Source organism: Podarcis raffonei, chromosome 9, assembly GCF_027172205.1.
Source record: "Podarcis raffonei isolate rPodRaf1 chromosome 9, rPodRaf1.pri, whole genome shotgun sequence".
Taxonomy (NCBI): Eukaryota; Metazoa; Chordata; class Lepidosauria; order Squamata; family Lacertidae; genus Podarcis; species Podarcis raffonei.
The window spans coordinates 59,024,749-59,260,275 of record NC_070610.1 but is presented as its reverse complement, the minus strand read 5'-3'; the positions used below and the strand labels follow the sequence as shown (position 1 = coordinate 59,260,275).

Below are 235,527 nucleotides of genomic sequence, written 5' to 3'. Positions count from 1 at the left end.
AATGTTTTTGGTCCAGCTTCTGTGAGGGACTGGAAAAGCATAAATCAGGTGAGGACTAGGAAGAGTTCCTTGGAACATTAAAGGGGGGAAGTGCCTGGATGAAAGAGGAAGAGATCAGTTACACTAGGGATTGAGAGGCAATGTGTGATGGGGACTGAATGGAAGGATAATTGACTAACCAGCCAAATGCAGGCGTCTACTACCATTAAATATAATATAAATATACCTTTGCCTGTTAAATATAATCTAGGGTTTTTTAAAAAGTGAATTAGTCCTTTAAACTGAATGTAAATAGGGGGACCATGCTTCTACTTGTGATGTTGCCACAGATTATATGGCTGAATGACATGTGAAAATTTTCTCTACTGGAAGATCGTGCCAGACTGAGTGTTCTTGTTTTTCTTCTTCCTTTGATTTAAAGCCTTGACAGATCTGGGGCACTATGATTCAGAACAAACACTAATTCACACATGAACTTGTGAAACATTTTATGAGAGTAAAAGCTGAACACTAGCTCTTCCCATCAGCTGGAACTTGACAGTCCTAAGTATTGGCATTAGAAAGCACCCCCTATCTAAAGTTATACTTCCGCAAATTTTATTCTGAAGAGGTCCTCGTTATCAAGATACGGATAGGTTCAAAGCACCAGGCTTTTTCTGTATTCAGAAGAGGAACAATGTTCGTCATGTTCCAACATCACCACTGCACTTCCTACCATAACTCATTTCATCAAGCAAGGGCTGTGACTTCAGGAGAACCAATTAGAGACTAATTGCTTTGAACACGGTCATACTTCATTGTGCAGCCTTAACAGTGAATCAATACACAATGGTTCTGCATCAACTCAATCAAGATTCTCTTGGGAGGAAAGTTTTGGGCACCATCCTGTATCCACTCAAGAACTTCTCACTGACTAATAAAACCAAAACAAGCACATAACCATACTTCCCCTCACAGGCATGACAGGACCTAAGAAAAAGCATGCACAGGAATTATGCTTCAGTTTTCATTGGATGTCCACAAATTCCAGTGTTATAAGGGGGGGGGGGAGAGGGAGAAAAGCTTTGTTTACTTTCTCCATATCATGACCCACAAGATTCACATACTCTTCCCATGCTCTCCTCTCCCTCCACCCCTCCAGCTGGGGTCCCGTAATCCAGTTCTGTGTTCTGTATTCCTCATTACATCTGAAACATAGAAATATTGTTTAATGTTGGGTTACCAGCCAGGATCTTAAACCTGGTTGAAACTATGGTTTAAGATCCCAGGATTTATCATTTCAGACACAATCTCTGTCTTAGAGATCATGATGGCATGGAAGAAGAGAAAAGAAATGAAATGTGACAGATCTGGACCGATGCTGGTTCATAATTTAGGAAGCTGGAATCAATGCATCCAAACCAGCCCATGCTCAATGGTGTTTAGGCAACAGTTTGTAATTTGACTTCAAATGTTTCTGTATTGTGGTAGCAGCATCCATGCACATAACTACCTTGATTAACTTTTACATAATATTATACAGTGGTACCTTGGTTTTCTAGGGATGCGGGTGGCACTGTGGGTTAAACCACAGAGCCTAGGACTTGCCGATCAGAAGATTGGTGGTTCGAATCTCCGCAACGAGGTGAGCTCCCCTTGCTCGGTCCCTGCTCCTGCCAACCTAGCAGTTCAAAAGCACGTCAAAGTGCAAGTAGATAAATAGGTACCGCTCCAGCGGGAAGGTAAACGGGGTTTCCGTGTGCTGCTCTGATTCGCCAGAAGCAGCTTAGTCATGCTGGCCACATGACCCGGAAGCTGTATGCCAGCTCCCTCGGCCAATAAAGCGAGATGAGTGCTGCAACCCCAGAGTCGGCCACTACTGGACCTAATGGTCAGGGGTCCCTTTACCTTTACCTCAGTTTTCAAGCATCTAAGAAGCTGGACATTTCGGTTTTTGAACCCCGAAAACCCAGAAGTAATTGCTTCCATTTTAGAATGCTTTTCAGAAGTTGAGCGGCTTCCAGGGAGGTTTTTTCAATTTTATCCATTGACTTTGCACCTCAGTTGTCAAATGTTTCAGAAGTCGAATGGTCTTCCGGAACAGATTACGTTCGACAACTGAGGTACCACTGTATTTGATACACATTAACTAGATACGTAGATAGGTAGATGATGATAGAATAGATAGATGATAGATAGATGATAGATAGATAGATAGATAGATAGATAGATAGATAGATAGATGATAGATAGATAGATAGATGAACCCCCTTGATCACCTTGGCTTTCTGTCATACGAAACAGCAAGGCAGTAATAATGTTCAGTAAACCCCTTTTATTGTTTTAATGGAAACTTTAACAATGAATGAGGAAAGGTCTGGTCTCTATTTAAAAAAGCCGATAAGACAAGTCCGAGCACCTCATATCCTCAGAGTAGTGAAGTAATCAAAGTTTCCTAGTACCATGGCAAATATATATAACTTTGTAATAAATATTGCACTTCTTCCACAATGCTGCAGGAATAGAAGGGAAATATGGTATATATTTCCTTCTTCCTGACTGTAATACATCTGCAGACTGTAGTAGCTTGTATTGCTTTGTTTGCAAAAGAAAGAAAAAAGGGAAATTGCACAGATTTTGGAGTGCAAATAATATATACGAGTAGCATAAATGAAATTCTAGCAAGAAGGAAACATGCATCAAAATGTAGATTTGTGTGTGCAGAAATGAATGCACACAAAAATGCATCTCCATATGAAAACTGCACATATTATTGGCACGCAGTGGCATCGCAAGGGGGGCGGGGGGTGCCTCGGGGGCCATGTCTGGGGGGTGACAAGAAGGCACCCCATGGGGTGCTCGCCCCGCCGCCCCTGGGTGAGGTGGAGCGAGCAGCCATCGCGCCACCGCAGCCGCATGTGGAGGATCCTCCGTTCATGGCTGTGGCCACAAGCAGAGGATCCCGCCACCGTCCATATGCCGTTCGAGCAGCGCTGGCGGCAAACCACTACGTACAATGCATGCACGGTGTTGCACGCATGCACTCTACGTAGCAACGCCACACACACGCTGTACATAGCGGTTTGCCGCCAGCACCTCTCGAGCGCTGTATGGATGGAGGTAGGATCCCTCTGCTGCCACTGCAGCCGCAAGCAGAGGATCCCACCACCATCCGTACAGCGGTCAGGCGGCGCTGGAGGCAAACCATTACATACAACACATGTGCAGTGTCACACGCATACGCTGTGCATAGTGAGGCCACACATGCATCCTATGTAACGGTGCCATGCATGTGTCGTACGTAGTAGCGCAACGCGTGTGCAGCTGGCGGTTTGCCCCACCCCAGGTGTCGGTTAGCATCTGTTCACCCCTGTTGGCAGGGTCCTTATTGCTTTAGCATGTGCCTAGTTGAAAGGTTGAAAGACATCGGAAGAACCCTGCAAAGCCAATGTCCACCAGAATGGGCAATACTGGCCTACATGGACCAACAGAATGAGTTTATGAGATGCAGCACTTCTTCTGGGTTGGGGAGGCCGAAGGCATGGCAGCCAAATTGCTACAGCTTGCAAATCCATAGAAGAGCCCTGTTGCATAAGGCCTATTAGCCAATCTAGCCCAGCATCCTGTCCTCATTGCAGCCAACCAGATGCCTGCCAGTAGGGATAGATGGACCTCTCAGTTTTGGTTTCCTCATTTTCCCTATTTTCAATTCAATTCCGCAACAATTTATGATTTGGAAAAAAAATAATCCTCAACTATATTCAGCAGTATTTTAATGTGAATTTCTGTTAATCAGTGCTTTTTGAGGAGGGTACTCAAGGGAACTTTTTTCCAAATGTTAAACGTTTGGCATTTACTGTAACAGTTATGTACATGGTGAGTACTGGCACCTTTTTTCCTTTGCTTTTTTTTTTTTAAGCACTGCTCATAACATGGTATGCAGTTTTGACTCATGAACACATTTCTGTGAGCAATTTTTCTTAATATAATGCATTTTGCCTATTATTTTCATAAATTTACAGTGGTACCTCAGATTACAGACACTTCAGGTTACAGACTCCACTAACCCAGAAATAGTACCTCAGGTTAAGAACTTTACCTCAGGATGAGAGCAGAAATCGCATGGCGGTGGCGCGGCAGCAGTGGGAGGCCCCAATAGCTAAAGTGGTACCTCAGGTTAAGAACAGATTCACGTTAAGAACAGACCTCCAGAACAAATTAAGTTCTTAACCTGAGGTATCACTTTATTCATTTTTATGCACCCTTTCTCTTAATTATGTGCGTTTTTGTTATATGTGCTTGGTTGGAGAACTGCACTGCAAAATTCAGATAAATGTGAATCTCAAAGGCTGTGTTCTGATTCTCATATTGTTTTGGAAAATGTGCGTAGGTTTGCCTTTAAATACAACTGGTATTCAAAGACATACTGTCTCCAGCAGCAGAGAGAGTGAACAGCCATTGTGGCTAGTAGCCACTGATAAGTCTATTTCTGCCCTGAATTTGTCTAATCCTCTTTTAAAGCTATCCAAGGTGTTTGGTTTTTTTGCCCTCATTACAGTTTGTGGGAGCAAAATAAGAACATGAAAAAATGAGCATGGACCTCTCTCTCTCTGCTCTCAGAGAGCGAGGCCCCCAAAATCCTGTGGCCCTTGGGGCACCTTCCCAGGGACCACAGTATTGTGTTCAAAGGCAGTTATGTATGACCATGCAGAAAAGCAATGCATCCTTAAATCATGTCCTGGATCCATAAGACCATAAGATCCATAAGACCATAAGAGACCCACCGGGTCAGACTAAGAGTCAGGTGCTTCCGGGGAGCCTGCAAGCAGGACATGAGTGCAATAATACTCCAGGCTGAACATCTAATACTTACCATATTTTTCCGTGTATAAGATGCCCACCCCCCTATTTTTGGGGACTCAAAATTAAGAAAATGCACTATACACTATCCATGTATAAGACAACCCCTTCAAAAATTTAGGGAAAATATAGTCTTATACACTGAAAAATACAGTGTATGGAACTTTACTGGGACGCGGGTGGCGCTGTGGGTAAAACCTCAGCGCCCAGGACTTGCCGATCGAATGGTTGGCGGTTCGAATCCCCACGGCGGGGTGCGCTCCCATTGTCCGGTCCCAGCACCTGCCAACCTAGCAGTTTGAAAGCACCTTCGGGTGCAAGTAGATAAATAGGGACCGCTTACCAGCGGGAAGGTAAACTGCGTTCCGTGTGCTGCGCTGGCTTGCCAGATGCAGCTTGTCACACTGGCCACGTGACCCGGAAGTGTCTGCGGACAGCGCTGGCTCCCGGCCTCTAGAGTGAGATGAGCGCACAACCCTAGAGTCTGGCAAGACTGGCCCGTACGGGCAGGGGTACCTTTACCTTTTATGGAACTTTAACACCTGCAGTCTCCCCAATTCAGCTTAATGTATTAGTGGAGCAGCATTCCTCGCTGAAGTTTATGTAAAGCTCCTATGGCAGTAGGAGCAATGCACACACATAGGTTCCATAGTCAGAAGGAACCACTAGACTAGGACACGCCGAGGCATGCAATTCGTCAAACACTGTGGCATCAGCATTGCCTGGTCAATTTGCACGGTAATTTTGCAACAAAAATCAAAGCAAAAAACTTGAAATAGCTACTGTAATGTTAAAATGGTTAATTTTTCTATATATAAGGCCGGAGCCTTTTAAGCATGACGCACATAATAAAGTTGACATTTTAACATCACTTAATAAAAAATGTGCTTCTCATAATAAAGTCCACAGTACCCTTGAAAGAGAGTGATCAAAAGCACTAAGTGGTATAATTAATCCAGTGTTAATTGGTAATTGGAATCTTTGCATTATTTATGCAAATGTACTAAAGCAAGTATAATTTTTTAAAAAAATAATAATAATAATAATCTGCCCCCAAAGGAGGAAAAGTCTAAAGCTATTTTGAAACCATTTGTATCGCACTTAGAAATGTGGCCATGGATCTTCTGTAAAAAGTTCCTTGTAAACAAAGTCGTATTTGTTTTAGCCAGAATCATCTTGCAGATGTGCCTGCTGCTGGATGCTTCTTAAAGTGTATGCAATACTTTCTGTATACAATGGTATAGGTGACTTCTCAATTAAAACTACAAAGGTGGCAATCCAGGGCTCTTTGTGATGCATAGGAAGGTATGTGCTGAAGTTAACGGCACAATTCTTGAAGGCAAAGGAAATCCCACAGGTACTGGAGTGCCCACATGTTTAAGTCTTTATGCGGCACAAGTGATTATTATCATGCTGACACAAAAAACAAAAGGTATTCGTTCCAAAGAAAATGGGATGTCGGATCAAATCCTTTATAACTTCCAAAGTCCCTTTTATGGAGTTCAAGAGTTCTTCCATTTTTAATTTACTAAGTGTCTTCATTATCACATCTCCAACATTGCATTATTCCAGTTCAATTTCTCCTGCGTACACCGTGATCAGCAGAATCGCAGCAAACCCTGTGAGCAACCCAGCATTTTGGATCAGGAAGAAGACTAGATCTGTTTTTCTTCCGGTCACTTTTTCTCTCAGCATGTCATTCATCTCTGGGAACTAGAGGAGGCACAAGGAAGGAAGTTTTTAGGTAAGTGTTGCCATCTGGTGGAACAACATGCTACATTAGAATTTCGTGGTGCTTTTTTTTAATGCATGCATTGATTCATGTTACATTACTGTATAAGATTGGGTTGGGTTCTTAAGCTGCTGGAGCAGCAACGATCTGGGTGTTGTGTCCAAGTGATTACTTCACCAAGAAAGGAACACTGGAAATTGCTTCCTCCTCAGCCGAGCCTCTCTTTGTAAGTTTCAGGGATGGACTCACATACATCTTGTGCAATCCCCATTCACTTAAATGGAGCTTGTGCAAGAAGGCTTCTCAGTAGTTTAAGTCTATGCAATGCACAGGCAGCGATAAGTCCCTTTCATATGGGTGGGCTAAGCAACAGAGAGGGGCAGACCCGATAGCAGCTGTAGTTTGCAAGTAGGAAGCACTGCTTCAGGACAATCAACCAGCAGATGCAAACAGATGTTTGCTAATTGGCTAGTAGCACTGTCATGGGCTGTTGCTGTGGCTGGAGGGGGCAACTTGCCTGCCCAGTGCTGACCCAGGCATCTCCTGTTTCCCTTGCTGTTTTCTGCCCGCAACTGCTAAGAGACCAGATTATTCCTCTTCAGGATAGCTGTGTGTTCTACTTTAGAGGGCAGCCTTTTGTTCTGAAGGGGTGTAAGGCCTCCATCTATTTGAAAGGCTGTCCAGACCAAGTTTGGTTTAAAGCTATGGAAATATTGAAAGTAATGGAGAGGTTGAGGAACCTTGAAGTTCCCAATCAACTGTCAGCACCATCAGATCAGTGGACTGAGCAGACACACAGGTCACCTGGGGTATTCCCCACTACAGTGAAAAATTCATCCCTCTGCTGAAGCATAGCAAATACAGCCATACCTTGGATCCCAAACGCCTTGCAAGTCAAACGTTTTGGCTCCCGAATGCCACAAACCCAGAAGTGAGTGTTCTGGTATGCAGACGTTCTTTGGAACCCAAAGGTCCAACGTGACTTCCGCAGCTTCCGATTGGCTGCAGGAGCTTCCTGCAGCCAATTGGAAGCCGCGCTTTGGTTTCCGAACATTTTGGAAGTTGAACCGACTTCCAGAATGGATTCTGTTCGACTTCCAAGGTACCACTGTACTAGCTTTCCAATCTCTAGACTGCCCTGTGTGATGAAGATAGCATGGAATAAATATATATCATAAACTATCACAGTCTCTTGGAAAAGGGTGTGAACAACATTTAAATAAAAATAAAAATGTTTGTTGTCGATGGCTGTGATGTGCCCTGTATCTAAGGGTGAAGAGTGGATAATAAAAGTCAGTGTGTTGTAAAGGTTAGAGCATTGGGACTCTGGGAGACAAGGGTACAAATCTCCACTCAGCCATGAAAATTGCAGGGCAACCTTGGGCGTGTCACTGTCTCTCAGCCTAACCTACCTCACAGGTTTGTTGTGAGCATAAAATGGGGGAAAGGAGAAGCATGTACACTGCCTTGAGCTCTTTGGAAGAAAAAGTGGCATATAAATGTAGTGAAAAAATAATAATAAAATCAAATATTATAATAAAGTTCAATGCTATCCTACTTTTTCTATAAAATCGGGGGAACTGATTTCTTTCAGAAGAAAAACGGAGCTGTGAATTCTAGAACTTTAATGAAACCGTAAGACATTTTGCACTAGATTCTGTGATCAAAATAAATACAGTTTACCAAGACACATCATCCAGAAATTCAAACAGAAGAAAAAAGAACACACTGCAATGAAAAAGCCCACAGAAGCCACTTCTAACCTGACAGGTAAATGCATCTCTACCACTAACTTGCCAGTTTATCATTGCAGCACACTCTCCTTGGAAATTAATTCAAAGACACTGAAGGGAGGGAACCTTCTGCTTCTGCAAAGTGCTGACAAACACAGATCAACAAAATTGCTGTGCTGGCTGCTTATCAAAGATGAGGTAGGATCAAGTTCAAAGTTTTCAAAGCCCTCTGAAACTTAAGTAATACAAAAACTAGCTCTCTGAAAACACCTTTCCAATCCCAACACAATTTAATTTTCTAGGGATGGAACCTCAGAGGGAGAAGGCAGCCATTAGTGCCATCATCTCCCATTGCAGCTAAAATTTCTTCCACAAAACTAATAATAAGGATGAACTAAGCCATCCTCATTGTTCAATAACAATATTTTTAAAATCCCTCTTTAGGAGCATGAGAAGAGGCTTGCTGGATCAAAGAAAAGGCCCACTTTGTCCAGCATCCTGTACTCACAGTGGCCAATCATATACACCCATGTGAAGCTCTCAAGCAGGCCAGGCACTCTTTTCTACTTTTGATTTTGGTACTCAGAGACATACTGCCTCTACCTAGCTGTCAAACTAGCTGTCAAAGTTGGGGGAAAAGGAGAACTTTGTTTCTGTTGTCTTTGCTGGTTATATTTGTTACAATTTGGTAATAAATTGTTAAAAATAAAGAAGAAAAGGCTAATTTGACTTTTGGGTTGGAACTGGAAGATACTAAGAAACCAGAACTCCTCTAGAGGGGGTTCAGGGACATTACAAGAATGGCTGTAAGTGGAAAAATACTGGCTGAACTGGAGAGGACTTTTTTTCTCTTGGGAAAGTTACAAGAACAAAGTGATGTTTTGGCTACAAATGTTACAATATTGAATGAAACAGTAAATAAAACTACTGAGCCTGGAAGGGACTTGACTCAAGTCTTTGCAGCTGAACAAGAAATTTTTGCAGCTGAACTAAAAATCTCTGCAGCTGAACAAGAAAAGAAATCTGAGAAATTTGAGGATGTGAGGAAAGAGATATATGATGATTTGAAGGAAAAGGAAGGAGGAGCTATAATGCCACAGATGATTAAGGAGAGCCAGAGGCCGGTTAAGATGGATACAAAGCAAAATAAGAACAGGATGATGGAAATTTGGTTTGAATTGAAGAATGGAGAATGGAGAGATCTCCTCATGTGGAGATCTGAAGACCTATGGATTACAAACCTGGCTAAAGTGGAAACTGGAGCTTTTGGGACATTTGGACTTAAGAGAAGCAAGAAACAAGATTTCGGCTCCACTTTTAAATATGGAGGTCTGGCTGGAAGAAACATGGACCTTATTGGGACAGAGCTTCTTCGAGATTTGGTGTCCAATACAAAGGACTATCAAAAAAACCGGCAGAGAGGAATTGAGAGAGAATTAAGAGCCTCGGACGTGAGGTCACCAGGCTGACAGCAGATAGACTGACGGACATTTGTTGGGGTTCGAAACCGGGAAAGGGGGGGTGGGGCTTTGGGAATCCAAAGGGTGTACAATTATACTCTGTTTCCTTTTATTCTGTTTTGCTACTAATATAAAAATGGGGAATTCGTGGAAGGGAATTGGGGTCGACCTTAGAAAAAGATTTTTAAGAATAAGTACTGATGTATAAAGACTGAGGTTTATAAGTTAAAATTGGTTAACTAAAATGAATTAAATATAATAAGGTAAAATTTGGGGACAAGAACTTGCTGAGCTAAAAATTGGAACTGGAATACAAGAAGGGGAGGTGTGGGAAAGTCAAGGAAATATGTTGAAAGTAAGGAATGTAAATTTTATGTGTTTTTAATTGTTTTTTTGTTTTTTCTCTATTTTTTTGAAAACTTCAATAAATATCTATTAAAAAAAAAAATAGACCTTGATGAAAACAAGGCCTGTTGGTACATGAGTAGCACCTGTCTGCATCACCCACAGTCTCTTCGGGTCTATTCTCAACCCCAAACAGCTTCTTGGAGGGCTTCTGAACACTGTAGCTATGACTCACCCACTTCAGTTGGCTTTAAGGCTCAAAAGCACTCTCAGCTCTGAATGCTGACCCTTCCTAGGAGGGGTCAACAGTTAACGTTCTCTTGGAGATCAATCAAGCACCTCCTTCAGCATACTTGAGATTCAAAGTCTTTTCTCTCCCACCCCCTTGAGATGCAAAGACTTGCATAGGCATATCTACTTTAATCAATCAACACACAATGATCATTGTCCAATGAAGAGATAACTGTAAACAAAGCTTTGTTCTCGGTAAGTAAAGGTAAAGGTACCCCTGCCCGTACGGGCCAGTCTTGACAGACTCTGGGGTTGTGCGCCCATCTCACTTAAGAAGCCAGGGGCCAGCGCTGTCCGCAGACACTTCCGGGTCACGTGGCCAGCATGACAAAGCTGCATCTGGCGAGCCAGCGCAGCACACGGAAACGCCGTTTACCTTCCCGCCAGTAAGCGGTCCCTATTTATCTACTTGCACCTGGGGGTGCTTTCGAACTGCTAGGTTGGCAGGCGCTGGGACTGAGCAACGGGAGCGCACCCCGCCGCGGGGATTCGAACCGCCGACCTTTCAATCGGCAAGCCCTAGGCACTGAGGCTTTTACCCACAGCGCCACCCGCGTCCCCTTGTTCTTGGTATACTACTGCAAATAACCATTTCAGGATTTCCCCATGTTCTGTTAACAGTACAGTCCTATGCATGTTTACTCAGAAGCAAGCTCCACTGTATTCAGTGGGGTCAATTCCAGTGTAAGTGTGCATAGGGTTGCAATCTTAAATTGTGTGTTGGTTGGCTTCCTTAGGGAATCTGAGGAAATATGCCCAGTGGCCATCCCTTGATGCTTTCACTATACATGACAGAATCATTGTTTTTACTCAGGCTGCAGCTTTTCAGGGCATTTTTCCCTTTGAAGGAAAAGCCAAGATGGTTGGTAACCCCTATTCCACAAGCAGACATCAACTGGACCCACAGTGAGTCCTAGGCCCCATCTACACTATATATTTAAAGCAGTATTTATACCACTTTAAACTGCCGTTGCTTCCCCGATGAATCATGGAAACTGTAGATTGTTAAGGGTGCTGAAAATTGTTAGGAGACCCTGTATTCCCCACACAGAGCCAGAATTCCCAGAACTCACTGCAAAGGGGAATTGATTTTATGTGACTCTGGGAATTGTAGCTCTGTGGAGGGAATAGCGATCTCCTTACAACTCACAGCACCCTTAACAAACAGGATTGCAGGAAAGGGGAGCTATGGCTGCTTAAAGGGGTGTAATATTGCTTGAAATAGAGAGATATTTAAACATCCCCAGAATCGATAGACATTGCAGATGTTTTTTGAATGTGCTGGACACAGTAGAATATATCATTTTCTACTGTCTATTGTACAACCAGCTACACAAAGGCATGCTATTCCCCCTTTTTGGATAGTCTAACATCACAGCACAATGAAAATATCAGATTCTATCTGTCTGACATTAACTGCAAGGGTGGCTGAGTTTCTATCAATAGTATCTTTCAGAGTGGTGAATGGCACTATTTAGCAGGAAAAAAACTCCAATGAAAATCCTCGTTATTACATATTTTTACATGGCTGTTTATTTGTATATATTTTAATTTTTTACTTATGGATGTTTTATGATGGCCTATATTTGTAATGCCTAATAAAGGTTTGGCGAAGTAAGTAAGAAATATAGAGTACAGACTGGGCCTTACTTCAATACTGGTGGTGGGAAAGCATGTTCCATTGCTCCTGAAGGTGACATGCTAGCTCAGAGGGCATAGGCCAGTCCATCACTTTGCAGGAGCAAAATGGCCAGTTGGTTCAAGAGGATTTGAGGGGTGGGATCCTGCCACCCCCCTCCAGCACCTGCTGCCCAAGGCAGTTGACTCCCTCTGCCTAGTGGTAGGGCAAGCCCTGGGTGCCTTCAGGGATGATGGCTGAAGCACTTTGTCATTCAGCCCCCAGATGAGTCTTTCTTCAAAAAACCTGCCTACTAGTGAAGGGAAGGAGAGCACCCTTCGCTTGAACACCAATTCCCACTACACGTGGGCAGCTGCAATTGCATGATGGCAGCCACCATGTGAAACAATTCAAACTTAACTTATTTAAACTGAGTTTAATGCTGTCTTTTTAAATGTTGTAACCTGCCCTGGGACCTCGTGGTGGATAAGAAATTGAATTAATAAGAATAACATGCTTCCACTTGGTACTCTTGACACATCATCTAGTCCAGAGTTCTTCAACATTGGGTTCCTAGTTCCCATCATCCCTGATCATAGGCTAATCTGGTTAGGGATTATGGGAGTTGTAGTTGAGCAACAGCTGCAGACTCAAGGTTGCAGAACACTGACTAGTCCATCCACGCATGATGTAGCTATTAAGGATGTAGAACTGAGGTGATAAAATGCTAGACTGTACCATTCCAGAATGCAGGTGGGAGGTAATATTATTCAATATAAAAAGCTTCCTACCTATAGAAACACAGGAGAACTCTGCTAAAGTTTTCTCAGAGATGCACTTAATTTACTCTATGTAGAAAGCTTGTTTTCCATGGGGGACTATTCAGAAATATGAGTCCTCCTGCTTGCATTCTGAATCCTACCACTTCGCCCTGCTTAAAGTGCAAATCAGCTTGTAATGAGCAAGTGAGAGATGGAAGAGAGAAACAAGAGTTCTAACAAATCCTACCTGTTTCTAGACAGAGAGGAACAAGGTAGAATTCAGCAGAAAAACAGGAGTCTGTACTGAGCATTCACACACATCATTTACATTTTGTTCAGACACAACATTAACGGTTCCGGTCTAGACACCTACAGACACAGAGATTAGAAAGGTAGACAGAGAAACCTATCACCTATTGGCTTTAAAACAAGGATGTAAACATGGTAATACTGAAAAGAGTCAGAGAGATAGACAGCAATGGTAGTTTCCTAGCTGGCCCTTTGCCCTTAGCAGAGAGAAGAGGTTCCAATCACAGAATCACAGAACTGTAGAGCTGCAAGGGACCCCAATGGTCATCTAGCACAACCCCTTGCAATGCAGAAATAGAAACCAACAGAGCTATATTCCTCTTTTATGCAGAAAGATGCCTAAAAGAGCAAACACTGGACTCACTGAATGCACAGTGACCTTTGTACTGGGTTTGTTCATGTGTCTCTATAATTTGAAGGCAAAAACAACTCTCAAAAAATAAGTCCTCTCCATCCTAGTCACTGCTTTCTCCACTCATCCTTTCCCATTACTGATCTTCTGTTTTGTTCTGGCGATGTTGCACATGTGACTCTTGTTGCAACAATAAAGGTCAGGTCTTCTGACTGCCGTTTAGCTATCTGGCTTCTTAGCCGAATATAAGAATTGTGGTTCCATGAGGATAAATGGTCTGATTCATACATACACGCAGTATTCATACAATATAGTAGGAGCTCACCATATCTGCCAGGGAAATGTATAGGAACATGCCTCCAGCGATTGCAAAGATAATGTTTGGAGCAAAGTTGTTGCCCACTACTATACCGAAAGCTAGTCCAACATAGCAGGAGCATGCTGATATGAAATTGAAAAACAAGGCCTGCCGAGTGCTCATTCCTGCATTAAGAAGGATGACAAAATCCCCTGGGAAAAGAAAAGCAGGGAAATGGTCAACAAGCAATATTATCATTATTGTTATACATTCCACACACACATACCCCACTCCCAACAAGAGAATTAAAAAGACATGGGTGGTGCGTATGAAAATTATAGTGACACCATCATTTCATTTTTCCATTTCAGTGCGGCAGAACACTTGTTGGTTGTCTCTTGTTTGATGAGAACTCTCTTAATGCATTCATCTAACAGCTAGCTGAGTTAATGGAAAACATCTTACCCAGTTCGTGAGGAAACTCTTCACATAAGATTGCTATAGATGTGCTAATTCCTTGAAGTAGGGAAAGGGTGAAAGAAGCACCGATGGCTAGCCCATCAATGAAGTTATGCAAAGCATCGCTCAGCGTGATCATCCAAGCAATTGTGCCAATCTCTGACAGTGCAGGTCCCCTGAAACATTTACACGAGTTGCTTTCGGTTTCTTCCTTCTGTAGATGACAAAATTACAGAAAAATGAAACAAAGTCCTTTCTCTCCACAGAGAGCAAATATTACATAGGAAGCTGTAGCCCTGTTGAATTACAGTTTTGCCTAAAAGGCCTAAGATTGCAATCCCAACTTCACTTAAAGGTAAAGGTAAAGGGACCCCTGACCATTAGGTCCAGTCGTGGCTGACTCTGGGGTTGTGGCGCTCATCTCGCTTTATTGTCCAAGGGAGCTAGCGTACAGGTACCGGGTCATGTGGCCAGCATGACTAAGCCATTTCTGGCAAACCAGAGCAGCGCACGGAAACGCCGTTTACCTTCCCGCCAGAGCGGTACCTATTTATCTACTTGTACTTTGACGTGCTTTCGAACTGCTAGGTTGTCAGGAGCAGGGACCGAGCAACAGGAGCTCACCCCATCACGGGGATTCGAACTGTCAACTTTTCGATCAGCAAGTCCTAGGCTCTGTGGTTTAACCCACAGCGCCACCTGCGTCCCTCAACTTCACTTACCTGGGGTGAAACCCAATTAGAATCAATGGGACTTACTTTCAAGTGGACATGGTTAAGATTGCAACCCAAGTCACTATAAGTCAGATTACGGCTACTTTTTTGTTTTTTGCATTCTCCATACAGTGGCATTCAAATGGAAGTGGTTTGTCCAAAGGAGGTCAACATATGATGAACTCTGACGCTGCCCTCATGTTTCCAAGGATGCAAAAAAAATATTTGCACAATGTGGCTGCTATAAGAATACACAACATCTTAGATCCCTTCAGGTGACCTAGTTTCTCATGAATTCTATGGCATGTCTAATTTATTTGCTTATTTTTAAAAATATTTTACCCACCCTTCATTCCAAGTAGCCCAAGGGTGGGGTACAAAAACACAGCTTAAAAACCAACAGTAACACTCATTGACCCAATAATACTATAAAATGGGAGCAAATAAAAATCAATAAGCGGCAGCCGCACAGAGATGTACTATTTCAAGACTAGGTCTGAAAACTCAAACTCTACCAATGCCTAAGTGCAAATCCAAACCCCGCTTTGAGTAAAAAATGGAGGATGCTTGAATGGGTCTTGTGATAGGAATTTTATGGTCTTAGATATATGGTAATGTTAATAGCCACACATACATAGATCAGCACAGGAAGACCAACCTGGAACCATTTTGATTCCTAAACTGACCAAATGTTTTCTCTGCAAGGTCAAAATGGAAAAGCCTCCCCATTGTCTTTTCCTTCACAAATCCTGTCTTAAGCGTATGTCTGTGTTTGAATAAGGTTAGGGTTAGCCTGTGACCTGGCCCAGGAACTAAGTATTTATCACTACAAAAGAATAGCAAGGCTCCCCAGGAAATCCAATCAAGTAACCTGCCAGACAGGAGATAAACAAGAACAGGAGAAAAAACAACATGCAAATGTTCTGTTTTAGACAGCTTTTTTTGTGTGTATGTATGATGTTTCTGGGGATGGTCTTGATCTACAGGATGGGAATTTCAAAAGTCTTTATAAGGCCTTGCATGCCATTTTTCTGGGTCCTCCTCCTTTCCTGTGTGTGAGGGGAGCACCCTGTTGCAACAGATCAAGAAAGATCAGGCTTACTAGCTGCTTTGCTTCTCAATATTCTCTGGATGGCCTCTGTTATTTTCTCCTACCAATAGGGAACCTATGTAAGGACTCTGTATGGGCTCTTGGATACCCCATAAGGGGAAAGGGCAATTTTTATTTACAACAGTCAAAAAGAGGATTAGACAAATTCATGGAGGATTAGCTTCAGTCGGTACAGCACAAGTATATTAATCTCAGAGTTGTGTGTTCAAGCCCCATGTTGGGCAAAAGATTCCTGCACTGCAGGGGGTTGGACTAGATGACCAGAGTAGTCTGAACTCTACAATTCTATTATTCTATAAGGCTATCAACAGGAATAACCCTGATGGCTATGGTCTACCTCCACTGTTGGGAGCCAGTATGCTTCTGAATACCACAGGAGCTTAGAGTGCTGTGGCATTCAGGTCCTGCTTGTGGGCTTCTCATTGGCATCTGGTTGCCAATTGTGAGAACAGAATGCCAGACAAAAAGATCCACTGACCAGATCCATCTGGGCTATTATGTTCTTAAAGTCCAGAATAAAATGGGGGAAAATTAAATCCACCCTGTTAAAGAATGTGGTTTGAGCAGACACATTCTTTTTTTTTTCTTCCACACAAATGTAATATTTTCTTCTGATTACAAATAATACCATCATATTAGACAGGGAGGCAAATCATCACAAGGAACATTGCAGCAGGGGAAATGTCACCAAGTTTACCGCCTCTGTAAATGAGAAAGCAAAATGAATGATAACAGCATAGGGAAGTCTCCCAGTTGCCCCATTCTTATCTCCGGCATTACAAGTTTGATTATGCAGGGTCTCTCTTCAAAAGTTGAAGTCACAGAATCATCAGCTAAGTCATCATGGCTCCAGTAAAAAGTGCCTTGGTTGAGCGGTGATACAATGATCATAAAGCACCGTTTGCAGCCGCGGCAGGAATGCCGCGAAAGTGAGAGTGATGCTTATATGAAGCAGTAATAAAAACTGATTGATGCACCACATCAGCTTCCTACAGAAACATCACATCCAAATGCGTCAGAGGTAAAGACAGAAACATGCATTTTGCTCGTATTTGAATGATTCCAGAAGTGTTTCTGCAGACTGAATTGTTCTATTGCACCCTTGAATTAGGAGACAATCCTAAAGGAGAGAGCATAATGCCAATGCCATTGGGGAAAGAACTGCCTTCTATAATCATGCGGAATAAAATGTCATTAAGGCCTGCTTTACTGGTATCAAAGAGAGTAAATAACCTTGCTTTGAAAACAAGCTTCATTTAGGATAGGGGCGGGGAACCTGTGCCCCTCCAGACATTGGACCACAGCCCCTATCATTCCTGAATATTGGCCATGCTGGCCTAGGCTCATGGGAGTTGTAGTTGTTAAGTTGTGGGCGAACATATCAGACGACACAGCGATTCTTCCAAAGCAGCTCTTTATTTGTAAGCTGGAACAGAACTGAACTGAGGAGCTCAGTCAGCCTGCTTATATAGAGCTCCACTAGAATGCAACAGTAACCATTTTCTGTAACTAGCCAATCACCGAACGTCGCTTTCGATCCTTCATTTGCATACAAACTATCCAATCACTGAACGTCACTTTCGATCCTTCATTTGCATAACTATCTACAGTATCCCCCTGCTGGCCCAGGGTGAGAACTTCAGTACATAACAGTAGTCCACAACATCTGGAGAGCCACAAGTCTGCCCCCCTGATCAGGAGGCTGGAGCTTCTGCGCTTTTAGTAACTGTTCCTTTCCTCACTCCCAAGTTACTTTCCAAAGGGATTGCAAAACCACCTGCTTTGCAAAGGCAAGCTGTTTGAATGGCAGTGACATTTCCAGAGAAGCAGGACATCTGACAGCATGAGAGCTCAGTGGGACGGTAAGGGAGAGCAGCCAATTTTCTCTTCAAAGTAACTTTATAAAACGTCACACACTTGACGTCCCATTCATGAGTTACAAAATTCAGTTCCTTTCCAGGGCCCTTTTCGAACTCTCAAGTAACCACAGCACAGGATTCCTGTCAGTATGAGCTACAACACAAAGCCTCTTTTCCAGACTAGTAACAGAAAGCTCCTTAACAGTAAAGATTTGAGGGGAGGTGGGTACATCATTGTCCTTTTTTTAACCTCGACTCCTGACTAAAAACTTCATGTAAACATTACAGGAGGTTTCAAGGGGTGATGTTAAAATATTGGAGTGAATGTGAGTCTAATTAATGCATTAAAAAGGTAAAGGGACCCCTGACCATTAGGTCCAATCGTGACTGACTCTGGGGTTGCGGCACTCATCTCGCTTTTTTATCTACTTGCACTTGACGTGCTTTTGAACTGCTAGGTTGGCAGGAGCTGGGACCAAGCAACGGGAGCTCACCCCATCGCGGGGATTCGAACTGCCGACCTTCTGATCAGCAAGTCCTAGGCTCTGTGGTTTAACCCACAGCGCCACCCACATCCGAATTACGGCATTGCTGGCAACCAAATCAATTAAGATATTGATGGGGATCTGAACAAATAAGGGAGGGAGAAGAGTTGCCCATGTTCCCTAAAGATAATAACGAATGTTGAAGTATCAAGATCAGCGAGGAAATCTCAAACTAGGAGCTCTAAAGCCAATGCATTGGTGTCCTTGTAGTAAGCTATTGGAACATAGGAATCTGCCTTATACCAATTCAGATCATTGGTCTATCTAGCTCAGTAATAGATACACTGACTGGCAGCAGCTCTTTGGGTTTCAGACAAGGAGTTTTCTTAACCCTAACTGGAGATGCAGGGATTGAACCTGGGACCTTCGGCATGCAAAGCAGATGTTTCACCACTGAGCTGTGGGCTTTCCCCAAGAATGATACTGTTCCTCCATGTCCCTGCACAAATGACGCCACTATGCAGTGCATTAATTTCTCCAGTTGTAGCCTGGGTCTGGCCTTGCCTATGCACCCCCCTCTCTGTATATATCAGACTATTTTCTTCCTTGCTTGCTTGCTTGCCAGCCTCCTTATCCACCTGCTATTTCCCTGTGTCCTTGGACAAGTCTACACATGCAGTAGCACGAGAGGGGTACACTGGACTGTACCACTTCAGATTACAAGTGCCAGGTGCTACCGTATTGGCCCGAATATAAGCCGCAACCACAAATAAGACGCACCTTTAAAATTCGGGGGGGGGGCGAAAAAAAGACAATACCCGAATATAAGCCGCTCCCTTAAAATTGGGTTACAGGCTGAATATCACTGCGGTTGGTAGAATTGTAACTCCGAGCCAATTTAAGCCTTTGATCTTGGCAAGCCCGCAAGACCATACGTACAATCGCTAAAATCGCAAATTGCTATTCAATTGCTACAATTCCGCAGGCACTCAAGATCGCAAATTGGCAATAAAACATGTTTTTTTCTTCTGTTTTACCGTATGTCTGTTTCAGCAGAAATATCGTAAAAGCCCATTTTTGTAAGGTGAAGAATATACGCCACACTTAAACTTTTCATGGTCAGAATTTGGAAAAAATGAGCGGCTTATATTTGAGCCAACATGGTCTTTTTTAAATGCTCCTTCATTTTTTAAAAAATCCACACAAGTACGGTAAAACACAATCAGCAGGGAGAAAGACTCTGTGCTCATCCACACCTCCAAGTGTTCCTATTTTTCAGGGACATCCCTGATTTAGAGAAGCCATCCCAGTTTCTGATTTGATGCCGGAATGTCCCACTTGTACTTAGGATTTCCCTATTTTCATCGGAGAATGTAGTCATCTGACCCCCGAGCCGTCTGAAGACAATCCTGTATAGGGAAGGTTTTTTTGAATGTTCAATGTTTTATTATGTTTTTTTATATGTTGGAAGCTTCCCACAGTGTCTGTGGCAATGTCAGATGTGTTTGGTATAAATAGTAAAATTATTGTTATGGAATGGGATGCCCCTATTTTCACTGGAGAAATATTGGAAGGTATGCACCTTACTGTGTGACTCTTCTACTTCCAGGAAGTTTTCTTTTTTTATGCGGGGAATATTCATAAAATGAAAGCACCCACTTGCAGCCTGAAGTTCTCCAGTCTCATTCTGCTGCATGTGTTAGACCAAGCCTTTGTTTCAGCTCCCTTAAGTACTTTGCCTCAGGTCCTCCACGTACAAACTGATTTCTTGCAAAACCTCATACCTCTCGGCTGACTCACCGTCTGAGACAGTCCCAGGTTGAACTTAATTGATCAGCAGCATCTAAGTTTCGTGTTACCCTCACCAAAGCCCATCGTCTCAATACATGCAACTTTGAGTCCAATTGTAACTTGCCCTGGGACCAGCAATATTTCAGGGAGAGCAGGCAAGAAATCAAAATAGTAAATAATAATAAAGAAATATAAATAAACAGCTTTCAAGCATGACATATTTTTTTTCTGTGCAGAGACTCAAATATAGGGAATGCTTTACATGTTACACTTTCTGTATATAGAGGGGGGCAACTGTGGGGGGGGAACAGTATGCTAAAATGAGCAAAGTGTGTATTTTGCCACAATCACACATGCTGAAAAGTGGCTGTGCACCCTCACTCAGGCCCTGCTCCCCTGAAAGTATCTCATTGGCCGCATGAACTCGCACGGCAAACCCAGAAGTATTTTACCGGGTTTCGCCCCACGCGCATGCGCAGAAGTGGTCCTCAGGTTGCGGAAACCTCAGGATCTGACCGGACCTCCAGAACAGATCCCATCTGCAGCCAGAGGTACCACTGTATGTCGAAAACACACACAACGATGTTGATACTTAGCCCTTTCATAGCTAGCATTGTGTTTAAAAGTCCAAAAGGACAGAATTTTGGAAGTGATGAATCACGGAATTGTAGAGTTGAAAAGAGCTCTAGAAGTCATTTAGTCCAACCCCCCGCAATGCAGAAGTCACAGCTCAAGAATTCCTGACAGAAAGCTATCCAATATCTGCTTAACAACCTCCAGTGAAGAAAAGTCTACCACCTTCCAAGGCTAACAAGACAGCAAATACCAGAGTCTGACAAGGGGTAACTTACCGTATTTTTTGCCCCATAGGACGCACCACCCCATAGGACGCACCTAGTTTTTTGGGGGGGAATAAAGAGGGGAAAAATTTCCTTCCCCCCCAGGCACGGGGCTGGCGCGGGGGAAGCCCGAGCTTCCCCCGACCCCAGCCCCCAGAACAGCCTGCTATCCGCAAACCTAGGGAGCCGCGCCGGTCTCCCCAGGCTTGCAGAGAGCTGCGTGAAGCCCGGGCGCGCTCTTCAGCGCACACCAGGCTTCAGGATACAGGCAGCTCTGTGTAACCTTTGGGAGCCCGGCGCAGCTTCGCGCCAGTCTCCCAAGGGTTGCGCAGAGCTTCCTGAAGCCTGGAGAGTGAGAGGGTTCGGTGTGCACCGACCCCTCTCGCTCTCCAGGCTTCAGCGAAAGCCTGCATTCGCCCCATAGGACACACACACATTTCCCCTTCATTTTTGGAGGGGGGAAAGTGCATCCTATAGGGCAAAAAATACGGTATACGGAAGAGTTTACATATAAGAATGCGGTTCTGGCTGTTAAGAAATAAGTGACATTGTTATCATGCTAGAGCTCATTCTTACATATGCTGAAGTTGTTTTTAAAATTGGTATCAGAACATAAATGGATCAAGGGTTGAATTCTCACCCTTTCCTTGATATGTTTTCATAAGCTGGCAAGTTGTGTTCATTCATACCTGTCCAGAGATCACAATGTCATTATCAAAACTCAGAGTTCCATTAGCCTCAGCTATGGCTGGATTTGCGTAGCACATTGCTCCATTAGCAGGTTTGAACAATTCGGTAGGAGGAGGAGGGAGACTTCGGGGAGGTTTCAGTTCTTCAGGTTCACAGTGGCTGTGACTGCTCTAAAAAGAACCAAATAAAACAGGAAAGGTTCAAATGGAATTCAGAAGCAGAAAAGTTGCTCAAATGCATTATGGCACAACAGGGCAGAAATTTGTCAGCATCTGTGACTGAGATATAAATTTGCAGAGGAGACCGATTTGTCTGCTCTGGCCCTTAGTCTAAACCCAAATTCAGCTTTTTGAACTTCTTATTCTGCCCAATTAAACAGGCATGCTGATCTTTAACACTGAAAAGTGTTTATTTTGTGTCCTGCTTACCTACCCACCTGGCTATAGGCCTTCAGTATCATTTTAAGAACTCTTTCCACAAAGAAGAGGATGTAGAATCCGCCAAACACAGCTACCGCTTTTTCAACATAGTTATCGATTTTGGGGTCGAATCCAAATGCCTAGGAAGAAGGTTGAACAGTGAGCCCAGGTTAACCCAAAATGCAATGTGCTTCATTTGGAATATATATATATACACACATATTGTAAGAGAATACTCACTACTCACCCTTTAACCAGAAGCAGTGGGCCACGGTTGGCAACCAGCAAGAAGTCAAGGCAATGGGAGGGCAGCATGGTGCAAACACATCAGGAAGAACAGCATATTGGTTCAATCTGTCCATTGCACCGCACTAACCTCCCTGCCGCCTCCCCTCTTCCTCCTGTCCTTCTTGGTAAGCAACAATGCCCCCTCTGCCAGGAAGCTAGCACTGCAGCCCCACCACACCTAGCAAGACTTGTCAACCTGTTCAACCAAGTTCAGTGCCTAAATTTGCCCTGCACTGTCCCCCATCTGAGCACAACCATATGTAAATGGTTAGAAGACTGATTTACTTACAACTAGTGTGCCAATTTATGGACTTAGGGTCTTTGGCTTGTTCATCTTTCAACGACCTGTTAGATGGGAGAGTAGCAGGTTTCTTAGGTGGGAGAATAGCCAGTCAAGGCTGTCTCATTCTCCTGAATGAGGTTCATGGCAGGAGAAAGAACGTACAGCAGCTCAATGAGTACCCATCTGTTCAAGTATATTTCAGACCTGGTCAGGGGAACACATGCGACAGGATCATGTTCCCAGTTCTACTGCCATCTTCACCCATTTCATCCTTACCTCTGGAATAAGCTGGAAAATTGCATTGGAAAAGAGGGTTCCAATGGCCAAACCTACAAAGTAGGTTAAAATCTTGGGGAAATAGTCTTTCTTTAAAAGAGGAGTTAAGGCCAATCCAAGGAGTGCAGCAAAGTTGATAATAGTCACAGCAAGGAAACCGAAGCCCCAGACTGTACAAGAGAAAGAGAGAGAGAGAGATAAAATGCAGTCAAAATATTAGCCATATTAAAAATCATTTGATATCACATGGATCTGGCAGGGGGAAGTTTACTTATCTCGTTGCTTAACAGCTGAATTAAGTGCATAATGTTTGGTTAATATTTAAGTCAGGAACCAGGATAAGAGAGGAATGTTTCTGCCAATTATTTTAAAATGTGCTGGTTGTAAAAGAAAACCCAAAATAGCCCCTTCGTATAGCTCTTTCGCTGCATAATAAACAGAATTGTTAGGGCAGTTCTGCTGAAAACAATGTATTATAAACCAGAGGTAGGGCCACATTCCCTTCTGTGCAACTTTCTTAGGGCCAAATCCCAGTGGTGTATGGAGCCCGAGGCAAAGGTGGGCAGAGCAATGAATATACATTTCACCTTTGCTTAGCAGGCTAGTTGCTACACCTACACCTCTCTATCCTTTATCCAGACAAGCAAGAGGCATCATCAGAATTCTAGGGCACATTTCAGCCAGGCAACAACATTTGAGGAGGGGGTGAAGAAGGCCAGTGAGAGGTGTGGCCTGGGAAAGGGGGTGTGGCCTGTGGAGTCTTTCAATGATCATCAGCTAGCAAGACCTGGAGAGTTGCATTCACAGACCTCCAAGTGTCCCTATTTTCTAGGGACGTCCCTTATTTAGAGAAGCTGTCCCAGTTTCTGATTTGATCCTGGAATGTCCCGCTTTTCCTTAGGATGTCCCTATTTTCATTGAAGAAATGTTGGAGGGTATGGAGTTATCCATGGGACATGGGTGGCGCTGTGGGTTAAACCACAGAGCCTAGGACTTGCCAATCAGAAGGTTGGCGGTTCGAATCCCCGCAACGGGGTGAGCTCCCATTGCTCGGCCCCTGCTCCTGCCAACCTAGCAGTTTGAAAGCACATCAAAGTGCAAGTAGATAAATAGGTACCGCTCCGGCAGGAAGGTAAATGGCATTTCCGTGCACTGCTCTAGTTTGCCAGAAGCGGCTTAGTTGTACCCCAGCTCCCTTGGCCAATAAAGCGAGATGAGCGCCGCAACCCCAGAGTCGGTCACGACTGGACCTAATGGTCAGGGGTCCCTTTACCTTTACCTATGAAGTTATCCAACCCCCGAGCCATCTGAAGGCAGTCCTGTATAGGGAATGGTTTTTTAATGTTTAATGTCTTATTATGTTTTCATTGTATATTGGAAGCTGCCCGGAGTGGCTGGGGCAACCCAGTCAGATGTGTGGGGTATAAATAGTAAAATTATCATTATGGAATGGACGTCCTTATTTTCATTGGAGAAATGTTGGAGGGTATGCATTCAGCCCAGGCCTGAGGTTCCCCACCCCTGTTGTAAACCACAAGGAAAATATCATTATAGGTGTTGCACGGAAAACAAGTTACAAACTACTAAAGGGATGTTATTGAATTTCTGTGTCATTTGCATATTTGTTGTACATCACCCTGAGCTCCCTTGAAGGAAGAACAATTTATAAATATTCTAAATAAATAAAATATGCGTTTGTAACTGAGTATGTGTTCACCCTGAAGCCATAGCACATCAGGTTATGCCCTGAATTAAAATATAAAATACCATATTTCCATTGCAGTCTTGAATTATCACACATTTCCCAACAGTTAACTTTTCTAGAGGCAATCAGAGGCAATATAACTTGAGCAAAACTGGGTGCAAACCAGCAATGGGCAGCAGGGTGGCGCTCTAGTCAGGGTAGATTCCCTCCCCAACCCTTTTGAGGAGGTAGAGCATATGTTCTGCATGCAGAAAATCCCAAATTCAATCCCTGTCATCTCTCATTAAAAGGGATCTGGTTGTGGCTGATGGGAAAGATGTGGAGATGCCCTGGAGCTGCTGCCCACAGAGTAGACAATATTGAGCTAAATGGACAGTCTGACCAGGAATAAGGCAGCTTCCACCCAACAGCAAAAGCCAGTGCAGACCGCCAGCCATATGCCCCATTAACATGTAGCAACATTGCTCCACAGATTTGTGTAAAATGAATAAATAACAGGGCTAAATAAATCTCACGGCTATACCAGTCACCAGTGACAGGTACCTTCTGTAGGAGATGGCTTGGAATTGCCTTTGGACACAGATTTTTCACAAGGGTGAAAAATCAGCTGCTGTACAACAGCAGGACATATTGTGGAGAAGCTGGACTCGGTGATCTTGCTGCTGTTTGACATTCCATGCAGAGAAAAGATGTCTTCAGCAGACATGCACTGAAACAAAATGAGAAACTTGGGTTAGCTTGAGAAAGGAAATAGCAGAGATGTTGGGAAAGGAGAGCGGTCTGGCTCTGATGCTTCACAGTTTTGAGGCAAAACTAGGGTGTCATTGACTGGATAAAGTGAGATGGTCATCTGGGGATGAGCAGATCTATGTGGATAGTCACTTGGGGCAAAAAATAATAATAATTGTAGGGGGATTAAACTGACCTGCATAGATGTCACCCCTAGACCAGCCTTACCTCTGAAAGTTAACCTTAAGAACCTTAAGCCTAAGAAATGCTTTGGTCATCATTTTAGTTTCAGTGCATCTCTGGTTTGAAAGACTCACTTCACCTGATGAAGACCAACACTTTTCCATTTTTAGACATGATCTCTCTCTCACACACACACACACACACAGAGAGAGAGAGACATTTTTATTAATTTTTTAACAGTTCCAACAGTCATACAACATATCTTCACATCTTTAAAATATTTTTGACTTCTGTCAACACCTCTGATGATTTTCTGTTCTTTATCACTTATTCTGCATTTCCTAATTTCCTATTACATTTAATTATCCTTAACTAATAATTCTTTTCGTAGTCTTTCTTGCAACATTTCAAATAATCCACCTTACAAAACTTCTTGCAGTCCTACTAACGTAATCTGTTCATCACACAATTACTTTTCAAATAGTTCATATATTTACTCCAGTCTTCTAAGAATCTCAGATCCTGCAGGTTTTGAATCCTTCCTGTTAATTTATCTAATTCTGCATTTTTAGACGTGATCTCATTTCCCCATCCTGCACAACAGACTTTGGAAAATCCACACCTAGATTTGTTGCTGTTATTTACCAGAAATGAGGGCAAAAAGCTGCCGTTGGAATTTGAGCACTTTATGTCAATAAGCCCTTCAAACATTTCTTATCCTGGTGTCACAGTTTCACTGAGACAATTATGAAGCAATGCATCAGTGCTATTTACAGGAAGTAAAACAGAATTGTTAATACTCTTGACAGCTTTTGTTGTGAAGTTTTGCATGAACAGACAAAGACTCCCCGTAAAACCAGAATCTTAACAAATTAATTACAATGAAATCCCTAAGCATATTAAGTATATTTTCAAGGCTTCCAAGCTGCAATTATTTAATCTTCAAAACAGGTTTAATGGCTTGGAAAAGTCTAGGGAGGTCATTTCAAGTGCTTTAGTTACCATGGTTCTAATGTTAAAGGGAACATGAAAGTGCCGTTTCTTAAATTCCAGCAGTGCAATCATATACATGTCTACTCTGTTAGTAAGTCCCACTGAGCTCAGCGGGGCTTGCTCCCATATAAGTGTGCATAAGATAGTCCTATCAGCAATTTTTAGGGATGTCAAACAGCATTCACTCATGCACAAGAAGGAGGTATCAGTAGACTCAGGATAATTCCAAGGTTTGCAAATGGTTAAAAAAAGGGGGGCTCAGCCTAGAATACCTGAAGGAGCGTCTCCACCCCCATTGTTCAGCCGGGACACTGAGGTCCAGCTCCAAGCGCCTTCTGGAGGTTCCCTCCCTGCGAGAAGTGAGGTTACGGGGAACCAGACAGAGGGCCTTCTCGGTAGTGGCACCCGTCCTGTGGAACGCCCTCCCATCAGATATCAAGGAAATAAACAACTATCTGACTTTTGGAAGACATCTGAAGACAGCCCTGTTTAGGGAAGTTTTTAATGTTTGATGTTTTATTGCTTTATTATTATTAATATTAATATTTTGTTGGGAGCCACCCAGAGTGGCTGGGGAAACCCAGCCAGATGGGCAGGGTATAAATAATTTATTATTATTATTATTATTATTATTATTATTATTATTATTATTATTGGAGTTGTAGGGGCTCTGCAAAAATAACCCTGTAAGAGTGCAATGGCACAGAGTGCTGACAATTGACAGATTGTGGAAGGAGGGGTGGAGTTGCCTGAAAAGGAAGAAAGAAATGGCCTTGACTTGCCACTCATCTCAAAACTCCTTCCTTCCTTCCTTCCTTCCTTCCTTCTCTCTCTCTCTCTCTCTCTCTCTCTCTCTCTCTCTCTCCTCATTTTCACTGTTCACACTCTCCTCCTCATTCTCTGTCATTTCCCCCTTTCCTTTTTTTGCTTTCTGTTGGAAAAAGCTCCCAGGCAGTGGTATTTATGGACTGGGGTGCATCATGGGGTGTGCCTGCTTGCGTAGATAAGAGGGGGGGAATTGAATACAGTGGTACCTCAGGTTACAGACGCTTCAGGTTACAGACTCCGCTAACCCAGAAATAGTACTTCAGGTTAAGAACTTTGCTTCAGGATGAGAACAGAAATCGTGCGGCGGCAGCAGGAGGCCCCATTAGCTAAAGTGGTACCTCAGGTTAAGGACAGTTTCAGGTTAAGAACGGACCTCCAGAATGAATAAAGTTCTTAACCCGAGGTACCACTGTATTGCAGGGTAGCGGCATCAAAACTCTGGAATGGCCTTTCTGAGAAAACCCATTTTGCACCCTCTTTTCTATTTTTAGATGTTTCATTTTAGAAAGCTTTTAACGTATAATGGTCCACTGATTTAAAACAATAAGCTGTCTTCGTTGCTGCTATTTAAGTGTCCTGTTCTATTGTCTTAGCTTTTTATGGCTTTGACCTATAAAGCCAATACGTCAAGGTCTGCCTCTCCTCACAAGAACCAACACAGTCCCTGTGTGCCCCCTTCCAAGAGTGGGCCTTTTCAGTAGGGGCTCCCCATTTATGGAAAACTCTCCCCGGGGAGGCATACCTGACACCATCACTGTCTGTTTTTAGGTTCCAGTAAAAACATTCTTATTCACACAGACCTCTGGAATTTAATTCTGAACACATTATTTAGTAGGGTGGGGTTGAGACGGTTTCTCTCTTTTTCGCATATTATTGTATTTTAGATTGTTTTTCATTCTTGCTTTTATATCTGCTTTTAATCTTTGGGTGTGTTTTTTTAAAAGTTGCTCTGAGCTCATTTTTTTGAAATAAGCAATATATTTAAAACAATAAATAAAATAAAGGAACAAGAAACAAAAAAGCAACTGAACAATACCGATTCTCTGGTTTCAAATGATTTATTACATAGTTTTAAATTATGCCGCTGTAAGCTACCCCAAGCATTTTGCAGAAAGGTGGGGGAGAATATTAAAGAATGAGATAGAAATAAAGAAAATGATTGTAGTGATATATGGTTTTTCTCTATTAACTACTTTTGGTATGTTTATACAGAAAAGTGGGATAAAAATGAATAGCAATAATAATGTCACCTTGGAGAAAGGGGGGATGCAAATAAGATTTTTTAAATAAAATATGATTAGAAATAACTCTAATTGCATCTATGAAGTATTCCTTTGTTTAGCAAAACTTGGATATTTATATACTCAAAGGCATCTTTAGGTTTGCATGAAAGTATCTCTCTCTCTCTCTCTCTCTCTCTCTCTCACACACACACACACACACACTATATATATATATATATATATATATATATATATATATATATGAGAGAGAGAGAACTATTATCATGTCCCTGGACTGTGTCAAAGTCTTTGTTCAATGTTTCAGCCCAATTAAAAGGTAAAGGGACCCCTGACCATTAGGTCCAGTCGTGGCCAACTCTGGGGTTGCAGCGCTCATCTCGCTTTATTGGCCGAGGGAGCCGGCGTACAGCTTCCGGGTCATGTGGCCAGCATGACTAAGCCGCTTCTGGCGAACCAGAGCAGCGCACGGAAACGCCGTTTACCTTCCCCCCGGAGTGGTACCTATTTATCTACTTGCACTTTGATGTGCTTTCAAACTGCTAGGTGGGCAGGCGCAAGGACCGAGCAAAGGGAGCTCACCCCATCGCGGGTATTCAAACCGCCGACCTTCTGATCGGCAAGCCCCAGGCTCAGTGGTTTAGCCCACAGTGCCACCCACGTCCCTCTTCAGCCCAATTACAGTGCCACCTACGTCCCTCTTCAGCCCAGTTACACTGCCCTGTTACCAATGAGCCAATATCAGATTTGCATACTTTCATTGATGCGTTTATGATATGCTTAAGTGTATCATCTGCTTAACAGCATCAGCGATAAAACTGAGGTTCTACTGTCAGTTTTATCTCTGATTTCAATCTTTCATTCCCTCCCCCCCATTTTTTGTATTTTCTTTTTATTGTGACTATTATTATTATTTATTTCCATTTTATTGCAATGAGTAGTCCTGATAATAATTCTTTCGAAGGATGGCACAGAAGTCAATAAAAAAGTCAGTAAAAAAAGCTAATCGAAACAAAGTTGCAGCAGATATCATAAGAGCTGAGGATTCTTTCCCCAGGAGAAAAAGTGGCCCATATGTGCTCCTTTGCAGAAGGCAGCCCTCTATTTAGGTGGAGTCCTCAGTTTGAAAGGCTGTCTGGCCCAAATCTAGTTTAATGCTAGAGAACCAAAAGCAAGGTAAGGCGGCTGGTGGTATTCCATGCATAATTTTATTTACTCCTGTCATGTCACCACACTGAGGTCCAGCGCCGAGGGCCTTCTGGAGGTTCCCTCACTGCGAGAAGCCAAGTTACAGGGAACCAGGCAGAGGGCCTTCTCGGTAGTGGTGCCTGCCCTGTGGAACACCCTCCCACCATATGTCAACGAAATAAACAACTATCTGACGTTTAGAAGACATCTGAAGGCAGCCCTGTTTAGGGAAGTTTTTAATGACTGATGTTTTAATGTAATTTATATCTTTTGTTGGAAGCCGTCCAGAGTGATGGGCAGGGTATAAATAAATTATTATTATTATTATTATTATTATTATTATTATTATTATTATTATATCTTACTCACATCCCCTCTAAACTAAAAAATCCCAAATGCGGCTACCTTTCCTCACAGGGAAGTCCTCCCACCCCCTTGAACTTTTCTGTTTCTCTTTTCTGTACCTTTTCCAAGCTTGGTCAACACATGCAAGGGAATAAGGTGGTAGAATGACTGGACAACTTGAGGCTGCAAGTAGTGGATTCTACACATTACAAATCATTTCCTACAAATAGGAAACCAGCACAATAAGGAGACAACCAATCTACAGTCTCGCTCTCTCTCTCTCTCAATCTCTCTCTCTCTCTCTCTCTCTCTCTCTCTCTCTCTCTCTCTCTCAGTTTCGCTTGCAAGGAGTTTGCTGTATGGGCAAGCACTGAGAACTGACAACTCCCCACTTGCAACCTGCCATTCTAGCACACCCTTCTGCTGCACCAAGCCTATGAAAGTCACTAGGTCACAAAAGGCTGATTATCCTGCCTGCTCCCAGACATTTGCCTCCTGAAGATCTGGCCTTTTTCCACCTGTTGGCAATTCCTGCTCAACCAGTGACCAGATGGGTGGATGTTTATATGAAGGAACTGGTAACTGGTTCTCAAAGGAATTTTTGCTTACGGATTGCAACACAGCAACATTTCCCAATATGTCTGCTCAGACGTCATCCACCCTTCCCACCTTCTTTCTTTGCTATGCCTGTGTGTGTGTGTGTGTGCGTGTGTGTGTGTGTGTGTGTGTGTGTGTGTAACAAGCCTTGTATTTGAATTGCTATGATCAGTCAGCATCCCATAGGGTGCCACAACTTACCATGTCAAGTGTTTTTAAGTGTGTTGTATAGCCTGATAGAAAAGCTATGGTTTACAATTTAGATTAACAGAGTTCCCTGTGAAGAGGGACTGGCTGTTAATTCCTTTGTAGCTCTGTGAAGGGAATGGGGTTCTCCTCATCAAACTACAGCTCCCAGAATTCTTTGGGGGGTATCGTGCTGCTTTAAAGGTGTGCAGACACTGGCTTTAGTCGGAACCATTTTTCTCTTCCTTCCCTTGCCACCACGTCTACAACCAGTTGTAGAATAGCTGTCGCTTCATCCTTCAGAATTATAAATCCCCACTTGCATGGTTAGGAAATAATAGCAACATTTATTTGAATATAATACAGTGGTACCTCGGGTTAAGTACTTAATTCGTTCTGGAGGTCTATTCTTAACCTGAAACTGTTCTTAACCTGAAGCACCACTTTAGCTAATGGGGACTCCTGCTGCCGCCACACTGCCAGAGCACGATTTCTGTTCTCATCCTGAAGCAAAGTTCTTAACCCGAGGTACTATTTCTGGGTTAGCAGAGTCTGTAACCTGAAGCATCTGTAACCCGAGGTACCACTGTATTAACATAGCCGTGAACTGGAATTCAGCAGGCTGGTAAAAAGCCTTGAGGCTTACAGATCCTTGAGGCTTACGGTTCCAGCATGGCTATGAGAGTTGTACACATATTCTACCTTGTCAAATGTTTTGAGCAATGGAGTAGGAGAATGCCCAGTCAGCCAAGTATCCATAGTGGTATTATTCTTATATATTTATTTATACTCTGCCTTTCTTGCTGATGGGACTCAACTCAAGGCAGCTTACAGATAAAAACACAGAAAAGTCAATCATTAAAATGCAAGTAGACATGGATAGATTTAAAACTGTGTGCATATATAAAATCTCTTTTAAAACAAAAGTAATAAATACAATAAAAGCAGCATGGAACCAGCTCTTCCCTTAAAAGCCGCAAACTCCCAAGGGAACAATTCCCTCTTGGAACAAGAAAGTCTTCACTCTGCATTAGCCCCTTTCACTTGTCTTTCTTTCTTTCTTTCTTTCTTTCTTTCTTTCTTTCTTTCTTTCTTTCTTTCTATAATTAGGTTTGAATTAGCAGTTGTAGCACTCAAAATGCAATAAGAATTATCCCAAACTAAACAAGATCTTCAGACTAGGTATGCATTTGGAGGTCCAGTCCATGCTATGCCCTAAGCCATGGGTAGGCAAACTAGGGGCCGGATCCGGCCCAATTACCTTCTAAATCTGGCCCACAGACGGTCCAGGAATCAGTGTGATTTCACATGAGTAGAATGTGTCCTTTTATTTAAAATGCATCTCTGGGTTATTTGTGGGGCATAGGAATTCATTTTTTTTTCCTCTCCAAAATATAGTCCAGCCCCCCACAAGGTCTGAGGGGCAGTGGACTGGCCCCCTGCTGAAAAAGTTTGCTGACCTCTGTCCTAAGCACTGGCAACAATCCTTGCTTCGGGAGCATCTGTTGTAGCAACAGTTAAAACCCTTACCTTCTTACACCAAGTTGGACCACTGAGCACAGTATTGTCTATACCAGGGGTGTCAAACTCAAATTCACCGGGGACCGCGCCGCCGCTAGAGGGCAGACGTTCTCTGGCTTGTAGGCTGCCGCGCATGCGCTGAAGAGGCGGCTTTCTTGTGTCAAAAAAAAAGCGAGAATAAAAGGTGAAGGCTGGTGGCCGGCGGCCGGTGGCGGCTACATGGGCCACATGACGAGGTCTGGCGGGCCGGATTCAGCCCGCGGGCCTTATGTTTGACACCCGTGGTCTACACCATAGGTAGGCAAACTAAGGCCCGGGGGCTGGATCCGGCCCAATTGCCTTCTAAATCTGGCCCGCGGACGGTCCAGGAATCAGCGTGTTTTTACATGAGTAGAATGTGTCTTTTTATTTAAAATGTATCTCTGGGTTATTTGTGGAGCCTGCCTGGTGTTTTTACATGAGTAGAATGTGTGCTTTTATTTAAAATGCATCTTTGGGTTATTTGTGGGGCATAGGAATTCATTCATTTTTGCCCCCCAAAATATAGTCCGGTCCCCCACAAGGTCTGAGAGGCAGTGGACAAGCCCCCTGCTTTAAAAGTTTGCTGACCCCTGGTCTACACTGACTGGCAATGGCTCTCCCATTCACAGCCAGACCTGATGATGTCAGGGGCTGAACATGGGCCCTTCTGCATGCAAGACATGTTCTCCACCACTGAGCTACAGTGCCTCCTGTCACTCCACATCCCAACCAACAAGTTTAACATTACCCACTAAAAGTCAGCCCCAACAAGGGACTGTACCGTAACATTCTGTTCCAAGCACGGCACCCAAATGAGATGCACAGAAACTGGCAGTCTTTGTTATTCAAATAAAACTGTGCCCACAAAGAAACGGAACACAGGTCTGAAAGCAAACTTAAAGATGTTGAATAAATGCATATTGGGTAGGTCTGCAAGTCACAGTAAGCAAAACTATGGCTTTGCAAAAGCAGGTGGGCTCTCAAGAAGAAGATCATACCCAGTTTGCTCCTCCAAAGCCCTTTTAACTCAGTGCAGCAACTAAGCCAAGGTTTAGCTTGTCCCAACCTGGAATTGTGGTGAAGCTCTCCCCTCATTAATCACAAGCTGCAGCCAAGAACAAACCTTGGCTTTGCTGCTGTGCTGCCCTGAGATAAAGGACCAGGGGAAGAGCAGCTCCAATCTCCTCCTTGAGAGCCCACATGTTTGCATGTGGATGATAAAACCATGGTTTTGCTTAGTACAGGTGTGGGGAACCTTTGACCCTCCAAATATGGTGGAACTACAACTCCCAGCAGCCCTGGCAAGCATGGCCAGAGACAATGAGAGTTGTAGTTTTAGTAACATTTGCAAAGCCAAAGTTTCCCCACCGCATTGTGCAGTACATGTTTGTTTTTAGGATATGTTCCTTCAATGCTCAATTTCACTTTGCAAAGCCATCCAAGTTGGCTGGCCATCACTGCCTCTTCTGGGAGTGAATTCTGTAGTTCGGCTACACAATGTGTGAATAAGTACTTTCTTTCCAGCATTCAGCTTCACTGGATGTCGCTGAGTTCCAGGATTATGAGAGACGGAGAAAATCATTTCTCTGTCCACTTTGTCCATGCCTAATGGTACACACGTTGACCATTTTGCCACTTACTTGCCTTTTCTCTAAACTAAAAAAGTCCCCAATGCTGTCATCTTTCCTCATAGTAGAGTTTCTCCATCCCAGCGATAATTCTGGTTGCCCTTTTCTGATTTTTTCCCCCAACTCCACAATATCTTTTTTTTGAGATGAGGTAACCAGAACGTAGGGGTGGCGCTGTGGGTTAAACCACAGAGCCTAGGACTTGCCAATCAGAAGGTCGGTGGTTCGAATCCCCATGACGGGGTGAGCTCCCGTTGTTCGGTCCCTGCTCCTGACAACCTAGCAGTTCGAAAGCACGTCAAAGTGCAAGTAGATAAATAGGTACCGCTCCGGCAGGAAGGTAAACGGCGTTTCCGTGCACTGCTCTGGTTCGCCAGAAGCGGCTTCGTCATGCTGGTCACATGACCCGGAAGCTGTACGCCGGCTCCCTCGGCCAATAAAGTGAGATGAGCGCCGCAACCCCAGAGTCGGTCACGACTGGACCTAATGGTCAGGGGCCCCTTTACCCTTTAACCAAAACGTATTGCAAAAGCGCACGGCTCACATAACTGTATAACAGCATCATTATATCAGCAGTTTTATCTCCAATTCTTTCCCCAATTATCCCTATCATGGAATTCACCTTTCTCACACCTGCCACACACTGGGTCCACATCTTTATTGAGCTACCTACTGGCATAGCTTCCCACTATGTTTCCCAGGAACTAGTATTCACAGATAGACTGCCCATGATCCTGGAGGAACTACATCATTGTCAAGGGTCCTAGCCTTATCCTGAATAAATTTGCCTAATTTCCTTGAAAACTGTTGGAGTTGGACTATAGCACCTTGTCGTACCTTAAAGACATATGGCTTTTGTAGACTAGAGTCAGACGGCTTGGGTATAAATAATAAAATTATTACTCTTCTTTCTTCAGATGCATGAATGTGTGGTAATTTGAGAAGTAAATGGTTGTACCTGGGTGAGAGAGCAGAGAGAGCAGAGCGAACCCAAATGAAAACATTCTTGGCCATGGCAATTATGCTGTGTGCATCAGAAGCTGCCTTTCGCCTACTCAGACTATTAGGCCATTAACTCAATCCCATCCACACTGACTAAGGGTTTCAGGCAGAGATTTCCCCAGCCCTACCTGGCGATGCAGTGAACTGAACTTGGGACTTTCTGCATAGAAACATAAAGTTGGAAGGGACCCCAAGGACCATGTAGTCCAGCCCCCAGCTCTCCCATATAAAACTCCAACTGCAACCTTGACGCTATCAGCACCACGCTCAAACCATCGACGGACGAATTTTCGAAAACGCACACAATCAATGAGTTAAAAGGCGATGATCAGAATTATGTGGAAAAAACCGCAAGTTGCAGCCCTCCCCCGCGCCCCGTCCCCGGGCGAGGAGGCTTCAAGTCTCTGCAGAAAGATCCGACCCGGTCCTCCTGTCTCCGCCTCAGTTTCCCCTCTGTAACAACTTGTGGGGAGAATCCAGGAGACGGGGGCGGCGAAGGACTTTGCCGAGGCAGCCTGACCGGGACTGGACTGTACCTGGTTGTAGCGCAGGACGTGCAGGTCCAGCTGTCCGGCCAGCGACTCCTCCAGCCGGTGCGCGGCTCCCATCTTCTGCAGCATTTGCTCGAGCTGCCTGGCCGAGAGGCTCCGGTTGCCCCCGAACAGCGCCAGGACATCCCGGGCGAAGGGCGGCCCCGCCGGCGAGGCTGCTGGCGTCGATCCTTGCGCCCTGGCCGGAGCCAAGCCGGCCAGTGCCAAAGCGAGCGCGGCGGCCAGGAGCGTCCGAGACACGAGAGACATCGCAGACGACGACGCAGCAGCTGCTCTTGGCTCAGCTGCTCAGCAGAAGCGGCACGGAGGGAGCGCGAAGGGTTAAGGTTTCGCCGACGGCGCGCACGCGCCTTGCCTTGCCTTCCCTTGCCGGCGGGAGCCAACGAGGAGGTCCTGTCCGCAGCCTCAGCCTCCCTCGGGCGCACTGCGTCCTGCGCGGCTGTTGGTGGCGGGTCTTCCTTCGTCGCTCCCCTCCCCTCCTGGGCAAGGGCAGGGTTTGGGGCGCTCCCTCGGACCTTTCCTAATCCTGGAGAGCCCGCAGGATCGATGGAAGGGGGGCGGGAGGGCAGGAGCCAAGCCAAAAGAGACGGAGAGGGAAGTTTCTTCCCCAGCAGAAGCGGACGGGACAACGGGACGGCAGAGACGCATTCAGCTCCTCCTGCGTGATAGAGGACAGAACATAGGGGCAGGGAAGGTTGAGAAGGCAGCTGAAATCATACAGGAGTGGAGTTTCCCAGTTTTTGCTAGGAGTTTTTATATAGACACACACACACACAAGGACATGCGCACACACACGTGTACATACACACACACATTGATCCATTAAGAAATTGCTTCTTTAATCCTTCAGCATTGCATTTTATTATATTAAAATTGAATTCCATGGATTTCAGATTGTAAGAGAATGAAATACAGTAAAAGAGGCAACAGCAACACATTTTTAAAAAATCAATATAAATAGTTAGTGCAATAGTTGTACCATCTTACTATCTTCAACCACAACCGCACCCCTCCCCTCTTCTCTCCTTCTGGCTAAACATGCCCATCTCTCTCAACTGTTCCTCATAGGGCTGGGTTTCTTCCAGACCTCCCTCACCATCATGATCTCCCACCTTTGGACCCACTCCTATTTGTCAGTCTTAGTCTTAAAATGTGGGGTCCAGATGTGGCCAGGCCAGTGAAGAATAAAGCAGCAGTGGCGTAGCGTGGGTTGTCAGCACCCGGGGCAAGGCAAGTAATTTGCACCCCTAACCCGTGGATTTGCGCCCCCTAACCCGTGGATTTGCGCCCCCTAACCCTAACCCCCAGATGTTGCGCCCGGTACGGCCGGCCCCCCCCTGCACCCCCCCACGCTACGCCACTGTAAAGCATCACTATTATTGAATTGTCATGCCAGTCAATTCTGTTTGCCCTTGTTCACAGAGAAGGTGCTCAGGTTCCTCGATCAGTTACTGTTTTATGTTTTGTAAACCACTTTGAAGTGCTATTTTTTTTTTTTACAATCAAGCAGGGTATAAATTTAAATAAATAAAGCATGAGATAGGGCCTGTCATGGATGTGACCAGGGAACAAAGGGTCACATTTGAACCCCAAGTCTGAAGTTCCCCACTTCTGCTTTAAACCATTCCTTTATCTCTTCTCTTTCTCATGCAAGCAATTCTAAATCACTGTACTTTCAAGGGGGAAAATTCCAGGCCCGCCACTACCCTTGCTTGCTGAAGCACTAACTGGATGCATAAAAACTTTCCTTTTCAGAAATGTGAAACACACCGAAGAGTTAACAAGGGAGAGGGGGCACAGCATGCGCTTTGCAATTTCAGATGGTAAACAATAGTTTGCTAGGGCTTGGCTGTGGCTCAGAAATGTCAACATCTGAGCATGCAGATATGAGAGATTTGCCCAGGAAAACAGCAGGGTCATTGCTGATCTCGCTGGGGCCGGGTTTATCAACTTTCTAAATAATGTCATTAGGGCATGGATGTGTGGATATTTTGTTTTGCTTTATTCCAGGTGTGCTGATCCCTACAAATTTCACAGCGGCCGTACGCAGCTTATGTCCCAGTTGTCAACATGAGAGATGCCCCCAATCCGTTATTGTTGCACAGTACACACAGCCCCATCTTGGGTAAACAGGCTGTGTCAGCATTCAGAAACTCACCCATGTCGTTTCATGTGCCCACCTTTACAATCATTGTTCTCTGTCATTTTGTTTTAGTGCTAAAGTGAGACACGGTGAGTAAATACGCATAGGATTATGCTGCAGTCGTGCTCTCAAACTATATCATAGAATCGGAAAGTTGGAAGGGACCATGTGGATCATCTGGTTGAAGCCCCCTGCAATGCAAGAATCTTTTGTCCAACATGGGGCTCGAACCCACAACCTTGAGATTAAGAGTCTTGTGCTCTACCAACTAAGCTTCTCGAGACCACTATAGATCACACCCCTTTCCCTGGCAAGGTTTCTGCCTGCCTTGTTAGCAGCTACACAACAGGCAGAAATTCAACAAGGACAGGAGCCGTGCCAGCAAAAGTGACGGTGCATCGTCTAGTATTTATTTTTCCTTATCGAGCTGTTCTTCCTACCAATCAGTTGGGGAAATCCCGCATGCTCCTATATCTCAGGTTACTCAATAGCTTCTCACCTGGAAGGGTCAAACAGAAGCTTGCCACATGCAAGGTATTTACCAAAGGGGAATCCTGAGAATAGCCTCACACATTTGCACATCCTATTGCTCCATTCCGGTAGCCACTACTCTTCCACAAACTATTTGCCCATGCTTGTCTTGTTTCACACCGCCTTTCACAATAAGTTCTCCCACTATCTTGTTTTCATATGCTGGGGTTGGGTTGGGGGGGAAGCAAGCCCTGCTTCTCTGCTTACCTCTTGCTGTCGCTGATTATTTCTGCGGTCCTTCAGAATAGCCAATGCTTCTTGCACAGATAAAGCTTTGAGGAGGGACACAGGTTGCAGTTCAGTCACTGTGCACTGCCAGATAGCCTCGGCCATGTGCAACTGCTCGGGTCAAAAGCCAACCACGGCTGGCCCCTCCCAGCGGTGGTTTTAGCCTTCCTTTCCTCCAAAAGACAGAGCCAAAACAAATTGGGTAGAGAAACAAATTCCTGCCGCCAATTCAGCTGCTCCAGTTCCTCATACTGCAAAGTAAGCAGTACACGTGGATCTGCCTTTCAGCCTCTGTTGGGAAATAGCTAATATTCCTTCTGACTAAGCAGGGATATGGAAAGCATTTCAACACAACACCGGGGACATGCTGTCCTTTATTCCTTGCTTCCCTGAACCTGTCCCTCTATACATAGATAGGTTCCTGTTTCGAGCTGTTCCTGGAGAATGAAGGTGGGGATCAAGGGGTGGAATGGCAGAGCAAGAGGCTTGCCAAAGAACTGGACTACAGAAGTGCTCATTCTTTGAGAGACCAGCTGAGCTGCCAGCAGCTCTGCAAATGCCCTTCTCCCTTGTTTCAATGAGCTGCCCTTAGATCATTCTTGAACCAGTCATTTAAAGGAGAGAATCTGCATGGGGGAAACTGCAGCTGCTGTAGTTTTTGTGAAAAGTATTTGGGTTTAACACATTGGCCAAGAAGCAATGATGCTCCTGCTTCTGGCCTTCCCAGATCCATCTGGCTGATCACTGGTTGGAACCCAGACCCAGCAGGCTCTCCTTATGTCCTTAATCTTTTTCCCCACCTGCCACCCATTGCAACCCACTTACGGGTTCCAGACACAAAGCTTCCTTATATGTCTTTTTGTGCAATGTATAATTCCCCATTCAGCTGTTTCCAGGGCCTAGTGAGTTTGCTGCTGGAAGGCAGAGGGACAGCCTGTGGGGAAAACTATGAAAACAGGCAGATCTCTTGCACTGTAGGACTCATAGGAGTCAACTCCTAGGGGCTGAGGTCCCTTCAGTTCCCCTAATAAAATATTTGAGGGCACTGGGCTCCCACAAAGTTGATGAGCATTGCCATTCAAATGGTGTTTGTGTCTTGCTTCCCCGCAATATTTTATTCAATTTGGCACCCCTGGTAGGACTGATTTTTCTGGACATTATCTTCACAATTCTTGGAAATGATCTGATATGCTATCAGGGCAGAGCCTACCATTGCATGGCGATTTTCAGCCTCATCTCAATCAAGGAAGGAGCACTTTGTATGAATCCAGCTATTGCAGCTGCAAATGGATTGAGCAAGGTTATGGGTTGAGTAGAGCTAGAGAAGTGGTGAAGCAACCTCAGAGACAAATTGGCATGTGCTAAATGCTATACACACCCATTCAGCACAAGGGGTGGATCTGTGACATGCTAGAGACCAGCGGCGTAGCGTGGGTTGTCAGCACCCGGGGCAAGGCAAGTAATTTGCGCCCCCTAACCCGGGGCAAAGCAAGTAATTTGCGCCCCCTAACCCTACAAATCTATGCCTATGAATGATGGTCCCTCTCTCTCTTTCTCATATTCCAATTGATTCCCATTTCCGCCGATCGATCCCCGAAGCTCTCACCCAGCGAAATTCGTGCGTAATTACGCTTCGCCATCCCTAATCCTGCCGCTTCCACCGGGAAATCATGACGGTGCGTTTCTCCTCTCCAAACTTTCCCCGGCCCTTTGCCGGCCGGCGCAGCCCTTTTGGCTACGAGCTCCCCTCCTTCTCTGCCCGCTTCCGACCCCACCTCCCCGTCCAGCCTCCCTACCTCCTGAAAAAAGGCGCCGGCGCCGAGCAGGACACCCCTGCAGCCATCGGAGAGAGGCGGGGCCGAGGGAGGCAAGCCAATGGGCGAGGCGGGGGTAGGTGGCCACGGGGGCGGGCGCTGCCGCAGTCATCGGGTGGGCAAGGTAGGAGCAGGCGGAGGCTGGCCGGCCGCTCTGACAATAGGGGCGGGCCGAGGGCACGAGGCGGCTGGGCCCTCTGGACTCGCGCCCCCCCCAGGTGTTGCGCCCGGTGCGGCCGGCACCCCTGGCACCCCCCACGCTACGCCACTGCTAGAGACCATACCTTTTGTAGTCCTTCCCACTGCCACTCCTGTTGGGGATCATTTCCAGGTGTGCCAAGTAACATGGCATAGGGTTGGCATACACCAGGGATGAGGAACCTGTGGCCTTTCAGATGGAATCCAACTCCCATCAGCCATATCCATCACAGGCAACGATCAGGGATGATGGGAGTTGTGGTCCAACAAAATCCAGAGGCATTGGATTCTTCATTCCTTCCAATGCATGGTACCGAAACGATCCCCTTGCATTGGGGTTGATACCGTTTGTCGCACTTATTCCTGTGCCCTTTAACAGTAACCAAGCATGCAAAAATATAGCTGACGTTACATGCAAGGAGATAAAAAGACAGGAAAAGCTTCACCTCTTGCATTGCTGCACAAGGTTATCAGGATCAGGTTTCATGGTCGCATTGTGCTCACGTCATGCTGCATTAATGAATTGTTGTTGTAAATGGTTTTTAAAAAACCCTCCTTCTTTGGTTGACTAGGTAAACTGAACTGCAACACTGCTGCATACTGGGATACTGTTGACACCGCAGGAACACACCGATTCAGTTATAAATATTTAGACATTGTGGGTCCACTTGTCAACATGTTGGGAGACTGGACTTTGCCACGGTAAGGGAACATGTGAACCCCTCTTATTTTCTGCATATGACTGGGTCATTCAGTAGTCCTTAATAAAAAAAACCACACGCTATTATTTCCCTAACAGATAACTTTCACTATCCCACATTTGGTCAGCAACTGACTCTGAAAGCTGTTTTTGAGTTTCATTAAATAAACAAGGCTATTTGCTGTTTTTAGATGTGCGGCCTGTATTTGCATAATGCTGAAACGTTCAATTCTTCGGCAATTCCAGGGGGAATTATTTTCTCTTTCCAATCCGCTGCAGAATGAAAATCCTTCTCCATTTTGGGGGCTAGCCAAAGTTTAACCTCAAGGATGGATGCTCTCTCTCCTCTCTCCCTAATGGTTAAGTTTGTTTTTAATTAAGCTGTAAGTTATTTGAAAAGGAGAGAATGGCAAATAAGATCTAGGGGGTCATGTAGGTTTAGTCGCCTGTTGCACAAGCAGTTTATATGATCATTCCACTAACCAAAGAGCATTTTAATGATGGCCATGCCCAGCATAAATTATCAGGGGAGTTCCCCTATTCCCGGTGAAGTCTACAGTGAATGTAAACAATGTTTCTTGGGACAAGTGAGACTGGCATTCCACAAGGCTGATTCACTGCTTTCTTGACCAACGTGAGTTTGCCACGAGCAATGTGAGTTTGGGGGTCACCATCAACATCTGGATACTATGGAATGAGCCACTTTGAGTTCACAAATGCAAGATCTATGCACCATCGAAACTAGGGTCTTCTATGGGGAAACCAGTATTTAACATGTGAAGCCACTCTGTTAGTTGGGGCTACCTAAAAAGGTTAATTATAACTCGGGCTTCAATGCTTTGTGGGCCATCGAGGCAAATATTTCTGAGTCTACTGAGATTTAAACCTGTATCATTCCATTACAGTATACAGGCCTAATGTCAGAGCCAGTATTAGGCTTGCCAGAATATTGTCTGCCAGGACTAGAAACAGGAAAGTTGAGATTTCTATGCAGCAGTCCCATGTGACGAGCATTAAGTATTGCACATTTTAACATCTTCCCAGCAGTAAATATGCCCATAGCACTCTCAGGCTCTGCAATGGTCCCATCTAACTAAGCTAGCCAATGAACCCACCTCTTGCTTGCTGAAATAGTGTGTGTGTGTGTGTGTGTGTGTGTGTGTGTGTGTAGGACCCTGGTTCTTCTGTGGCTGGAATGTGAGTTTGTACAAAGGTAAAGAGTCACACCCATTACCCTTCCCACTTTTGCCTCTGGCTGCACCTACCAGAAGTATGCAGACCCCAGAAGGTTGCACCTAAGGGACTATGACCCTCAAGATGAAAAAAGGTTCCTCATAACTTCCTGAATTATGTGTCTGCATTTAGGCATAGTTGCAATGAGTAGAGAATATCAGATTGTGGGAGGCCTCTTTGGGGTGGGGGGCTGATGAATAGATAGCCACATTATCAGAGCAGAGCTCCTAGCTCAGGCCCCTTGATTTATTATTTTGACAGCGCTTGTTGTTTTGTAACTGCCAACTCCAGCATGTGTTCATTACTTCTTCTCCTTTCCTGGCATTGAAAGGCATTTTTGTTTTGCTGGAGTGAGCACTTATTAACCAGAAGCATTTGTGCTAATAGAGGGCTGGATTAGTCTGAAGAATGCTTTGCCACAAGATATTACGGAAAGAAAGGCTTTGAACAGAGGAAAAATACCTGCCAGCTATGTTGCTTCTTGGACTGACACTTGCTCCAACTGAATTGTTCAGAATTTTTTGAGATTTAGAGATAATAATAATAATAATAATTTATTATTTGTACCCCGCCCATCTGGCTGGGTTTCCCCAGCCACTCTGGGCGGCTTCCTTAGAAACCAAAAATACACTAAAATATCACAGATTAAAAACTTCCCTGAACTGGGCTGCCTTAAGATGTCTTCTGAATGTCAGTAATGATGAGTGAGTAAAAATGTTTCAGTGGCCCTGATTTATTTGCTGGCTCTTTTAAAAACAAAAAAAGCAAAAAGCAAATCATGTGCGAGATGATATGTGGATACTGCCATTATATAGCTTAGTCAATAGATGGCAGTGGACTTACTTATATCTGAGCAGAGTCTGGAGTCCATTCTGGTTTTAAGAGAGACAATAGCATCCTTGTCTATGTTCCTGATTTGGTATGTCCTCTTAGTCTTTCACAAATGGCAGCACTGTTAGCAAAATTTATCCAGTTGCATTAGACAGAACTATGAATTAAACATCCAGTCCAATATTTCTTTTTCAGCTTGATGAAAAGTTTAAAAAACCCTACTGTAGAACTACAAAGCTTTCTGTGTAATGGGATTTTTATTATTTTTTTAATAATACAATAAAATAGTGGCTACAGAAAATACAAATAAGTAGAAAATGGAGTCCTCTCTTAAAAGTAATTCTTAGTCCTCGCCAGCCACAGAAGATAGCACCCAGCTCTCACCTGGCATCTTTCCTTTCCCCTTCCAGCCTCTCACCCTGGGAGACCAACATTTCCCTGTCTTTCAACGATGGTCTTCTATCTATCATATACCACCCCTATGAGTATACAATCTCTGGACATTAACAAACGTCCCAGACATAGGACTCCAAAGGAAAAAGAAACAGAGAACTACAAAACTCTCCGGCAGATTTGGGTGTCAGAAGGCTCTGTCCCCAGGGTCTCTTCAACAGCAAGGGTCTACTTGGGAGCAGGGGTGGGAAAGTAGATCCAACCAATAGGCTGGATCCAAAACTCCGCAGCACCAAGTGGTCCCCCACATGTCAATCATCTGGCATCAGATATTCTTGCAAAAGGATGTCTTCCTGATCTGGGGAAAGTAATCAGTCTGAGGGGTTCAGGTGCCTACTTGATATCATAGGATAGGTGATTTCACAGGTGGAGCACCATAACCTAAATGATTCTCCCATTGTTCACTGCACAGTGGACATGAACCCCCAAAGTATGTAGTTATTTCAAGAATTCATTCTGATCTGTATCATAAAACTAGCTCTCCAAGCCTTCTGATAGAGAGTCATGTTCCTGGACATGACAATTGCACATTGACTTGGTGTGATAAATTTCAAAGGGACTTAGGGTGGATTGAAAATGAGCAGGTTTGAGCTTTCCCTTCCCCATCACTACCAACACCATCAAAACACGTTACCACATTCTAATCCCTTCCGTCTCCCTATCAATCATTTACAATAGAAAATGCTTAACAGGTGCATTCAAAAACACATGAAGTCACATTTCTGGAGCAGGGTTCATGGAAACTGGTCCAAAATATCTCCAGTAATAAATGAGAATTAATTAATGAGCATGCTCCAGCCTCAAGGACATTAGAATAAATTTGTTGGACTCAAACATTGTCATATCAAACATTTATGGGAAACTCTCCTCCAACAGGTACATTTGGCTTCCCCTTTGTTCTCTGTTAGGTGGGGCCTGAAGACTTTTCATCATTGGTATTATTTTGGTCTGCTTTTAATTAATTGTTCCTTTACTGTGTTTTGTTTTACATTTTTTAAATAAAATTTCTGTCTTAAGAGCAAATGGTTGACCTTTTCTTTATGTCCTAGCATTGTGAATTTTGATAGTTGTTTTAATATGTTCTACGTTTATATATGTGTAGCTGGAGAAATACTTGTATTTTGAAAAGTGAGTAAGAACTTAGAAGTGTCTCCCAATAGAAAAAATAAATTTGGGAACCTAATTTATTTCTAACTTCAGTCTCTTTGTCCAGATCCATGGGGATGTGCACTACTAAGGATAGATGATCACCCAAGCAAGGGGAGGTAAGTAGTTTGCACCAGACAGAAAGGGAGGAAACTCAAGGTAGGATCAGCACCTTGGAGAGGGACCAAGGTGTGGTTTTCAGGACCATGGTTAGTCATCCTGCAGCTGAGGCAAGACATGAAAGTTGTCTCAGCAGTGTCCTGGAGAATGCAGCAGATCTTTATAGCTGAGGGTGGATATTCATTGACTAGACTGAGGCCCCACTCACTGAGTGCTTGTATCAAAAACCTGGTAAAACTGAATGCAGAGTCCACCACATCTTTAATAATATCAATTCATATAGAAAACTAGATTTCAGAAGAGAAGATGCTAGCCTAGCTTCCTCCATAATATGCCAGTTTCTATGTTGCCAGAATCTCTATTTTTCCCCATAGTGGAGCATTCCATCATGTGTAGCCCTACCTTCTGTCTAAAATGGTACACCTCACACATTGGTATCTTGGCTAGAGCTTAGGCCAACATCTGGAAGCCAATGCTGGTTTTTAGTGCAATAGACGGTCAGTTTATAAATCTACTTGTTGTGCTGAGTTTTCAACTGTGCTCACTATTGCATCATATTTCTTGAGCAATAACAATGGGGAAAGGGGAGGGGGCGGATATTTCACTTTCCCCAAAGAATATGCTTCAGAAGAACTTGGTTTTGCAATGTCTGTTTATTATCTACAGCTGCCAGTTAGTTAGGACTAAGTCACATGCCCACACTGACTGCATCTTGTTTGTGCCATTGGATTCTGCATTCATTTGTGACCTGCAACGAGCCAAGACGCCCCGGCTACAGCTATCTCTTGCAGTGTTTGAACTCTGGACCTTCCTATGTGAAATGGCCTTTTTTCCTTTTCTCTCTGTCTTTCTGTACTCAGGCACCACTTCATGCATCATGAACTCTGACCTATGACAGTTCATCCACAGTAAATGGATTAGTCACCAAGGTGTCACACGATTCTGAATTGTTTTTGCTAAAATAGGCAAACACAGCTATCCATTTGCAATTTTAGAAAAGATGCACAGAAAACCACAAATACGTTCTGCATGTGCATTTTTTAAGCAATACTCCTTGTGTCTATTCCATATTCAGAAACTGCTACATTCACACACCCCTGTTCAGAAGAAGAAGAAGAAGAAGAAGAAGAAGAAGAAGAAGAAGAAGAAGAAGAAGAAGAAGAGTTTAAATTTGATATCCCGCTTTTTTACTACCCTAAGGAATTTCAAAGTGGCTAACAATCTCCTTTCCCTTCCTCCCCCACAACAAACACTCTGTGAGGTGAGTGATGCTGAGAGACTTCAGAGAAGTGTGACTAGCCTAAGGTCACCCAGCAGCTGCATGTGGAGGAGCAGGGAATCGAACCCAGTTCACCAGATTACGAGTCCACTGCTCTTAACCACTACTGACTGTCTGTCTGTCTGTCTGTCTGTCTGTCTGTCTGTCTGTCTGTCTGTCTGTCTCTCTCTCTCTCTCTCTCTCTCTCTCTCTCTCTATATATATATATATATATATATCCCACACACATAACTGGCCAGCTATTATTTTTAACTTTACACACACACACACACACACACACACACACACACACTTTCACAGCATAAAACAGTGCACTGAAGTCAAAACAGCATTTATGTGAAAATAAAGACAGTATCTTTGGGAGAGCTTTACATGTGCAGGATAAATGGAAATCCCATTACACACCTCGCAAAGATTTGTGTATGTCAGCAAATTATTGTCTTCATTCTTTATCTGTAGTACGCTTTTCTCCCAAAAAGCAAGATCAGTGTAGCTGACATGAGATAAAAACAAGTATGATAACAAAAGGCAAGCAATATGAAACCTTATCTGACAACAAAAATGCTGCATTAAATCTACAGATTAACAAACTTTCAATTTAGAATTTAAGGAAATACCAGCTTGGTTAAACATTTCACAATTCTTAAATAGTATTGTGTGCATATTGTAAATTTTGATCCTTTGGGGTCATCTTGATAGGAGAAATAAAATATATACTTTGAACGGTTTTTGTTTTTTAATTTGGAATGTCTTCTACTGATAAAATAGCATTTTAAAATGGCTGTATTGTAATTCAGTTAATTAATCTGATGAAGAGCAATTGCTCAAGCTTGTCCGCCACTGCAAGCATTTAATGGTTTGGTAATAATAATGATGATGATGATGATGATGATGATGATGATGATGATGGTGTACCTGTTCCAGATGAGAGGGAACCTGCACCTGTTGAAATCAAGGCAGAAGATGCGCATTTCTCTAGTCCTGCAGTGTGAGCATTTTGTTGTAATTGTCACATTTATTTTTCGGGAGTAGCATCAAAAGCTCCCGGCCTCTTGATCTGCCTGCCCTGGTATGTATGGCAGAAGGAATGGTTGACAGCAAAGATATTACACCATATGACACTTGCATGCATGGGCTGGAGACTCTTGTTAAGGAGCTGGCAAAACCAGAACTACAAGGCATGCATAATAGCAGTGATGTACTTCTCTGATAAAAGAAGCTAGTTGAACACTAGCACAGGTTGTTGCAGGGTTCTTCCTTCTCAAACAGAAGAACAGCATGTGCTCCTCTCAAAACCAAGAATGGAGCATCCCTTAAGGATTATGATGTGCTACATGCCAAATTCACATAAGCAGACATTTCTGTGTCTCACATTAAGATCACACATAGCCTGTGGTTTTACTCGCCAAGTTTCCTACCTCTGATTGCACTAAAGGAAGAAACTGCAAGCAAATGCCACTCATTTGACAACAAGGCAAACAGGTTTATTCTCCAACTGCTGGTATGCAGAAGCTCCAAAAGCCATGATGACTAATGACGGAGAAGAGTCACTATGCTACAGCAGTGAAGAGTGTTGAGTTGGGGCCTGGGAGATCAGGATTCAACTCCACACAGAGCCAAGAAGTTGTAGGTGACCTAGTTGCTGCTTCCCAGCTGAACTTCCCTCACAGAGTTGTTGCAGGGTTAAAATGAGGAAAGGGAGAACCACTTCTGCCCCCTTGAGCAACTTGGAGTTCCAAAGATCTCAGAAGCCTGCTCCACAGTAATTCAGAGCAGGGCTTTGAGTGCAGCTGCCCCAGTTCTATGAATTAGCAGTCCTGCTGAGATACCGCAAGTGTCCGCTTATCTGCACTTTCCAGAAAGAGTTGAGGACATTTTTGTTCTGATAAGCTTTCCTAACCAAATAAATGGGTCTTTCAGAACTGAATAAAAGGTTGTTTTTTCCAACTTGTTGTTAGGATTTTGCTTTAAATGTATTTGCTGCTTTTGTGTTTTTAACTGTTTTTTAATAGATCTCCTCTTTGAATGTCTCAAATCCCAAATGAAGCCATCTGAGCTAATGGTCGTCACCAGCTACACAAACAAGAGCAGAGCAGTGTTGTTGATGTACATAAAAACATAGGAAGAGCCTGTTGGATCAGGCCAATGACCCTCGTCCGGCATCCTGTTCTCACAGTGGTCAACCAGGTGCCTATGGGAAACTAGCAAGCAGGACTTGAGTACTTTCCTCTTCTACACAAGTTTTAAAAGGGCATCTCTAGGTGCTGCTGGGAAAGAATCCTGCCTGAAACCCACCAATAAGAGTAGACAACACTGAGCTAGATGGACCAATGGCACCTTTCCATGTTCCTCTTTGGCTTCTGGCCACCTAGTAGTAAAGCAAATTCCATATCTTCATTACATGTAGAAAAACTACTTTGCCAGGTTGATTCAAACAGCAAATCGGTTTTGGATTAAAAGAGTTCTCCATCAGATGCATCTTCATCCAGGGTTGGGTGGCAATTGAGAATGATGTCCCTTTGCCTGAATCTACAGATCATTCTGCAGTTGCTGCCTGAAAGTATCTCCATATAGTGAACTGAAGTTTGGTACTGGTTTGAAAATAGGTTGGAAGGTAGGGTAGCATTGCCTTCCTGTACCTGTCTACTCAGAAATAAGTCCTGTTGAGTTCAGTATGGCCTGCTCTCCAATAAGTGGGCATGGGATAACAGCCAAAACCTACAATTACAGTGGCAGGGAGTCTGGATGGATGGCAATGGACCACCCCTGACAATTGGGTCATGCTGACTGGGGCTGATAGCTGGGTCCAGCAAGAGGTTCCTCACACTTTTACTTCAGACTGACCTGGGAATAAGTCTTATTAAATATACAGTGGTACCTTGGGTTAAGTACTTAATTCGTTCCGGAGGTCCGTTCTTAACCTGAAACTGTTCTTAACCTGAAGCACCACTTTAGCTAATGGGGCCTCCTGCTGCCGCCGCGCCATCATAGCACGATTTCTGTTCTCATCCTAAAGCAAAGTTCTTAACCAAAGGTACTATTTCTGGGTTAGCGGAGTCTGTAACCTGAAGCGTATGTAACCTGAGGTACCACTGTAGTACTTCTGGGTAGGCATGCATAGGATTGAACTGTGACTGTGATAAGAGTGGAGCACATTCCTAAGAAACCCTGTGATTCCTTACGGTCACTAAACAATATGTGACAATTTCAGGTAGATTGCTGATCTTTTCCTCATACTGGAGTCCCCCTATGTTTTTGCTTTGTATCTTTGTATAGCACGGCCATTTATTTAAAAAAATCGTAACATATTCTTCTGCATTTTAGACTTTTAAATGTGTTTATTATTATTCCTGCTGAATAACACTTTAGGGTATAACAAGCACTTCACATATGCCTCTCAGTAAGCTTTACAATCACCCTGTATGTTAAGCAGATATTATTATCCCTGTTTTTGCAGAAGCAGGGGTGGAGACAGGGAGAAAGACTGAGACTGAGAAATAGTGGCTTGCCTAAGGCCGCCTGGTGAACAGATGATGAAGATTATAGCATTTGAACAAAAGAGTTTGGTCATAGTGACTGCATTACGCTAGTGTTAGCCACCCATGTTTAGCCCTTGAATCTTGGGTATGCCATTTAATAAAGTAAACGACCTTGATTATATGTGTAAACGGCGATACGAACAAACGGTTTAAAGGGCTGAGTCACGTCCCTCAACATCCTGCATGGGAGAGATGCATTGTGGGAAATAATGTCATAGTAATCAGCCAGCAAGCAGACAATTTTATCCTCTGCTTTTGCAGGGTGCTTAGGCTGTTAGTGATCCAGTGCTGACTTGGCTTAACCTTTGTTAAAATATAATTAGATTTACTGGAAGCTGGGAGTGCCATAGTCATGCTAGGCCCTATCTGTGTTCAGTTAGTTTACCTTTCAGTGAAATGATGTTACATCTGGTGAGGGAAAATCCCAAATTATTCCATCCATATAGAAGAGGGTTTTTTTAAGGGAGGGAACGGGGGAAAGAGAGATTGAGAGATCTGGAGCTTAGTTTGCTTTTATCCTGCATTAAAGAGTCTTAGGCCATGTATACACCATACATTTGAGACACATTCCTTCCCTGGTAACTGTAGTTTGCACCTCACATAATTACAGTTCCTAGCACCCTTAGTAAACCACAGTAGCCAGGATTCTTGAGGGGGGGTATATTTAATATGACTGATATATGCCCAATACGGCTGCATATATTTAAAGCACATTTGTTTCCTCAAAGAATCCTGGGAATTGTAGTTTGTTGAAAGTGCTGGAAACAGTAGCTCTGGGAGGGGTAAACTCCTGTTCCTGGAATTCTTTGGGGAAATAATGTGCCTTAAATGTATGCTGTCTATGCAGCCTTCTTACTATGTATATTAGTGGTGTATACTTAGGGGTATTAATATGGAGTCCTCTAGTTGTTGTCGATCTCCAACTATGGGCTTTATTTTTCTGTTCCTACAAAGTAGGGGTTTTTTATATTGCATCTGAGTGTTTTTATGTTTTGGATTCTTCCATTTTAATCCTTTTATTATACTTTTAACATTGCATTTTATTTTTTGTTCTGTAAGCCCCCTTGAGGACATGCTGTTGACTGTCATCTATGCAAGTATGGTGAATAAATGAACTGGGAACAAGAAACTGGGAGCTAGTAACCAGCTTCAACAATACAACAACCCTTTGGGGTAGGTTAGGCTGGGAGAATGTGACTGTCCCAAAGTCACAAGTCTTAGTTCAGCACAATAACCCCTTTCCCACAATAGCCCCATGACAACAGAGACATGAGAATATAGTGTTATGAGTTTGTGTGTGTGTGTTAAGCTGGGTGCCCAATACCTCTAATCCCTGGATCCAGCAAGTGTTCCAATATAAGACAGGCTAGTTTGCTGATGAGGTGATCACCTGAGCGATGAGCCATTAAGGGGGATTAAGGGGCTCTGTGGGAGCTGGCAAATGGGTGGGCAACTCACAGGACAAAGGACAAAGCTTGAGTCTAGAATCAAGTTATATGAGCCAGGAGCTGGAAGAAAAGCTGCAGGGTAGAAAGGCAGAGAAAGAGTCTGACTCCAAGACTGCAGCTATGGGAGAAACAAGACCCTTTGGTGGTGTTAATGCTGTGAGCCCCTTCATCGTAGGCTCAGGTTGTATATATCTGCAAATAAGCCATATATCATAAAGACACCACTTTCTCTGTTGTGCCTCGTTTCCAAAAGCAAACATAAACCCTGGGTAAGCACCAGGAACCTCTGGAATCTCACACAGCTCAGGGATTGGGGTGATAGGCAACAATATGTCTTTTCTCTTTCAGCTTTTGCAAATGGAAGCCACAGGGAAGGGGTGAAATCAGGAATGGCTCTGTTTTCCCAATGAAGATTGCCCCCCTAAGCTGTTGCCCCATTAGGAAAAACATGACGTGAGCATGCATGCTTTTCCTAACAAGTCAAATAGCATATGGGGGGATTTAAATTGAGAAAACAGTGCAAAAGCAAAGGTTACAGACTCTCATTCCACTATGCTATGGTCCCAATTCATATCTCCCCTTCCCTGCAGAAGTGTAAGGAGAATAGAGATGCAGTAAGTTGGCTCTGTTATGTCTAGTTTGGCCCTTCGTGAGACTCATTACAAATTGTCGGGTCAACAACTTCTCCTGTTCCCAATCTTTGCATGTTCTTAGTTATTGCAAAACAAATGAAAGCATCCCAGGTTACAAGCTGGCACAGAGTGCAACAGGTTTTCGGGTAAAGTTTCTTTCAGGTATACAAAACAGTGTAAAGGAATGCCTTTCCAAACAGAAGGAGTTTCCTGAATGAAGAAATAACTCTCAATATGCAGCAATTCTTGCTCAAGAGAGCCAGCTCACACCCAGGTATTTACCTTCGTGGACGATCTCCAATGATTTCCGAGCAGCAGTGATATCACACAGCTCCACAGTGACTGAATTCATAAAAAAAACTTTTTTAATTCCAACATATTAATTCCAACATTCATACAACATAATTTCTCATCTTATACAAAATTATAGACTTCTGTCAACACCTCTGATGATTTTCCATTCTTTATCAATTATTATGCATTTCTTAATTTCGTATTACCTTTAATTATCCTTAACTAATAATTCTCCTCATTGTCTTTTTTGCAATATTTCAAATAATTCACCTTACAAAACTTCTTTTTTTTACTTTTGTAGTTTTTTTATTACTTTTGTAATTTCCTTTGAAATTTTAATAAATATCATTAAAAAAAAACAGTTGTTCCATGAAGGGATGTGCATCTGAGAGCCCAGTGGCACTGTGCAAAGAGCAAAGGGCTCTTCGGGAGTAACTGCATTCCTCAATAGTAAAGAGTTCCTAGAGAGGAGAGCAGGCTTAAATAGATTTTGGATAGGGTCTTGGGGTCTGGGCTATATTTCAGCCCCTACACTTGCCACCTGGCTTTCCTTCTGGCTGATCTTCCTAGTTGCCAACATCTGCCCCATGACTCTGCCTTTGGTTTCTGTTTGACTCAGGAATGCTCTCTTGTGCTTGACCTCAGCTTTTCCTGGAAGAGAGGGTGGGAATCTTCTGCAGGCTGCATCCAGGCCATGGTCTGGCAATTCCACATTCCTGCCACGATCCTCGGGGGGAAATGCATGGTCCCGTTCATATCTGTTCAGGGAGGAACCTGTGGTGGGATTGTAAAAAGGTAAAACCCTACTGGGAAATGATATATAATGAATTGAAGAAAATGTTGAAAATAACTTTTGTAAAAAAAAACCAGAAGCCTTTTTGTTAGGTATTTTAGGTCAAGACATACCAAAGGAAACGAGGACTTTATTTATGTATGCCACTACAGCAGCAGGAATGTTGATTGCACAAAATTGGAAGACTGGAGAAATACCAACTAAAGAACAATGGCAAGAGAAGTTGATGAACTATGTGGAACTGGCAAAAATGACAGATAGACTAAGAGAAAAAGACAACAGAGACTTCGAAAAAGATTGGGAACCATTCATATTATATTTGCAGAAACAAAGAAAGTCAATAGACTTGATGGCAGGATTTAAATATTCACATTATTAGCATTAGAAAATGTTTAGAAGATAGGGAAATAGGATGGCGTATTTACTGTTACTTTAATGTTTTTAGGCTTGATGTTTTGTTATTAATAACTTTTTCTGTTAAGAGATAGCAAAGTGGGTGAAAATAGAAACAAACCAGAAGCAGAAGTTGGGGAAAAACTTGGAGGGGAGGGAGGGAGGGAGGTATAGTTAATGTTAAGAATTTGAGATGTATGTAATGAATGAAAAATAAAAATGAATTTTAAAAATAAAATAAAAAGGGAGGAACCTTGCTTTCTTCCTCTCACTCCAAAACGATAATCATGGCAGGCGAGGTATATCATGGATACTAGCTCTGATGGCTATGTGCTACCTCCATTGTCAAAAGCAATATGCTTCTGAATACCAGTTGCTGGAAATAGCAAGTAGAGAGAGCAATATTGCACTCAGGTTCTGCTTGCAGGCTTCCTATGGGCAGCTGTTTGCCCACTGCGAGATGCTGTACCAGATGGGTTCTTATGTTCCTAATTGTGCTGTACATACTGTATAGGGATGCAGGTGGCATTGTGGTCTGAACCACTGAGCCTCTTGGACTTGCCGATCAGAAGGTTGGCAGTTTGAATCCCTGTGATGGGGTGCCCCAACTCCTGCTAACCTAGCAGTTCAAAAGCACACCAGTACAAGTAGGTAAATAGGTACCACTGTGGCGGGGAAGGTAAATGGCATTTCCGTGCGCTCTGGTTTCTGTCACAGTGTCCTGTTGCACCAGAAGTGGTCATGCTGGCCACATGACCCAGAAAGCTGTCTGTGGACAAACACCATCTCCCTTGGCCTGAAAGCGAGATGAGCACCACAACCCCTTTGACTGTCCAGGGGTCCTTTACCTTTACCTTACATACTGTATGCAGCGTCTGGATCAGACCCTTTAGCCTGAAGAAATGTGTTTTTATTATCTACATTCTTAGTCAGGTATTTCCTCCTATTGGATTTGGGTGGGCATGTGTAACTTACCATCCCTGCAATGACCAAAATCTATGCGTGGTGAGAATCAGAATTACACCATGCCATCCATGTCATTCATGCCCCCTCCTGCCAGCATGTGTATGAGTTCATATTTCCACAGGAGCCTACAAGCGTAGAGTCCAACTTCCGTAGACCCTTTTTGTGTTCCCTTTTGGTCCCGATGAAAACATGAACCCCGATGCACAAATGACAAGCTGAACCAGGTGGGTGTGTCCAAGAAGATGGGCCAACACGAACCCAATTCTCCCATGTTCAAAGCTAAACTAGCAGCACAGATGTAGATGCAAGAAGCGATGGACATCATATATCTTATATATCTTACTAAAGCAAAACAGGGTTTTATGAGCTTTACAGGGGTGACGATGCAAAATGCTAAACTGTGATTAAAGATAATCCTCTGGTAACATTCATCACGATCTTAAATGCCCAGCAATGATGAGACAACCCTTTCTTTGCTCCTCAACAAAAAATGTGTAATGGAAACAATGCATAAGGATGATGAGAACAGTGATTTCCTGGCTTACTTACCACATCACTAAAAGTAAAGGTGTAAGAAAGCAGCAGCTTGGAAGCTAGCGGTGCAGAAAAACATGTTTTAAGATAACATGAAAAAGTGCTGAGTGTTACCTTACAGTCATACTGAGGCTGTTATGAGGATAAGAGACAGGCAGATGGTTGTTAAACCATATAATTTTCTTGCCCCTTTGTCATTGTGTTTGAGAATCCAGAAGTATTTTTTCTTTTCCATTCCATTTGTTGCATGTTATCTTCGTTCTTGGGTCAATATCTTTGCTAGCTAAGCATTTTCCACTTGTCAGTTGGTTTTGACAATACAGTGGTACCTTGGTTCTTGAACTTAATCCATTCTGAGAGTGCGTTCGACTCCCGAAACCGTTCGAAAACCAAAGAGCAGCTTCCGATTGGCTGCAGGAGCTTCCTGCACTCAAGCGGAAGCCACGTCGGACATTTGGCTGCCGGAAAAAAAATCACAAACCAGAACACTTCCAGGTTTGCGGCGTTCGGGAGGCAATTTGTTTGGCATTCAAATAGACAGAGGACTTTCTTCTGTAAAATAGGGCACCTGGCCATCAAACACACAGGACTGGGAGCTAATAGATTTGCTGGGAGCCTGATGAAATGGTATATTTCCATCCCACCATTCCACATTCCAAGTCTTCATAAGCCTAGAGTTCTATGTGGCTGGACAGAGCTAAGCAATGTCCCAACACTGGGGTCAATGTACAGTAGTACCTCGGGTTACATACGCTTCAGGTTACAGACTCCGCTAACCCAGAAATAGTACCTCAGGTTAAGAACTTTGCTTCAGGATGAGAACAGAAATCACACAGCGGCCGCGCGGCAGCAGCGGGAGGCCCCATTAGCTAAAGTGGTGCTTCAGGTTAAGAACCGTTTCAGGTTAAGAACAGATCTCTGGAATGAATTAAGTACATAACCAGCAGTGGCATAGCGTGGGGGGTGCAGGGGGGCCGGCCGCACCGGGCATAACATCTGGGGGTTAGGGTTAGGGGGCGCAAATCCACGGGTTAGGGGGCACAAATTACTTGCCTTGCCCCGGGTGCTGACAACCCACGCTACGCCACTGATAACCAGAGGTACCACTGTGGTTTTAACTATGGGGAGGCTGGGGGGGCATGGCAAAAGCAAGGTCAGGGCTGTGCATGTGCACCAACAGCCCCAGCTTCACTGCTGCCTAGCCCCATCTGTCAGGAGGGCAGCTCTGCCCTACCACACAGGCTGAATTGGGGGAAGTGTATTATTTGAAGTGAGAGCTCCTCAGCATGCGGTCCACAGAGAACCATTGGAGTTTCTTGAATGTGCACAGTAAGAATTTGGAATCTCCCAGTTAGGACAATCCGCAAGAATTCTGGTATCAGATACCTGGTATCAGGCCTTACCAATTTCCTTCCCATACCATTCAGTCTGTTGCTTCAGAGTGACTGACTGGGATAGTGGAATCCTGTCCTTTATCTGTCCTGAACATCAAAGCAAGCCAATTAGCTAATATGAAACCAAGTGAATATAAACATATATGAGCTCATTGCTACAACTACCAATTAATTCTGGGGTTATCTTGACTACCAAGATGGTGTTTGCAGGGCTTCCGGAATGGTTCACCTTTCATTCACATAGTCCAGAAATGCAGGCATCTTTGATGTTTGTTTGTTTTACAATCAAGTGGTGTATAAATTTTAATAAATAATAACTAAAAAACAAACCCAGCGGTACTGTTTCCATTCCGCTGCAGCTAAAACCTACATTATTCGTCTTGCTAGCTGCTATGGCCAAACCCAACATAATTAATTGTGCAATTAATTATGTAATTAACTTCAGTGGATTTAAATGGAAGGGGGGAATTTAAATGCAGGAAAAAAACTATAATCGCATATGCAAATATTTGCAAATGAAAAACAACAATAGCTTGTATTTGCTTAAGTGGATTCCATTCCTGATCATGGACAAACTTGAAAGTTGTGACAATTTCTGCTCCTGCTTTCATCTCCAACCTCCCTAGCTGCTGCTGGCATCACCATATCTCTTCCCCACATCAGTATAAGATGATATAAGCGCATGCTAGCAGTGAATGTGCCATTGTCAGCACACAGTGTGCAGCTAACTCATGAAAAACTGGTGCTGTTTCATTTCCAGAAAAGCCAAAACATGATCCGAACCACCAGAGGCTATTTCATCGCATCCTTGTTCATAACATGGCGCCTTCTAACGAGACAATTGTGCAACTGACCGCTAGATGGCAGCTGTATCCCAGAAAAGAGAGAAAGCTGTATTCTCCTTGCATGTATTCACTGGTTAATGTGACCTAGATAGAAATCTTTCAATAGGAGAACATAAAAAGGAGGAAGTGGTTGCTCTTCGTTATAATACCAAAGGTGCTGACAAAGCAGCAGGATGGAAAATAAAGGCATGGCGGCGTTTGATCTTGGAATAATTCCCATGGTTCAACAGCCTGAACTGGATTTTCACATGGGAAGAAGAGTATAATGCAGAAAAACAAAGATATGCCAAATATCTAGGTGCAGTTAGGCTGTAGGTCCCTAAATATTGCTGGCAGACTTGTCATATTTAGGCTTATTGCAAAAACAATACTGGATACTTGCTACCTCTCTTTTGACAAGATGCTTGTTTCCTATCAAAAATGTTTTTAATCAGCTCTCCCCCAAAACAACAACAACAAAAACCACTCACATTCTGAAAGAATCTTTAAAGTTGAAAGAGAAAGAATATATATTCTGCAGTTTTAATTTTCAGGCAGAAACTCACTTAGACATACAAATATCCACTTTAAACAAAATTCTATTCAGTACCACTCTTTCCTCCTAGCTATGTCTCCTTCTAGATTATGGCACTTCTAAAACAATAGACGATGGCCCAAAGGAGGAACGAGTCTGGAGGAAATAGTCTAGTAATAATGAGCTAATTCACCATGCAGAAAACATGCCAGTGATGACTAGGAGCAAGACCAACTGGGACATGAAGTTGCCAATGCCTTGAGGTGAAATTCATAAATGATATCGGCAGAGCAGTGGTTCATCAGCTTCTGCCCACAGGGGAAAAAATTCAGGTCCTGCAGGTCCAGAGGTGCTTGGGTCATCTTCATCGGACACAAGAAAAATGTTTCTGAAACCATCCCAACACTAAAATGATTCGATGGACTTTGCAATCAGTGAAGAGAGCAAAGTTGTATAATGGTGCTGTACAGGGATGGGCAGATTTGGCCATTTCAGCTTCTCTCATATACATAGTTTCCTAGCCTTCAGTTCAGTTTGTCCCCATTCCACATCTATTAGTGAACTTTAAAACAAAACAAAAAAACCCATACACATTTTTGCATACATTTCTCCTAATATATGCTTTTTTACAAGCAATATTCCATAACATAATGCTTTTTTTCTACATTATTTTCATTAATGTATGCTGTTTCGTACATATTTTTTGGGTTGAGCAACAGCATCGCAAAGTTCAGAGAAATGCAAATTTCAACAGAAAGATGCGTTTTCACCCACTTAATGGCTCAGGAAGTGCAAATTGGCTGAATGAACATCTCCCCCATCTGTAATTGACAGTATTCGAGTCCCAGAGTATTTATCTATTCCAATATTTGTATGCCACTTCCCAGGACAAACCCCTCCCAAGGCAGTTCATGTGAATAAAGCATAAAACAATTCTTCATTCTCTGGCCCAGAGGGAGGGAATTGGATCCAGTCAGCAGACCAGATTGTTATCTACCCCAACCGAGCGGGTCAAGTTAGGCAGGTGGCTGGGCCCACTTACCTGGTGTACAGGTAACACCAAGTGTACAGTGTTGCAGGGGTGGCCATCTGTTGCCTGCACAATTTGAAATCAAACCACACAGGCATAGCCACAGACTGCAAAGCCCTGGTGTTCAGCTGACCCATCAAGTCTTGCAAAACACTGTGCATGGGGCTTGGCAAGCTCAAAGCTGACTGGGCACCACTCCATGTGCATCATAGTCCCAGGGATGTACTGGGCTTTGAGTAGCTGCTGATCAGGAGATCCAAAATGGCCCCATGGGCCAAATGGGGAGGCCAAGTGGGTCTCATTAGTTCCACAAGCCACAGTTTCCCCACCCCTGCTCAATAGTGGGGCAGGAGAGCTGAAAATAATGCCAATATATTTCTTAAATCTGGCAACCAATGCACCCATTTGGGTTTCAGATAGCACATGGGTAGATGAACCCAGTTGCTCTAGGAGGCTTACTTTGGTCAGAATCAAGTGTACACTTCCAGAGTTAATGCTAAATGCATTACTTCTGGTTAATTAACCACCATATCCACTAGAGGGTCGTGAAAATTTGTGTCCCCGGCTTTTTAGACTCATCTACCCATGTGCTATCTGAAACCAAAGGGGTGTATTGCTTGCCAGATGTGATTTTTTTTTAATTTCCAGCTCTCCTACCCCAGTACTAGTCCTAAGGTGGTAGTTTAGATTGTACCTCTTCAGACTGCAGGTTTCAAATGACACATATGAATGCTCCTCTGTATTAAAAACAAAAGAACTTCCTGCAAGCAGAAAGCCAACACATCAGTGAAAGGGCTGAGTTAGACTCTTTCTCCCTGATCTACTAGTTTTCTACGTGCATTGACATTTATTTTTCTGTGTGGGAGCTTTCAAAACTGGCATCCCTCCAGCTACAGTCCTTGCCACGTTGTTATTTTAAAAAGTGTGTGTGTGTGCCTCCCATGGCTTCTTGAGTAAAACACCAGATTTTGACAGCTTTCTTTGGCGCAAGCTATTTGATACAGCTGCACACCGTCTGCTCAATAGCCTCTGGGCAGACACACCGAAAAAATGTGGACTGGCTTTCCCAGGGTTGTCAAGCAGTCACTTGAGTGCTGTAAAAAAATGCCAAGAGCCCAGCAAAGTTGGAAGGAGCTTAGTGTCTATCACAGCACCCACTTAAGAGCCTACCTTTTGAAATCAACTCAAGAAAGGGAAGGCAGGTTTGAGAATAGCAGTAAATGTCAGCTTTTAAATGTTGTATAAATCCAGCTGTCTTGGAGCTGGCAGATTCAAGTTTCCTTGGGGCACAACATTGGGAAGGGAGAAAGTTTAAGATTTACAGCCAATGTCAGCTGCAGCAAATATGGGACACAGCTGCTAAATAATAATAATAAGTTTACCAAGCGAAGGACAAGAGTTTAGACTCAATAGCCCTGCACTGAAATGATAGGCATCCCAGTTTCCATAGGTTTGCGTAGCAGCTGCTGCACAAACAATGGCCTGAGCATCCTAGGATTGGCAAGTTTGTGAACAGGTGAGTAGAACTGAGGTCAGTCTCCTGGTCCCAAAACTGAGGATGGAAGCATATGGCTAACAAGAGGAGGTTGGGTGCCAATGGCTCAGTGGTAAATTTTGAAGTGCAAGAGATCTTCATGACAGCCTCCATAGCCAGCCCCCACAGAGAATCCATTTCACAAAATGAAATTTTTGTACTTGTTACGGTTTGAAGGAATTCTATAAAGATTGTCTATTGCGTATGTACATGGTCATCGTGTTGCCTAGACATTGCTGACGTTCTCTTTGCAACACAAGGGTTTGTTTGCCCACAGAGAATCCAGATTCATTGATCCGTTATCAATGAAGACCACCAAAAACCAGTAGTACACAGCATAAAACATAACTGTGCACAGTTTCTTGGGAGTAAGTGCCTTTGAACTTAGCCGTGGCTACTTCAGATGGCATAGAACGAGTTTGTCAAACACATCTTTAACTTTAACCAAAGGTCCCCCTATTTCCCTCTGAGTTCCCAGAGTTCCCTGGGAAAGAGGGATTGATTGATAAACCATCTCGAGAACTGTAGCTCTGGGAAGGAAATAGAGGTCTCCTGAGACCTCTCAGGACCTGTAACAAACACCTGGCCCCAGGAACCTTTGGGGGGAAGCCATGAAGTGATGGAAGAGAGCTTCCTATGTGCAGTGGAGGGGGGGTCAGTGGATGGAAGTTCCCCTATGTTCCTTTTTAACAGGAGTTCCTGTGCCTATTAAACATAATAAATCATGCTGAACTTAATGTGACATGCAACTGTCTCATAATGACAGCCCCGGATATTGTGCCCCAAATACATAATTCAAGGTTTTTATATTTTTGGCAGTGTTTCATATGGAGAATTAACATCAGAGAGAGTCCCCCCTCCTCTTTCACTATGCAGTCAAAAGGTTTGAAACACTTCAGGCTTGATACATATTGCAAAGCAGTTCCTGATAGCTTCGAAAATAGTAAGAGCCTGGCAGTGTAAGATCAAGCTGGCATGGGATTGGTGGCAAAGGAGATATATATATATATATACATATGAATGAAAACTGTTATGTTTCCAAGGGGTTGCTCAGGCAAATATCTCCCTACTTGGCTGTGAAGACTTGGCTTTGCTGCCAAAGTAAACTTTATCTGTCCGGAGCGCCACTCTCCCGTGACTGACTCAATCGCTGGCAGAATCCGTGAGTGGGCGGTTCTTAAACTTTCCCCAGCAAAGCAGCTTCTTGACGCCCAGTCTGCGCCTCCCCTCTGTGTGCGAATGCTTTCTGGGCAAAGAAGGCGTGGGCAGCAGAGGACCCCTTCCCTCCCCGCTTCTCCTAGGCAGGGAATCCTGGGACCGCCTCGCCACTTCCGACTCCTGCACCTCCTCTCCACTGGAGCCGCGTTTACTCTCTTCCGTTGAAGAGGAGCTACTTCCCACGATCCCTGGGGGCTCTCTATAATCTATTTGGCTTTTGCTCTCTCCCTCCTGCACTGATGGCAGTTCCCTGACAAAAACAAAGGCATCTGTGTTCTGTTCTTCAGTCTGCCCCCTACACACACACACACACACACAAACACACTTCACCATGGTTTCCGGGGCTGTTCTTCTCATGCTTAGTGTTTCTGTTTCAACATGATTTAGAAGCCGCACATTTCCTTTAAGACACGGAACAGCCAGTTCTGAGGGCTTTCTTCTTTCTTTCCTGCCTCTGAGGTTCTCCTTGTTTCAGCACAGAAGAGCCTAAACAAATTCAAGGATGAATCATAAGTGAGTGAGTTGTGTGACTCAACCTGGAATCTCAGCTGGTGTCTTGATGCCATTCATGACACCATCTACATAAACCAGCATTTCGCAAGACAGGAAACAGTTTGCAGGCAGAGCAGGTGTTCTACATAGAGACTAATGCAACTTTGGCCTGTGTTGTCTTGTTGAACGTCAATTACTCATTAAGGCCCCTACCAAAGAGAGTTCCCTGCAAAGCTCTAAACCAGAGGTAGTTAATCCATTCTCTAGGGCTGGGCGATATATTGATATATCATCCAAAAGTGGTTTGAAATCCACATTGTGGTATCGGTTTCATAGTTTTGACCTGGCCATATATTGTGAATCATGATATGTGTTGGGACTGGGCAATTTATTGTCTAAAACCAGTTTCACTTTCTTTCTTTCTTTCTTTCTTTCTTTCTTTCTTTCTTTCTTTCTTTCTTTCATCTATATCTATATCTATCTATCTATCTATCTATCTATCATCATCTATCTATCTATCATCTATCTATACTTTTCAAGTTTGTACATTTCACTAATTTTATACATTTCACTCATTTTACAATCAGTTTGACATTTCAAAACTTGACTTCCTTTCCCCCTCTTTCTGCAGTTCCTTAAATTTGTTTTTAATATCTTCTGCATATCCAAATTAACTTAATTTACTCATTTATTCATCTTCTTTAAATATACACTCTTATGAAACTGCAGGTTGTTACAATAATCCTGCCAATGCTTTTATCTGTTTATAATTTATCTGTAAATGTTCAATAAATCATTTCCATTCTTTTGTAAAAAGATTGTTATCTTGATTTCTTCTTCTTCCAGTAAGTTTCACCATTTCTGCATATTCCATAAGTTTTTGTATCCATTCTTCCTTTGCTGGGACTTCTGCTTCTTTCCATTTTGGGTCAAGTAACATTCTTGCTGCTGTAGCAAGAATGTATAGAAACTGTAGCAAGAATGTATAGAAATGTATAGAAACATTAATAAGTTTCTATACATTTTAGGTAGTTCTGTCAATATATTTCCCAAAAGAAAAGCTTCTGGTTTTTTTTTTACAAAGGGTATGGTATTTTAAACATCCTTTTCATTTCATTATTTATCATTTCCCAGTAAGCTTTAACCTTACTACAAGACCACCACATATGATAAAAAGAACCTCCTTTCTCTTTACATTTCCAACACTTAGTTGATTTAGATTTATACGTTTTTGCCAACTTACTCAGTGTTAGATACCATCGATAAATCATTTGCATATAATTTTCTCTTAGACCATAACTAAAACTGTTTTCAAGTCCATATCATGATATTGGTTTCATAATTTTTGACCTGGCAATATATCACAATCATGGGGTTGTTTAAAGAGGTTTAAAGACTGTCTCAAGGCAAATCTTTAAAAAAATGTAGTATAAACACTGACAACTAGGAAACATTGGCCTGCGAGCGCTCCAGTTGGAGAACAGCCTTTACCAAAGTTGTCATGGGCTTTGAAGACACTCGAACGCAGGATGAAAGGGAGAAACATGCTAAGAGGAAGGCACACTTGGCAAATCCACACCGTGATCAACTCCCACCCGGAAACCAATGTCCCTGCTGTGGAAGGACATATGGATCCAGAATTGGCCTCCACAGTCACTTACGGACTCATTGTTAAAACCGTGTTTGTGGAAAACAATCTTATTCAGCTACAAGTGATCGCCAAAGAAGAAGAAGAAGGGGTGTGTGTGTGTGGGTGTGTGGGTGTGGGTGTGTTATGCAAGAATCCCAACGTGGGGGAAAACTGTGAAGCCAGCCAATTGCCTCTACAGAGCTCCAGCCTCATTTCAGACACTGTGATATGTCAGTATTTCGTGATGTTCAGCTGGTCATAAATTGTGATGTTGAAAATGTTCTCCTGAGGACATTTTTCTTTCCTCACCCAAGGACCCCACTGCCTTTGATGGTGGTAGGAACAACAGATTTTCAAGTTTAAGTAAAGACAGCACTGTGATCCAGGAAGAGATTTAAACATATCTGCCTAGCCCACTGCTCAGATGGGCATAGGAATTCATTTAAAGGTAAAGGTAAAGGACCCCTGGACGGTTAAGTCCAGTCAAAGGCGACTATGGGGTTGTGATGCTCATCTCGCTTTCAGGCCAAGGGAGCTGGCATTTGTCCACAGACAGTTTTCTGGGTCATGTGGCCAGCATGACTAAACCGCTACTGGCGCATGGAGGACCGTGACAAGTGCCAGAGCTGTTTACCTTCCTGCTGCAGTGGTACCTATTTATCTACTTGCACTGGCATGCTTTCAAACTGCTAGGTTGGCAAAAGCTGGGACAGAGCAACAGGAGCTCACCCCATCGCAGGGATTCGAACTGCCAATCAGCAAGCCCAAGAGGCTCAGTAGTTTAGACCACAGCACCTCCTGCGTCCACATAGGAATTCATTTAAAGGTGAATTTACCTAATTTGCACTTTCTGAAACAACACATGGAACTAAACATAGCCATCCTTTGAAATTCACTCTTCTCTGAACTTTACAATGTAGTTCTCCAGTCTAACATTGTGTGCAATGCATACTGTGTACCGCAGTGTAATGCCTGCGTACAAATGCATATGCTAGTGTAGAATCTGTGCATGGAGCTCTTGCAGGGCTCCCGATCTCTGATGTAGCACAGGAGCCTCCAGATGTTGTTGGATTACAGCTTCCATAATCTCTACTCTTTGGCCCTGCATATAATAGGGTGATGTGTGCCTATAAATGCATATATAAGTGAAAATTATAAAATGTATTTGATAGGAAAAATTGTTATGCAAAAATGTGTATAGTATACTATGCAAATTTGCATACAAATGTATGTTTATTAGGAGAAAATTGCACTAAAGTGCTGATGAATTCCCGTGAGGACTTCATTTTTTTAAAGTAAATTGATGTGGAAAAATGGAGAACTAAATTTAAGAACGGAAAAAATAGGAAACTGAATGATACTTAAACTGACCGATTGCCCCGTGCAGATATTTATTTATCAACAAGTTTAATGACAGACCCTTGTTGTGGTCTTGTTATACTTCCTGCTTACCAGCAGGTGGAGATGTAAGCACTCCAAAAAGAATATTGAAAGCAGAGTTTTCATTCTCATTATTATTTATTTCCTATAGCTTTTTCCATGTTGAAGATTGTCTTTACAAATCGTGGGTTCTGTTCAAATTCCAGGACGAAAAAAATATGAATTTTGTTACTTTTGGTATCAGGAGGAAAAAAGAGGTCAGGTGGGAGGAAAACATTAATTTACAGGCTAAGAAACATCCTTATAAATGGTGAGGGGGCAGCTACCATCCCATGCCTGAAGAGCAAGTGGAGCTGAGATGGTAATCTTATGGATGCAGAAATCTTCAGTCACGTCCAATTGTGACAGGGCATTTGATTCCCATTGTTCCAAAAGAGGGGAAACTCCACACAAAAAATGGGGAAATTAATCAACTGTGAATTCACCCCAGGTTGGAAGTATTATCCCATGACACAAAATGCAGAGAAAACCAGAGAACGTGCCAACTTCAAAACCAGCCTCCTTCCGTTTCAGCAAGGCTCTGTTCCGCTATTGGATTGAATGACAGCCGAGAAATGCCATTCATCTGCCTGCCCCCCCCCCCAAATCCATGCACTGTTTGGGCTATAACATATTGCGGTGAGTAGTTTTCTAGTTCCAGTTTAAGGGCACACAAGAGGTCTCAGTCACTATGTTGTTTTCTCATGGAGTAATCTACATTAGAAACAACCTGAGTGGGACCTGGGGGGAAAAAACAAAAAACAAGTGGCTGTGTGGAATGCTCTAGTTCAGGATTCCAAACGTTCCACTCCATCTGTCATGAATTACCTAGTTTAGATTCTGGCATTGCAGGGGTTGATGATTCTATTTCCCCTGCATCCTACTCTGGAGAGATGCAGAATGGGAGTGCACAGATTCCATGGGAATGTTCTCCACTTGCACCCAAGTTCTCACAGTTAAATTTCGGATTAGTTTTAAGACTAATTAAAGTATTATTTTAAACGAGGCACCCCCACTCCACCGCCTGTGAGTTTTGAAAATGCTTAATGTTATGTACTGAGTTGAATAGGATCCAAAATGCAGCAGTCTGATTAGTCCTAGAACAATAAGATTCAGAATGCAGCAGTCTGATTGGTCCTAGAACAATAGGACTCAGAATGCAGCAGTCTGATTGGTCCTAGAACAATAGGATCCAGAATGCAGCAGTCTGATTGGTCCGCAGGAGCCACCCAATCCAACTCCGGGTGGAAGTGAATCCGGAAACTGATTGGCCAACAGGAGAATCCCAGAATTAGCCAGTCATGTGGGGTCCATTGCGTAAATAATGTATATAAAGCAGACATTTCAGGGGAACTTCCATTCCTCACTACTCTGAGCTGAATAAAGAGCATGAAATCCACACTCGACTCCGAGTATATTTCACTTAAATTATGGGTACATCATTTCTTATCGTAAATCTTAAAATTTTAGAGCCTAGATGAAGAAGTTTCAAATCCTATACCCACTTACATGAGAGCAAGTCTCACTTAACTGTGGGAGCCACTTCTGAACAGATGGGCATAGAAGTTGCACAAGACAGGTCTCTGTCCTGAGGAAATTTTTTTTTTTTATAATATTTTTTATTAGAAAATTTTTATAACCACACAAACATAGCATAAATACAACAAATACATAAACAAACAAAAACAGAAACACAACCAAAAAACAAGTACCATTTCATATCTTACTTTCTTATACCTTTCTTCCCCGACTTCCTCATGCCTCCCTTTTCTGTATTCCAGATTCTTATCAATTACTCAGCAAATCTTCCCTTATTTTAATTTAGATTTAGGCTAATCTTCCTTATTCTCCTTGTCTTAACCATTACTAATAGTAACCATTTACTTTCCAGTCCAACATCATTCTAACTTTCATTAATTTTATAATATTTCTTTAGATAGTCCTTGAACTTTTTCCATTCTTCTTGCGCTGCTTCTCTTCCCTGGTTTCGGATTCTGCTCGTCATTTCTGCCAGGCCCATGTAGTCAATCACCTTCATCTGCCATTCTTCCAGAGTGGGTAGCTCTTGTGTCTTCCAGTACTTCGCAATGAGTATTCTTGCTGCGGTTGTAGCATACATAAAAAAAAATTATATCCGTCTTTAACACCCCTTGGCCGACAATACCCAAGAGAAAGGCCTCTGGTTTCTTAGGGAAGGTATATTTAAATACCTTTTTCAGTTCATTATAAATCATTTCCCAGAATGCCTTAATCTTCGGGCACGTCCACCAGAGGTGAAAGAATGTGCCTTCCTTTTCCTTACATTTCCAACATTTATTGTCAGGCAAATGGTAGATCTTTGCAAGCTTGACTGGGGTTATGTACCACCTATATATCATTTTCATAATATTTTCTCTTAAGGCATTACATGCCGTAAATTTCATCCCGGTGGTCCATAACTTTTCCCAATCAGCAAACAAAATATTATGACCAATGTCCTGAGCCCATTTAATCATAGTTGATTTAACCGTTTCATCTTGTGTATTCCATTTCAGCAGCAAATTATACATTTTTGACAAATTCTTAGTACTGGATTCTAACAATTCAGTCTCCAATTTTGATTTTTCCACCTGGAAGCCAATTTTACTGTCCAATTTGAACACTTCATTTATTTGGTGATAGTGCAACCAATCTCTCACCTTCCCTTTTAATTTCTCAAAACTCTGCAATCTCAGTTTGTCCCCTTCCTTTTCCAAAATTTCCCAATATCTTGGCCACTTCGACTCCATATTTAACTTTTTAACTGCCTTAGCTTCCATTGGCGACAGCCACCTTGGAGTTTTATTTTCCAGCAAATCTTTATATCTGATCCAGACATTTAATAGTGCTTTTCTGACAATATGGTTTTTAAAACTTTTATGTGCTTTAACCTTGTCATACCACAAATATGCATGCCACCCAAAAATATTGTTAAAACCTTCCAGATCCAAAATGTCTGTATTTTCAAGAAGCAGCCAATCTCTTAGCCAGCAGAAAGCTGCCGCTTCATAGTACAGTTTAAAGTCTGGCAGGGCAAACCCCCCTCTTTCCTTTGAATCCGTTAATATCTTAAATTTAATTCTGGGCTTCTTGCCCTGCCAGACAAATTTAGATATATCTTTTTGCCACTTCTTGAAACAGTCCATTTTATCCATTATTTGTAATGCTTGGAACAAAAACAACATTCTTGGCAATACATTCATTTTTATAACTGCAATTCGACCTAACAAGGAAAGTTTCAGGTTTGACCAAATCTCCAAATCTTTTTTCACTTCTGTCCAAGTTTTTTCATAATTATCTTTAAATAGGTTCACATTCTTAGCTGTCATATTTATACCCAAATATTTCACTTTTTTAACCACATTCAACCCTGTCTCATTCTGAAACCTTTCTTTTTCAACCTGTGTTAAATTTTTCTCCAATACCTTAGTCTTTAACTTATTCAATTTAAATCCTGCCATTTGACCAAACTCTTGAATTATTTCCAAAACTCTTTTCGTGCTAGCTTCTGGCTCTTGTAATGTAAGTCCTGAGGAAATTACAGTTGAATGCAACAAAGAGGACACCAAGGGAAGGAGATTCAACAAGAATTTTTGCCTTCAGTTCTATGCCCATTTACCTGAGAATAAAACCCACTGAACTCAATGGGATTGTTTCACAATGGACATGTACAGAGTTGCACTGTTGGCCTTAATTCATTCCAACATGAATATTTCAACCTTGGCACAGTCGTTGTGTCTCAGATGAATTTACCTCAGTGGGTTGTTGAAAGGATAAAATGTGAGCGCTTCCTCTCCCATTTCCTTGGGGTATTGCTGCCCTGAATTCCTTGTGGGAAGGACAATACGTTGGCATCCGTCTGTCTTAAGAGACAATGGGGGTGAAGTCCAACTGCTGGGCTGCCCAGAGGACAATACTCCCCTCTCATCCTTGCTGATGTGGCCCAAAGGAAAGCAGAGCAATATATCTGGTACCAGTTTGGCTGCCAGAGTTGCTAGAATGAGGCATACTGTCTTATGGACTCCACTCTGAATTTGAGTGGGGGTTTCTCCATAGCCTTTTCTGCTCTTGAAGATATCCCACAGGGCAGTGGAGGTTTAGGATCAGAGTTTTCCTTCTCCTAGATGAGCTACCTTCGCAGGTTGATGATCCCCATCTCCTCCTCATTTCCCTCTACGGCACGTGCAGAAACCACCTTCTTGACCATTGCACCCACTGCTGGTCTCTTTTGCTTGATCTGCCAGAGCCTGTCTTTGCATGTGGGAGAATAATAATAATAATAATAATAATAATAATAATAATAATAATTTATTTCTACCCTGCCCATCTGGCTGGGTTTCCCCAGCCACTCTGGGCGGCTTCCAACAAAAGATTAAAAATACATTAAAACATCAGTCATTAAAAACTTCCCTAACTCACCAAATACCCCATTTATACATAGCTGGTTTCATTCATACCCTCTCTGAATTCTTCTCTTTCCCTCCCATCCATTCTTAGACATCTAAAACTGTCAAAATGACTCGCCTTCACTCACTTCTCTCACCACCACCCCATTGTCACATTGTTGTCCCAACTCTGCCTCCAGAAACTTGGGAAACAGTCAATTAAAATAAAGTGATAACACAATTTTTGTTGTTGTTTTTAAATATTTTTTATTTGATTTTACAACTGTAGAATTATAACAATGCAAAATACACATCCATATTTAGATATTTCTCTGAATCACCTGACTTCTCACCCACCCCTCCGCGGGTCCTATTATCAACCTTTTCAACTGCATATTATTTCATAATCCATTTTTTTACACCTCTCCATATTATCTATGATATTTTCTACATTATAAGTGTTATTAAAATCCTGCTAATGTCTCCATCTGCTTACAGTGGTCTCCTAGATAAATTATAAAATTTCCCCATTCTTTATTGAAGTTTTAGTCTTCTTGGTTCCTGAGCTTCCCAGTCAGTTTGTTTTTATGGTTCTTGGCTGTTTAACTAATGTACATTATTTAGATATATCTATTTAGTTATGTGGAATTGAGATTAGTAGTACAGTGGTACCTCAGGTTAAGTACTTAATTCGTTCTGGAGGTCCGTACTTAACCTGAAATTGTTCTTAACCTGAAGTACCACTTTAGCTAATGGGGCCTCCTGCTGCCACCGTGCCACCAGAGCACGATTTCTGTTCTCATCCTGAAGCAAAGTTCTTAACCCGAGGTGATTTCTGGGTTAGGCTCTGTAACCTGAAGCGTATGTAACCTGAAGCGTATGTAACCTGAGGTACCACTGTAATAATAATATTATTGGATTCTGAATGTGGAATTTGTATTGTATCTCTTCTACTGATTCCTTTCTGCTGTGATTTGTAAACCACTTAGATGTATTTGTTAAAACATATTGTGGTATATAACAGGGATCTACTTTGAACAGGGATCTACTTTGACATGGCAAATTGTGGAGAAGGCGGGGGAGAAAGTTGTTGTTGTTGAACCTAAAGTAGCACAAGTGGGGAGGGAGAGAGCCCCAGCCTTACAGATGCAATTTGATGACTATAAGTTGATGCTTTTTATGATTGAATTTAGAGAAAGTCAGATTTTGAGGATTGGAGCCCCGCTTGGACTGGAGAAGGAAAGTTGGATAGATCCCTTCATGCAGGGATTTACTGACCTTTGGGACCTGGACTTGGGTCAGGGAGAGACTGGAGTTGTGGGGACCGCCAGATTTGGAGGAACTTTGAAATACGTCCTGAAATATCTTTTGAATCTTAGTTTTAACTATGGAGATTTGGCTGACTTCTCGAGAAGGAATAAAATCATTGCTAGGTGGGAATTTCCCTGAGATCTACTCTTCAGCATCAAAGGAAGGAAAATAAGAACAAGATCAGGAGAAGACAAAGTAAAGTGCATGTATAAATATGAAGAAGACTTGCAGAAGGGACTTGGAAAAGAGTTAAGAGCCTCGGACAGAAGATCACCAGGTTGATGGACTATATGGAATTGACGGAAATGACTGGCAGAATCCGAGACCAGGGAGAAGAGACGGTGGAAGAATATTGGAAAAAGTTTAAAGTCTATATATGGAAATAATGTAAAATTAATGAGTGTTAGAAAAATGTTGGAATGGAATTATACGGCTTTAGTAGAAATGTTATAAGGAATTAAGCATAAATAAGTACTATAGTATTAATGGAAAATAAGGTTAAAATATGTTAAGATAACCATATGACAGAAAATAGAGAAAGATGGAAAGGATTTGCTGAAATAATTAATAGAAATGGAATACAAAAAGGGAGGTGAGAGGAGGTCAATGAAACAAGGGAATGAAAGAGAGGGTATTGAGATGGTATGATGTGTGTTTTTTGAATTGTTTTTGCTTTCATTTTGTTTAATGTGTTAATGTTATGTTGTGTATTGTTTATATATTGTACTGTATTGTTTGTTCTTTCTTTTGCTTTTGCTTTTTTTCTTTTCTTTTCTCCTTTTTGTAAGGTTTAAAAGTAATAAATATTATTTTTAAAAAAAAACATATTGTGGTATATAAACTAAATAAATAAATAAATAAATAAATATCAGTATCGGAGGCAGTATGGTCACTGAAGGACCATAAGTGAGAAGGGTGGTGTTTGTGGGTTTCCCACAGGTATCTGGTTGGTAACTGGGAGAACAGAATGCTGGACTAGATGGGTCTTTGCTCTGATTCAGTGGGGTCCTTCTTATTGTTACACTCTGTCCAATTCTCCAAGCATTGAAAACACCAGAGATGCAGTTATAAGCTCAGTTTCTGATCACTTTGGAACGAGGTCACTGGAGGATGACTTCCATTTTGTGATATGGGGCTTGCTTACGCATACATACAAGTTGCACGTAGCAGAAGATGCAGCTTACCTCCAGCAGATATCCCAGATTCACTGCTGATTGCAAGGGAGACAAAGCTACCCAAACCCCAAAGTGCTGTTAGCTTTCAGGGTCTTTCTTTTGCTCAATATGTGTCTCTAGAATTTGTTAGCCTGCTGTTCTTTCACCCAGAACACATCAGTGGTACCTTTTCCCACTAGGGGAGGGAGAGGAGGAACACCTGCCCACTTTGGCAATACTTCCAGAAGTGTCTCCAGGTTGCAGCATTTTGCCCCTAGCTTAAATAATAAATAGGGGAAGGACCATAACTCGGTGGTAGAGCATCTGATTTACATGTGGAAGGTCCCAGGCTCAATTCCTAGCATCTCCAGACTAGGAATTTCCCCATCTTGTAGCTTGGAAATCTATTGCCAGTCAGCATGGACAGTTCTGAGCTACATGGATTAATGGTCTGATCCAGCTTCCTAAGTTCGTCTGTAAAGGGAGTCCTTAGGCACTCTTGCCAGGTCTATTGGCTTACCCAAAGAAACTGGTCTAATCATTTCGGCAGCCTGCCTCTTCGCCCAACCTCAGTTCTAGAACTACAGGATCACAGGTCTCAAAGGGATTGTCAGATAACATCTAGCCTGACCCAAAACTTCACGTTCTTATGTGGGAAAGAGAGAGATCTGTAATCTGTTGATAGAAAGGTAATGTCTGGTTCACTGAAATATCTGGTTGTTCAGAGCTGTATTCCTGCAGTGCTTAAAAGGTAAAGGGACCCCTGACCATTAGGGGTCAGGGGTTGCGGCGCTCATCTCACTTTATTGGCCGAGGGAGCCATGTGGCCAGCATGACTAAGCCGCTTCTGGCGAACCAGAGCAGTGCACAGAAACGCCATTTACCTTCCCACTAGAGCGGTACCTATTTATCTACTTGCACTTTGATGTGCTTTCAAACTGCTAGGTTGGCAGGAGCAGGGACCGAGCAACAGGAGCTCACCCAATCGTGGGGATTCAAACCGCCGACCTTCTGATCGACAAGTCCTAGGCTCTGTGGTTTGCTGATGTTTCACCCAACTGAAGAGGCAAAGCAGTGCTATGCAGCATCACATGTGCTACTATGGGTGGTTTGGCTGAATACATCTGCTTCCTTGGGAATTCAAGCGTTCTCCAACCTGAGCTGTGTACACACTTCATTTCCATGGATCTATGCTGAGTGTGACTTTGGCTGAATACACACCTTTAAAGCACATTTGGAGCACATTATTTCCCTTGAAGCATTCCTAGGTTTAGAAAAGGCATTGGGGAATTGTAACTCTCAGGAGTAAACCACAGAGCCCATCATTCTTTGAGGGGGGGAAATGTGTTTTGAAGGTATAGTTGTGTACACAGTCCTGGTTCATGATGTTGTAATTAATGTGCATCATCTCTGAAAGAGAGACATCCTGATTTAACTGCATTGCATTTCAACCTCATTGTATTGTGTATTATTGTATTGTGCATGTGGCCAAAATACTATCATAAAAGCAGCCCACTGTGTGGCATCCTACTGATATATTTCAAAAGTTGCAAATGAATCAGTCGTGACTCATAAACAGGGGGACCTTGGTGGGATAGTAGCAGTGAGGACTTCAGCTTAATGAGGATGTGTGCATTACTTGCTAAACTGCCTAAAACTTCTGCACCGTGGGCATCTAAACTCAGTAACCTGTGTAAAAAATTTTTTTTGCATAACTTCTATTGTTTTATATAATCTACATCTTTTGCTATTTTGCATGGCTTATTCTGGTTTTATTATAGACATGGGAAAGAGCCAGGACCTTTACAAAGCAATGAAGGACCACTCCCAACCACAGAAATCTTGCAGCACAATATTAATCATGCCTGCTCAGTTGTATGCCCCCTTGATTTCCAAGTAAGTATATTTAAAATTTCTGTTTTACAGTTATCTCTGTTTTCTTTCTGTAATTGTTGCCTGCATATTTTCAACCACATCTTGACATCCTAGAGCAGTGTTTCCAATACTTGGGCCTCTAGCTGTTTTTGGACTACAACTCCCATCATCCCTGACCACTGGTCCTGCTAGCTAGGGATGATGGGAGTTGCAGTCCAAAAACAGCTGGGGGACCCAAGTTTGGGAAACACTGTCCTAGAGGGACAGGCTGGATCAGGATGAAGCGTGGTAAGAGCCTGAGGAGTTGGAGGTCTAGAGTTCAAGGGAGGGATCTAGCAGGCTGGGATGGGCCACAGTCAGTCCCCAGGAAATCTTGGGTGTTGTCTGAGGAGGAGGCTGCAGACTCAAGTCAAACCCCAAAGAGAGACCAAGCAGTGATGCCTGACACTCCCTGCTGTGGCCTTCCCCACCATACTTTATACACTCCTGTCAGCTAATCTGCAGCCATAACCCATCTGCTGAATATTAGGGCTATCAGCAAGGATAAGCATCCTTGGGCAACTGTTGGCAACTGTTGGCCCAGCGCCTTGGGAGATTCCACCATTGACCCCTAACCCAATTGCTCCTTATCATGCTTGCTTGCCTACCAGGGTGTGCAGGTGAGGACAATATCCAGGAACAGGAACAGCATCTGTGCCAATGCAACCTGCTCATGCGCCTGCCCCCTCTCTCTGCCACCCTTGTGCCTAATCCCCACTGCAACCTCAAAACTGGGCAGCAGGCAATGACAGTTATTTCCTTTCCATGAACGTTCACTTGCTGTCTTGCCCTGTCTGCCACCAGATGGTGTCATCAGGGCAGGACTTGGGGACAACAGCCCCCACTCAGCAGAGTGAATAGGAGGGCCTCCTAATTCAGCTGACTTGCTGCATTTTAAAGCAAATGAATAAATGAATGGACATTACCATCTGAAAGCTAGGGTGAGGAACCAGATGTGGCTGCCAAGCTGGATTTCTAAATCCCACCACTCTGTGGACCAGCTTTGACAGGTGGGTGGCTTTGTAAATCAATACAAGAACCAATAAAATATGGACAGGCAGTGCAAGCTTTTGATCCACAGTGGCAAGGACCAGCAGGTGCTGCCTTTCCTCTTCTTCTGGGTGGTTGGTTGGGTGAGTAATTGGAGCAGTGTTACCCAAACTTTGGTCTCCAGCTGTTTTTGGACTACAATTCCCATCATCCCTGACCACTGGTCTTGCTAGCTAGGGATGATGGGAGTTGTAGTCCAAAAACAGCTGGAGAACCAGGTTTTGGAAACACTGAATTGGAGGCATGGGGGAGCGGCGGTGAGGCACTGCAAAATAGGGGCTCGAAAGGGGCACTTTGTTGAAGGTCCCTCAACAGCTGGAGCCAGCCTTGGCACCAGTGTAGAAAAATCAATGCCAGTAAGTGCAGTCATTATTTTTATTGTTGAGCTGCTTAATACAGGCAAAGGTTTTCATACAGTCAAACTTTTGTACGGGAAGATGCCCTTTGCATTTCCTCTGTTAGGTGTGGGCGTATGAAAAGGTTTCCTTACGCAGAGGTCTTGTTCAAACGAAGGCCAACATTATTTGCACATTTTCAAGCACTCTAATGATCTCAGGGGCATAATTTCCTTCAGTCCACCCACTATTTAGTCTGGCAAGATTGAGGAAAAGTTTGCTGATGTCACCACTCTCCAGTTGCTCTTCAGTCCCGCCTGCCCCTTTAATCAAAGTATTACTAGTGTTCCAATGCTAACTGCTTTTAGAAGAACTTGCCAGAGAAGCTGGGGAGGCTCTCTTCCAGACTTGTCAACAGGGTGGTGGTGAAGAAAGTCACCATGACTCACACATTTATAATCATGGAAGAGAAGAAGCAAAGGAATATGGTAAGGTACTCCTGTCGTGCCTATCAATCATGATCAAAGGTCACTGCTAAATCACATCTTTCTTTCATCCTCATTTGTTTGCACAAAGTTTGCAAGGTGGGTAGATTTTTGCTGGGCAGTTAGATGACAGAACTTGCATCAAGTAATTGCTATTCCACATTTTCCACTCCTAGTGGACTATTAAAGAGTCTTGTCCTCTTTTTCATCTGGTCATCCTGGCTAGGAAGCACACTGGGTGACTTTGGACCAGTATATTTTCTCCCTGGGAGGATGCTACTGCTATTCCACATTTTCCACTCCTAGTCTACACAACTATGAAAGGTACAAGAGTCTTGTCCTCTTTTTCATCTGGTCACCCTAGCTAGGAAGTACACTGGGTGGCTTTGGACCAGCTGCTGCTTGGCCCTGGGGAGGTGGGGGGTAGCTCTTAATTTAGCACAGCTGATTTGCTCTTCCTCAGTTTCTTTACCACCTTGATCTATTTCCAGCACTCACACTGCTGCACGTTTACCCCAGAGAGCAAGGGCCACTGATTTAAGCAGGGCTTACTTCTTAGTAAAGTGTGCACTGGAGCACAACCTCCAAGTTAGTGTCTTTTTGCTGGCACCTTGTCAGAGGTAAGGAAAGGCAAGTGAGTCAGAAGTCCTTGCCGTCGCAGTGGCGCTGTGGGTTAAACCACAGAGCCTAGGACTTGCGGATCAGAAGGTCGCGGTTCGAATCCCCGCGATGGGGTGAGCTCCCATTGTTCGGTCCCTGCTCCTGCAAACCTAGCAGTTCGAAAGCACGTCAAAGTGCAAGTAGATAAATAGGTACCGCTTCGGCGGGAAGGTAAACGGCGTTTCCGTGCGCTGCTCTGGTTCTCCAGAAGCGGCTTAGTCATGCTGGCCACATGCTAGCTGTAAGCCGGCTCCCTCAGCCAATAAAGCGAGATGAGCGCCGCAACCCCAGAGTTGGTCATGACTGGACCTAATGGTCAGGGGTCCCTTTACCCGTGTATCCACTTTCCTGGGTGTAAGGCCCATTGAATCTGGAGATGGCGAGAGGGGGTACCAATAATTTCTTTGCCAAGGGTGCAAGGCAGAGGTGCCAATTTGAAAAAATGGGGGGGGGAGAGAGATAAGTCCCACCCTGCATGATTGATCACATGATGTGGAAAACATACCCCATTTGAATGACAATGCCCATCAACTTGGGGGAGAGGTGGCCCCCTCAAAAAAATTATAGGCATGCTGAAGAACCCCTAGGAGTTGGCTCCTATAGTGCAAGGGAACCCAGGTCCGTCTCTGGTCATGACTGTTAAAGTGGCATGAGAGTGCTTTAAATGTTTGTTGCAAATTTTGCCATATTTAAGCACTTGGGCCATGGGTGTAGCCAGTGGGGGCAGGGGGGCAGCTACCCCCTCAAGTCAATAAAATCAATAAAAATATATATCTGAGGTTCTGCCCCCCTAACAAAAGGCTGCCCCCACAACAAAAATCCAAACATACATCTGACCAGTGCTTTCTTTTTTCTTCTAAAAAAAATGTTTAGGGGTACTCTCATTTTCCTACTAATATTGAAATACTGCCCCCTCAGTGAGGCCAAACTTAGATCCACAAAATGTTTAGGGGTATGCGTACCCCTGCATCCCCCCAGAAAAAAAGCACTGCATTGACCCTGTCTTATACATTTTTGCTAATTTACTGGGAGCTAAATACCAACGGTGCATCATTTTTATATAATTTTCTTTCAGCGTGTATCATGCTGTGAATTTAAAAGCCCAATTCCAGCATCTGCCACCTGAAGTGGTCATCTTTGATCTGCCTAGTGATAAAACTGCCCCTTTCCCCAGCAGCTAGGATGCCTCTCTGAAAAGAAAACAAGAAAAGAAGCGTTAATAAATAAAATAAAATAATAATAATGATGATGATGATGATGATGATGGCAGCGGGCTGTGCAGTTGCACATCTCAGGCGGCGCCTCCCTCCCTCCCTCCCTCCCTGCCCTGCCCTCAACCCAGCCCTCCGGGTTGCTGCAAGCTCTCCGCTTCTTCCCGCGCGCGCACGCGCACACACACACACCCCTCCCTCGGGCGCCTGTTTCTTTTTCACCCGCGCTACTCTCACGACGTCGGTGGGAATTTCCAGCTAGGAAGTGAGAGGGAGGCGGAGGTGCGGGCGAGCGGGCGCAGGAAGGGAGGCAGCGAGAAAGGCGGGAGTCAAGCCCGGGGGCGCGTGCAAAGTCTTGTCAGCGTGTGCGGGCGGGCGGGAGAGAGGAGAGGGGCGTGCGCGCGCGCTGCTGGAAGCCGACAAGAAAAAAAACACCACACCGCCAAAGGGGAGGGAAAAAGCCTCGACAGTGACAGCAGCAGCAGCAGCAGCGCAGGACTTCCTTTTTCTCTGCTTTCCCCCTTCTCAGCCTCGCAGGCAGCGAAGTGACTACTTCTTCCTCCTCCTCGTCAACAACAAGGAACCGCCAGGCTCTTCCGACCCCGCCGCGCAGTGGCGACATGGCGCTCTGGTGAAGCGGGACTCCTCTTGCTCGCCTCGGGTCTCTCTCCCTCAGAACTGCCGGCTCCTCCTCGTCTTTCCCCTGGCAGTGTGAGGCGACGTCGGCGTCAGGAATCCCGCTCGAGGTGAGCCCCGAGGGGAGGGGCGGGGAGGCGGGAAGCGGCTGCCGCGTTCGCACGAGACGACACCGCTGCTCGCTGGCACGCGCGCTCGCGCTCTCTCGCTCTCCCCGTTGCCACGCGGGAATGTTTATGGATGCGGCAACCAGAGGGACACAGGACCGGGGGGGGGGGAGGGGGAGGGTCCAGTATGGCTCCTTCCAGGCGGTCGGAGCCCCGGGCCAGATTTGAAAGGAGGAGTCTGCTGCTGGTTGGCAGAGGGGGTTTTCGAAGTTACAGGGAACTAGGCAGAGGGCCTTCTCGGCAGTGGCGTAGCATGGGGGGTGCAGGGGGGGCCGGGCGCACCGGGCGCAACATCTGGGGGTTAGGGTTAGGGGGCGCAAATTACTTGCCTTCTTGGTAGTGGCGCCCTCCCTGTGGAACACCCTCCCACCAGATGTCAAAGAGAACAACAACTACCAGACTTTTAGAAGACATCTGAAGGCAGCCCTCTTTAGGGAAGCTTTTAATGTTTGATGTATCACAGTATTTTAATATTCTTTTGGAAGCTGCCCAGAGTGGCTGGGGAAGCCCAGTCAGATGGGCGGGGTATAAATAATAAATTATTATTATTATTATTATTACAGATCAAGTGGCGCTAGTCTGTGGAAACTTGTGCCTCAGTAAACCCGCTTGTCCCTCTGGTGCCATAATAAGACTCTCTGTTTCCCTGCGGAGCGGCAGGGAGAGAGACGGCCTTTTTACTTTTATTCTGATTTCCCACAAGTCATCATGTGCAAGTGATTTAAGGGAGGAAGGAGGGGTGAGTGGATTTCAGTTTCCAGGTGTGGACATTTTCAGAGCTGGCCTGAAGCCCTTGTAGTTACGGGTTAGCTGGCGTGGACCTCTCTGGGGAATTACATTTGTAGAGGGGAGTTCTGCATTTTACACTTTTCTTCTTCTTCGTGCTGCTTGTACTCAACAGCTCTCTACTTCCTCATTCTTGGGCAAAGTGAACATAACACGCCGCTCCTCGCTCCTCGTGCTCAGGAAAGCGGTGCTGGGACTCTGGGAGAGAGGCGCACATGGTGAGGCCTTCTCCCAACCCAGAGTTCGGAGTTGCCCCTTTTCTTTATGGGTAAGGCTTTCTTGTGCCTTTGGCACTGGTGTTGAAGGCTGGTGTTCAACCGGGCAAGCCTCTTCCTCCCCCGCCCCTCATCACTTCCTCTTTGTCCCAAGAACAGTCTCACTTGCTAGCTACACAGCACAGCTGTTGCAGACGCAGGAGCTCTGCTGCTGGGTCAGGAGAGAGAGGTGACAACAGCAAAGCCATCTCTTTTACGGTGGACCTTAGGGGAGGGAACAGAACTGTGGAACATCTTCTTTGCATTTATTAACTTCACAAAAAGGTGCACGCTGCCTGATGGTCTCAAACAAACAGACCTCAAAGCGGTTTGCCAGAAAGATCAAACAAGAAGAAGAACCAGCAGCAATAATTTAAGACATTTGAAAAGTTGAAATAGCAAGAGATTGAAATTCACGCCAGCTTTCTCAGCAGTTGGGTAAGCTAAACAAAAAATGTTTCTTAGCAGAATGTTTTGTGTGCAGAAGGTACCATGTTCAATCGCAAGTGTTCCCAGGTAGGGTTTGGAGAGACCAATGTCTGAAATCATAGAGAGATGCTGCCAGTCAGTGTGGACAACACTAATCTAGATGAGCCAATGGTCTGATTCATTAAAAGGCAGTTTCCAATATTACCGTTGGGGCAGAAAGGAAAAGAAAAGGTGATTTCATACTGAAAAGATGGGGGGGAGGCAATATACTCACCCCCTGCTGCCATTCTGGAATTTGTACAATATTTCAGTGAGTCTCTTTCATGCTATTGAAAGTGTGTTTTTGTGATGAAGCTGGTTTTCCCCACAGTTAAGTTTATAGTCACTCAGCAATGCCAGGGCTCAGCCTTGAATTGAGGTATACTCCTAAAATAAATAAATCTAAAGCATGTGCAGAGTGCATCCCTCCCTGCACTACTAGGTTATCTGTTTCACAGTAATCTGGGATCAGGATTTTCCTGCTGAAAGTTGTGATTTCCATATTTCCTTTTTTCATTGTTATTTGTGCTCAGATATTAGGAACCTAAGAGAGCGTGTGTGGTGTAGTGGCATTGTGTGTTGGCCTGGGGGACCAGGGTTCAAGTTTCCACTTGGCCATGAAGATCATTGGGTGACCTTGAGCCATTCACTGCCTCTTGGGCTAACCTAACAGGATTGTTGGGATTGAATGAGGGGGAGAAGAACCATGTATCTCACCCTGAGCTCTTGAGAGAAAAAGGTAGGATAAACATGCAATAAATTAAAACAGCCATAGGAAGGAATATAGGAATCCACATTATATTTTGTCAATCTTTAACACTGTTCATTCCTGCAAGAGTTTCAGGGCAGACATCCATTTGCCAATATGTTAATGCCCCATAGCTTTCTGCTGAAATTCTCTTAATCGTTCGTATCACAGATATTTCAGGTGTGTGTTTTTCTCCCGATTTTGTTTTCCCACTTTTGTTGCGAGCAAGAGTGTGCCTCCAGATGGCAATAATGTAGTGACACTGGAGAAACATTGCAGAACAACTAATACAGTGGAATGATGTGTGGTATAAACCCACCACTGACACACTATAATTGCATCAGTGACATATTGCAGAATGCATCCGCTAAAAATACCATTCTGGAGAGGCCACTGAGTTTGTTACCTTCCCCATTGCATCCTCTGCCAGTGGTGTGTGTGTTGTTTTTTCTTCACTTAGGAGTGTAATGTTTTTCAATCTTGATATGGTATCTCCCATATGTAAGGCTGAGTTCAGCTTCCCCTGTTTGCCCCCCACTTGCCACCTAGTGATCTGTTCTCAGACATATCTGAACATGGAACAGTGGGAGGGGAGACGGCAAAAGTACCCACCAGGATATGAGCCTAGGATCTCTTTCAGCACCAAAATTTTGCATGTTAGTAAGATTTCTGCATGTGCAGAGTGCACCTTATTAGGTGGAATGAAGAGGGTATTTCTCTTCCAAGGCTGTGATGGACTTGAGTCCCAACAACTTTCACATTAAGAATTAATCACTAGTGGGTAGGAGTGCTTGCAACGTGTGTTCGTAGAGCCAATGAAGCACCAATGGCCGATGTGTGTGTGGTTTTCTGTGAAATGTAAACACGGGGAGTTGTTTGAGATCCTTTTGTTTTCAGTACATAGACTGTATGTTGCTTAATTGTTTTGGTTTAATTATTTCAGTTCCAATTTTAACTTGTGCCATTCATGCACAAATTGAAAACCAAGATGATGCAGGTGCAGGGGAAATAGATTTTACTATACACAGAGTATTATTAGATTTCTAGACATTTTGTTGCGACTCACCATGGGAATGCTTTTGTCACAGAAAAGAAGAGCTGGACTTTGGGCTAGAGAAAGTGGATTTTCTAAATGACTCACTTATGAACATGCAGGTTGAATTTCCTCAGAAATAAGATGAATTTCCTCAGAATAAGGCCTTTTTCAAGGGAAGGAAAGGGAAGGGATGTTAGGTTGTGACTCAGTAATTTTCTTAGGAAGAAAGGTATAATACAATGTAGCACTTTGCCCCACGAACATTTGTTGCTTCTAATAGCAGGTTTGTTTGTTTTTTCATTATATGCAGACCTTATCAATGTAGCGAATTCTTCACTTTCCTTCCTCTTCAGCTGCTCCCTGCAGAATTGGCAAGATTGAGTTCTAAAGTGTTTTTAGCTGCCTTTCAGTAAAATCATATAATCATAGAATGCATAGCTGTCAACTTTTCCCTTTTCTTGTGAGGAATCCTATTCGGAATATGGGAATTTCCCTTTAAAAAAGGGAAACATTGACAGATATGATAGAATGGTAGAATTGGAAAGGACCTTGAGGGTCATCTAGTCCAACCCCTTGCAATGCAGGATTCTCAACTAAAGCATCCATGTATTTTTCCTGAGTAAGGATACTCAGTAAAAATAAACAACCCTAATTATTAGTGGCAGATTTTGTTAACTTTCACATGAAATATTATGCAATTGTAGAATTTCCCCATTTCTGTTTGCTCACTATTAGCAGGCAGTATAATTTCGGTTAATAAAAGCCTTCTGTTGATACATCTTAGATCTCTTCTAGAAGTAAGAAGCAGACTGCAAGGTTCAGTCTAGGGATGGGTGAATCAGTCAATTTCTGGTTTCTTTCGGTTTCTCATTTTTCCAATGAAAATTCAGTATTTTTGTGTGAATTTATGTATGTAGTTTTTTGCATACAATGTCCAATAATTTGTGTGTATTATTTTGATTAATATATGCATTCATATGAACCCTAGTTTGTGCATTTTTGTAGTCATTACTTGGTTTGAGAACAGCACTGCAAAATGTGGAGCTGCATGGTTTTCAAAGGATGGTTGTGTTTCAGTTTGCATATTATTTTAGAAAGTGCAGATTAGATAGGGTCACCTTTAAATGCAAAGTGAATTGAATTTCATTCCCATCCTGAGCTTCAGTCATCTACAAGCCAGATAAAAACCATAGAATAAAGTGTTTGCTAACCTTAGACACAGATTATTGCTTTGCAGTGATGTGGTTTTTAACAACACCTTTCTGCCCTTCCTTAAAAGAAACCCACAGCCTAATCCTAAAATGGATTTTCTTCTTTTTTAAAGCTGAAGAGTAAAACCAACAGTGTGGAACTGTTACTGTTATGTGAAGTAAGACTTGTGCCAAGATCTTAACCACTTAACTCATTCTTCTACTTGGCATCTAGAGTATTTGGTTTTACAACCCTAATTTTCAGGAGCATATGGGATGGAGCTGTTTATAAAGGCCTCTTCACTCATTGCAGCTTTCCACTCAGAAAATGGTACATAGTGCCCTGGATACATTGCACTGCCATGATTTACCTTTACTGCATAAGCACAACACCAGCTGGAGCATCCTGCCTTAGTTATGTATGAACAGTGAAATAAACAAGGTGCATTCATGGTTTATTGACGGTATGGACACATTAGAACAGTGTTGCAAGGGTAAACCAAGGTCCAGCATCTTGTTCTTATTTTTTTAAAAAGCAGCCAGTAAGATGCTTCTCTAAGCGCTCACAAGCAAAGTATGAATGTGTGGCCTTCCTTAGTTGCTAGTCCTCAAGGCCTCGTCCTTAAATGTATTCTGCCTCCATACATTACTTATAATGGTTAATAGCCATTGATAGGCCTATCCTCTATGAATCTGCATCATGCATTTTTAACATAAGGGTGCATTGTACATACTAGGTGGTTTGTGGGGAAATAAGGGACAATGCAGATGCCTTCATGTCCTGTTTGCAGGTTTCCTTGGAACACCTAGCTGGCCACTGCTGGTACTGGTATCTAGGTAGAAAATTCTCCATATACCAAATGCCCTTACGTGCTTGTCAGCACTGTGGCTTCTGCAAGGTTGTATACGTATCCAGTTAATATCCAGCCCCTGCAGTCAACATATCCAAGGATCTTTTGCCTCTTCATTATGCAGTAACCCACCAAGTATGTTATGCATACACCATGTTGTATCTGAACTTTTGTGTGTGCACATGTGCACTTTTTCTAGTCTAACACTATGGTAGTAGATTTGACAAACACTTGATAAATTATCCATTTTAAGTGTAGGAGTTTAAGAAGCTGCAAATTGCCTCATGTGCAAAATATGATACATGTAATAACTACTAATAGGGCCAGCCTGCCCATGAGGTGGAGTGAAGCAGCCAACCTTGGGCAGTGGAATTCTTTGAGGGTCGTGTGGCTGCGGTGGGTGCAGCTGTTTTCAGCAAGATCTCATGGAGCTCGCAAAATATCTTGCGAAATCTCTGCAAGATCTCATGAGATCTTGCCAGAAGCTGCCACCACGTGACCCTGGTAAACAAGGCTTGGGCAGGAGCAGTGGCGTAGCGTGGGGGGTGCCAGGGGTGCCGGCCGCACCGGGCGCAACATCTGGGGGGCGCGAGTCCAGAGGGCCCAGCCGCATCGTGCCCTCGGCCCGCCCCTATTGTCAGAGCAGCCGGCCAGCCTCCGCCTGCTCCTACCTTGCCCACCCGAGGACTGCGGCAGCGCCCGCCCCCGTGGCCACCTACCCTCGCCTCGCCCATTGGCTTGCCTCCCTCGGCCCCGCCTCTCTCCGATGGCCGCAGGGGTGTCCTGCTCGGCGCCGGCGCCTTTTTTCAGGAGGTAGGGAGGCTGGACGGGGAGGTGGGGTCGGAAGCGGGCAGAGAAGGAGGGGAGCTCGTAGCCAAAAGGGCTGCGCCGGCTGGCAAAGGGCCGGGGAAAGTTTGGAGAGGAGAAACGCACCGGCATGATTTCCTGGTGGAAGCGGCAGGATTAGGGATGGCGAAGCGTAATTACGCACGAATTTCGCTGGGTGAGAGCTTCGGGGATCGATCGGCGGAAATGGGAATCAATTGGAATATGAGAAAGAGAGAGAGAGAGGGACCATCATTCATAGGCATAGATTTGTAGGGTTAGGGGGCGCAAATCCACGGGTTAGGGGGCGCAAATTACTTGCCTTGCCCCGGGTTAGGGGGCGCAAATTACTTGCCTTGCCCCGGGTGCTGACAACCCACGCTACGCCGCTGGGCAGGAGGGACAGCACTTTCCAGTTTTGCCTCAGGCAACGAAACAGGACAGGCCTCCCCCGTTATACATAGAGCTTTTGCCACTGTAAGCTCTAGGGTTTGCAATACTCGGAGGTGAGGAAGCACTTTTCTCTATCCTCCTTTCACAAGGGTTGCAAATCCCCTTTTATTTGAACTTGTGTCTAGTTGATTTTCTGAAATACTTAGCGGTTATTTTTACTAGCTTTTAAATTTTATTGCTATTCAGTTTGCTTCTTGTATTTTTAATTTACTTATAACCCTCTTTGGTCAGTTTGAGAAGCCCTGCTTGTTGAACATTCAGCCTGATTCCTTTACACAAAGTTTTCTAGGAGGTTCTATGAAGCCAGCAGTTTATTGAGCATTCATTTGGATCTGCTTGCAGGGAGGTTATATGAAGACATGCCGAGGAATTGCTGTCCCACACTTTCCAGCACTTTTCCCCATCACTTCCCTTGCTGCAAAAAGTATTGATTTTTCTTTGAACAGGTTTGTTGTGCAAGAGCCCAAATCCATATTAATTGTGCAAACTGAATTTGCTGTCATGCATTCAATCCCATCTGTAAAAATTCCAAAAAGTGCCCTGAGCACAGCATCTGTTGTAGGTGTTTCTTTGCAGAACGATGGGATGAGCTTCATTGGATAGGCTATAGAATGTAGGTATTATATTCAGCTCCAAAGCATACCTTTGCACTTCCAGTTCTATATTAACAACATGCAGAGAAATAACACGGGATGCTCAAGAGTGCTTAATGCAACATGGGAATATAGACTTGTCCACATTTGAGCATTTTTTAGCTGTTAATCCACCATTTCTCTATTCAAATTAGACTGGAATAGTCGACACCCACACATACTTGGATTTGTATATGAAGAGCAAGCTTGGGCTTTCCCATTCATTACAGGCCTTTTCTTTTGTGTTTGTTCCTGCCTTCTAATTTGTTGCTTCTGTTATGCCAGTTAAGTACTAGCAGGGATGCATGCAGATAGCTGTGTGCTCTTCTGTAGTGTGGAAAATAGCAATACTGATTTGACCTTGTAGTGATTATTGAGGCAAAGATCAGTTTCACACATAATGCTAAACTATGGTTCATTTTGCCGAAGTGTGGCTCCACCTCAGCAGACAAACTATGGTTTATTTCTGGGCAACAAACTATGATATGAAACCATGGTTTCTTGGCTTCTGACCCATGGGTTGTTTTAACTGTGGTATGGTGTTATATCTGAAATCAATAGCCTTGCTTAACCACAGTTTGCTTTGCTGCCCCCCCCCCCAAGATGGTCACCAAGCTACAGAGACATGGGGTAAGAGCAGCTTAAAACAAGCCAGGATTTTGAGAAACAAAAAGTGGTTTGTCAGTTCAATGGTGAGACAGCTCATGTTTTGCTGAACAAATAATCATGGTTGCATTCACAAATAATGTGAAATCACATTTGAAATGTGATATCACAAATGCTTATTATTTGGTTGTATTTGAAGAGGCATTAGCACGTTTATCCCTGCCATAACTTGTTTTGTTTTATTGACTCATAGATAAGTAACTGCCAGAAAAAAAAGTATTGAGCTGAAGAACTAGTTATTGTCCCTTGAAAGCATTTTACCCCCTCCGTAGATCTTTTGCGGTATGCTCGGCACAATTATGGCCATTTCCCTTTAACCCAGCAAGAGCAATTCTGGGCAGAATTTGTTTAGCTTTAAGTGATTGGATAATCACTTCTTCTATACAGGCTGAGGTTTCTTTCATGGAACTGGGAATAATTCATTTTTCTTTTTGCACGGATTTTAATGTTTTGGCATTCTTTGGCTTAGGGAAGCCCGAGCAACTCTAAAACCACGTGATTCCCTCGGGAAGTTTTACAAAACATGAAGTGAATGGTTTTGATTGAGAACTGGGTGCATAAAGTCTTCCCTTCCCTATGTTCTACATGATTTTAGACTGCATTATTTTAATAAGAACATAGGAAGCTGCCTTGATACCAAGTCAGATCACTCAGTACTGTTGACACCAATTGACAGCAGCTCCCAGGGATTTCCGGCTTGAAGGAGTCTCTTCCAAACTTACCTGAAGATGCCAGAGTTTGAACCTAACACCTTTTTCCATGCAAAGTATGTACTGTACCTCTGAGCTATGGCTTTCCCCCAATATTGTATGGGGATTCATTTTTGAAATGGGAAACTGCCTTCCCAATCTTACAACAGGTAAATTCTCAGGTGAACAAACTCAAGTTTCTCTTTCTATTATGTCCTCTTTGCATATATGCCTCATTTGCAAACAAAACTTCTTAAATGCAATTCCCAATTGCTGCGAGTGTTACACACCGTAGGGTTGTTTCTCTTTTAAGGGGGGGGTGTTGAAATACTTTTATTAAAGATAATCTAAACGTCTTTCAGCTTTCAATTAGTGTTACATTTTATGACTTCCTTGATATACATTCTAAGCTCTAAAGTTGCACAAAAAAGATACACTGAATCTCTTTTTTTTACTTGCTGTTCATGAGATATTAAGAAGTTGTTTCACCCAGTGTCTGCAACACTGTTTAAACTAGGTTTTGCTTATATAAGCATAGTATCATGCAACATGTATTACAGGCAATTAATATAATTTAGGAAGGATAGTTTCATAGTGATACCTACCCCCATTTCTTTTGCTTGCTCCATTAGATGGTGATATAACTATTATTTACACCCAGAAATTACTATATTAAGCAATTCCTGATTTCTTAATGGTCTTTCCAATTGTTTTTTGTACCTAATGTTTCAGTGCCAATATGTGTGCAGAAATGCCAACTAGCAAATACTGCATTCCTGAAAGCACATTCTCATAACAACTGTATATTGTTGTTGTTTTCTGCATGCAAACTGAATTACTGGATTTCCCCCACAGTTTTGTGACTGTGCTGTATGTAAATTTAGACTGTGGTACTGGATGAAAAAGTCGCCATCCTAATAGTGGGTAGTTCTAACCACTAAAAGACTTCAAAGCTGTGCTAGTCATTCAATGCCTTGTGTAATCTTAGGAGTTTGGAAGCGCAGGTGGCTGGATTTCAGTGTGCAGGATTTCCCCAGAACAAGTCTTTAGTGCTCTGCCTAATTCTCTTCCCAAATGACTAACAGAGCAGGAGGAGAATAAATTATGTAAATAAGCAAATATTTGCACAAAATGCTTTTATTTGCATCGTCTGCATGGGTTTTTAAAATGAATACTATATGGGAAGTTTGCCCTTCCTATAACTGGCACTGTCTGATACACAGGCTGAGACAATTCCTGCAATGCTCCAGAACAGGCTTCCTCAACCTCGGCCCTCTAGATGTTTTTGGCCTACAACTCCCATTCCTAGCTAGCAGGACCAGTGGTCAGGGATGATGGGAATTGTAGTCTCAAAACATCTGGAGGGCCGAGGTTGAGGAAGCCTGCTCCAGAATTTGCTTTTTCCGGAACAGAATTAGAGTTACCTCCATTCATAAGTTTTATTTCATTCCTCTCTCATTCTCTAACCCAGGCATTCAGCTGTAAAATTCCCCTCCGGGTTGGGGTTGCTATATTTCAAAAAGTAACAGTACAGACACATAAGATGTGGTCTAAGCTATTTTTAAGGGAAATTTGGCAAAAACGACATTGCCAACATGGGTTGTCATACGTCCGGATTTTCCTGAACATTCTGCCAATTTCCTCCCAGACGCTGTTTCCGACTGCAGTATTCCAGGTATGTCTGGAAAATTCCTGATGTATGGCAAACCTACCCCAGGTGCACTTTTCATTGTAGGATTTACACAGATGTAGACCTATAATGCAATTCTCATGAAGCATTTCTTGTAAACCATGTCCCCAATTTCAGCCATTTACAGTTTTCCTTCTTTGCAGAACAAACACCCAAGTATTCCAAGAAAGCCAACTGAATTTTATATGTGGGGTGCTGTTTTGTCCCAGCTAGTGAAATGTGCCAGAGTGTTTCTTTTTTCAAAACAGCAACAACACAAAACTTAGCAATTGACAGAGGTTTAAGTGCCCAGACAGAGTTCCTACTAAGATAAACCATAGGTTAGTGCAGGCATAGGCAAACTCAGCCCTCCAGATGTTTTGAGACTACAATTCCCATCATCCCTGACCACTTGTCCTGTTAGCTAGGCATGATGGGAGCTGTAGTCCCAAAACATCTGGAGGGCTGAGTTTGCCTATGCCTGGGTTAGTGTGACTGTGCTGGATCCTGATGAAAAGCAAAGTTGGTGCAAGTCTTTGCTGGACTCAGCACTTTGTTGCAGGTGAACCAGGCCATTTTATAGCTTGGGGTGAAAAAAGATGCACAAACTCTTATACAGGGTTTTTTTACAGATCTTGTCCTGATCCGGTGGCCCAAAGGAGGGCTTGGAGTAGTTGGGTGCAGGTATACCAAAGGATGCCAAACATGCCAAAGCGATCAGTTGCAGTGCTTTATTAAAGAAGGTGCAGACTTACAGCAAATCAGCCTGCCAATTCTCCTAACCTTTGCAGATGCAGGACGGACTCTGCAGCAAGGAGATGGCTTGCCCACACCCAAGCAAATGTTTAAGTGTTCTTTATACAGCAAAGCAGAACATGTCATTTATCTGACTAGATGAGGGCATAGATGACAAATACCCAAACCTTACAGACAGTTCCCCTTTCTGGGCTCAGAACCTAGCACCCCAAGCCCCACAGATAAGGGTAACATCAAAGCAAGAGAGTATAAGTGTATATGAACTTATTACTACAACCACTACCAGTTAATTGTGGGGTTATCTTGACTAGCAAGATGGCATTAGCAAAGTTTCCAGAACAGTTCCTTTGGTTCAGCACAGGTCTGTAATAAATAAAAAGATTGCTCAACAAGAAATAAAACCAGTGTTACTTGTTTTTAGCATTAATATATAATATTGAATCTCAGGGGTGAACCACCCATCTTTGTTCCAAATCTAGCCCTCTCTGGGCTAGAGGTTACAGTGAATGTCACATTGGGAATGAATAATACACATAGCGCTTAGTGAACATTTGTCCACTTTTGTAATCTGTTAGGCTTTCTGAGCTTTGTCTCATATTTTTATTTGCTGTAATTGAACAAGAAAAGGGGCTAGGTCTAATATGCCAAATGTTGTTTTATAGATCCAGTATGGTCACGACAAAAGTCTGAGCATGATAGACTATCTTTTGCTGGACTTCCGTTTTTTATCAACTCCTTTAATGACCTAGGAACTGAATGTTTGTAAAGGAGCCAAATTACTAGACTTCAGATTGCTTTATTCTTGAGGTTTATGGGGCTGTATGTGAATTAGCATTGGGAAATATGTCAGAATAGCCTTGGATCGTTGGAGATCATATCCACTGGATAGGGAAACTCAGTATTGCACAGAAACTTGCAGGCCAGAACTTTAGGAGACTGCCTAAATGTAATCAGCTATATTCAATGTCTTGCTATTCAGGGCTGGAGGAATGAAGAGCACTCAGGATTTCAGTATATTAACAAAGTTCTGAGAGAATAATAGAATAAGGGGTGGGGGGGGACACAAAAGTTAGGACCGTGCAGCCACTAGCCTCTCATAGATTATCCATAAAGTCTAGGCCACAGCTGTTCCACAGAATAATGTTGCACCAAAACTTTCTCCTGCTTTCCCCCCTCTGTGAGAAATGGAGAAAATAAAATATTTTAAAGAATTATCAAAAGCAAGAGAGAAATACAATTAAATAATCATGGGTCAGGTGTCATAGATGCGCTCACCTTACTTTTGAGGTGGCCATGGGGGTTTCTGTGAGTGTCCCATTTTTCATTCAACATATAATTTTGCCAGTGACCTCCTGTCTGCAGTCCTCCTGGGTGCTGGCACTTCAAATTTAAAAAATCCAGGGCAAGGCATCATTTGGTAACTCCCCCTATTGGACTTTTTCAGCCAGGAAGCGTGAGCAGCCAAGAAATCTACATTAATCCATGCAAGGATAACTCAAAACCCTGCACTCACCAAAATTCTAAATAAATTCTCAATTGCCTTGGGGAGAACCAAGGAAACTTCTTTCATAGATTAATGGTTTTCCCACAAGTAGCTGGAGGGTGGATTGCAGCGCAGTCCTAGTTTAGCACTTCTGAAATCATGAAAACTTGAATCTGAGATGTAAAGAAATACATACTCGACAACCTTTTGGTAGGTTTGCTTGCTTGCACTGTGAAATATACTTATTTGAAAATATAAGGTTATTTTAGTTATTTATCTGGTGCTGTGAATCATCGACAAATGCATGAAACTGCAGCTTGCATGCCTTTGTTCTTAGCTGGGGGGGATTTTCTTTGCATGTGATAACACTGTGGGAGTCCTGTTGCTTTCCTCCTGGATATGAAGGAATTTTGCATATGCCCTGTGGAATATTAAAATTCCCCCTCAGCAATAGCCACCTAAACTGATTGTGGTAGCCTTAGGTTTGCAAAGCAATTAGTGGTTTGGTTGAGGTAGTGGCCTCTGTTTTATCTTAACTATTGATTCAGGCTTCACACAGGTGTTTGTAATGTAATTGGGTTATAGCACCCACCCACACCTGGCAGGGCTCTAAAAACATGCCTACCTCAGAGTTTTATTGAATGCCAGAGGAGGAAGAAGTTTGATCACTGTCTGCATTTAAGAGAACTGCTCACTGTTAATTCACTGTGCCCTGAGTACAGCCCAGAGATGAAATAAAAGTGAGTGGGTTTGCACAGTTAGTGGTATGCTGGATTGTGGTCTGGGTTTATTTGATAGACAAAGGTTGTGATAAAGTTCTGCAAGGTTTAATCAGTATTATCAGCTCTGGTGGATTGGCGACAGGAAATACGAATCTGTGAGGGCATATTTATTTGTTTTTTAATGCTGTGTTGATTCTAAAGAATTGAAAATAAAATATTTTAAAAGAACCCTTCCCTTCTAACAAGAAGTGGTATCTTTTGGTAATATAAGTTCACCTTAAACTTTTACTAATGTTTGAGGTCAACCACACACTATACTTTTAAAGCACATTTAAAGTGCATGGGTTCCCCAGAATGTTTGACACTGTAATTTGCTAAGGTTGCTGGGAATTGTAGCTCTGTGAGGGGTAAACTACACTTCCTTTAAAAGCATGGTATAGATGTGACCTTTTGCATCATTCTGTTTTGCATCAACCAATATAAATAAAACGATGCACAGGTCAGATATGTATGATGCAAAGTTCAGTTATGTATTTCAGATCACATTTACCATAGCAAGCAAAAGTCTGTTTCTAAGTAGCTGTCATTGGAAAATCCAGTAACAACCAAACCTTCCTTTTTCTGAGTCACATTTGATACATTCAAAATATAGTTTCCTCATATCATACATGCTTAATAGAAACTAAAAGGGCTGTGAGTTCCTCCAGAAAAAATGAATAATGTTGTTGTTCTTCATCATCATCTTCATCATCATCAAAAACGAGGTTCCAGTACTGATATATTGATAAAAGCATCATTCAGAAAATGCCTGACATGGCCATAAAAAAAGTACCAGTGACTACTATCACACACAAAAGAAAGCCCTGAATAAAGGGGAGGGGGGAGAGAAAGAGCTTATTGGTAAATCTGTTTTGCAAAGGAGCTGCGAACCTTGCTTGACAGGTTTCTCTAGACAATTGACAATATAGTTAAGAGGAGGGTCCCCTTAGCTCATAAGTCATACGGGAAAGACGAAGAAAATTTAGCGATGCTTTTGTTATACCTCAGCTAACTAGCTTGCATCGTGCATTCCTGGTCAGCTGATATTGTGCTAAAAAGGGAATGTTACTGATACCTAGCAATTAAAGGATTTTTCTAGGGATGTATGAAACCTCTACCTCTCCAGTATTCCAACTACAGTAATAAAAGTTTGGGCAGGGGAGGGGGAGGGCGTGAATAGGAGGAAGAATAAAGCTTCAAAATACATATGGTGGTTGATTATTTGTTTATTTAAAAGCATTTCTAAACCCCTGGATATTTTAAATCTCTGTACAAAAATAGAAACTTAAAACTAGTAAAAGAACAGTTTAAAAAAAGCACCCCCAGAAATCTAGCAATAATAGGGTCCACTCTTATGGGACAGGGGGGGAAACATGGAAAACGATTTGTCTTTACAAGATGTCTGAACTAACTGGTGAATGATGCTTCACATATGCCTCCTAAATTACTGGCATTGGTGATCATACAAAAGACAAAGCTCTGCTTACCCTCACGTTGCCTTTTCTGAAGACAAACAAAAGTATAGCAGCCCACCATTTTGTTTTTTAAAAAAGTTGATCATACAATGTCTTCAGACTTTTTTTAAGCAAAAAAACCCCATTATATAAATAAATGTATTTTATTTATATAAATAAATGAACATTATATAAATAAAATTATAAAACAGTTGAGCAGCATGAGTTCTGCAGGCATTATGAGAATGACACCCCAGTTTCCAGCTTGCCAGATCGGTTGTGTGAATCACTTCGGAGCTGGTTTATTTAGAAACATTTCCCCAAAAAAATTAAATCAACTTCGTCCCTGATTATTATAACAATAAAGGACTGAACTTGATCTAGAGATGTCATCCTTTCTAAAACTTTAAAAATAGTGCAGTATAAAATAGCATCTGAAACATTTTGTATCTCACATAGATTATTTTCCTTAGAGATTTCGGTTTGACTTTATTGGATGACTTTATGGACTCAGTAGCTGTTGTAACTATGCATTGACTTGCAATATATGGTTAATTGTTTCAGTTCTCGGAATGGCAGATGACAATGCGTATCTCTTGGGAGTTACGGACCCTCAGGTGAGCATTTTCTTTACCCTATGGTTGTAACATGCTGCTGAAATGTGTGTAAAGCATTATGCGAAGTTGTGTTCCCTACTTTAAAAACTAAGGGATGTTTGAGCCTATAAAACAAATAGGGGGGACCCCACCTCATATTGAGGACTTCATCCCTGTCAGTTTCTGAATTCAATTCAAAGTGGCGATTCTGATCTTTTAAGAGCCCTTCACAGTGCGCTACCATTGCTTCAAAGATGGCCACTTCACACAGGTACTGACCTAAACCTTGAGATCATAATCTCTGCACCCGCTACTTTGTAAGGTGAGGTATAGTAGCTACAAGAAAAAAGGTGTCTCCAGTAGTGGTATGGTTACCACCCTGAGACAGGCTCTCCTGGTGCTTCCTGTAATTTCTTTTTTGGCACCTTAGTTTATTTTCCCAGGCATTTTAAACCGTTGTGGATTTAAGATTGTTTTGCTCTTAATGTGTTTTTATTCCTCTGCTCTGCTTTAAAGTGGTCTGGTTCTGCGGTTTTATTTCTCTTCTCTCTGTTTTGAATTGACTGTTTTGAATGTATTATTAGGCTCTTTGTTGTCGTCATCATGTGTTAAGTTGCCAAGAGTACTGTTGTTGCAGCATATAAAGATTGCAAATAAATAAATATAGATTTGACTCAGCTGGAAGTCATCAACCTTGAGTGAATTCATGGTGGGACTGCAAAATGGTATTAGCGGTTGCTATTCAGCTGCTCTTCATTCTCTCTGTTGATTGAATATGTTATTTGAGGGCAGAGTACTTCTAATATTGCTGTGTTACTTTATTTTTAAGATAACTTTCCCTTGGACGTATTCCTTTAAATGAGGTATACGCATATGATCCTGTTCTCCAGTTTCTGTTTCTAAATAATTGCAGAGCTGTGTAAGAAAGTGCTAGAAATAGTGAAAGGAAACTAGATTTTGGGCACAAATAATAATCTATTTTCTGTCCATATTGCTAAGAAAATGCAAAGTAAGCTCTGCGAATGAGAGACCCATTAAAAAAGTTTACTTGCTATTGCATTTTTAGGTTAGTGTATCCTGTATGAGTCATAACTATGGTTTAGTTGTTGCTTCATTTGCTTTTAATGAGTGGGTGTTGCAACTTTTTGACATTCACATCTTTGTATTACGCCCATGTTCAAATTAGCAAAAAGTAAAATTTCCAAATATGATCATCCACCCACTGCAAATGGTGAAGCATGAACAACTTTACATTTTTATTTTTTTAAAAAAAACATACTGGTCTGGTTGGACTGGCAATTCTACAGATGTTAGCACTCTGTGTTCATTAGTCACTTATTAGGTCTTCTGTGAAAACCCTTATACGGTTGAAATAGTTCAGATGTTGGGAACTACAACTCCCATCATCCCTGACTATTGGCCATGCTTGGTTGGGTATGATTAGAGTTTGCCATCTGGAGGGTGCCACATTGGATGCGCCTGAGATATGCTATAGGAACTAGAAGTTTGCCCTAATGTCATCTTTTCAAAAGTGGGCTATGTGATGGTTTTGAAGGAAGAGATCACACACGTGATCTGGGAGACTTCTTGGAATGAATGTGTGCAATATTATGTATTATTGCAATTCCATATATCCGTGCTTGTGCTTTGCCTATGGACTGCAATCCTCTACCACGTGCTTAGCACCCTTGAAGTCTATATGTAACAGGATACAGAACTTCATTTTTTTAAAAAGATATTTATTAAAGTTTCCAATTTTTATACAAACAAAAAGAAAAAAGCAAAAAAGTTTAAAAACACATAAAATTCACAATACTTAGTTTTCAATGACATATTTCCCTGACCTCCTCATACCTCCCCTTCTTGTATTCCGATTCAAATTATTTATTCAGCAAATCCTTATCTCAAAGCATTACAGCTAAAAACCCCTTGATTTCTATCCGACATCATTCAACATTCATTAATTTTACAATATTTCTGTAGATAGTCCTTGAATTTCTTCCAATCTTCTTCCGCCGACTCTTCTCCCTGGTCACGGATTCTGCCAGTCATTTCTGCCAATCCCATGCAGTCAATCATCTTCATCTGCCATTCTTCCAGAGTGGGTAAATCTTGCGTCTTCCAGTACTTTGCAATAAGTATTCTTGCTGCTGTTGTAGCATACATAAAGAAAGTTCTATCCTTTTTTGACACCAACTGGTCGACCATGCCCAAGAGAAAGGCCTCTGGTTTCTTCAAGAAGGTATATTTAAATACATTTTTCAATTCGTTATAGATCATTTCCCAGAAAGCCTTAATCTTAGGGCACGTCCACCAAAGGTGAAAGAACGTACCTTCATTTTCTTTGCATTTCCAACATTTGTTGTCGGGCAAATGGTAAATTTTTGCAAGCTTGACTGGGGTCATGTACCACCTATATATCATTTTCATAATATTTTCTCTTAAGGCATTACATGCCGTAAATTTCATCCCAGTGGTCCACAACTGTTCCCAGTCAGCAAACATAATGTTATGTCCAACATCTTGTGCCCATTTGGTCAGAGCAGATTTGACCGTCTCATCCTGAGTGTTCCATTTCAACAGCAAGTTATACATTTTTGACAAAATCTTAGTTTTGGGTTCTAACAGTTCTGTTTCCAATTTAGATTTTTCCACCTGGAAGCCAACTTTCTTATCCAAATTGTAAGCCTCCATTATCTGATAATAATGAAGCCAGTCTTGCACTTTGTTTTTTAGTTTCTCAAAACTCTGCAGTTTCAGTCTATCTCCTTCTTGTTCCAAAATTTCCCAATACTTCGGCCATTTGGCCTCCATATTGAGCTTTTTCTGAGCTTTCGCTTCCATTGGTGACAACCACCTTGGGGTTTTATTTTCCAATAAATCTTTATATCTAATCCAAACATTAAACAATGCTTTCCTAACAATATGGTTTTTAAATGCTTTATGTGCTTTAACCTTGTCATACCACAAATATGCATACCCCCCAAAAAAGTTGTTAAAACCTTCTAGATCCAAAATGTCTGTGTTCTCAAGAAGCAGCCAGTCTTTCAACCAGCAGAACGCTGCTGATTCATAGTAAAGTTTAAAGTCTGGCAGGGCAAATCCACCCCTTTCCTTTGCATCAGTTAATATCTTAAATTTTATTCTGGGCTTCTTGCCCTGCCAGACAAATTTAGAAATGTCTTTCTGCCACTTCTTGAAACAGTCCATCTTGTCCACAATTTGCAATGTTTGAAACAAAAACAACATTCTAGGCAATACATTCATCTTTATAGCTGCAATTCGACCCAACAAGGAAAGCTTCAAATTTGACCAAATTTCTAAATCTTTTTTCACTTCCATCCAACATTTTTCATAGTTCTCTTTAAACAAATTCCCATTTTTAGCTGTCATGTTAATCCCCAGGTATTTCACTTTCTTAACCACAGTTAAACCTGTTTCATTCTGAAACTTCTCTCTTTCAGTCAATGTTAAGTTTTTCTCTAAAACCTTAGTTTTTGACTTCTTCAATTTGAATCCTGCCACCTGACCAAATTCTTGAATTAGTTCTAAAACTCTTTTAGTACTAGATTCTGGCTCTTGTAACGTCAAAACTAGGTCATCTGCAAATGCTCTCAGTTTATACTGTTTAGCTCCGACCTGTATACCTTTAACCAACCGGTCCCTTCTAATCATGTTCAGCAGGACCTCCAGGACCGATATAAAAAGCAATGGGGAAATTGGGCACCCTTGTCGTGTCCCTTTTTCTATCTTAAATTGTTCCGTAACCACGTTATTTACAATTAATTTAGCATTTTGTTCAGAATATATTGCACCTATACCATTCTCAAAGCCTTGGCCTACCCCCATACTCTGTAGGTTCTTTTTCATAAAACTCCAAGAGATATTGTCAAAAGCTTTCTCCGCATCCACAAATATCAGAACTGCTTTAGTGTTTATATTCACTTCTAGCTTTTCCAAAATGTCAATTATGTTCCTCAGATTATCAGATAGATGTCTTCCCGGTAGAAAGCCCGCTTGGTCCTTATGAATCGCCTCAATCAATACTTTTTTCAGTCTCTTAGCCAAAATATCAGCAAAAATTTTGTAATCCTCATTTAATAAGGTTATGGGACGGTAGTTCTTAAGTTGTGTCTTTTCAGTTTCCGTTTTTGGTATAAGTGTAATATACGCCTCTTTCCACGATTCTGGTGCTCTTTTCCCTTCCAAAATTTCATTACAGACTTCCTTCAAAGGTTGTAATAACCACTCTTTCAAAGATCTGTAATATCTGGAAGTCAGCCCATCCGGTCCTGGAGACTTGCCTAATTGCATATTTTGAATGGCACCTTCTATCTCCTGGTCAGATATTTTGCAATTCAACATTAGTTTGCTTTCTTGTGAAATTTTTTGTAATCCATTTGTTTTCAAAAAGCGTTCAATGTCCATTTCATTCTGTGGCCCTTGTGCATATAATTGTTTGAAGTATTTCTGGAAGCAATTTCTAATCTCAGTTGGATTGTGTATATCTTTTCCTTCTACTTCCAAATTTGTGATGGTATTTTGTTTTTGTCTTTTTTTCAATTGCCAAGCCAGTAGTTTCCCACATTTATTCGCTGATTCAAATGTCTTCTGTCTCATTTGTTTAATTTTCCATTCTATTTCCTGATTCATCAATTCCATATATTGTACTTGATATAATTTTATTTCTCTCAAAATCTCCTGTGACTTTGGCTTTACTCTCAGTTTTTTCTCCCCTTCTTTTATTTTCTCCAAAATTTTATCTTTTTTCTCATTTCGACTTCTCTTTTTTATTGCGTTCTGTTGTATCAAGAACCCTCTCATCACAGCTTTACTTGCATCCCAGATTACTCTTTTTTCAACATTAGTAGTCATATTTATTTCAAAATAGTCTCTCAAAGTTTTTTGGGCCTTGAATTCTTCCTTCCCCAGGTCCTGTTGCCAAAAATCTGTAAATTCCTTTGTAAGGAAGTCTGCCAGGTTGTCTTTCTCGCTTTCAGGTACTGCTCTGATTCTTAAATTTCTCTCCTTTCCTTGTAATTCAATCATAGACAGTGTTAGGTCGTGATCCTCTAGTTTCTTATATACCAGTGGTATCTTCTCTTGAGCAGCGGTTGCAATTTCCTTAGCTTCCTCTGCTATCTTTCGAGTCGAGGCCGATTCCTCCAATAGTTTTTCAATGGACTGTGTGTTAGAATTCACCTTCTTTCCCAGTTCATTAATACTTGTAGTGTTCAAGTCAATTTTTGCTGAGGCCTCAGCTACTTGTTTATTTGTCTCTGCAACCTGTTTGGCTAAGTTTTCCAAAGATGCATTAATTTTGCCGAATGCCTGAGCCAATAAATCTTCAGATGACATAGCTTTTGGTTTTGCTTGCGAAGCAGCAGTTCCTACTGTACCTGCTGCTCCGGATGTTGAAGCCCTTCTCTGATGTGTAATATCAGTCTTGTATTGTCTAGCGGACCTGGTAGTTTTTTCCTGTGCCAGCTCTATCTTCCCTTTCTCATTTGCCATAACACTCTCATGCAAAACCCAAGGTCAGTCTCATGCCTGGTAGATTTGTTTTGAAGAGGAATTTTCCAAGCTTGGTTACTTAGTGGCTTAGTTGTTGTTGCAACATAGTCTCCTCTAGGGGGACACACTTCCAACTTCACTTTGCAACTTTTAAAACAAATATGGTCCTTATAGGTCCCCGGTATCCCTTAAAAGCCACAATTTCAGTGTCCTTAAAAGTTACTTTATAGTCAAAAACAGTTCTAAAAACAGTGTATCTTTCACAGAGTTATATCAGGATTCTTTACCCTTAACGTGCTGACAGTTCTTCCCACTGATCGGCTTTCCCTGTCATAGGCAGTCCGTTCCCAGATTTTAGAGGCAGCAGATATATCTTTACTTCCCTCTTTTCTTGCAGGTAAATAATGCTCAAATTTCTCCCCTGCACTCCTGCAAACAGGAGGAGAATCGCTTTTTTGGTGTTGGATTTTAAGCCTTTAGAGAACGTCTTTCAAAGTTACAGCTTTAAAGTCTCTTTGCTTTGATCTATTTACAAGCCTGAAAGGCAGACTTCCTGTTTGTACCTTTCCCGTTTCAGTGCCAAAATTACTGAAATTTTTCTCCAATTAATTTGCTTGATCCTACTCACGGGTGGCGCTGTGTACTCACAGGACACGGGTGGCGCTGTGGGTTAAAGCCTCAGCGCCTAGGGCTTGCCGATCGAAAGGTCGGCGGTTCGAATCCCTGCGGTGGGGTGCGCTCCCGTTGCTCGGTCCCAGCGCCTGCCAACCTAGCAGTTCGAAAGCACCTCCGGGTGCAAGTAGATAAATAGGGACCGCTTACTAGCGGGAAGGCAAATGGAGCCCACCGAGTCTCCAAGTTCACAGGCTTCACCGCCTGTGATTTCTTCGGGTCCCCGCTTCGCCGCAGCGGCCAGACCCAGTCCCCGCGGAGCCGATTCCCTCCGGAGCTCAGAGGGAATCCGCCATTAGTCGCTGGCGCTGACCGGAAGTCTCCAGGATACAGAACTTCAGCTACTGATTGCAGTCCTGAGCCTTCCAGTATATTTGTGGTTCTCTTCATGATATAGATGGAGCTCTTCTTTTCCTTGCATGAGAAGCAGAGAGGAATCTCTGTTGCTGAACAAGGCTACCTTCCTATGAAGAAACGTTAGCCTAACATTTAGGCCTTTTTTGTTTAGGAAAAAAGCGAGTAAGCAGGAATATTTATATGTGTGTATAAAATTGTACACATGATGTGGAGAAAGTGAGTAGAAAGGTTTCCTCCCTCTCTCCAATAAAACTGAATATTGGAAGAATCAGAACAGATGAAAGCACTTATTCACACAGCACATAGAAAACCATGGAATTTGTTCCCGCTAGATGTACATGACGGCCACCAACTTGGATGGCTTCATTTATTTACGTACTTATTGAATTTACATCCCACCCTTCCTCCCAAAGAAGCTGTAAGGCAATACAAATTAGAAAGCAAGCAAGTGAAAAACCTCAGAGGTAATTAAGAGCTTTTGGCAAATTCATGGAGGACAAAGCTATCTTTTTCCTGCGCTGTGTGGAAGCAGTATGCCTCTGAATACTAGTTCTTGGGAATCACAAGTGAATACCATTGCACTTCACGTAGGTATCTGGTGGCCACTGTCACAATAGGATGCTGGCCTAGATGAGCCTTTGGCCTGATCTAGCAGGGATCGCGTTGGGTTCTCATGTACCTTGTTAGCGTCACAGACATTGGATGCAATATGGAGAAAGTGGGATACACATTTGCTGGTAGTTCATCAAATAGTATACTGATTCAACCCAGCTATTGAAAAGAGTTCGCATACTTATGGTAACTCTGCAGAACAAAATTGGGTGAGGAAGCAAGAGCTGTAAAATTAGTATTTTTGTTACTAGAGCCTGAAATAAGTTACTAGAGCCTGAAATCTATTAAGAAGCACAGATATTCTCAATGCAGGTGTATGGAATGGACCACATCATGGGGATGAATCAGCTGCTCAATAGTACAAGCATGATTACATCTGATCTTCACCTGCACACAGGTAAAAATCATTTATGCTTGACTGAGATGGTTTGTAAAATTGCGTCATATTCAGAAACTTATATTTGTCTAAAACAGTTATAAATTATAGTTACCAAAAAAAATATTTTTCCTTCTCTGACAACTTCTCCCATTATGGTATTGTAGTAATGTGAGAATGTGTTTGTACCCAAATTTTCCATTCTAAATAGCTTAGAAGAGCGCAAGACCCTTGTCCCATATTGAACTGGGAAATGCCAGCTTCAGCGTTTTGACAATCAGATGTTGTGTTTTTACGGAACATGCTAGCATAAAAAGGATTAGTGCAATACAGTTGATTCTTCTTTTCATTATATGGATGTGAAATGTTTGGAAAGTCTGGGGACTTTCTGTCAATAAATGCCGCTTGTTTCTTGCAACTGTTCAAATATGAAAAGAGTTTTGTTGATACAGTCTTATAAAGGACTTAAGCTGCCTTGTGCTTTTTCCTTCTTACACATCATGGATGATTCATTACAAAGTTTGACATCATAAATAAGTAGGGAAAGGGGAAGTACAAATGACCTGCTCTCCCTTTTACTGTGCTTCCTAAGCTATGTGCAAAGGAGATTTCTTTTTCTCTGCTATGATGTGTGTGAACTTGGCACGCACCACAACTCCCACTTTAATTGACATGCATTCCCCCTCACTGCTACATTTGAAGCTGCTGCTGAAAGTTGGCTGTTAGTTATTCTGTATATTTACCCTGGTCCTAGGAAGCACAAGTGGGTGCACACATCACTCACATCCCCACACTATCTGTGGAGCACATTTAACATACATTTAAAGTACATGGCTTCCTCCCCAAAGTATCTTGGGAAGTGTAGTTTATTCCTCTCAGAGCTACAGTTGGCAGCACCCTTAACAAATGATGGTTCGCAGGATTCTTTGGGGGAAGTCATGTGCGTTAACTGTGTTATAAATTCATGGTGTGAATGTGACCGTCATTCCCAAGGACTCATGAGAAGGGTTCCTGATTTTCCCTTCTGGTGACAATCACACTGGAGGGTCTGCCAACATTTTTTGGGCACTTTTCATTGTGCACAGGGAGCTAAGGTAGGGAGGAGGTGGCTGAAAAACTGAAGTGTACATGTGGAAAACTGTCTGAGGACTTTTAGATCCCCCACCCTTATTTTAAATCTACTTTCCCTTAAAGTTGTGGAAGTAAATTATCAGAAAGCAGTTTGAAATCACTACTACTACTACAAACAGTTAATAAAACACAGTGAATCTTAAAACTGAGCAAGCTTGCCCAATTCTTAACCAAAAGACACACATGAACAAAATTGTCTCTCATTATTTGACAAGGGACAACCTTATTATATACTTTGATAATCATTGCAGAATTGTTTTAGATAACTTGTTTGTAGAAAATTGTGCTTTTTATAGTCGGGGAACTCAAGGCTATTCTCAGCTGATCTTGATGCTCCTTGGATCTGTTAAGATTCTTTTTTTTCATAGTTGAGCAGAATTAAAGTAATACAATATAAGTATAACCAAAAAGGTTTTCAGATCAAAGTTGTACATGAATCCTCATTTTCTTAAGGCATCATATGCAAAATTGTGGCTTTGCAAATATAACATTTTATTTTTATAAATATAAAAATAGAGGCAGTAACACCTCTACTTTTACTAACTCCTTGTGCTGTTTTTGGATATATAGATTATTCAATCCTAACTTAAACTTTTTCTCAGACCAGAATGTGCCCACCTGATTATACTTGAAGGGGGAAGGGTGAATTCTGCTTGAGGGGGGGAGTGACAAAGGGGAGAAATTTTAAAGTGAACTGTTATCCTAAAAAAAGCAAAATAGGAAAATCTTATATTTTTTTAAAAAAACCTATCTTCCTTTCATTTTTTGTAACAAGGTGATGGGCCATACCTTCAAATTGTTGAACAACCTAAGCAGGTAAGAGAAGACTATTGATGTTTTGAAATTACCACAACAATCTCTCAGTTAACTACTGTAATGCTAGATTTAGAAATGTTGAACAACATTTTGTACTCTGGTTCCATATCTAGTCTGTCTTGTTATGGGTGACTTAATATTGTTGCTTTTGGTTTGTTTGAACCTGTTGGGCATCTAAATGACAGGAATAAAAATATATTCCTTTAAACAAGAAGATTCCCAATGAGGATGCCTTGTTTTGGCAGGGTAGCTGTAAGTAAATATAAGCCATAAGGGAGCCCACATCTGTGTGGTACTTCTACAGTGGGGAGTAGCCCATGTGGTGCCCTCCACATGTTGGTCTGTGACTCCCAGAATCTCTGTCAATTGGCCATGCTAGCTTGGGCTAATGTACAACAATACCTGAAATTTCCATATTGACCATTCCATATTGACCATCACTACAATGTAGAATACATGTTTTCCCCAAAGGAGTGTAAAATAGTGTACAAAGGAAAACTGGAACAAAATATCCTTAAATAGGAGCAAGTCAAGAACCCCTGAATATTCTAGGGCTCAAGTCTTTGTTTTTTGATTTTATTTCAGCATTGATTAGCCACCTAGATCTTTATCATTCATACCTTCTCTTGTTATGCAAATATGCCCCCCCCCCTTCGGCAACTTCGGAAAGTACGTTGTTATGATTCTCTTTTTCTTTCTTTTTGAACAGGTGGTTAGTTGATCTTAAGAACAATAGTGGTTAAAAACTTCCATGCCCTGCTTTTTTCTGGTGCCCCCTACCCTATAGCAAGGTTCTCAGCACAGCTCACACAGCCTGGCTCCCTACTTTTAATTTTCCTTTTAGACAAACCAGCTTACCATCAAAGCAGCTTATGGACGGCTTCTCCTGCAAACCAGGATCAAATCTTGTTATTCAGTCCTGATCTACAGGACAGATATGAACCATACTTTGCCTGAAACCAGGAATAGTGGCAGAAAATTATCACAGAAGAGGAAGACAGGTGCTAAAGACATCTGGCCACTTGCTTTTCTATTGTCAAAACAGAGCTTGACATTTTTGTAACACTTTAGGAAGCTGTCTCAGGCTTCTTGTCCATCTAGCCCAGGCTTCCTCAACCTCGGCCCTTTGAGACTACAATTCCCATCATCCCTGACCACTGGTCCTGCTAGCTAGAGATCATGGGAGTTGTAGGCCAAAGGTTGAGGAAGCCTGATTTAGCCCCATGAAATATTCAATGACTGCTCTCTGCAGTCTCGGGAAAAGCTTTTTCCTATCACCTGCCATCCGCTGCTTTTAACTGGAGATGCCTGGAACCTTCTGTATTCAAAGTATGCTTGTTTGCTACTAAGCTCTGGTCCCTCCTAATAATAATGTCTGAACCACTATACTGATGTAGGTTGAACATGGACATTTAAAGCACATGGGTTCCTCCAAAGAATCCTGGGGACTATAGTTTACTGCTCACAGATACAATTCCCAGCAGTCTACAGTTCCCAGGATCGTGGGGGAGGGGGGATGAGCTTTTAATGTGTCTTAATACAATCATCAGTGGTGCATGAGCCAGCTATAAGTAAGGCAAGCACTGTTTGAGCAAATCCAGCACTGCAGGAATGAATTAAGCTATGCACCATGTAAGCCCTGCATCATAGCCTCAATGCCTACAATATAAGCTGTATCTTAAGAATTGCCCCAGTGCTGCTGCTTGCGTGAGCGAAGTATGGTTTCCTCTCCTGAGAATGTTGAAGCATTTGCAGCAAATTTGGAGTGAAAGTCGAACATCCGTTGTAGTGTTAAAATGGAAAAAGATCTGGACAGAATAGCTTTGCGGTTGCTTACTCATTTTGAGAGCTATTGTTTTGAGTAGGATGGCTAGCTGTGGGCTGAAGATGATTAGAATTTGAGACAGCCTCTAAATGTTGTAAACGTGTGGCCTGCTTACTTGTTTGTTTTAGATATCTTGCTTCATGACATCAAGGGCTATGGGTACGATAAGGTTATGTATTCTTGTATCAGTGCAGCAGTTTGGGGAGGTATGTTACACTGAAAGCAAGTGTCTTCCTGCAGTGGCCATGTTAGTGTGTTACAGCAAAAATCATGGTGCTTCCACAGTTTGGGCTTGTCCACACTTCCACTTGTTCCATGCCAAGAAAGCACTGGTGCAAAAAACACTTTCTGTGTGTCCCATTCTTTCTAGGCACAGGTCTGAGCAGTTTGAACTTTGCCTCACCACTTTTCCCGGGAAAACCTGCTCTTTAATGGTAAATCAGAACAAACAGCAATCTGTAGAAAATCCAATTGCTGTTTTTCTGGATTCAGCACTAAACCATAGTTTTTCTGGCAAACAGAGCTGTGGACAAGCCCTTTGTTGCCCAATTCTTTATAATGGGCAAAATATCCTGCTGGTTTATGTAACAACCAGTTCCTATTTAACTTACAGCCTTGAGTGTATTTACCATTGTAAACTGCTTAGAGGTGTCACTATAATCAGGCAGTATGTGAAATAAATAAATAAACAAACAAATAAACAAAATTCCATATATAGAGAGAGAGAGCGAGAGAGAGAGAGAGAGAGAGAGAGAGAGAAAGAAAGAAAGAAAGAAAGAAAGAAAGAAAGAAAGAAACGGACCAGTAAAAGGACTGGCTCCAAGTATCTCATTTTCTGAGTTTAACAGGGCTGTGACTCTGTTCGAGATTTCCTACACTGGAAGGGAATGCCGTTCAGGCAGGGTTGCCATCTGCATGAAAGTGATGTTTGAAATATGCTCCTATTATTTTGGGAGCATGTTTCCATGGATTGGACAGGCAGTTTTTGTGGAGTGTTCAGGCTTTGGTTATCATGGCAGTCTGTGAGTTTATCTCCCCAATATCCCAAACTTATCTTTAAGTTTGGTTCATGATTGTTATGGATAGTAAAGAAATAAAGACTAACACAGTAACAAAATTTATTTTTCCAAGTATACTGTTAGATAACAGTATAATTTTTAAATATTAGTTGTGTTAATGTGATATATGAGGTGTCATATTACAGTGTATGGTCAGCTGTAGTTGTATCTTAACAATTTAGGGAGGAACAAACCAAGTGAATACATCATTATAACTTTACCCTTGTTCCGTTGTAGTTTTAAAACTTTATTTTTTATATCAATATCTACAACTATCAAAAGAGAATACAGATTCATGACACATCAATTACTCTTAAAATACAACAGGCATTATACAATAAATTAGATATGGGTTTCCCAAACCTGGGTCTCCAACTGTTTTGAGCTACAACTCCCATCACCCTTAGCTAGCAGGAAAGTGGTCAGGGATTATGGGAATTGTAGTCCAAGAACAAGTGGAAGTTTGGGAAACTCTGAATTAGATTCACTAGCATAAAGCTTTCCATCTGCACAATGCCCCCCCCCAATATCCGCCAGATATTTGGGGGAAGACCCAGGTCAGATTTGCAGGGTGCAAGGAGAGGAGAGGAGGGGAGAGGAGAGGAAAGGAAAGGAAAGGAAAGGAAAGGAAAGGAAAGGAAAGGAAAGGAAAGGAAAGTTCCATTGCATAGCCAAAAGTCTTTGCACTAGCGGATCTACTTTGTTGGAAACCACCCAATGTTCATAATAGCTATATTTAAAATGCCACTCATTCTAACAGCTCCTCCCTAACACATCATGTAATTCCATTTCCTTTTAGGCCTACTTAAGAAATATCTCCTCGTTCTCTCTGTTTTAAGCAATCCACAATTTATTGCATTTTAAGGAAGATTTATTGTACATTCGTACCTTGGTTCTTGAACGGACTCCGTTCAGGAAGTCCGTTCGACTTCCGAAAATGTTCAAAAACCAAGGTGTTGTTTCCGATTGGCTGCAGGAGCTTCCTGCAGCCAATTGGAAGCTGCACAAGCCACATCTGACATTTGGCTTCCAAAAAACATTCGCAAACCAGAGCACCCATTTCTGGGTTTGCAGCATTCGGGAGCCAAAACGTTCAAGTCGCAAGGCTTTCAGGAACCAAGCCACAACTGTATTGCCTTTCTTTTATTGTGTTACTCGCTCTGGGGTCACTATGTGATGAAGTGTGGCACAGAAATTCAATAAGCAACATAAAATTAGTATAGGGGCAGAGAAAGTGAAGAAGTAAAAATTAATGCATTCTCTTTACTCACCAGTGCAGTAAAGAAGCTGGCGTTGTGTGAGAAGTTAATTCATTAACCTTTTAAAAACTGATCTCCTCAGAGGGGTTTTCGCTTCCGGTACGTTTGTGAAGGACCATCGCATGGTGGACTTCCTGGAGCTTCTAGCGAGAAGAACAAAAAATCATATCCACAAGTTAAAGTAAGTTCATAATTTACTTGCCATTTATTATTTTGGTTATGATTATTAAACCATCAATTTGCTTGTCACTTTACAGCAGCTTTCCCCAGCCTGATACTCTCCAGGTGTTGTTGGGCTGAAACTCCCATCAGCCCCTGTCATCATGTCCAATGGTCAGGAATGGTGTGACCTATGGTCAAAATATCTAGAGGGCACCAGAGCTAGGATGGTACTCACTTTTTTAAAAAATTGTATGTACTACTGCTGCTTGCTTTGGATATACAGTGGTACCTCCGGTTGCACACAGGATCCGTTCCGGAGCTCCGGTCGGATCCCGAGGAATTTGCACCTGGAGGTGCCTGTTCTGAGAGCGCTTCTGTGCATGCGCTTGGTGTGTAGAGTGCTTCTGCACATGCACACATGGCAAAACCCAGAAAAATACTTTGCCGCATTCACATCCTGAAGGATATGCAACCAGAGGTGTGCATATCCAGAGGTACCACTGTAACAGAAATGGAGGTTGCAATAGAAAGAGGAAAGTCTTGCCTAGTCACTTCCCAACCAAAGCAGTGTGAGAATGACTGAAACAGTATAATCTGTTACTGGAAGGTTTGGGCAAAAGGATATTTATAAAGTGTCAATTGCACAGTTATACAAGCAGTTTTGTTTTGTTCCACACTGGTTCACAAATTTTACTTTTTGAAAAGAATTGTAGTAGTAGCTGCAGCAGCTCATCTTCGCTCACTTTCAGCCTTACCTACCTTCTGATGATAAAAGGGGGAGGAGAAGAGCTATGTGCACCACATTGAGCTCCTTGGAGGAAAGGTGGAGTAGAAATGCAGCAAATAAATAAGTAACCAAACCCTTGGGTGGGGTTCCCTAAGAATTTTGATTAGAAAAATGAAAAGTGTACTATGGTTGTACGTACTTGCTTATGTGAGAGGTCTAAAGGGCTAATTCAGTTAGTTTGTTTTTATAAAAGGGACTATTGTAAATTCAAGGCTTCCATTTTTTTATTTATATGTTCTGGTCAATGGAGAGGGAATGCACAAAGCATTAGATAGCGAATTGCTAATTATTATTTAGCATCAAGCTTGTATTTTGCCAAGTAGAGATTTGTAGTCGCCTCGTACTCCCCAAGCAATGTTAAGTTCCAGGGTAGAACTACAAAGCAAGTTTCATTTGAAGGAGAGAACTGTGAAGGCTTATGGTGTTTGCAGTATTTGTTCATTTAAAAATCTATAGTTTGAACAAGTGCTGAGCAAACTTGCACAAGTAGGCAATGCCGTTTCCAAAGTAATAGTGGTAGCCTGTTCGAAAGCCAGTTCTGAAAACTTAAGACTGCTTTCTTTCTGCATGAATTAAAAAATGGCTCCTTGGAAATTCCTGGCACACATCCTTTTTTCCCCAACAGCAAAGACCAGTCTGGACTTTTTCAGCCCTTCCCCATCCTACCAATAGACATAATATTCCAAGCAGGCTTTTTAGACAAATGGCAGCTTTAAAGCTCATGTCCCACTTTGCATGAATAAAGTACATCTGCAACACTACAATCTTTATTGTCAACTTCTTTCTAAAATGCAGTTCCAGTTGCATTTTGATTCTGCAAAGACCAAAGCCCTAGGCTGACCGTTGAGACTATGGCCTCATTTTCACTGAGGTGGCAAACCTATGCCTGGGCTGCACCCCTTCCGACTACATTATTTAATATTGTTCCTAAAATCTTTTATCCATGCAAAAACAAGGCCAGAACCCTTCTCCCTTAAAACTAGTAGTCTTTTATGTGCAGGGATTATTTATTTATTTTTGGTATGGAGGAACATTTAGTTATCTCAGTCCCTGCTTGCATTCTGAAATGTTAGAGGCTAGACAAGGGTTTAACATCTCCACTGAGAACTGGGCATGTGATGAGTCTAGATTTGAAGCGTGTGTTCTGTGGTAGGTCAAAGGTTGATTTGGAGTGCACACCCAATTGTTTCTACATATTTTGGCAGTTACTGGCATGGGAGTGCCATGTTTCATAGTGTCATGTGTCAAAATGAAGAACTGGGCCAGATGCAATTCACTTCCATCTTGTAGAGGACATTCTCCCCTGAAGCACAGAGGGATGGGACTATGAGAACTGGGACCTGCCCCCATCCATTTACTTATCATTGCACTCTGTTGCTGCAGAAACATTTCTCTCCAGTCTGGCTCCAGTGTGGGAAGTGAACCAGGCTAGAGAGGCAAGTGCCTCAAGTGGAAGGAAGGGAGCAGGTCCCAACTTTATATCTGAACAGAGCTGATGCACAGCAAACAAATGTGATTGTCCCTGTCACATCTAGTTTGACCTCTAGAGCTCACCGGCAAATAAACTATATTTATTTAAATGAATTTTGAAAATATGACATCAAAAGTGTTCCCATGATGTTTGTGGAAAGGGTAAGGTGTGGCGTCCCCCCCCCCTTTTATTAACATTTCACTCATTTCATATTTTGTCATACTTTCATTCCTTAAGCTGCAATCCTATATTTGCTTACCTGAGAGTCCCATTGAACTAGGTGGGATTTGCTTCTGAGTGGACAGGTGTAAAATTCCACTACCAGCCTTTCTTTAAGTGCGTTTTTTATTGACTTAGTGTTTTGCTTTGTATAGATCTTCCTATGGCAACACCTGTTAGGAGAGGCTGGCAGATAAATATAGGGAAGTTCCTCAAGGCTACTTCACTGGCTTGTTAGTGCCTGTTCATGATTTTAAGTTTAGCCAAAAGGAAAGAGAAATATTTTGCATTCAATTACCCTTCTGTCAGCCTACCCTAGCTCCAGGTGCCTCCTTTTTATGAATGGCAAAATTTTCAGTATGTTTTAACAGATTGTTCTAACAAATGATTTGTCAGAATGGACCTTGTGGCAAAATATATTTCACTCCATGGGTAATTGGAGATTTCCTACACCCCCCACCCCCACCCCATTTATTGTTATATTTCTGAATAGCAGTCCTATTTATCCACCAGGCTCCCAGAAGAGATTTAGATGACATCACTTCAGCTAGTAGCTCAGAGCAGATATATTTTCATTACGGAGTTGAGGGGGAGAGGCAACTTGCCGCCAGCTCCTTCATCTTGTTAGGATTCAGTTTATTGGCCCTTTTCCAGCCCATGACTGTCTCAGGCACTGCTTCAGCACCAACACAACTCCACCTTGTTCCGATAGTATGGAGGGATGACTCCAGACTCCAAAGCCCCTGATGAACATAACCAGTGGCTTATATCACATGTTAAATAGCAATGGGGATGGAATAGAACTCTGCAGGACTTGACAGCACAAGTGTCATGCTAAGCAAATGCCACCAATGCTGTTTTTTGGGAATGGCACAGAGCAGAACCACTGTGGTCACTTCAGAAGGATACCATGGTTGATGGTATGAAAGGAGATAAAGGAGAGCCACGTGCCTGTCCTCCTCCCAAAGCAAGTCATCAAGCAGAGTGACCAAAACTGGTGCTGGTGCTGATTTGGAATTGGTCCAGATAATCAGCTTCATCCAAGCATGTCTAAGCCATACAACCATAAGAACTTGTAGAGTGAAGCCTAAGCCCACCTGTCTCTACGGGGCATGTTTGATGTGTAGCTACCCATGCAATATCCAATCTGTGTAGTCCAAGCACAGTTGATTCTCTAATATTTTCCAATGGATCGTGTGACATGTGACACTCATAGGCCAACTTCAGATTTTGGTGTTCTGTGTGATTATCTAGATCTGCCTGATGATCTCACTTGAACTGGCCACACCATCTGCATCTGGCAGGGCCTTGAGCCTTGGCCAGCCTAGCACTCCTTGATCATGTTATGGAACTTAATTGATGGTTATCAATTCCCTGTGGCATCTGAATAGCCGTATTTATAATTTCTGCGCTAGTACTGCTTTGTGTCTATGCTTGAGTGCACTCACAAGGCAATTATAAGAAAAGTCACTGTCTGGTGGGTACAACATTCCCAGAAATACTCAGTTAGGTAGGAAATTGGAATTTGGCCATTGATTTAAGCAGAATGTGAATTTAGTAGCCATTCACCGCCATAGGACCCATGTTGGTCAAATTATAAGGCTTTTGGGTTTTGGTAAACAACTTTTGCTTTGTGATATGGAATGGCTGAGCTGGCCGATGGCTTAGAATATCTAGTTCTTCAATGAACAGAGCAGTTTTCTCTCAGGGTTCTGTAATGCAAGGGGAACTTGGCAGTTTGGTTACGATTAGAGCCTCACACAGGAAATGTCTGAGGACTGGTAAGAAGCCCCAGAGACTCAGGAGTCTTAAAGAACAGGAAGCCTAGGGGCAAGGACTGTGCAGAAAAAGTGTAGGGTCAACAGTTGACCGATAAAGAGGAATCTGAAAGAAGGGTAGGTGGATCATGAAATCAGTCCAAGAGAAATAAGACCAAATAAAAGGGTAACGTGACTCTGAAGGAACTTCACAGCACTTAAGCTCAAGAGGGGACTTACTATAGGGCAAAGGAGCACCGGTGGGCTGAAGATGGCAAGCAAAGTAGTCAGTGGCCTAAGCACTAGGTAGCAGACCCAAGAAGTTGAAGGAAGCAAGTGCCAAGATGAAAGCAGCATTGGACCAAAACTACCCACCATGTTAAGGACAGGAGGGTCTATATTATATTGACATGATATCAGAAACAACAACAACAACAATTTATTTATAGCCCACCCATCTGGTTGGGTTTCCCCAGCACTCTGGGCGGCTCCCAACAAAATATTAAATAGAATAAAACATCAAACATTAAAAACTTCCCTAAACAGGACTGCCTGCAGATGTCTTCTAAAAGCTAGGTAGTTGTTTATTTCCTTGACATCTGATGGGAGGGCATTCCACAGGGTGGGCGCCACCACCGAGAAGGCCTTCTGCCTGGTTCCCTCTAGCTTCACTTCCTGCAGTGAGGGAACAGCCAGAAAGCCCTCGGAGCTGGACCTTAGTGTCCAGGCTGAACGATGGGGGTGGAGACACTCCTTCAGGTATACTGGAAGCAAGCAGTCAGGCAAGTGAGAGATAAAAGGTGCATAGAGTAATTAGGCAAAAGCTTTGATAGGGAATGACTACCTAAGAGCTGCAGAACCAATCCTATGAAATGAAAGAACAGGGAGTGAGAAAGGTGCAAGTGGGGAAAGTTCAAATTAATATCTAAGCTGGAGAAGAAGTTTTGGATCATAATATTTGAGGCAGTCATCACAATCCTTCCGTCTCTGATTTCCTAGCTGGAAAATCCAAGTCTTGGTGACTTCCAAGTAAGCATGCCTGGGCTCAGCCTGTAAAGGAGCAATGCATACGAGGTGAATGCAAAACATTGGGTGAAAGGCTGGCTGAGTTTGTGGGAAGCGTGCATGGGCCTCCTATTCCTCTTAACATAGTGTTTTGCTGCCTGAATGCATGCCCATACCTGCTCATGAGTGGCAGAACAAGGCAAATGGGGCTTTAATTTAATGTCAGAGTGGATTGTGCTCATACTGTGTGCGGTCAGTTTATTTTGTCATCTATTGGCCACTTGTTTCCTTTTTCTTCTCTAGGTTTCGATTTTACTATCTGTATGCATAAATGGAGTAACAAGGTGGATTTGAAATGAAGTTGGTTGGTTGCATGTATTGCAGGCTGCCCAAAATTGATGGGGTTTTTTTTGTTTGTTTGTTTCGTTTCATTTTTTAAATCTCAGTATGATTCAAACTTAAGTTACCTCTCTAATTTGTATTACCAAACTTTCTCTCAACTGGGATGGAGTAAATATGTCAGCTGAATGTTAAAGCATGGTTGGAGTAGGGGCTCTGAATACTACTTCAGCTTCTTGGCTGTGTTGTAAAAAAAAAAGTCACAATATGATCCTTCCCACCATCCCTTCAAAGGCTGCTTATTTCCTTATTCCTTGTATTATTTCCTTGGGATGATTATGTTCCCAAACATATTTGACATACCGCCCCCTTTTCAGGAAAAAAAATAAATACTCAGTGCCCCCCTGGAAATCTACTTTCTTTAAGTGAAGGGGGAGGTCCAGCGCCACAGCCTGTATGCCATTGGCCAAATATGCGGGCAAGCTGAGACCCATTTCCCAGGCCTGGGTGAAGCCAAGGAGGGTCCACCCAAGCTTGGGGAAATCCCTCACCTCCAACATGACTGCTGGATCCGGGGGGAGGTGTTGTTGCCATCCTGCAACAGCGCCTGGCCTGGCGATAAGTGTCATTACAGCTGGGCTGTCTTTAGCATATGTGCCGCCAGGGTGCAAAGATCCTCCCAGTGCTGCCTCCCCAATTTAGTTTAGTCCCCAAATTAACTTTTATTATGCTTATGTCAGACACCACACTTACACCTTATCTCTTGTTTATGTAAGAAGGGAGGAAAAAGAAAGAATCTTTTTCATTTGCTCATTTATATGCTTAGCATTCATTGTAAAATGAAGAAAAATTCATAGTGTGTGCTCTAGGCGCATTTTTGCGGAAATGGAAAACTAAAATCGCGTGCTGAAAAACACGTGTAGTACAGCCCTAAGTACTAAGTAGTTAGTCAAAGAAAATGCTGACAATTAGCGAAAATAAACATTATTCTTTTAACAATTTCCCTAAACAAATTTGAACTGTGAGCGATGAAATTAAAACACAATTTGCAATGTTTCACTCGCGGCACCTTTGACACGACTGATCTCATGCTGCCTGCCTGCCGCTGTCGTGAGATCAGTCGTCTCAAAGGTGCCGCTGACCCTGCTGCTGTATAGCAGCTCAATACAAAACATAACATAATCTTAGGTGGCTTCAGCGGTGAGCGCCTGGTGCCCCGCACCCCTTGCACCCCCAGCTAAAGACGGCACTACATTACAGAACAGGTGAAACATGTACGAATGGTTTTTCAATTTTTTCAATTTTTTCTTTCTTTATGTTTCCACTACCCCCTTATTTTTATTCAACACCCCCCAATTGCACCTGAGGCTACCACCCCCCTGAATCATTCCAGCACCCCCATCTCCCACATTGGGAAACAGTGATATAGACGTACATCTGTGTTCAAGAAAATACACAGGCCACAACCCAGCAGATTAGAACAATGGATGTGGGCATGCAACTAGGCTTCAGCTTTGGAAAATGAACCAAACAAACAAACTTCTGTGTTCATGGATCACAACACTGAGTTAGAAGCAGCTGTGCAGTGCAGAACTACAAACCTGACACCCACCTCTGCTCAGATGTCACCTGGGCCCAAAGGGGAATCTATGCATTAGCAAACAAATCTGAGTAAACCCAGAGAGTTCCTGTCCTTGGCCCCATTGAAGATGCAACTCTTACACAGTAACATCTGGACAGCACCGCATTGGCTACGATGAGGCAAAATCCTTCATGTTTGCTCTTCAAATGTCATTACTTAATCCATAGCCTAGGGTAGGTGGTACCCAAGAGGTGGGGCATTACCAGCTTCCACTATTTTCTGTTCAGGATGGAGAGGAGAAGTTAGCCTGCTATGCCCAGGGGCCTGATACCTGCAGCTGGTTGCCTGGTCTAATGAACAGTTTGTGGACAAGTTAGAAGTTTAGTCACTTACACAGACCAAGGCTTCTTAACCCGCTTTTGTGCTACTTGGGAACAGTTTTCAGTTGGATAATCCAAAACCTGCTCTAGGGCTGAGGAGAGCTGAACAAGCCATTGGTTCTTTTTGTGTTTTCAGTGTGATGCCTGCCATAGTTATGCTCTTTCATTATTTTCAAATATTCAAATTAATACTGTATCTTATTATGTATTTGCACTTTTGAAGACCTAAAATAGCTCCTACAGCCACACTACAGAATGCATTGCAAACAACCTATGCCAGAGTCACAACAAATGCATCATGGCTCGGTAGTGAGAGTATTTGTTTTGCTTACTACAGATTTGCAATTATGCTGGGCCTGCAAAAGTCATTGTGCAGTTAGTCACAAATGGAAAGCATGCTCACCTGCATGCTCACAGCTTGGTGGGGAAGCACTGTGAAAATGGAGTGTGCACTGTTAACGCAGGACCAAAAGACATGGTTGTAGGGTAAGTGCATCTGTGTATTTGTAATTGCAACTGAGATTCCCCTTCTCCTACCTTTCCACACTCTGACTAGGGACAAACCACCTTGTCTTGATGTAGTTTTTCAAAACTGGGTGTAGTGGCAACCTATGGCTTCTTTCAAGAGAGGAAAATTTAGACCATTTCAGAGGAGTGGGAAGAGTGCAAACAGAGGGCTCATCCATATAGTGTCAAAGCGTTCTTGAGTGTTAACTCTGAACTGGGGATAGGGGAAGAAGTTCGGTTCATATTTTGGGAATCTGCCCTTCCCAAAACAAGATGCTAAGGGAATTATAGCTCTGTGAGGAGCACCCTCAACCAACTACTGTTCCCAGGATCCTTTGGGAGAAGCAATGACTATTTAAAGTGGTATAAAAGTGCTTTCACTGTTTTGATGTGGGTGTGATGTAGCAATGAGAATGCTAAATCCTAGTTAATCTACTTCCTATTTTAAAGAGATTGTTCAGATAAAGTACACATTATATTGTTTGCAGAGTTAGATCCAGTTTCAAAAAACTGCTGGTTTGATGTCTTTAATCTACTTTCTGGAACATATATGTCAGTCTTGAAAGAATTCCAAGACAGGCCGCTTTTAACACTTAAAGGTTTTTGGCTTTTGATGTTGAGACTCAACTTGCCAGCAACTTGAATTCAAAACTTCAGATTTGCTCTGTTGAGATTTTGCTGTGAATATTGAAAGATTTGTCATGCTACCTGTTATGTATTTTTTTTATCCAAATACTGAAACAATACATTTGCCCCGAGGACTCAAAACTTTTATTTGGAATGTAGGCATATTGCTTGCTTACATTTGTGAGAATGTGTTTTTTTTAAAAAAAAGATCTGGAACTTCCCCTTAAATTCAGGGTATATAATTCTCAGCTATTTGTTCAACAATGCATATTGTTTAATGTCCTATTGCTGTTAAAACTAAAACCTTCATAACCTTTCCCATACAGTATTACAAAAAAAGTATTGAGTGAGTTAATCAGAGCTGTGTTTACCATTTATTTGCAGTTAAATTTTCTCCAAAGAGCATAAGACAGCATATATGGTTATTCCTTATTGCATTTTATTCACACAGTAGCCCATTGACATGGGTTAAGCAGAGAGAGAGAGAGAGAGAGAGAGAGAGAGAGAGAGAGAGAGCCCGAGCCCAACGTCACCTTAGATCAGTCATGAAGTAGGCTTGAGGACCAGTTGGGGAATTGAATACAGGTCTCTCTGGTCTTAGACACTCAAACCACTTTAACATGCCGAGTCATGGGTATTCTCAAAAACGAAGAGAGCACAGGCAGTAGAAACATTTTAATTCCAATGCCTAAGCTGCGTTGACTGGGGCCAAGGGACCAGAAAACATAAGTAGCAATGAAAAATTGTACTGTACTCCCTTTTACGTGAAAAATTTCAAAGACCTACTGCAGATAATTATCTTGTACTTCTGTGTAGATTTCCAAACCTGGGGATACTGCACGTTACAAAGAAGAGAGTCTTAGACACACTGGAAGCACGTATGATTGATTCCTGTAAAAAAGGGTATAACCCAGGACTCCTAGTACATCCTGATCTCAGCTATATACAAGTGGAAGGTGGAGGGGAGAGACAGCTAACAGGTGGGTGATAATTGACGGTGGTTCAGGATCTCTCTTAACGCAGGAAATGATTTCTTGCTGTGCCTGTCAACTCTTTATTTTCTATTCCTTAAAATAAGTATCCCCCAAGTTAAATATAGTTAGTCCCGCTCACTTGAATTTCTTAAAGGAGAAGAATGATACCACTTGTGATGTTTTTAGAAGAAATAAAATACAGTGGGAAAGGAAAGCAAAAGCTGCTTTGTGCTGCAATGTGTGTTAGCAAAAACATTTTCAAAGTTCATTTCTGCATTAATAAGTCCCACAGTCTTGAAGGTCATCCATCCATAATTAATTACTAGAAGGTTAACTAATTTTAGCCTAATTTCCATCATCACATGGGAAAACTTAGAGGTAGGGCTTAGCTATATGTTCCACATAGTCCCATAGTCCTTACCCTCCCTTCCAAAGGGAGCTCTCTCGTCAAGTAAAGCAGCTGTGGATGACCTCAAGTTGAGCAGAAGAGCAGCAGAACTTCCCATATCACTTAAGGAGAAAGGCAGTGGGAGGTTTGTGCATGCAGTATTGCACATGCAAAAGGCTTGGCAACCCTTTTTCACCCCGCCACCTGTCATCTTCTCGCCTTAAAGCCACCTACAGCTAAGGGAACATAGGAAAGTAATGCATCAGTCCATCTAGCTCAGTACTGGTTGCACTAACTAATGGTAGCTCTCCAGAGTTTCAAGCAAAGGTCTCTCCCAGCCCTGTGTAGAAATGCCAGAGATTCAACCTAGGACCTTCTCTGTGCAAAGGAGATGCTTTTGCTGCTGACCTGCCGTGGGGATGGGGTGGTGGGTGAGATAATTTTGAAAATGAACTTTTAACATAATTCCTTATTTACTTGATAATACCAGTTGGCCCTTTTCTGTGTTGCAGTCATGTTAAAAAGACCTTGTTCTCAGGCACAAACAGAAAACAAACCTATACAAATACATTTCTCAGTAATGTACCTGCTACATTCATATTTAACTGCACAAAGGAAAAACAGTATCTACAAGATAAGTTCAGTTCAGTTAAGGAGCACCTTTGCTTCATCATTTTTTGCATATGTATATGGCAGTTTCATGATTGGGTTGACTATTTGGCAGCATAGGATGAAGCTTTTATTTTGCCTGCTGAATCTTCTCTTCTCCCACCCTCACTGCCATCCTTTGCCGGTACCACCGTTACAGACATAAGGCTACAATAATTCAGTTCCTTTTTTCCTTGATTACAGAGAGAGAAAGAGAAATCATTCATCAGTCAGCTCTTCAACAGACAAAAGAAATGGACCTCAGCGTAGTACGGCTCATGTTTACAGCGTTTCTTCCTGACAGCACTGGCAGCTTTACAAGAAGACTCCAACCTGTCTTGTCCGATCCTATATATGATAGCAGTGAGTGTCTTACCTATCTTCATTCATTCTACTATGGCCAAATCCCAGTCCAGTGCTTATTTTGATTTATGATTGTTTATTCTTGTAGGGTTAGAGAGGCTGATCCCCATCGCTTTTAACATTCACTGAAAGTTTGAGATCTTTTAAAAAATAGAAAAATACCATGTAATGTCTGAGAAACACACTACGACAGTATACACTGTGCATGCAATGCAGTACGACAAAGGAGAACCTAGGACATGTTTGCTTGTGATGCATAACTAGTGTTCCTTTTAGTGTCTCCCTGGATGCACCCAAAGATGTCAGTCAAGTTCTAAGGTTATGACTTACAGATCTACAAATTAATGACATGCTGTCAACTAAACTGCCTGTAAAATGTCTGTCATCTTGAAGAGCTTTGATCTTCGGCGTTTTCTTTGCCACACAGTTAAAATGCTTGAAGACTAAAGCATACAGGGCATAATCCAAACAACTCCCAAGGGTTTGTGGATGGCATGTTGCAAAGGCTTGAGAATATGGTTCAGCTAGGACTTGGGTGCTACTTAGCAAACCTTATAGTTGGGTAGTAATTTGGCAGTGGCAAGCAGTGCAGGCCACATCTCAGCTCTGATAGTCCTGAATGCATTGTGGACAAAGCAGGTAATATATTGGAGACTTTGAAGACATCTTGGGTATAAACAGGAAACTGAACTCTCCTCCACCTCCATCCCAGACTTTCCAAACCTGCTATGAGCCACAGTCTAGTGAATCCACTTTGTCCTTGAAACCTTCAGCCCCCACCTCTCACTATAAAATGGCTTATTCCCTGTGGTCTGAGACTGGGGGCCTGGCATCCTGCTGTACATCTGAATTTCCAGTCCTCGTGTGTAAGGAATTGTTCTTATATCTGTTTAATTATCAAGCAAAAAAAAGTTGTTGGCATTACTTTTTGTGGGGGTGGGGAGTAAGGCCTGCTAAAGAAAGCCTTCTGTGTGGAACCTGCAGCAACTTTCTCCTTTGGAAATGGTATGAATCACAATAACGATGATCTCTGTTTTCTGGTTGCATTTCATTTCCCCCCTATCCTTTCTTCAACTCAGTTCGGTAAACTGTAACCTGCCTTAAAACTATCTTGCCAATTCTTCAGTGTATTGTAACTCTTATTATGGCCGTATTATAATATTAAAAGATGGATCAGATGTTCCTCCACTTACTACCTTTAGTGTCGATTCAGTACAGTTATGAATATTGTGTGGATGTATTTCATTTTAACTTTGAAAATAAAACATGGCTAGAGGAGGCTCTTGCAGGAGTAAACTTCATAGACTCCCTGTTTTTACCAAACAGAAGCCCCCAATGCATCTAACTTAAAAATTGTACGAATGGATCGGACAGCAGGCTGTGTGACAGGAGGAGAAGAGATTTACCTTCTTTGTGACAAGGTTCAGAAAGGTGAGAACTCAGGATGCTTTATCGTATTTGAGCATGATTCTATGATAATCACTAGGACTTCATAACAACCACTGTTCTAAATGTGTCAAACTATGGCCATAATCACACTATACATTTTTTTAAAAAAAATGTGTTTATGCCGGGGGGGGGTTTATTGGTTTTTTCTGTTTTATTCTGTATTTTGTGTTGTCATTTCATGTGTGTATGTTGTGATCTTCATACTGATATACTGGTATACTGATTAAATAAATTAAATAATAATACATTAAAACACTATGATACCACTTTAAACAGTCACAGCTTCCCCCAAAGAATTGTAGGTTTTTGAGAGTTGTTAAGAGGCCCTTATTCCCCTTGCAGAGTTACAATTCTCATAATTTTCTGAAAAGAAGGATTGGTTTTTTAAAAGCATACTTGAAATTCATGGTGTCAATGTGACATGTAACTGTGGAGACTCAGACCTCATTTCAGCCATGAAATTTATTGAGTTCCTCTAGGTCAGTTCCTATTTGTCAGCCTGACCTGACTTGGGGCTTTATAATATGGATAAAATGGGGGTGGAAGGATTATTCCTAGCACCCAGAGCTCCTTGGAGGGTGGGTGGGATTAAAAAAGGAATAAATAAGTCAAACAGCCTTTTCCAAGACCATAATGTTTTATTTTGTAAGAAAGTGCCAGGCTGGGTTGGGGTTTTTTTCATACTATTAAATTGCAGTAATAAAGCAATGCCCCATATACTGGGCATATGCAAGGTTGACCCACTGACAATATTTAAACAATCATTGTTTCTGAGATAAAGAAAATGGAAAAATCCTTAGAGCTCAGTGCTTTATACCATGGTTCTGTGGCACTATTCATAGTCAGAGAAGTAGACTGGTGCTTGTGTAACAGAAATGTCCAAACTTCACATGGTTGTTGGACTTTTACTTGATGTTTCTATATCAGTTTAAAATGGATGCCCTGAAACTGAAATATTTTTAAATTTTGACTGGTGTGTTGGTGTGGGATTTTGTTCAGTTTTTAAAATGTCTTCAGTGTTTTTTATTATTATTATGGAGTTTTATCAAATTGCAAAATGTAATTATGTTATGCTTGTTTTATACATAATAATAAAGTGTAAATTTGCCTTGAGTTTAATTTGGCAGAAAGATAGCCTAAAAATTCAAAAAATAAATAAATTCCAGCCTATTTCCTGCTATTCCAAATCACAATAAATGTCCACAGTAGGGACAGTTTTCTCCCTTGTTTTGACATTTTATGAGTAACTTTTCTGAAGTCTCAGAAAGTCATTTCTAATCTAAGGAAGGGAAGTGAAAAATGTGTGTGTTAAAAGCTGCTTTTGGGGGGGGGGGAAAGTCTGACTAAATGGAAACCCCAAAATGGGGTTTTCCCTTAACATGAACATAGTTTTCCCTTATGACATCATTTGTTGAAATCTCTCAGTCCTTGAGAATTGAAATGTATAAAGAGAAAGTTAGTAGGGTTTTTCACAGTAAAGGCTTCCAGATTAAAGAATGGGAGATAGACACCCATCTACTGCCCCTTGATTTAGAAAGGAACAAACCTCTTTGGCCAACACCAAAAGATGGAAAATACAGGCTTTTTTGGGTAAAATTGCAGTCTGGAGATGATACCTCCAGTCCTGTAGGGATTCCAGTGTACTCACTGAGCTCCTCCACAAGTCTGTATTCCAGGGCTTGGGAACCTGTGGCTATCTGGTTGTGATTGGATTACAACTCCCACCATCACTGACTATTAGCTGAGGCTGATGGGAGCTGGAGTCCAGACAACATTTGGAGAGCCACAGGTACCAACAACCTGCTGTATGTCTTCTATGATGTGCATCACCTACAACTTAGAGATAATAGATTCCAAATGTTGTGCAATTGGAGGGTGCTGAAGGCTGACAACAGCCAAGGAAGAACTTTTCTGCCTATGTCCCATTTTACCCCCTACCCACCCACACCCCAGGTAGAGAGGACAATCCCAATCTGCAGCCTAGGATGAATTGACCTGAAGGGGTTTCATTTTGTCTTGCATGCCACTCTGGTTTAGCTGTACTTGGAAGTGAATTTTAATAAAATGGTGTTCCGGTTAATGCAAATGGTTCAGTTTCATACAGCATAGTAGGAACTAATTTTTTGTTATCTTCAAAGCCCTCTGGAGGAGCCACATGAATGAAGGGATCAGGCAAGTTAGGAAAGCACCTCTGCTGAGAAAGTCCTGTCTCATGTTGCCACCAAACCCACCACATATCAGTCGGCTGGATTTGGGATGGCGTTGTAGAGCAAGGCCTCTGGAGATGACCTGAGCCACAAAGGCAGGTCTGCATGAGATGAGATGATCCTTAAATGGCTCTAGACCATTTTAGGATTTAAAGATAAAAACCAGCATTTTGAACAGGGTGTAGAAACCAAGAAAGGGCTAGTGAAAGTCTATTAGATTGTAGTACAGTGGTACCTCGGTTTAAGAACAGCCCTGTTTATGAACTCTGCAAAACCGGAAGTAGTGTCCCAGTTTGCAAACGTTACCTCAGTCTAAGAATGGAAGCCAAAGGGTGGAAGGGCACCAGTGGTGGGAGACCTCATTAGGCAAAGTGCACCTCGGTTTAAGAACGGACTTCCGGAATGGATTAAGTTCATAAACCGAGGTACCACTGTAATATGCTCCATGCCATGAAGCCTGCCTAAGAAAATCCTTACTGTCCCAATTCTGGACCAGTGCTATATCTTGACCAGTTATTAACTTGTGTCTGCAATACAGATGATATTCAGATCCGTTTTTATGAAGAGGATGAAAATGGCGGTGTCTGGGAAGGGTTTGGAGATTTTTCGCCTACTGATGTGCACAGACAGGTATGCCAACATTGTCAAGATGCATTAGTAATAACTTTTGTGAACCTGTTTTGTGATCAGATATGATCAATTTCACCATTTTGTTGACTTGAGGTGGACTTGGCGAAATGGCTATCCTTAGGCAAGAAGTTTTTTTCCCCTCACTCTCCCTTATGCAGGGGTCAGCAAATTTTTTCAGCAGAGAACCAGTCCATTATCCCTCAGACCTTGTCGGGGGCCGGACTAGATTTTGAAAAAAAAGTGAAGGAATTCCTCTGCCCCACAAATAACCCAGAGATGCATTTTAAATAAAAGGACACATTCTACTCATGTAAAAACACGCTGATTCCTGGACCATCCGCAAGCCAGATTTAGAAGGTGATTGGGCCAGATCCGGCCCCCGGGCCTTAGTTTGCCTATCCATGCCCTTATGTCTGTGAACAATTTGGGAGCTACCAAACAGAGCTATGGCCACAATAGGAGTAAGGAGGAAGCCTCCAATTGCTCCACAGAAATAATAGATGCTGTGTACACAGACGTTGCTCTTGGGAAAAAGGCCAGAATGACAAATTGTATAAACGGCCCCTGACCACCTATTCAATGTTCACTTACAGTTTGCCATAGTATTCAAAACCCCGAAGTACCGAGATGTCAATATCACGAAACCTGCATCTGTTTTTGTCCAGTTACGGCGAAAATCGGATCTAGAGACGAGTGAACCAAAGCCCTTTTTATACTATCCTGAAATCAAAGGTAAATGATTAAGCTTATATGGATTGTTGATGTCAGAAAGCATCCAGCTTCTTAGAAAGCTTGCCGTTATTGAAATTATTGTACAGTGGTACCTCGGGTTACATACACTTCAGGTTACATACACTTCAGGTTACAGACTCCGCTAACCCAGAAATAGTACCTCAGGTTAAGAACTTTGCTTCAGGATGAGAACAGAAATCGTGCTCCAGTGGCGCGTCAGCAGTAGGAGGCCCCATTAGCTAAAGTGGTGCTTCAGGTTAAGAACAGTTTCAGGTTAAGAATAGACCTCCAGAACGAATTAAGTACTTAACCCGAGGTACCACTGTATATTTCAAAACATGGTGTAGTGATCATCCTTAGGTAATTACCTGTAGTGTTGTGGATTCTAGCTGACAATGTTGTCCAGAAATAATGGCTGAATTCGGATAACACTGCACATAATCAATCCAACCATCAGTTAGTATGGTCTGACATTAATACTTTCAAGCCCAGTGACCCTCTGTAATGAAAGGAATATTCCTGCATTGTGACCAGTGGATTCTGGAAAGCACAATTTTTATAATGTGTCAGGGGTGGGTGGTGGGCAGCAGTCTGTGGTGAGATGGAACCAGGTGCCAGTGGATGAAGCTTAGTAGCCAGGGACAAAGTATAATTGACCAAAGACAAACCGGGAAGGAAGGGTCTTGTTACTCAGTCAAAGCTTAATTGCAACAGGAAGCTGTCTCATAGTACTTCCTGTCCAAGATGAAACAATGCTTACCCTGGGTAGGCCAGATCAGTCTACAGCAGGAATGGGGAACCATTTTGAGCCTTAGGGTTGTATTCCATTCTGGGTATCCTTCCATTCACTGGCTACCAGTCAGTTAACAGGCACAATTCACAATTCAAAGAGCTGGTTATGACCTGTAGAGAGCCCTAAATGCTTAGGATGAGAACATCTGAAGAACCACCTTCTCCCGTATGAAGCTCCATGGATGTTCTGATCTGCTGGAGCTGCTCTTCTCATTCCTATGAGCTCTGACACATAGGATGGCTGAAAGGGCCTTTTTAGGGACTGCAACCAACCTTTTATGGGCAGCACTCCCCCAAAAGATACGTTTAGGGTCCTCATTGATGGTCTTTCTACCATAAATTAAAAGGTTTTATTCAGGCTTCATTCATGTATTGCAAAGTTGATGCTTTGCTTCTTTTTGTTTAATTGTTTCAATTGGCCGTGGTGGAAGGTTTTTTTAAAATGTCTAAAAGGAGACTGGTTCTTATATGCTCCATATAATCTGTTAGATTTTAATTTATGTAAGTTGTTTTTAGTGGTTAATATAAGCTACCTCAAGCACTGTGGTAGAACAGCATCTATAAATTGATTAATTTATAGATTAATTTATAGTGTTCAGAAAGTGGTGGGGGGATGAGTGTTCAGACCCCTGGGCTCTCACTTGTGGGGTGCCTCAGGGTTCTGTCCTCTCCCCCATGCTTTTCAACATCTACATGCAGCCGCTGGGAGAGATCATCAGGGGGTTTGGGCTGGGTGTTCATCAGTATGCGGATGATACCCAGCTCTACCTCTCTTTCAAATCAGAACCAATGAAGGCGGTGACGGTCCTGTGTGAGTGTCTGGAGGCAGTTGGAGGATGGATGGCGGCTAACAGATTGAGATTGAATCCTGACAAGACAGAAGTACTGTTTCTGGGGGACAGGAGGCAGGCAGGTGTGGAGGATTCCCTGGTCCTGAATGGGGTAACTGTGCCCCTGAAGGACCAGGTGCGCAGCCTGGGAGACATTTTGGACTCACAGCTGTCCATGGAGGCACAGGTTAAATCCGTGTCCAGGGCAGCTGTGTACCAGCTCCATCTGGTACGCAGGCTGAGACCCTATCTGCCTGCAGACTACCTCGCCAGAGTGGTGCATGCTCTGGTTATCTCCCGCTTGGACTACTGCAATGCGCTCTATGTGGGGCTACCTTTGAAAGTGACCCGGAAACTACAACTAATCCAGAACGCAGCAGCCAGACTGGTGACTGGGGGCGGCCGCCGAGACCATATAACACCGGTCTTGAAAGACCTACATTGGCTCCCAGTACGTTTCCGAGCACAATTCAAAGTGTTGGTGCTGACCTTTAAAGCCCTAAACGGCCTCGGTCCAGTATACCTGAAGGAGCATCTCCACCCCTATCGTTCTACCCGGACACTGAGGTCCAGCACCGGATTATAAACATTATAAACATTTATAATTGGATTATAAACATTAGGAAGAACTTCCTGACAGTAAGAGCTGTTCGACAGTGGAATTTGCTGCCAAGGAGTGTGGTGGAGTCTCCTTCTGTGCAGGTCTTTAAGCAGAGGCTTGACAACCATATGTCAGGAGTGCTCTGATGGTGTTTCCTGCTTGGCAGGGGGTTGGACTTGATGGCCCTTGTGGTCTCTTCCAACTCTATGATTCTATGATTCTATTCTATGATTCTATGAGGGCCTTCTGGCGGTTCCCTCACTGCAAGAAGCCAAGTTACAGGGAACCAGGCAGAGGGCCTTCTCGATAGTGGCGCCCTCCCTGTGGAACACCCTCCCACCAGATGTCAAAGAGAACAACAACTACCAGACTTTTAGAAGACATCTGAAGGCAGCCCTGTTTAGGAATGCTTTTAATGTTTGATGTATCACAGTATTTTAATATTCTTTTGGAAGCCGCCCAGAGTGGCTGGGGAGGCCCAGCCAGATGGGCGGGGTATTATTATTATTATTATTATTATTATTATTATTATTAAATACATAGTTTTAAATTACACATTTTAATGTGTTTCTCATGGCATTATAGTTGATCCTTCAAGTTGTACTTAAGTGCTCCTAGTGTGTAAATGACTATATTTGTCAAATGTACCATTAGATTAGCATTAGAATTGCATTTCCACCTGTATGTAACACCAAATGAAAAAAAACTTCCATCTGGCTTACTTTTTAATTTGTGGAAGAAAGTAAAAGTATTTCCATACCTAAAAGTTCAATTAGATCCTCTTCTTTCTAACACTGACATGCCAGGTTGATCTGAGGACAACACCTGTGTTTGAAAATTGTCAAACATGCTATAAGCTTTAAAAGCCTTGAAAACTTTGGCACATGAGAAGCATTTGCATGTAGATGAGGCAGACAGATGAGGGAAGAACAAAGTTCGTAGTTGATGACGTTATCATAACAGGCAGGAAGTGATGTGTTGTCAGGTAATTTCCAGGTTTAATTGATGAACTCTGTGCACTTCTTTTTTTGGATTTTGTGGTGTATGCTTGAACTTTAAAGAAACTTTCAAAAACTCCCTTGACACCTCCAGATCTATCCTGGGACTAGCTTATTATTTTCAGGGGAAATGCCCAGATGATAATGATCTACTCTAAGGCAGGGCATTTCTTTTCTTCATCCCACTATAAATATCCATGCGGTATTCTTTTAATTTAATGGTTCCATACTATGCTAGCTGGATGTTGTCCAAGGGCAGAAATATGTATTCATTTTGTGCAATTCTTGCTTCTTAGTATGTGAATATATACTTCAGTGTTTTGTGTATTTGGAGTATATACAAATACTCAGTAGTTGTGGTTTTGCAAGTCACTGAAAATGCATGGAGATTCCTTTAAGGAAGTAGCACTTTGAGAAAAAGTAGCTGCAAGCAAATAGTTATCATTTCTGCTCTCATACTTCTAGTACAGAAGCCTAGGAATTTGCCGCATACTGTTTGTGCATCTGGCCCCATACGGTCTGCTCTGACTGGCAGTGACGCTTCAGGAGGTGGTTATTTGCTCCCACTGCTACCTGATCCTTGATTAAGGATGCCAGGAATTGGATCTGGGACATTCTGCGGACAAAATATGTGCTTTCCCATGAACATATTGCCCCTTCCTAAGGGTAGGATAAGAAATAAATAATTGTACATTCAATTTACATTGCAAAATGAGAGAAATCCCATTGAAATGAGTGAAAGTTTTTCTCTCTTGTGTGTTTTTTGCAATGCAAATTGTAGACATTTGGCGGAGGAGGTAGAGCAGACTGTGTCTGCAATGTGGTTCAAAGAGTGAAAGTGCCTTCCCGTCTTCAGTGGTAGTGTCCTGATCTGGACCCCTCGCTAGCAATTTGTAAGCAGGAAAACTGCACTCCCTGGCACAACTATGCAACTGAGAACACATGTAGTTTGCCCCTTAGGTTAAGATTAATGGGTTGTATGCAACATAATGGTAAGTAGCAGTACCTTGTGCTATGGGGTTTTCCCCCTCCCTTCCCCAACCCTCTGGAGCAGATTTGGGGAGGTGGAGCAAATTAAAGTAGTTTTGCTCACATATTTATTTAGCTGAATACCACCCAGTCATAATTGGTAAAAGCTGCAGGAGGAATGCTACAATAAATTGGATTATATATCACGTTCTGTTTCAGCATTTTACTTGCTTCTAGCTAAAAAAAAACCACAAACCTAACATGGATTACCTAATGCCTTTTAATTATCTGAGCAACTGTATGCATACAGAATTAGCTTTTGGATTTGTCTGATGTTTGCCTTGGCTGCCAGTGTAGTTCCCTGACTTGATTGCATCCTGGTATGCTCCCAGTTAGGTTAACTGGAGGTTCTGCAAGCAGGTGAAAGGCCCCTTGGGGGGACAGGGACTTGTGCATGCACAGGAGAACGTGGTACCTTCTCATCAGCCCCAGTCAGCATGGTCAGTGGTCAGGACAGAGGAGAGCTGCAGTACAACTTGCTGTAGGGTTGCAGGTTCCTCATCCCTGACTCACAGAAGGTTTGCTGTCTCCCACCTAACCAATACCTCCCAGTGCATTCAGTGTTATCTTTCCAACTATGTGCCTATCAGTATTGCTGTGCTTGTATTTCTTACCTGGCTTTCTTTCCAACCCCATGCATTGCTGCTGGTCATTGAGCAGGGCAAGGCAGCAGGGAGCTTGGCACAGAAGCAAGCAGAGCAGACAATTGACTCCACTGTTGCACCTACACCTTGCTGAGCTCTCCACTGCAATGCCCATATTCCTCTCAGTAACTGGCAATAGGAAGCCAAGGGAGCAGCGGTGCACAGAACAGCCAGCTGGTACTGGTCCCCTGTGCAACATTCATTTTATAATTAGGTTTTTCACACACTTTCACCTAGCAAATAATCCTCTCTGTTTTTCTTTATGAAATTGAACCTTTTAAACTGTGGGCACCCAATGCCAAATGCAGTAAATGAAAGTGAATTTTGTAGATTTCAAGAAAACTTACCTTCACTTGCATATTACGGGGTCCCCGCCATGGGATCACATTCACCCAGTGCTATGCCAGCTGCACTGGCTGCCGGTGGAGTACAGGATCAGGTTTAAGGTTCTGGTTTTAACCTTTAAAGACCTGTACGGCCTAGGACCCTCGTACCTACGGGTCCACCTCTTCTGGTATGCCCCATGGAGGACCTTATGGTCTGCTAACAACACCACTTTGAAGATCCCGGGCCCCAGGGAAATTAGACTGGCCTCGACTAGAGCCAGGGCCTTTTCAGCCATGGCCCCAGCTGGGCGGAACACTCTCCCATAAGAGACCAGGGCCCTGCGGGATTTGACATCATTCTGCAGGGCCTGCAAGACGGAGCTGTTCTGCCAGGCCTTTGGGCAGGATGCAGTTTGACTTACTTTCCTTTGTATAAAACAAGCCCCCAACCCGCTCACAGGTCCTTGTATGATCAGTGGAAACAGTTGGTCCTGGCAAGTATTAACCACTATCAATTCCAACCTGATAATTGCCACCTGCCCAGATTTTAACTTGTCTGAATTAATTTTAAGATGTAGTTTAATTAATTGATGTCTGTTTTTATGCATATTGTGTTGTTTTTATGATGTTAGCCGCCCTGAGCCCAGCCTTGGCTGGGGAGGGAGGGATACAAATAAAAAAATATTATTATTATTATTATTATTATTATTATTATTATTATTATTATTATTGCATTAGGGTTTCTGGTTTGGACTGTGGTCATCTCAAAGCTTGTGCGTGCGCATGTGCATGTGTGCTTTTTCACAGTAGAGTTTCTCTGCCGTGGTTCTTTCCCCTGACTTAGGCATTCAAACCTTTATTGGTGGCTGTCACAGGCAAAGGAAGAGGTGCCATTTCAAACCAAATTATTTTCCTCAAATGGTTATTGTTCACTTGGTATCAAACCACTGTTCCATTTGCATTACAGCAAGGATGAGGAATCTGTGGCCTTTCAGATGATGCCAGACTATAAATCCCATTTCCCCCCAACCATTGGCCATACTCACTGGAGCTTATGGGACTTGTAGTCCAACAATATCTGGAAAGCTGCAGGTTCTCCACACCTATATTATAGGCTGTGTCTAAGTTAGGGATGGGGGAGAACTTGGATTCAGCCTGCATTTAAAGATACCCAATTCACACTTTCTGCAACTCCACTCAGTAGTTTGCAGTAGGAGATTTTGTTCCCCATTTGTTAACCTGTTAGGAGCCTATTGCCTCGAAAACAAAAGCAGACACACCTTAATTTGTTTGGTTAAATCTCTCTTGCTTAAAAAAAATGCAGATAAAGAAGAAGTCCAAAGAAAACGACAGAAGCTCATGCCTAACTTCTCAGATGGTTATGGCGGAAGTGGTGCAGGTGCAGGAGGTGGTGGAATGTATGGAGGAGGAGGAGGAGGAGGTGGTGTTGGAGGCGGTGCCGGATCAGGTAAAAACAAATGACAGCTGAAGTGACCAATGAGATGCACATTTTTGAGATGTTCTCCTTGACTAGTGAAATGCCCATCATTATGAGTTGTATAGGGACGCGGGTGGCGCTGTGGGTTAAACCACAGAGCCTTGGGCTTGCCAATCAGAAGGTCGGTGGTTCGAATCACCGCAACAGGGTGAACTCCCGTTGTTCATTCCCTGCTCCTGCCAACCTAGCAGTTCAAAAGCATGCAGTGCAAGTAGATAAATAGGTACCACTCCAGTGGGAAAGTAAATGGCGTTTCTGTGCGCTGCTCTGGTTCGCCAGAAGTAGCTTAGTCATGCTGGCCACATGACCCGGAAGCTGTACACTGGCTCCCTCAGGCAGTAAAGCGAGATGAGCACTGCAACCCCAGAGTCGTCTGCGACTGGACCTAATAGTCAGGGGGTCCCCTTTACCTTTACCTTTATGAGTTGTATAAGGCAGGTGACTTTATATGCTGCAAGGATTCTTGGTGGGTGCTGTGTATCTCCTGTGTTTCTGCATACAGAAACACATGGTGCTCTCTCCCTTATGTTCCTTGATCCCTGTATGATCCTTTTCTAATCCAGGCCAATATTGGGATTAGGGGAAGAGGAATAAAAGCTCCTGCTCTCATCACCAGTTTCCCCAAGTGCCAGGCTTTCTTCTTGTAGAGGATGGTTAAGCCCTAAATTGGCTGTGATCAACAGGATAAATCCATGCTTGCTAATGGGGGTTCCTGTATTGTCTGCTGCTCACAGATACAGTGGGGTGGATTATTTAATATCTTTTGATGGAAGTATATTCCTGACATGATTGCTGGTATGACCAATTCCTAAGAGAAGAGATTGGCTCCCATTCTTAAAGTTGCATTACAAGCACATGTGGTTAGTTGCAATCGTTGTATGCTTGCACTATATATTATTGTAAAATACATTGAAGGGGCATTTTCTAGGCATTTAAACACGTTAGCTGCCTTGAGAAAAGAGTTAAGAAAAATTTAATGGAGCTGTTCAGGTTTTTTTAAAAAAAAAAGACTGTTATTTATATCCTACCTTTTTATCCATGGAATGGAAAGAGATGCATGTAAGAAGACCTTCCAAGCTGCCTATTTAAAACTGGGCATTTTATTGGTTGTTGGCTAGTGAATACTTTTTGTGTATTTATCTGGGAAGCTTCAGTTAATGAATGATCTCTCTCTCTCTCTCTCTCTCTCTCTCTGTGTGTGTGTGTGTGTGTGTGTGTTTCTTACTGTTTTTAGGGTATGGATACCCATCCTATGGGTTTTCTGGTTATGGGCATTCAATGCACTTCCATTCCAGCACAAACAAGACTGGTGCAGGAATGAAGCATGGTAAGCATCAAATAGTGTGGGGTTTTTTATTTTAAAAATATGTTGAATTTAATTAATTAAATTTAACGCATGCTTTAATATCAACAAAATAAGCATCACTGCTATGTAGTATTTAAACAACATAAACTGGATTTCTCATATGATGATTGGTTTTATATATTTTATTACTACTACTACTATTTAGTTGCATCCATCTACATTGTCCTTTAGAAAGAACTGGTTTGATAGGTCTCTACCACAAGTGGCTTCAAATCTAAAACTATAGACAAGGGAAACCAAGAAGGGGTGGAATGGAGACAGAAGAGACGGGAAGAGTATGCAAAGATTGCAACTACATGTGTTAGACTTCATTACATGAGAGTATTAGGGTGGGTGGACACAAAGTGTTTCACAGATTGATAAATTCCAGTTGTGTGAATTTCCAAGAGTTGGGAAATATTATCAGATGCCTTTTGCTTGTACATGAGTTTGCTCCCAATTTTAAACCTGGGCAGGTTGAAGCTGTTTGCAAATACATACTCTAATAATGAATTCTGTTTTATTGTTGTTATTATTATTAACAAAATTAAAACAAAAAAACTTATTATTATTATTAATAATAAGTTTTTTTGTTTTAATTTTGTTTTACTTAATTGGTATGGGAGGGGTAAGCTAATATTGATTACTTCTCTTTTAAGGACTGTCAAATGGCATGCCAAAAAATGATGGTGAAATCTGCTGCAACAAAAAACGCAGTGTGAAATTCAAGGAGAAAGTAGAGGATGATGAGAAAAGCAAAACCAGAACTAGCACAACTCCCAAAGAAGTTGAAGAAGATGCCTTACCATGTTATGATGCAGACATTTGTTTACAAGGTAACTGGCTTGATTTTGTACTAAGCTAGGAAGGAGAAATTTGGGTCAGGCTTGAACTCTTATGTACTTCAAAAGTGGCCATGTTTGATCTGTTTTGGAGCTACAGGGAGAGTAGAGCCAGTGGCGTAGCGTGGGGGGGGTGCAGGGGGGGCCGGCCGCACCGGCCGCAACATCTGGGGGTTAGGGTTAGGGGGCGCAAATCCACGGGTTAGGGGACGCAAATTACTTGCTTTGCCCCGGGTGCTGACAACCCACGCTACGCCACTGAGTAGAGCTACTTCTGAAGCTCCCCATCATTCTTCTCTTGCTCAGATTAAAATCTGAGCTGAAGGAGGATTCCTAGCAGGGAGGGAATCCTGGAATCTTGTAGTTCATGAGTTAGCTCTAAGGCTATCTTGGAAGTGAATTGCTTGGAATTGAAACTTCTCTGTTCTCTAGCAGCAAAGATCTGATCAGTGGTTGTGACTGAACTGCGCCTGATTGGTGCCCTGATACATTTTGTGTGTTTTCACCCCCAATAGATGGTTTGTTTTTGGAGAAGGCCATGGAGTTAGCTAAGCGTCATGCAAATGCCCTTTTTGACTATGCAGTAACTGGAGATGTGAAGATGCTACTGGCTGTTCAGCGCCACCTTACAGCTGCCCAGGATGAAAATGGTGACAAGTAAGTCTGGGACACCAAAACCCTCTTTAACACGATGGAGGACAATTTTACATCTGATAAGAAATTCACTTCCAAGTTCCTGAAAGTGTTGGGAGGGGGATCCTCTCTTTAGTCTACAGTTCTGTGCATGCTTAGCTTAGAGTAAATCCTACTGAATTCAGTGAGATTTCCAAGTAAACATGTGCACTGTTGTTTTTAACCATTCTTCCTGTGTGATAAATGTCATATTCTACTCATGAGATGATGCAAGAATGGAAAGTAGAAGTTCCAAAATGAGGATGCATTCCAGTGATTCATTGTAGGTGTTTCTCATTTAGAAACAGAAGCAAAATGATTTTACTCCCTTTTGACTTCTGGAGCAGATAAAATCCATCCTGGCCCTTTTCCAGCATTCCTCAAGAATTCAGGTTCTGGGAGTTCCTTCCCTTACGATTGATTCCAGCCGACTTCTCTTGCAGAATATCTGTTTGGAGAAGGGGTGAGGAATACAAAGAGAAGGTGGGACTCTCACAAAAACAGCTGTCCAAGGGGAGTGTTGAGACTTGCTTTTACTATCACCACCCTTTGAAAATTCAGGAGGTTCACTCTTCAGGAGGCCTGCCAAGTCCTGTGATGAAGAGCTCCAACTTCCCAGGCTACTCCATTAAAGTCATATCAGGATGTGGTCTCAGAAGTAGGGTGACTTGCCACAGGGATCTTTGTCTGAACCTCTAGAGCAGGAATGGGGGCCAAATTTGTGGGCCAAATACAGTCCTCCAGGCCTCCTTACCTGGCCTCCAGGCCACACTCTTCCTGAGCTTACACCCTTTACCAGCTCTGCTCCATACTGACCTCTGCAATGAGTTGGATGCTCTTACTTGACTTCATGGAGGCTAGAAAGGGGTGCATGTGTATAGGAAGTAACCTACTGTACAAAGATAAAATCCACATTTATTGCGCTGCAGACTTTGACCTCTGGCCCTGGCTGCCAATGACATTTGCCTCCCTAGAGTTAAACAGGTCCATCACCCCTTCTAATGTATCCCCACTACCCCACCCTCCCCTGTCATATTTTATTCCTTATACCAGCCTTCTACAATTATGCTTGCCGTGGCAAGCATGACAACACCATCCAGTGAGTGTGATGGGCAGCAAACCTTGTTTGCAGTTTTTTGAAGCTGCAGGATCTTCACATCAGCTTCCTACCATTCCCCACCCCATTCTTAGCTTCAAGGTTGGCCTGACCCTTGGCCAAGCTTCTTGGCTTCTGCTCAATGGCCGTTCTCTTAAGAACTGCTGCCATGTATCTGCTAAAGCCTGCACAGTCCCTGCTGATCTATTTCCTGTGGGAAAAAGAAGTGGGGCAGATTCTCCTTTAGCTGCTGCTCCACAGAGGAACCAATAGTTCCATGGCTGTGCAGTGGCTGATGCCTGCACATTCCCCACCTCTTTTCTGTGGGAAGAAGAGGGGAGACTTCTTCAGAAGACAAACAGGATAGCTCAGTTGGTTAGAGCGCGGTGCTGATAACGCCAAGGTTGCAGGTTCAGTCTCCAGACAGCTGCATATTCGTGCATTGCATACAGTTGGACTAGATGACTAGATGAATTCCATCTCTACAATTTTATGAAATCTGAGCCCCTTTCGTGAGCAACGTCCAAAGCTGGGATTCCTCCACTTGCCTTTGCAAGGGCTTCCTTTGCTGTTTGTGGGAAGCACTTGCACCCACCAAGAAGAAACTGGCTGTCACAGTTTTTTGTTTGGATAGCAAAAAACAGCCCCAAATTGCATGTTCCTGTTGTTTACTCCATGCTTTGGTCCACCCGATTGCAATGCTCTGGGGAGGCAGTTCCCTCCCCTAAGATCCAATGAAATGTATTCCAGAGGAAGGCAAAGTGCTTAGGTACAGGGTTTAATTATCTATGGCAGAGGTTTTCAAACTTCCTGTTTTCAGGGATTGCTTTCCACACTGATTCATCTGCTGAGGGACCCCTGTGTGTAGGTAGAGGATGCTGCAGACTGATGAGTGTGCTAGGATGCACACTTAGTTCATGTAGGTTGGGCCTCACTGTTTTACCCCATTTGAACTGAGAGTGCACTCGAGAATATGCTGACCACTTCTGTGTGGCAAGGGGATCGTGGCAAGCTTGCTGCCTTTCATGCTGTCTGCCATAACTGTGTTCGTTCCTTGATACACTTTCATGGAACCTATGGGCTTCCCAGTACATAGTTTTCAGAAAAGCAGTGGTCTAAACTGAAACTTCACAATAAATTTCCAATGGGGCCCATAGCTCATGATGTGCATGTAAAAGTCCAGCTCCTGGAATGTCCAGATAGAGGAGATCCTTTTTCTGAGAGAGAGCTACTGCTAATTAGAGTAAACAGTAGAGAAGGCAAGCAAGAAGTCTCTGACCAGCCCACTTCCTTGCTTTGATTCAAGCTTTGATTCAGAATCTTGCACAATCCTGGGTTGGCTGCTACCCTGGGTTTCTGCTCAAGCCTTATCCCACTGACTTCCCTGCGTCCATCCCTGTAATATCCATCCAACAAACTGCCAGAGAATATCACCACTTGCAGCGTGGGTTTCTTCCCTGAACACACTCTGGGACAAGGACAGGATGGGAAATTCCCTTCTCTGAGGAAGTATTAGTATTAGTCAGCACATCTCTGCCTAGAGGGATATGTTGCAATACAACTGTGGCTCTGTAGAGCAAGGAGGAAAGCATTTGGTAATAGGTTTCAGCATACCTATTCTCCAAATTAAAATCTAGCACATTGTCCAAGCTCAAGCTCTACGTTCCAATGTTGTATTAAATTTTCAGGGAGGCTGTGTTACATTCCTGAAATTTCCTTTCACCCTGAAGACTCAGCAAAGTATAAACCTACCTAAGCATTTTCCAGAGGCAGTGCAGGACATTTTTAAAAGTTGCCTTGTGTTTTGTGTGTGTTTAAGTTATTACAAGTATTTAAATCAAGTTAAAAGTCATACAATACAGTTTCTGACAGAATTGAATTTAGCACAGCAGTGATCTAAAAATATCAAATAACTAAAACTTACAAACGGTATCGAACTCTGTGCTATTCAGTACTGATTGGGAAATAAAGAAAGCATGCAGGATACAGATGTAGACATGGGCTTACAATGAAAAGCAATGTAAAATAAACGCTGCTGTATTTCATAGTGGGGGCCTTGATTTCTAAGCTCCTAACGTAATTGCTAACCAAATTAAGGCAGCATTCTGTTGGCCAGTCTTTATGATACTCACTGGTGTCCCAATTGGCTGTAAAATAACCTGTTGCAGGAAAAGGTTTTTTGCAATTTATAATGCAACTTATATTAGCTGAATGACTTCCACCTAAAAAAATAAGTGAATTGCTTTAAGGTGCCGGATCATATCAAGCTATTTCTGAGCAATTGCAGTGCCAACAGAAAACGGATTCAGCTCTGCCAGCTGTAATATAAGCTGACCCACCCCAATAATTTTAGCAGCATGAGTCCTAGTCACATTGCGGGGATGAAATAAGAAATTCTTTCAAGGTAGATTTCTCTTGTTGCTGTTCATTCTGTTCATGCAATGCAGAACGAAATGCAAAAGCTCCAAATTAATTGTGTCTTTACCGGCACACAGGCCGAATTCATACATTATCCATAAATGCCAGTTGAGCTGTTACAGTTCAGCTAATTTCAGCGCTGCTTGGGTACCTTTCTAATAGAAGAGATTGTGTGAGTTGGGCCATCCAGCCTCCATGGCTATTGCCCATTGTGAACAAATGGAACTTTCATGTTCAAAGGAATGAGTATGAGTATGAGATTGCCAAACGGCAAACAACATGGAATTTTTACCATCTTCGTCCTATGCTTGAAAACTGCCAGGTATCTGCCCGGCTGCTATTGGGGACAGAATGCTAGCATAGTCATATCTGACTCTGATCCAACAAGACAGCTTTTTACAATTCAATTATTTATTTAATTGCAGTATTTGCATTCGAGTTCTCTGGGTGGCGTGCTTCAAATTGCTAACATTCTGTGTGCATTCACTTTACACACACACACACAAGCGTGCACACACACAGCACAGATTAAGTGATAAAATTAAACAAAAGACAAGTTTAAATCCTTTTAAAAAGCCTAAACTCGACAGTCTAATTAAAAAACCCTTATGGGGCCCCTAAAAAGCCACAAAGAATGGGTTAAAAAAGCTTTGCCCGAAACTGATAAGAATGCAAAGGAGGTGCCAGGTGAGTGTCTCTGAGGAAGGCATCTCACAGCTGAGATGCTATCACACCAAAAGGCTTCTCCTGTAGCCTCCTGTCAGGTCTCACTGGCAGGTGAGTCATTGTAAAATGGAAAGGCACCGATCCTGCCCTCCATAAATATGGGAAAGGGAAACAAACCATTTACAGTTGTTTCCTCTTGAAAACTCATGGTTTTGATTTGATTCCTGCTTCATGGGGATGGATTTTACCTCTTGATGCTGACTGCCTAAAGAAAAAGAAGTTTTAAAAGTATTTAGCATCAAGGGTGGTCTGCGATAGGTTTCACAAAGGAGGTGGTCAGCTTCAAACTAAATCTTAAAATCAGAAACATCAAGGGGTCAAATTGTTGGGTGTTTCCATAGCTTTTTTTAACCACCTTTTTTGCATCCTGAAATAATGGATATATTGTGCAGTCAGATTGTGGTCACAATACTGAAAGCCAGAGAAGCTGGATTTTGTAATGATTCAATTTACATACCAAGTGTGCAGAGAGTGGGGGGTGTCCCCTTTTACATATCACTTTTTCCCACTGAATCTTGTGGTTTTGAGTCACATTCGGTATAAAAATGGAGAAAGCTTCATGTTGAGCCCAAAATTATTGAATTCCTAGGGGAAAGAACAATTCCTCTGGTACTGTTTAGGAACATCCGTGAGACTTATAAAACATGTTTCACTCTAAAACCATGATGCATTGAACACTTTGCAAACCAAAATTGTTTATTATTAAAACTCTGTTTTTTTATTATTAAAACAATCAGTTTACAAGGCTTACAGTGGTTTTTGATACACGCACACACATTCATTTCACACAGTTTCGATAACATGCACAAATGTTAGCCACATGTCCAGTAATGAAACAGATTTGAAACAGAATTGGTGAGAGCATATAGCCCTCCAGTTTGTTAGCAGACTCCAATTCCCATCATCCCTGATACATTGGCCTTGCTGGCTGAGACTGATGGAAAACGGAGTGCAGCAGCACCAATACAGTGCCCCATGCATGCCGTAAATACCTCTTTCCCTATCTGTTTTACATTGTGAAGCTTAATATATATATTTCTTTCCCCATCCCTCTTTGTTCAATATCAGCGTACTTCACTTAGCAATTATTCATCTTCATAAGGAGCTGGTGAGGAACCTCTTAGAAGTGGTAGCAGATTTGAATGCTGATGATGTCCTCAATGTGAGAAACGACCTTTATCAGGTATGGAAACCATGGGGAGGATGATCCTCTGCTTTAGCATCTTTTGCTCTTACTGATGACTCTTCGATAACCATGCAATGTATTGCAAAATTCAGAGAACAGCAAATTTCAATGGATGCACATGAACCTTGTTTTGGAAAGAGCAAATTAGGTTGATTTGCCTTTAAACACATGCTGAATTCAGTTTCTCCTCCATCCCTACCTGTGGAATGCTTTGACAGACACTGCAGGGAGGCAGTGCCATGTCAAATGACATGGGTGCCAAAGAGTCTAATGAACGATGCCTCGCTATCTAATCTCTCTGGCTGCTCAACTCATTTGAACCAACCTTTTGTATTCATTGTAAGACAGGGATGAGGAAAATATGTATTTTTGCCCCACCCAACGTGGGTGATGATCGGGGATTATCCTTGTTTTAAGTAAGACAAGGGCGTATTGAACATTGATCAGGTTAATCTGGGGAAATCCTTTTTTCCCCTATTTGTATTGCATTTGTTTGTTACATTTAAACTCAGCCTTTCTATAAAAAGATGCCCAGGGTGGCTTACAAAGTCCAATAAATAAGTAACACTACAATAAATATCAAATGGAAAGTGTGTAAGAAATGGGTTAGAGCAAAAAAATAATAATTAAAAAATTAAACTTTTTGGGTGGCACTCAGCTAAGTTTTACTCAGAGTATACCCACTGAAATTAATGTTCATGAGTACGTTAGGTTCATTAATTGCAATAGATCTGCTGAGTAAAACTTACTTGAATACCAGCCAATGAAAGTAAAAAATGCAGATTAAAATGCAGAGCATATTTTGTGGATGTTTTGCTAGGTAGTGGGATTTTTCTTTTTGTAACAGATTCAGTTGCACAAATGGTGTTTATGATTATCACGGCCTTTGGGTGATTCCTATTTTCTTTTCTTTTGCAGACTCCCTTGCACTTGGCTGTTATCACAAAGCAGGCAGGAGTGGTGAAGGACTTGCTTAGAGCTGGGGCAGATGTGAGCCTCTTGGACCGCTATGGCAATTCAGTCTTGCATCTAGCAGCGAAGCAAGGAGACGAGAAGGTGTTGAGTATGCTGCTTAGCCACAAAGAGACCTCTCTGATGAGAGATCTTCCTAACGGGGAAGGTAGGCAAATGACACAGAGCAATTTTGGCTATACGCCTCTCAAACTCTGTAGGATCATGCAGAACATAGCATTTTATCACTCACTTCTTCAGGACAGATGTCTGATTCAGTCCCAGTGTTGTCAATCGACAGATGGGCTGTTGCATCTAAACACATGCAAATTTCTTCCAGATGCATGTTTTATATACTGTGTCATCAGCGTACATGGTGATTTTCCGAGTTTTGTACATAAACAGCAGCAGCAAACCAAAACTATAACAGGAAGTCAGGCTTCTGCCCTAAAGCAGCTTGCAACCTAAAGTCAACAGTGGAGAAGAGTAACTGCAGGAAGGGAGTGGCAGAATCATTGTGTCAATCTCCCACACAAATAACCAGGCAGAAGCTGCAGAAAGCCACGTAACACTGCCTCTCAACTTAACTCCCCTGCCCCTATTACTTTTTGAAATAGAAAGCATAAGGGTTTTTTCATTTTAAAAATGTTGCATTCATAGTCCTTGTTTCCAAAAAAATGTTTATTTATTAAACTTAGAATTGTATAGTTGGAAGGGACCCCAAGGGACTAGTCCAGCCCCCAGCAATGCAGAAATCTCAGCTAAAGCATCAATGACAGATGGCCATCCAACCTCTGCTTTAAAACCTCCAAGGAAGGAGAGACCACAACATCCCGAGGGAGTCTGTTCCACTGTCGAACAGCTGTCAGAAAGTTTTTCCTGATGTTTAGACGGAACCTCCTTTCTTGTAACTTGAAGCCATTGATTCGAGTCCTACCCACCAGAGAAAGAGAGAAGAAGCTTGTTCTTTCTTCCATGTGACAACTCTTGAGATATTTGAAGATGGCTATCATATCTCCTCTCAGTCTCCTCTTTTCCAGGCTGAACATGCCCAACTCCCTCAACCGTTCCTCATAAGGCTTGGTTTCCAGACCCTTGATCATTGGTTGCCCTAGTCGCTTGTCACTCAAAGGTCTCCAAGCGACTGGGAGAAAGATATGCAATACTTAATACTGTAGGGGGAAAGCGGAGGGGGTGGAATTCTATAATATGTTAATGTTTCATATAACATCCTTGGGGGGGGGGGAACCAAGCTGTATAAATAATAGCGAACAACATTAACAATACTCAAATGATAAACAAAGCAATACTCTGACCCACTAATTTAGCAAATAAACAAAACCTCTGCTCCCCCATAAAACATGCCCAAAGCAGTTAAATCTGCAATAGAAAGCACAAAATAAGCAACAGAACCATATAAAAATTAACTAAGATCCATTAAAATAAAAATACAAGGCAGTTTGAAAACAAAATTTATATTAAAGGTGCAGATTGCAACACAGAGCACCAGAGAAATATGGTTCAAAAAGGCTTGCCTCTCCACCCCGCCAAGTACCATTCTGCCTGATATTGGGAGGGTGCTATTTGTGTCACTGTTATCCACCATTCCCATTTACAGGTGTCATGGCGTTTCAGCTGAAACTTCAGTGTTTTTCAGTTTCTCACTAGGAATGCTCTTTTTATGGGTGTTTGGGGACATGGAAGCACTTGCAAATGGAGCTTAGCTCCAGCCACTTCCCCCAATGACACATGTAGTTTTTAAAACTTAATACCTACCTACATGTTAATAAACTTAAACATGGAGGAGGGGGCTATCGAGGTGCTACTAGCCATGATGACTATGCTCAGCTGTCTCAGCTGGAGGCAGCAATGCTGCTGAACACCAGTTGCTGGAAATCACAGGAGGGGAGAATGCAAGAGTTCAAATCCTGCTCTTGGGTTTCTTACAGGCATCTGTCTAGCCACTGTGAGAATAGGATGCTGGACTAGAAGGGCCATTGACCTGATCCAGTAGGCTCTTCTTAGGTTCCCAATATTTACTTATTTTTGCTGTCACTGTACAAAACAAGTTTTAAAAGGAAATGAAACCAGCTGCTATGGTAATCTCTCTTCCCCCCTACTTTTCTGACATGCATCCCAAAACTGTAGGCCTTCTCCTTTCATGAATTACCGCTCCCAAATCATGAGAAGCCCAAACGCAGCCTCCCTTTATTGCCCACATTTAGCTTTTCTGCAGGTACTTTCCGGAGCTTGAGATCTCGTCGCACTATTCAGTTGCTGTACTGTGCTTCTTTATTGCAGGGCTGGCTGTTATTCACCTAGCCGTGATGGCAAATAGCGTGTCTTGTCTCCGGCTGCTCATTGCTGCTGGTGCTGATGTCAACGCCCAAGAACAGAAATCTGGCAGAACTGCCTTGCACCTGGCTGTCGAACAAGGAAATATATCCTTGGCAGGTTGCCTTCTGCTTGAGGTGAGCTTCATGGGGGCCAGAACCACTTTGTTTTCCTGGCCAATTTTCCTTGCTTCCTAGGTCAACATTGGCAATGTGCAGCCCACAGGTCATGCATGGGAGTGTCACAGAAGCATTTTCTGTCATCCCAAATGTTCACTGATGACTGCACATTGAGCAATTTTAAAAAAACCAATGAGGTAACTCTGCTTTTTCGAATGAGATGAATGTAGTATAAATGCATAATTATTTTTAATTAAACAAAAAGTCTCTCTGACTTGTCTTTAAGTTCAAGGTGTGTAGACACGACCCACTGAAAGTTTTCCTTCCTCTGATCTTGAATACTTGCAGTGAACATATATCTTGCGGTACATATAGCTACTCAGAAAAGTCCCATTGAGTTCATCGGTACTTACTCCCTGGTAACTGGGAATAGGATTGCAGCTTTAAATGGATTTGACTGATGCACTCTAAAGCTATTATTAAGAGCCTGTGGTGGGGCTAAGAAGCCGAACCTTTAGAATACAATAAAGTTTTACAATCTAAAAATTTACAATCTAAAAATTAGATTCTGTGGTGACCTTTCATTTGTTTACTTATTTTGTTAGCAGTTACTGACTTTCACTTTCATCTAGTAACACATGGAGAGCAATGTATATTCTGATGGGCCCTGGGTATTTTGCAATTTGATATCAATTTATATTTATACTGGCCTTTCACCAGTCAAAAACAGTAAAACCTGCATAAATGTGTGATCATATTTCACCAATAATTTAGTGTTGTATTAGATCTGGAATGGGTGTGTGCATGTATGTATGTATTTTATTTTTATTTTTGCAAAACATTCATTTTTACAGCTCACCATCCAAGGTATTTTTTTGGGCCATTCTGTTAAATATTTTTTCCACATTATTTATCTTTCTTGCTTAATGTACATTTTTTTAAATAAATGTGAGTAAACGCTTAACTAAATATTTAATTATCAGAGTTCATCCGATCCTCTTTTTGTTCGCTTATTCATTTACAAATGGCTTCATTTCGGCTCTAAATTCAGCACTCTTACGTATCATTCTCACATAAGTCCATATACAAAAGTAAATGTTCATCCCAGGTCACGAGGCCTTGGAGGCGCGCTCTTTCAAGCTGACCCAAAATTGTGTAGAGGCATCAAAGTATGGTCCCAGTGTGCATGTAAGTATCTAAACCAGCATTTATTTATTTCTCTTTTTTTAAAGGGTGATGCATTTGTCGACAGCACTACATATGATGGAACAACTCCACTTCACATAGCAGCTGGAAGGGGGTCTACAAAAATGACAGCTCTTCTCAAAGCAGCAGGTAAGAAAATAACATTAAACTCTTCCAGGTGCTTTAGTGCTGTGAAATAATTTTTCCCCAGACTCTCCTTGATTATCGCCTTTTTCTCTTAATTTCCCAGCGGTATTCGCAAGTTACATTCAGTGAGTGTCCTGTCTTTGTAAACAAATAGTAAGGCTATGCAGTTGCTGACATGCAGTGTAGAGTTTGTGTGCCTGTGTGCACTATACAAATGACCAGGTCACACTGTTTCACACAAACTTGCGTAGACAACATGTTCTTGTGTTCAGTGTACTGTTAGGCACTGTGGTCTAAACCGCCGAGCCTCTTGGGCTTGCCGATCAGAAGGTCGGCGGTTCGATTCCCCGCGATGGGGTGAGCTCCCATTGCTCTGTCCCAGCTCCTGCCAACCTAGCAGTTCGAAAGCATGCCAGTGCAAGTAGATAAATAGGGAAGGTAAACGGCATTTCCGTGTACTCTGGCACTCATCACAGTGTCCTGTTGCACCAGAAGCAGTTTAGTCATGCTTGCCACATGACCTGGAAAGCTGTTTGTGGACAAACGCCGGCTCCCTCAGCCTGAAATCAAGATGGGTGCCGCAACCCCAGTTGCCTTTGACTGGACTTAACCATCCAGAGGTCCTTTACCTTTACCTTACCTTACCTTTACCTTAGCTTTTATTCTTATTCTTATTCTTATTCTTATTATTAAAACTTCTATACTGCCTTCATCCAAAGATTACAGGGCAGTTTACAATACTGTGTGCAGAATCCATACAATAACAACAAACAAAAGCAATACTCCCCCCAACACAATTTATAAGACCCTAGATTGTTTAATTAGCCAAAGGCCTGGGAGAAGAGGAATGTTTTTGCCCGATGCCTAAATATATGTAACAAAGGTGCCAGGTGAGTGTCACTGGGGAGAGCTTTCCACAGGTGGGGAGCCACCACAGAAAAAGCCCATTCTCGTGTTGCCACCCTCTGGACTTCTCGTATAATGTGTGAGTAAGACTCCTGTCCCCTATGCTGCTTTTCCATCACCAGTGTTGAAAGTAAGATTTAATGACTAGCTTTTGTGTGTGGAATGTGGTGGGAGTTGCCTCAGGTAGCAAAATGACCCCAGCCAAATCAGTAATTTTCCCTTCCCTCCCAAAAGTTGGACTGCAAACCGTTTTGTTCTCTGAGCAACTCCAAGCCATTGCACTGTAGCAAAGAGGCATCTCATCACCACAAGCATAATACAATATTAATAATTGGTGCATTTGAATGGATTTAGAAACTGTCATAAAGCACTTGAGCTCCCCCTTCTGGAAAAACATTTGTAGCAGCATTGAATAAGTTGCAGGAAAAGGCCCTAAGACATTGTTCTAATCACGTAACACTAAATTCTTAAAGAATGAGAAGTTTTTAAATAAGAGAGGGAAATGGTGAAGAAGAAAAATGAGAATCCTAAACAAAACAAAGACTTCTGTCCAAAAGCATGCATCTTTTTGATAGGCGTGAACCATGCAAAACGAACAAAAAGATTCATTTTTTACCCAGTCTCGCATTTTAAATCTATCATTCTTGGATAAAAGTAAAGTAGGCTTTATATATGGCAACCTTTGGTGAGCGACAGATCTTTCCCATTCTGCATATAGAAGCCAAGCAGACTGGCAGTAGAGTCTTACTTCAACATTGGTGATGCTTAGGCAGGTCAGATTAGGGGGCCTAGGGCAGGCAGTGTGGGGGCAGAGAGAAATGGCAGAGGGGATCAGGAGGAACAACCAGAGGCTGCTACTGCTGCCCGCAACACCACATCAAGCCGCCCAAGGCCGTCGCCTCATAATGTTAGGAATTCCTTTTGCATATTTACGTGACTGAATATTAGAGTAGAAGGGTTTACTGATGCGAAGGTGTTACACTCTTTCACCATGGTGCTTTGCTTCACCTCGCAGGCGCAGATCCCCACATTGAGAACTTTGAACCATTGTTTGAACAAGATGATGTGAAAGACAAAGATGGTGAAGATGAAGGGGTCATACCTGGAACAACACCTTTGGACATGGCAACTAGCTGGGAGGCAAGTGGTTAGGATGAAGGCATCTCAAGAGCCAGTACATCTTTCATTTAAGGCCTGTTTGAGAATATGGACCAGGCCCTTTTTTCCAATCTGTGTACAGGAATGTGGGGAGTGGGAAGAACTAGTCTTTAGTATTAAAAACTACAAGAATACCCATATATATATTGCAGTTTGGGGTGACAATCAAAGATGCAGCAGTTGACTTGGTTGCAGCTGCAATTTGATTTACATTTAAAAAATAATTCTCTTTTCTTTAAAGTATGGCTGAGAAGAAGCAGAAGGGCTTTTTTGTGACGGTACTCACCTGTACAGAGTACTGGCACCTCTTTACTTTAAAAATGGAAGCAGTCACTTCCAATTTTTTCTTTGCAGTTATGCTGGAGGAGGTAGGAAAGTGTGACCTTCCTCCAGCACTAAAATACAGATATGCATTATGCTACCAGCTGACCACTTGAAGACTATAAATGCCAGACTTGAAACTTAAATGTGCAGGATGCAGCTGGATGCTTTCGCTTTGCGTTTGCACTAATTAGCTAACTGTTCTTCCTAACAGGTGTACGATATCTTGAATGGTAAACCCTCCAAATCAAAGATAGCTTCCGAAGATCTATTGACACAAGGTAAGGGTGTGTATAAGCGGGGGGGGGGGGGACTGGCTGATATTTCTTTCTTCTCCAGCTTAGCTTGATTGCTCAGTATTATTTTGCAGCAGGTTTGCTGTAGGGCACTTATTGTTCTTTGCTAAAAGCACACTTGAGATCTGAATTGTACAGTCTGACCTGGGAGGCAGCACTTTTTGCCTTCAGCCATCTCAAGGTTTCTTAAACAACACTGTCTATTCTCCCTGGAAACCTCTCTCAGAACAGCCATGTGATGCCTCCTCTCTCTCATCCATCAAATCCTTATAAAAACCCTTTCCTGTGCAGCCTTTGTCTTGGGCTGCAATTCTAAACTCACTTACCTGGGAGTAAGCCTTGTTGACCTCTTCAGGACGTGTACAGTATTTCACGCCTCACCTCCTAGATTTTATTTCCCAGCTGAAACAAAGACTTACCCAAGCATCCTAACTACACTGACTTAAATTACCTCTAATCCATACTCTGTTTTGAAGGAAGCCTGATACACACTCTCTGTTACCCATGAAGCTTGCCCCCCCCAACTCCTTGTCAGAATTTTAGTCAGTAAGCTCTTCAGGTCAGAGATGTTTCTCTTTTGCTATCACTCTGTAAAGTTCCATATTTGATAGTGGATGTGCAATGTTTAACTCTTAATCAGAGTAATCCATTTTAATAGGCTAAAAAAAGTAATCTCAGCTAATTAGGCAGCCGTGTTTTCAAAAACGTTTATTAATAATATAAATACATATTTAAAAAGTAAGTGCATGTCATCCAAAAACAAAGCATTGTTTCTGTTTCAGAACTAATTTTTACCCACTTGAAAACTTTTATAATCTACAGTTGCTCAACTCATTGCAATTCTATACATGTTTACTTTAGAAGTAACTCATGCCAAGTGGGCTTAGGATTGCAACCTAACATTTCTTTTGCCATTCGATAGTCCTAGTTATATTGATGAAAGCATCTTTTTATAGCGCCTTTCCCGGTGAAAATATGGTTTCATTTCAGCAGCTAAGAGATTTTGCACATCCAAACTCAGCTCCTTAGCTTTTGTCCCATCCAGTCCCTGGCAAGAGAAAGAGCTCCTTGGCAGCAACCTGGGAAAATTAATTTACTCCCCATATCTAGGCCAGGTAGTGGACAAAGGGCACTAGGATCACTGTGAACAGATGATGAATTTTAACACACCTTGAAACTTTAAAAAAAGCATTGTCCTATTGAAGTGTTATACTTGTGCTCTCTTTAAAAAGACGGGTTATGATCAGCATATGGTCTCACTCTACCCACAGTGGGAATATTATTGCTGTGTTTAGTTCATGGGTAGGCAAACTAAGGCCCGGGGGCTGAATCCGGCCCAATCACCTTCTAAATCCGGCCCATGGCCAGTCTGGGAATCAGCGTGTTTTTACATGAGTAGAATGTGTCCTTTTGTTTAAAATGCATCTCTGGGTTAATTGTGGGGCATAGGAATTCATTTTTTCCTTCAAAATATAGTCTAGCCCCCCACATGGTCTGAGAGACAGTGTAGCAGCCCCCTGCTGAAAAGGTTTGCTGACCCATGGTTTAGTTGAAACAGACTAGCATGCCTGGAAGGAAAAAGGAGGCTCACATCCAGCTTTCAAATTTGCACTGGAGACTTTGGGATGGCTGTGGTCAACAGTGGGTTTTTACATGCTTGTGTATTTAAAATGAGCGTTTGCTTCCACTAGTGGAGAGTAAATACACATTCGGTTTTGTTTTTCACCTTCTTCCAGGAAACATGAAAGAGCTGAAGGAGGATGTCAAGTTACAGCTTTACAAGTTACTTGAAGTGCCTGATCTGAACAAAAACTGGTCCATGCTGGCGCAGAAGCTTGGCCTAGGGATACTTAACAATGCCTTCCGGTTGAGCCCCTCTCCATCAAAAACCCTGCTTGATAATTATGAGGTACCTTGAATAATGTGCCTAATGGGCCAGCCCAATGGCCCATTTAGCCTTGCCTTGCATCCTGTCTTTAATGTCTATAAGCACCTACCTAGTAAGATCCCTCAATAATTCCTTGTCACAACGACCCTGAGGGTTCCTGTGCCTATGGTGATGTTTCTATTGATTATAGAACAGGAGACAGCCTATCATTTGCACATGGCGAATTAGGCCTGCAAATGCACAAGTTCTGTGCATTCATTGGTGTGCATATTGGGCTTGGACTGGGGAATTTGGGACCTTTAGGCCCTGTTGATCATTTCCAACCATATGATGTTAAGAATACCCCTTTGCAGGAGCATGTATGACCCTTTTTAGGCTGCTGCATTCTTTAGAAACTCACTATAAGGTGAGAGATTCTCTCAGTGTTAATCGCAGAAAAAGTTTGTGTATTCGTGCCATGCACATGGCAAGACGCAATCATATAGGTCTTTCATTTGTAAATTAAACAATGCTCTCCAACTATTACATATTTTATTCTGCCATGTGGCTGCATGTTTATAAGAATTCTAGGAATATCTTGTGTTTGTTTCTGGGCCCAACTGAAGAGGTTCACGTTAAAGAGTTTACTACAGGCTCCCTTGGGTCAGACTGGCAGAAAAAGGCCCCTTGTTAGTTCCAGCACCCTCAGAAGCTGCGGGGTGGCAGCCCCTAAAGCTAGCTGTGGAATGTTACCGGCACCATCATTGTAGTTTTGTCACATGCTAATGATGCACCTGTCTGGGACACGGGTGGAGCTGTGGGTAAAAACCTCAGTGCCTAGGACTTGCCGATCGAAAGGTCGGCGGTTCGAATCCCCGCGGCGGGGTGCGCTCCCGTCTTTCGGTCTCAGTGCCTGCCAACCTAGCAGTTCGAAAGCACCCCCGGGTGCAAGTAGATAAATAGGGACCGCTTACTGGCGGGAAGGTAAATGGCGTTTCATTGCGCTGCGCTGCCTCGCCAGATGCAGCTTTGTCACGCTGGCCACGTGACCCGGAAGTGTCTGCGGACAGCGCTGGCTCCCGGCCTCTTAAGTGAGATGGGCGCACAACCCTAGAGTCGGACACGACTGGCCCATACGGGCAGGGGTACCTTTACCTTTACCTTTAATGATGCACCTTGACTTTTGACACCTGAAATATATCTATTTTAGGACCCACCTATTCTTTTGATGGTGAATTATTTTAACTGATTTTAATATCTTTTTACATTGTTGTAACCTACTCCAGGACCTTATTATTACTACCTGCCTAATAATAATAATAATAATAATAATAATAATAATAATATACTCACCTTCAGTCAATAAGTGTTGATATTTCTGTTCTTTGAAGGAAAACCAAAGCCAACTGTCAAGTTACCTGCTGCTAAGTTTTCTGTAGATCTGTACTTGCATAGAAAGCTAATGATCCTCTTTTAATTGGGTGGAAAGCCTGCCTCGGTTTGTTTACCTTTATTTTAATATCTATGCAGGTTTCTGGTGGCACTGTAAGGGAGCTGGTTGATGCCTTGATAGAAATGGATTGTACAGAGGCTGCAGAAATAATTCAGAACTCATTATCCATCTCATCGAGCCAGTCCAGCAAAGAGCAGGCAAAGGATGCAAGACCGCCATTATGCGAATCGCCTTCCCCTCCCATGATAGCACAACCAGGTAAACTGCTCTATGCCAATCAATGCTCCTGCAATAAAACAAACATTTTGCAGCTCCACCCCACCCCACCCCCGTGGCAGAGATGGTAATAAGGACAGAACAATGAGGTGTTTAGATTATTTGATTTGCATGTGACAAACCTAGATTCAAATCCTTTCGCAGCTGCAGAGCCCACTGGGTGAGGTTAGGAATTCCCTAACCCTTGTAGGTTTTTCTTAGCCTAAAACACTGCTGTGAAGTTCCTGGAGAAAAGGGCAAGACACACATATCCATTCAACTGCAGAACTAGCCAGCTCCTGAGTTGATGCGTCTCAAAGAGTATTCAGGCTAGGTATCCTTGACAAATTCCCATAAATTTCTGTGCAAACTTACTTGATGCACACTTCCAGACTAACGTTGTCGATCAGAACATATATTTATCCCTTTATGTTTCACACTACTCTGAGCCCACAACTGTATTGCAAAATTTAAAGAAACCTACCAAAATGTGTTTCAAAAACTGTTGGTTTGGAATAAAACACATTTTGAATTGTATACATGGAGATCAAATACATATTTGAATAGATATTTTGTAATAACCTGTGTATTTAAATATTAATGGGATATAGAAGAGAGTTAGGAATGAAAACATGCAGAACTGACATGGACGAGGAAGGGATTGATCTATCTTTTTTTCAGTCCTCCGCATTTAAAGGTTTTGGAAGGGAAGTGCCATGAATTAAGACTGAGGGCACACCTTGTTGAAGTTAAGCAGGTTTATTGGGTTAGTGATGATGTGGGGAACCTTTCACACTCCAGGTTTTGCTGAACTATATAGCTCCCACCATCCTTGGCTGATGGGAGTTGTCATTTGGCAACATCTGAAGGGTCAAAAGCTCCCCATACCTTGGTTAGTGCCTTGATAGGACAGTCATTACAACCATGTATGATGCTCTGAGCAACAGGGAGGAAAAGATGTAACAGTAAAATAATAGCTTTGCTTAAAACACCCCACTACTTTACTAAGAAAAGAGTAAAAAACAAACATGCATTTGAAATGCAATCCTTAACACAATTACTAGCAAGAAAGTCCTATTGAAATCAACTTGCTTCTGAACCAACTTGCTGAGGATTTCACTGTTCTCTCATTATCTGGAAATACATTCATTGGTTTTTTTTAATTGTTTGGCCTGGCAGTAGTGCATTTAAGGAAAGCAACAGAGCAATCAATAGTTACGATTCTTAAGGGAGCAGTTCAGTAAATCTGAACCCATACTTATCTAGGTGACGGCTTCTTTGCCAGATCTCAATAATTCCAAGATGATTTTTTAAAATAATGCTGGAACCTTAGAAAACACAGGTCACCTTCCCAATGTTCTTGCAGCTGGTGCAGCCTTGGCATTTAGTAACATGGTAGGAAAAACAAGATTAGCACAAGGACAAGCCAAGGCTTCAGGACATGTGAAGCTGCCTTATCATATAATACCGCTTGGCCATCTATCCTAGCATTTTCTGGATTAGCCATGTTCTTAGGCAGAAATCCTTCCTAGCTTTGCCAACAAAGCTCTTTTAATTGGAAGTGCCAAGGATTCAGCACTTGAGTGTGCAAAACATGTTGCCTGGAAACACTCAGATTCATAAAGCTCCTGCCCTGGACTCCTTCTGCAGCTGCTAGTAATTTTTGTTTTATTTTCACCATTGTCTGGGGAGCAAAGAGGCCTTCGCATTGCTCTTCTGATTTACTTGCTGAACTGCATATATTGCATTGTATTAGCATTTTCTTAAAACCCTATGAATTATGCAACATGTTCCTTTTCCCCTCTGCCAGGTGATCTCAAATTCCAGGATGCTGAAAGTATTTGTGACAGCGGTGTAGAGATTTCCCTCCGCAAACTCAGCTTCACATATTCGGAGTCTTTCACCAGCAAGTCACCAGTAACACTTAAGAAACTAACCACAGGCTATGGCCAGGACAACTTGCCACAAGGCAAAATTGAAGCCACTTAGAGGTGTGGAATGGTTTGGTAAAGTTTCCTGCAGAGGGAGGAAGTTGCTAACAATTCAAGGTGCACTGGAAGAAAAAGCTCTTTAAAATGTACATGGACTGTTCAAGAAACAGGAATCAGGTCCCAGTAAAGTGGGAAGCTCAGGACCAGCAGCATGAAGATGGAGTGGCCTTCTTTCTTCCTAAGATCTTCACCTATATAAGAAATGGACTACCAACATGATGTATGGTAAAAGTTACAAGAGAGACATTGGCTGTGGAGCGTGGAACAGGGTCGTAAGCAGTGATCAGGATAGATACTTAAGTCAAAAGAATATAATGTATATTTCAGTAAGTATATTTAAATTTTCATCTGGTGTCTATAAAAATCATCCAAGCTTCAGACTGTTTTCCCCATCCTGTTTTACCAGCTTTCTGCTGTAAATATTCTTGTTTAGATGAAATTACTCAAGGAAAAATAATGTGCTTTTTAAATGCTTTGTTTTTTTATTTTACTTTTATAATAAAAGACAAAATTCACATTTTCTGTATTTTTAGTGCTGAAGCACATATGGAAAGCAGCTAAGGTCCTGGAGGCAAACTGCTCCCATTAGCTTGATGACAAAGCACTCATAACTTAAATCAGAAGGTGAATCAATAGGGTGATGCATTTTTCCATTATGAGGTCACCTGAGTAAGGCCTAAGGTCCTGCTAAAAATTTTCAGTAGCTTCTCTCAAGGGCGGCTTACCTCCTAAACTCCTTAAGAGGTAAAGAAGGTGAGAACACAGAAGGCCACTGTATGTGTCCATAGAACCCCCCCTTAAACTCTCTTGAACTATAGGAAGAAACTATTCACACCTTTTTCCACTTGTGTGTCAGATAGCTGTGAGCTGGACACTTAAGTAAACAGGCAAGGGTGCTGAAAAAACATACTGGAAGTGGGAAAGACAGGTGAACCAAGATCAACAGGTCCTTGTGGCAACTTTAACATTGACATTATGACATAAGCATTCATGGACTAGCACCCACTTCATCAAAATAATAGAGTGTGATCCTCAGTCAACCATTATGTGGGTTTGAAGGGGGATGTACAGTCGTACCTTAGTTGATGGACGCCTTGCAACTCAAACGTTTTGGCTCCCGAACACTGCAAACCCAGAAGTGAGTGTTCTGGTTTGCGAATGTTCTTTGGAACCTGAACATCCGACACGGCTTCCAATTGAGTGTAGGAAGCTCCTGCAGCCAATCGGAAGCTGCACCTTGGTTTTCAAATGTCAGACGGACTTCTGGAACGGATTCCGTTCGTCAACCAAGGTACGACTGTAAAAGTTGATTGGCAATGGTACAGCCTGTGATAAGATTCAGAGCTTAAATGTATAAAAATGACCACCCTTCACAGCCACAGATGATAAAGAAAATCAACTGTTAGGTCTTTTTAAGATGTCACAATACTTAGCTGTCACTCTGTTGCAGCAAAAACAACCACCAGCCCTCTGAACACAGTGTGGACCAGTGAAAGAAGGAATCCTTAGCTGAGAAGTGCCACAGTTCAAGCCAACCAAAACAATAGCAGCCACTGATTATAAAGAGCTCTTTCCAATGAGTAGCTGCTGACTGAGAATATGCAGTGGTAAAGGAAAAAATACTCTTGTTTATGCCTGCAGCCACTCCTATTATCTTTTTTCCTGCCATCTTTAGCAGCACACATATCAGGCCTACTTTGCAAGTGGTTCCTGGACTTTTGCACCTAGCACCTATAAGTGAGATCTGTGTGCAGCCTCTCCACCTTGCAACTTTAAGCATGCCTTGGGGGCACTGTTCTAACTATCTGGGGAGTGAGACCCTTAGGGAAGTCCCACGTTGACTAGCCCCAATAACTAAGACTTCCACTACCACCCATCTTCCCTATAATCTGAGACGTGCATCAGTATGGCTCCTTAGTCTAATACTGGAGCAACACATCCTTCCATCAATAAAAAGCCCTGACGCCAGAATACAGAGGAAAGTAAATGAGGGCACTAAAGCATCATTCTATGCACTTCATTTCACTGTTTTCATTAAGCTCTCTTAGCATACGTGGTCACCTTGTTCTGTAGCTGTGCTGATTTGCTCTGGGCTCCAGTCCGATGAGCAAAAGGGTCCCAAGTGTGGAAGATGCTGGCACAAGAATGATGTTTAATGGTCCTACTTTGTGCCTCTCTTGCTGCGGCGTTTCATTCCCATTTCCATTCAGCTTCCTCTCCCTCCTTCAGGCCTTTCCTCAGGAAATGTCTGTCAATGATGTTAAGCTGAGCGACTTCTCCAGCTCTTTGGCGCTAGTGGTTTCCCAAGGGTAGAACAGTATGACTCTCCGTTTCTCAGTGAGAAGGAAACCATTGTCACTGAATCTTCCTGGGATGTTTCCAGCATCCAACCAAACAAAAGGAGCGATGGCTGTGGCTTCCAGGATAATCTGAAACTGATCTCCTTCTTGGGAAACAGAAGCCTGAAGGGGAGGGGGCAAAGGATTATTATCTGTGCAGTTTGCCTAGTAGAAATTCCCTATTATAAACAATGTGCTTTAATAATTTATTCCTCCTCACAACAAGCTTGTCTGCAGAAAAGGAAATAATGGCATATGGAGCCGCCTGAAACCTGATTTATAAACATTATTTTTATACCAGTTTAATACTACGGCAAGGATTGCTAGCGTAACTCCAGATGTACAACTCCCATCAGTCCCAGCCGGTATGAACAATGGTCAGGGTTAATGGGAGTTGTAGTCCCCAAACACCCGGAGGGACCCTACATTGGTTCCCACTGTACTATGGTTTCCTCTTCAGCAATTCCAGGAGATGGAGGAAATTACTCTTCCCCAGAACTGCGCCAGTTAAGTCTTGGTTTGCCAAGATGACACACCAGTGTGCCCACCATTACTTCTTATGGAACCCACAAAAGGTCTCAGGAAATACTGCCTCATAAATCCATACTGCAGAAGGACTGACTGCTCTTCTTGTTCACAGTTCCTATTTGCGCTGGCTCAGCCTGATTTTGCAATCAGCATTAAGCAGGAATGCCATTTTATTTAGACACGAGGCACTTTCTGTGCTCCAAAGTAACTGCTCCATTTTAAGGCAAAAACACCAAGAAACAGCAATAAAAGTTCAATTCCATGACATCTATAAATGATGGGAATTAGACAGTTTTGCATATGGCATCTGAGGCTCCGCCCTTACCCTTTGTAAGGATCAGCACATAATGCTTCCGTAAGGGTGAAATCACAGCTCCTTTGGTACTATGCACAGAGTTCAGTATCCTGACTTCATACACAGCTTCTGAGTATTACTCAGGGCCAAGACATCTCACCGCAGTTATTCTATACCCTCTGTGGTTCTATGTACTGCTACTTGTGTGCCAAGGAACGAATGTTATTACTTGAACAAAATAATTTTGTTGCTTACAAGAAGTTGTGGATTCTTTAATCCCACTGCATCCTTCAATGAGGACAGGAAGTGGTAATTGCTTGGGCTGGAGAGCTCCTCTTCACCCTCAAGGAAAAAGGTGACAACACAGCTTTGCCTGGTACAATTTCCACATTGTTTCAGAAGGTCACTGATGGGCTCCTTGTAGATGGGGACAGCTGCTCCTCCCTTGATGAGCACACCCTCTTTAGCCAAGGTACACACTGGCTCCGTTAAACCCCAGTCATGCAGACTGACCTGCAGGGCAGGTTAAGAGTTCAAGACAATAAAGGCACATTATGAATGCTTCCTTGCCATTAATAAAACTCAAATAACTCAACCTAGATTGAGCACATGTTTACATTTCTCTTATTAAAATTCATAGCCTTCAAAAGAGCTTAACTATGACATGAGGATGCCTTTATTCAGGCAATAATCCTACAACATTCGCTTGCAAAATTCAAATATTTACACCTCACTTAAAAACTCAAAACACAGCAATATTTCGTAGCTGGGAGTATTTCTTTGGAGCTAGTCTTCTTAAGGTTTTGCTTTGGGTTGAATAGAAGGGTTGGGGGGAAAGCCCTCCCCGCCCAGCCCCCAAATTCTTTCCAGACCCAGCTTCAGAGAATGGGCAAAGTGGAACTTACTCTGAGTGTCAGCTCATAATCTGCGTGAAGATCTGAGATTCCATATATGTAGAGAGCATCTTTATCTTCGTATGCCACAGGCAATAAAGGAGCAAAGAAACACTGTGCAAAATAATGGAGCATCTTCCACTTGCCACCATATTCTGAGAAGGTCCAAAGGAGAAAATATATTAACCATACTCTGAAATGACCTGCAGCTTACCTTACTATGCAACCATTCAGATTAAGAGGCCTTTTTAATTTTCTAGAGGCTGGTTCATAAATGACTTGAGGGGAATGAGTGGGTATCACTTACATATATTTATTTATTGCTTCACCCCTGGAGCTAACTCTCTTCCCTTATTAATACTTGTGCTTGTATCAAAGCAGCCCATACACTCATTCCTGTTCACATGTTAAAAACCTTCTACTTTCTCTATTGCTGCTGTTCAAAATGGAAGCCATATCAGGCACGTGTTTGCAGAAAGGTACCAGGTTCTCTTACAGGAACGAGAGGCACCAGCTCCCCCAGAACTGCTAAACCCCTCTCACCATTAGGCAATCCATTCCCTGCATGCAGTGGGGTTGTTGCAGGGCGACCACAGTGAATGTGATGACGCATGCTATATAGGGCATACACAGATATGTATATGCACTCAACAAATGTGACAACTTATCTGAAAAGCAGGTGATGGGGCCACTGGAATTCAAGCAATTAATGTGCTGTATTTCAAGCAACTGTACTGCAGAGAAAGAGGTGGCTGAAACCACCAGATGCAGAGGAAATAGCAGACCGTCTGTTGTGCTTACATCCAGCTTCATTAATTGCTACCAACTAAGCTTTGTAACTAGAAAGACAGCCTTGATTTTCCTTCTCCCTCCCAGTTCCTTTTCCTTTTGTGTTGTGTCCTTTAAGATTTATCAGCCTGATGGCAGGGACTATCTTGTTATTTTTGTACACTGCTCTGGCAGCCTTTTTATTCTGAAGGGTATATAGTAGGAAATGCTTTAACTAATCAACAAATAATAAGGGTGACATGGGATAGAGACACAGAATAAAGGAGGGTGGCAGCAGTAGGTTCCCGGTTTTTAAGTTCCCCCTGAAGTTCTTCTCACCAACAGTCAGAGTAGGCAGCCCGCTCCTCTCTGGGACCAGTGCTAAATTAATCAACTGCAAACCCCAAAGGCATCATTTCCTTGGTCTGTACCATAATCATGCATCCAAAAGCTATTATTCTCTCTAATAGCTGCTGGTTTCAGCTCACTGAATGATGTAAGTGCTAGATGTGATGAGACTAAAACTGAGTCATCCCTTCCAAATAAAATGTGTGATTTGAATCAGGTATGTCAAGGTGACATTACACAAGACCTGAGGCTCAGCAAACACTGGTTGCCATTTGCTTTCCTCTCCTAAAGACGAAACTTCACACTGTGGCTACAGCTGTCCCATGTGGATGACTAAGGCCCTATCTGCACTATACATTTAAACCAGCATCGTGCCACTTTAAATCATCATTAACCTAAATCTTTCTTTTTCTCCCTTGTAGTTTGAACCCTATTCAATGAAAATTTGCTCCTGCCCCCTTTATACCCATATATCTGACCACTGATGCATATTTCAGCTTCCTAAGCCAAGACATGGTTGTGGAAACTGACCACCGTTATCACCCGAATCCACTACAATGGAATTGGGAGAGCCAAGAGCTCAGAAATATACTTCTTGCTATTCATACTACAAAACCCTGACAGTCTGTTAATAGTCTCTGAGAGAGTCAAGTGCTAATTTAAACAGATGTCTCTTTAATTTTTCAACAACGATTGAAACATGCCCAGAGAGGAAGAGACTGTTCAGACCAAATCATGACATCCTGTATAGCAGCAAAGGCGAATCCTACGACATAATTAAAGGCTCTACTTTTAATATCTCCTAACTTCTTTCCTCTACAAATCAAAGTTATCTACCAGAACGACATGCAGATTATATTAGCTCTTCCTGGGACACACCCCAGGTAAAACTGGGGATGGGAACACATGCACACACACCCTCGGGAACTGCTGACATTGTAGGAACCAGACGTTAATGTCAAGCCTTATCCCAAAGGTAGCCAGTGCGATGCTCCTCCGATGTTTTGCACTCCGACTCCTCTCAGCCAGTGACGAGGGGAGTTGTGGTCCACAACACCTGGAGGGAACCACGTTGGTTATCACTGCATGCCTGAAATGGCTAAAAAGCTTGGTGCTTTAAGGCATTTGACAAAATGCTGCAATTTAATTTGTGGTACCCTGGACAGTACCCAACAAAGTAGTTCTTGCCAGCACAAGAACATCCGGCTGTGCAACAGAACCTCCCCTCCTTCTCCCCTTCCTGTGTCCCTCCTAAATCTGTTCTGGGTTTCCCCCTCCAGGACAGATCTGGAGATGGTGCAGCCCAAGGAGAGGGTGGGGAAGTTCAATCGCAGAAATGGAAATCCTTGCATGATCAGAACTATTTTGTCCAAATTCCCACTCGGCCATGAAGCTCACTAGGTGACCTTGGGCCAGGGACTTTCTCCCAGCCTATACAACCTTGCAGGGATGGTGTGAAGATGCAATTGAGAGGGAGAATCACATTCACCACCTTAAGCTCCTCACAGCAAAGGTGAAATACAAATAAATAAAATAGACGTGCAAAGACAGTAAGAAAGCATGCACATTAAAGCAGCCCAATTCCTAATTTTGCTTTGGCTAAAGAAGACTTACCCAGAGAAGCCCAGGAAGGAGCCTGCCAGATATCATTGAGTTGCCAATATAGTGCCCCCATGGTGCGCCCCTCCCCATTGATTATCTCGCTTTGGCTGCGACGATAGAACTCCGTTTGGGACTTTATGCACTGGGCCTGCATAATCTAAGTCAACGAAAGCCAAAACAATATATATATATATATAATTACTAAGTGCTCGTGTAATGATAGAACTGCGAAAGATACTGACAATAATGCAGATCCCTGAGACTGGACCACAGGGAACAGCAGATCACATGGTAAAACCCTTTCTGGACTGTACCACTTTGATTTGTAAGCGGTATTTATTTATTTAATTTATATACCGCCCTATACCCGCAGGTAGGTTGTGTATTTCAAACAATGCTCTAAAAATTTCCTAAAATATACAGTCAAACCTCACAAACCCCCCGTTGTGTTTTATTATTTTCTAAACTATATGCAAAATTAATAAAGAGCATTTAAAAAACAAACCTCAAAAGAGTATTGTGGCACCTTAAAGGCTTAACAAGTGCTCTCCTGGCACAAACTTTCGGGCATTAGAGCCTACTTCATGAGATGCATGGAATGTGACCCTCAGTCTACCAGCCATGTTTTTCAGTGGTGTATAAGCACATAAAAGGGAGCAGGGAATGTAAATGTTGCAGCTGAAAGGCGGCGGCATGCAAAATTACAGCCTGTGACAAATCAACAATAGCTCGAACGTATGCAAAATTGCCTTTCACAGCAAAATGTATGAATTCATTTAGTCTCTAATTCTATTATCACCTTACTCAGAAATGCTATAGTGACTGTGTAATCGCCAGCCAATGTTGCTGTAAAATGTCATTTTGAATCCACAAACAATCCTTTTGCATCCCATTTCCCCCCTTCCCTTGCTCCCTTTATATCTGAGACTCATACCCCTTGCATCTGACATAGTGGGCTCTAGCCCAAAGTAGTTTGTGCCATAACATAAACAATGCTGGCCTTTTATGTGCCAAAAGGCTTTTGGTTGTTTTTGCTGCAGCAAACTAATATGGCTACCCTTGCAGATATTGAAAACTGCCCATCAGAGTCTTTCCAGGACTCTTAGGAGGTCGTCAGTTGTTGCAGATAAGCACAAGTGGTTTCTAGACCTGTTTCCAAAGAACAACTTCATACCCCATGTTTTCAGTGCACCGTCATAATCCCTGGATAGGAAAAGACAAGTCTAACATTGTGCCTACAGGGCTGAGTTAATGTTTCACCATACAGAGAGACACAGACCTGACAACCAGTATATACACAGCCTGTAATCACAAAGCAAACAGCCGTGCAACACTTTATACACAACGGTACATGTGTATTTCTCTGTACAGTGTGTGGGGAGAAGCCCATTGATAATTTTAAACCATGTCACTGGACCCAAGATTTCGCCCACTGTGTAATTCAAACACTTGACACAATTATCATAATTTTGTACCAGGTTCTCTGTAACACATGTTGCATTATGCAACCATGATTATGGCTTCTTTAACAAACAAGAAACCTCTTAAGATTTTGACAAATACTCACCTGAGTGAGGTAGATGGAATGCTTAAAGTTCTTGAGGGGGTCTCCTTCCTGCGGCAGCTTAAAATGGAGGCCTGCCTGATGAAGCATTTGGTCATTGCCGTTAGCGTGGTGTTGCCGATGCAAGGAGAAATTGCTAGCGTAAGACCAGTCCTCCTCAGATGACACCTGTGGTTTAAAAACAAAATAAGATTTATACACATTCGCAGTCACTCACTCGCATATATTTACTTTTTTATAAAAAATAGTCATCTCAAAAATTCAAACATAGCATAAGGTGTCCCCCAGCAAATTGGGCCCCCATGTTGTACAATGGCATTCTGTCTAATCCGTTGGGCTGCTAAAGCAAAAAGAGGAACCTTATGTGTGATGCGTTTATTCCCCAATCCCTGAGCAAATAACAATTTTTCTCCCTAATATTCAAGGAGGAAATTGTCTGAAGAATCCTTTTGAGAAATATGTCCCTCAGAGAATTATGCAGATTGCAATACAGTATGCAGTGAGCAATGTTCTCCACCACTCTGGCTACAAATACATGCATGATTTACACATATTCTAGCATATATTTCATCTAAGTATGCTCTGTGCAAAGTTTGTACAGTGGTACCTTGGTTTTCGAACAGAATGCGTTCTGAGAGTCCGTTTGACTCCCAGAACCATTCGAAAACCAAAGCGTGGCTTCCAGTTGGCTGCAGGAGTATCCTGCAGCCAATCAGAAGCCATGCCGGACGTTTGACTTCCGAAAATCGTTCAAAAACCAAACACTCACTTCTGGGTTTCGATCATTTGGGAGCTGATCTGTTTGGGAGCTAAGTTGTTCAGCTTCCAAGGTACGACTGTAATCTTAAAGCTGTAACTACCTCCATACAGAAAATGTATACATGTACAGATCAGAAAAGAACATGGGAAATAGCAGTGTTTACACAATGGGTGGGGGATCATAGGACTAGGGGCCAAATACCTCTCCGCCTGCCCCCCAGAAATCTTCCCAGGCTACACTGTGCCCCAAATGCTTTTCCTGGCTTGTCCTTGAACCCTGATAAGGTAAAACCTTTTATCCTCGTGAGGATAAAATGGGAGGGGAGAATCATGTACACTGCCTTAAGTTCCTTGGCAGAATATCAGCATAAAACAACAGCAACGTAACAAATACAGGAAGTTGCTGGTGGTGCAACTTCCCAAGGCCTGTAGAAAAGAATTTTGGGCAGGCCTTTATACATCTATCCAAGGCAAAACCATAAAAATAAGTGAAAGGCAGAAGTAAATGGTGACGAGAGACACAATCCCCCCAAAAGTGGCGCTTAACTTCTTAAGTGCTTTGCTACAGGTTTGTGTCTTGTTTCTTTCAGTGAAATAAAAGTGCTCCCATTGTTCTCTGCATTGTGCCCAGAGCCAAGAATGGGAATTCTTGTCGTCTGATCAAACATGTTCTTTCGTCAACTAATTGCGCTCCCATTGTTTAGCACACTTAAATGATACTTTTCCTTCCAGGAAGGGAAATTCCCCAAATTGACCCTGGCTTTAAATGCCTTAATACACATGGGGAACGTGATTCGCAGGCAGGCTTGTAAAAAGCACTGTACACAATTACAAACCCGCACACCTCATTTCAAACTGAGAAATTCCTGCCAGCATTTGAACTCTTCTAAGTCTCGTTGATGTCGACAGGAGAAAGTTGCGCCTTGTTCAGGCTTGTCAACAGCCATGTGCTCGCTAAGAACTACCTCCAGGCAACCAAAGAGGAAAGCTTTGCAGAATTCATTTATGACATTGATCTTTTTGCCTTTCAGGCCACACACGGCACACACAGTTATGCCTGGGCAAGCAAACAGATGACTACACACTTTTTTGCAGGGCGGGATCTTCTGTGGCCTTGCCAGCAGTGCTGAGCACGTGCATCATTCTCCCAGTGGAATCAACATTTAGGGAAATCTTTGCACACAGGCCCTCTCCAAACATCCTTATTATTGCACATTCGTGATTATTTGTGCTCATGATGCTATCGGGGCAATCCTACACAATCCTACTTTCAGTACCATTTGTGAATGCAAAAGGTCATACTGCTTCACTTACAGCTAGTAGTAGTAGCAGTACTCCTAGTAACAACAACAACAACAACAACAACAACAACAATAATTTGTACCCCGCCCATCTGGCTGGGTTTCCCCAGCTACTCTGGGCGGCTCCCAACAGAATATTAAACAGAATAAAACATCAAACATTAAAAACTTCCCTAGACAGGGCTAGTGCACGTCTTGTAACTTCCACTGGCTTTTCATACCACAAATGTCCTGTGTTGTTGTTGTTTGGGGGGGGGGTGTTATCCCACTTTTGTTGCACTATAACCCTTCCAGACAGCAATAATGTAGCATTGAGGAAGCATCACAGAACAACAAGGAAAGCAAAATAAATTGATCACTATTTTTGTGCCAAGGACATGTTGCAAAATATACCTACAATAAAACACCAGTTTAGAGGGGTCCTTGATGTTTAGCGGTTGCTTTAAAATGCAAATTGTATTTTTAAAAAATAATAATAATGCAAAGTTACTAGGAGGGAGACAGTAGTAAATAAAGGGTCAGAGCAGACAGAGAGAGAGAATGTAACGCTCTTATCGCCTACAGTGGTCCCAAGGAAAACATGTCCTCTTTTTATTTATTTAGAAAATTTATAAACCACTTGAGCAAGGAGCTCCCTAAACAGTGTACTAACAAAATTATAAGTAAAATCCACAGACAAATTAAAAATAAAGATACATAAAACCGCCATCACTGTACACAAGGATAAAACCAATACGACTTTTAAAACAAATATAGGTAACTAAATTATATGTATGGGAAAACTCACCAAAACAAGTGAAGTTTTCAGCAAGCATTTAAAACAATTTGCTGCCAATAGGCAACCTGTCGATAGGTAAAGTTCCAAAGCACAGGTGTTGCCACACTAAAGTCAACTCCTCACAAATGCAGAACAGATACGATACGGCTCTTGTAAAAGTGCAATTAAATAGGCACATAGGGAGCAAGATTATTTCTTTAAGTAAGCTGGTCCAAAGAGCTAACATTTGCATTGGGAGGAAATCATCAACTGGCTTTTCTTATGCTCGCAGAGTTTGCAAGAGAGGGAAAGGCTCGAAAGACTTACCTGTGCCAGGGCACTGAAGGAAGGCCAGGACTGAAAGCCATACTCTGAGGCAAATCGTGTTCTGGGGAAGGTGGTCCAATCCCAGCAGTCACTCACATAGTTGTAGTAATGATTATCTCCGAAATGAGTGTCGTAAGGAGCATGAGCTAGCCAGCCTTCCTTGGCCGACTCCAGACCATTGGTAGGGCTGGAGGTAATGAAAGGGCGAGTCTCGTCTTCCTGGGTTTAACAAAACACAACGCAAGACAATAAATGGAGCTAAGGGCTAATAAAGCATTTCTTTCTTCTTCAAACTAGCTAAACATCTACGATTTCAAAAGCAAAAAAATAAAGCCAGATTCTGAATTGGTGAATGAGTCATGGCTTCATTTCTCACTAGGCTGGATGAGTTCTGCTCTGCTTATCACACAAATGAATATCTGCTTCCTGGAGTCAGATGCTCGGCTGCAAAGAAACAAATCTCAGCATTCAAAGGAAAGCAATCTGCTCTGAAAAATATTGCCTTCAGACTGCGAGACAAATACTAAGGAAAGCATTGTGCATGGTCCATTTATTTTCGTATGAGGGAAAACGTGCGCATTTTAGGGGAAAAAATTGTATAGTCAGCTTCCATCTGAAGGCAAAACTGATTCTTTGGACAAATGCTCAAGGTCTTTACAGGCAATGGGCACACAACTGTTTCCCATCTGTTAGGGAAAGTCTAGTGGCCCTTCCTCCAGGTTGCATGTATGTTCTCTGAATGGTTTAAAAAAATAAAAATAAAAATCAATATAGAGAACAAAACAAAGAAATTAGAACAAAACAAAAGCAGAAATAGTACAAAGAACTTAAAAGGTTTTTAAGGCTGAAAATATTTTAGAATTAAAGGAACTGGGAAAATAAAAAGTTCTTCAACTGATACAAAACGTTTTTAAAAATCAGAATCCATAAAATAGGATTACAAACAGATTGCCCACCTACTGAGAGACCCATGGCTCAATGCGCTTCCACATGTGCACATTCACCCACACTCATCAGCCCTCAACAGCATGGCCAATGGTCGAGGGTGATGGAAGCTCCAACATCTGGATCTCCAACATCTGGAGGCCACAGGCTTCCCATACCATATGTGGCAATTTCCAGTCCTAACACAGAGCCCCTGAAATGCTCCACTTGAATGTTGACCACTTCCCCACTGCAGATACCCTGTGCTCACTTTGGAAAGCCAGTCTTCTGCCTAGGGCCTACATGGTTCTGTGCTGGAGCAGTTATGCTGAACTGGTCTGCAGAGACTCTCCTGGGTTTTAGACAGGCCTATCTAGAGATGCCCGGGATTGAATCTGGGCCTTTTTGAATGCAAAGGAGATGCTCTACGGCCCTTTCCCCAAAAAGAAGTTTGTAAGGAAAGAGGATATGTGAATATGCACTTCTTATTTGATAGTGGGAGCATCAGGCTTCAGCCAGAGAGCAGTACTTAAGTGGATACACTATCTGCTGACTATAAATGCTAAATAAACGGAATGAGAGAGAGAGAGAAAGAGAGATTAGAATTCAGTTCTCTACATTTCAGTCTGTCCATTAAGGGTAGTTAATATTTACCTTGCAGGAATGCTTGCAACTTACAAAACTGGTATGCACAGAGCTAAACGCTGCAAAGTGTGATGGGGGAGACCTGCATCCTCAGCAGTCAACGATACAGGCCAGAGTTACAGGTACACAAGCCAGAGTTACAGGCCAGTTGAGGCTTCCTGGCACATTATCCCTGCCCTTTATTAACTGCAGTGTTTAGCACAGCAAACACCAGTGGACACACGACAAGCTTGGTCCTTACTTATCACTCTCATTTTCCCCAAAGCAAGTACTTTTTATCTGTAAATAAATAACCAGGCACTTAAAAAAAATAGAGTATGTTAATTGTCAGGGAACTGCCATCGGAACGAGAGGAGGAGGAGGGGCTCCACGACGATGCTGGAGAGGGGCCAAGTAGGGAGAGAGGCAGGTTTCCTGTTGGGGAAGAAAATCAGCGTGACACCAGGGATGGAGGGGGGCCAATGGGGGGAAGCGGAGAGCAGGCTCAGAGACTCTTTACTGGACACCAGCGGAGAGAGCACAGGTCCTCCGCTACCCACGCCCACCCTGCGCAGAAGGCTTCCGCGCAGGGACGCTAGGAGGAGACTGGGCGTCAAACAACTTTTATGTTGGAAAAGGTTGAAGAAACGCCCACTGTCGGATTCTGCCAGCGACTGAACAGCCACGAAGTGAGGGGCTGTCCAGGCAGGAAAGGTTTAACCAGGTCACCTAGCCAGGAGTGGCGGCAACTTACGCACGAGCAACCCCATAACCATTAGATTAATACACAAACGCAGGTGAAATACAGAAGACAAAATGGTTGTTAGGGCTGATTTGAGCCCATCAATGGATATACAGAGAAAACAGATGTTTCCAGATGTTTCCAGATTGTGCCTGACGCATCTTTAATGATAAAGATTTGCCTGCAATGTATGCAGACTACAGACACAGTTGCAAACAAGAAGAGTAAAATCAGCAATTCAGCAGAACTTTCAAAGCCTGCTATCAAAGCTCAAACCTTCATAGCCTTCTGCAAAGCTGTACTTACAGCAAGAACAATCTCTCGGATATTCTTTACATAAAGTGTGACATAATCGTCGGCATAAACGCTCTTCTTTGCGCTTGGAATAGAGAACCAGTTGTATGCAATTGCTGCTTCATTTTCATTGTTCCCGCTCCATAAAATGATAGACGGGTGAGATTTTAACCGCTTTGCCTGAAACGAAAAGCAGAGCTTTTAACATGTACCGGTAAGTGCTAAAAAAAAAAATGAGTAAAGTCAGAAGTGTTAATGATTAAAGTCCAGGGTATAAAAGGGGCATGGTTTTACCAAACGTCTTAATGAATCTGCAAATCAGACATAACTTAAAATAATGTCAGCTTCAGGTGTGGTTTCAACTTTCCAAAGGATTCAAGGTTAGATTTACATGACGTGGCTCTAGGGCTGGTTAAAAATGGCATTCCTAGCTCTATATTTGGAAGGGGAAAACAGAAGAGGGCGCTCTCACTGCACCAGTCAATAATTAGTGTTTACGCAAGGAAGAGGCAAAGGGGGACTTCAAAACTCCTTCTGATAAGTCTAACTTGAAATTCTTGAATTACTTTCAAGTTAGGCTTATCAGACACAAATATGAGCTCCTTCTTGTTCTGAAGGAATTCCTTCAGGACGCAACACTTGAGCGTGAGGGTATTTTATGGTCCGATTCTATGATTCTAACCCAAGTGTGTTCCTGTCCCAGAGCCTGCCTTTGCTGGATGGGATTTCCATCCATGTTGCACTTGGACCCAGCACAACAGCAGAGGAAGGATGGGGTGGGAACTTTCCTCTCCACAACGCATTTAAAGTGCCCTGGCAGCCAGTCGTCCCATTGGGTTGCATACTCATCGCTTGTCAAGCTGTGCAAACCAGAAGGGAAGATGGAGAGAGTTGAAAAAGGAAGGAAGTGAACAGCAATGGCACTGGCCCTATTCCAGGGATGGTTCTGAATTATACTGGCATACTTTTGACAGCCAAACTGTTCAATGTTCAATCATACAAATTAATCAGCAAGCATTCTTCTATTGTGCATGTGCACCTGTATTATTATTATTATTATTATTATTATTATTATTATTATTATTATAATATTATTATTATTATTTTTATTTATACCTTGCCTTTTCCCCTGACAGGGACTCAAGACGACTTATAGATAAAAATAAGAACAGCTAGAAACATAGGAAAAAAATCATTTAAAGCACCTGTATTATTATTATTATTGTTATTATATTTTTATTTATACCTTGCCTTTTTCCCTGACAGGGACTCAATAACTCAATAACAGCTAGAAACATAGAAAAAAAATCATTTAAAAACAATTCAACATTGATATAATCCATTAAAACCATGCCAATAATAACAACAAAAATAGTACTGCACCAGCCCTTTTATTAAAAGCAGTCAGTTCCCAACAGCCTGTTGGAAGAAGAAAGTCTTCACCTGCCAGTGGAAGGGCAACAGGGAGGGAGCCCGTCTAGCCTCTCTAGGGAAGTAATTCCAAAATCAAGGAGCAGCCACCAAAAAGGCCCTCTCTCGCTTCCTTACTTAAGCATGCCTGTGAGGGTGGCACAGTTTGGTGCATCCTGTTTGCATCCCACCAGCACCCTGCCACTTCTGTTTGATTGGATGCACTTAGGAGAAGGTCACCGCTCACACGAGCGTGACACAACAGAAAGCCAGCAGAAAAACGGTGCCATTATTAGTCATGACTAGGCTTGTATACAGTTTAGGAGCTTGGCCCTACTGGACTGAATACCATACCTGATGCGTAATTTCGGCTCTTACTGAATCTAGGAAGCTGTGGTCAGTTGGGTAAAGAGCAACAGCAAACATAAAGTCCTGCCAAATCTAGAGAATTAAGAGAAAAATGAAAGAACTCAACAAGTAGCCAGTTGACAAACAGTCGTGTAAGCAGGGTGCATATTTTCTAGCTTGCATCACTTAAAAGATTGTGGAGTACTCATTAATACTGCAAACCTATGCACATTTACCTGGGAGTAAACTCCACTGAACACATGTGAGCTGAGTGAACAACTGCAGGATTGCACCACACCTAACCAGATTATTTTTTTAAAAAAGCAACACTCATAATTCATAGAAATTAGGACTTATTTACACAAGCAGTGGCACCAAAAAATGTTGTTAATATAGTTGCTATCTCAAATTAATAGTCGCTGTCCAGGTTTGTTAAAGTGCTGCAAATGACCTCATCTAACTTTTTCAAACATGGAAAGCTTTTAGCCTCAAACAGCATTGAGGAAAGGGGTTTTCACACATTACATCTTCCTACCAACCACTCACAGGACTCCTGTGCCTTTTGACAGTTGAATGGCAGGCAAAAAATCAACCCATACAGCTCCTCCCAGCATAGAGATTCAGTAAGTAGGGAGAGAAGCTTCCCCTGTTGAATTTCCACCCGCCCTGCAGTTGCTAAAGGCACGGCAGACTTGTCTCTCCCTAGAAAGGTATCAGAAAAGGATAATTTTTTTTTACTACAGCAAAGTTCTGTTTCCAGAGGGGTTTTGCTATATGGAAGGGTGGATATGTCTTTGAAAGAACAAGCCAAATTATTGGACTTGGATGAGATCCAACAGCAAAAAAATCAAGCTTGACTTGTTTACATCTTCAATCAGAACTTGGGAAGGTGAGCTTATAGGCTTTTATATATCTCAAGGTCATGTAGGAATTATTTCTCTGCAGTTTAAAGCAGGTGTCCCCCTCCTAGGCATGTACACAACCTCCTAAAAATGTTCCTCTGGGCCTGAAACTTTCTGTGGCTGGTCTCAAGCCAAAACTGATTTTTAAGTGTTACCTGCCTTCCTAAAGCAAGAATGGTTTTAGAATAATATTAAAGTATCATTGGCCTCTGGCACCTGGACTCCTTTTTTAAAGTGTCTGGAGCTGTAACAGCTAAAGGGTAGAAAGGAACAACTGCATTTACCATTTGTCAACTACATTGGTTCTAATAAAATACTTAAAAAGCAGAGACATCACCTTGCCAACAAAGGTCCGTATAGTTAAAGCTATGGTTTTCCCAGTAGTGATGTATGGAAGTGAGAGCTGGACCATAAAGAAGGCTGATCGCCAAAGAATTGATGCTTTTGAATTATGGTGCTGGAGGAGACTCTTAAGAGTCCCATGGACTGCAAGAAGACCAAACCTATCCATTCTGAAGGAAATCAGCCCTGTGTGCTCACTGGAAGGACAGATCGTGAAGCTGAGGCTCCAATACTTTGGCCACCTCATGAGAAGAGAAGACTCCCTGGAAAAGACCCTGATCTTTTGAAAGATTGAGGGCACAAGGAGAAGGGGACGACAGAGGGTGAGATGGTTGGACAGTGTTCTCGAAGCTACCAGCATGAGTTTGACCAAACTGCGGGAGGCAGTGGAAGACAGGAGTGCCTGGCGTGCTCTGGTCCATGGGGTCACGAAGAGTCGGACACGACTAAATAACTAAACAACAACGTTCTTTAGACCAGCCTTCGTCATTGTGGCATTCCAAAATATCCAGAGGCCAAAACTCCCAACAGCCCCGAGCTACCAAGGTAGTGCTGGCTGGGATGGGAGTTGTAGCCCAAAATATTTGGAGAGCACCTGGTTGATGAAGGGGGCTTTGACCCAAATATGGCATGAGAAGTGAGTTGCTGGGTGGGGCTGAGCTAGTTTCCCAGTAGGGAGGGAGGGGGGTCACTGCTGTCACAGCTAGTGTTTCCACCCTACCCAGGGAGTCGCTTCTGCGTGACAAGGGACAAACAGGAAGCAAAAATGCCTCACGCTTTTTGCTCCTCGACTTTCCTTTCCTTTCCTCTTTGGGCAAAATTGGTGGGGCAGGGATTACATTTCCCATAACAGGAGGATGAACAAGCTGCTATGTGAGGCAGTTCTCTATGTTGCACAATTCTGTGTCCAGGGCAGCTGTCTACTAGCTCCATCTGGTACACAGGCTGAGACCCTACCTGCCCGTTGACTGTCTTTCCAGAGTGGTGCATACTCTAGTTATCTTCCCCTTGGACTACTGCAATGCGCTCTACGTGGGGCTACATTTGAAGGTGACCTGGAAACTACAACTAATCCAGAATGAGGCAGCTAGACTGGTGACTAGGAGTGGCTGCCAAGCCTATATAACACTGGTCCTAAAAGACCAGTGTGTTTCCGGGCACAATTCAAAGTGTTGGTGCTGACCTTTAAAACCCTAAATGGCCTCGGCCTAGTATACCTGAAGGAGAGTCTCCACCCCCATCGTTCAGCCCCGACACTGAGGTCCAGTGCCGAGGGCCTTCTGGCGGTTTCCTTGCTGCGAGAAGTGAGGTTACAGGGAACCAGGCAGAGGGCCTTCTCGGTAGTGGCGCCCACCCTGTGGAACGCCCTCCCACCAGATGTCAAGGAAATAAACAACTATCTGAATTTTAGAAGACATCTGAAGGCAGCCCAGTTTAGGGAAGTTTTTAATGTTTGATGTTTGATGTTTTATCACTTTATTATTTTCTGTTGGGAGCCGCCCAGAGTGGCTGAGGAAACCCAGCCAGATGGGCGGGGTATAAATAATAAATTATTATTACTACGAGGTGGAGGTGTGCAGTCTTTTTTGCACGAGTGTCTATAGCAGAAGAAAGCACAGGTGTGCTTTCCACTTCCTTTGCCTCATCACAACATCCAAACCCACTCTAACAGACTCTCCCATTGTCCCTGTTTTCCGGGGACAGTCCTGGATTTAAAGAAGCCTTCCTTCCTCGTTTCTGATTTGATCCTGGAATGCCCTCTTTTTCCTTAGGATGCCCCTATTTTCATTACAAAAGAAATGTTATGCAACCCCCAAACCAAGGAGATAACATCTGAAGGCAGCCCTGAATAGGGAGGTTTTCCCATGCTTAATTTTTTTATTATGTTTTTATCTATGTTGGAAGGTGCCCAGAGTGGTTGAGGCAGCTCAGTCAGCTGGGCGGGATATAAATAATAAAATTAATATTATCATGGAATAGAACATCCCTATTTTCATCAGAGAAATGTTGGAAGGCGTGCTGGAAGTTAACAAGGTGTCACTGGACACACGTGGAAGAAAGAATCATGAGTCCTCCCTTTCTCCTAGGCTTACCTAGAGGAAGAAATCAAGACTGGAAATTGTATCTGTACGGAGGGATACCTGCTCTCAGCATCTGGGAAGGTTCCATAACCTTTTGACAAGGCCCATTTTGGGCAAAGCAGTTGAGTTGATTTCGTTTCACTTTATTTCCTGTTTACTGCTAGGAGTTGCTAGTTCTGCCTAGACTGGAACAAAAAGAAAGCATGCCTTGGTCCTAATCAAGTTTTCAACCCCGTTCTACAGTTGTCAAATGACTGCAGTATCTAACCCTCCATTTGCTATATATTGAGCACTTCCATTATCCTCACCTTTCTAAAAACAGAATGTTGCTACAACCTAAAGCCTGGGAACCTAATTTTACAGTCTGGCAGGATGCCCAAATAGATGGGCCTTAAGTCTGATCCACCACATGTTTTCAAGGTTACAGGTTAATGGGGAAGGGGAAATAAAAAGCTATTTTCAGATTTATTTCGTATGTCAGCTTTAAATATTAGGAGTTGCAGAGTATTGCTTTTTCTTTTCTTTTTCTTTACCATGATTCCGAGTTCATTGCACATTTCGTAGAACTCATCTTGCTCATATATGCCTCCTCCCCAAACGCGGAGCATATTCATGTTGGCATCAGCCGCCGACTGCAAGAGGATCCTTAACCTGTCAAAACACAAGTGGAACTAAAAGTTAAGCAGATCTGCAGTAGGAGAGAAACTGAATTAGTTGCAGAGAGGGCTTAAGGAAACCTAGCTGGACTTCACTTGAAAGAGTGCAATACTGTAGCTTAAACGGTGTGCTCAGGATTAGCCAAAGCAAAGTAAAGGGAGCCGTTCAGCAGAGGCGGAGTGTGAACATAGCTATATTTTAATTGTGATGTGACCTAGAAAGAATCACAGAATTGTAGAGCTGGAAGGGACCAGGAGGGTCATGTATTCCAGCCCCCTGCAATGAAGGAATCTTTTGCTCAAACTCATGATTAAGTGAATCATGCTCTACCAACAGAGCTACCCCACTGAGGGGTAAACTGTCACAAGGGCAAGACAGAGAGACTTGGAGGGCCATATTTGGGAGCGTCTGTGGGTCTCGACTTCCCTATTCATTCTCAGTGCTCCTGACTTATCGACTCTAACCTTCTCCTCATGGGTTAAGCGAATGTGGAGCTCCACACTCTCAAGCAGGGAAGCTCCATAAGTGTATCAGAGCATCCATGTCACCACAGCTGGATGGGGAAATGGGTGTCAAGGGTAGGTTGCTGGAAGGAAGAGAGTTTTTTGGATTTGATATCCTGCTTTATCACTACCCTAAGGAGTCTCAAAGCGGCTAACAATCTCCTTTTCCCTTCCTCCCCCACAACAAACACTCTGTGAGGTGAGTGAGGCTGAGAGACTTCAGAGAAGTGTGACTAGCCTAAGGTCACCCAGCAGCTGCATGTGGAGGAGCAAGGAATCGAACCCGGTTCACCAGATTACGAGTCCACTACTCTTAACCACTACACCACACAACGGCATTAGAGGTTTTCAGCCAGCCAGCCCTACCCCACCTTAATGTGACAAAAAACCTTCCAACTTTTAGAGCCTGTTTAGACATAACAACAATATCAAACATTAAAGCTTTTCCAGGACTTTAGCATTTCCAACAGCAGTTTTGGGGCTGCCTTTTGAATGTTTCCCCATTAAAAAAAAATCCCCTATACTTTCTTTTTTAAAAAGCATCCTGGAGAAGGCTAAGGTGAACATTTTTGCTTGTTTTCTATGTGAAAGGATTTTTCTTAATGAATGGTAGAGTATTCAACATGCAACCTCTATACCTGCAGCTTATATAGTCCCCAGAAGGTTGTGCCATAAACTTTACCATTTGATTCTGCTGACTGTATAAAATGGCCAAAAAAGTTTACTGAAACTCGCAGGAAGGCATGTGGTATAGTCCTCTAACAAGCCTATTCCACATGCCACAGAGGGTTGGGGAGAATCCCTTCTTTGAAAGTAGGTCCATGTTTAGATTTGCCTGCATGTGGAAAACTAATATTTGAGGCAGATGGATAAGCTAAGGGCCTTCTTCCTGGCATGCTAACTGTTCATCTGCAAGGAGCTTCTGACATGGGATCTCTTCTAAAGAAGCAAGCTCCACATCAATTCTCAAATGATATAGTCATGTAAAAGAGCTGTACTCTCATGGCCAAAATCAGTTCTGGTAAGCCCTACTCAGTATTGGTAGGCAAAAATAAATCCTTTGCACCCCTGTCAATGTTTGAAACCCAGCCACCCAAACTCACCTTTTAGAGGTCACTCTGTCTTGAAAAGAATCAGCGGGAATCCAGTTGGAACCCTTCATAAAAATAGGGAGTCCATTGATTCTGAAATAAAAACTCAAACCAGGTGAGCCAGGAATGGGCTCTTCTACAAGTTCTACTGTTCGGAAATAAACCTGAGGAGAAATTAAAATGTGAATAGTTTTACAGCAGTCATTAAATAAACTTTTTCCATCAGGATCAGTCAGGAAACCCATATTTCCCTGCATATTTTTGCCTTTTTTTGTATATAAAATATGGGGTGGGAAATGTAACCTGTTTGCAAGATTTATGAAAGTGTTTCTTGTGTATAGAGCGAATTTATTTTAATTTGAGGAAGAGATTGCTGGAAGATTTTAGTGCCTCTTCTCCAAACACCCCTCCCCTCCAACAGACAGCATGTATTAGTGCTGCAAACACCCACACAGTTTGCTTTTGATTACTGAGAGAGAAATTTAATGAAACGACGAGGCTAAACGCTGATTGTAATCAAACTCCATTTACAGAAAGAGGCTACACGCACCCAAGGCCAGATTAAAAAGGGGCCCAAGTCTCTTCACTAATTCTGCTTCTGATAGAGATCTGCTTCACTAATTCTGCTGCTGCTTACAGAGGAGCAGACAGAAAAACAGCTATAACTATTGTGCCCATGTCCTGCTTGTGAGCATCCCTTAAACATCTGGCTTCCCCCTGTAAAAAGAGGATGCAGGAGAAGACAGGCCTATCATCTGATCAAGCAGGGCTCTTCTTAAATTCTTATAACAAAGCAGTTAAAGCAAGCTAACTCACAGCAGAACGGAACCCTTTAATTTGGGAACTTTCAAGGAGCAGATGAATGAGTAAGACATGCTTTCATTTCAGTAAGGGAGCTTGTATTAGGACAAGGGGTGCCTTACAAGCTTGGACTACAATTCCCATCATCCCCGGCCACTGGTCCTGCTAGCTAGGGATGATGGAAGTTGTAGTCCAACAACAGCTGGAGACGAGACCCAAGTTTGGGAAGCCCTGTTCTACACCATCATCATCATCATCATTTTTAATTTGGACACCGTCTTTCTACAATACTCAAGGCGGTTTACAAGCTGAAGAAACAAAAAATGCACATCTTATAACAATCTAATGCAACACAAAAATGTGATAAAACATAACTTCAAAATAGGCAGCCTACATCAAAAAAGTAACATTCAACAATCAATTAGAATAGTATAAAATAATAATATCAACATATAAAAGTTAAACAGAAATCCACTCAACAGTTACAATAATATCTAAATTATAATCGGTAAAACAACGGCAAGCCACAGTACATAAAATACACATCGAGAAGCAGAGACTAGAGGGTAGAGCAAGGCAGGTGAGAGGAGGCCTTGCCTGATGGAGTCTCTCCCTCACAGTTCTTCTTCCAGGAACAGCTACACCAAGGATGAGCAGCCTGTGGCTCTCCAGATGTTTGCTCTTGCACTCCAACTCTCATTATTCTGGGCCATTCATGTTGGCCTGGAGCTGATGGGACCTGAAGGTCCAACAATATCTGGAAGACCACAGGTTCCCCATCCCTCCTCTAGGCAAAGGAAGACCAAATCATTCCTTAAGCATTCCAGAAAATGCTCCCAGTTTATGTGAGCCATAAAAAAAAAAAAACAGGTCCCAGGGATGCTGCACTCAAGACCGTATCTTGTTAAGGCCAAATAGGCACAGCCTGCTCAAATTAATTCCTTTCACACTTGATCTCTGTGAAAGCAACGCGGTATTAATATGGGGGCAAGGTGCCCCAATGAACTGTTGTGGGTCTCTTTTAAAGGGCAACGCTGACCAGCTTGCTGCGATGTGCCCTTTTCAAAGTGTTTTCTTTGCCTGTCGTGGAAATAGGCTGTCGGGAGGCAACTCTCGATAACTAGGCATGCAGCTAAAGCCGGCTCGTGTGCAGAGCTTGAGCTAAAAGCCACACTGCAACCTCGAAAGCTTTGCTTTCTGACAAGGTGGCTCTGGAGTCCAGAAAGATATGCAGTAACGGAGGGCTTATCTCCAGTTTACACCATCTACAATCCATCGAGCGAAAGGCAGCCTACCAATAACTCAGTAACTTTCAGTTTTTGCTGCCTAGAACTGCAAAAAAGAGACGGACTGTCAGGCATCTGGGAAACAGTGGTACAACACGGGCGAGTGCTATGTTTGCTATGCACTTCAGAAGTTCTTCCCTGGTTCATCTTGCCTTGGAGGCTACTTAATGAAGAAAAAATAAAAATAGGAAGCAAGACAAAGGTGTGCAAAATTGGATAGAGGAACATTTTTCTCTCTCTCTCTGGGCCAGGGTGGACCAGCGAAGCTGAACATTGGGAGAATTTAGGACAGACAAAAGTTAGGACTCCTTCAAACAGGACATAATGTGCTGGAGAGCCAGTGTGGTGTAGTGGTTAAGAGCAGTGGACTCGTAATCTGGGGAACTGGGTTTGCGTCCCCGCTCCTCCACATGCAGCTGCTGGGTGACCTTGGGCTAGTCACACTTCTCTGAAGTCTCTCAGCCTCACTCACCTCACAGAGTGTTTGTTGTGGGGGAGGAAGGGAAAGGAGAATGTTAGCCGCTTTGAGACTCCTTAGGGTAGTGATAAAGCGGGATATCAAATCCAAACTCTTCTTCTTCTACAGAATTTGCTGCCATAAGATAGTCACCAACACGGATCACTTTAAAAGGTGATTAGATAAATTAGATAAATGAATGGCCACTAGTCAAGATGAGTATAATAGCAACTCCAGTTTCAGAGGCAGTCTATCTGAATACCAGTCACTGGGGAATGATGACCAGAGAGGGCTATTCTCATCATGTCCTGTTTATGGGCTTCCCATGGGCATCTTGTTGGCCAATATGGGAAAAAGGATGGTGGAACTATAGATATGCCTTTGGTCTGATCCAGCAGCACACAGATTATGTTCCTAAACGGGAATACTCCAGTTTTCCTGCTGAGTTTCCTTTCAAACTTACAACTTCCCCCCTTTTTAAGTCATTCGCTTTTCTTATCAGCACAAGGTCTTCGGGCATGAAGCCAAGCAGTCTCTTGGAGTTGCTAAAAATGTCCTAGAATCCCAAGGTAAAAACTTTTGGTTCAATTGAAATGTGTTTTATTTCAAAAGAAAAAGGATTCATAAAGTGATCCGTACTTTTTTAAAAGGAAACAATAAGTAGTGCTTTCCATATAGTTAAATACCGATCTGTTCAGATAGGTCTCCAATCGATGAAAATACTTTTATTTTATTGGGACATATATTATTCCCCAAATAGAAAGAAACACATTTTATAGTCCTGTTTTTTAAACAACAACTGCATTCAGAGGTCTTTGGCACTTGGAAGGGAGATACAACTAATACACAGAGTTACTATTTTTAACAGCAGATGGGAACTGTTTTTTTCCTTTTAACGCCACAACAAAGAAAGTCTATTGTTCAGGAAATCATTAACCACCAGCTTTGCTGTATAATGAAAAAAAATGTGTATCTTATCAACTATGCCTACAGTTAGGAGAGCACAGCATTTCCTGGAACTAAAGCAAAAAACAAGAGTCAAATACAGCAGACTGTTCCACTTTCCACTGTTTCCACTAAATGAAATAATATACTTATTAATTCTCTCCACTACCAGAGATGAATAGAGATTTAAGTTATCCTGTCAATTGCCATTCGCATGCACCAAAAGGACTCCTGTGTTCTGCAAAATTACTAACTAGGGTGCTTTAAGTCAGCAAACTATTATTGTTAAAGAATACTAAAGTTGACAAGAGGAGTCTCAAATTTCCTAAATCTAAAGTTTCAATGCATCACAGCTAAACACTGATGAGAATTTCCACTGCACAATTTCATATCAAAATCACTGCATTTCTGTTTGAAGATCCGTATTGCAGATACCAGCTGCTAAGAGTCCAGAAATGACATGAGCTTGAGAATTTGGAAAGCCCAGCTATAAATGTTTTCCTCTTGAATTTCAAAGTTGTTGTTAATTTGTCTTCAAGTCTGACTGGCAGTGCAGGTGCTACACAGAGAGGACAGCTAACCAGTGGAATAGTTTGTGCCATCTTCTGATAATTTAAGATCAGGGCTTATCAGAGTGAGGTGGGCAGGAGGGCTGTTTGACCTGAGCCTCAAGCTCAAAAGGGGCCTCAGATTTAGACACTTATGGGGGGGGGTGGCATTTGCTACGTTTTGCAACCTGCTTTTATGCACATTGGACCAAAATGTGACACACTCTTAAGACCATATGAAGAGCCTGCTCAATCAGGCCAATGGCCCAACTAATCAGGTGTCCTGTTCTCACAGTGGCCCAACAAGATGCCTGAAGGAAACCCACAAGCAGGACCCCTCTTGTGATTTCCAGCAACTGCTGTTCAGAAACACTACTGCCTCCAACTGAGGAGTCAAGAGCACAGCCATGACGACTAGCAGCTTAGAGCCGCAAATTTAAGCAAATGAGAAACGATATTTAGTAAAAGATTGCATCATCTTAAATAGTTCGCAATATTGCACAAAAGATAGATTCTTTTCCTTAATAACTAGAGCATTTGCACAGGGGGAAAATGCTAGAAAAGAAAAAAATATACTAACATTAAGTCCCATGCTTTTTTAATGTCTTGTTTTGTTTCCATGTGTCATCCTTTTTTTTATTATGGCTAGTGGGTTTTTTATTATGGTTAGGGTTGTTAAAATTGAATTGTTATTATGGTTAGTGCTCTCTTCTTTTGAAAAAATATTTTATGGGATGCATGATAACACAGCAAAACAAAATTATTGCCATGTCAGATTACCCTCATAGTTCTTTTACTCCCTCTTTTTTTAACCTGGGATCCTCTGGACTTCTGGGAGGGCGTGTTTCAGACCTAATATAAGCATTACAGCCTTCAAGACTGCTGAAAACCACTTCCAGGTGGAGGAGCTCCATATGAGGGCTGTAGTGTTTGCTTATCACATTAACTGGCCTGGTCACCTAGAGCAGGGGTCAGCAACCTTTTTCAGCCATGGGCCGATCCACCGTCCCTCAGGCCATGTGATGGGCTGGACTATATTTGGGGGGGGAGGGAATGAATGAATTCCTATGCCCCACAAATAACCCAGAGATGCATTTTAAATAAAAGCACACATTCTACTCATGTAAAAACACGCTGATTCCCGGACCATCCGCAGGCCAGATTTAGAAGGCGACTGGGCCGCATCCGGCCCACGGACCTTAGATTGCCTACCCCTAACCGAGAGAGTTTCCACCCCAATGGGTGCTAGGAATGTGCCTTGGTGGTCACTTGGAGCCTCTGGAGAGCTGCTGCCAGTCGTGTCTAGTGTGCTAGACAGACCAATGGGTCAGACTCAGCATAAGCGAGCTTCCTGTGTTCCAGACTTGACATACCTTAGAAAGCTTCTCAATCTTGCAACCTCCCTCTGCAATGAATGTAGTTGTCATGTTGTACCCAGTCTGGTTCCCATGTCCTCTTGGCCACCAAGTCTCCAGTGCTGCAGCCTTTTTAAAAGAAAATAAAAGCAGCAAATGAAATTAAAATTTAAAGAGTCCAGAAAAGATTATGTTGATAGCACAAAGCACTTAAGTTTTCTTCAAATAGCGAGCCAAGAGCCATCAATGGGAGCAAGAGCTTATCTGGACCAGACAGAAATTCGCACCCACACCCCTGCCCTTGCTGCCAACCTACACCACCCCAGCCTTCTCCAGGTAAGCTGCAATGATACCAGTGTCCAGAGGGGGGCTCTGTCCAATGCATCAGCCATTAGTGGTCTGCACCACTAATTAGTGGTCTGCACCATGGAGTTATAAAAGATGTTCTCCCCACATTATTCTTCCCAGCACCCACCCAAGCCATGTAAAGCAATACAATGCTCAGATTCAAGGCAGGCAGCTAGCTCTGACCTTGAGCCCTTTAACATGTTAGAGAAAGAGTTCTAGGCTGGGGGGAGATGTGTGCTCTTCAAGCCCCAAACAATGTAGGGAGCATTTTTAGCATGGAACAGGAGCATTTCTATGTGAGGCTGGAGATACACTGCAACACATTATTGTTGGTTCCCACTTCTGTCAGCAATCATTTACAGAGCATTTTTAGCATGAAAATTGCACTTTGTTTTGTAGGTCACTGTTCCAGGCATGCTGCGCAAAAGGTATTTACTTGCAAAGCTCCCATTCATTCCAGTGGGTCGTTTTCAATGGGGCTTGAACAGATGTTCCCAGGAGATCCTCCTCAGTGCATCCAAAAGCAATATACTGTATCTGAACCTTTCACAAGGGAATCAGCCCCACCCTGTTTTATTAGCATATTACACGACTCTATAAAAATGACTGTTGAGTTTTCACAATTTGGTTGTCTTTCTGCTGCTCCATTTCTACATAAAATAAGCCGCTTATTTCTAGACAGCAGCGATAGCTCACTGTTCGCGTAAAACAAATGCTGGTGCACAATTTTTGTCAATTACTGGGTACAGAAAAATGTCTAAAAGGTAATAAGGGTGCACAAACATCAAAACAGATGGATCAGTGTTGGACACGTTAATGCATCAAGTGAGCATTTCACAAAGAGAAAGCAAGTACAGAGGAAACAATTTAACAATATGATTTGTCATGCCTGTTACCAAGGCATGATTACATAGCTGAGCCCCTAATGTTCCACCTTTCATTCTCTGGAATTACTTCCAACGGCAGCATGCAAAATGCCCATGAATTCCTAGCGCAGGGAACGAAGCATTATTAATATGCATCTTCCACCGTGCTCTGTGAAATGCAGAATAGCTTTAGAAGCAAAGGCACTGCGGGAGGGTATTCATTGGCTGGCAGTGATGTCATATCCCCACTCACCCATTTGCTATTTCTTAGCTGGAAAACACTATGTGCACTCAATTTTGGTGGGGGGTGGGGTGGGAATTACACATTTTTAAGAAGGCTGCAGTCAGCTCTCACAGCTTCAGCTTTGAAACACTGCCCAGAGATGACTTTTGCAGCTTCAGTGGTACATTTCCTATTGTTTAAATACACAGAACGCAATCCAACAACATAAATTAGGGACTCGAGGCTGCCTTCAGTCCACACACACACACACACACACACACACACACACAACTTTTGATTGCTTTCTAATCAGAATGCAAGATCATGGGGTCAGGAAAGATAATCTGCCGTGGGGCAGGCAAGCTGAAAAATACACACGGTGTTACTAGGACACTACAGCCCATCCAATAACCATGGGCAAGCGGTTCTGAGTTCTTGGGTGGGATATCAGGGTTCAAGGCTCATGGCTTTGTGAAGGTGTAAGGAACCTGTGGCCCTCATTGGACTCCAACTCCCATCAGCCAATGGGCAAGGATAACATATCGGGAGCAGGGGCATAGGTTCTCCCAGCTTATTGAGTTAACCGGCTTCTTCTATTACCCCTGCATTTGTGCCTTCAAATTTATTATTTAGAAATTAGCAATAATCACAAGGTGTTGTTTCGGTTGGGGTTTTTTTTACTCATCACCTGTGGCTAGCTCTGAAGCCATGTGTAGAGGCAGCTGCAGAAGGAATGACGTTTGAAGCCCTCCTTTCAATTCAAAGCAAGTCCAGTGCTTAATAAAAGCTTGCACTGGCTGTCTATGTGCTACTGACCTGACTGGTTACTGACCTACAAGGTTCTTGTATTAATTTACAAGGCCTGCAACTTGGGTCTAGGCACCCACAATTCTTCTGTTTCACTATCTACTAAAATCATTTCTTTTTCATCAAGCATTTATGTTGCTGTTGTTTAGTCGTTTAGGCATGTCCGACTCTTCGTGACCCCATGGACCAGAGCACGCCAGGCACTCCTGTCTTCCACGGCCTCCCGCAGTTTGGTCAAACTCATGTTCGTAACTTCGAGAACACTGTCCAACCATCTCATCCTCTGTCGTCCCCTTCTCCTTGTGCCCTCAGAACTATCTTTCCCAACATCAGGGTCTTTTCCTTAGGGAGTCTTCTCTTCTCATGAGGTGGCCAAAGTATTGGAGCCTCAGCTTCACGATCTGTCCTTCCAGTGAGCACTCAGGGCTGATTTCCTTAAAAATGGATAGGTTTGATCTCCTTGCAGTCCATGGGACTCTCAAGAGTCTCCTCCAGCAACATAATTCAAAAGCATCAATTCTTTTGAAGGCGATCAGCCTTCTTTATGGTCCAGCTCTCACTTCCCTACACTTTACCTACACCACTACCGGGAAAACCATAGCTTTAACTATACGGACCTTTGTCGGCAAGGTGATGTCTCTGCTTTTTAAGATGCTGTCTAGGTTTGTCACTGCTCAAGCATTTACATAGAGCTAATTTGATTCAGTGCTGGTCATTTGTTTTGTATTTTAGAATTACATGACATCTTGATGCTTGTATTGCACAACACCAGTTTCTTTTTGAATGAGATGTGGTTAAGAAATACTCGTATTAATTCCTTAAGAACTATCTAATTCCTTAAATACCTTCAGGGGAGCCCCAACAGTGGCATTCCATGTCTTGGGTACATGCCCCACATCCACCAGTACAAATAATGAGTGTTAAGCCAAGAACAAATCTTGGCCGCAGCTGATGGTTTGTCTGTAGTGAGGCAAACCAAAAGTTTGGTAAGTGTTGCAGCAGCAGCAGCAGGACCAGAGGAAGGAGCAAAGCAGCTGCAATCTCTGCTGTAAGTTCACTCACAGTTAGCCAAAGTTTGCAAACCTGGCCAATGTATGTTCAGGACTGCACATTACTGCTGCATATTTGGTCACCTATGGTGAGCACCATCTTGCCTAGGCAACCAAACAGGGAAACTTTTGTAAAAACCAGAAGTCCTAGTTCCTTCCTGATCTCCTTTTCAGGATGTTGATGTGCCACAAGTGGACGACACAGGTCAAGCCAAATTAAGCTAATGAATAGGATAGGAGCACACGCTTAATTCTCCCACTGAAAACCACAGTATATTCCCTTGCGTGAATTGTGCCCACAGACCTCCCAAATATGGGTGTGCAAAACAGCAGGAGTAACATCTATGGCCTTGTGGTTGAGTAACATCTATGGCCTTATTGATGCAGACCCATACACAGCATTGATTTTCACACCAGAGGAAATAGTTTTGCATTCAGCAGAACTTGCCCTCACCTTACTTATGTTTACGAGCAGCACGGCGCTGCCTTCACCAGGACGGAGCTCCACTGTGAATGTCTGCTGCGTCTGCAGCTCAGGAATGCTCACAGTCGCGAGAGCAGCAACTGGCTTTGAGCTGATGACATCAAAATCCAGCTCTATTTTGAGACTCCACTGCTGAGTGTTTTGCACTGAACAAAACAAAAACAAAGAAGGTTGTTGAGAGTGGACAGATTGAATGCATACCGTTAGTCACCTGTGATCTAGGAGGTTATGTCTGTCTTCACACTTAGGGAGATCTGGGTTCAAATCCCCAGACAACAACGTGACACCAACAGGGAGCCAAAGGGAAGACACATCTTGCTATCCACATCACATGGTGTTGTTTTCATGAGGATATAATTGTGATGATAAAGAGGGTGATATGCATCCCACCCAGAGCTCCCTGCAGGAAGGTCAAGACATAAATGTAGTAGATCAGGCGTAGGGAACCTGTGTCTCTCTAGATCAGCGTTTCCCAAATTTGGGCCTCCAGCTATTTTTGGACTACAACTCCCATCACCCTAGCTAGCAGCACCAGTGATCAGGAATGATGGGAATTGTAGTCCAAAAACAGCTAGAGACCCAAGTTTGGGAAACACGGGTCTAGATGCATCTGGGCTACAAACCTGCATCATCTCTGACCATTGGTCAAGCTAGCTGGAGCTGATGGGTGTTGGATTCCAACATCTGAACGACACCAGCAGTTGGACATTATATGCAACTAGAAGCTACTCACAGAAATTTACTCAACTGCTACTACCACAGAAGCTCCTACAGATGAACCCATGTGTTAGCTGGCTCATACTAACATTTTCCTATGCCAGCCGTATTTTGAAGATGGTTCAGAATTTCTCACAAAAAGGGATGGTGATTATGGAACAAACTAGGCATGATATTCAATATCTAGCTTTTTTCTTCTTCTAAGTAACAGCCAGGAGGGGGGTTAGGTCCTTGATGCACAGAGAAGAGAGTGATCACCATGATCTCGATGAGATCTTTCTTCAAGCTGCTGCTATGCCCAAGAAGAGAGCGCCATTCATCTCCCAGAGTGAACAGGAGCTTCGAGGAGGAGGCTATTTTCATTGGGTCCTGCATGTCATGGTCTCAGTCCCAATCACACACCACTTATAGCTGTTCTTTAGCAGAAAAACACTAGACATGTTAAATGCAATCACCCTTGTCTGGTTTGGACCTGTGCAAACCAGGAATTGTTCTCGACAGCTTGAACATAAAACAAAAAGTGTTATAGTCATTGTGAATGTTGCTTGAAAAGATGCGGACAACAAAAGTAAGGAAGGGTCTGAGCTGGGCCAACATCAGAAACCGGCGTTTGTGGCCGGCTGCTGAGCCCTCATTTCTCCAGGAGGGATCCCTAATCAGCCACCACTGAACAGCTACAAAGAAGACAAAGGAACCCCACTCCACCTCAGGCTCAAGTAAAATATCTGGAATCACCTCCAGTCCCAAACCACATTGCACAAGTCCAAATCAATCTATGGAGAGGTCAACCTCAGCCCTCCAGATGTTTGAGACTACAATTCCCATCATCCCTGATCACTGGTCCTGCTAGCTAGGGATTATGGGAGTTGTAGGCCAAAAACATCTGGAGGGCCAAGGTTGAGGAAGCCTGCTCTAGGTAAAGGATGTGAATGCTGTCACCCACCAGATGTTGTTGGACCACAAATCCCACCACCCCTGACCATGTCAACTAGGGCTGATTGGACTCAAGAGCCCAGGAACATCTGTAGGGGTGCTACTTTTCTGACCCTGATTTCTATATGAACACAAAGTTGAATTGGTCCAACAGGATATCCCCCAACCACCCACCCACCCATCCATTGCTCCAACACCCACCCCACCCACCCATCCATCCATCACAGACAATGTGAAGTAACTAAGCCAGTGTTCCTGGAGCAATACTAGGTAGGCTGCAAATTCATAAGTTAATGAAGGCACCAGTTTCACAACTCTCTCCTAAATCTTTTTTAGGAGATTATACATACATACATACATACATACATACACACACACACATTGGGGAATGACATCATTTGGACTTTTTGTTTTAGGGCTTGAAAATGTCACTAGGCTGGGCACAGGACCTCTCTTAATGAAGCAATTGAACATAAAACGTGATGATGAGGTGTGGTAGCCTTCCTACCTGCTAGCCAACATTTACACAGAGGGAGTGGTCAGGCAGGTACTCCAGCTCCTCTAGCAACTGGCTTTAACTCAATAAGGAGGCCTGCCTCACACTTCAAAAACTGCTGCACAAAACTAGCCATACTTTCACAGGTGGCCTCAAGTCTAGAACGTCTGTTAACACACATCAAGATGTTCAAACACCAAATTCTACAGTGGTGGTAGTTTAATGTATATAGACAATAAGGTTTGTTTGTTTTTTGAAGTTTTGCTTATGTAGCACCACTGACACAAAGTTAACCCAGGTTGGGGATACCGTATTTTTCGCCCTATAGGACGCACTTTTTCCCCTCCAAAAATGAAGGGGAAATGTGTGTGCGTCCTATGGGGCAAATGCAGGCTTTCACTGAAGCCTGGAGAGCGAGAGATGTCGGTGCGCACCGACCCCTCTCGTTCTCCAGGCTTAAGCAAGCTATCCGCAAGCCTTGGGAGCCCGGCGGGAGTGCCCGTCGGGCTCCCAAGGCTTGCGGGCAGCAGCCTGCAGCCCGAAGCATGGGGTGCACTGTGGAGCACGCCCCGTGCTTCGGGCAGATGTCCGCAAGCCTTGCGCGCCCGGCGGGAGGTCCCGCCTGGAGCGCAAGGCTTGGGGCGGCAGCCTGCAGCCCGAAGCATGGGGCACGCTGGGGAGCACGCCCCGTGCTTTCGGGCAGATGTCCGCAAGCCTTGCGCGTCAGGCAGGAGGTCCCGCCGGGCTCGCAAGGCTTGGGGCGGCAGCCTGCAGCCCAAAGCACGGGGCGCGCTAAGGAGCACACCCCGTGCTTCGGGCAGATGTCCGCAAGCCTTGCGCACCCGGCGGGAGGTCCCGCCGGGCTTGCAAGGCTTGCGGGCGGCAGCCTGTTCTGGGGGCTGGGGTCGGGGGAAGCTCGGGCTTCCCCCACCCCCAGCCCCGCACCTGGGGGGGGGAATAATTTTTTTCCCTTTATTCCCCCCCCCCAATCTAGGTGCGTCCTATGGGCCGGTGCGTCCTATAGGGCGAAAAATACTGTACTTATTTTCCCACCAGCTGCAAGAAAGCCATTTCGTAACAACAAGGACTCTGGAGAAACAAGAGTGTCACGGTCGTTTACCAAGGGCTTTCCCCATCTGTTACATTTTGCTTTTATTCGATCTACATTCGAACACAGCTGTTTTGGGGAAAGATCACAATTTCTGGATAGAATAACCATTTCTGCATGTTGAACAAATGCTTCATTCAGAGAAAATGCATGGAATTCTTCTCTGCTGTAGGCCTATGAAGTGAGTGGAATTGAGACCGGGGATTGAATTGAACCCATTGTGTCTGGATTTGATGGGGTCTACAGTTGTTTCTCTTTGGCCACTCAAGTGTGCTCGCCACATCAGCATGCACATCAGAGGTGGTCTCCTGCTGGATCACAGAGCATTTGCCAGCCCAAATAATCATGACTCACTCAAAGAGTATTCCTAGAAAGGGCTCCTTCAACCTTCCTAAAAGGTAAAGGTAAAGGGACCCCTGACTATTAGGTCCAGTCGTGACCGACTCTGGGGTTGCGGTGCTCATCTCACTTTATTGGCCGAGGAAGCAGGCGTTTGTCCGCAGACAGTTCTTCCGGGTCATGTGGCCAGCATGACTAAGCCACTTCTGGCAAACCAGAGCAGCGCACAAAAATGCCGTTTACCTTCCCACCAGAGCGGTAACTATTTATCTATTTGCACTTTGACGTGCTTTCAAACTGCTAGCTTGGCAGGAGCAGGGACCAAGCAATGGGAGCTCACCCTGTCGCAGGGATTCGAACCGCCAACCTTCTGATCGGCAAGTCCTAGGCTCTGCGCCACCCACGTCCCTTGGTGTCAGAAGTGGGATACGAACCCACGCCTCCAGGGGAGGCTGCCTTCCTACTATGCTTGAATAAACCACTTGCCTCTTGCCAAAGTTTTGCTTTGCTACCTCCTTGACATATAACAGGAGAATCCTGCATATCAGTAAATGCAGTAAATGCAGGAAGCCAGATGCCCTTTTTATTGCATGAATGGCTGAACTGGTATAAGAAATATAACCAGTTATATTTCTTATAACTGGTATAAGAAATACAGCAGCAGAAATACAGTTCCTCTGCCCCCAGAGCAAATGCAACAAAGACATCCATGTCTCCTTGAGTTTGTCTTACATGTGAAGCCACAGATCATGTCCAGAAATGGTTCCCACATTCAACTCACCCAATGAAATTAAGGAATACGGCTAAATTAGATAAATTCATTTCAGCAGGTCTACCCTTGAGTAAAATTCAGATGCATACTACCCCTTGTCTTAACATGCAGTAGATTGAGGCAATAGATGGGACAGTGGACCACTTCATACTGCAGGTACAGAAACACCTATTTGGGTGAGCTCCCAAATAGGTGATCATATTTTCTTCTTAAAAGAAATATCAACAAGCTGCAGGAATCATTCCATTAGGTACTGATTATGTAAAAAAGATGTATTAGACCACCTGGATAAATAAATAAAAGTTCTGAACCACTTTAAATGGCATTCACATGACTGATTTAAAGATCAATAGGTTCAGTATTCCACGTTTGATTTTTTCTTCTTCTGGATAAGCACAGCCTCAAGGCTGAGCTCCAAAAAAGAACCCCCGGCTGACTGAAGGGAAACTGTATCTGGCTGCATACCTGGTTCTCAACAGGTGGAGCTGGAAGGCTACATACTAAGCAACTCCTGATGCTGTCTTGGCATTCCATGGAAATTCCAGCTGTGTTAATTTCTGCAAAGGGCTGGAGCCATTTCCAGAAGCTTCAAAGACTGCCCTCTTCCCAGTATCATCCAGAGGCAAAGTGGCTGGTTTAGTAATAGTATGGGCACACTCCACACCAAGTTTAGAACATGTAGGTCCAGTTGACTTCAATGGGAGAGCAAGAGCTTTACTTTCCCAATTAAAGTTACTGGGACTTAGGAGCGCTTACGGAGGCTGCAATACACTGTTACATTTCCCTATGAGCGCTTTGGCACTTCCAGCACATCAGCTCTGTAATGCTTTCATTATTAAAACTCCACATAAAAAATGGGGGGCCAGCAAGGGGCTGTAATTTGGTCGTAAACGTTTGTTTCTTGGCATGCAAAAGTTGCCATATATGCACCAACCAATCATTTATGTGTACGCCGCCTTTCTGAAAGTTCAAACCGTGTGCAAGGCAGCTTACAACATATGAAAAATTGCATAACGACAAACAAGGCAAAACTAGTCAGAAACAATAAAGAAAACGTCACAAAGTACACAACCAGATTGAAAAACTTGCAGTGTATAAAAAAACAGTGAAAGTTTTTCAATCTGGTTGTGTACTTTGTGATGTTTTGTTTATTGTTTGTGACTAGTTTTGTCTTGTTTTTTATATATTTATTTTGGATTGTATGATTTAGCAGCAAAACTGCAACAATGCCCACCTCACCCCCCCCCCAAATAAACCCCTAAATGACACTCCATCCAGGAACAAGAAACCTTAGTTCAAGGAGACATTCTGGTCAGGCAAAGGCACTCAGGGAGTGTACGGAGCTGGGATAATGGGGGGAGGGGTGGGACTAGAGAGGGAGGTGGCCTGAGGGCCAGAGAGAGAGATCTAGAGGGCCACATTTGCCCCCCAAATGTAAGGTTCCCTGCCCTAGTATAGACAATAATAAGACAATAAAACAGCTTCCCATGTTCCTATTCAGATGCATTCGTTTCTGAAAGTCCACACAGTGAGTTTGGACTGAGATTAACTTTGAATGAGGAACTTCCAAGTTCATACCTAGCTCTCTTAAAGCTATGGAACACCCCATCAACTTTCTGAATTGATTGTGTGTGACGTGTTGGGACAATGCCCATTATGAAAAGCAACTTGTCCTTTTGAACCAGTCAACCCCAGTGCAAGCTGGACGACAAACAAGTGATTACCAGCAAGAGGAACCGGTTAGGTGGCTTCAGTTCAGGACAAGCACACGATAGGAACCCCTCTCAAGTTACAGCCATCGTCATGCAGCTGCTTTTGCCCCAAACCCTTAAATCTCAACACTGGGAGAAATCCAGTGATATGGAGAGCCCTTTCAGCCCTAGCAACATCCATTTCGGAAATGAAGTGACAGACAGAATGTCACAGATGTCAAGGACAAGGGGGCAGAAGGGCAGGCAGAAAAAGTCTCTGGTTCACCCTTCCTTCGGCAGGAAAGAAATAAGAAAAGAGGGTGCTTAGACCACATCCTGTTCAGGGCTGCACACACTTAAAGATGAACCTTGATTCGCGCATTCCGAAACAACATGAGAACCAAAACAAAGCCATCCTTCAAAATTCACACTTCTCTGAATTTTGCAGTGTAATTCTCCAGCCAAGTAACGTGAACAAAAATGCATACACCAATGTAAAATGCCTATATTAATGAAAATAATATACCAAAATGCCTTGTGTTAAGGAAAATATAAACATTGCAAGAAATATGCTTTGAAAAAATGCCTATGTTCGGGTAAATGACATACAAAAATAAGTATATTTGGATTAACTTGAGCTAAAATACTGTACTGATACATTTTCAGGAGGACTTTTTTGAAAAATTGCAACCTGATGAATAAATGTGGGTAAGTGAATTTGGGATTGGGCAAACAAGCATCAAAGAAACTGAAATCATTCATACCTACTCAGGACACACCACAGCAAAGGCTCTACCACCACTCACCTTAAGAAGCAGTCTTACGCAGAGTTAGGTCCATCTAGCTGCAGAGTGGAGGAACGATGGCCCTCCAAATGCTATTGACTACAACAACTATCAGCCTTAGTTGGCATGACCAGTGATCAGAAATTTTACTTTATATGCTGCTTTGTTACAACTGACTCCAAGCGGAATGATGGCAGCTGTTCTTCAGAAAATCCAGAGGGTGACAGGTTCCCTCATCCAGCTCATTAGTGTCCACACTGACTGGCAGCACCTCTCTACGGTTTCAAACAGAGGTGTTCCCCACCCCTATCTGGAGATGCCAGGTGTTTCATCTGATTTTTTGCATGCAAAAACATGTGCTCTACCCCCAAGCTTTGGCCCTTTGGCAGCTTTAGCAAGGGAAGCCCAGTTTTGATTCCTGGAATCCAATGGGTCCAAGAGAATGCTTCAGACCAATTACTGCAGCTAAAGACTACTACTTCCTGGTTCTATGCAGCCCTTGCATTTACATTTTGTTTCTGATACGGCTTCAAAAGACTACCATAGGATAGCCAATCTTATCTGTAGTTTGCTACAAGCACAGATCAGAAAAGCCTTCACCAAACTATTGGACCTCTGGAAAAAGGGCCCCTTCAAGATAGGAGAGAGGATCTGATAAACAAGAGAAAAAGAATCTGTTCCAGACATGAGGAGCCAGATGAGAGAAGGTGCACAAAGAATGGAAGATGGAGACAAAGTGCAGAGATGGTGGCCGCGTTTCTATGTAACAGAGGTGAGAGGGAGAAGTGTTAATTGGAAATGAGCAGGAAAAATCTCAGCCCGAGAGCCCTGAAAGAGCAATATTTCTCAGCCTAAGTGGATGTGGACACAAACAATCCCCTGTTTAGGAAGGGACCCGTGTTAACAGCAGGATATAATATATTTAAATTTAAAAATAAATAAATTGGGAGGACAGATGTGTTCAGGAAGAGAGTGGTACAGAGCTTCAAAATAAATAATTAGAGACTGGAAATTCATGCCCTTCATGGCACAGAGATGCAATTGTAGGGATGCAAGGAAGAGAGTGGTGCAGTGAGAAAGAATAATGTGTCTTGCAGAGGATTTCTGGACTAGGAAAGAACAGATGATGCCCCTGTGTTATATGCTGAAATTACTCCAGTGTGTTATTGATCTATGCTTTTGTATCTTTTGTGGGGAGGAGAACCTAGTGCAAACCTTTCAACCATTGTTTATTACATGGAAGGATTCCATCCTCCAGGATCAAATTTTTTCTGATTCATTCTACAGTTAAGACGACAAGACTTACCATACTGAGGAGTCACTGAGAAATAAAGCAGGCGGCAAAGATTATATGCTTCAATCCTGACATCCTTCCAAATGCCCTGAGTAGGGAAAGAGGGGCCCCAGTCCCAGCTAAATGAGCACTGCTCCTGGAATTAAACACAAAGGCAGGTTGCTTCACGGAAAGGTTGCTTTCCTATGCAGAAGAAACAAGATTCTAAAGCAGCTTTCCCTACCTGACCCTGCCTAGATATTTCTAAAATGTATGTGTTTGTAAAATGGAGGGGCTACAATGCTGAGCAGATAGCTCCAATGTTCAGTTGCAGGTTCTACTCGTTCCAGAGGTAAGGGCCTCCTAGATGCTATTCCCTGGCCTCATCCCATATCATTGCAGTAAGGCTCAGATGTCAAAACTGCATAAGAACAGCAAACGGTCTGTTTCATACCACTGGATCAACACCATGCTGGAAGCTAGGAGAACGGCCAGGTAGAAAAGGCCCACATCTTTGACCCACGCCCATGTGGTTGCAGCTCCTCAGCTTCGAGAAGAGAAAAGAGGCTGTGTTTGCCACCAGGCGAATTGCTGTTTCCACCTGCCTTGCCCTACCCTCCAACCCTAGAATACTCCACAGGTGAGCTACTTCCAGAGGAAGAACTGTAAGGAGACTTTCCAGCCTTTTGGGTTGACAGGTAAAAGACTGGGAGGGGGAGAATGTTCAATACTGATGCAATCTGCTTTGGGGCTATTTTTTGACTTGACGTTACTGGGTACTTTTACTTGACCTGTTGGTTAAATGAACACTTGTGGGGATTTTAGCATTACGTTGCAGCAATATTATATTTTAATTTATGTACCAGTATTGTATATGCATCATTACTGTGTTTAGATTTTTTTTGAGAGCTGGGTTCAAATCCTCACTGTCACGAAGCTCACTGTGTGTCCTTTGGCCAGTCACTGTCTCTCAGCCTGGCCTATTTTACAGGGTCATTGTGAGAACAAAATGAGCAGGGGGAGAAGAATCATGTATCTTGAGCTCCTTGGAGGAAAAGTGGTAAGCACATAAAAATAATATGAATATGAATATGAATAATAATGACAATAACAACAAATAAAAACAAATAGATGCAGTATGTAAATAAATTGAGCATGACTGTGACAGAATGAGCTGAAGCCATGGAAAGCAGTTTGTGTATGGCTGGGTAATGCATCAGGTTATCACAGAGTCAGTCCCACATACACCAGCAGCTTTGAGTAAAATGATATGCAAGCTATGTGGATAGCATACAACTGAGCTATGAAAGTTAGCTTTGGTTCATGTTAAGATTTCCAGGGTGGTGTCTAGGGCAAAACAAGTTGTTGACCACAGCTTGAAGACATGTCTTGACTTGACCTCAGAACTCCCCACCCTGGAGATGTACATACAATAGATCTCGTTAAAGTTTTGCATAGTGACCTACAGATCTAAATTTGTAATCCTAATAACTGGCAGCTGAGCCTTACTAATTTTGGCAACCCACACTGCACTCGCCTAGCTCCTTCTCCGTATCCCAGGGAATCGGCTTGCCTGCCAACGTATCAAGTTACAAGGAGTGTAAACCAGGCAATGCACCTATTTCTAGGTTATTAACACTAGCGACATTCATTTCTTAGAAAACAGCCCTCTCAAAATGGAAAGATCTGTTTACTTCACCACTAACACTGATGGGCGGCCATTCTTCAGGTCCGAACAAGCTATTGTTAAAGATGAGACAAGGGCAATCTCAGACCTAATTTACAGGTTTCAGGGTAACTTAAGTTCATGAATTTAAATGGCTCTGCTCTGAGAAAAATTTAGCTGAATACAACCCAGAGACTTAAGACACCTTAAAGACTAACTGTTAAGTCTGCACATGGTGATTATGGCATGTTCTCCATGGGGAAATTTGGTGATAAAGTCATCGTGTGCAGACTTTACAATTTCAGAAATAAAAAGTGTGAAGCAAGCTTTCAAGTGCCATTAAGAAAAAGTTTCCAGAATAATATATATCTATATCCATCAGATTCCCATGAAGGACAAGTCCTCCAGTTTTCCTCTGACACTCACCAGCTTCTGATGGATATATGCCATGCATTTGGGGGACCACTAACACAGACTCCCCCAGAAATCTCATTGATAGGGCAGTAACCACCCTGGAATCTTTTTGGTGAAGAGCAGTTAAAAATATTTTTTAAATAAAAGTAAAATAAATAGAGGTGGTAATTTGTGAATGGGAGGGAGATAACATGGCTCACAGCTCTTTTTTGTCGTTGAAATACACAGCAGACGTCTGATCTCCCAGGAGACCAAGAGATGTGACGATAGACTGCTCTGCCTCCTTCCTTTTAGCAAATGTTTTGTGCCACTGGGGAAGTAGTAATTCTGTATTGATTTGTTTTGGATGTTGTATGTGATGCCAATAAAAGGTTCTACGAGGCTCACAGCTCAATCCCACAACTGAACAGGCCAGGACTGAATCATGTGCCAGTATCATGGGCAGGGGTCACCCAACTTGGTCCAATGATGTCATGGCAGGATGCTATTGGACACTGCCTCCCCAAAAGCACTCAGCTGAAATACTGACACAGTGCAACCACAACACGCCTCCTTTCTTTTTCAACTTTGCTCCCCTACTCTGGGGTACAACCATAGCCAAGTGATGGAGCATCTCCTTTGCATAGCAGCAGGTTCCAGGTTCAATCCCCAACATCTCCAGATGGGGCTGGATATGCCCCATCTGAAACCTTGGGAGAGATGCTGCCAGTCCGTGCAGACAACACTGATCTATATGGACCCATGGACTCACTCAGGATGAGGCAGCTTCCTATGTTGCTATGCCCCTTTTCAATTCTATGTACGGAAGCTGACCAGAATAGCGCCAGAATATTATTTTAATACTGGCAGCAGGGCAGCATTCTGCACTGCATCCGAAGACCACAGGCTATCCTAGGGGCTGCTAGAGGAGGCCACATGGCACATATGTTCTCCCACATCTTGCCACCACTGCTGCTCATCCCCTGGTATCTGCTGTCTGAGGTAGTCATCTCACTCTACCTAATGGCAAAAGTGGTCCTGATGCTACCACCGAGCTATGGCCACTCTTGCATGTGCGTTGACCCACGTTCCTTGCAAAAGGGACATGTAGTTGCTGTTGCTGTTGTCCTCCTGTGTCGTTTGTGGGCTTCATGGGCATCTGGTTGGCCACTGGGAGGCTAGATGGGCCACTGGCCTGATTCAGCAGACTCTTCTTACGTTCTTATGATAAAAGTGTGATATGGGGAGGGGACCACGAAGAGGAAACCTCCCAGAGGAAACATCTCAATCCATATTCCAGCATGACGGCGAATTTCCTTCAAGGATCCAACTCTCTTTTTTAAAAAAAGTTCTTGTCATAAACATGTGCACAGCCCAGCACTATGCCAAAGCCACTCTCCCAGCATCTTCTGCTCTAAAAATAGGACTACAGCTGTTGCAAGTTGTTTTTCAGCCCCGCACCAATTTCTAACCAACCCAAGAGAGATACAACATTCTAGATTAGAGCAGAACGATGACCCCCGCCATGTTTTAACTAACTGCTGTTACAGAAACAGCTCCTTTTTCACAGCCTACTTAAAGATCCAATTTGGGCGTGGGCAACCTTTTCTTGTGGTTGTTGAGGGCTGAATTATTCTGCCACATCCCTTCTCCCATTCCCCCCCCCCATGAGATGAGGGCAAGGGCTGCCAGTTGCCCACCTCTGATCTAATTTAATAGCAGCATTTATATTGTATGGGGAACCTTTGCCCCTGCTGATGTTGCTGAACTACAACTCCCATGGGCCATGTTTGCTGGGGCTGATGGGGGTTGTAGTTCAGCAACATCTGGAAGACCACAGGTTCCCCACACCTGATTTATATAATGAGGTTACATTCACAACCAAGTTTCTTTCTGTCTTATTTGTAATTACAATGTTCCCTTCCCCTGACTAACAGGGTTCATCATTGCCAAGAGAGAAGATACCATATAAGGGATGTTATATCTCAACTGTAACAGCTTAAATAACATCACAGTCAAAATAGCAGATGTTCCTTCTTAACGCAAAAGCTGTGGCCCTAAAACACATTTGCTACTGGACTTAAACATGCATAGGATTGCTCTGTCCAATCACCTCAGAGCGGAAAACACAACAGTAATTTGTATTAAATTCCTGGCTCCCATTATTGCGGTGCTTAAAAGCTTTCTGCTGATGTGTCCAAACAGACCCAGCTCCCCTTCACAACAGCTTAATGAGACGTGGCTTCTTATTAGCTAATGCTTCCCAGAGCTGTCAGAGCTGCACAATGTAAGTAGCTCAGCACATGAGAAACAGCAAACGCGCAGAAAGCTGCTTGGCTAAGATGCCTCATAACCCTGCCAGCATATTCTGGCGCTTCTCAGAGCTAACTCTGGTCTCTCCCGCTTTGCTAAATTCCCTGGATGGAAGCAGCCACAGGGAGAAATTGTAGCCGGAACTTCTCCTGTGAAGCTGCCAACATGGTGCCGGGTCCAGCATGGTCCAGGGGTTACTAGATTCCTGCCCCCTTCAGCCCAGTCATCACGGCCAATGGTCAGGGATGAGGGAACCTGTCAACCAGCGACATCTGTCATCCAGCAACCATGCTGGCTGCTCCTGCACCTAGATCCTTCTTGCTCAGAAACATCTATTCCAAGGAGTATTGCCTGGGACAAGTTTCCAAAGGGTGGGGTCTCACCTATTTATAACAATTTACTTGTTCTCTAGCTATTAGTCTGTTTGCTACCACACTTGCATAAAAACAGCTTTTAAAGGTTTAAACATACAGTCGTACCTTGGATCCCAAACGCCTTGGTTCTCAGACGTTTCGGCTCCCGAATGCCGCAAACCCAGAAATGAGTGTTCCAGTTTGCAAACGTTCTTTGGAACCCGAGCGTCCAACAGGGCTTCCGCAGATTCCAATTGGCTGCAGGAGCTTCCTGCAGCCAATCAGAAGCCGTGCTTTAGTTTCCAAATGTCTTGGAAGTCGAACGGACTTCCGGAATGGATTCTGTTCGACTTCCAAGGTACGACTGTATATATATTTCTCAATAAAATTAATCAGTCTGCTTCCTGTTTTATATTGGTATCAATACATTACATTGCATTTTAAAATATTACAAGATTCCTCTACTCAGCAATGTGATTGTATACACACAGAAATATACATACACACACCCCATACGTGAGAAATATATATTTTTAAAGGGGGTGGTCCAATTACCTAACAAGGCCCATGTTTCAAGATTCCCTTGATTATATCACCATAATTTCTAACTGGATAATTTCTAACATAATTTCATGCACATAGCTATTTACCTTTCTGATGAAGTTAACGTGACATTGTCCTTTCTGTACAGGTGGAGGGCATTCCGGAGGCACCTTGTATGCTTGGTGATTTTTACTCTGCTCTGCAGCATACCAAACAGCCGAGACAAAATTAACATGAATTGCATTGACCTCCTTGATCACATCGGTAATATCAAAGCTCTGAAGCAGGGAAAGATGGGGAAAGTATGCATTATAGACTCTGTATATTTAAGAATCTGAAACGCAGCATCCTTGAGGCATTGATTCAGTCACCCTGGGCTCTGGCTCAAACATTGCTTTCTTCACTTACAGGAGCAGTCTACCTGAGTGAGCAATGTAATAAATTTATGAAGTGAGTCCTCAGGAATCACCGCTATGGTCATTTCTGCAAAACTTTAAAGCTCTAAATTGTACTTCAGAGACTGTGGAAGTTCCAACAGCTGCGGAGATCCCTGAGACTGCAGGTCATGGGGAGTTGCTCACACAACTACAGTAGTCCTCTGAACAAAGAAAGCAAGTGAAGGTATGATCAGAGCCAACCTTACCCTACCATACATTTACAACTTGCAGCCAACTTGCAGCCAACCACCAAGCCAACCTCAGCCCCACCAGCCATGCATGGAGGCTTGTTCAGAAACTGATATACCACCTGAAACTGCAAGAACAGACCAGTTGCCTGGAAGCCACAACACAAGGCTGATGTGCTGCATTGAGCTGTTGGGTCTCAAGTTGTGTTGACCTGGTTTTACTTAGCAGCGCATTGTGCAATGACACACAATGGCTTTGTATACTATGACCTTGTAAGCCAAACTATAACTTACCATGACTTGCACGAACGTGCTGGCTCCAAGAGAAGACCTTGCACCCAATTTGCTCTTTCCTGGTCCTGTTAGAACAATGTGGCACAGAAGCTAAGCTAAGCCAAGCCAAAGTTTGGCTCAGCGTGTCATCTGACTCCTCCTTAACCACAATCTGCAACTCTGGCTTAGCTGTTGCACTATGTTAAAAGGACAAGGGAGGAGCAAAATGGGTATGAGCTCCTCTCCAAGTCTCAGCAAAGTTTGGCCACTGTGAGACCTGGTTATCCTCACCAGACAGACTCAAAAGAGCATGGAGGTCTTGCTATGCATTTTGATTACTTATGTACATTTTTAATGACGTATGTAATCTATGCTCTTTCTATGTCAAGTATTCATGTATGTTCTGCCTTCATCAAAAGCCTTAAATGCTTCCAAGTATAAACTCTATTCCTTTTCTTCATATGCTGCCTCTGCACTTCTACAATATTGTACTCAAATGTGTACCAGTCCTGAATGTCCTCAAAGTAGTATGATCAGTCATGAACAATGTGAATGAGAAATGATTGTTTAGCTTAGAAAAGAACACTCTGCTGCTACTATATATTGCTGGGGCAATCCAGTCAGATGGGTGGAGTACAAATATTAAATTATTATTGTAACAGGCAATGTCGGCTTCACTGCAAAGTTTGGTATTTCAACAGTGGGAAACAAGCCTAGCCGAACGCTGTGTGAGTGGAGTTTTACTTGCACAATGAGATTTCTCCTTCCTCCCATGAAACCCCAAAATCTTCTTTGGAGGGCACCCAAACCCTCTGGGGCAGATGTTCAGGGTGTAGAGATGGCTTAGGATAAGGGAGAGAAGAAGAGGAAAGGGAAATCCCATTGCACAAATGAAACAGCAGCACCAGATACAGCCCATACTTTTTAAAAAAGAAAAAAGGTGCTACCAGATTTCAGGTGACTATGCAGGATTGCCTAGATGCTGCCAAGGCTTAAAGACAGTTGAAACTGGGAGAAATCAAATCACTTTGCCCAAACACGTAATATATAAATTTGAGAATACTCACGTATCTGTTGAACATGTTGTCCGTCCTCCCAACAGTGACATTATTGACCACAATCTGTGCTACTGTATCCACCCCATCAAAAACCAAACTCACTTTTTGCCATTTCCTACAAAAAGAGAACAGAACACACATTAGGGAACCCACTGTGCCTTAATGATCTGGTGTAGATGAAACATGGCTGAAAAATCCAAAGTCATCATTAGGAACATGCATGTCCTGCCTCATTCCTAGAAATTCCGTCTAACCTTCCCTTGTCTTTCCTTCAGCACTGACTTGTTAACCACGATTGATACAGTGGTACCTCGGGTTACAGACACTTCAGGTTTAGACTCTTCAGGTTACAGACTCTGCTAACCCAGAAATAGTACCTCGGGTTAAGAACTTTACCTCAGGGGCTTCCGGAGGCGGCGCCAACAGCAATGGCGGTCTCCTTCTAACTACGAGGGAGAAGCTCCGCAGAAATCGGGTCTATCCGCTACGGCGCAGCGGAGACCCTTCAAAAAACCGTAGGCAGGGGAAGCCTGCGGCCGTGGGACTCGGCCGGTGCCAAAAGCGCCCCCCCCAAGTGGCAAAGGGACCCCGCGAGGGGCTCCGGAGCGGAACGGGGGTGGTGCGGCACTGAGAGTCGATCGCTACTTCTGTGGAGTGAAGCCGCTGCAGCTGTTGCCGGAGAGCGCTGTCCTTTCTTCCTTGAAATTCAGCTTTTAAACTACAACCTGTGAGTAAGATTTTCTAAAGTTGGAAAGATCAAAGGATTTGTTCCTTTGATCGGAATAAAGAACTTGAATTTGGCTCTGAAGCGGGGAAGACGTAAAAAGGAAGTCCGTCTTCCGGTTTTGTAGACAGTATTAAAGCAAAGACTATTGGAACTAAGAACCGTGAAAGCTGAATTAAAAAGACTTAATTTTAATGTCAGATCTAAGAACCCCCCTTCAGAGTGGGGGGGGGGGGAGAGAAGAAAGTACTTTTTGAAGGGAAAAGTGGAAGGAAAGAAGAGACCACCACTTAATCCCTGATATTGGTCTGCCAGGAAAGTGGAAAGTATTGCACCGTTTAGAGACATTGTAAATTTATGTGTTTAACCTGCATTTGAACTGAATTGAAGGACCCCCTTTGCAACTGTTGCCATTCTATGGGAAAATTGGAAAGTTAAAAAGAGATACTGCTGCCTTTAGACAAAAGTTGCGTTGAAAAGAACATTGTTGCCATTGTGCTCCCCTAGAGGAGGATTGGGATACAACTGGGGAATTTCCACTGCAGCTGGCTTGGAGATTTTCTCATAACAAAATAAGTTAAGTTGTGAGAACGACCTTGGGACTTTAAGATAAAGTTATGGATCAGGATAAACCCCAGGAAAAATCTACAAGGATAAAAACTAGGCAGCAGCAACGAAGACAGTCGATAGTAGTTCCATCTCTCCCAGAAAAAGAGGACAATGGGCAGACAGGAACAAAGGGAGTAGGCCCTGATGAGACATTAAATGCATCACTTGACAAAATATTTGGAGCTTTGGAAAAATTGTCAGCTAAAATTGATTTAAACACTACAACCATCAGCTCCAATACACAGGCTATTGACCGGCTGCTCCACGAATCTAAAGAGACAAGGAAAATTGCTGAAGAAGCAAAAGAGAAGGTGACGGAGGTAGAGGGAAAGATATCTCCAATTAATAAGCAATTGGAGGATCACAAGGCCCAACTATCTCTAATTGAACTTAGAGAGAAACAGAACAATTTAAGAATCAGGGCAGTACCGGACGTGGAAGGAGGCAATTTGTGTGATTTTCTTACACAGGAGTTTGAGGAATTTTGGGGCCTTGAGTTAGATAAAGATTTCAAGATAGTGAGTGCCTTCAGAATTGGCAAAGGGGGAAGAAAGAACAAAGTGAGAGACTGCTTGATTTCACTTAGATCCAAAGAAGAGAGAGACAAAATATTGAGCCTCCATTACAAGAATCCATTGGAGATAGAAGATTTGAGAATCAAAATCTTCAAAGATATACCAAAGCACCTATTGGATTTGAGAGCTAACTACGGTGACTTAGTCCAACTGTTAAGAAGAAACAGCATTATTTTCAGGTGGGAGTTCTCCCAGGGTCTGTCCTTCAATTATGAAGGGAAAAAAGTGAAGATAAGATCAGAGGAAGACAAAGTGAGATTTTTGAACTATCACGAGGAAGATCTACAGAAAGAGGCGGAAAAAGAGCCGAAGACATTAAGACCAGGATTCCTGGAAATAGGGAACCCACCATCAGGCTTGGAAAAAACAGAGAAAGCAATACCACCCACTGATCAAGAACAACTGACGGGAGCAGTTGGAGGGACTACAGAATAACAACACAATGTCTCTGCAAGCACTAAGTTGGAACATCCGGGGTCTGAACTCCCCTGACAAGAGGAAAAGAATTTTTCATTTGTTGAAAAAAGAAAATTTGGACTTGATTTGCCTGCAAGAAACCCACGTGATTAGAACACATAGGAAAGTATTGATTAACAAAAGATTGGGTCAAGAATTCATTTCATCAGACAAAGTTAAGAAGAGAGGAGTGGTGATCTATGCGAAAGAAAGCTTATCCCCAAAATTTGTCTTCAAAGATGAACAAGGAAGATTTGTGGCAATTGAAATACAGGCCCAAGGAGAGAAATTCTTGATAGTAGGTGTTTATGCACCAAATGAGGGGAAATCAGAATTCTTTAAGAAACTGCATGAGACGTTGTTGGACTTTATGGATTATAACATCATTATGCTTGGAGATATGAATGGAGTGGTATCGACAAACATGGACAAGTCAGACAGACAAGTAATAACAAAAGATGGAAGACTACCGAAATCTTTTTTTGAAATGACAGACAATATGGATTTAATTGATACTTGGAGAACTAAGAACCCTCTAAGTAAAGAAGGGACTTTCTTTTCTGAAGCCAAAAAGACCTGGACAAGAATTGACCAAATCTGGATAACCAGAGGAATGGCTCCAAAGATTCGAAAGGTGGAAATCTGCCCCAAAACTTGCTCTGACCATAACCCTGTGAAACTGAAAATGAAACTAACACTGACTGGCTCCTTCAGATGGAGGATGAATGACACCTTGTTTAGAGATCCAGAAATTATTAGGAAGGCCCAAAAAATGGTTAAAGACTATTTTGAGATAAATTTGAAGACATCAGTGGAAAAAAGGGTAATCTGGGACGCAAGTAAAGCCGTTATGAGAGGATTCTTGATTCAGCAGAATGCAATAAAAAAGAGAACTCAAGAAGAGAAAAAGGGAAAGATCTTGGAAAAAATAAAAGAAGGAGAGAAGAAGCTTAGAGTTAAACCAAAGTCGCAGGAAATCTTGAGAGAGATCAAATTTTACCAAGCACAATATATGAAAATGACAAATCAGGAGATAGAATGGAAAATTAAACAGATGAGACAGAAGACTTTTGAATCTGCTAACAAATGTGGGAAATTGCTAGCATGGCAATTGAAGAAAAGACGTGAGTTAAATACTGTGACTAACCTTGAAGTGAATGGAAAGAACATACAAAACCCACAGGAGATTAGAAACTGCTTCCAGAGATATTTCAAACAACTTTATAAACAAGGGCCACAGACAGAGACTAAAATTGATCAATTTCTGAAAACCAATGGATTACAAAAAATTTCTCAAGAAAATAAATTATTGTTGAACTACAAAATATCGGAACAAGAGGTTGAAGGTGCCATACAGAGTATGCAACTGGGAAAATCTCCAGGGCCTGATGGATTAACCTCCAAATACTATAGAACTTTGAAAGACTATTTGATTCAACCACTAAAGGAGGTTTGCAACGAAATTATGGAGGGGAAAAAGGCGCCGGAGTCGTGGAAAGCTTACATCACACTTATACCTAAAACTGAGTCTGAGAAGACACAACTCAAGAACTATCGCCCCATATCCCTGCTTAATGTGGATTACAAAATTTTTGCTGATATTTTGGCTAAAAGACTTTAAAAAGTTTTAGCAGAAATGATACATAAAGACCAGGCTGGCTTTCTCCCTGGTAGACATTTATCTGATAATATGAGAAATGTAATTAACATTTTGGAAAAGTTACAAGTGAATATTAATACAAAAGCGGTTTTGATATTCGCAGATGCGGAGAAAGCCTTTGACAACATCTCTTGGATTTTTATGAAGAAAAATCTGCAGGGGATGGGGGTTGGACAAAATTTTGAAAATGGTATAGGTGCGATTTATTCTGAACAAAAGGCTAAACTTATAGTTAATAACATAGTGACAGAAGAATTTAAAATTGAGAAAGGGGCACGACAAGGCTGCCCAATTTCCCCACTGCTCTTTATTTCGGTCCTGGAGGTTTTGCTAAATATGATAAGAAGGGACCAGCTGATTCATGGTATTCAGGTCGGAGCAAAACAATATAAACTTAAAGCCTTTGCAGATGATCTTGTATTGACATTACAAGAGCCAGTACCTAGTACCAAGAGGGCTCTAGAATTAATCCAGGAGTTCGGTCATGTGGCAGGCTTTAAGTTAAACAAGTTAAAAACTAAGGTTTTGGAGAAAAATTTGACGCCGATGGAGAGAGAGAGGTTTTAGAAAGAGAAAGATCTGACATTAGTAAAGAAGGTAAAATACTTGGGGGTGAATATGACTGCTAAGAATGCAAATTTATTTAAAGATAATTATGAGAAATGTTGGTCAGAAGTGAGGAAAGATTTAGAGATTTGGTCGAATTTGAAGCTTTCCTTGCTGGGTCGGATTGCTGTCATTAAGATGAATGTACTGCCGAGAATGTTGTTTTTGTTTCAATCATTACAAATCATTGACAAGATGGACTGTTTCAAGAGGTAGCAAAGAGATATCTCTAGATTTGTCTGGCAGGGCAAAAAGCCCAGAATAAAATTTAAGATACTTACTGATGCTAAAGACAGAGGGGGGTTTGCCCTGCCGGACTTTAAACTTTATTATGAATCAGCAGCTTTTTGCTGGTTGAAGGAATGGCTACTTCTTGAGAACACTGACATCCTAGACCTTGAAGGTTATGATAATGTATTTGGGTGGCATGCATATTTGTGGTATGGCAAGGTTAAAGCGCATAAAGCATTCAAAAACCATATTGTCAGGAAAGCACTATTTAATGTCTGGACAAGATATAAAGATTTTTTGGAGAACAAAACCCCAAGGTGGTTATCACCTATGGAAGCGAAAGCTATGAAAAAACTTAATATGGAGGCAAAATGGCCAAAGTATTGTGAAATTTTGGAACAGGAAGGTGACAAGCTGAAATTGCAGAGTTATGAGAAGCTTAAAGGGAAGGTGCGAGACTGGTTACATTACTTTCAAATAAGAGAGGTTTATAATCAAGACAAAAAAATTGGTTTCCAGGTGGAAAAATCAAAGTTGGAAACAGAATTGTTAGAACCCAATGCTAAGATATTATCAAGAATGTATAACTTGCTGTTGAAATGGAGTACTGAGGAAGAAACGGTAAAATCTGCTATGATTAAATGGGCACAAGATATAGGACATAATATTATGTTTGTTGACTGGGAGCAGTTATGGACCACTGGGATTAAATTTACGACATGTAATGCCTTAAGAGAGAATATTATGAAAATGATGTACAGGTGGTACATGACCCCAGTCAAGCTAGCAAAAATCTATCATTTGCCCGATAATAAATGTTGGAAATGTAAAGAAATTGAAGGTACATTCTTTCACCTTTGGTGGACATGCCCGAGGATTAAGGCTTTCTGGGAGATGATTTATAATGAAATGAAAAAGGTACTTAAATACACTTTTGTGAGGAAACCAGAGGCCTTTCTCCTGGGCATAGTTGGCCAATTGGTGCCAAAGAAGGATAGAACTTTCTTTATGTATGCTACAGCAACAGCAAGAATACTCATCGCAAAGCATTGGAAGACACAAGACCTACCCACCATGGAAAAATGGCAGATGCAAGTAATTGACTATATGGAAATGGCGGAGATGACTGGCAGAATCCGAGACCAGGGAGAAGAGTCGGTGGAAGAAGATTGGAGGAAATTTAAAATCTATTTACAGAAATATTGTAAAATGTATGAATGCTGATGACATTGAAATGAAATGAAGGGGTTTTAGTAACAAGATAGATAAAAATCAGAAATTATAAATTTGGAATTTAATATAAGTAAGGATAAAGTAACAGGATATGAATTTGCTGAACCAACTGTTAAAAAGGGATACAAAAAAGGGAGGCGTGAGGAAGTCGGGAAAATAAGTTATCAAAGATAAGAAATTAGAAAAGAGTGATCTGTGTTTTACCTTTTTGTGTGTGTATTGATTTTTTTTCTTTTTTCCTCCCTTGTTAGGTTAAATGTTTGTAGTTTTGTATTGTGAAATTTTCTATGTTTTATATCCCTTCTGTGTTTATATTGTTTTTGTGAATGTTTTTTTATCCCTATTGTCAAACTTAATAAAATATTATTATTATTATTTTTAAAAAAAGAACTTTACCTCAGGATGAGAACAGCAATCATGCGCCAGCCGCACGGCGGCAGCAGGAGGCCCCATTAGCTAAAATGGTACCTCAGTTTAAGGACAGTTTCAGGTTAAGTATGGACCTCCGGAATGAATTAAGTCCTTAACCCGAGATACCACTGTGCTCAACAAAATTTCCAGCTAGATCACAAGTTAGAAACATAGATTTGAAATGAGTTTGCAAATGACGAGAACCCTGTGGTTAGTATAAAGTGTGGCAAACCTACAGCTAAACCCTGGATGTGTCAAGGAAAAGGATGACACTAGAAAAAGGAGAGCAACTGAGAAGGGACCCAGCCTAACATGCACACAGACCTAGACCTACAAAACCCACATTGACAAATGATTTGAGCAACATCCATTTCTAGTCTGCTCCAGGGACTAACTCCCAGGTAAGTGTGCTTAGGAGTACAGCCTAAATCTTTGTATCATAACTTCTGCCATTTTCATACCTGATATCAAAGGGAGTTTTGAAATCTCTGCTGTATGTCCAGTTATCCAAGGATATCCATGCGTAGGCCAGGTCATTAAATCTGTGATAAGGATCCTATTGATGGACCACACAAAATAATTTTTAAAAAACTGATTGTTAAAAGGTACCATTGCAATATATATATGGACACACTACTGTTAAGGGTATTAGGGTTTGAAACATGCAGGGAGGAGACTGTGAACCTCTTTGCTGAGCATCTAAGTGAAGCCACTAGATGCTGAAGCCAGAATGGTCTTTTCCTGCTTTTCCAACAGGGAATCCTCTGCTGTTCAGCAATACCAAACTTTGCAATGAAACTAACATCTATAATGGAGGCAGATTATTACCTATAAACTTTATCAGGCTTGTACATAGCATGTTGATTCATTCCCATGAAATGGTACTGGACATTTGCAGAATGTCTACCATTCATTCATATTCCCCGTCCCCTCCTCTCTCTTTTCATTTTTCCACTCCAACCTCACCACAGTATTCTCTCCATCTAAGCCAACTCACAAAAGCAAGTATTAAATAAAGAAGAGTTCATCTCCCTTATCAAAGCTGAAAGGCGGGGCATTAATAAGGAAAGAGTTGGGAAATTCACACTCGGTGAATCCCAACATTTTAATCCTCATTATGCCAGCATTTGAACCCTGGAGCCTTTTGAAGGCAAACAAGTACAATTTTTGCCTGAAAACAATTAATGAAGATAGCCTGAGTTTTGAAAAAAGGGGGAGGGGAAGAAAACCTTTAGCCAACCCATGTATGTGAGAGTGTGATGCATATTTTAGTGAGCCTGTGCTAAATATAACTTCTTTACCGGAATATTTAGCACTACTGTAGGAACTAAGGAGGCAGAAATCATTCTCTTCAGGTATGTGTGTTTGTGTATGGGTGCGTATTAGGGATATTTTCAGAATGACTGCACTGTCGTCTGCATAGCAGGTTAATATTTAATTGTATCTACAGCTACTTAATTCCTCCCAGACAATTCACAGGGGAATGAGGATTATATATACTAATCTTTGGGTTTGTTTTTTTGAAGGCTAAAAGGCAGAGAAAGCTTTTAGAGTGTTCATTCCCCAAACCTTTTGCCAACCAGAGAGGATCACTAGTGTGCTATAAGAAACAAATTAAAATACCCACTTTGAAGGCAACCGCTGAAAAGCAGGCTCTAGTTTTGCCAAAGGGGAAAATATATGAAAGGCTCTTATGAAATTTGGGGCCTGCCTCTTTCAAAACAGCCTGTAGTAGGGCAGGTAAATCCTTCTGTCTGTATCAGGAGTGATTGTGTCATCCTGCCTTCATCTCTGCAAGAGCAAGTGACTGCTCTGGGTATGTATCTTCCTACTATTTCCCTCATATTTAATTCAGAAAAGCAGTACCTCACATATGCACAATGCCGTTTTAAAATCACAGAGCTGAGAAGCTCGTAGGAACAGAATGGGCTCAATAGTCTAAAGCTCAAATCACAAAGCAGAGCAAAAACCCAGCCAGTCCCAGATCAGCGTGGATGGTGCAAGCAGAGATCAGGTATACCACACTAATAATAATGTGGGCTGGATCCTTCCTCCCCACCCCCAACCGCAAAGGGCCAACTTTGATGGGTAGGCCAGGCTGCTCACCTGTCAGCTGCCTGATGTCATCACATGCGGTCCTTTGAAAAGGCAGCTTGAGGGCTATCCCCCTCTTTTAATACAGTGGTACCTCTGGATGCGAACGGGATCCGTTCCGGAGCCCCATTCACATCCTGAAGCGAATGCAACCCGCATCTGCGGGTCGCGATTCGCAGCTTCCGCGCATGCGTGTGACGTCATTTTGAGCGTCTGCGCAAGTGGCAAAACCCGGAAGTAATGCGCTCCGTTACTTCCAGGTCGCCGCGGAGAGTAACCTGAAAACGCTCAACCTGAAGCACATTTAACCCGAAGTATGACTGTATCTGAAGGACTATTTCATTTTTATATTTTGTTGGAAGCCACCTAGAGTGGCTGGGGAAACCCAGCCAGATGGGCAGGATATAAATAAGTTGTTGTTGTTGTTGTTGTTGTTGTTTGCTTGCAAACAGACCTCAGAGTAATGGTTCTCAGCACCCCTTAGCTGCACTAGGGAGTTCCTGATGGGGCACTCCCTGGGGCAACTGATCCCAATGGGGTTCCCTGTCAGCCCTGATCAGCTGAATGGCACTGTGGGGGAGCTCCATTTGCAAAGGAACAATTGTGCACTCCTTTAAAGCCATGTCTCTACCCAGCTTCCCATATTGACGTCAGGGATGGGGAAGGTAGGCATGGACTGGGGAAAATGGCCTCATGGGGCAAATTAGGACTCTTGCTGGGCCTAGTTAGGCCTGTGAGCCAAAGGCTGCCCACTGATGGGTTAAGGAACCACATTAAGACTGCTTACTACCACATTCATAAATCGGGATAAGTACCTATCTCTTTGTCTCGCCAACACATTACTGTGCCGCATCAAGTAAAAGAACCGAGTGCCTGTCTTGAGATCGCTGCCAACAGAGATACCACTGAGCCCAGAGCAATTCTCATGTTACCACATAGCGTCAGTTGCTGTGGGGTAAAATTTGTTGTGCTGTGGTTTGATGCCAGATCCCCCAGAGAAAGAGCTAAGGCTGGAGCCTCATGGATAGATCCAAGTGAGCAACTTGTTCCAGCAGAGGACTGAGATCTTTTAGGACATAGGTGTATTTCCCAGAGCCTCTGGGACCAATATCAAATGTTTACCTTTAACATGTAACAGGAAAAACAGTGCTGGGGTTAGGGCTGTTACACAGCAAATGAATGTTAGTTGATTAATCAATTAGATGGACATAAATGTGCAAATGAACTGAAAAACCACAATGGGTTGTACTCAATGAAGTCTACTACCACTGGAATGAATGAATCTAAGTTAGTCATCGTGTCAATTAATTCCCATGGGTGTACTCTGAGCAGGACTAGTGTTGAATGCCTCCCATAGGTTCTGAAGCAAAAAGCACATTGTCATTGCTTTTGGATGATGCAAACATTTCTTTCAGAAAGTACCATCTTACAATACAGAGGGCAGAATGCCTCTTTGCATGACCTCTTTCCATAGTTTTTGTAAGAAATAATGTTTGTTAAATTATTTTCCTAAAAATGAAACTTTAGTGTTAAGGTAATCCAGTCCATGTTATGTCTCCCAGTTCACCAGAGCCTGGAGCAGTTCCAAAGAGGACTTCAGATTTTCTCATGCCTAACATGTTGAAAAGGGTGCCTCTCATATAGTTTTATTTTCGTCATTTATATTGAATTCTCTGCACTCCTGCTTTTATTTATTTTTAATACAGTGGTGCCTCGCAAGACGAAATTAATTCGTTCCACAAGTTTTTTCTTCTTGCGAGTTTTTCGTCTTGCGAAGCACGGTTTCCCATAGGAATGCATTGAAAATCAATCAATGCGTTCCTATGGAAACCGCCTTCAGACCAGGTCCAGGGACACTCTGTCCCCCGACCTCTTCTGAAGGCTGGGGGCGGGGACAAGGGCTTTTCTTCCCACCGCCAGCCTTCAGAAGCCTGTTCTGAAGGCTGGCGGTGGGAAGAAAAGCCCTTCTCCCCACCTCCCACCCCGCAAGCTCCGGGGACAGGAGGGCTTTCCTCCCGACTGCCAGCATTTTCAGATCGCCCCGGGACAGCAGAGAAGTCTCCGCTGTCCCGGGGGCTTTTAAAATGCTGGTGGGCGGCAGCGAAGCGTTCGCTGCTGCCCGCCAGCATTTTCAGATCGCAGCCATCCGAAGGCTGCCGGTGGGGCGGAGAGACCTCCTCCCGCCGCCAGCCTTTGGAGCAGCCTTCCGAAGGCTGGCGGCGGGAGGAGGTCTCTCCGCCCCACCGGCAGCCTTCGGAGCAGCCTTCCGAAGGCTGCCGGAGGGAGGAGGTCTCTCCGCCCCACCAGCAGCTTTCGGAGCAGCCTTCCGAAGGCTGGCGGCAGGAGGAGGTCTCTCCTCCCCGCCGCCAGCCTTCGGAGGAGGTCCGAGGACAGTGGGGAAGACGCGCTGCGCTTCCCCGCTGTCCCGGAGATTTCCCTATGGGCTTTCGTCTTGCGAAGGAAGCCCATAGGGAAATTCGTTTTGCAAAGCGCCTCCAAAACGGAAAACCCTTTCGTCTAGCGGGTTTTTCGTCTTGCGAGGTGTTCGTCTTGCGGGGCACCACTGTATTCCTTTATATTCCTCCTTTTGTGTTGCATTGTTGTTTTACTTAATATTGTTTACTGATTTGTGCTATAGGACACTTAAAGAGATTTTCAAATATTAAGTAGCCTATAAATACTTTCAATTAATTAATAAAAATAATAATACAATTTGTTCTAAGTAAAGTGGTTTGATTGTCACACAGCATGTAAAGATTACATCTTACAATTGTCTCGTTTCAAAAGAAAACCCCACTGTCGGGTTCACTGCAGAACCCTTTTCAGTCAACAAGAAAGGCTTCTATTTTAAGTAGCCCCTCCTTGGAGCCCCTCTATCTCCACTTGAGAGGCACAGTGGGGCTCTTTTGGAGGCTGTTCAGCCTCCCTGCCTAACAGCTGGTGCACAGAGTAGCACAGCAGCTCCTCTGTCTCACAAGGAGATCCTTCCCAGAGCCCAAAGATGAAGTCCATGTCCTCTGGGGAGGGTCTCCTCGTGAGCCACCCACCATTTCCAGGTTCCTGGCGGCCTGCATTCTCACACGGTCACGCACAAGTGGGGAGCTTCCTCATCCCAAAGCTCAAACCATGATGGGTGACTTCCATGCGCAGGCTTTTGTTTCAGAAAGCACGCCCAGCTTGTCTTGAGGGAAGGTATTATCGGTCAGAGCAGGGGTAGAAAATCTGCTGTACACGCGGGAAGTCTTGGGTTCCATTCCTGGCAACTCCAGATTCAGCTGAGAGACAACCAGGGGTGGAATCTTGCCAGTCTGTGCATTGACAATACAGTGGTACATCGGGTTACATATGCTTCAGGTTACAGATTCCACTAACCCAGAAATATTACCTCGGGTTAAGAACTTTGCTTCAGGATGAGAACAGAAATTGTGCTCCGGTGGCGCAGCGGCAGTGGGTGGCCCCATTAGCTAAAGTGGTGCTTCAGGTTAAGAACAGTTTCAGGTTAAGAACGGACCTCCAGAACAAATTAAGTTATTAACCCAAGGTACCACGGTACTAAGCTAGCAGGACCAATTATCTGACTCAGGATCAGGCAGTTTCCTGTGTTCTTGTGCTATGTCCCGAGCAGAGGAAGTTTAGTGTTTCAACTACGGTATTTCATGAGAGCCATCACTCACCGGAAGAATGCAAAGCGTCATCTTTGCTTTCTCCCTAACAAACCACAACATACCAGAAGTGACAAAGCAGTTGCAGCAGCACGTTGCTCCTTCACAACAAACCTTCATGAATTAGATATTTTAGCTGTAATTGTGGTGTTTAGCTTATTTTTTTAGTTGCTGGTTTTTTGTTTGTTTGGTTTTAGTTGCTGTTTTGTTAATAGTGTTTCATAGATTGCAATAGTTTTACTAATGATTTGTTAATTACTTTATATGATCCATGCTGTATCTGCAATGTTCTGTTCTATCACGTTATTGTTCTTTATTGCTTGTAAGCTGCTTTGAGATTCATTTAAAACAGTAGAGCAAAATCAAAGCCTGGTTTATTGTCAAGTACCAACACAGGAAGCCTGCCTTATATTGAATCAGACAAAGAGTCCATAGAGCTCAGTATTCTGTATGGTGACTTGGCCACGACTCTCAAAGATTTTGGACAGGATCTCTCCCAGCCCTATCTGGAGATGGCAGGAATCGAACCTGGAACATACAAAACAGATGTTCTGCCACTGAGCTACTACCCCCTCCCTGGCCAGTGAAGTAACAGTTGTGTAGTAAAATTTCAAGTTACCACATCCTGAAAGAAAGCTAGAAAACAACACAGTTCAAAAAGGCTTTTTAATGCTCTATTATCTTTAAGGTTTTGTCCTAATGAATCATTTTGCTTTCTGAACAGTCAGCTTCCAGCTCAAGAGAACAAACTTGGCTGCCTTTATATCCAAGTGTATACTGTGGTACCTGAGGTTACAGACGCTTCAGGTTGCAGACTCCACTAACCCAGAAATAGTACCTCCGGTTAAGAACTTTGCTTCAGGATTAGAACAGTAATTGCATGGTGGCAGCGTATTTAGCCCTATTAGCTAAAGTGGTACCTCAGGTTAAGAACAGTTTCAGGTTAAGAACAGACCTCCAGAACGAATTAAGTTATTAACCCAAGGTACCAATGTACAGAGTGAGAGAAAAATTAACTAACAGAGATAACTGGAAAATGGTTTTCATATATCATAGCATGCAAGAAATGGCGGGGGGCGGGAACATTCAGTTCTGCAGGGGTGGGGGAACATTCCTGTTCAGTCACTAGTCTGGAAAACTTTACACATGCAGAAAATTTGAGGAATATTGCTCTCATTATTTCTATTTTTTTAGTGGAGATGATTGCAGCGTAATTAGCACAAGATCTGTGACTTGTGCTGCTTCCTGTTATTGTCTTGCTTCTTAGTACAACCTACAGCAGGGCTGGGAAAGCTCTGGCCCTCTAGATGTTGTTGTGCTCCAGTTTCCACCATTCCCGGCCAACATGACCAGTGGTCAAGGGCTGGTTGGAGCTGCAAACCAGCAATGTCCAGAGGGCCACAGGTCCCCCACCTATAGCATGATAAGATGGTGAGGAGCTGGGAGAACACAGGGAGTTGATTGCACTATAAGAAAGTCAAGGAAAATTTGCCAAGTGTCAGATCTAAGTTGTAACAGTTTGTTTTTCATTATAAAACATCTCTTTTTTCCAAATATGTATTTGTTCAGCAGCCAGCATTCTGTTAATGTAAAGGAGGAACTGATGTTTAGATCACTTTTTGAGCCACTGTTTTTGTTAACTCAAAACTGACAGTTTCCCCACACTGATATGTATCAGGACTGAGCCATGGGTAGCTCTTAAATGGGGAGCCAGGAACAAGGGATTCATAGAATAATAGAATTTTAGAGTTGGCAGGGATCCTGAGGACCATTTATTCCAACCCCCTGCAATGCAGGAATCTTTCACCCAATGTGGAGCTCAGAAACTCTATCCAAGAGTCAACATGCCTCAGGGCCCAGAAAAACTCTCCTTCACTGGGAAAAGTCCTAGTCCATATGGTCTATACAGGAAGACTTTATAGTCTTAAGACAGGTGGTGAACTTGATATCATTATAATACAGTTGCCAACATCCCTGGCCATTGACCATGCTGTCGGAGGGTGAAGCGTGTTGGGAGTTCAACATTTAGAAGGCCACAGCTTCACCATCCCTCTGTGGAGAGCCAAAGGTCTTGCTGCCCAAAAAGATGCTTCAAATTGTAATCTTGGTGTCTCACCATATAGGACAGCAGTTTTAGCAACACCAGCTCCTGGCACCATGCGCCCAAAACCATTGCTGCCAAGTGCACACCGAGCTCAGAAGAAATTTGTGACTTGTACTCACAGCTTTTAAATGAAGTCTCGGAAGACAAAGGGAAGCACAGCAGAATTTCCCATGGTAATACAGGTTTACTGTGCTCTAGAGAAAGTATGTATATTCATGTTTCATGGCAAGATGCTTGTTTAATGCTTTTGTTACTTTGGATATACTGTATTTACTTGAATGTAATACGCCATCAAATGCGCACCTCCATTTTCAAAACCTTGAAACCAAAAAAGGATTTGCTGGTGAATGTAAATGCGCCATCAAATCTGATGTGCACGCTAATTTCTGCAACGTAATTTGGCCCCCAAAAAGTGCTCATTACATTCGAGTAAATACAGTAGTACCTTGGTGCTCGAATGGCTTGGCTCCCGAACAAATAGGCTCCCAAATGCCACCAACCCGGAAGTGAGTGTTCCAGTTTGAGAACGTTTTTCGGAAGCCGAACGCCCGTCGCAGCTTCCGATTGAGAGCAGGAAGCTCCCACAGCCAATCGGTAGCTATGCCTTGGTTTTCAAACCATTTCAGGAGTCGAACGGACTCCCGGAACGGATTAAGTTCGAGAACCAAGGTACCACTGTACGGTATTTCACAAGGCTGCTTGCATGGGGAAAACAAGTGCAACCAGCTGGGCGGCTTTGACAGTTCCAGGAAGGGAATCGGAAGGACAGGGAGAGCAGAAAGGCTTGATACAAGTTTCTGAAATGCACCCGGTGAAGGGAGACTGCGATGAGGTTCTGGAAGTGGCTGTGGTGGGCAGAGACAGAACCAAACAGCAGGGAGGGACAGAATGGTTGTTAGGTGCAGCTGGAACTGGCAACCTGAAACACCAAAGACAACAATGTTGGCCTTTTCCTATCACAAATAGCAGCAGGGGCTTTTAAAATTTGTTTTTCTGTTGACTTCTGTTTCAGTGTATCTGAAGAAGTGTGCATGCACACAAAAGTTCATACCAATAACAAACTTAAGGTGCTACTGGAAGGATTTTTTTTATTTTGTTTTGACTATGGCACACCAACACAGCTACCTACTTGTAACTTGTTTTTCAATTTCGCAGTATATACAGGCAGCTCGACATAGGGAAGTTTTTTTAATGTTTTGTTGTGTTTTTATACTTCGCTGGAAGCTGCCCAGAGTGGCTGGGGCAACAATAAAATTATTGTTGTTATTATGATGTAGGTCAACTAAGTTGTTGCTGTTGTTTTTCCTGGCACAGAAGTCTAATGTGTTTAGAGTTACTGCACTCTCTAGAAGGGGTGGAGCACTAGGCCTGAGGTGGCAAGGGGGCCTGAATTTGGTCCTGTGGGCCTCACTGTCCAGCCCAGGCCAAGTCCTCCTTCCCAGGCCACACTCCTCACTGGCTCCACCCCAAGCCCTCCTTGAGTACTTCTGCCTGGCTGCAATGCGTCCTTGAACTGTGACATGGTCTCCAGCTTGCTGGATGGAGAGGTTTGTTTCTGTGGGCAGATGCACACACCATGCTTTTAAAGCATATCCAACACACATTTAACGCACATGTATTCGTTTGCAAGATAACTGCTGAATTGCGAGTCATGCATGAGAGTGCTGGAGGTGAAATAGTTAAATAGGTTACCCAATCAGGGGGGTGGAGTCAGAGGGACTATAAAACCAGCTTTGGGAGGGGCAAAGGGAGGAGTTCGTTAGGAGTTTGTTGCGAGTTGGGTGGTTGGTTGGAGTGGGAGTGAATTGGGATAGAGTCTGTTGGTAGGTTGAGTTAGCGTAGCGAAATAAGCTGAGTCAGAAACAGTTAGGAGCCAGGAAGACAAGTAAATATCTGAGAGGTGGTTTAGTGAGTGAGAGCAGGTAGCGGAAGTTATAGGTCTGGATAGGCACCCCATGATTGTAATTGGCCGATACCGTTTATGAAACCACACGCTTGTTAAACTGCAATAAATAAACAAAAGTTTATGTTCCAATTTAACCCTGACTGGACTCAGTATTGTACCAGGTAGGGTCTGGGTGGTGGCAGCGAGAAATAAAGTGGTGGCACAGGGATCAATAGACGGTGAAACATCCGGGGGACACTGTGTGATCACCACAATGCCTTCCATTAACCTTGAACAACACCTGCAAAAATACACTTGCATGCACTTTACATCTGTAAAAATGAACTACTGGGAAATTTAGGCCTTTGTGCTATTTCTAAGTTGTACAATGTTTCCTTTAATTGTTCTTAATGTGTTTCTTCAAAATGAAGTATTAATGCTTGATTTGTATTTTTATATGATGTATAAATACTTCCATTTCTTTTTAAAAAACCAACCTTATTCCTCTATACATCTGATTATATTACATGTTTAATACTATATATGCATTTTGATCCTATTTCCTGCTACTGTGCATTAATTAATTTGCTTAGCACTTAACACAAAGAGAGATAACTAGAATGAAGGTTTTTATAGAAAACAACTACTTTTCTATGTGATGGAAATTTATATGTAGATATACAGAATAGCATTCAATAATTGTGGGCCATCACCTAAAGTCTGAACTGGCAGAGTCCAATCACAGGTTGATCACCTCTATAAGTAACGACATGCATTGTAGGCCTACTTCAGTGACACCTGTTTTCCCCTTTGCCATTTAACGTACATGCAGAGAGAGAAAGTATTTGCACCAAAAAGGGATAAATAAAATGTGGTAATAGCAAATGATACAAAATAATCAAGCAGGGTTAAGCCATCTTTTTTTCTTCCACGGGTGAGATTCCTTTTGGGGTAATCTATCCAGAGCCACAACTATGGGTAGGGCCAGAGACAAAAGGGGACAGGCTTGGAGGCAATACCAACCCCTTTCCTCCCATTTTCCCCTCCTAGTTGCCCAGATAAAATAAAGCTATGGGCTGCAAGAAATTGGTGCAAGGATCACATGCAGCCCCAGGGTTTGCGCAGCTCTGCACTTAGTTATCTGAAAATATTATTATCATAAATGGTCATAATGGAATGAATGGAAAAGGCTGAAGTGGGAAACAGAGAACATAATGATTTGACCAACCCGTTTTGCTTCACACTCAGGTCTAGTGCATCACCATGCTACAGGCCTACATATCCAATTGTTTTTGAGCTAGTTTTCACCATTGTCTTAGTTGTTGCTCCCTGCTGACCTCTGGTTGCAACACACACACCTATTCTCCTGGGCAAGACCCACTGAAACTAATGGGAAGTGTGCAAAAACATGGTAGTGGTTTTGCTCCGCTGAGCTGCTCCTGCTCTTTTCAATAAGACAGGCTTTGGATACAGATACTTTTGGATACTCTTTGGATACAGATACTTTGGATACAGATACTTTGGATACAGATACTTTGGAAACAGATCAGGCATAGGCAAACTCAGCCCTCCTGATGTTTTGGGACTACAATTCCCATCATCCCTGACCACTGGTCAGTTAGCTAGGGATGATGGGAGTTGTGGTCCCAAAACATCTGGAGGGCAGAGTTTGCCTATGCCTAGTCTACGTAACCAGCAGGGCTCTTCCTATTCTCCAATGAAGAAGAGCACTGCACACTGCAACTTTTTGCTTCAGGTTCCACTCGACCTCCAATAAGGGTAGTATGCACGCACCCAGAGGCCCATTACTTGTACCTGTATTAAGTAGCGAATGAGCCATCTCATTCCTGTCGCTCGCTTCACATCACGTTTAAAACACAATGCTTTCCAGGGCAGTCGACCGAGAGCCTTGAGGAATCAAGTGAAGCGCGTATGCACGTGTGAACCAGTCTAAGAGGGTTGTTGTGGATCATAGACACATTCCCTTCCCCATGAAAACAGTGTTGCAAACCGCCGTGATATTTGTTTTCTTAAAAATATAAAGCGGTCTAGAAACGAAATGAATAACAACAACGACGATAGCCAAATAAACGTGGTAACCAACCACCACCCCTCGCAGCTAATGGCCTTTCGCTGGAGCGTCCAGCAGCCGCCACTCTCACTTTCGAACCAGCGCAGCCGAAGCTGATTGGCCGGCTGATAGCGCCAGCGAGATCGTACCTGGATGAGACCGTGTCGGAGCAACGCGGTGTGCACGCACCCGGGCACATCTCCTCCCAGCACCAGCGAGCCGTTCCCGTTGCTCAACCGCCAGCTCCCCTGCAGGCTGTGCACCTCCGTCGACCCGACCCGCCACGAAGCAACCAGGAGGAGCAGGACCGAAAGCGCGCAAGCAGGAGCAGGACCTAAAGCGTGCATCTTGGGCGAAAAGCAGGTGGGAGCCACGTGGGATCAAAGCCCACCGGTGCGGAGACGGAGAAACACAAAAGCCCTGCAAGCAGTTGGATGATTCGATCCGGGGAGCTAGGCACGACTTGCCGGACTTTTCCCCTCCCTGAAAAGCGCGGCTGCAAGTAGTTAGCCTTGATCAGCTGAGAGGTTCTCGGAGGTGGAGACTCTCGTGCGCCCTGCAGCCTTTGCGCAGAGGGAGAAGCGCGCCTGCGTGCTGCCTTCCTCTTGATGTGTACATAAGATTGCGGAAGTCATCTTCCGTCGCAGCGCGTGACCGCAGTCGATCAAGAAAAGGTGGTTGTGTGATCCCATCCATTCGTTTCCCTAACTAAAGCAAGAGGGTTGATCTGGGCATGTTCCCGAATCGAGGAACACAGCAACCGTTTCCGTGCGCTCCAAGGCGCTCCTTCCCAATCCGAGTTCCTTCTGGCTGCTCCCCACTTTGCCCAATCCTCTTTCCTGGCCCAAATCGGTTTCCTGCATGGTTTTTCGCCCCCGCCCCATGACTCAGGCCCTCGCCCCTCCGGTGCGCACGGCTGCCCTCTACTCCACCTCTCCCATTGCTTACTGCAATTGGTCAGTTCCTGGATTCACATTCTTCTCTTGCAGAGCTTGGGTCAACTGTGATGCGGTTTGCGCGAAATGGTGTTTACGAGGAGTAGGTAATCACGCAGCTGCGATAATGTATTCCGTTTCGTGAGTGCCATCTAAGAACTGGCTTGCAATCTCCCGCTATGGACCTCCATTTTATGACACATGGGACTAGTATTTATTAAAGGAGATTTTAATCCTCTGCCTTCAGTTTCCAATTTATTGGTTGCTGCGCAAGTTATCTTGTCTCCTGTTCGCTGCCTTAAAGTGATTTGTGATTCAATGATAGTGTAGTGCCTTAGTTCGTTATTGCCTTATACAGTAATTTTGTTTGTTTTTTAAGCCCTGTAATTTTGACTATAGATAGTAGTTAAATTGCAAAAATAAATGAAACGTGGTTTCAGGTTTGACCTCTCCTTCAAATTCTTTTTGTCCTTCACAGCTCCTTGAGGTTTTGCACCCCACAGACACTTCTGCAAATATTTTCTGTTATTAACCAGCAAATACTACATTTCTATATGATCATGAGTTAGTGAGAGTTCAGTAAAAGTTCCAGAGATGTCCTCAATGCTAGCTCTATTCTTTTACCAGCTCTTTAAATATGAGAATAGCTGGAAATTAGACAGCTAACTGAGGAAAGTTTTAAAAGCGAGAATAGGTCCCCAATCCTTTTCAAACAAATTTGATTCTATTCATTTAGAACTTAAGTGAGAAAAGGATCTTCTCTCCCATTACAGGTGTTAATGTAGTAAAGCAAAAGCTGTCATCAATGGCTACTGTGCTGCTTATCTTTAAATACACTGCATTGCAGATTTGTTATGCGCATGGGCTGCGTCTCTTGCATTTCATGGGCTTTGGACTCGACCTGTTTCCTAAAAAACACTTTTGGAAGGTACATATAACAAAAGTTTGTGTTCAGGCCTTGTATACTGTTTGTGGGGCAATTTCCAGAAGTGTAAATCCCCGTCCAAGAGAAGGAAAACTCTGAACCTAACCTCCATTGCCTTGCAGCTATCCTCATTCATGAGAAAGACTTTGGGAGTAAACCCTGATAAATAATCCATACCCACTGCCTTGTGCGACATCTTTGGGAGAAAAGGCTATGGAGTAAGCCAAAGGTCAACAAGGCTTACTGGGCATGGGCCGGATCACTCCCGCGGAGATCCTCCGTGGGCTGGGCCAGCACAGCACGATGCCAGAAATCACTTCCACGCATGTGCAGATGCTGAAAATCGCGCATGTGCAGAAGCGATTTTCAGCGCTGCGAATGTGCGCAGGTGCGATTTCTGGCATCTGGACATGCACTGTAGCTATTTCCGGAGCGGTGAAAGAGCTCCCGTGCTGTGCTGGTTTAGCGCAGTGCACGGGGACTTGCCGAGCAGGCAGCTCAGTTTGTGGGTAGCTCAAACGGCCTCAGTGGGCCACTTCCAGCCCATGAGCCTTAGGTTGCCTAGCCCTGGAGTAAGCCCTACCCAAATCCAGAGTGGAGTCCCTACGATGGTTGAATGCCGCCTTGTACACCTCTTTCCGGCAACTCCTGCAGCCAAGCCGGTGCCAAACGTATTGCTCTGCTTTCCTTTGGACCACATTGGCGAGACCAAGAGAGGAATCTTGCCGTCTAGGTGGCCCAGGACCTCCATACACACTGCCCATGCTTGGACTCTGGGGAGGTCAGTTCGGTGCTGCTAATGCAGCGGTTTGATGTCACCCCTGGAGGAACACTCCATTGCCTCTTGAGACAGAAAGATGCCAACAAACCCCCATCTGTGGTCCAGTGGTACAACACTTGCTGTATATGGCAGTAGTGAGGAACCTCCAGCCTTACTGGGCCGCCCCTTATGGGGGGTGCTAAGCCACCCAGTTTAGCCTGCTAGGCAGTTTTGAGTAGCCACATGACATCAGACATGGCAACCACTGTTGTCACAGAACATACAGCTTAGTGTGTACATGCCCAATTGTTCCTTTGCTGGTGGGCTTGCTGTTTAAATCTGGCACCGAACATAAACCCCACTGCTTTCAGCAAGAATTGGATGCATCTGAAGTCATATGATGCAAAGTGATTGACAGGTGGCTGTCTCCACTCAGATGGAAGCTTCGCAAGTTTTTGATCCAGCCTGGTGGTTGAAAGTGGTTCTCCACCCTGCCATGCCCATGTCCTAGGATGGATTAGAGCTAAAATGCTGATAAACACACAAACTGGTGCAAAGCAATATAAATAGGGAAGTATTTAATAATTGATACAGGTCACAGCAGTATAATAGTCAAAATGTGTCAAGCAGAAAATGTGCTGCTTTCTAAGTGATTAGGAAGGGGGATCTCCCAATTTTAAAGCTTCCCAGAGCTGTAAGGTATCTAGAATGGAACTACAGACATAAAAGGCCCATTGTGAAAGAATGAAGTGACTGGGTAAATATAAGAAAGGTCAACACCATACTGTTTTATATAAATTTCAGTTTCCCTCTATAGGGATAGGGTCACCTGTACAGTTATACTTCCCCGATTCTAAATCTGTTCATCTAAGTATTTTTCACTATATATATATATATGTGTGTGTGTGTGTGTGTGTGTGTGTATTATCATGCATGCACACATTTCCAGAAATTTAACACAGACCCATCCCCTTTCACATTTGCTAAGCTGTAAATGAGGAGGAATGTGCCATTGCTTTAAAAAAAATTATCCCAGCACAACCTTATCAGAAAATCCCATCTACTGTAAATTCCGACAGTATATAGCAAGTGCTTTTTGACAGCTTACATCCAAGCAACTTTATAAATGTTAAATAGTATTAAAATCAACCCAACCCATTTCAAAGTGAACAAATACAGTGGGAGAAGCTTCAAAGCTGACATTTTCCATTGCCAGCACTTTCATCCATCGTCAGCCCAGATTCCTGTAGCTTTTGATTTTTTTTAAAAAAATGAACCATTTCCAGGAGAAAAGAATCCTCTAGCATTTGTGCTCGGCTGCAAGCAAACCCCAAAATGGGCTGAATTTCCATTTGTACAGTACATCGTATTTACTGAGAAGGCTTCATTTAGAGGGGCTGCTCAGAATAAAATAAAAAGCATCAATACAACCATAAACCGTGCCTATTTTTTGGCTAACTTTGGATGGGTGTTAGATACGCACCACATTGCTGCTCTGCTTCTGTGGGAATTTGCCAATGTAAGCACAGTTCATTCAGACAAGTCAATCACAAAAACACAGCATGGGTGAAAATTTTAAAAGTCCCAACTTCCTGTTGTGTGAATTGGCCAAGAGAATGTTAGGATGCTCACCAGAAACAAAGTAGAAACTTTTTACCCATGGCTTCCTACCAGCATGTGATTGCTGCAGAATTTTTCAGTTGATCAGCAGCAGTTTGGTATTAGATTACCACCAAAAAAGCCAGCACTACTTTCCCCGGCGAAGCTTGAAAGGGATGGTGCAAGTGGTTTGAGACAACTGCTACTGCCCTGCTGGACAGAAATAAATGGGTACCGCATCAACCTTTTACTCAGTAGAAACAAATCTATTACTATCATTTCCCCCTCAGTATGGAAGACACACACAAAAAAGCCAACAGCACCAATTTAATGCCCACTGACATATATTTTGTGGACAGAATGATAGCTCTGCTCCTGAACTAATGTGCATTTTTACACATGTAGGGAGAGATCTGGTGGTGAACGTCACATCCGTAGGGCTGTGCCTGATTTCACAATTTCATTAAAGGTAAAGGTAAAGGGACCCCTGACCATTAGGTCCAGTTGTGGCCAACTCTGGGGTTGCGGTGCTCATCTCGCTTTGTTGGCCGAGGGAGCTGGCGTACAGCTTCCGGGTCATGTGGCCAGCATGACTAAGCCACTTCTGGTGAACCGGAGCAGCGCACGGAAACATTGTTTACCTTCCCGCCAGGGTGGTACCTATTTATCTACTTGCACTTTGACGTGCTACTGAACTGCTAGGTTGGCAGGAGCAGGGACCGAGCAACGGGAGCTCACCCCGTCGCAGGGAATCGAACCACCAACTTTCTGATCGGCTAGCCCTAGGCTCTGTGGTTTAACCCACAGCGCCCCATGTAGGGAGAGATCTTGTGGTGAACGTCACATCCGTAGGGCTGTGCATGATTTCACAATTTCATTACTACCACGCCAAAGTACAGCAAGAAGAGGAGGAGTTTGGATTTGATATCCCGCTTTCTCACTACCCTAAGGAGTCTCAAAGTGGCTAGCAATCTCCTTTCCCTTCCTCCCCCACAACAAACACTCTGTGAGGTGGGTGGGGCTGAGAGACTTCAAAGAAGTGTGACTAGCCCAAGGTAACCCAGCAGCTGCATGTGGAGGAGCGGGGAATCAAACCACTACACCACACTACACACAATTGGTTTGGGTTGGTGAGAATTTAGGTTCCCGAGACTCTCAGCTTTAAAAATAAAGGTGATAGAGACAGTGGAGGGAAAGAGGTTATGGTCAGTTTCTCAACCACAGGGAGAGTTCAGTTTTGCAACCAGAAAGATAGATGTGACTCTCAGTGATTCAAACTCTGCCCCCCACCCCAGCTTCTCTGAGGTCCAATGGAAGAGAGGGACTTCCCTACAGTGGCAGCAGTTATGGAATGTCATCCCCAGAAAAGTTCACCTGGTGTCCTTTTGACAAAGACTTTTTTAGTTTCCCAGACATTTTCAATTCCTTTGTTACACTGTTTTGTGGCGATGGTTTTACCTTTTAAAATTGTGATCGTATATTTGCTAGTTTGTAATTATGCATTCAAATTGTACAGTTCGCCACCCAGAGACCATTCACCTACTTGGTAGTTCACAAACGCTGTAAAATTATAAGGCTTTTAAGCCACACATGTATCCCTTCAGTCATAAACTTATCTAAAAGGGGGATTTAGAGTAATAAGAAAAAATTCAGGAAATTAGGAAAAGGTATATTGGTGGTATCACCAGTGTGGCTGATCAGCATGATACACAGCAAAAAAGATCTGGATTTTGTGCAGCTTAACCCTGGAGATTGGCTGAAGTTATTTAAAACAGTAACTTCTGTCTTCATCATAGCTTTCTAGCCACTCTAGTTACAATACTAAGCTTCAATAGATGAAGAAAATGTTTGATGAAGTCACAGAAAGAAGATTGGTAAGATTTTCATTAGCCAGAGAGAACGGGCTTTCCCCCTGCATTGCTCTTTGTCATTCCCTGCTTAGATTATTATGGGTATCATGGTATTCACTTTCTTGCTGGAGGATTTTTATTTCCCCAATAATCCATGTCTGGGCACAGTGCTATTCCACTCTGTAGGGCTGATTATCCAGATCCGTTTCAGTTGGGCATTAGACTCCATTTGATTACTTATTGCCTTGGGCTGTCCAGTAGATATCCAATGATTATAGGAGAACATTGGAACTGCAGCCCTGCTCATTCTTGGGGACTTTTCAGAGATTTTGATACCATTGACTAGAGGTAGTTAAGGTAGTTACAATTTTGTTAGATAGACTACAATTCCCATCAACTTGAGATGGTCAAGGATGATGGAAGTTGTAGTCCAACCTTGGCTACTCTTGCCATTGACAACAGTAAACTTCAAAATAAGTCATCTGGGTTGGAAGCTAGGCACATGATCTTACTGTTGGAAAATTCCATTCCACCTTAAGGAACAGACGTGGGATTGTTGCGTGTCACACGTCTGTTTACATACCAGCACAGTTTGCTGGGAACTTCCGTTGTGTATAGCTGTTGTTTTTGACTCTCTCTCTGAGGAGACGAAAGAGAGACATGTTTTCCTTGTCCTGATTTATGCTTAATAAATCTGTAGCTTGTTTGTATGCTTCCACAAGCCTCACGCCACTTCTGTTTGCCCAGTATGCTCTGCTGATATAGTGTGCTCAGGCTTTGAAGGCTGAGTCGCTGATTTACGTCGCACCAGAGATCGGGGGATTGCCATGGCTGGAAGGGCATGATCCAGCTGGGGGCTAGCCAGCTGGCTTCCCGACCCCCGAAAGATGCCGACACTTACCATGGCTCTGTTCCTACTTGGACAGCCAATTTAGAAAGTGGTATCTGGGGGCTACGGCTCAGTTCTTCAGCATTTACGCTAAGGAGCTGTCACAGGATTCCTTCATGTAGCCTATGGTTTTTAACATCTACACAAAACTGAGTGAGCTCATTCGGCAATTTGGAGTGAGGCATCATCAATATGAAGGCAGTCCTCTTTTTCGTCCAATTCAAGTGTTGAACTGGTACAAGAGTTCAGTAAGACTGGATGAGAGCCAGTAAACTGTATCCTAACAAGTTGAGAGATGCCATTAGGATCAGATTTACAATTTTGTAGTATTCCTGGTTTGAACTTTCTCACTTGATTGGCCGCTATGGCTCAGAGTGGCTTTCTCCAACTTCAGCCAATGCACAAACTGCAATCTCTACTGGAGCCACAGCCATGCCATGATGTTGTGGATCATCAATTTCACTGAGTAAAATGTTTTGTGTGGGGCTGCCTTTTAGTACAATCTGGAAACTGCACAAAACAGCCAACTGGAGCCAAGCATTGGGAGTGAGGGACAGAAGGGGAGAAAGAGAAAGCGAGGGGCAGGCTGAGACTCCATACAATCTATCCTGAACAGCTTGAAGCAGCGCTGGTTGATGTTCAACCAGGACTAGTAGAACAGAAGGCAGGAGGGCCAATAGCAGGGAGATGGAGCCAATAGCCACTACAAGGGAAACATGGAAACTAAGGAGGAGGAAGCTGACAGCTGTAAGAAGGCAGACAGGTGAGGGCCGGCTGGGAGCAGACTGAGGTCAGTGGGACAGCACCCCATTCACCCTAATGGACCGCTTCAAGGTACCACTGCCTTGAAGGAACAGAAGGTCTGGTTAATAGAGTTCCATTATGTTATTGAAAAGCACATGCCTGAAAAATCTTGACATCACAGTCATCTGTTTAGATGTTGTGGAGTTCTTGGTTACCTTCCAATGACACCAAGTTGGCCTAGGGGAACTTCTGGAGAGAAGAGAACAGAGAAAGAGAAACTGCCATTGCTTATCACCTGTTCACAACAGGCAGCTGCCAAGTATGATCAAGTTTTCTTCCTTGTGTGCTTTCCCATAAAACAGTAGATAAAATAATTTAGCTTGCCTAAATTTAACTGTGTAAATTTGTGGGAATGAGCAGGTAGGCAATACTGCCATTAGATATACACTGTTAATTCAGTGTTCAAAATTATCCAGCCCCTTCCTCAATTCATTTCTACAATGACTGGCCCAAGGTCTCTCAGTGAGCTTCATGACTGAGTGAGGATTTGAACCCTGATCTTTCAGGTCCTAGTCCAGCACTCCAACCACTACACCACAGTGGCTTCCTAGAGTAATTCTGCTATGGGGCAGCTATATTAATTAAGTAGATAAATAAATACAGGGAAAGCAAAATGTCGCTTAGAGAAGGATCTGAATTATTTCCCTTGAAGCTTGAATTTGTTTTATTCTGGGTTATTTTAATTTATGTTTTAATGTGTGGGAAACTGCTTTGAGGTTTTTTCTTTAAAATATAAAGCAGAATAGAGATGAAATAAATAATAAACCTCACTGCAAAAAAGGCACCTAGACATTCTGTTGTGGCGACCGCAACCTAGGTTTAAGGCACCATTTGGCGATTAGCTTATATATCAGATTTTCTAGCACTGTGTTAATTGCAAGAGGGGCTAATGTTGCAGGAAAAACAAAATAGTCTTGTGGAAGATGAGCACATTTGTTGTGGCATAAGCTTTTGTGAACTAGAGTCCACTAAGATTTTGGCAGGTAATATATTCACACACATGGGTGTTTGGGGGAACAACAGGGAGGGCAAAAAAATTCAGAAGGCAACTGCAAACAAACCCCACTGACAAGTGAATGAACCTTAAGCATTGTGCAAAATGTCCAGTGAGTATTCCCAAAGCAATGTGGATAAAAACACAAACACTCAGACATGGTAGTTAATAAACACCTGTCATACCCATCTTGTGGGGAACATTCTCTGCCCACCCACCCATTTTAATTTACATAGGAGCCATGGTGGCAAGAGGCTGTCAGTGCAATGCATAAACAAGATCTCCTGCCCCCCAAAAATTGGTTATAGGCTTATGTTTGGGCTGGGGCTGGAGACAACAGCAGCTTGGGGAAATTCTGTGGTAGAATCAGAGTTTGGTGGCAAGCATGTATTGACTCCCAAGTTCAATCTCCAACATCTCCATTATGAAAAAAAGGATCAGGTAGAAGGGGGTGGAAAGATCTGCATCTGAAGCCTTGGAGAACAAGTGCCAGGTGAGATGAAAAAAATCAGACTTGGTATATATATATATAAGGTAGCTTCTTTACACTTCATTCATGTGAAGTCTTACTCTTTCACTGAAATGTTTCTCACAAGCAGTAATGTGGAACCAGTAGGCAGCAATAGTTTTTTGTATGGTTTTGGAGCTCTTGAAAAACACATTATGAAGGTGTGGGAATTCTAGCAAACAATTCCCCCCCCCCTTTATCCAGCACTGCAGCACTGATATTATAAGCATGTTTGATCCTTGCAACACATCCTGCTAGATCTGTAGGGACAGAGCCCATACTTGCATGAAACTGTACCAACAGAAATACCTACTTCCTTATGTATAAATCCTGCTTTCCTTCTGTCATGGAATCCAAAGCGGCAGACTTGTGGTTCCCAGGCAGCCATCCAACCAAGAAGCACAGAGCAGACCCAAACCCACTTTGCTTCAGCAAAGTGGTGGCCTTGTGTGCCTTCGAATCAGGGTTCTCAAATGGGAGTTTGTCTTGGCAGCTGTATCTGCAATTCGAAGAGTCTGCTTTGATGCAATCTTCTGTTAAGTTGGAAGTATTATTACTACCCACTCTTCACCACGAGGTCCCAGAACCAGTCACAACAATGCGGAAGACAACATGAAAATAGTTCAAAACAAATTACACTCTAGAGTAGGCCCTAAAAATGTCAAAGGTCAGGTGCACCTTCAGCAAACAACAAAAGCTGCCCAATGAAGGTACCAGACACAGCTCTGAGGGGTGGGGATTCCATAATTTCGGGGTTGCGATAACGAAAACTCTCTCCCGGACCACAACCACCCTTTGAGCTTCTGAACCTCATGACCAAGAGGGCTCCCTCTGCTGATCTTGACACCTATAAGGAAGGTGGCCTTTCAGGTATTTGGGGCCTAAGTCATTTAGGGCTTTAAACACTAGTGTTTGTGTTTATGTTGTTTATGTTCATGTTGTGAACTGCCCTGAAATCTGCGGGTAAGGGGCAGTATACTACTAATAATAATTCTAATAATAGTGTGGGTTTCTTGAATTGAATCCAGAAATGAACTGGCAACCACTGCAGTTGTTTCAAAACAGCGGTTATACCGCAGGCGGGGAAAGCCAGCGGCCGTGGGACTCAGCGGGTGCCAGAAGCGCCCCCCCCAAGTGGCAAAGGGACCCCGCGAGGGGCTCCGGAGCGGAACGGGGGTGGTGTGGCACTGAGAGTCGATCGCTACTTCTGTGGAGTGAAGCCGCAGCAGCTGTTGCCGGAGAGCGCTGACCTCTTTTCCTTGGAAAAATTCGGCTTTTAAACTACAACCCGTGAGTAAGACTTTGCAAAGATGGAAAGATCAAAGGACTTGTTCCTTTGATCGGCATAAAGAACTTGAATTTGGCTCTGAAGCGGGAAGGCGTAAAAAGGAAGTCCGTCTTCCGGTTTTGTAGATAGAACTAAAGCAAAGACTGTTGGAACTAAGAACCGGGAAAGTTGAGCTAAAAGGAATCAATTTTAATGCCAGATTTAAGAACTCCCTTTCAGAGTGGGGGGGAGGAGAAGAAAACACCTTGATTGAAGGAAAAAGTGAGGAAAGGAAAGAAAAGACCACTGCTTAATCCCTGATATTGGTCTGCCAGGACAGTAGAAAGTATTGCACCGTTTAGAGACATTGTAATTATATGTGACTAATCTGCAATTGAACTGAAGGACCCCCTTTGCAACTGTTGCCTTTTTATGGGAAAATTGGAAAGTTAAAAAAGGATACTGCTGCCTTTAGACACAAGTTGCTTTGAAAAGAACATTGTTGCTACTGTGCTCCCCTAGAGGAGGCTTGTGATACAACTGGGGATTTTCCATTGCAGCTGGCTTGGAGATTTTCTCATAACAAAATAAGCCAAAGTTGTGAGAACGACCTTGAGACTTAAGATAAAGTTATGGATCAGGAAAAACCCCAGGAAAAATCTACAAGGATAAAAACTAGGCAGCAGCAACGAAGACAATCAATAGTAGTCCCCTCTGTTCCAGAAAAAGAAGATACTGGGCAGATAGGAGCAAAAGGTGTAGGCTCCGAAGAGACATTAAATGCATCACTTGACAAAATATTTGGAGCTTTGGAAAAATTGTCAGCTAAAATTGATTTAAACACTACAACTATCAGCTCCAATACACAGGCCATTGACCGGCTGCTCCAGGAATCTAAATTGACAAGGAAAATTGCTGAGGAAGCGAAAGAGAAGGTGTTGGAGGTAGATGGAAAGATATCCCCAATTAATAAGCAACTGGAGGATCATAAGGCACAACTATCTCTAATTGAACTTAGAGATAAACAGATTAATTTAAGAATTAGAGCAGTACCGGACGTGGAAGGAGGCAACTTGTGTGATTTTCTTACACAGGAGTTTGAGGAATCTTGGGGCCTTGAGTCAGACAAAGACTTCAAGATAGTGAGTGCCTTTAGAATTGGCAAAGGGGGAAGAAAGAACAGAGTAAGAGATTGTTTGATCTCACTCAGATCTAAAGAAGAGAGAGACAAAATACTGAGCCTCCATTACAAGAATCCACTGGAGATAGAGGATTCGAGAATTGAAATTTTTAAAGATATACCAAAACACCTATTGGACCTGAGAGCTAGCTACGGAGACCTAGTCCATCTGTTAAGAAGAAACAGCATTATTTTCAGATGGGAGTTCCCCCAGGGCCTGTCCTTTAATTATAAAGGGAAAAAAGTGAAGATAAGATCAGAGGAAGACAAAGTGAGATTTCTGAATTACCACGAGGAAGATCTACAAAAAGAGGCAGAAAAAGAGCCGAAGACATCAAGACCAGGAGTCCTGGACATAGGGAAGCCACCATCAGGACTGGAGAAAACAGAGAAAGTAATACCACCCACTGATCAAGAACAACTATCGGGAGCAGTTGGAGGGACAACAGAATAACCACACAATGTCTCTGCAAGTACTAAGTTGGAACATTCGGGGCCTGAATTCCCCTGACAAGAGGAAAAGAATATTTCATTTGTTGAAAAAAGAAAATTTGGACTTGATTTGCCTGCAAGAAACCCATGTGACTAGAATACACAGGAAAGTATTGATTAATAAAAGATTGGGTCAAGAATTTATTTCATCAGACAAAGTTAAGAAGAGAGGAGTTGTGATCTATGCGAAAGAAAGTTTATCACCAAAATTTATCTTCAAAGATGAACAAGGAAGATTTGTGGCAATTGAAATACAATCCCAAGGAGAGAGACTCTTGATAGTAGGTGTTTATGCACCAAATGAGGGGAAATCAGAATTCTTTAAGAAACTGCATGAGACGTTGTTGGACTTTATGGATTATAACATCATTATGCTTGGAGATATGAATGGAGTGGTATCGACAAACATGGACAAGTCAGAAAGACAAGTAATAACAAAAGATGGAAGACTACCGAAATCTTTTTTTGAAATGATAGACAATATGGACTTAATTGATACTTGGAGAACAAAGAACCCCCTAGATAAAGAAGGGACTTTCTTTTCTGAAGCCAAAAAGACCTGGACAAGAATTGACCAAATCTGGATAACCAGAGGAATGGCTCCAAAGATCCGAAAGGTGGAAATCTGCCCAAAAATCTGCTCTGACCATAACCCCGTGAAACTGGAAATGAAACTAACACTGACTGGTTCCTTCAGATGGAGGATGAATGACACCTTGTTCAGAGATCCAGAAATCATTAGGAAGGCCCAAAAAATTATGAAAGACTATTTTGAGATAAATTTGAAGACATCAGTGGAAAAAAGGGTAATCTGGGACGCAAGTAAAGCCGTAATGAGAGGATTCTTGATTCAGCAGAACGCAATAAAAAAGAGAACTCAAGATGAGAAAAAGGGAAAGATCCTGGAAAAAATAAAAGAAGGAGAGAAGAAGCTTAGAGTTAAACCAAAGTCGCAGGAAATCTTGAGAGAGATTAAGTTTTACCAAGTACAATATATGAAAATGACAAATCAGGAGATAGAATGGAAAATTAAACAGATGAGACAGAAGACCTTTGAATCTGCTAATAAATGTGGGAAACTGCTAGCATGGCAGTTGAAGAAAAGACGTAAGTTAAATACTGTGACTAATCTTGAAGTGAATGGAAAGAATATACAAAACCCACAGGAGATCAGAAACTGCTTCCAGAGATATTTTAAACAACTTTATACACAAGGGCCACAGACAGAGACTAAAATTGATCAATTTTTGAAGACCAATGGATTACAAAAATCTCCCAAGAAAATAAATTATTGTTGAACTACAAAATATCGGAACAAGAGGTTGAAGGTGCCATACAGAGTATGCAACTGGGAAAATCTCCAGGGCCTGATGGATTAACCTCCAAATACTATAGAACTTTGAAAGACTATTTGATTCAACCACTAAAGGAGGTTTGCAACGAAATTATGGAGGGGGAAAAGGCGCCGGAGCCGTGGAAAGAAGCTTACATCACACTTATACCTAAAACTGAGTCTGAGAAGACACAACTCAAGAATTACCGCCCCATATCCCTGCTTAATGTGGATTACAAAATTTTTGCAGACATTTTGGCCAAAAGACTTAAAAAAGTATTAGCAGAGATGATACATAAAGACCAGGCTGGCTTTCTCCCTGGTAGACATTTATCTGATAATATGAGGAATGTAATTAATATCTTGGAAAAGATACAAGTGAATATCAATACAAAAGCAGTTTTGATATTTGTAGATGCGGAGAAAGCCTTCGACAACATTTCTTGGAGTTTTATGAAGAAAAATCTTCAGGGGATGGGGGTTGGACAAAACTTTGAAAATGGTATAGGTGCGATTTATTCTGAACAAAAGGCCAAACTGATAGTTAACAACATAGTGACAGAAGAATTTAAAATTGAGAAAGGGACATGACAAGGCTGCCCAATTTCCCCACTGCTTTTTATTTTGGTCCTGGAGGTTTTGCTAAATATGATCAGAAGGGACCAGCTGATTCAAGGTCTTCAGGTCGGAGCTAAACAATATAAACTTAAAGCCTTTGCAGATGATCTTGTATTGACACTACAGGAGCCAGTATCTAGTACCAAGAGGGCTCTAGAATTAATCCAGGAGTTTGGTCAAGTGGCAGGCTTTAAGCTAAACAAGTTAAAAACTAAGGTTTTGGAGAAAAATTTGACGCCGATTGAGAGAGAGAGGTTTCAGAAAGAGACAGATTTAACATAAGTAAAGAAGGTAAAATACCTGGGGGTGAATATGACTGCTAAGAACGCGAATTTATTTAAAGATAATTATGAGAAATGTTGGTCAGAAGTGAAGACTTACAAATTTGGTCGAATCTGAAGCTTTCCTTGCTTGGTTGAATTGCTGTTATTAAGATGAATGTACTGCCGAGAATGCTGTTTTTGTTTCAATCATTGCAAATTATTGACAAGATGGACTGTTTCAAGAGGTGGCAAAGAGACATTTCTAGATTTGTCTGGCAGGGCAAAAAGCCCAGAATAAAATTTAAGATACTTACTGATGCTAAAGACAGAGGGGGGGTTTGCCCTGCCGGACCTTAAACTTTATTATGAATCAGTAGCTTTTTGCTGGTTGAAGGAATGGCTACTTCTTGAGAACACTGACATTTTAGATCTTGAAGGTTATGATAATGTATTCGGGTGGCATGCATATTTGTGGTATGGCAAGGTTAAAGTGCATAAAGCATTTAAAAACCATATTGTCAGGAAAGCACTATTCAATGTTTGGATAAGATACAAAGGTTTTTTGGAGAATAAAACCCCAAGATGGTTATCACCTATGGAAGCGAAAGCTATGAAAAAACTTAATATGGAGGCCAAATGGCCAAAGTATTGTGAAATTTTGGAACAGGAAGGTGACAAGCTGAAATTGCAGAGTTATGAGAAGCTTAAAGGGAAGGTGCGAGACTGGTTACATTATTTTCAAATAAGAGAGGTTTACAATCAAGACAAAAAAATTGGTTTCCAGGTGGAAAAATCAAAATTGGAAACAGAATTGTTAGAACCCAATGCTAAGAGATTATCAAGAATGTATAATTTGCTGTTGAAATGGAGTACTGAGGAAGAAACGGTAAAATCTGCTATGATTAAATGGGCACAAGATATAGGATATAACATTATTTTTGCGGACTGGGAGCAGTTGTGGACCACTGGGATTAAATTTACGGCATGTAATGCCCTAAGAGAGAATATTATGAAAATGATGTACAGGTGGTACATGACCCCAGTCAAGCTAGCAAAAATTTACCATTTGCCCAACAATAAATGTTGGAAATGTAAAGAAATTGAAGGTACATTCTTTCACCTTTGGTGGACGTGCCCGAGGATTAAGGCTTTCTGGGAGATGATTTATAATGAAATGAAAAAGGTACTTAAATACACTTTTGTGAAGAAACCAGAGGCCTTTCTCCTGGGCATAGTTGGCCAATTGGTGTCAAAGAAGGATAGAACTTTCTTTATGTATGCTACAGCAGCAGCAAGAATACTCATCGCAAAGCATTGGAAGACACAAGATTTACCCACCTTGGAAGAATGGCAGATGCAAGTAATTGACTATATGGAAATGGCTGAGATGACTGGCAGAATCCGAGACCAGGGAGAAGAGTCGGTGGAAGAAGATTGGAGGAAATTTAAAATTTATTTACAGAAGCATTGAAAAATGTATGAATGCTGATGACATTGAAATAAAATGAAGGGGTTCTAGCAACAAGATAGATGAAAATTTGAAATTATAAATTTGGGAGGTAAATTAATTAAGGATAAAGTAGTAGGATATGAATTTGCTGAACTAATTGTCAAAAAGGGATACAAAAAAGGGAGGCGTGAGGAAGTCAGGAAAATAAGTTAATCAAAGATGAGCAACTAGAAAAGAGTGATTTGTGTTTTTCTCATTTTTGTGTGTCTATTGATTTTTTCTTTTTCCCATGTTAGGTTAAATGTTTGTATTTTTGTATTGTGAAATTTTGTATTGTTGTGTTTCATATTTCCCCTGTGTTTCCACTGTTCTTTGTTTGGTTGGTTTTTTTTTTCTATTCTTAAACTTAATAAAATATTATTATTAAAAAAAAAACAGCGGTTATATAAGTTTTAAATGGAAGCCCAGCCAGTATGGCCATTGCATTTTGGACCAACTGAAGTTTCTGAGTCATATTCAAGGGCAGCCCCACAAAGAGCGCATTGCAATAATCCAATCGGAAAGCTACCACAGCGTGGAGTACTATGGCAAAGTCTTCAGTCCAAAATGAGTTGTAGTTGGAAAAACCAGACATAGCTATAAAAGGGAACTTCTAGCCTCAGAGGCCACCTGATCTGGAAGCTGCCACCCCCCACCCACCCAAAGCTACAAGCCTGCTCCTTCCAGAAGAGTTCAATCCCATCCAGGACAAACAGCCTCCTCACCTCCAGGACTTGAGAACTTGGAAAAGATAACACCTCCATCTTTTCAGGATTCAGCTTCAGTTTATTAGCTCACAGCCAGCCCATCGCCACATCTAAGTACCCACCAAACATCCCAATCGCCTCTCCCAATTCAAATGGTAGAGAGAGACAGAGATGGGTGTCTTCCACATATTAGTGACACTTCACTCCAAACACCTAAACAAAAGCCCTCAGTAGCTTCCCAATTGATTTGAAATAGTTTGGGAGACAAGTTCCAACTCTGCAAGACACCACAGGACAACTCCCATGGACCAACAGTAGCCTCTCATAGCTATTTTCTGGAAAATGCCCTGGAGAGCCACTGAAACACAACCCCCACTTCCCTGAGATGTTCCAGAAAGATACCATGATAAAGCAGAATGACCTTTGATGTTCATTTGCATGCTATGACCCAGAATCCATTTCTAAGTCACAGCTACTTCAGTGCTTAAAGGTAAAGGGACCCCTGATTATTAAGTCCAGTTGCGAACGACTCTGGGGTTGCGGTGCTCATCTCGCTTTACTGGCCGAGGGAGCCAGCGTTTGTCCGCAGACAGCATCCAGGTCATGTGGCCAGCATGACTAAGCAGCTTCTGGAGAACCAGAGCAGCGCACGGAAACACCAATTACCTTCCCGCCAGAGCGGTACCTATTTATCTACTTGCACTTTGACATGCTTTTGAACTGCTAGGTTGGCAGGAGCTGGGACTGAGCAACGGGAACTCACCCTGTCGCGGGGATTTGAACCGCCAACCTTCTGATCAGGAAGCCCTAGGCTCTGTGGTTTAGACCCGCGTCCTTCAGTGCTTTCACTAAAGTACTGCCCCTTCCATACTGCTCAGTCAGTAATAAATGAGAATGTCTTTGCTTCTTTCCAGTTTTAATGACCACAATCCAGGAGCAAACGGAATTAAAGAGCATGATATCCAGTTCACAGTCCCATCCTTGTGCTGTTCAATGCAAAATGAAACTAATGGAATGTAACTGGTTACTTAAGAAGGTTTGCCTTGTTTGATTTTGAAACCAAAGAATCACACAGGAAGTGGTTTGCTCAGTTTCCCAAAAGAGCATTTCACAACAATCAAAAGGTAGCCGAGGGAGAGAGTTAAGAGCTGCAAGCTGATGCAGTGGAAACTTCTCATTCAATTCAGTATCATGACAGGATTCTCCCCGTCAAGGTCTTTTCACACATTACACAACAGAGTTGGCTACCAAGTGTACATACAATCGGAAACCACATGCAACCCGTGTAATACCTATGTTGCCAAACTCCTGGCATCATATTCACATTTCATAGATTTTGGGTTGTACCCAAGGATGCGCTACTGAAAGTAATGAACCCAAGTTAGTTGCGTCTGTTAACTTCAATGGGTTTACTCTGAGTAGGGCTAGCATTGACTACAACCCTTTAAAGTTTTCACTTAAATATTTCGTTTCTTTAAAAAAAAATGCAATGTGTAAAGGGGCCCCAAAGCACACATTTGAACCTAGGACTGCATAGCAGACTCTGGTTCTACAACAGAGGAGTCCTATTCAGGCCTTCCAAATATGACACACAAGAAGGGGAGGGTGTGCACAAGCACACAAACTCCTCCCGTTGCCTCATCTCCCCCCCCCCCCGCATATTCGAGGGCAACTTTCTGCAATGGGGAAGCCTCCTCTGTTCATTCAAGCTGTCACACATTTTGGAATCCTGTAAAATCGGACAGGGAGCCTTCAAATGTACAAGTGGGTTCTCTTGTGGAAACAGATACCCTTGAAAACATGGAGGCCGATGAGGATGGAGGGGGACTCAGCACATTCAAGCACATGCTCCTCTCCTCGTGTGTTTAAGCCACATTCTGAATACTGGGATATGGCTATAGTCAGCCAGTAAAACTTTGCTTTTCTGGCAGAGGAACTATGGGTGTTATCCAAAGCATCTGTTTGCACAACAATCTGCACAACCCTCTGGATCAAGATTTGGGGAGGCTGCAAGATGCACACAAGGAAAGGAGGAGTTTCATGGCAAATCCTTGTGCTAACAGAACAAATGATTTGGATATCACTCTAGATTTCTTTTATCTCTCTCTCTCTTCTCATACCCTGCCAGGAGCAACCCTCCTACTCTGCACGCTGAACCAGCTACCTTGATCTCCTTGACTACAGTGGGACAGAGTGACCAGGATGACTAAATAAGGCATCCCATGCCAGAACAGTTGAATAACATAATCCAGGTACTTTATGCAAGTGAGCTAAACAACATACCATAGGAAAAAGAAAGCTAGCAAAGGAACCACCCTAAGAATGAGTCACTCACAGTGACTGAAGGGAAAACTCCTTCCTGTCCCTAAATATGAATGAAGATCCATTCACAGGCTGCTTATTAAACTTTGGATAGGCCTCAGTCTGAACTCAATTTACTCACATGCTTTTTATGGTGTACTGAAGAAAGGATAAGCCAAACTTTTAGAGCTGCTTCAGTTGTTATAGAGATCCTAACAGCGGGAGACTGATGTATTCTTGCTCTTGTATTTCCATAAAGGTAAAGTAAAGGTACCCCTGCCCGTACGGGCCAGTCTTGACAGACTCTGGGGTTGTGCGCTCATCTCACTCTATAGGCCGGGAGCCAGCGCTGTCCGCAGACACTTCCGGGTCACGTGGCCAGCGTGACAAGCTGCATCTGGCGAGCCAGCGCAGCACACGGAACGCCGTTTACCTTCCCGCTGGTAAGCGGTCCCTATTTATCTACTTGCACCCGGAGGTGCTTTCGAACTGCTAGGTTGGCAGGCGCTGGGACCGAACAACGGGAGCGCACCCCGCCGCGGGGATTCGAACCGCCGACCTTTCGATCGGCAAGTCTTAGGCACTGAGGCTTTAACCCACAGCGCCACCCGTGTCCTTGTATTTCCATAGATCTTCCAAAACGGAAACCAAAGTCTATCTACAATGGGATGTGCGAGTTATACATGCCTCTAGAACTTACAAATTTCACCAGGCTTTCCCCACTTCAGATACAATGGCACCCTAATAATAATAATAATAATAATAAATTTTATTTATATCCCGCCCTCCCCAGCCGAAGCCAGGCTCAGGGCGGCTAACAACAATAAAACAGTACAAAAGTACAACACAAACAACACTCTAAAATCATTCATTGTAAAATTAATTCAAAT

At 42.9% G+C, this 235,527-nt stretch overlaps 3 protein-coding genes across 9 annotated transcripts; 1 reads left to right on the top strand and 2 right to left on the bottom strand.

The window, feature by feature from the left end:
• Positions 1–5,867: 5,867 nt before the first annotated feature.
• Positions 5,868–38,855, bottom strand: SLC39A8 (solute carrier family 39 member 8). Of its 2 annotated transcripts, XR_008332281.1 has the most exons (10): positions 38,551–38,855; positions 35,655–36,327; positions 25,200–25,365; positions 22,952–23,121; positions 22,122–22,244; positions 21,685–21,855; positions 14,204–14,411; positions 13,766–13,950; positions 13,027–13,148; positions 6,485–6,552 (listed from the first exon to the last, which is right to left on the bottom strand). XR_008332281.1 is itself a non-coding variant. In XM_053403950.1 (9 exons), the coding sequence occupies exons 2-9, from the start codon at positions 35,916–35,918 to the stop codon at positions 6,403–6,405; spliced, it is 1,437 nt and encodes a 478-aa protein (XP_053259925.1). In that variant the 5' UTR covers positions 35,919–36,327; positions 38,551–38,849; the 3' UTR covers positions 5,868–6,402. The 2 variants fall into 2 exon arrangements, 1 of the variants encoding a protein (XP_053259925.1); XM_053403950.1 differs by lacking the exon at positions 13,027–13,148 and having other exon boundaries at positions 5,868–6,552; positions 38,551–38,849.
• A 38,967-nt stretch (positions 38,856–77,822) lies between these two features.
• NFKB1 (nuclear factor kappa B subunit 1) lies at positions 77,823–152,011 on the top strand. Of its 3 annotated transcripts, none has more exons than XM_053403944.1 (24): positions 77,823–78,289; positions 93,632–93,684; positions 101,131–101,215; positions 103,101–103,141; positions 107,366–107,464; positions 115,323–115,471; positions 116,936–117,099; positions 118,334–118,492; positions 119,819–119,923; positions 122,687–122,778; positions 123,444–123,510; positions 130,055–130,198; positions 131,463–131,555; positions 132,233–132,409; positions 132,931–133,072; positions 138,396–138,510; positions 139,432–139,633; positions 141,766–141,935; positions 143,150–143,252; positions 145,171–145,295; positions 145,849–145,915; positions 147,667–147,839; positions 149,328–149,508; positions 151,316–152,011. In XM_053403944.1, the coding sequence occupies exons 2-24, from the start codon at positions 93,640–93,642 to the stop codon at positions 151,492–151,494; spliced, it is 2,877 nt and encodes a 958-aa protein (XP_053259919.1). In that variant the 5' UTR covers positions 77,823–78,289; positions 93,632–93,639; the 3' UTR covers positions 151,495–152,011. The 3 variants fall into 3 exon arrangements, with proteins under 3 accessions (XP_053259919.1, XP_053259920.1, XP_053259916.1); XM_053403941.1 differs by having other exon boundaries at positions 77,825–78,289; positions 123,372–123,510; XM_053403945.1 differs by lacking the exon at positions 107,366–107,464 and having other exon boundaries at positions 77,824–78,289; positions 123,372–123,510.
• Positions 152,012–153,499: 1,488 nt separating this feature from the next.
• MANBA (mannosidase beta) lies at positions 153,500–216,938 on the bottom strand. Of its 4 annotated transcripts, XM_053403946.1 has the most exons (17): positions 215,873–216,936; positions 204,369–204,463; positions 197,412–197,517; positions 195,554–195,724; positions 190,212–190,335; positions 182,035–182,210; positions 178,306–178,416; positions 172,908–173,059; positions 171,178–171,295; positions 167,326–167,412; positions 165,574–165,741; positions 162,978–163,196; positions 159,837–160,001; positions 158,282–158,426; positions 155,564–155,706; positions 154,914–155,171; positions 153,500–153,958 (listed from the first exon to the last, which is right to left on the bottom strand). In XM_053403946.1, the coding sequence occupies exons 1-17, from the start codon at positions 216,068–216,070 to the stop codon at positions 153,734–153,736; spliced, it is 2,661 nt and encodes an 886-aa protein (XP_053259921.1). In that variant the 5' UTR covers positions 216,071–216,936; the 3' UTR covers positions 153,500–153,733. The 4 variants fall into 4 exon arrangements, with proteins under 4 accessions (XP_053259921.1, XP_053259922.1, XP_053259923.1 ...); XM_053403947.1 differs by lacking the exon at positions 195,554–195,724 and having other exon boundaries at positions 215,873–216,938; XM_053403948.1 differs by lacking the exons at positions 171,178–171,295; positions 172,908–173,059 and having other exon boundaries at positions 215,873–216,937.
• Between the last annotated feature and the right edge of the window lie 18,589 nt (positions 216,939–235,527).

Excerpts from the sequence above, each read along its gene's own strand:
- NFKB1 (XM_053403941.1), top strand. The coding sequence starts at position 93,640 with ATGGCAGATGACAATGCGTATCTCTTGGGAGTTACGGACCCTCAG. Across the intron at positions 118,493-119,818 it reads CGATCCTATATATGATAGCA|AAGCCCCCAATGCATCTAAC; the intron begins GTGAGTGTCTTA and ends TTTACCAAACAG. Across the intron at positions 138,511-139,431 it reads TGAGAAACGACCTTTATCAG|ACTCCCTTGCACTTGGCTGT; the intron begins GTATGGAAACCA and ends TTTCTTTTGCAG.
- SLC39A8 (XM_053403950.1), bottom strand. The coding sequence starts at position 35,918 with ATGTCTCTCGTGTCTCGGACGCTCCTGGCCGCCGCGCTCGCTTTGGCA. Across the intron at positions 25,366-35,654 it reads ACGTCCTGCGCTACAACCAG|TGCATGTCTGCTGAAGACAT; the intron begins GTACAGTCCAGT and ends ATTTTGTTTCAG. Across the intron at positions 21,856-22,121 it reads TACTGAAGGCCTATAGCCAG|AGCAGTCACAGCCACTGTGA; the intron begins GTGGGTAGGTAA and ends GGTTCTTTTTAG.
- MANBA (XM_053403946.1), bottom strand. The coding sequence starts at position 216,070 with ATGCACGCTTTAGGTCCTGCTCCTGCTTGCGCGCTTTCGGTCCTGCTC. Across the intron at positions 190,336-195,553 it reads ACGTTAACTTCATCAGAAAG|GAGCAGTGCTCATTTAGCTG; the intron begins GTAAATAGCTAT and ends GTTTAATTCCAG. Across the intron at positions 165,742-167,325 it reads GAGCCGAAATTACGCATCAG|GCAAAGCGGTTAAAATCTCA; the intron begins GTATGGTATTCA and ends TTTTCGTTTCAG.